This window comes from Hemiscyllium ocellatum, chromosome 32 (assembly GCF_020745735.1).
Source record: "Hemiscyllium ocellatum isolate sHemOce1 chromosome 32, sHemOce1.pat.X.cur, whole genome shotgun sequence".
Taxonomy (NCBI): Eukaryota; Metazoa; Chordata; class Chondrichthyes; order Orectolobiformes; family Hemiscylliidae; genus Hemiscyllium; species Hemiscyllium ocellatum.
Window position 1 is genome coordinate 32160975 of NC_083432.1, and position 288358 is coordinate 32449332.

Consider the following 288358-nt stretch of genomic DNA (forward strand, 5'->3'; position numbering starts at 1 on the left):
GTCCCCTCCCTACCCTCCCTTTGCCTGAAACCACAAAAAAAATGCTTCTGAGCCCCTCATGCATCTGAAAGAATTTTGTGGGAGGGCATAAAATGGCAACACAAGGCTGAATTGCCCTGTTATTATCAGCACCTATGTCCACTATTATGCAAACAGAAATTGAAGTTTTGTGGTTGGTCCATTATGTACCATGAATACATTACTTTTGAGTTTCTATGATATTTTTGGGCAGCTTTTGCTGACTGATCTGCTTAAGGCTCAAGGGAATGGTATGGTTAAGAATACTATTCACCAGATGGTACTGTGGGCAGGAGTTTCCTATTGGTCCTTAAAGATAGAGACATAGAAAATGTGTTCAGCTGCTCCGTCATTGACTCAAACCGAAATATAGAGTTTGAGAACTTTGAACAATCCCCAAACATTCTTTGCTGATTTTTTTGGGCGGCACGGTGGCACAGTGGTTAGCATGGGTGGCACGGTGGCACAGTGGTTAGCACTGCTGCCTCACAGCGCCTGAGACCCGGGTTCAATTCCCGACTCAGGCAACTGACTGTGTGGAGTTTGCACGTTCTCCCCGTGTCTGCGTGGGTTTCCTCCGGGTGCTCCGGTTTCCTCCCACAGTCCAAAGATGTGCGGATCAGGTGAATTGGCCATGCTAAATTGCCCGTAGTGTTAGGTAAGGGGTAAATGTAGGGGTATGGGTGGGTTGCGCTTCGGCGGGTCAGTGTGGATTTGTTGAGCCGAAGGGCCTGTTTCCACACTGTAAGTAATCTAATTTCTGGTCAACTAATTATTTTCACTGAAATCTCACAAGTGGCTGACTGATCATATTCAATCTTTTGCACTAGTATCGGAAACTATCCTCGATTTACTGTGTTGGGACCCCCTTGAACAAAGACTTGGCTTGGCTGATGACTGCTGATGGCCAGGACAAGATTCCTGTCTTCATGCCTGCACCGAATGGCAAGGTAAGACAGCAGTACTGTGAGGCTGGTGTCTCTAGCTGAGGGCCAAGGTACAAAAAAATCAAGGCAAGGCGAGGCAGGGATACTGAAATTATTCAGACAAGTTCAAAGTGAGCAAGCACTAAGACAGCAAGCGAGCAGCCTGAAGACACAGTCTGGACCATGAGCTGAGTGCATGTCCTAGAAAGTAAAGTGTCCTTGTCGCAGTATTACAATGTTGCGGTTCTGTTCGCTGAGCTGAGAATTTGTGTTGCAGACGTTTCGTCCCCTGTCTAGGTGACATCCTCAGTGCTTGGGAGCCTCCTGTGAAGCACTTCTGTGATGTTTCCTCCGGCATTTATAGTGATTTGTATCTGCTTCCTGTTGTCAGTTCCAGCTGTCCGCTGCAGTGGCTGGTATATTGGATCCTGATCGATGTGCTGGACCCAATATGCCGGCCACTACAGCGGACAGCTGGAACTGACAACCGGAAGCAGCAGGTACAAATCACTATAAATGCTGGAGGAAACATCACAGAAGCGCTTCACAGGAGGCTCCCAAGCACTGAGGATGTCACCTAGACAGTGGACGAAACATCTGCAACACAAATTTCCAACTCAGCGAGCAAAACCACAACAATGAGCACCTGAGCTACAACTCTTCTCCCAAACTTTGAGTAGTATTACAATGATATCTGCTTTGTGCCCTGAAGTACATAAGCTTACTGCAAACTGATCGGAGATGTGCTATGGGAGTTCTTAGTTGGATGTCAATGCCCATGAACGTAGCCGCTGCTCATGGAGTGTGCCTGAGATGTTTGGGTCTGGTGCCCAACATGAAGCTGAAGTAGCCAGGTCCCTGCTCTGATTTCCATGTTAAGAATTTTCAGCATCTAATGTACTCACTCCAAGTGGTGGTATAAGAAGTTGCATATCAATGAGATGAGATGTGCAGTTAATAGGGTCATTAACAAATAATAAGCCCACCTAATAGGCAACTCGCCACTGCCAAATGATGATCTCACTTTGACACCCAGAACTTTGTTTTAAGATGCAGTGCCACCCCTCCCCTGCCCGCGTTGATATTGGCTTTACTGGAATTCTCACACAATTCTGACACGTTTCTCACCAAAGCCCAATTCATTCAGATCCCTGTAAGATTCTATCTTTTTGAGTCTTACCTTTTTCTAATATCTGTCTTTAATTCCATGATCATGAACTGATTTGAGAATATCAAAACCAAGCAAGTTGTGCATTTTGGAAAATGTGAATGGAATCAATTGGGCGAGGTCAGCACTTTCAATAATTCTTCATTTAGAACTGTGCCATGGTGTTGATGAGGAGCATTCTGAATGTGAAAGTTCAATGTTTCACTTTCTTTAGTTGCTCTGAATTCCAATCATCTAATTGCAGACTCTAACTGAATAGGAGCAGCTTTGTGATGACCTATCACAAATCACACCATGATTAGCCAACCTCAGAGAGAATTCAAAAAGGTCATATTGCAAAAATTGAGGAAACTAAAAAATAGAGACTACACATTCTAAAAGGGAACTTAGATCTTGAGATCAAAATTCAACCATTGAGTGATGGCTCATTTCCTGTGCAATATAGGTTTTCTGTCTCATGGTTATCAACTCTGTGTTTAATCCCACCTTATGTGGCTCAGGAGTCCCGATCTTGCATGGCTGTCTCAGTTCCATCTGCTGCTCAAGACAGTGGCCCATGGAGTGTGCCTGAGGTGTTTAGGCCTGGTGTCCAACATGAAGCTGAAGTAGCCAGGAGAGGAAACTCTCTGGGACTTCCTTTGGGCCTGCTGAGCCTTGCATATTCTGCTCATCTCTTCCATTATCTCTCCAACAGTTCATCCCTCAATACTGTCTTCCAGACGTCAGCTTCAATGTCCACCATCTTCAGATCTTGCATGCAGCTGTCCTTGTCGTGGCACTATGAGCATCAAGCAGATTGCAATCTGGTGGCTATCTCACAATACAGAAAGTCTTTGGGTTTATGGCTATCAGAATCCCATGAGTATGGCCATGCCGGTGCAGACATCATTGAGTGTAGAATGGTAGGAGTTTGGAATTAAGGAGTTTGCCCTACCAATAGATGCTGAGGATATAAAAACAGAAATTGCTGGAAAAGCTCAGTGGGTCTGGCAGCATCTGTGGAGAGAAATCAGACTTAACGTTTTGGATCCAGTGATCTTTCCTCAGAACTTATGGTAGCTAGGAAAATGTTGCTCTTTATGCAGAAGAGGGGGTAAGAAGTAAATGATAGGTACAGTTAGAGCCCAAAGAGAGAGATGATAACAGTTGGACAGACACAGGAGTGGATAATAATCTGGCTAGGAGCATGAATAGTTATTAATGAGGACTGTCAGTGGCTAACAATGGATTGTGTATAATAGCAGACCACATGATAACAAAGCCTGGTGTGTGGAGGGTGGGTGAGGACATGGGAGAACTCAAGCCCTAAAGCTGTTGAATTTAATATTGAGTCCAGAAGGCCATAGAGTTCCCTAGTGGAAAATGAGGTGCTGTTCTTCCAGCTTTGCTGGAGCACTGCAGTAAGCCTGAGATAGAGACATTGGCCAGGGACCAAGGCGATGTGTTGAAGTCAAGAGCATTGTGCTGGAAAAGCACTGCAGGTTAGGCAGCATCCGAGGAGCAGGAAATCGACATTTTGGGCAGTGTGTTGAAGTGACAGATAACTGGAAGCTCAGGGATGGTTTTGTGGGCAGAATGTAGGTGTTCGGTGAAGCAGTCACTCAGTCAATGCTTTGTTTCCCCAGTGTAGAGGAGGCTAATGTAAAGGATGCCCCTGAAGATATGCCAGTGACAGTTAAGGTAGAAATTCATCAGCTTTCTCTCATTACTATACAAGTGTTATATCTCCACCTGAACCAACTTTGTTACAAGCTGAGAGGAATAAGTGTTCATCTGGTTAAGAAGTGTTGACAAGATTCTGGAAATAATGATAGAGAGTGATAATGCTGTTGTTATGTAGAATTTTATATATATTGCACCTGGGGTCATCTGAGCTTTATAAACTTTTATTTCAGTCATTAAAAATGTATCTCAAGATCATATTTGTGTTACTAGAGTCATAGAGATGTACAGCATGGAAACAGACCCTTTGGTCCAACTCGCCCATGCCGACCAATTACCCCAATCCAATCTAGTCCCATTTGCCAGCACATGGCCTATATCCCTGTAAACCCTTCCTATTCATATACCCATCCAGCTGCCTTTTAAAAGTTGTAATTGTATCAGCCTTCAACACTTCCTCTGGCAGCTCATTCCACACATGCACCACCCTCTGTGTGAAGAAGTTGCCTCTCAGGCTCCTTTATTTCAACACCAGTGTCTTTTACTTCAGCTGATGAAGCAGCTGCATTTCGATACCTTATTTATTTATTTCAAATATATACTTTGTTCATAGAAATCTTTTGATATCAGTACAATTAGTGATGCCATTCATATATACATTACATGTCTTTACATACAGAGGACAGACTTAGTCATTTGTATATACAATGTTGATCATCCAGATGTTTAGCTGAGACATCAGCGGAGCCCGATTACTGAGTGGACCCCCGGTTGTTCTTCGGCAGGCGGACCTTATATGGTGGTCTTTCCCCACCGTGCCTTGGCGGCAGCTGCCCCAAGCTTCACCGCGTCCCTCAGCAGGTAGTCCTGGAACTTGGAACGTGCCAGTCTGCAATACTCAGTCAGGGTCAACTCCTTCAGCTGGAAGACCAACAGGTTTCAGACACACCAAAGAGCATCTTTCACTGAGTTGATGATCCTCCAGGCACAGTTGATGTTCATCTCAGTGTGCGTCCCAAGGAACAGACCGTAGAGCACGGAGTCTGACATTACGGAGCTGCTCAGGACGAACCTCGACAAACCCCACTGCATTCCTCTCCAGACTTCCTTTGCATAAGTACATTCCAGAAGGGATGTGTGACAGTCTCGTCCCCTCCACAGCCGCTTCGAGGGCAGAGAGTCCGGGCGTGCATGAAGGATCTCACTGGCAGAGCCCTTCTCACAACCAGCCAAGCCATGTCCAGGTGCTTGTCGGAAAGTTCGATACCTTATTATTTCAAATAAACCTATTGGACTATAACCTGGTGTAATGTGATTTCTGACTTTGTCCACCCCAGTACAACACCAGCAACTCCACTCTCCAATCTGAGTGGTTATTCTTGCATTCACCTTCGACTGCAAATGCACCAACTACTTTGCTAGATCTTTTGCACTGAACCACGACAGTGGCAGGACTTATTCATGGGGAGGTGATTGTTTTTCTAACCTTGCTAATTTCTGACAGCTCTTGCAATTTCTAACTGCTGGACAGACAGTATTTCCTGTTGCATATACTTCTAACCTATTTTGATTACCCTGAGCGAGCATCCAATACTCTCATGTCAAGCGTGAATTAATTAGATACAAAGTAGCTTCTGCCTTGCCACAATAATAAGCTCTGTCCCAGCATCAGAATTACGTACCTCACACCCTCAATGCATTATCTGGGCCGACATGCCACCAATTGTTAAAGTTCACTTGAGAATGTAACTGTAAAAAAAAGGCCTGCGATTTACACATGAAAGAACTGAAACCAACATGTTCATTCTAAAACTTGAGAGACTTAACAAACAATCTAGGTCTTTTTCAATGTATGATTTCAGCTACATCACACTGTAACCTTTTGCTATAAATTCTGTGTTTTATGATCTTATACTCCACAATCACCTGATGATGGAGCAGAAAGCTAGTACTTCCAAATAAACCTGTAATAAACTATAACCTAATGTGTGATTTTTAACTTTGCTCCAGCAATCTGACCGTACCTCAGGGGAACTATCATCTCGTGCTAAATTAGGGGTAGGTCAGAGCTCGGATTTATGAGAAGGGAAGGGTGCGGATATGTTCCATGCTTCAGAAATAGCTACACTTTGCTTCACGTAACATCATTTCAGCAACAGACATTGGGGACTTTAACTCTACAGCAGATATTTATAAAAATGTGGACCAAAATTAAACTAATATCCTCCAAATATTGCAAAAGCAGTGTAAATTTGCTTAAATCTCGATCAGGCTACGGTGCTTATACTAGTGGGACTGAGCTGACTGTATGATCTGACTGAACACCAAGGCTGCTGTGCATTCTCTGAGACAATTTCCCTTTAAAAAGTGACTGGAGTGAACTGTAACTCCACCTCCTTGATTTTACTTCCTGTATATTCATTTCACTGAGGCTGGTGAAGGTGCTGTGCAGGCCTTTTCCTCTGAGCTGTTTATACTTTTAGGGTATTTGTCTACATTATGATTATTATTACAAATTCTGGTTAAGTTGAAATGTCCAGGACGTTTTTTTTGGTGGAGCTTTTGCTGTTGCTTAATTGTCTAGGTTATATTCCTTTCGCTGCGTTAGAAGGCCAGTATTATCTTGGTTTTCAGTTCAGACCTATTGCTGAATGTAGCAATGTCGAGCCTATTATCCACTGAACAGAAGGGCACGGATACCACGTTACTCACCGCACTGAAGGTGTAACTGTTAGGGGAATGTGAGAAACGAGCCCGATAGCATACATGGAACATGTGCTATTTTCTATCAGGGCTGTGCATTGGAATAGCTTTCGTTTTTAAGCCTAACAGGATGATTCCTGGTAGCTGTGTTTGATTTGCAAAATTCAAAAGATTTTTTTTCTCATGTTCTGAGGGCTTTTTATTTAAAAAGGGATAGTGTCCTTTCACATTGCTGGTGTATACCATGTTTTGTAGGTGGTTGTGAAACTAACCAGTAACTAGAGACTGTGTGGTCTTACTGAGGTGTCAATGGGAAAACAGCATCACCTTCACTGCACCCAACTGGTATAATCTCTTTGAATTTAATGTGAGGCTGGTGTACCTTTTGATATAATTATCTGTAGCAACTCCTTCTCTTCCCTCCCTTTTCTCCTCCCCACTCCAACCTGCTTCACTCCTTCAGTGAGGTTGGAATGAGAAACAGTGTGGAATCTTGTTGGAGTGTTGGGGGTCTTGAGAACTGGCAGGAGACCCTCTCTATCCTTTATCCAGGGAAGGCACAGCACAGCTGATGGCATTGGAGAGGGCTCTAATGGGCCTGGTTTTAAAAAAAACGAGTGAAAGTACCTCCCATTTGGAATCTGGTAGCTCCCACGTAAACAGTGCGATGGGATAAAGTACAATGAGTGACTTATGGGTTGGGATGGAGGGTGGGAGTCAGAAGTTGAAGGATTTGGACAGGTTGGGAGATTGTACTCCACCTGCCACTTCTTTGCGCAATGTGGGAAACTGTGAGGTCATGCACTTTGGTAGAGGCATGGACTATATTCTAAATGGGGAGAAAACGCACAAATCTGAAGTGCAAAAGGGCTTGGGAGTTCTAGTCCAGGATTCTCTCAAGGCAAAATTACAGTTGAATCAGTAGTTGGAAAAGTAAATGCAATGATTGCATTTACTTTGAGAGGACTTGAAAATAAAAGCAGAGATGTACTTCTGAGGCTCTGGTCAGACCACATTTGGAATATTGTGTGCATTTTTGAGGTGGCTTAGTGGTTAGCACTGCTGCCTCACAGCACCAGGGACCCAGGTTCGATTCCAGCCTCGGGTGACTGTGTGGAGTTTGCACATTCTCCCTGTGTCTGCGTGGGTTTCCTCCGGGTGCTCTGGTTTCCTCCCACACTCCAAAGATGTACAGGGTAGGTGAATTGGCCAAGCTAAATTGTCCATAATGTTAGGTGCATTAGTCAGAGGGGAAAGGGGTCTGGGTGGGTTAATCTTCGGAAGGTCGGGGCGAATGGTTGGGCCAAAGGGCCTGTTTCCACACTAGGGAATCTAATCTAATATCTCAGACAGGATATACTGGCCCTGGAGCATGTTCAGAGGAGGTTCCCAAGACTGGTCCCAGGAAAAGCTTAACATATGAGCAACGTTTGAGGACTCTGGGACTATATGGAGTTTTGAAGAATGAGAGGAGATCTAATTGAAACTGATAGAATACCGACTGGCCTGGACAGTGTGGATGTTGTGAAGATGTTTCTGTTGGTAGGAGAGACTAGGACCCAAAGACACAGCCTTAGAGTAAAGGGGAGACCTTTTAGGACGGAGATAAGGGGACACTTCTTCAGTCAGAGAGTGATATTCACTGCCACAGAAAGCTGTGGAGACTAGGTCATTCAGTATATTTAAGACTGAGATAGATTGTCAGGGTGATCAAGGGTTACAGGGGGAAAGCAGGAGAATGGAGTTGAGAAGTGTATAATCCATGATTGAGTCTGCTTTGCCATTTTTTTATGTCTTGTGGTTTAAGGAAGAGAAAGAGGTTGAACACAGTCATCCTTAATTGGCCATTCAATAGCCTCAAATGCCAATTATTGTCAGTCCTTCTGCCCAGAACCTCGTTCCAGTTGAGGTTGGAAGGAGATGGAATATCAACCCCTGTATAATTAAATCCCACCTTCAAGCTCACATCCCAAGGGTTCTTTTTACTTCAGTGATAGTGTCTGTCCTTCCTGAGACAAGGGGAGTGGACTCGAGTCCCACCAGAGGTGTATAATAACATGCCAGATGGTTGATTAGTAATTTTTTTTTAAAAAGCTTCACCTGTGGAGTTGTAAAGTGAGTCGGCAATAAGGTGATAGGTACTGGGTATCAAGGGATGTTTGAGGTTATTCTTTTTGGCTTAAAAAGAATTTTATTTTCAAAGACCTGAAATTTAAAAATAAAAGTTAGAGAAATTTGGGTATACTCTTACAAGGAACTAAAGTGAGCATTCATGTACAGCAAGGAATTCAGACGTTAAATGGTGTGTTGGCCTTTATAGAAAGGTAATTGAAGTACAAGTGAGTTGCTTCAAGGGTTTTGGTGAGACCACACCTAGATTATTCTGAGCATTTGAGCAAAGATGTATTTATTAAACTTTTACTAGTTTGGTTCCTGGAAAGAGACAATTTTGTTGTGAGAGGCTGAGTTAGTAGGCCCTAACCTTTCAGTCTGGAGTTTAGATGAATGAAGGTGGTAATGGTAAAGATTCCGAATGGGCTTCACAGGGCAGATATTGAGAAGATATTTGTTATGGCTGGGGTATTGTGAGGAGATGTGCCTTTTAAGAGGGAATTGATCTGTCCTGTTTCTCTTGAAGTGTGTTGTAAACCTGGTACCAAAGTGCTTGCACTATGGAAAACAGAGTAAATAGCTTTAGATTTTTTTAACTTAGGCAAAAGAAGCATGAATGGATGGAATTAAGCTCACAGACCTAGGGTTTTCATTTTGCTTTCACTTATAGAATCATAGAGTCGTACAACACAGAAGCAGATCTTTCAGTTCAATGTGTCCTCACCAACCAGAAATCCCAATCTGACTGAGTCACATTTGCCAGTATTTGGCTGATATCCCTCTAAACCATTCCTATTCATATACCCATCCAAATGCCTTTTAAATGTTGTAATTGTACTTGCCTTCACCACTTTATCTGGCCACTCCTTCTGTACATGCACCACCTTCTCCGTGAAAAGCTGTTGAAGTTAGGATTTTGGAGTTGAAGCTGTTAGATGCAGCTCTCTCTCTGCTGCTGTTGCAAAAGCTCTCGCTCTCAGTTTTTCCTTGTCCTAGACTAGAGAGGATCACAAGTGAGGAAGATCTGTTTTGCTCAATTTGCCTTTGCTAACATTGTGTTTGTAGAATGCTGCTATATTGGAACAGTTGATGAGTAGTAGTTAAAATATATATTATTTTAAGTATTTTGATCCGTTAAAGTTATGACTATCTTTTTTGATTTATATTATAACTGTGGTGTAAGAATAAAGTGTTTTGCTTAAAACCTAGTAGTTTGATCAATCAAATTGTAGCTGGAATGCAACGCCTTACACTTGCATTTAAATAAGATAAAATTGATCTCCTTGATATGTTTTAAAGGTGTTTTGTTTTGGTCCATTACAATATTGAAACATAGAGGCACCAATCACAGGTTAAGAGGCTTACCATTTTGGATTAAGCGATAAAGAGAACTTTCTTTGCTTCACCATATGTAAATCTTTAGAATTCCAGACTTATTGATGCTCCACTGTTGAAATATTTAAAGCTGGGTTGGCCAGGTTTTTGGTGCCTCAGGAAATCAAGTGATAAAGTGGGTGGGGTGGAGGGGGAGTGGGTAGTTGGAGGTGGGAGCAAGTGAGAAAGTACTTTTTGAGGCAGAACATAACATTATTTGGTGGAACAGGCTCCAAGGCCACAATGATCTATTTCTGCTCTTATTTCTTACATTCACCCTTTTACATCTACATGTGGCAGGAGAGAGGAGAGTGGGATTGCGGATTATTGCATTATGATTTATTTTTCTCATTCCCATTTTAGGCATCTCCCAGTAGGGAACTTGAGGGCCTGGAACTCAACCTATGAGCAATTCCAGCACTAATCAAGCAACTGTCAGTGTGCAAAATGCGCCTCTAAGTTTGGTGCCAATAGTCCTCTGGATCTTTGACACTAGTCAGGACCAGGTTAGTTTAAGTCTTTAGGAATTGTTTGCTGTGCTGAGTGCCTTGTTTGACATTGTGCTGATTGTGTAATTTGTTGTGCAACTCAAGGGACTGCTGGCACAGCCTCCAATATTGGTCAATATTTGTAGAGAGTGTTGGTGATAGTGAAGGGCGAGAGATACATGGCACCAGTTTCCATTCTGTTCTTTATATTTAGATTACTTACAGTGTGGAAACAGACCCTTCAGCCCAACAAGTCCACACCGACCCTTCAAAGAACAACCCACCCAGACCCAGTCCCCTACATTTTCCCCTATATTTACCCCTTCACCTAACACTATGGGCAATTTAGCATGGTCAATTCACCTAACCTGCACATTATTGGCGTGTGGGAGGAAACCTGCACAAACATGGGGAGAATGTACAAACGCCACACAGACAGTTGCTTGAGGTGAGAATTGAACCCAGGTCTCTGGCACTGTGAGGCAGCAGTGCCAACCACTATGCCACCGTGCCACCACTGTATACTCATTAGGCCAGGCAGTGCTGGGGTAAGGATGAAGTATGTTTAAGTTCTGGAATCTAACCACACATTGTAAATCACAGTAAATTGTTATATGCATTGCATATTGAGGTTGAGGTTTTCAAAGCAACCTGATCAGTAGTTATTATATGCCTCTTGCACGGATGGGGCTTGAATTTGGGTCTTCTGGCCTCGAGGTTAGGAGACAATCTCTGCTTTCAAGAGCTCCCAACCAACATGATTTTTGCAAAACAGCAGTTGAGTACAAATTATGTGGGTAGGTTAGACATTTGTTATTAAGACTATTGGGAGTCCCGTCTTGCCCCCATCAAGATTTGAAGATATTCTGCCTTTTTCTAATTCTATTCCATCATTGGATTGGGTGAAGCCGGATGCATTCTGCAACATTGACCCTGTCTGAACCACTATCACCATATGAAATAAGAGATTTGCCTTAATGTTAACCTCAGCAAGTCTTGTATTCTCTACTTTATTGGTTAAAGTTATTTATGATTTGTCACAATTGATAGATCTGAATGTGTTGGTGACTGACTGACTGTTGTGGACATGTCTGTTGAGAACTGACTGAGATTGTCCAAACTCATTTAAAACTCAGGCCTTGAAGCTTGGTGGAAAGTTATGGAATTGTAGAGAGTAATCCCATGGTCCAGCTGTTAGTCCTTCACCTTGTATGAACTTTGGGTGAATATCCAGGTACATTTTGAATATTGAGGATTTCAACCAAACAAAAGATGAACCTAAAACTGTTATGAACAAATACTTCACATACTTCACTTCAGTGCTGTGAGGAAGGCATATGGTGTACTGGGCTTTATTGGCAGAGGAATTGAGTTCCGGAGTCCTGAGGTCATGTTGCAGTTGTATAAGACTCTGGTGAGGCCTCATCTGGAGTATTGTGTGCAGTTTTGGTCGCCATACTATAGGAAGGATGTGGAAGCTTTAGAACGAGTGCAGAGGAGGTTTACCAGGATGTTGCCTGGAATGGTAGGAAAATCTTATGAGGAAAGGCTGAGGCACTTGGGGCTGTTCTCATTGGAGAAGAGAAGGTTTAGGGGAGATCTGATAGAAGTGTATAAGATGATTAGGGGTTTAGATAGCGTAGATACTAAGAACCTTTTACCGCTAATGGAGTCAGGTGTTACTAGGGGACATAGCTTTAAATTAAGGGGTGGTAGGTATAGGACAGATGTTAGGGGTAGATTCTTCACACAGCGGGTTGTGAGTTCATGGAATGCCCTGCCCGTATCAGTGGTGAACTCTCCTTCTTTATGTTCATTTAAGCGGGCATTGGATAGGCATTTGGAAGTTATTGGGCTAGTATAGGTTAGGTAGGACTCGGTCGGTGCAACATCGAGGGCCGAAGGGCCTGTACTGCGCTGTATCCTTCTATGTTCTATGTTCTATAATGTATTGGTGGATTTCCAGATAAAATCTTGGAGATGTGAAAAGCTAAAATTAATTGTGAATCAAAGACAGCAAAAGGAGAGATTTATGGATGGAAAAGTTGTGATGAATTGTTTGGCATTTGCCATTGAAAAGTATCTTGTAAAACGGAATAGTCATCTATGCTTTTGTCGTATGATTCCCAGATGGGTTTGGATCCTCATCCTGAGTTTAGCAGGCAATTTGCTTAGCTCACTAAACCACCCAGATCTTTGCACGAATCATCACCTAGGAAATTCCATGTCACTGGTTACTCCCAGGAATACTTTATCATGGTTTAATATATTGTGCCCTGGGATGTATTCTTGGGAATAGAAACCCACCACCTAAACTCTCCTGTATAATGACAGTCACTTATAGCGACTAAAGTGTTGAACAGGTATTTTGTGTTCATCTTCACAGGGTCTGGCAGATAGTGCACTGTTGGTAAGTGTGAAGTCATCCATTTTGGTAGGAATAACAACAAAATGGACTGTTATTTAAATGGTGAAAAACTGCAGCATGTTGCTATGCAGAGGGACCTGAATGTTCTTGCGCATGATTCACAAAAATTTGGTTTGCAGGTGCAGAAGGTAATGAAGAAGTCAAATGGAGTATTGTCCTTCATTGCTAGGAGTTTAAAAATAGAGAGGTTATGTTGCAGCTGTATGGGGTGCTGGTGAGGCCACATCTGGAGTTCTGTGTAGAGTGTGGTCACCTTACATGAGTAGGGATGTACTGATACTGTAGGAGGAGCAGAGGAGGTTCTCTCAGATAATTCCAGAGATTAGAAGGTTGGCTTATGAGGAGAGAGAGTCGACTGGGCCTAGGCTTATTGGAATTTAGAAGAATGAGGGGGATGTTTTAGAAACATATAAAACTATGAAGGGAATAGACAAGATAGAATCAGGAAGTTTGTTTCCGCTGGCAGGTGAAACTAGAACTAAGGGACATAGCCTCAAAATAATGGGGAGCAGATTTAGGCCTGAGTTGAGGTTGAGCTTCTTCACCCAAAGGGTTGTGAATCTATGGGAATTTCCTGCCCAGTGAAGCAGTTGAGGTTATCTCATTGAATGTTTTTAAGGTAAAGACAGAGATTTTTAAACAGTAAAGAAATTAAGGGTTACGATGAGCTGACAGGTATGTGGAGCTGAGTTCATGAAATGAATTCAGGTCAGGGAGCTGATAGCAGGGCTGAGGGGTCTGAGCAGGGGAGATGAGACCGAAAGGGACATGGGAAAATAGTAATGAACTTCAGATCACGGTCTTTAAAAGACAGATTGTGTTTGCACAAGCACACTTGGTATAAGCAATGGGAGTTGTCAGCAATGGTCCAACGGGTTTATTTGAAATCACAAGTGTCAGACACTTTTTATCACTTGCAGAGACTTATTCCACACTCCACTCACACCATTTGTGTGATCTTTTGGTCTCTCTGCCTATAAATTCTGTGCCTGTTTGCTTCTCTTTACTTCACCTGATGAAGGGGCAGCACTCTGAAAGCTTGTGATTTCCCAAAAAAAACCTGTTGGACTATAACCTGGTGTCATGTAACTTCTGACCTGGCACCTCCACATCATGAAAGGATCAGCCATGATCTTATTGAATGGCAGAGCAGGCTCAATGTGCCAGATGACCTACTCCTGCTCCTTATACATTTGCATTAGTGTGAAGTTCAGAGTTGTCAGTTATAATACCTTAAGCTCCATTTATTTTGGGCAGAAATACCTTTATTGAAGTTTATTTTTCATAGAATCCCTACAACGTGGAAACAGACCCTTTGGTCCGACAAGTCCACGCCAACCCTACAAAGAGTATTTCATCCAAACCCGTTCCACATTAACCCCTAACCTGAACACTTTGGGCAATTTAGCATGGCCAATTCACCTAACCTGCACATCTTTGCATTGTGGGAGGGAAACCCACAGACACAAGGAGAATGTGCAAACTCCACACAGACAGTTGCCTGAGGCTGGAATTGAACCTGGTCCCTGGCACTGCGAGCTACAGTGCTAACCACTGAGCCACCGTGCCATTGTGCAGTCAACACCTAGATCGAATTGTTAGTTTTAGTTTGACCTACTTTGCTGCATTGCACTCTGTCCCTGTAGCTCTCATCACATTCCTCTTAGTTTTAGACTGGAAGTTCACACAGAACAGGGTCTTTCTCAGTTGGTTCTTTCCAATTTCTGTTTTAACAGCCTTCGTTGACTATCTCCGGATTTAACAAAAAGTGGAAATATCAACCGTTACAGATGGAGAAAGATCAACTGAAGTGAGGCTCACATCTGTTACCATTTGTTGTTCTTGAACTGTTGGCATTTCCACAGTTTTTAATATTGGCATAACCAGTCACGATCACAATCAGTGAAATCTTTTGCAGTTTCTTTAAAGAGACTGCAAGGTCAGGGAGCTGATAGCAGGTCTGAGGGGTCTGAGCAGGGGAGATGAGACAGAAAGGGACATGGGGAAAATAGTAATGAACTTCAGATCACGGTCTATAAAAGACAGATTGTGTTTGCACAAGCCCACTTGGTATAAGCAGTGGGAGTTGTCAGCAATGAATGCTTCACTTGGCATTCTGCTACTAATGTGGAGGTGTTAACCTGTTTCAAAAAAGGTGTTAAAACCTGCATTAAAGAACTTGTACCATTCATTTGTTGTATCACCAACAGGAAGTTTGAACATTATACATTATTCTCAATTAGGCATTTGTGAATGGAAAAAAATCTGAATTCCTTAAGAGACATTGAAACTGCAATACAGGGCGATTCATCCAGAAAACTAAACCTGTGATTTAGTGATGCAGTGTATTAAGCTGTGTGGTCAAAAGTTTAGTAAAGATTCTTAAAAAGTCTGTTCAGGATCGAGGACAAAGAATCAATTCACGCACCTAATTCCAAGCCTTCTGCTTGCAAAATGTAATTGGGCAATAAACAGATTGCCACAATCTCTTGTCGCACATTTGTGTAAACACCGTGGCTGCAGCTCCAAGCCTTGCCACCTCTATTGGGTACACTTGCTTGATTGCTGTTATACTGCCTGTAACACCTGGCCCTGTTTTAAAAACTTCCTCTTCCCCCCCATCCTGCCTTCACTCCTAAATGTCATTTGAAACTGTCGTTCTTTTACCAGTTTAGCACAAGGTGCACATTGCCTTGGCCTGCTGCACAGTTTTTGGATGAAAGGTGAGGTAAGGTTTATGTAATCTGTAAAATCACTTGTGCAGTGGCTCACTGTGTCCAACCTGCCCAAGACCAAACTCATTCATTTCCTGCGTATCTTGGCCTCGTTCATGTTCTTGGTTTCTCACTCGCCATACTAACTTTCCTCAGTGATCCTATTAGATACAGGCTCTTTTCATTTTCTTCAAAAAATGGAAAAGCCTCAAGAGTTCTATTAGGAAGAGGAGTTGTCTCACCTCCCATTCAGTCAGTAAAAGGGCCCTGTTAAAAGAGCACTATTCTTTAAATGTTCTGCTTTCATAGTTTTGGCTGTCTGTTGATGGTGACTTCCTAGTCTTGGTAACTCCCCACAATCGAAATAGGGAACTCATTGTGTTGGAAATGTTGCATATCATGCTGCAACCCATCTCTGATTGGTGCAGGGTTGCGACAGTAGCTATGACTTTTCATTGTTCAGACTGTTGGTATGTGACACTGTTGAAAGATCCTTGTTATTAGTAACCTGTATCCTTTGACTGAAGGAGAAAGCATCAAAAGACGTGCAGCCATGCCCTCCTTGGCTCAAAACGCATCAGTCTGCAGTACTGTAGAAAAGCCATATGTAAAATAGCTCTGAATGATACAATCCAGGGATATCCAACAACTCCTCACAGTACTTGATGATCTTATAACTTGACGACTGTTTTGCCTTAGCTTCCTGAGTTAGATCATTTATTTTGTGATATAATGCTATCTCCTTTTCTTATTTTTATTTTGGCTCGTCCAAAAGCATTGCCAAAAAAAATCAGTTGTATTATCACTCTGTGCTGTGGCCTGTTGTAACTGATATGATTATGAAATTAGATCAAAGTGATAACGAAGCTTGTTGCTTCAGAAGTATGTGGCTGTATATCTCGCTGGCCATTTGTTTTGTTGTCAGACTTGTCAATTTTTCAATAATTCTCCATTTCCATATAATTAGATTTTTTTCAAAGATGACCTTTGATGCTCATCTGCTTATTGGCTCAATGCCCACTTGTGTGGATCCTGGTGTATACCTGATACAAGCAGCAGCAGCAGCAGGAGAGAGAGAGGAAAAAAATGTGGGGAGAACATAAAGTGGAAGAACAGGAAATGAACAATAGCTGTTTTTAAAATTCTCACTTTCATAATTGCAGCTCTTACCCTGATTACCCAGATCCTATTCTTGCAAACCACAGACGTTCATATCAGTTTTTTTTATGAGCTGAATGTATGGGGGCTGTGCAGAGTGTGGTATCTGCAATTTACCATCAGAATAATAGGTATAGTTTTGAAGGAAGTTGTGGTAATGTGAAACTATTTTAATGATCAGAACCCAGACTAGTTTTATGTTCAACATAACTGCCTGTATTAGCAAGAATTATCTCCAAATTTCAGCTTTGAACTTCCCTCTGAACAAGTCAAATGTTGGGAATTGTGTGCTCCGAGACTCCCCTCCTGACTCCACAAGACCTGCCGACCATCTACAAGGCACAAATCCAGAGTATGATGGAATGTTCCCCATTTTCTGAATGGGTGCATCTCCAACAACACTCAAAAGTTGACACGATTGGGACAAAGCAGATTGGCACAACTTACACCGCAGTCATCAAGCCTCCTTCAACAGCACTTCCAAACTTGTGACCTCCAGCACCTAAAATGACAAGGTCAGGATATGAATGGGAACGCCACCACCCTGCAAGTTCCCCTTCAAGTCACATCCCAGCCTAGCCTAGAATTACAACGCCTTTCCTTCACTGCCGCTGAGTTGGACTCCCTAAAGGCACTCTAGCCAGAAATACACTTATAGCTCATGGACTGCATAACGTCAAGAATACAGCTCGCCAACTTGGGTAATTAGACATGGAACATATATGGCTTTTTTACCAATGACATTTGGATCCCATGGCAGAGATAAAAACTGGCCCGTTTGTGTTTTTTTATATCTTTCAATGACAGTTGGAGGAATTTAACTGCAATTAGGTTGGAATTATAAAGATAGTTTCAGGAATGGTGACCATCAATTGTTGTGAAGCCCCTTCTGGTTCATTTAATGTCCTTTAGGGAAGGAAATCTGCCATCCTTAGCTGGTCTAACCTAAATGTGGCAATCCAGACACACAGCCATGCCGTGGACTTGTAATTGCCCATTGAAATGGCCTAATGTGCCATGCAGTTCAGGGACAAATAGGGAGGAGCAGAAAAGGTTGGTTTTTGCAGTATCATCCACATCCCAAAGAAGATATTTTAAAATTGAGATAATTTATTTGTTCACAGGTTGTGAGCACGGCTGGTTCTGGAACACAAGTCTTCACTACTATTGCTGTTGATTGCAAATTAAATATTTGGCATCAGTACCTCTCTGCAATTAGTCAACACTATCCACCAATTGTGAACATGACGATAGATGATATTTGTGAGGTGCCACACAATCATTCTTTGGTATCACCAAAGCAATGAGAGTTACATTAGTCACTCACTGTCTATTGTGTTTGTACCAACAGCTTTGTAAGGCTCCAAAACTGGATTGCCCAATTAAGTTTCCACTGACGCCTGCAAATACAGCATGGCAGAGGTTCATTCTGATTGCCAGAGACAGTTTCAGGCAGCTGTCTCCGTCATCCAGGCCTTGCCAAAAAATGGTAAGTGTCTTTTGTTTTTTCCCAAAAATGTTCTGACCTTAGTGTTTTTACAGGAACGGTGTAAGATGAAAGCTATATCACAATTTTTTTTCTCTCTCATTTATCTTCTACTTCCCTACTTTGCCTCTGAAGCCATTCTTCCTCTGAGAGGTCTACCAGGCTATCTACTCTCAAGTGTCTGCCAGGGCTGAATACACTAGTTCTACATCTATTTTCAGGGGCAGCTACTCGTAACATTTTTTGAAGAATGAGGATTGGACAACCATCTGTTGATCACTTGCCATGTTTTTAAAAGTGGCATTCTTATGAGCATATTCTAACATAATCGAAGCTGGAATAAAAACAGAAATTGCTGGAGAAACTCAGCAGGTCTGACAGAAAGGAGAGTTAACATTTTAGGTCCAGTGACCCTTCTTCAGGACTGATTGTAGCTAGGAACAGGTTGGTTTATGTGTTGAAGGCGGGGGGTGATGGAGGAAGTGTAAATGATTGGTGGAGATGGAGCCCAGAGAGAGAGAGAGAGAGAGAGAGAGAGAGAACAGCAGTTAGACAGATAAAGAAGTGAGTGAAGGTCAGCCTGGGAGAATGAGTAGCTGAAAATGGGGAACATTAGAAGCTGACAATGGAATGGTTACAATAGTGGTCCATGTCCTGACAAGGCCTGATGTATTGGGGCTGGACTTGGATGAAGGTGGTCAAGCCCAAAAATTATTGAACTCTAAGGCTGCAGGGACCTCACAGGATTATCAAAGCTGCTTTGCACAGTCTCCTATAGAATGATCCTATCCCTGTCCTGTTTTGGGCACATTATGGCAGTCATATGTGAAAGACTGAGGGATGAATCACAAGTTTTTCCTTTTGTTCTTTCATCAAATATGGGTATTACGAGCAAGATGCATCCTTAATTGGGCAATTGTCTGTGTGGAGTTTGTACATTCTCCTCATGTCTGTGTGGGTTTCCTCCAGGTACTCTAGTTTCCTCCACAATCCAAAGGTGTGTAGGTTAGGTGAACTGGCCATGTTAAATTGCCCATAGTGTTCAGGATGTGTAGGTCAGAGTAAATGTACAGTAATAGAGTAAGTAATGGGTCGGGTGGCTTCCTCTTCAGAGGCTCACTATGGACTTGTTAGGCTAAATGATCTGTTTCCACACTGTAGGGATTCCATGATTCTATAATTTCCCTTGAACTGAGTGGCCTGCTAGGTTACCGCTAGTTAAGAGTTAGTGAGTTTTGAGAAGACTTGTAGCTCAGGTTGAGGTTCTGGACGTAAGTTTGCTCGCTGAGCTGGAAGGTTAATTTTCAGACATTTCATCACCATACAAGGTAACATCATCAGTGAGACCTGCAGGAAAAAAAACTAGACAGACTTAGACAAAATTACAACACAGAAGCATGAATTAAAAAAAGCTTATCTGACCGACCCTTAACAGACACTGAAAAAGCCATCTTAAGTAAGAGAATTAAATTACAACTTTCAGGATGCGGACAAGAAAGATTTCTTCGCAGCATTAGAAACAACATTGAAAGACAACCAACTCAGGAAACTCAGCAAACCATCAGATAGGCAGTTGCACCAACATTAAGCAGGAAAAAGAAAGGAAACACACTCAATACACAAGAAAGGAAAGTGCTAGAAAGACTAAACAAAGATAAAAACATTGTTATCCTACCTGCAGACAAAGGACAATTGACGGTCATTTTAAATCAAAGAGACTACATTGAAAAAGCGAACGCACTACTTGCAGATGCCAACAAGTGGCAATTGGCCCAACCCCACAACTAGAGAACCGAATTACAGCCCTACTCCAAAAACTTCAGAAATTTAGAGAAATAAATATGACCCACTTCCAAAAAATGAAACCAGATAGATCCAACGTCCCACACTTCTACAGATTACCCCAAATTCGCAAACGAGGACCCATAGTTTCACTCCCTGGAGCACCTACTTACAGAATGGCCAGGGAGCTACACCAAAAACTATAACATTTAGTAGAAGACTCGCGCCACTCCATCCACTCCACCAAAGAATTCCTGAAGACCATCAAAGACCCCAAGATAGAAGAGGATGAAATACTGGTCTCCTTTGACGTAACAACACTGTTACATCCATCAACACCAACCTGGCCAAGGAAACACTGACTGCACTATTAGAAGAACCAAAGACACATACATCAAACACCACCAACTTCATCAGCAAGGACTGTACCATCAAGCTAGTGGACCTATACTTTGCCACCCACTTCATGTTCAACAACAAAACTTACAGACAAACCAATAGAACACCCATGGGATCTCTGATATCAGGGTTCTTAGCAGACGAAGTAATGCAGAGACTCGAACAAGCAGCTCTGCCAATCATCCAACCTAAACTTTGGGTCCATTACATTGATGACGCATTTGTCATCGCTAAACGAAACATTTAGAGGAAACCTTCATGACCATCAATAAAAGAGGATGAAAACAACTACAAACTGCCATTCCTAAATGTCACAGGAGAGCAAACAGCCAATGGGGAACTTCAAACCAGCGTCAACAGAAAAACAACACATGTAGACCAAATATTGAACTACAGAAGCAATCATCCCAACACCCCACAAACGATGCTGCATTAGAACGTTATTTCAATGAACCATCACACACTGCAGCACAGAGGAACTCTGCAGAGCAGAGGAAAATCACCTATACAGTGTATTTAAACAATGGGTACCCAATGAATACAGTCTGCCAATTTCTCAGCAACAAACCCCAACATGCAGACAAAACAAGTCCAGAAACTTTAGCCACTCTCCCCTACATCAAAGACATCTCAGAATTGACTGCCAGACTACTCAGACCTCTTGGCGTCATGGTAGCCCACAAACCAACAAACACACTAAAACAGCAGCTAATGAGCTTGAAAGACCCATACAAACAACAAGCAAAACTAATGTCATTTACAAAATATCTTGCAAGAACTGTAACACAAACTACATTGGACAAACAGGCAGAAAACTAGCCACCAGGATACACGAACATCAATTAGCCACAAAAGAACATGACCCACTCTCACTAGTATCCTTACATACAGATGAAGAAGGACACCACTTCGACTGGGACAACACATCCATCCTAGGACAAGCCAAACAGAGACGCGCACGAGAATTCCTAGAAGCATGGCATTCCAGCTGGAATGCCAATCAACAAACACGTTAACTTAGATCCCATTTACCACCCCCAAGAAAAATAACAGGAAATGACATCACCAACTCAAGGAAACCTAAACACACACACACGCTTCATCCAGAAGCTCACTGATGATGTTACTTAGTATGGTGATGAAACATCTGAAAATGAACCTTCTAGCTCAGCGAGTTAAACCTACATCTAGAAATTAAGAGTCAACCATGTTACTCTGTGTCTGCACTCTCACAGACCAGGTCAAGACAGCAGACTTTGCCAGAAAGTTAAGTTGGTTTTTACAATAATTAATCATGGTTGACATAGTCACCATTACAGAAACTAGCTTTATATTCCATGTTTCTTGATTGCATTTGGATTTTAACAAGGAGCAATTTGAACTCATGCTCCTTGAGCATTAACGTAGGCCTCTGGATTACTGTCCAGTAGTGTTACCACTATAACATTGTCTCCTCAACCTTTCATGTCTGAAAACATTAGGTTTTATCCGTTGTATCCCTCTGGCGATTTGGCTAAGATTTCTCGATGTGAGAAATTTAGACATCAATGATGGTCCTTTTTGGTCTACAAAACAAACTGTCAATTGGTAATTTTCTTGTGCTGTTAGAAATGGGAGCGAAATGGTTATTTTCACTGGCATCGGTGATGAGTGTTATAGCTCTCTCTTCTGTTATAATTGTTTTCATTGTCAACTGAAAGAAAAGCTCACTTTTACCATTTCCTGCTCTATGTGCACAGCTTATATGACCCCTATCTTTATTTAGTAACTTTTTAAGTTTAATAAAATGCCCCAAGACAAAACAAGAGAGACTGTTGTACAATTAAGTATGACACTGTGCCATATGAGACAATTGGGAAAATGACCTAAAGCTAGGCCAAAAAGGTTTTGGGGAGCACCTCAAAGGTGGAGAGTGAGTTAGAAAAATGTCAGGGATAAATTCAAGAGTTTTCTATCTAAGCAGCTGACATGATGTCCACCAATGGCAACAGACTGTGTGGAGTTTGCACATTCTCCCCGCATCTGCGTGGGTTTCCTCCGGGTGCTCCGGTTTCCTCCCACAGTCCAAAGATGTGCAGGTCAGGGGAACTGGTCATGCTAAATTGCCCGTAGTGTTAGGTAAAGGGGTAATGTAGGGGAATGGGTGGGTTGTGCTTCAGCGGATTGGTGTGGACTTGTTGGGCCAAAGGGCCTGTTTCCACAGTGTAAGTAATCTAATCTAATCTAATTGTGCAGCAATTAAAATCAGAGATACACGAGAGTGAAATTGGAAAGGCGCAGCCAACTTAAAGGCCTGGGAGCTGGAGAAGATTTGAAGGGTCATGCCATAGAGCAGTTTAAAAACAAAGATGTAAATTTTAAATTCATGGTCACCTGGGAACCAGCCTAGGTCAGTGAGTATTGTGATGGTGAGTGAGCAACACAGGAGGCAGAAGTTTAGAGGATTTTTAGTTTATGGAGGGTTATATGTGGGAGGCCAGCCAGGACAATGTTTAAAAAGTTAATTCTTCCTTCCTTCCTTGCTAGTCGCCAATGGGTGTTGAATGTTTTTGTTTGCTCTTGGCTGCCTATCTTTCCTCTCTCAATGCCCTTTTGAAAAACTGCTCTTTGGTGCCACCTCTGGGCTTCATGTGCAAGTATGCTTATACCTGGCATTTCCACTCACTCTCATCAAAAAAAAATTAATACCTGGGCAAAGTCAGATGAACTAATGGAAAATTTTGGTGACTTTTAAACAAAATGAGTTACACTCAAAATCAATGCACATGTGTTTTACACCATCTTTTAGATATCGTTAATCAGCCTGTTCAGGGATGCTCCAGAGCAGCTGGAGTTTGAACGCAAAGCTACTCCGTTTACTGGGTCAATTTTCATATACACATCTGGACCTGCCACTCTCCTGGATGACATGAAGGCTTTTCAACTTCATTCACACTCTCTTTCTCTCACACACAGAGAGAATCAGTTTCAAAGCTTTCTTACAATCCCAATTTCATTAGTGTACACTTAACAGTTTCTTAATAAATAATGAAAGTTGTAACTGGGTCAACTGCCCAAGTTACTGCTCTAAAATAGATCAAATTTTAAAAAATAAATAATTGTAGCATGATTTGCTTGATTAATTTTACCTTCGTAATTGGCCAAATTATTTCTATTTGAATCTTGAACTGCAACCCAACTTGCACAATTTTGAGTAAATTATTGGTGTATTTTCCTGATTCCATCTGTGGTGTACAGGTTCTGAATTTCTCACCTGAAGGGCATTTTGGGTCAACACTGTTTCAAGAAGGCACCTTCTCAAGGGCAACTAGGGATTGGCAATGCAGAGGAACCTCTGTTATCCAGCATTCGATTATCCGAATATGGGAGTATCCGATAAGAGCACAAGGTCCCTATGCTTGGTTAAATTGTTATCCGGCATTCGCTTATCTGGAATTTGATTAACCGAATGGAATATTCCCCACCTGTGTCCTTTGGATAATCGAGGTTCCTCTGTAAATGCTGGCCCAGCCATCAATGTCTATATCCCACAGCTGAGTAAGAGATGGTCTGTATTTGATTATGAGAGACTGATAGCTGGTGGTGTTGAAGAGAATTCACAGCTTCCCTAGTGCAGGTTCGTAGCTCCTTGAAAGTGGAGTCACAGGTAAATAGGATAGTGAAGAAGGCGTTTGTTATGGTTTCCTTTAGTGATCAGAGTATTGAGTAGAGGGGTTGGGAGGTCACGTTGCGACTAATCAGAGCATTGGTTAGGCCACTGTTGGAGTATTGTGTGCAATTCTGGTCTCCTTCCTATCGGAAAGATGTGAAACTTGAAAGAGTTCAGAAAAGATTTACAAGGATGTTGCCAGGGTTGGAGGATTTGAGCTATAGGGAGAGGCTGGACAGGCTGGGGCTGTTTTCCCTGGAGCATCGGAGGATGAGGGGTGACATTATAGAGGCTTATAAAATCATGAGGGGCATGGATAGGATAAATGGACAGTTTTTTTTTCCCTGGAGTGGGGGAGTCCAGAATTAGAGGGCATAGGTTTAGGGTGAGAGGGGAAAGATATAAAAGAGGCCTAAGGGGCAACTTTGTTACAGAGGGTGGTATGTATATGGAATGAGCTGCCAGAGGAAGTGGTGGAGGCTAGTACAATTGCAACATTTAAAAAACTCCTGGATGGGTATATGAATAGGAAGGGTTTGGAGGGATATGGGCCAGGTGCTGGCACATTGGGACTAGATTGAGTTGGGATATCTGGTCAACGTGGACGAGTTGGACTGAATGGTCTGTTTCTGTGCTGTAAATCTCTATGACTTTGGTACACTAGCAGGTCTCAAGTCTTCCACTGCATTATTTTTTTATGTCAATGAGACAGTTAGCGTATGCAGTAGTACTGGTAGTAAGTGGCGAAAACCCACTGGAGTTGGTTTTCTTTAGAGTACAGAAGGCTGAGAGGAGATCTGGTTGAGGTGGACAAGTGTAAAGATAGGGAGAACCTTTCTACTTAATAGAAGAGACAGTAACCGGGGCCGCAGTTTTAAGGTAAGGAGCAGGAAGCTTTGAGGGGAAAGTGTTTTTCATCCAGAGGATGGTGGGTATCTGGAATTCACTGCCTAAGCGGGTGGTAGAGGTGGAAACCATAAAAATATTTAAAACGTATTTAAATGAACATTTCAAGTGCCATAGCACGCACGGCTAAGAGCTAATGGAATTAGACTGGATGGATTCTTGATGACCAGCACAAACCCGATGGGCTGAAGGGCCTTTTACCCCCCTGTTAAAAACTGTGTCTGATTCAAATGACAGTTCTTCCTCTGTTTCTGATGTTGGGGGTTGAAGCCTCACTTCAGGACCTGTGCAGAAAAGTCAAAGCTGCCACCTCCAGTGCAGTGCAAAGGAACACTGCACTAAGCGGAGGTGTTGTCCCTTCTGTGGGATAAACAACATCAACGATTTATGTTTATACAGCATCTTTAACATCACAAAATGTCCTGACATGCTTCGTAATGAGCATCACAAAGCAAGATTTAACATCTGTCCCCTCTCTCGTAACTATTTCAAAGAAGGGTGCATGGGTTCTCCCCAGAGTCCTGGTTAATATTCATTCCTTAATCAAAATGACAAGAAAGCAGTTATCTGATCACGGTCACATTGTGTTTAGGAGCTTGCTATGTGCCCATTAGCTGTGTGCACGTTAGCTATGTGCCCATTAGCTGCAGCATATCTTCATGACAATATTTGCATCTTACAATGCTCTTCACAGTCAGCAAAGTAATTCTGAAGCTTGGAGACACTGTGCAGATATGAAGAGTGTAAAGTAAAGGGCAGAGTTTCTTTTCTTTGGCCAGTCACCTATTAAGAGTGAAGGTGAAACAAAGTACAGGAGTGTTCATTCTATAAAGACAAAGGATAGATTCATCTTTCAGAACTGAATGAAAACAATCATGAAATGGAAGCAGTCAAGTTGAATGCAACAGAGGAAAATCACATACATTTTTGTTTGTTTTCCATTAAACCTTCCTAGTCTGTCAGCCATGAAAATTGGAACAACTAGAATTTACGACGTTCTCTGCTGAATGGAAGGCGTTAGAGACGATGTTGAAAAAATATTCTGTGGATGCCTCAAAGTTTGTGAATATGTTAGAGAAGCTGCAGCTGATATCTTTCCAGATGGAAAGGCTGAGAGGATGTTTGATGAAAATATTCAACATCAAGATGGGACCTTGAATGGCGCCCTATCCACCACTTTGAACATTCGCTCCCTTTGTCACTGACTCTCTGTAGCAACAGTGTGTACCACCTAAAGGAAAGCTGTATGAATTCATCAATGCTCCTGAGACAGCACCTTCCAAATCCACGATCCCCATCTCAAAAGACTAGGTCAGCAGGCATATAGAAACGCCACCATTTGCAAATCCCCCTCCAAAGCCCCACACCATCCTGACTTGGAACCGTATAGCTGTTCCTATAGTGTCACTGAAAATCCTGCAACTCTGTCCTCAACATCGTTGTGGGTTTACCTCCATCAATGGACTGCAGTATTTCAAACACACAACTCTCCACCTCCTCAAAGGTGACTGGCCTTTGGTAATAAATGCCAGCCCAGCTAGCAATGTCCGCATCTCATGAATGAATAAAAAAGGGAGAAATAGTTCTCATTTTTGAAAAAGTCCAGAGGGCCAGTGTGTATATAACCAGCTGAATGGCTTCTTCTTGTGTTGGAGCTATTATCTGATTCCTAACAGTAACAAATGAAAATGCCTACATCACAGGGGAGCTTTACATGAAAGCTAAAGGAAAGGAAAAACCAGTGACTGTATCTTTCATAAACCATTCCGTAACTCTGCAGTGCTGTGGAGAGTGGACAGGCAGTTTCCATTTTAAACTGATAAGTAGACACCAAATAACAATATCCACATCCAGTGCGCATACATTATCATCCTTATCAGTTTCACCATTCTAAAACTGGAAATGGAGAGATTGCAAGTCTGAGTTTGACCACATGATGTCACCAGATTATGTTTTATTTAGAGTAGAAACACCAGGTTGAATTCTGCACATCCAGCTGCTATTGCTATAAATGGGAAAAAAAGCATTGAGCGATGTGACCCGAGTGGGTTAGACTAGATTAGACTTACAGAGTGGAAACAGGCCCTTCGGCCCAACAAGTCCACACCAACCCACCGAAGCGCAACCCACCCATACATTTACCCCTTACCTAACACTAGGAGCAATTTAGCATGGCCAATTCACCTGACCCGCACATTTTTGGACTGTGGGAGGAAACCCACGCAGACACAGGGAGAACGTGCAAACTCCACACAGTCAGTCGCCTGAGTCGGGAATTGAACCCAGGTCTCTGGCGCTGTGAGGCAGCAGTGCTAACCACTGTACCACCGTGCCGCCTAGGTTCTTCACACAAGCTCTTGGTGTTTAGTGTGTTCCACATCAAGTTAATTTAAAGTGTTCACTCAGAGAGCACTGAAAGTGACAATTTGCCTCAATTTCCCCCACGTGCTAGACTACAGAACAAAGGCCTAACTCCTGAGTGGGTACGTTGTGTTAAATAAAGCAGTAGAGACTGGAAAGGTTGATTGGCATTACAAAGTAAGCTCCACCCACTCAGAAAGTGAAGGACAGCTCCTGGAAGGATATAACTGGTTCTCCATGTGTTCAGCAGAAGTTCAGTGGTTATTCGTCATGTTAACAGCACATTACTAAAGTAATAATGTCTACTTACTCTTAGGTGAAGCCTGATGATGTCTACCTATTTGTTTAAAATGGAAACTGCCTGCCCACTCTACAGAGCATTGCAGAATTACACAATGGTTTTATGAAAGACACAGTCACCATTTTTTCCTTTCCTTCGGCTTCATATCAAAAGAGGTCATACATTTCTGACATAATTTAACCAGCTATTATTAATATGTAATAAACCTACTTACTGCTCAACAAGACCAAGATTACTTTCTGCTAAGATCTTGCAGAGGTAATTATCTCCACATGGTATCAGTAACTTCGACTAATAAGGTTTTGAGGCAGTAAATCTAACCAAGACATCTGGGATTGTATCTGGCATCGTAAGACATAAGCACTTCCATCAGTGATTGCTTCACAATCTTGATAAAACCGAGGAAGGAACATCAGCTTAATCCTCTTGCTGAATAAGAATGTATATAATTAGCATGGTGAAAATAAACGCTTAGTTTGAAAGAGTCTCAACACATTAACTACCTCTGTATCTCATCATTGTTCACCCCGTCATCAACGCCATCTAAAACTCCACGTGATAACAATGATGACTGGGCTAGAGTTTCTTCTGGGAGAAAACTTGTGTGGCTCAGAGACCAAAGTACCACAAGCATTCATCAGTTTAAAAAAATTTGTTGCATTGTAGCATCTTCCTTTCTCTCCCCCTTCACATTCTTGGCTTTCCTGCTGGTCTAGTCAGCCAGTAACTTGGAACTGTTTGACAATAGTCACAGGTGAGGTGCCCGAAGACTGGAGGTTGGCAAACGTGGTGCCAACTGTTTAAGAAGGGCGGTAAAGACAAGCCAGGGAACTATACACCAGTGAGCCTGACCTCGGTTGAGGGCAAGTTGTTGGAGGGAAGCCTGAGGAACAGCATGTATATGTATTTGGAAAGACAAGGACTGATTAGGGATAGTCAACATGGCTTTTGTGCGTGGGAAATCATGTCTCTCAAACTTGAATGAGTTTTTTGAAGAAGTAACACAGAGGATTGATGAGGGTAGAGCAGTAGATGTGATCTATTTGGACTTCAGTAAGGCATTAGACAAGGTTCCCCATGGGAGACTGATTAGCAAAGTTAGATCTCATGGAATACAGGGGGAACTAGCCATTTGGATACAGAACTGGCTCAAAGGTAGAAGACAGAGGGTGGTGGTGGAGGGTTGTTTTTCAGACTGGAGGCCTGTGATCAGTGGAGTGGCACAAGGATCGGTGCTGGGTCCTCTAATTTTTTTCATTTACATAAATGATTTGGATGCGAGTATAAGTGGTACAGTTAGTATGTTTGCAGGTGACACCAAAATTGGAGGTGTAGTGGACAGCGAAGCGGGTTACCTCCGATTACAACAGGATTTTGACCAGATGGGCCAATGGGCTAAGAAGTGGCAGATGTAGTTTAATTCAGATAAATGCGAGGTGCTGCATTTTGGAAAAGCAAATTTAAGCAGGACTTATACACTTAATGGTAAGGTGCTAGGGAGTGTTGCTGAACAAAGATACCTTGGAATGCAGGTGCACCTGGAGTCACAGGTAGATAGGATAGTGAAGAAGGTGTTTGGTATGCTTTCCTTTTTTGGTCAGAGCATTGAGTACAGGAGTTCGGAGGTCATGTTGCGCCTGTACAGGACATTGATTAGGCCACTGTTGAAATATTGCATGCAATTCTGGTCTCCTTCCTATTGGAAAAATGTCGTGAAACTTGTAAATCTTTCCTGAACCCTTTCAAGAATGTTGACAGGGTTGGAGGATTTGAGCTATAGGGAGAGGCTGAACAGGCTGGGGCTGTTTTCCCAGGAGCATCGGAGGCTGAGGGGAGACCTTATAGAGGTTTACAAAATTATGAGGAGCATGGATAGGATAAATAGGCAAAGTCTTTTCCCTGGGGTTGGGGAATCCAGAGCTAGAGGGCATAGGTTTAGGGTGAGAGGGGAATGATATAAAAGAGACCTAAGGGTCAATTTTTTCGCGCAGATGGTGGTACAAGTATGGAATGAACTACCAGAGGAAGTGGTAGATGCTGGTACAATTGCAACATTTAAGAGGCATTTGGTTGGGTTTATGAATAGGAAGGATTTGGAGGGATATGGGCCGGGTGCTGGCAGGTGGGACTAGATTGGGTTGGGATATCTGATCGGCATGGACGGGTTGGATCGAAGGGTCTGTTTCCATGTTGTACATCTCTATGACTCTAATCCAGAGCATGTACGTCATGATCGAATGGTGAAGCAGACTCAGTAGGCTGAATGGCCTAATTCTGCTGTTATATCTTAAGATTTTAATTGTACTGAGGTTAATACTACTACAGTGAAATGTGAGTGGATGTAAATATTCCAACTTCCAGTAGGAATTTCTGGGAAACAAGGAAACATGGGATGGGGGTTGGGTAGAAAGGAAAGTGCTCTTTAGCACATTGAAATGTCTCTAAGTGTTTGATAAACTTAATTACTTCCATGTACGATTTTTAATGTTCTGTACAGGGTAGAGTAATTGTTGTTATCAGAACAGTTTTTCACCAAATGTGACCGATTTTAAGTGACAGTGAGTGATACTAAATTAGTGAGGATACAAACTATTAGTGCCATTAAAGTTAAATCTGATTTTTAAACTAATTTACAACAGGTAGCACTTTAAAAAATATTGTAATGTCCTTCATGAAGTCAGTTTGGAAATTTTAAATAGGCAAATAATTAAGATATTTTAACAACAGCTAAGTTATACAGGTGTATATGTATTTTCTTAAAATATCTGAGTTGTGTGAGTCAAAGAGGATGGCAACTTCCAATTCTCTGTCTCTCTCTGTGGGAGGAAGAGGGGATCTGCACTCTTTACAAAGGCCATTCAGTCTGCCTAACACTACTTTTTGCTGATGGTGAAAGTTGTATATTTATATCGCTCAGCCAACCATTGAATGTCTCAGGACAGGGTGAATTGACAGGAGTCTCAGCTAATTTCTTTGTTCATTCTACTCCTTATGACATCTCTTACTGGTGCCCAGAGTGTGGAAAACAGAAGGAAAAAGCAAAACTTAGGCAAGACCTAGTCAAATCAGTTACTCAACAGTGAATTGTGTTGTGTACAGTGCGATTGGTGTATGGCTTTGACTTGGCTGTCTTGCATTCTTTTTGCAATAATTTCCAATGGTGTTTGTTCTCTGAAGTTTTCCTCCATTTTGCTACTTTTTCAGAGCCTTTGGTAGATTTGAAAGGTCCTCTGAAATCTGGTGATATGGAGATGAATGCAGTGAACTGAGATAAAGCTTTTGTTTTCATTCACTCGGACATGGGCATCACTAGCTGGCCAGCATTTATTGTCCGTCCCTTGTGGCCTTCGAACTGAGTGCCTTGCTAGGCCATTTCAGAGGGATATTGAGAGTCAACCATATTGCTGAGAGTCTGGAGTTACATGTAGGCCTGACCAGGTGAGGATGGCAGATTTCTTTTCCTTAAGGACATTAGTGAAGCAGATGGGTTTTTCCGACAATTGATAGTGGTTTTGCGGTCATCAGTAGATTCTTAAATCCAGATTATTATTGAATTAAAATTTCACCATCTGCCATGGTGGTATTTGAACCTGGATCTCCAGTACATTAGCTGAGTTTCTGGATTAATGGTCTAACGATAATAACACTAGGCCACCCCCTCCAAGCTTTGAGCTTGGGGGGTGGGGGGGGCGTGGGGAAGAGGGGTGTAGCTGCAAGTGGTCAGTTGTTGCTGGGGTTTCCAGAGTGTTGTTGGCTGTAAGAGTAATCAAGAGGTACCTTGATAAAGAAAACCTTTGTATTAATTTAACTCCTTATCACATCTCAAACATCATACAGATTCAGATATACTGTATATCATTGAGTGAGTAAACACAACATCCACTTCACTTGCAGTAGAGCCACATAAATAACAACCAACTTCAATGAAGCTTTTGTCTTGGTGGATGAAGAATGTATAAAATTGAGGGGGCAGGATAGATAGGGTAGGTAGGAAGGAACTTGTTGCCTTGGTGGAGAGATCATTGACCAGAGGAACACTGACTTAAGCTAAGGAATGGAAGGTTCAGAGAAGATGTGAGAGAAATGTTTTCACATAGAAGGTGGTGGGAATCTAGAACTCAGTGCTTGTAAGGATTCGTAGAGACAGAAACACTCAATATTTAAGAAGTATTTAGAGTGCAGTCGTGATGCCAAGGCTGTGGGTCAAGTGCTGGAAAATGGGATTAGAATAGTTAGGTGGCTCCTTTTGACCAGTGTGGATGTGAAGGACCTCTTTCTGTGCTGTAGGTCTCTATGGAGAAGTGTTGCTCATGACTCAGGAAGAACTCTCTGTTCAACTGCAACCTGTGTCATGAGATCCTTGTGCTAATTTGGAACATTCTGCAGCGCCTTAGCTTGATCTTTGGTCCGAAGGATGACTTCTCTCCCAATATAACGTGGCCTTAGTGCGACATGGAAACACGAGTCTGGATTGTGTACCGAAACAGTTTAACCCCGTGACCTTTCTCAGTGAGGGTGCGAGTGCTGTGATCATCTGAGCCTGAAGTGAAGCTTGCCATTTGTATGGAGAGTCTGAGGTTGATGAGCACAAAACAGTTCTTGGAACTTCGGGCAAGGATCAACATCTTCTGCTGCCAAATCTATCCTGCACTGCACAGACGATGCACACACATCCAGCCTTTGAAGATGAAGTCCCATGTTATAAGTAGGAAGGTGACAAAGAGTCACATAGTGGGAGGCAGGTGGAGAGCAAAATAGGAGTGTAAAGACTTTTTTCAAAGTTAAATACCTTGATAACAAAAGGAAATAAAAATGACAGTTCTTTTCTTTCAGCTGTTGAAAGCTGTGCGATGAGAGAGAGTTACATATGCATTCTCAATTGGAACCGGACATTTAAAAGTCCAATAATCACAAATAAACCTTAAAGGAATGTCACCAGGAACTGGAGTGTAGAGTGGGTTGTAAGGGTGTTTTACACTGTCTTGAGTCCCCATGTCTCCAATTCCCCAGACATTTAAGTTCCCATTTTTTCTGATAAACCTTTTTTTTTATTGCTTTGTGTAACTGATTCTCATACTTGCAGAACTGTGTGATCAAGCATCCCAGCTATTCACTCGTTGATTGCCATGGCAACAGAAAATGAAAGTGTGCAGATTGCTATGCTACTCACTTGGCCGTGTGCCACATTCTCTCCCCTGCCCTGGTTCTGTAATGTCTTTCCCAGTATATATGCCTAAAATTTTCATCTCCATGGCTACAAAGCTGGCTCATTTTCACCCCCATTGTCAAGTATTATGAATTGAGAGGTTTGGGAAGTTTAAATGGCTGGGTTTGATTACCGGCTGGAAGGTATTCAGCGCCAGCCCTTCAACAGTAATTCTTTTGCCTTGTTGACTGAACTGGTGAATCGAGTACTTCGTAACATTAAAGAGCGGGTATGTCTGAATCCAACTGAATCTATATGTAGGAAAGAGATGGTAGCATGGTTCTCCTTTTTACCAACCTCTCAACTAATTTAAATGGGTTATAATGACCACAGTTAAACTTAAGAGTTCATAGAGTCATAGAGATGTACAGCATGGAAGCAGACCCCTCGGTCCAACCCGTCCATGCCGACCAGATATCCCAACCCAATCTAGTCCCACCTGCCAGCACCTGGCCCATATCCCTCCAAACCCTTCCTATTCATATACCCATTCAAGTGGCTCTTAAGTGTTGCAATTATACCAGCCTCCACCACTTCCTCTGGCAGCTCATTCCATACATGTACCACCCTCTGTGTGAAAAAGTTACCCCGTAGGTCTCTTTTATATCTTTCCCCTTCGCCCTAAACCTACGCCCTCTAGATCTGGACTCCTCAACCCCAGGGAAAAGACTCAGCCTATTAGCATGGGTAGACGATTGGCTAACTAATAATAGGAGACAGAGATGGGCTAAGGGAGGCATTTTTATAGGATGACAACCTGTGTTTAGTGGAGTACCACAGGGATCAGTGCAAGGGGCAGAGAAATGTGCAATATATAAGAATGACTTGAATGATAGAAGTGAATGTACTGTCACCAAATCTTTGGATGACACAAAACTAGGAAGCCAGGTGATGAGTTTGACACAAAAAGTGTGTAGCGGGATATAGACAGTTTAAGTGATTAGGCAAAAACTTAGCAGATGGAATATAATATAGCAAAATGTGAGATTATGTATGTTAGCAGGAAGAATAGGGGAACTGAATATTATTTCAAAGGATAAATACTGCACATAGCAACAACACAAAGATCTGGGGGCTCCATCTTCATGAATCGGAAAAAGCTAGCATACAGGTTCACTGGTTAATAGAGAAGACAAACAGACTGGCCTTTAATTCACAGGGAATGAAGTATAAAAACAAGGAGGTCTTGCTTAAACTACACAAGGCCCACTGGTCAGAGCAGAGCTTTGTGACCCTTCTCTAAGGAAAAATATGCTGGCATTGAAGGAAGCCTGGACAAGATTATTTTAGGTTGATTTCCGGTATGGGGGATTTTCCTGTGGGGAGTGGTCAAGTAGGTTGAGCTTGTACTCCTTTTGAGTTTAGAATGAGAGATGACTTTATTGAAACATTCTATATTTTAGAGGGTTTGACAGGGTAGATGTTATGGAATTGTTTCCCCTTGTGGGAGAGTCTAGGACCAGAGGGCATAACTTAAGAGTAAAGGGTCATCCGTTTAAAACAGATGAAGTAGAATTTCTTCTCTGGGGGGTAGTGAACCTGTAGAATTCTTTACCACAGAAAGCTGTGGAGGCTGGGTCATTAGATATTTTCAAGGTTGAATAAGCAGATTTTTAATCAGTAAAGGAATCGGAGTTAATGGGAATAAGGCAGGGAAATAGAATTGAGAGTTTTCAGATCAGCCATGATCTCATTGGCAGAACCAACCTGTTGGTTGAAAAGACCGAGTTCTCATACACCTTATGGTCTAAAGAGTAAGGGTCTAGCCTCTTTAGTGCAGTGAGTCTCAAGAGCAGAACCAAAAGTTTTGTTTGTAAGTTTCAAAAAAAAGAACAAATGTTTGTTTTCTCATCGCCCAAATGTAAATGCAACAACACTCTCCTATGCACACAAAAGAGAAGTTGATTACAGAAGGGGTAACATGCACTTAAATTGCTAAAGAGTTCACAAAGTCACCAATACTCCTGTTTATTTGAGATAGAAGCTGGAAATATTGCAGAGCTGATCATTTTCTTCAGGGCACCATGAAGAAATAAAGGTTGGAAGTTTTTGGGTTTGAATTCACAGTGGCTTACATGTTGCAAGTGCAGAGTCCTGCCTTTGCTGCAATTAAAAGAGTAGTTGAGCCCTTGTAGCAAAGATCTGACTTGGATCTGCAAATAACTCAATGAAAGTTTCGCTCCACTTCTTAACTTTATGGATTCTCAGAATGGTTCTTCCTTTGTTGTGCAGGATTTCTTTCCCCTGGTCTGTTTGTCTCCAAGACTGACCCTGTGAAGCTGCTCTCAAATGTGTGTAAATAAGTGTTCCTAGTTGCAAACTGGTTTCTGTTAGGTGACTGGAGTATCAGCGCTCCTATTGTCTGTAAGAATGGTTCCAGCATGTTTAGTATTGAGACACAGTGGGTTTACATCTGTCCATTTGGATCTCCTTGTGATAGAATAATTTCTCTTCATACCCATTCCATGAAGTTTCATTCCATAGGCACTATGTCTGTTTGGTCTTTGTGTATCTAAGCATTCAGACAGTAGAAACTGTCACATCTGAAAGGGAGACCTGTTACAATTTTGACTGAAAGCAAAGAAATGCTGGAAATCATAGCGAGTCAGGCAGAATCCATGGAGAGAGAGCAAGCTAATGTTTTGTGTCTAGATGACTCTTCACAGTGGGTCAGGCAGAATCTGTGGAAAGAGAAACTGAGTTAACTTTAACTAGAGTTAAATAAGGTCCTTCTTCAGGACAGTATTTAATATTGTCTTTATTTCTGATCTCATCTGCAATATTTTGTTTTTTTTCTTTCAGTAAACATTAACAAAGTTCAAAACTGCTGTTTATTTACATGTTTAATGTTGAACAGAAAGGCAAGTTTCTCCCAGCTTTGGGCAGGCCTTTGTATATTGGCTAACAAGGAGGAAGGTTAGCCAACAATGTTGACTGCATCTTATTAGTATGCAGATTGCCCATTTTCCATAGTTTTTTTCCCCTTTTAAAACAATGTTGTCATGCATTTACAGTACAACACTTTTATTAAGGAGACATGGATCGAGGGTGTTGGCAACCATGGAAGCCTTGGGTGAATTGTTTATCCTCCTGTATGCCTTACAAAGGCCCAGTCAGTGGGGGCATAAAGAAGGATTAAAAATGTTCCAAAGGCAGTGTTTTAATATTAGGCTTTCTGTCACCAGGTGCTTACCGTCCGTCCCATGAGAAGATGTTGAAGTTTTACAGTTACTACAAGCAGGCAACTGTAGGCCCTTGTAGTATTAGCAGGCCTGGCTTCTGGGATCCTATTGGACGTGTAAAATGGTAACCTTTAAATTCTATTATATGCTTAAAGTGGGCGTGAAGTTAGTAAAATATTTGTTGCTGGAGACATTAACTTACTCTATTTAATATGGAGACTCTGTCAGTAATCCCAGCCATTAACATTTTATTGTACTTTTTGTAAGCTATGGAAAATCACAGAAGGTACAAACATTTAAACAGATGGGTTTTACTGAACAATCATGAGCCTTCCCATTATAAATTCGCATATACCTGTTATTAAAAGTGCCTCTCTTTAAATTCATGACTGTTTTTGTAATTTACTAATGTCCTCCAATCAGTGTTATTTTTAATGTTGCAAAATAATATTCACTGATGACACAGTTAAGAACACTAAGTTGGAGGCTATCCTTAATCTGTTATGGGTAAATATGCTTTGGAATTGGCCGGATGTCTGATGTGCATGGGAACCAGTCAACTGCCTGAAGCAAGCCACTGAGAAATCGCCACAGTTCGTATTTGCTAATACAAATTATACACTGTCTCTCCACAGGGCACATCCCATTTAACCAAATCAAGACACTTTAAGTGCTGGCTGGCAAACTCGAGGCCTGGTTAATTGCTTACATTTCATTACATGGGATATTTCAACCCTTCAGATCTGTTTCAGGACAATGTGTAAACTTGTAAGTTGTAAGAGAGTGACCTAATCCGTTTAATCTCTTAAAGAAAAGGCCTACACTGTTTCTCCAGATCCAGGCCCAAAATCAAGTCAAGGGGATTCTTGTTCTGAAGAATATTTGTCTAACCTGGCATTCTTCGTTATTCATCCTTAACTTGGCTCCATTCCTTCGAGAAAGTGAGGACTACAGATGCTGGAGAGCAGAGTCGAGAGTATCATTTGGGGAGTACATTTGACTCCATGCCTTAACATGACAACCTAATTTCTTTGCCATCTGAAGTAAAACTGGTCATGTTTGTTTTGAACTCAATGAAGATTCACATGTAATCTTTGAATTGACTTCCAACTTGAAAGAGTAAATCATGAAAGTTTAGTTCTCACCTACCAGCTGCAGAAAAACTATCAATCCCTAATAGCTGATAAAGGGCTCCTGGCAGAAACATCGATTTTCCTGCTTGTTGGATGCTCCCTGATCTGCTGTGCTTTTCCAGCACCACTCTAATCTTGACTCTAATCAGCAGTTCTCACTTTCGTCTATGTATTAAGAGCTGTGGATCCTCCTTAGCTGAAACCACATGCCTGCACTGAGATGGTTAGACCACAGCATCAGCACATTTCACTCATCTGATTAGATTAGACTTACAGTGTGGAAACAGGCCCTTTGGCCCAACAAGCCCACACCGACCCGCCGAAGCGCAACCCACCCATACCCCTACATTTACCCCTTACCTAACACTACGGGCAATTTAGCTTGACCAATTCACCTGACCCGCACATCTTTGTGACTGTGGGAGGAAACCGGAGCACCCGGAGGAAACCCACACAGACACGGGGAGAACGTGCAAACTCCACACAGTCAGTCGCCTGAGTCGGGAATTGAACCCGGGTCTACAGGCGCTGTGAGGCAGCAGTGCTAACCACTGTGCCACCGTGTCGCCCATGAAAAGGGAGAGCTGAGAACTGAATTCTTCTCTTCCACAACTTAGGAAACATAACAGAACCACAGCTTTAAATTTTTTTTTTTGAGTCATGAAGTTTTGTATTCCAACTTGTTTCCAGAAACTTGCAAGCCAAAAACACTTTGAGCAGAAAGTTAAGGGAAAATGCCCAACTGAAGGGGTGTGTCAAGAGAAAGCTGCACTTGTATCCCTCCAGCACCTGTACCCTATTCTGAGTTGGTCCAGGAGGTAGGTTTTTTCACTAGACATCATCAGTAAACTGTGCCTCCTGCCAATTTCCCTTGTGCTTCAGGGGTCCTGACTCATGTTTACTGATAAATGCTCACAAGAATGGACTGAAACATCCTTCTGCAAATAATCCATCCTCTACACCCATTCTTTGTTTCCTGGTTCATTTCAAAAACCATGTTCTTTCCCAACTTGTAAGCTTTAGGAAACTGACACTAATTGCACACTCTATATTACAGTGACTGTATTTATAATCAGCCATCCAAATTCACATAGTCATTACAGCACAGCTAGAGACCCTTCGGTCCAACCAATCCATGCCGAACATAATCCCAAACTAAACACGTCCCACCTGCCCATTCCTGGCTCATATCTCATCAACATCTTACCTATTCATGTATCCATCCAAATGTCTTTTAAATATTGTAATTGTAGCCACATCCATCACTTCCTCAGGAAGTTCATTCCACACGCAAACCACCCTCCATGTGTTTAAAAAAAAAAGCCTCTCATGTCTTTTTTTTAAATCTCTCTCTTCTCACCTTAAAAAATATGCCCCTGAGTCTTGAAAATGCCGATCCTAGGGCAATGACACTTATCATTAACTCTATCTTTACCCTTCATGATTTTATAAACTCCTATAAGGTCACCCCTTAACTTCCTATACTCCAGTGAAAACTATCCCAGCTTATCCAGCCTTTCTTTATAACTCAGCTCAACACTGAAAATGCATGTTCCCTCAATTATATTGTCCATAAATGTCATACGAACTGGGTTTTCACAACAAGGTCTAAAACTGTGTATATCCTGTTAACCTCTATGCTGTGATTGGGTTGAAAAATATTATAGGAGAAAGTGAGGACTGCAGACGCTGGCAATCAGAGTTGAAACGTGTGGTGCTGGAAAAACACAGCAGGTCGGGCAACATCCGAGAAGCAGGAGAGTCGCCGTTTTGAGCCTGAGGGCTTCATCAGCAACGTTGGTGGGTGCCCAAGGGGGCTGAGAGATAAATGAGAGAGGTGTGGGGCTGAGGGGAAGGTAGCTGGGAATGCAATAGATACACGAAGGTGGGGGATGATGGTGATGGGTCGGAAAGGAGGGTGGAGCGGATAGGTGGGAAGGGCGATGGACAGGTAGGACAGTTCAAGAGGGCAGTGCTGAGTTGGAAGGATGGATCTAGGATAAGGTGGGCAGGGGAAATGAGGAAACTGGTGAAACCAACATTGATCCGATGTGGTTGGAGGGTCCCAAGGGGGAAGATGAGGCGTTCCTGCTCCAGGCATCAGGTGGCTTGAGTTTCGCAGTAGAGGAGGCCAAGGACTTGCATGTACTTGGCGGAGTGGGAGGGGCCGCAGGAAGGTGGGGTTGATTGGTGTGAGTGTCCAAGATATGTTCTCCCCAATATACAGGAGACCACATTGAGAGCAACGGACACAGTAGATGATGTGTGTGGAAGTACAAGTAAATCTCTATCAGATGTAGAAGGATCCTTTGAGGCCTTGGACAGAGGTGAGGGGGGAGGTGAGAGCAAAGATTTTGCACTTCTTGCGTGGCAAGGGAAGGTGCTGTGAGTGGAGGGTGGGTTTATGGGGGCGGGGCTGGGTGGACCTAACAAGGGAGTTACGGAGGGAATGGTCTCTGCAGAACAAAGATAGGAATGGGGAGGAAAATATATCTTTGGTGGTGGGGTCTGTTTATAGGTGGCGGAAATGGTGGAGGATGGTGCTTTGTATCTGGAAGTTGGTGGGGTTGAAGATGAGAACCAGGGGAGTTCAATCCTTGTTGTAATTAGAGGAGTGGGGTTCAAGTGTGGAGGTGCAGCAAGTGGCGGAGATGTGAGGGAGGGCATCGTCGACCACATGGGAGGGGAAAATGTGGTCCTGGAAGAAGGAGGCCATCTGGGATATTCTATGGTGAAATTGGTCCTCCTGGGAGCAGGTGCAGTGGAGGCGGAGGAATTTGGAACAAGGGATAAAATTTTTATAGGAGGCAGGGTAGAGGAGTTGTAGTCCAGGTGACTCTGGGAGTCAGCGTATTTGAAGTGTATGTTCGTGTTGAGTCGGTCACCGGAAATGGAAATGGAGATGGAGATGGCGAGGTCCAGGAAGGGGAGGGAGGTGTCCGGAATGGTCTAAGTCAACTTGAGGTCAGGGTGGAACATGCTCGTGAAGTTGATAAACTGTTCAACCTCCTCATGGGAGCATGAGGTGGCGCCAATGCAGTCATAGAGATGAACATCACAGAAACAGACCCTTTGGTCCAACCCTCCCATGCTGACCAGATATTGTATCCTAATCAATCCTATTTGCCAGCACTTGGCCCCTATCCCTCTAAACAATTCCTGTTCATATACCCATCCAAATGCCTCTTAAATGTTTCAATTGTACCAGCCTCCACACTTCCTCTGGCAGCTCATTCCATACACACGTCACCCTTTGTGTGAAAAAGTTTCCCCATAGGTCCTTTTTATATGGTTAGCACTGCTGTCTCACAGCGCCAGAGACCTGGGTTCAATTCCCGCCTCAGGCACGTTCTCCCCGTGTCTGCGTGGGTTTCCTCCGGGTGCTCCGGTTTCTCCCACAGTCCAAAGATTTGCGGGTCAGGTGAATTGGCCATGCTAAATTGCCCGTAGTGTTAGGTAAGGGGTAAATGTATGGGTGGGTTGCGTTTCGGCGGGTCAGTGTAGACTTGTTGGGCCGAAGGGCCTGTTTCCACACTGTAAGTAATCTAATCTAATCTATATCTTTCCCCTCTCATGCTAAACCTATGCCCTCTAGTTCTGGACTCCCACACCCCAGGGAAAAGGCTTTGTCCATTTACCCTATCCATACCCCTCTTGATTTTATAAACCTCTATCAGGTCACCTCTCAACCTCCAAAGCTCGAGGGGAAACAACCCCAGTCTATTCAGCCTCACTCTGTAGCTCAAATCCTCCAACCCTGGCAACATGCTTGTAAATCTTTTCTGAACCCTTTCAAGTTTCACAAAATCCTTCTGATAGGAAGGAGACTGGAATTGCACGCAATATTCCAAAAGTGGCCTAACCAATATCTTGTACAACTGCAACATGTCTCCTAAATCTGATACTCAGTGTTGTGACCGATAAAGGAAAGCATACCAAACACCGGCTTCACTATCCTATCTACCTGCGACAGTACGTTCAAGGAGCTATGAACCTGCATTCTAAGATCTCTGTTCAGCAACACTTCCTCGGACCTTTATCACTAAGTGCGTACATGCTGCTCTAATTTGCTTTTCCAAAATGCAGGACCTCAAATTTATCTAAATTAAACTCCGTCTGCCATTCCTCAGCTCAGTGGCCTATCTGATCAAGATCATCAATGTAGCGGAGGAAAGGGTGGGGAGTAGCACCAGTGTAGCTGTGGAAAAAGAACTGTTCCAAAAACTCAATGAAGAGACAGCATAATTGGCACCCATGAGTGCCCATGGCTACCCCTTTGATCTGTAGCAAGTGGGAAAACTCAAAGGAGAAACTCTTGAGGAGGAAGACCAGTTCAGCCAATGGAATGAGTGTGTCAGTGGAAGGGTACTGGCTGGGTCCGCGGGAGAATAAGAAACAGGGGCATTGGAAGCCTTCATCATGGCGGATGAATGTCCATGATGTAGCATTGAGGGCGTAGGAAATGAAAGTCATGGAGGAGGTGGAGGGCAAGAGTGGGGTCTCAAACATATGTGGGGAGATCCTGGACCAAGGGACAGAGGATGGTATCAAGGTATGAGGGGACATGTTCGATGAGGCACGAGCAGGCTGAAACAATGGGTTTCAGTTTTGTGGATTTTAGGTAGAAGGTAGATTTGGGTGCTGTGGGGTTCCCAGATTGTGAGGTCGGAGACTGTGGATGGGAGATTTCCTGAGGTGATGAGGTTGTGGATGGTCTAGGAGATGATGGTTTGCTGATGAGCGGTGAGGTAGTGGTTGAGGGGGCAGTACAGGGAGATGTCCAAGAGTTAGTGTCTGCCTTCAGTGATGTAGAGGTCAGCGTGCCAAACTACCACAGTGCCCTCACCTGTCTGCTGGTTTGATGGTGAAGTTGGAGTTGGAGCGGAGGGAGTAGAGGGCTGCGCTTTGTGAGGGTGAGGGGGTAGACAGGTTGAGGTGGTCAATGTAGTGCCAATGAAGAGAGCGAGGGTGGGTAACAAATGGCACAGGATGTCTAACACACTACATCCATTTGGACACCCCATGCCACTCTGTTACCACCCTCGATCGCTTCATCACCAACTGCCGCTGTTACATTGACTGCCTCAACCTGTCTATCCCTGTCGCTCACTCCAACCTCTCATCCTTGCAATGTGCAGTTCTCCACTTGCTCCTTTCCAACCTCAACCTCGCCATTAAACTAGAAGACATCCCTAAACCTATGCCCTCTAGTTCTGGACTCCCCCACCCCAGGGAAAAGACTTTGTCTATTTACCCTATCCATGCCCGTCATAATTTTGTAAACTCCTATTAGGTCACCCCTCAGCCTCCGACGCTCCAGGGAAAACAGCCTCAGCCTGTCCAGCCTCTCCCTACAGCTCAAATCCTCCAGCCCTGGCAACATCCTTGTAAATCTTTTCTGAACCCTTTCAAGTTTCACAACACCATTCCAATAGGAATGAGACCGGAATTGCATGCAATATTCCAAGGCCCCAAAGGATCCTTCCACATCCGACAGATTTACCGTACTTCCATATACCTCATCTACTGTTTCCGTTGCTCTCGATGTGGTCTCCTATACATTACGGAGACAGAACGCCAACTTGCAGAATGTTACAGAACATCTCTGTGAGACTCACACCAATCAATCCCACCGCCCTGTGGCCGAACACTTTAACTCCTCTCCCCACTTCACCAAGAACATGCAAGTCCTTGGCCGCCTCCACCACCAGACGTTAACCTCCCGATGCCTGGAGGAAGCGCGCCTCATTTTCCGCCTTGAACCCTCCAACCATACTTAATTTCACCAGTTTCCTCATTTTCCCATGTCCTCACCTTATCGCAGATCCAACCCTCTAACTCGGCACTGCCCTCTTGAACTGTTCTACCTGCCCATCTCCCTTCCCACTATCTGCTCCACCCTCATCTCCTACCTATCATCATCACTCCCACACCCACCTTCATCTACCTATCTCATTCCCAGCTACCTTCCCCCCCAACTCCCCCCCTCCATTTACCTCTCAGCCCCCTTGGGCCATCCCCGCCCCCCGCCCCCCACATTCCTGATGAAGAGGTTATGCTCGAAACATCAACTCTTCTGCTCCTGTGATGCTGCCTGACCAGTGTGCTTTTTCAACACCACACTTTTCAACTTTGAAAAATATTATAAGAACTTTAGAGCAGGAATTCTGCAAAGAAGTGCAAGGTTATGTAAAAGGAAACACTTGAGCCACAGTGAACTAATCCTATCTAGAATACATTGCAGAATGAAGCGTTTAAGCAGTAATTCATTATGTCACGTTTTTGATTTTCTTTTAACAAAACAAACCAGTCTCCTAATTGAATTAAGTATTATTTTTATAGCATATGAAATACTGTGATCCACAACACTTTAGAAAGAGGATGGAAAAAACTGTTGAAGTGGTTTATACAAAGTACAGTTGGGTTGCTTTGGAATGAGCGTGGTGATTTTACAGTGAGCTGCTTGAGTTATATGTGTTTGGAATGGATGATATTGTTGCAACTATTTTCACTCCACGAGTTGGGGATCACTTAATGTGATTGGATGAGCATGGCATAGAATAAGCTCTCATTAGCATGGAATAAACTCAGATTTGTTGCCACCTATAGGGACGCATGGAAAGCTCTGGGGAACTTGTCGAAAGAAGAAGCCATGATGACTTATGTCGAAGAGATAAAGAAAACAGCACAGGAGGTAGTTTTTGTGTTCTTTATCGGCAATGCCAGAGTGCGTGAAAACACGATTGTTTATTAACAGACCCCAAACATGTTCTATTTCTTAGAAAAATTCATTCATTCACTTTTTTTTAAATTTTAATTTTGGTTAATGCTTGGCTTACTCTTGCACCTTCTGATGCAGGAATGTAAATACTGCACAGTGTGAGAACCCCTCGAGAGGTAATGTGGGTTGATGCCTTGAGGTAGAATATGAGGTTAACTCACTGCTTGGCCACTCGGTTGTAGCTGTGTCTGTGGGGAGTTGACCAAAATCCTCAGTGAGAAGGAGCATTGCAGTAAACTGCCCAGAGTGCTTTCACACCCTCTGGTGGTCTGATGACGATTAATTATATATGTTGTGTCAACTGAGAATTACAGAGATTGAGCAGCAGAGAAAACTACAAGAATCTAAAAGCAACATTGATTTTAGTTCATGAGAAATAAAATTGAGGTCCAACCGTATCATTATGACCCAAGTGCTTTACACTCTCACTTTTTGTTTTAGCTGGAGTCACTAAATGTCTTTGGAGGTAAAGATGACCAAAATTAGATAAGAGGGAACAGTTTTAACATGATCAAACTGTAATATGAAGTTGATTAACAAATGGATGAGTTAATGTGAGAAAATGTTTTATTTGTTTCAGTGTTCCACATTGTGGAAGATCAGGGTCTGGATTGGCTACTTTTATTCATTGCAAAAATATACTTTATTCATAAAAAAATCTTTCTGTACATATGCAGGTACTAAAGCAGTTTTGCACAATCTTTGCATATAAAGATAAAACAGACATGGGAATTTACATTCCCTGCAGTTGCATAAAACTGTAGGCATTTCCTACTCGTGCAGGACACTATTTACATACATTTGAAACAAAGAGAGGGTCTGAAGCTTGAACAGACCCTGTTAAACTTAGGCAGAAAGACCATAGACGGTGCCCTCTCCCCACTGCCTCTTAATAGGTCCATCAGCACATAGCCCTGTACCTTGAAATGTGCCAGTCTACAACCCTCTGTCAAAGTCAGCTGTCTGCACTTGAAGACCGACAAGGGAGACCAAAGAGCGCCTTTCACTGAGTTGATGGTCCCCCCAGCACAATCGATGTTTGTCTCGGTTTCTCTCCAAGGGAATTGACTGTAGAGGGCAGAGTCCCGCAGCACAGAGCTGCTCAGGACAAGCCTCAACAAAAACCACTGCATCTCTCTCCAGACCTTCTTTGCAAAGGCACATTCCAGAAGGATGTTATGAACCAGACCAGACCCCTCAAAATATATCCGGAAGATAGCTTAGACTCTGACTTATTCTTCTTTTAAAGGCAAGTGTCAGGTGTTTGGTTCTGGATACAAAACCACCAGATCTGAAGCAAAATACTTTATTCATACGCTGTAGTTAAAAATACAAAAAAAAATTGGTTTAGTTGTAAATCTATTTGGCAACCTTACAGAATAACAGATTTTTTTTTACTAAATGGTAACTTCCAATATTGTAACATCCTATAAACACCCACTTTAGGAGGCCCTTAAGACCCTCAGTCAGCAGGAGCAGATGACTCTCTGGAGGTCATTGCCTAGGGTCGTCGTCATACATCAAGCTACAAGGATCTGCATGCTGTGTTATGAGAGGTCTGAGCTCACACTACTTTTTAAGCCCATTGAATCTCTTCAGTTTATGAACGTGACAAGCATTCAAGAGTCTCTGTAGTATTTTGAAGTGAAATGTTTTCTCTTATCCTAAAAGCCCATTCCTACTGGCAATTTAAATGTTCTTTTCTCATTTTTGAGTCACATGAAACAGTTTAAAAACAGGTACAAAGCAGCAGAGAAACAGTCGCTGAAGTGACAAAGTGGATGACATTCTGCTAGCTTCTAAAAGCTCTCCTCTGAAATGTGTTCTCGCAGGTTATTGATACGATGTCAGGGACAGAGAATGAGGAGCAGCACTTCCACCTGTTTCATCCACTATATGAAGTTGTTGAAGATATGCCCAGACCTCCATCTTTTTTCCATAAGAAGGTGTCAGGTATGAGCAATGTTAAGGGATGGAAGATATTTCTTTGTTATTGGTTAAATGAGTTGAGATGAAAGAAATCAGTTTGAGTTCAGTTTGTTTGGTCAATTTTATTGCAAGAAGGCAATTCCAACACAATTCACTTTCAGCAAAAGCATAAGATCGATCACTAACCTCTGTTTTCTGGTTTTCATAATCAAGCTATTAGCCATTTACAGGACGTGTCTGCTCAATGATGTGTTTACATGGGAGGCATTGCATAAATCCCCTATCGCTGTTGTAGCTGTCATGTTAAATGGAACCTGACCTTCCCACAGGTTCTTGTGAATGCAGAATAACTAATTAATATGTCCATTCATCTCCCTCCCATCCTCATCAACCCTCAATCAACAGGTGATGGTTCCCTAAATTGGAAGTCAGTGCAGGGTATATGGTAAGAAAGATTGCACCTTTATCATGTCAACTAATTACAAGCCTACACAGCAGGAACAGGTCAATCAGTTCAACTGGTCTGAACTGGGGAGTAAAATCAAGTAGCTCTTTCCCCACTTTTAAAAAAAAATGTAAACCCATCAGCATATTCATCTATTCTTTCCTCACTTGATTGTTTATGTAGCTTCCCAAATAGTGTATTTATGCCCAATGCGAATTTCCCATTTTATCCATTCCCTAATGAAGAGGTTTTTCCTGAATTCCCTGCTGGATTTATTGGCAATTATATTTTTTCTGCTGGTCCCTGGTTTTGTTCTTCACCACGTGAAAACATCTTTTGTTCATCAAACGCATCAAATGCTTTGATGATCTTGAAGACTTCATTGTTTTGGAAAAATACCCAGCTTCTTCACCATTTCCCAATGAGGCTACCCATTTAGATCTGAAATAGTCATCCTTCATCTTTTTTTGCACTTATTCCGATGTCTGTGTATCTTCTTTTATAGATGTTAGACAGAACATTGATTGGATAGTACTTGGGAGTACAAAGGTCAATTGAACTTCAACATAACTTCTGCTTTTATGTTCTATAATCGAGAACTGAATCACAATTCTTGCTTTGCTGTCAGCCTGTCTTGAGCTCTGTGATTTCGTACATCACTATGGTGCAGAAGGGGGATATTCAGCCCATCTCTGTGCAGCAGTTCTTTGTAAAAGATGTCCACTTTATTTCACAGCCCAGTTTTTGCTCAACCCTGAAAATTCATAATTTTTAAGTACGTGCCTAATTGCCATTTCAAATTTCTTATTGTATTCCCCACCCCGGGCCATCTTTCAGGTGGTATGTTCCATTTATGAAGAGTGTTGTTCCATTGCTCCTTTAGTTTTTTTTTTACCAATTATGTTAATTTTGTGAATTCTGGTCAACAACTCCATTTATTGTAGGTAACAGTCTGATTCCATTTATTCTATCTGAACTCCTCATCATTTTGAATGCAGCCCTTAAATTTCTGGGCTCCTGAGAGAACAATCACAAACTTAACTTTCTCCCCATCTTTGGTAAATGTGCTGCATGGTGGAGCTGGTTAGTGCAGTTGGCTAGACCTCTAGCATTTGAACCATATAGTGCTTGGTTATGGCCAACTCCAAGACTCTCCGTTTCCCGTATCTGCACAGATCTGTATCTCCAGATCACTTTTGCTCCTCTCTAACACAGTTAAACACTTACTTTCCAAGCAGTACATGACCTCGTTATTCTTTGTGAATTGTCTCCCACCATGGAATAAGTTTGAAGCATTGTGCTTTTTAAAAATTATATTTAGTTTCTTTTTGTCACAGCCAGGATAAGTACACAGGAAGCTGCATAAAGCAACAAAAACAGCCCATCAATCTGTAGATGGAAATCTTGAATGCGAAATGAAAGTATGATTTAAAAGCTTCCTTCTGTTTAGATTTGGAACATAATTGCATGAGGAGTGTCAACAATTGGGAAACAAATGTTAAACGCCACATAGCTACTCATTGTCCGCATCTAAAACACGTCCCCAGTACACAATGGAGGCTGGAGTTCCAGTTTCCATGTGTTTTGCTAAGTACACTGCTCTCCATACTGTCCATTTGGTGTTTAATAGCTCTGTTATGCTTAGGCTAGCCAGCAAATGAGAGGCACAGACTCTCACTCTTTTGAATGTGGGTTGGCGTTATCAGCACCAAGTCCCACTCGGAGTCAATACTTATGCACTCCATCATGCATAGATCAATGAGCAATTCCACAAAGGACCCACTGCTAATGGTTTATCAGTTTATCTGGTTGCATTGGATGTCTTTCAGTCCTGATTTTTTTAAAAAAATGTATCAATGTTCATGGGATGTGGTCTTCACTTCCATCCCAAATTGTCCTTTAGAAGGCAGTGGTGAGCCACGTGCAATTCTGGGTGTCGGGACACCAACAATGCTGTTAAGAAGGGAGTTGTAGGTTTTGACAGGTTAACAATGAAGGAACGTTGACATAATTCCAAGTCTGGCTAGTGTGTGGCTTGAAATTGGTGGTGCTTCTATGCATCTGCTGACCTTGTCCTTCATTCATGTAGATGAATGTAGAGGTCACTGGTTTGAAATATGCTGTTGGAGATCCCTTGGTGAGTTCTAGCAGTGCATCACATGGATGGTATACGATTCTGTCACTGTGTGTCACTGATCAAGAGTGTATGTTGAAGTTGTTAAATATGGTGGCAATCAAGCGGGCTGATTTCTCCTTGATGGTGTCGAGCTTCTTGAGAGTTGTTGGAACTGAACCCATCCGGGCAAATGGCGCATATTCCATCACACTCCTGATTTGTGCATTGTAGATGGTGGACAGGGTTTGGAGAGTCAGAGCTAAATGATTCTGCAATTAATGGATCCAATCTAAATTCTACAGTGCTGCCACATCCAGTCATAAATGGTGGTAGGCAATTAAATTTCTAACAGCAAAGGAGGCACCAAAAGTTATCCCATTCTCAAAGATGGGGCAGAGCAGCACATCAGTACAAAAGACAAGGCTAAAGCATTCATCACCATCTTCAGCCATGAATGCTGTGTAGATGATCCATCTTGACCTCTGCCCAAGGTCCCCAGCACCACAGCTGCTAGCCTTTAGCCAAATCAATTCACTCCTTGTAATATCAAGAAACGACTGAAGGCAATGGATGCTGCCATGACTGTAGGGTTTGAAAACATTCTGGCAACAGTATTGAAGACTTATGTTCCAGTCCTAGCAAGACTATTCCAGTACAGCTACAATGCTGACGCATACCTAGCAATGCAGAAGATTGCCCACGTATCTCCCATTCACTGATAGCAGGACAAATTCATGTACCTCCTGTCCACCAAAAGTGGTGCTGGGATTTGTACCCGTGTCCCCACAACTTTTGTCTGGGCCTCTGGGTTACTAATGCTGTGACATAATCACAACATCAACCTCATGTTGGTTTACGTTGTTCAATTAGGTGTTTTTGTTTTCTTGTAGTATATTAGCAAAAGGATGTGACATTCTGATTATTCACTGATAATGAAATCCTTCAGGGTAGCAGACTCTACATAATCACAAGCTCTCACTTCCAGTAAATCCAGCAGATTAATAATGTAATTAAATGGAGCAAAATGTTTGAGTTTTTTCCATTGCATGTACTTTTCATTCAACTTCTGAGTTGGTGAGCCTACATTATAGTAGATTTTTGCATATTAAATAATAATCTGTACACTTTTCAATTCCATTGACTGTATTTTGTGATGAAATGTTGCCTTTGATCTGTAGGTGAAGATACTGAAACTCCCCTGACGTCGACACCATGTGTTGTGATGAATGGTGTGCTGAGCAACCATGATAGCAACTTGGTATCGGAGGATTTGAATGATGAGGACAAAGGCCTTGTAACAAACAGTAAGAAAATCTTACCTTGTCTGCTGCCAGGAACTAGACAACTGTACATAATCCACGTGGGACCAAAGCTACTGGGGAAAGGCTGAACAAGTATTAGGACGGACTAAATTGTGCACACAACTATACCAGCCAGATCCCTCTATTTTTCCACTACTTTACTTGCTTTCCAGGGTTTCTCCAAAAGAAATCTCTTTGATTATGCCTACAGACTACTCTCAAATTGCTTTTCAGTGCTCTTATAATTTGCCCTTTGCTCCTGATCATGAATAATTCTGCAATGTCTTTCTATGCAAGAGATTACTTGAACAATGAAATATTTTCCTCCCTACTTCTCTTTTCTTCTTTTTATTCCTTATCTCTTCATCAATGGAGCTAACAATTAATATTCAGATAACATTTCCAAAAAAAATCTGTTGTCATTCCCTTTACATAATGTCTCAGATTTAGTAGCTACTTAGTTGGTTCATATGTTGCTTTTGTTGGGATGTCAGGTGCTAAAATACTGCAATTTAAATATCTTGGGTCATGTTTCTCCCTCTTTGCCCATCCTAACTAAAACTTAATCAATGGCTTAATGTTGGTAGAGAGTGTGAAATAATAATTATCCTAGATTCCAGTTTCAATGAAGATTGATATGACACTATGATTCATGAACCCTGGCTTAAAGAAAGGCCTGCTCGTTTTGCTGTTATTATATTCAAGACCCTTTATGCTGACATTGACACTTGCATCTTATGGCTCTGAGCATCCTTTCTAAACGCTCACTCACTTCAGTGTCGTCTTGGAGGCTGCCAGCCTCTGTCTGCTTCATGTTGTTTTCTTAGAGCACACAGAGTTTCACACTGAGTTACAGTCTGTTGCCTCATGGTTTGGATTGCTTTTTAATGTGAAGGGAGAGGTACACAATTTATGGCAGTGGGAACATTGAGCAGACAGTCAGTCAGTCAGACAGTAGGTAGACATATCACTATGCAGCACAGTGCTACATCAGTGTCAGACCTCTCACGTGCCAGCAGTTTATGCAGCAAACACTGTGTATGTGATTTGAGCAAATGGCGATGCGCGGAAGATAAAGTGGAACTGTCTTGAATGGGGTGAACAGGGACTAAAGTCACCCAGTGACGACACCACAATCAGTCAAAGGGCACGGTCTGATTACACTGCAGACAGCTAGCCACAGTCACTCCTTGGGCGAACTGTATTCAGCCCAGGGACTATGTGTTGATCATTTAGGACACAATTGAAACACCAGTCCAGGGGGTGGACAAGTTTTTCCTGCAATGAAACCAAGAGAGGGATTGAGTATAACAAAAGTGGATGCAAAAGCAGTTAGTGGTGATGCTTGAGCAGGAGATGTGTCCTGATTGAATAAGTAGGAAGTGCAGAGGGTATGAAGAGTTGATGTGTGCAGTCCCTTGAAAGGACATGTTGCATGCAATACTGAAAAGTGGAGCCTTAGTGTGATAAGTTGTGCAGTGGCAGAGTTGGAGTGAGCACTAACTGTGAATGTGAGATTGCAAAGAGAAGATGTCGACATTTAGTCTTATGGAGGGCAGAAGATAGGGTCATAGGGATGTACAGCATGGAAACAGACCCCTCGGTCCAACCCGTCCATGCCGATCAGATATCCCAACCCAATTTAGTCCCACCTGCCAGCGCCTGGCCCATATCCCTCCAAACCCTTCTTATTCATATACCCATCCAAATGCCTCTTAAATGTTGCAATTGTACCAGCCTCCACCACTTCCTCTGGCAGCTAATTCCATACACGTCCCACCGTCTGCATGAAAAAGTTGCCCCTTAGGTCTCTTTTATATCTTTCCCCTCTCACCCTAAACCTATGCCCTGTAGTTCTGGACTCCCCGACCCCAGGGAAAAGACTTTGTCTATTTATCCTATTCATGCCCCTCATAATTTTATAAAACTCTTTAAGGTCGCCCCTCAGCCTCTGACGCTCCAGGAATCATTGACTTTATGACACTGTTAGGTGTTCATCTGGAATTTGGACATGGTACTGACACAGACTGCACTTTCTGATGGGGGTTGGCTGGGTCTGTTGATGGGGCCTCCTGCTGTTATCAGCAGGAAAAGGGGCCTCTTCATTCCATCCACCAGGATCTCCAGATCGCTATCCTAGAAACACAGAGCTGCCTTGCCTTTCCTCTGAAATGTTTTTATGATCAACAGCCACATTTTGAGAGGTAGATCCTGGTTTGGTGTGCAGCTGAGCTTTTAATAAGGAACCGGAAGAGCGTAAGCCAGAAAGTCGCTCCAGTGGTGAGCCCTTCTGTCTCACTCTGTACAAGATTCCACAAGAAATGCGCCCAGTACTTCAGTTGCTTAATTATTCAGGTGAAAAAGCAGTGGATCATGGGAAAATTTCCTGCGAGCCACCACAGGCTGAACACCAGGAAACTCCCTCGCCACCACATGTTAACCGCAAACAGGAAAATTCAACCCAATAGAAAATGTGGATTTGTTTCCCTTTGCAAATGAATGTGTATAAATATGCAGATTGATGCATTCAACTATAAAATCGTGTTGAAAACAAAATGTTGGCAATCACACTGGGTCAGGCAGCATCCATGATGAAAGGGCAAGTTAATATTTCAAGTCTAGATGACTCTTCACAGCTCTGATGAAGTAATAATTTGCTCCTATATGCCACTAGGTGAAATACACTCATATAGCCATTTGTTTTTTGTTTAATTTACATACCTGATTTTAATACTGACTTTAATAGTTTTATGAATAGATTTTGGGTATGAATTTAAACCTGAAGTGAAGTGGAGAAGAAAATCTTTGAATGAAATTGAGGCGGTGGGCAGAAATAATGATAACTAGTGAAGCAGTAAAGCAGTCTCGTATAGTTGAAAGAGGTACCTAGGATTTATAGCGTGGTGCTTTTCTGATGGACTCGTAATCACAGTACATCACATACAATATAATACCCATATCATCAAAGTGCTGCATATAAATTATAATGCTTTTAAGAAAATCAGCAATTCCTTGAGTGGCAATTTTTGGATTTTTTTACTGATGTAAACAGTGATGAGAGAGACCAGACAAACCAGAACTAATAGGGAAGGACAGAGGTATGGGGCAGCGCAGTGGCTCAGTGGTTAGAACTGCTGCCTCCCAGCACTGGTTTGATTCCAGCCTTGGGCAACTGTCTGTGTGGAGTTTGCACATTCTCCCCGTGTCTGCGTGGGTTTCCTCTGGGTGCTCAGGTTTCTTCCCACAGTTCAAAGCCCTGCAGGTTCCGTGGATTGGCCATGCTAAATTGCCCCTAGTGTCCAGGAATGTGCAGGCTAAGTGGGTTAGTCATGGAAACTGTAGGGTTATGAGGATTGGATGGGGTCAGGGTCTGGGTGGGATGCTTTGGCCATTTTGCATATGCTTTTTAAATAATGGTTGAACTTTCATAGACCTTCAATCCTCTGGTAGCTTGTCTGTGTCAGTGAGCATTGGAAAATGATTCTCAGAGCATGCACTAATTGTTCCCTTGATCCTCTAAATAGCTTAGGATACAATTCATCTGACCCTGGTGATTTATCTACCTTCAAGAAGTTCAGTTCCTTCAGTACTTTCCTTATACTGATTATTTTATCTCCTATTTCACACACTTCCTCTTTAACTAGAACATCTGCCTCATCTCTTTTCTTTGTGAATAGAGACAAAATATTCATTTCGATCCCTGCCGACTTTATCTTCATTGATGCATAAGTTACGTGTCTAATGGACCCTTCCCTTTCCTTAGTTAACCTCCTACTCTTCATATACAAATCTTTGGTCGACTCTTTGTTTTTATCACCAATATTTTCTCATATCCTTTCTTTGTTTTTCTGACTTCCTGTTTATTTTACTTCATCCCTATAATTTCAACACAACTTTAGGTTCTCTTCAGTAATAGTTTTTTGTGACCTTCATAAACTTTCATTTTCTGTTTTGTCTCACCCTATATGCTCTGGATAACCAGTATCACTTTTTGACTTTGTATATGTATCCACTGTCCCTGCATTTCACTGAATTCTCACCAATTTTCCTTCCATACCTGTACCCAGTCTACTTTCAGCATATCATTGCTCGACTTTATAAAATCTGTCTTCCCCAGTTTCAAACTTTTTTTCCTATTCTATCTTTGTCCTTCTCAATTTGGGCAGCACGGTGGCACAGTGGTTAGCACTGCTGCCTCGCAGCGCCAGAGACCCTGGTTCAATTCCTGACTCAGGCGACTGACTGTGTGGAGTTTGCACGTTCTCCCCGTGTCTGCGTGGGTTTCCTCCGGGTGCTCCGGTTTCCTCCCACAGTCCAAAGATGTGCAGGTCAGGTGAATTGGCCATGTTAAATTGCCCGTAGTGTTAGGTGAAGGGGTATGGGTGGGTTGCGCTTCGGCGTGTCGTTGTGGACTTGTTGGGCCGAAGGGCCTGTTTCCACACTGTAGGTAATCTAATCTAATAAATCTAACTGTATTCTGGTCCTGTATCTCCAAAATAGTCACCAACTGCTACATCATTCACTGGCCTCATTTCCTCCGACTAAATCGAGAATTGCATCCCTTCCTTCTCGAGCTAGCTAAGAAAGTTCTCTTTAATGCAGTTCAAGAATTTTGTGCCTTTTATATCCCAGTTGATATTTGGATTGTTGAAGTCCCCAACCGTTATTGCTTTATTGAATTTGCATTCAGAAATTTGCCTACATATTTATCCTTCTCTCTCCCTTCCAATGTTCAGGCATCTAGTATTACATTCCTATAGGCCTTCTAACTTTTATGGCTGCTCCCTTTTCAATTTCTGAGCTCAACCAATATGACCTCATTTGGTGATTAATTTAATATTTCTTCCCTCTTCACAACTATAATACATTCCTTATGCAATAATGCTGCAGCTCTACCTTTTTTAATCTTTCTCTCTATCCTGCCTGAAACTCTATATCCAGGGCTATTGAACTGTCATTTATTTACCCCTGTTTAGAATGTGTTTCTGTCATAGCAGTTGCATCCTGCTACCAAGTGTCACTGCGTTTTCTATTCATCGGCTACATTTACTGTTCTTGCACTTACAGATATGCATTTTTAATTCTGCAGATTCATGTGCTGTACACCTTTTGAGCTTTGCTTCATCTGTTCAGAGTCACAAGCTCAAAGTTGGAGCTTTCTGACTCTGCCCTCCAGTTCCAATCCCTCTGTCAATCTAATTTAATCCTCACTAGTAAATCACCCTCTGAGGATATTCATGCTGGTATTGTGCAAGTATGGGCCATGCAGATCGAGCAAGTCCCATCTTCCCCAGAACAAGGTATAATGCCTCAGAAATCTGATGCCCCCCTCCTTCATCAACTTTCAGTGTCCGCTCAATTAGCAGAACATTTTGGAAATACATAGAGGAACAGGGAGCATTATAATGATAGCTGCTCATTCCACATATCCAATTAAATATATTCTAACCCCAGCAGCAGCTGGTTCTTCTTCTCTGACTAATTTGTACAAAGTGATTGATTATATCTCAGATCCTCAGGGAAGTCTTCACTAACCCCCAGGGATCTGTGGATCTAGGTTTAAGAACAATTGATAAAGGAGTCTAGTTCAGACAGACCTGAAAGTAAGTAAAGCAATATTAGAAAGAGAAATGGTTGTATGATTACTGAATATTAACAGAGAAGAGTATTTAGTATTAAAATTAGATGGAGTAATTACAACAGAGGGATGTGATGTTCTGTCTTTAACAGGAGGGTGAATTTGCCCAAGACCGGTCTGCAAATTGCTGGACCTGATGGTCTCAATGGCCTCCTTACGTGCCATAACTGAGTCTCTGATTCCAAATCATACAGTCTGTGGCATAGCAGTAACGTCACTGGACTACTAATCCCGAGCTCTCGGCTAATGCTGTGGAGGACATGAGTTCAGTTCTCACCACATCAACTGTTTTCTGTAACAGTGACCATAAAACTATTGTCGATTGTTGTTAAAACCTGTCTGATTCATTCGGGAATTTAGGGAAGGAAATCTGCCTTCCTAATCCAGTCTGGCCCACACATGACTCTGGATCCATAGTTGACATCACGTCCCTCTGATGTAATTGCTGCCTCTACCTCTAATATTTGATACTTTTATAGGTTAAAGGCAGCATTCATAAAAAAATCTGGGAAGGGAAATGATTTTATAATTATTTTGAGGTCTGTCTGAACTAGGCTGCCAGATCAGTGAACGGCAATAGCAAGCCAATCACTTCAAGGGCAGTTAGTGATGGCATTGCCAAAGGCAACCACAGCCCAGCAAAGAATAAAGAAAAAAAAGTTTGGAAAAGCAATGTGTGATTTAACTGGCAGTGAATGTCAAACAGCTTTAATATAACTAACTAAGTATGGATTTATCTTTTCTTAGAAAAAATAGTTCGATTTCAGGAGAATGAGGTCAGCCAAAATGGTGACAATAACAGTGAGGCACATCAGGCCCTTGGCATTTGTTCAGAAAATGGTGATCCTCATCCAGAGCTAGGGATCTCTCAATTGGACACAGTAGAGGAAACCATGGGGAGACTGCGAGTTCAGGAACATCCCCTGAAGCTTCATGACATTACAGGTATGTGAAATAAGATTGTTTTCATAGCGAAGTGTTTGGACCTGGTATGGACTGAAAGAGCAATGAAAGCAAAATCAACAAAAACGTTCAAAAAGGACTTGGATAAGTTCCTGGGGATAAAATAGCTGGGCCATGTGGAAAGAGCCTTAACTGGAAAGCTCTTCACTTGGAGTGGGAGCAGGCATGAAGCCAAATGGCTTCCTGTTCTGCATAACTTTGGGCTGATCTTGATCTTCCAAAAGAGGTGGATTTGGCTCGGGTGAGCAGTTATAAAATTAAGATCACTGAAACTGAATCTTGGCACTCTGTAAACCTGCTACGTGTGATTTCAGTGAAGGAAAGACAAAGGGCAGTGCTTATTAAAACATTTTCAGGAGGCCATGTGCTATCTTTGTAGCAGCAGTTATATCTTTAACCACTGTTATTCTGCACTAGGCAGTTACTAGGCTCTAGTCAGAACTAAAGAACACACAAATTTGGCTGTCTGCAGCCCAGCAGGGAGATTTTATTGCATAATGTTACACTCTAAGGAAGTTCAAAACTAGTCTAAACAGGGTGATGACTTATCAGTGTCATGTGATTCACCTCTTAAATGGACACTATCCCAATATAACATAGACCAACTATAATACATAGCAACAGTTAGCTGGATTTCCATTGGCTTGAGAAACCCATCAGGTGGGTTCTCCTTTGAAAGGAGGTGACAAGGGGTGAGTCTAAGAGGTGTAAGTGCTTTTGGAGAAATGCTAGTGTACCAGGTGGAGCATTAGTGTTTCTTGTAGGCCCAGCATGCTTGCTAGTAAAATTCACATCCCCCTACCTACTCTCATCCATGATTCCCAAGGCTATAATTGTGGCCTCGGTCTCAATTACAAAAAGAGTCCTAAACATTTTGGTGTTGTTTCATTATTGATGCATTGTAAGCATCCAGCCTGAAATGTTTAGGGCCACAGCTGAGAGGTGGAAGACATCATAGATCTGAATATTTATCTGAAGTTTAAAACAATGATAACAATATTGGAAAGTAATCATATAATAATGTTTTACATGAGTAAATGCTGTATTTTCTTAATTTCGAAACAAGTTGCTTGAGTCACAGTTACTGTGCAAAACACCTTTTAGACAACAGAATGTTATAATCAGTAATACTCTGTACTTATGACACTGTAAAGAAACAAAGTCTATTATTTACATCCACCCCCACTCTTGCTGCAAGCGAACGTCACTCTCCCAGGACCAGTTTTTAATGTGCACTCGATGATCATTAATTCAAACTTAACTGCAAAAGACTAAAAATTGTTCCCCTGCTACTGTCTTGATTAAATTGTGTTTTTACGCTAACTGTATTTCCTGCAATCCTCATGGTATCAGTAAATCATGAAATATTTGCAGGAGGTTTTTTGGCGTTTAAAGCAGTTCACCATTCTGCAAGGAAACTATTCTAACTAAGGCCCCTATTGTTTTCACGACAAATTCTCTGAAAGTCCGTAGAGTCAGAATATCAAAGGTTCTCTGTGTGAAGATTACATTCAGTTCTTTAGCTGCCCTCCCGTTTTCCTTTACAAATGCCTGTTAAGTTATTAGTGCCTTATGTCCTGAACACTTGAGAGGCTTGGGAAATTATTTGCAGATGTTTGGAGTTTTATTTTGACATCTAAAACTGCGTAGCCCAAGAATTCTTGTGGTCCGGTGGCAGTGTCTTTGAACTGGGATGCCTGGGTTCAAGTCCCACCTGCTCCAGAGGTGAGGAATTACATCTCTGAACAGATTCGCATAGAAAATATAAAATAAGGCTAAAACCACAGCTTGTCATTTTGAAGCCAGTTTTCATGATTTGATTGGAATGGAAATCAATATGGTCCTGACTGGTGTCTTAATCTTTGAGGAGTTTGACATTCAGAAGCCCTGGTGAAGGACCACAATGTAGATGGTTAACTGAAATCTAATACATATTATGGGGCATGAAAACTCAAACTTCACACTGTAGATATTTGGGCATTTGTTGCTTAATGCCAATTTTAATTTTTGGCACATTTCAACTTCTGACTTTCAGACAATGCTGGCAACAATTACACAGGGGAAATAGCTGATCCGAATCATTTTACAAGCGATTCAGAAAGTGAAGTGTTCTGTGATTCTGTTGAAGAACTGGACCATGAGAGGGTAAGTTTTAAGTGTGCATTTTCATCTTTTGTAAGAGCTTAAAATTGAAAATTATTTTGAGACTAATTGATGGTTCAGTAATACCACTCATTGAATGCCAACTTACTGAACCAGGAATTGGCCTCTTACCTGTATGTGCTGTTGTGCCCTTAAAATGGAACTGATGTTCTTCGTGAGCTCTGTGTTGCAGTATCAGGAATTTGTATATAAAGGTTTATTTTTGTTTTGGGGTATGGTTGTGGATATTGCATATCTTGGATGTGAATTTTGCATATACTCCAGTAAACAAAAAGAATTCCATGTTTTTTTTAAAAAACTGCAAGAATGGAAATCAGAAACAAAAACAGAAATTATTGGAAAAACTCAATTGGTCTGACAGCATCGTGGAGAGAAAGCCCGAAGTCAGTGTTTCGGGTCCGATCACCCTTCTGCTATGTTTCCAGGTTTGCTGCTTTGAACAAAGAGGACATTGGAGAGTGTGCCGAGCATGTGCTGGTCATGCATGTTACCAAGTGGTTTACAGCAGTGTCGTACAGGGATACGAAAGAACTTTCTCTCATTAGTTCATAGAATATGGAAGCTGTTGGCAAGGGCAGCATTTCTCGCTCCTTCTTTAATTGTCTTTTGAGAAGGTAGTGATGAGCTGAGCTGACAACAGAATGTCTTGCAGCACCATTTCAGAGAGCAGTTAAAAGTCAACGCTTTTGTTGTGGTTTTGGAGTTACATCCAGATCAGATCAGGTAGAATGGTAGATAATCTTCCCACAAGGACATTACTGAAATAGCATTACAATAAACTACTAGTTACACAGGCTCCATTGACACTTTTCTTACAAGAAAACTGACTTTAAATTCTCCAGCTGCTTTGGTGGGATTTGAATTCATGAATCAATTATATGCCAGTCCTGCAATAAACCATTATGCCATTCTCTCTAAATTACACGAATTTCCTATATAATCATCAAGGTGCAATTTTAATTAGCTAATGAATTCTAATCTTGATAAGGTTATGGCCCTCAGCATTTAAATGTTGTCTAGGAAATGTTAGCAATAGCTGCTCTGAGGAGCTGTTTGCTAACTGCTGAAGCAGAAGAGTTGGTGTTTGTTCAGAGACCTGGGTGTAATTACTGTCCCATGTTGTCATTTTTTACTGTAGCTCCATTTACCCCCTTCTGTGTATCTTCATAGTGGTCACTAGAGGGAGCAACTTGCTGTGGCTGAGTACAACCTTCAATGAATAAACACACAAAGCCCATTCTTTCTGTATATGCTGCAGATGATACCCTATCACGAGTGCTGTCCATCCAACAAATGTCCTGGAGGAAGCAACAGACGGCCATTAAATCTCCCCAATAATACTCTGGAATTCTTCACTCGCCCCTCCAAAATCCTCTTGAATGTTAAAACTTCCATTTAAACCGAAAGGATATTAAGAGTAACACCTCTGGTTGGTGAAGCTGCTGGTGAAATTTTCACCTGTGTCTTTGTTATCTTTAGACTTGCCCATTCCAACACACAGCTGCCTCCCCCCCCAACCATTTTCCATGACAGACTTCAGCTGGTTAACCATTCTGACTTCATTTTGGCGGACTCTCCCTCTTTATGGGCATTTAAACGGGCATTGGATAGGCATATGGAGGACAGTGGACTAGTGTAGGTTAGGTGGGCTTGGATCGGCGCAACATCGAGGGCCAAAGGGCCTGTACTGCGCTGTATTTTTCAATGTTCTATGTTAACATCCTTCTCCCGCACCAAGTTCAGTTCACCCATCGTTGCTGTGCTTGCTGACCGATATGTAACCCCTAATCCAACAACACCTTAATTTTAAATCATCAATTCTTTGTTACAAATTGCTCTGCAACCACAACCTCCTATTGTACAATTGTCTATTGTAACGATACTACGGCTTTAAGAGGTGTACTTTATACTGGTTTTGTTTTTGTGAAGAAGATTTGAGACAGAAATGATGAACTGTTTGCTCAATGCCAGTAGATTAAACAGCTTGTGAGGCCTTGGGCCCTTTTTTTTAAAAGTCAGAATAAGAGAAGCAGCCTGACCGAGCTCCCATTGAACCAGTTTTTTGAGGTTTAGCTTTCTGCAGTTGCTGGTGTTTTGAAGATGGATGTGGAAGCTCTTATTCCTCACTCTGTTAAAGCTAAAAGCAAGTTCTTGATTGCGGTTATTAACCTGGGCCAGTCGGGAGGCACTAGCTGACCAATATTAATAGGGGATTAAATTTTTTTTAATTTAACAGGGGATTTAGAATCTCCTCAGTTCAGGGACTGACTCTGAGCTGACTGGCCACAGCTAGCATGTGCACAAGTTAATAAAGGGTGACTTGGTGATGGGATATTGGCCTCTGTGCAGGGAGGTGGGGGGGGGGAGGGGGAGCGTGGTTACTGACAAATGTTGGACTTGCCAGCAATGCCTGGATCCCAGAGAGGCTGTGGAATCCACTTCTGAGGTTAGTGGTCGGACAGAAATGGTGTAGATTAGATTGGCTAGTTAGCTGAAGAAAAGAAGGGTTAGGGATCAGGGTTGGTAGGTATGATAATCACTGACTTGAGATGTTATTGCTTAATGCAATATTCAAAAGGTAAGTAGTCCCAAACCATTCTAATCCGAACACAGCCACTTACCATCCTAGTCACAGGTAGAGCATTGTGTAGACCAACCCTTTCAAGTGCTGATAAACATGAAAGGAAAGGGAGCTTTAAAAAGGCCCTTCAGACTGTCAACAGTCTCCATCCAAAAGGCCAAGAATTTGTCCAGTCAAGGCATCTCTCCAGTTCATTTAATTCTCTGACAAAGCTAAATAAACAGAACTAAAACATCAAAGACAAGAGATTGCTGTGAATTCCTTCCCTGATCCCTGAAGTTAATCACAGAAGGCTGGTCTAGCAATAATCTTTGTGTCTTCCAGATTTCGGCAATTGAGAGCAGCGTGGCTGTTGCAGAGCATTCCCGAGATCTGCAGAATTTACAGGATGTCGGGTCCACGGTATTGCTGTGCAGTGCTAATGTTTCCACTTGTACACCAGATGCTTACCAAAACACATCTGACAATTTCCCTCCAAACCAAGAAACACATGAATGGGCAACTAATGGTGGTGGAGGGATTGCACTGGTCGGAGGGAACAATAAGAAGAAAAAGATAACAACATTTACAAGTCCCTTGTCTGAATGGCTGCCTGAGGGGAAAGGTATGTACACATAAAGGGCTGTCCAATTAGCATTCGTGTATAGATTAGTGTGGTGCTGGAAAAGCACAACAGGTCAGGCAGTATCCAAGGAGCAGGAAAATCGATGTTTCAGGCAAAAGCCCTTCATCAGGAATGAGGCAGGGAGCATCCAGGGTGGAGAGATAAACGGGAGGGGGGTTGGGGCTGGGGAGAAGGTGGCTAAGAGTACAATAGGTGGATGGAGGTGGGGATGAAGGTGATAGGTCGGAGAGGAGGGTGGAGCGGATAGTTGGGAAGGAAGATTGGCAGGTAGGACAAGTCATGAGGATGGTGCTGAGCTGGCAGGTGGAACTGGGGTAAGGTGGAGGAGGGGAAATAAGGAAACTGGTGACAGGTCACCATCCTCATGACTTGTCCTACCTGCCAATCTTCCTTCCCAACTATCTGCTCCACCCTCCTCTCTGACCTATCACCTTCACCCCCACCTCCATCCACCTATTGTACTCTGAGCTACCTTCTCCCCCAACCCCAACCCCCTCCCCCTCCTATTTATCTCTCCACCCCAGAGGCTCCCTGCCTCATTCCTGATGAAGGGCTTTTGCCCGAAACCTCGATTTTCCTGCTGTTCGGATGCTGCCTGACCTGCTGTACTTTTCCAGCACCACTCTAATCTAGACTCTGATCTCCAGCATCTGCAGTTTTCACTTTCGCCCAATGAGCATTTGTGTTGGACGCAATGAACTGGGGCTTGTTAACAATGTGCATTAAAGTGATTTGTAATGATAATTGATGGGATTGATATGAATTTGTTGCCGGTACCTGCTCCGTTCACTGGGATCTTTCTCTTTTCAATAGTCTGGTTACCTTTTCCTACACCTGAACTTGACTCCCACCTGCTGGCTTGGAAACATGATTGAACTGGATCAGAAGTTGTCAACAACTTGCATTTATGAGTCAAAAAGCGTGGTGCTAGAAAAGCACAGCTGGTCAGGCAACATCTGAGGAGCAGGAGAGTTGACGTTTTGAGCTTGAGCTCTTCATCAGGAATGAAGGGGCTGAGAGATAAATGGGAGATGGGGGGAGTGGAGAGGAGCTGGGGGGAGGGAAGAGTGAGGAGCTGGGGGTAGGGGTAAGCTGGGGATGTGGGAAAAGTAGCTGGGAATGTGATATGTAGATGAAGGTGGGGGAGGTGATGGTGATAGGTCGGAGTAGAGGGCGGAGCAGATAGATGGAGAGGTAGAACAGTTCAAAATGGCAGAGCTGAGTTTGAAGGTTGGATCTGGAATAAAGTGGGGAAGGGGAAATGAGGAAACTGGTGAAATTGACATTGATCCCAAGTGGTTGGAGGGTACGAAGGGGGAAGATGAGGTATTCTTCCTCCAGGTGTCAGGTGGCTAGAGTTTGGCAGTGAAGGAGGCCCAGGACTTGCATGTCCTTGGTGGACTGGGAGGGGGAGTTGAAGTAGTCAGCCACAGGGCGATGGGGTTGATTGGTGCTTGTGTCCCAGAGATGTTGTCTGAAATGTTCCATAAGTTAGCGTCTTGCCTCCCCCGTGCAGAGGAAACCACGTCGAGAGCAATGGATACAGTAGATGACATTTGTAGAGGTACAGGTAAATCTCCGTCAGACATGGAAGGATCCTTTGGGGCCTTGGATGGAGGTAAGGGGGGGGAGGTGTGGGTGCAGGTTTTGCATTTGCTGCGGTGGCAGGGGAGGGTGGGTTGGTAGGTTGGATCTGGGATAAGGTGGGGGGAGGGGAAATGATCAAACTGGTGAAATCGACTGATTCCAGATCGAACCAGACCCTCCAACCATATGGGATCAATGTAAATTTCACCAGTTTCCTCATTTCCCCTCCCCCACCTTATCCCAGATCCAACCGCACTAAACAACCCCACTGCCCTGTGGCCAAACATTTTAACTCCCCTTCTCACTCTGCCAAGGACATGCAAATTCTTGGCCTCCTCCACCACCAAACTCTAGCCACCTGACGCCTGGAGGAAGAACGCCTTACCTTCCACCTTGGGACCCTCCAACTACAGGGCATGTAGGTTTCACCAGTTTCCTAATTTTCCCCTCCCTCCACCTTGTCACAGATCCAACCTTCCAACTCGGCATCACCCTCTTGAACTGCCCTACCTGTTCATCTTCCTTCCCACCTATCCACTCCACCCTCTTCTCTGACCTATCACCATCACCCCCACCCCCCACACCTTCATCTACCTGTTGCATTCCAAGTTACCTTGCCCCCAAGCTCCCCACCCCATCCCATTTATCTCTCAGACTCTTGGACCACCCCCTCATTCCTGATGAAGGGCTGATGCTCTAAACATCGACTCTCCTGCTCCCGGATGCTGCCTGACCTGCTGTGCTTTTCCAGCAACACACTCTCTCGACTCTGATCTCCAGCATCTGCAGTCCTCACTTTCTCCTTGCATTTATATGTCACTGTTAATGTAGTAAAATGTCCCAAGGTGCTTTACAGGAGTTTTATCAAATAGAACTCCACACATAAGGAGATATTAGAACAGAAGATTTGTTAAAATGGTTGATTTTATGGATGATCTTAGAGGAGGAAAGAGAAGCAGAAAAGTTTAAGGAATGAATTCTAGAGCTCGGATTTTGGAAGCTGAAGGTATGGCCTTCACATTGTCCACTGTTGACACCACTTTAATTTTCCACAAGTTGTATTTTTGAGGATAGACTATTGACCAATATTTACTTTAAGCACAGTGAGTCACACAGCTAGCTTCAATATAATCCCACTTCCTGCAATGTGTCTGTTCTACTCTCTCAGACTCGCCTTCCACAATGCATTTGTGCTGATGACATGTTTTCGTACATCTTCCACTGCAGCAAGTTTGTTAGGGATGTTGACCACATCCATCCAGTTTCCTGCATGTGCGCTCTCACCTCTTGTTTAACCACCCAAAACCACCAGAGGGCTCCAATCCTCTTTCTTCGAATTGTCGTAGCTCCCCCACCACCACCGCCACATATTAAATAGAGAATGGCCTTAGTCCCACAGATTCTTTCATCCTCTCTCGATATTCTGAAAGAACTGTTCCCTCCATGACACCCTGATTCACTCTTCAGTCACCTCTAACTACTGCTTCCCTTTGCACAACACCTCTCCAGGCAAGTGTAGGGAGGTGCAAAACTTTCCCTTTTACTATTGCTATCTCATCCTCCCGAGGAATAGGCAGATAATTAGTACTCAATACGTGAACTGGCGCAGGCCAAATGCCTCTTTCTGCACTATAAGGCACAGATGAGATAGATAGATAGCCAACTATGCTCTCCACCTCTTTTATCTGTAGCTCCCCCTAGCCCCACATCTAGTCCTAAAGAAGGATTATTCCTGAAACATTGACACCGCCACCTCCTGGTGCTGTCGCGCTTACTGTGCACTTCCAACCTCCTGCCTGTCTACTTCAGCTTTTCCCCTTGGTAGGGGAGTCTAACAACTAGAGCCCAAAGGTTTAGAGTCAGAGGGGAGAGATTCAAAGGGTCCAGAGGGGCAATTCTTTCATATGGAGGGTAGTGAGTATCTGGAACAGGCTGCCAGAGATAGTGGTGGAAGTGAGTAGAGTTTCTTCATTTAAGAAATGTTTAGACGGATACAAGAAAAGGATAGGTATGGAGGGATATGGATCTAATGCAGGCTAATGGGACTAGATTAATTGTGAAAACTGGGCAGCGTGAGCAAGTTGGGACCAAGGGCCTGTTTCCATGCTGTAGACCTCTGACTCTGTATCAAGTATATGAGTTAAGGATGTTAAATGAAGGGGGGGGGGAGCATTGACATCCCTGACCAGGACTGCATACTGTAGGATGAGGAACAGCATCTGGTACCCATCCTGGCACCAACCCACTGTATTTTCAAACCACTGATTACTATCAGCAAAATACTTTTGTGCCTTTCTATGGAATACTCTAAGTATGTAAGCGAGCTCGCTGAGCTGGAGGATTTGTTTTCGGACGTTTCGTCACCACACTAGGTATCATCATTGGTGAGAGTCTCGGCGAAGCCCTGGTGGTATTTTTGTTGTTAAGCATTTGGTCTGTGTTTGTTGTTTTTCTATAGACACTGGTTTGAAGCTCTCCATTAACTGTACATTCAGGAATAGGAGTCTGTTGTCATTCTCTTCCACTTTTGTGAATTTTATGCCTTTCAGGATATTGTTGATGGTGTTGCATGTTTCCTCTAATTTGTTCCATTCTGTGATGACAAAGATGTCATCCACATGGCGGACCCAAAGTTTGGGTTGGATGGATGGGAAGGCAACTTATTCAAGTCTCTGCATTACACTTTCCACTATAAGCCCTGATATTGGTGATCCTGTGGGTGTTCCATTGACTTGTTTGTAGGTTTTATTAGCTTGAAGATGTTATCTTTGCTGATGAAGTTGGTGCTATATGGTGTTTGGTCCTAGTTTTCCTAGCAGTGATGCCAGTGTTTCTTTGGCCAGGTCGGTGTTAATTGATGTGAAAAGGGCTGCAACATCAAAGAATACGTATTTGCTGCTTGCTGTGTGCTCTTCTCAACAATGGGGTTGCCAAACTCAGATTCTATTCTTTGACGGATGCTCTGACTGACTGTGAATTGACCAAGTGTCAGAGCTCACCCTGCAAACACCCAACACCAAGGTTTGGAGCTAAATTAGGGCCATTCCACACTGGTGGCTGAAAGTTCAATTCTGTGAGGTGTCATGTTGAGTGTATCTTTGCAGGACTGTATTGCATCTGCTTCTCATCCCTTCTCTCATTCAGGTACCAGAGGGCACCTGGGATTCTAAGAACTATTTCCTGTCAGAAGTATGTTTTACAAAGAGAAGGGGAAAGAAATGGTAGTGAGTGTGAACATCCCAGTTGTTAGGTTTGCAGATAACAGAGAGCTACTGGCTGCTGTGTATCAGGATCCAGTACAACTAGCCAGGCCAATGCATAATGTAACACCAGCTCCAACCACACCTTTTGAGCATTTGGAAGGAATGTAATGTAAGATTATAAGGAGGTTTCATATAATTGCTTCAATCTTCAGTGACACTCTTTGCAGTTTGGTGAAACCTGACCTGCTTGTTTTTAATCTGTATTTGATCTATGAACCTGTTCTCTGAGGAGAACGATCCATTGAATACAATTACTTGAGTGTTCAGTGACATGTGGCCTCCAAGTATCAGATGGGACACTAGTGTACTGTCCCCCATTAGAGAGGCAGACCTTGTACCTTCTGCATCCATTTTATTGTTCTGTTTCCTGCTTTATTCTGGTAGCAAAGGTCACAGAATGAGGAGGTAATTGTGAAATGGTTCATTAAACAAGGCTTGGCCTATTTGTATTTGAACCTCCATTATGACAACAGAGAATTGCTGGATGAAGGGATTATTCTCCTGCGTTAAATCATCCTAGGAGAAGAACAAAACAATGTGACTAGCAACACAATTTTTTTAAATGACATCAATTGCCCAGCGACTACAATATTATGGTTGCTCTATGGAACATTACAGTTTAGAATGAAAAATAAATTGAAAAGCCACAGTATCACCAGTAGCTGCAGCAGCTTGGTTTTGCCATTAGGATTAGAAAGGTTCATTTTTGCAGCAGTTTATAAAGTGGTCTGAACCTGGAACAAAACACACAGGCAATAACGGTCACTTTCAATTGCATTTCAAACAAGAACACTTGAGATTTTTATGTTTCACTATGTTACACTGCATCAAATTTAAAGATATAATGTTTACTGATCTGCTAGGCCAATAGCCTCAGAGTTGCTCTCTTTGCTCAGTCGCAGTTGGGTGGCACGGTGGCACAGTGGTTAGCACTGCTGCCTCACAGCGCCAGAGACCTGGGTTCAATTCCCGCCTCAGGCGACTGACTGTGGAGTTTGCACATTCTCTCCGTGTCTGCGTGGGTTTCCTCCGGACTGTTCCGGCTTCCTCCCACAGTCCAAAAAAATGTGCAGGTTAGGTGAATTGGCCATGCTAAATTGCCTGTAGTGTTAGGGGAAGGGATAAATGTAGGGGAATGGGTCTGGGTGGATTGCGCTTCGGCGGGTCAGTGTGGACTTGTTGGGCCGAAGGGCCTGTTTCCACACTGTAAGTTATCTGATCTAAAAAAAATTGTTTCCCTTGCTTGGATCGGCTAACTGGCAGAAATCTGACTAAAGGCTATGTGTGTACAACCTTACTTCAGACAAAACTGGTAGAGTTGTTTGCCATAATGATGGGCAAAAGTTGTGGAGGGGGATGTGGTGTTATTGCTCATAAATACTGGTACATAACAGAAAGTAGAAGCCCTATACAATGTGGCCACCATTAATTGGGAAGGAGATTTTTATTTAATTCATTTCATTGTATGTGGGCATTTCTGACAAGGTCATAATTTATTGTCTATCTCTAATTGCCCTTGAGAGTGCGCTGCTTTTATAAGCCAGTCTACTGAGAGTAAGTACATGTGCAGTGATGCTAGGAAAGGGGCTCCAAGACTGTGATATGTTTCAAGTCAGGCTGCTGAGTGAATTGTTGGGGACCTTGCAAGTGGCCATGTTGCCATGCACCCACTGCCCTTGTGGGTGGTTGGAATAACAAGTTTGGAAGATGCTGTTGAAATAGATGAGTTGTTGCAGTGGATACACAGTGCTGCCACCAGTAGAGGTGGTGGATGTGGTGCCAATCAAATACTGCTTTGTCTTCAACCTTCTTGAGTGTTGGAGCTGAACCCATCCAGGTAAGTGGGAAGTGTAGAATCACACTCCTCAGTTGTTCCGTGTTGATGGTGTTCAGGCTTTGGAGAGTCAGCAAATGAATTATGCATCAAAAATTTCCCAACCTTTGACATGTTCCTGTAGGCACTGGAGAGGCAGTGGTATAGTGGTAATGCCACTGATCTAGTAACAAGTGCTGGTTGATGACACTGTCAACTACACCATTCATCACCTTACTCAATATCAAAAGTCAAATATTAGTAGCAATTGGTCAGGTTGAATTTGTCTTGTTTTTTGTGGGCAGGACATACCTGGGCAAATTTGCTAGATGTCAGTTGTAAGTGTACTGAATAACGTGGCTAGAGGCACAGCTAGTTTTGGAACACAAGCCTTAAGTACTATTTTTGTAATGTTGTCAAGGCCCATAGCTTTTGCTGTATCCAATGTATTTTTTATGCCATCTGGAATGAATTGAACTGAATATATCTGTGATGCTGGGAACCTCCAGTAGAGCCCAGGATGGATCGCGAACTTAACAGTAGGCCGAAACTTATTGCAAATGCTTCATCTTGTCTTTGCGCTGAGGTGCTGGGCATGCCCATCATTAAGGATGATGGCATTTGGGGAGACTGCCCCACTAGTTGCTGGTTGATGGCAATGTCAATTACAATGGCAATTCGTCACTTCACTGATCATCAAAAATTATATGTTAAGCTGGTAATTGGTCAGGTTGAGTTTGTTCTGAAGAAGGGACACTGGACCCAAAATGTTAACTCTGCTTTCTGTCCACACATGCTGCCAGGTCTGTTCCAGCAATTTCTGATTTTGTTTCTGATTTCCAGCATCTGTAGTTCATTTGTTTTTTTTCCTCACCCTCTGCTCATTAATTGTTGAGTTGCTCAGACTTATTTGTGACTGGATGTGGCAAGATTGCAGAGTTTAGATCTGATCCATCAGTTATGAGATCACTTAGCACCATCTCTTGCATGCTGCTTGTATTGATTGGCGTGCAAGGCATCCTCTGTTGGAGCTCCTTCAGATCAATACTTCATTTTTAAGTCTGCCTTTTCTTGCTCCTGGTATGCCCCCTGCCCTCTTCATTGAACCAGGGTTGAGCTCCTGACTTGGTGATTGCTGGTTGATGGGGCGCGGTGTTGTTGGTGTTGTGGGACGGAGAGTTATGCTGAGCTATAAAGTTACAGATTGTGGTTGAATACAATTCTGCTGCTGTTGATAGCCCTCAGCACATCACGTCTACCCAATTTTGAGTTGCTCAATCTATTTGCTTCCCGTTCTATTTAGCCTGGGGACGGTGCTACTAGCTAATTTGGGTGTAATTCAGTGGATAATGCTTCACTCTCGGTTTTACCAGTGAATATGAATATAAGCACCATGACTGAATTGACTGAGCTTTGTCCCTGAACTCTGTGTTGACAGGTTTAACAGTTCAGGAGCTGTTACTCAGTCGAACAGGTCCATGCTGATCTTAATGCTGCAGATGAGTCTATTCCCATCAATAAATTGTTATGTACTTATCTAGCTTCCCCTTAAATATACTTGTGTATTCATTTCATTTATACCTTATATTAGCAAGTTTCACACTTGACTCTGAATGAGAGTCATGCCAGGTTCAAAATTTTAGCCCTGTCTCTCTCTCTCTCTCTACAGGTACTACCAGACTCACTCTTTTTCTCCAGTATTCTGTATTTGTTTCGGATTTCCAACACCTGCAGTATTTTGCCTTTTTTTTTCCACATTTCATTGCCCAGTTAGTTTCTGCTGAATTCCCAACTGGACATGTTAGTGAATATGATATATTTATGGTTTCTGGTCACTGTCTCACCTGCAAATGGAAACATCATCTCCACATCTAACTTATCCAATCTTTTCATAATTCCATTCAGACACCCTTGGGGCTTACAAGAGGAAACAGACCCTGCCTGTATCCATATTGCCTAATATATATAAAATTTCTCAATGCTCAGTATTCACAAAGGAGAAAGACATTATAGCCAGGGATTTCAGTTGGTGTGGTGAGGTTCTAGAACATGCTAAGATAATTGAGGAGCTAATCTGTGTTTTAGCAGGTATAAAGGTGTGTAAGTCCCCAAGGCCTGATGAGATCTCTCCTAGGCTGCTAGGGGAGGAGATTGCTGGGTCCCTAGCAGAGATATTTAAAATTTTGTTGGACACGGGTGAAGTGCCAAATGACTGGAGGCTGTGGTTCCTTTGTTCAAGAAGGTCAGTAGGGATAGACCATCTTCAACCTCTGCCTCCTACAAGCCAAACTCCCTACCTGCTTCAAGAAGACCACCATCATCCCATTACCAAAGAAAGCACATGCAAAACATCTTAATGACTACAACCCAGTGGTTCTGACCTCCATAATTGTGAAGTGCTTCGAGAAATTAGTCATGGCCCACATCAACTCCAGCCTCCCAGCATGTCTCGATCCCCTGCAATTTGCCTATGGACGTAAAAGGTTCACAGTGGATGCCATTTCCTTAGCTCTGCACTCATCGCTGGGACATCTGGACAACAAGGACACCTGCATCAGGCTTCTACTCATCGACTAAAGTTCCACCTTCAGCATAATCCTCTCCAGACTGATCTCAAAACTCTGGGACCTGGGTCTCATCTCCACCCTTTGCAACTGGATCCTCAGCTTCCTTACCGACAGACTGCAATGAATGAAGATAGACAACTGCATCTCCTCCCAGGATAATCTTCAACACTGCAACACGGCGGCTCAGTGGTTAGCACTGCTACCTCATACTGTCAGGGACCCAGGTACAATTCCAGCCTTGGGCGACTGTCTGTGTGGAGTTTGCACATTCTCCCCATGTCTGCATGGGTTTCCTCCGGGTGCTCCAGTTTCCTCCCACAGTCCAAAGATGTGCAGGTCAGGCGAATTGGCCATGCTATATTGTTTATAGTGTTCAGGGATGTGTAGATTAGGTGCATTAGTTGAGATAAATGTAGAGTAGTTGGGTGGGGGAATAGGTTTGGGTGGGATACTCTTTGAGGGTCAGTGTGGACCTGTTGGGCCGAAGGGCCTTTTTCCATGCTGTAAAGATTCCAAGAAAACTTCTAGGAAAACTGGAGCCCTCTAAGGATGCATTCTCAGCTCCCTACAGTACTGTGTCGCTAAATTCCAAATGAATACCATCTACAATTTTGTTGATGACACCACTGTGGTAGGACGGATATCAAACAATAGCAGGTCAGAATACAGAAAAGAGATAGAGGGCTTGGTGTCATGGTGAAATAATAACAACCTCTCTCTCAATGTCAGCAAAACATTGACTTCAGAAAGAAAGGAGGAGACCGCTCCCCCATCTACATCAGAGCGGGGGTTGAAAGCATCAAGTTCCTCGGAGTAACAATAACCTATAACCTGTCTTCGACCTCCCAAGTAAATGCGACGGTGAGGAAGGCAGAACAACGCTTTTCCTTCCTCAGGTGACTTATGAAATTCGGCATGTCCATAAAGACCCTCACCAATGTAGATGCACAATAGAAAGCATACTGTCCAGGTGCATAATAGTGTGGTCCGGCAACTGCTATGCCTAGGACTGTACAAAATTATAGAAGGCGGTGTGCATAGCCCAGACTATCACCGAAGCCAACTTTTCATCCATGGACTCCATTTACAGTTCTCTCTACCATGGAAAGGCTGCCAACATCAAAGACCCCTCCCATCCGGTAATGCTCTCCTACTGTCAGGCAGAAAATACAGAAGATGGAACATGTGCACAAACAGATTTGAGAACACCTTCTTCCTTGCTGTTATTAGACTGACAAATGGTCACTCTGACTTCAAGCAAAGTTGATCTTGCATCGTACCCCTCCTGTACAATGTAACCTGTATTGCTCACTCTGTCTAAGCACTCTACGATCTCTGTGTCCTTGCTTACTGTGATTTGCCTCTACTGCTGGTAAACAAAGCTTTTTACTGTATAGTACTACTATGACTACAATGAATCAAATCAAATCACAGACTAGTTATACTGACACCAGTACAGGTAGTAGGGAGATTTATGGGGGAAAAAATTCTGAGGGATAGGATTAATCAATATTTGGAAAGTCAGTGATTGGTCAGCGATAGTCAGCACAGATTTGTTCAAGGGAGGTTCTCACAGAATGTCTGCACTGTGGAAAGAGGTCACTTAGCACCAACCCTCCGAGCAGCATCCCACACAGACCCAGCCCCACACCCTGTCCCCGTAACCCCTCATTTACTATGGTGAATCCACCTAGCTTGCGCATCCATGGACACCATGGAGCAATTTAGCATGGTCAATCCACCCTAATCTGTGGGCAGAAACCGTAACACCTGGTGGAAACCCACGCAGACACAAGGTGAATGCGCAAACTTCATACAGACAGTCACCTAAGACCGGAACCAAACCCAGGTCTCTGAAGCTATGAGGCAGTAGTACTAACCACTGAGCCACTACGCCACCCATTCTACAAGGCTAATTTAATTGAGTTTTTTGACAAGGTGACTACATGAATTGATGCGGGTGATGCAGTTAATGTGGTTTCCATGAACCTCTGTAAGGCCTTTGACAAGGTCCCACTGGAAGGCTGGTCCAAAAGATAAGAGTCCATGGGATCCAAAGTGAGTTGGCGAACTGGGTCATAAAGTGGCTCACAAATAGGAGGCAAAGGATGATGGTGGAGGTTGTTTCTGTAACTGTCACCTTCTGACCAGTGGTGTACCACAGGAATTAGTGCTAGGAATCTTGTTATATACATTAACAACTTGGATGATTAGTAAATTTCTAGATAACATGAAAATTAGTGGTGTTGTTGATTTGAGGAGCATGATCTCATGCTACAGTCTAATATTGATCAGCTGGTAAATTGGGTAGAGCAATTGAACACACGAAATTTAATCCTGAAAAGTGCAAGGTAATGCATTTTGGGAGGTCTAATAAGGGAAGGTTATACAGAATGAATGGTAAGTCCTGAGGGAGTACTGAGGAACAAAGGAATCTTGGTGCACGAGTCCATAGATACCTGAAGGTGTCAGCACAGGTAGACAAGGTGGTGAAGAAGGCATAAGGATGTTTCCTTTCGTTGGCTCTGGTGTAGAATATCAGAGCAGGAAGGTCTTGTCACAACTTTGCAAGACGTTGATTAGGCCACAGATGGAACACCATGCATTTCTAGTTGCCACACCGTCGGAAGGACTCGATTGAACTGGAGACAGTGCCGAGATTTACTGAGACATTGCTGAGGATAAGAACAAAGTAAATTTACAGCCCAGAAACATGTCCTTTGGCCCTCCAAGTCTGAGCCGATCCAAATCCAACCTATCGCCCAATTCCTAAGCATCTGTATCCCTCTGCTCCCCACTTACTCATCCTTCTGTCCAGACTCACCTTAAATTAAACTACCGTGCCTGCCTCTACCACCTCTGCTGGCAACACGTTCCAGGTATCTACCACCCTCTGTCTAAAGTACTTGCCACATATATCTCCCTTAAACTTTTCACCTCACATCTTGAATGCATGACCTCTCATTATTGAATCCTTCACCCTGGAAAAAAAGCTTATCTCTACCTACCCTGTCTATACCCTTCATGATTTTATAGACCTGAATCAGGTCCCCCCTCAATCTCCTTTTTCTTTATAAATGAACATACGGACGGGAAATCTCCGTTATGAGGAGAGACTGGATAGGCTGGGTTTGTTTTCCTTGCAGCAGAGGAGGCTGACAGGTCAATCTGAGTTAGCAATTTGAGAGGCATGGACCATGAGAATCTTTTCCCATGGCAATCATGTATAAAACCGGAGGGTGTAAGTTTTCACTCATAAGGTGATAGAAATATGGAATGTCCTGTCTGAGATGATGGTAACATTTAAGAAGCATCTTGATGAGTATTTAAAAGACCAGACATAGTAGGCTATGAACCAAATGCTAGTAAATGTGATTAGTAAAGTTTGGTGTTTGTTGGTTGGTAAAGGCTTGAGGGCCTGTTGCCATGCTGTATGACTCTCTGAGCTCTCGTAGCTTCCTGGTAAATCTCATTTTTTATGATTTTGAGGCCAGCATTGTGCACAATGCACTCAAGTGTGCACTAACTTTGTTGTTTTCAACTTGAGAAACAAGACTTGGATTAGATGAACTCTCTATCCAAAGTTTGTCTTTGGATATGTAATTATTCTGATCAGGAAAGACAGCTTCTTTTTTAACCACAGCTATTTCCAAGCATTGTCTGTTAAAATACAGAAAATTCCCCAACTTGAACAAAGCAGGTGTAAATTGCAAACAGCTGAAATTAACTTTGGATTTGAGAGTCCATGAGACAGTGCAGTGGAGAATTACCAGAATTTTTCAGGCCTTGAGGCTTGTAGCCCCAAGGTTATGTTTGTGGAACTAAGGTTGTTTTCCTCTGAGTGAAGAAAAATGTGTTGCTGGAAAAGCGCAGCAGGTCAGGCAGCGTCCAAGGAGCAGGGGAATCAACGTTTCAGGCATCAGCCCTTGTTCAGGAAACTCTTTCCTCTGAGTGAAAGCAAATAAGGGGCAATTTGACAGAAGTACGGTCAGTTTCTCTATAACGAGATGATTGCATTCCTGTGCAACCCCACATTCTAGAAAAATTGAACTTTAGAAACAGCGCATAAAGTGTTGGCATTGCAGCCAACACACGTTTTAAACGTTTGTGCTTTAAAAACTGTCCCCAATTCCTTAATCACATTTCAGCGAATTCACTTAATGAAACGCACATTATAGCAGAACAACCTGTATCCAAGATATACATCAGTTTGACTAAGGTAGACAAAGACAAATTGCTTGATTTAGCTGTTAGCATAAAGACTAAGGGACACGGATTCAAGATTTGAGCCAGAGATGAAGGGGAGACGTCTATAAGAGCATTTTTTACATAATGAGTGACCATACCTTGAGCTCAATGCCAACAAGGCTGGTGGAAATAGTGATTAATGCTTCTGAAAGGAAATTATATGGATGCCTGAAGGAAATAAACTTAACAAGGGTAGAGCCAGCAGGTTGGAAATGACCATATTCTTCAGCGGAGATCCAGCCTGGACTGTGTAGACCAAATGCCTTCCTCCTCTGTTATAGAAGATCCCTTGATTGTCTATCATGTGATTTGCTTCCATGAACTGCCACTACTACAACTTCCCCGTATGAAATTGTGATATAATATTGCAGCAGTTACATTTGGCTGTCATTGAAATCAGAAGTTTTGGGAATTGTTTCAGCCTTGTTGCTATTCATCTAACACTTGACTGAGTTTCAATAAGGTAGGAGAGATTGCAGCTGCTTCTGATTACTGGTACTGAACAACTGTTACAAATTGGCTCAACGGTTTAGCAACGAGTTATTGCTTTTAAAAAAAGCAAACTACTGCATTTGTTAACCAACTCAGCAAAAAAATATTTTTGGGAATACAGCATTTTAGTTTTGGTTAACATTGTTGTGAATGAAGACTTGCTTAAGATCTAAATTTTCTGTTGAAAGGCCTGGGTGAAGGCCAAAGTTGCGATTCCTTTCAGGAATTTCCACTGAAAAGAAGCAGTCATGCACTAAAGAAAGGACTTGGGTTAAACATGCTACACAGTACACTAAGAACGCACATCTAACCTCCAAGAAAAAGCAGCCAGTTTCACCCAGGGAATAGCTGATCCTAGAGGCCAGCAAAATCCCTGGTTCACTCCTCCATTTATGACGAGTCCACGGATGCCATTGAGTGCACTGCTTCCCAGACTTTGTCCTGTCCCTTCAAAATGGATGTGACTTCAGAGTGAGAGGGATGAGTGGTGGGAAGGAGAAAAGACTTGAGATTTAAAAAAAACGGGTTGGAATGATTTCAAGATTAGTTCTGTTTTGAGCCACCATTTTTTCCATGCTCTGATTCGGGCCCTGCAATGCCTTTGGAGTTTGTTGGGTGTTAGGCCATACTCGCTGAGCAACTGGAAAAAATAAGATTTGTGTTATGCCTCGGGCCTTGGCTCAGGATCCAGAACTGTCAAGACAAAGAGTTCATTCCACAGACTTACACCATTGCTATCACCAGGGAGTGGGAAGGCACAGGAAGCTGTGACCCCAGTTACACATCTTGTATTCACGTTGGGGAGTCATGACCTACAGGTCGGCAACCAGAGTGTTCCAGATTCTACAGTTAGTCTAACCTGGAGGGAAAATCAACCAAAGTATGTGTTACTGATGCCTATCTAATGGCTTCTCACAGAAAGTGTTTGCCAATGATGCTTGGCATCAAGACGATCAACTATTTTTTTGTAGTGCTCCCCCAATCCAATAGCCTTCAGATGCACAAGTCCCCCAAACTTCGAGGTCTTTGGGGTGAAGGAGGTGCAATTGTGGAGTAGTGATAATGTATCGGATGGAAATGTGGAGCGGGCGTTTTTGGTGACAGTGTATCTGCAAATTCAGTGAATCTGTAACTTGAACCCCATCTGCTGCACAGTACACCAAAACCCAGCTGTGAAGGAAATAGCAGCCACAAATATTTAGAATGTCATTTAAAGTCATGCAAAAAAAAAGATGGAAACAGACCCTTCAGTCCAACCCGTCCATGCTGACCAGATATCCTAATCTAATCCCATTTGCCAGCATTTGACCTATTTCCCTCTAAACCCTTCCTATTCATTTACCCATCCAGGTGCCTTTTAAATGCTGTAATTGTACCAGCCTGCACCACTTCCTGTGGCAGCTCATTCCATACACGCACCACCCTCTACGTGAAAAAATTCCCCCTTTGGTTCCTTTTAAATCTTTCCCTTCTCACCTTAAAACTATGCCCTCCAGTTCTGGACTCTCCCACCCCGTGGAATTTTTGAATTTCCTGAAACAGTGTGTTTTTCAAGTTGGCTTTGGCTGATCTAAGAGACCAAGTTAAGGTTGTGGGAATATGTTCTTGCACCTGTCTACCCTGCCCCCAATGCAAACCCTTACCATCACAAAATTCCTGCCCTGTGGCCAGGGTCCCAGTTGGCAGCAGTATGGTTTTGATTGGACTTGGAGCAGTTTTATTCTTGCCCAAAAGTTGCACTGTGCCTGCACCTAGTACCATCGTGGTTTGGCAAGAACCTCAAGGTTCTGATAAATTAGATTAGATTTGATTAGATTACTTACAGTAATGAAAACAGGCCCTTCAGCCGAACAATGATCCTCCGAAGAGCAACCCACCCAGACCCATTCCCCTACATTTAACCCTGACTAATCCACCTAACACTATGGGCAATTTAGCATGATCAATTCACCTAACCTGCACATCTTTGGACTGTGGAAGGAAACCAGAGCATCCGGAGACACGGGGAGAATGTGCAAGCTCCACACAGACAGTTGACAGTTGCATGAGGTGGGAATTGAACCTGTGTCTCTGGCGCTGTGAGGCAGCAGTGCTAACTGCTGTGCCACCATGCCGCCCAACGCTCTACCATTACGAATAATGATTAGGCATTTGGACAAAGCACAGAGGGCATCTGGTAGCTGAGGAACTTGTGTAAACAAAAAGAAAAATTATGTTTAAGATGCACATTTGTTAAAAGCCAAAACTTAAAGCTTTATTCATGAAGCTGTGATTCTGTAAAGGTGGGAAATAAAGCACCTTCGTGCACAGTGTTGGTCATTCTCCTCGGTGTAGCAGGAGTGAACTGTGAGAGGGTTCTCCTGGTGTTAATTCGGGAGCTGAGAAGAAGCGAAAGGATTGAATGTTCCTGTACATGTAAATCGCTAAAACCTAGTGCACAACTACAGAAAGTAATTAAAATGGTTTCTGAAATTTTTGGCTTTTTCTTCAAGGGATTGGAAGGCAAACATGAGAATGTGATTTTCGAGAGTGTTGGTCAGACCACCATTTGAAGTATAGTGCCATTTTTTGTGGACTTTCCCCAGAAAGGATACATTATACTTGGAGAGTATGCACTGTACCAAAATGAACTGAAAGATAAATTGGGATATTTCCCAGAAGTTGAGAAATTGGATGCCGTAGAGAAGCAAGCTATGCTGAGTCCAAGTGGACAGATATAAAAAGCAATCTAATAGATTAAGAAGATTTGGTGTTTATCTCAAGGACCTTCGTATCAAAAGGGAAGGAAGTTTTGCTGCGGTTTTCTTAAGCTATGGTTACATCTGAACTGGTGCGGAGTGTTCATATTTGCGTACTGCACCTTAGGAAGACCAAATTGACCTTGCCACAGATACAGTCACGTTTCATCTGAGTGATGGCAAGCCTTAATGGATTAAATGATGAAGATGGGTTGCATTAGCTTGACTTCTATTCCTTTGGATTTAGACAGTAGAGGGGTGATCGACTTGGGGGGCAGTATTTAAAGTAACTAAATAATTCCTAAGAGAAGATAAATTATTTGAAATCCACAGCAATGGCACACAATCTTAAAATTAGAGCATGATCTTTAGGGAGAGAAATTAGGAAGCATTTTCACCAAAAAAAAATGGAGAATCGAAACTTGCTTTCTATATCCCACACTAGCCATAAGCCTTCTTCAAGTTAGGATACTCTGTTAGTGTATCCTGTTAATCCTGATGAAGGGCTTATGCCCGAAACGTTGAATTTCCTGTTCCTTGGATGCTGCCTGACCTGCTGCACTTTTCCAGCAACACATTTTCAGCTCTGATACTCCAGCATCTGCAGACCTCACTTTCTCCTACTCTGTTAGTGTTGTCTTGGTAGTTTTGATCAGTTTCTTAAACAAATCGGGTTGGCAGGAGATTCTGTGATTCTCCACACCCGGCCCCTGTCACCTTCTGTTTTATTTTTAAAATCAAACTGTTTCAATATGTAATGACATTCCTGCAGTGCAAGTCGGACTTGAGCCCAGACGTTCTATCCCAGACTATTGTTTCTAAGCTATCAGTGGATTGGCTGACAATGATGACAGAATAAACGTTTTGCTGTGCAGTGGTGGTGTCCTTTTCCCTGACCAAAAAGTCCAAGTTCAGCACTTACCTCAGCATGCGACTGCCCTGGTGATGTGTCCTAACACATCCATACAGGTTCAGTCAGACCAAAAGACATAGGAGCAGGAGTAGTACATTGTTTCCCTTTGAGACCTATTCACTAAATGAGAGCCAGTCTGGGATTTTGATTCGTAATCTCTAACATATTTCACCAAGCAACCTGCAAGTGAGAATTGTACACTCGCCAACTGATGGCCAACTTGGAGACCTGATTCAAATCAAGTAATGGTAGAATACTAAACAGGATTTTGTGGCTGAGACCACTGTCCATGTACAGCAGTGAAGAGTTCACCTTCAGGAGCTTAGAATGTACAATTGCAATGGAATAGAATTACGTAAGGAGTTATGAGAGACAGATTGAAGTAAGGTCAACTTAGCAAACCCAGAGCTCACTGTGGAGGTGTTTTTATTTTCTAACTTTGTTAACCAATGCTGTGCAAATTAATCATTTGGCTACTTCAGAGTGCATTAACAATCAAGAGCACAGTATGGAACTAGAGCCATACATAATGGGTGGCATGGTGGCTCAGTGATTAGCACTGCTGCCTCACAGTGCCAGGGACTAGAGTTTGAGTCTACCCTTGTGTGACTGTCTGTGTGGAGTTTGCACATTCTCCCTGTGTTTGTCTGGGTTTCCTCCGGGTGCTCTGATTTCATCCCACAGTCCAACGATGTGCATGTTAGGTGAATTGCCCATGCTAAATTGCCATAATGTATGTAGGCTAGTGGAATAGCCAGGGGATATGCAGGATTACTGGGATAAGGTAGGGGAATGTTCTTTTGAGGGTCTGTGTAGACTCAATGGGCCAAATGGCCTGCTTCCACACTAGGGATGCTCTGATAAACCAGCTGAAGCAAAAGTGGCAAGATTCCTCCCTTAAAGGCTACCAGTGAACCTGTTGGTTTTTAAAAGCATTCATGGTATCAGACTGCAAACCTGCTCCATTCATTTTCATAGTTGGCCATGGTAGAATTTGAACTCTACCACTGGATATTTAGTTCAATACCAGAACCTGTACGCTCCCATAGAACACCAGAATGTAATTTTTCATTGACTCTACTTGTTCTTTCTGTAAATCATTTGCAATCAGTTCTAAGGGTCTAGTTGTGCTTAGTTTACCCTTAGAAAATCTGCAGTGTTGGCCTTGGACTGCCACAGATATTGGAAGAGAGCATTGTTTGATATACGTTTACATTTAACCCAGGTGCCTACTTTCCATGAATGATTTTTCCATGATGGCAGCAACAACATGGACTGTTTACAGGGCCAACCACTACTGTACGAGAGAGCAGGGGGTTTCAAACCTAGGCGCCTGGCTCAGGGTTAAGGACACCACCACTGTGCCATAGAAGCCCTCATGATGATTAAGTACTATGTGAGATTTTGTATGTAGGACATACTCAGGTACTTGTATGGTTACTGTTTTGACAGAGTTCAGCTTGTTGGACCTTGATCTGCCAGTGCTTGGCAGGGAAGGAGAATGGCCATTCACTAACCCAGTTTGAGGCTTATTTGCTTTGTATTTGCATCGTCTAGTTCTGTGACTTATTAACACTTTTGTTTTTGATGGTTGCAGCACAACCTATGTTCAAATGTGTTTCTTTACCACAACAGGGCTGCAGCAGGTTCAAACTGGAAGCTCATGGAGACTAAGAAGCAGCCCTGGCAGCAACAAAGAGGACAACGAAAGAAGGGGGCACAGAGAAAAAAATGTGATCACTGTCAATGATAATAGTGTGAGAATTCTTCATCATCTAGAAGAGGACATTCAGTCTGCATTACAGAGACTCAATAGGCTGGAAGACCTGACAATGTCGCAGGTATTGAAATTATTTTAATGTAGCCTCATATACTCTGTTTTTATTGTCAGTTTAACAACCCAGTTTCTGAAGAGAATTTTTAAGGTTTTATTTTGATGCAAAAACAAAACCAAAAAAGGGCCGATCAATCCAGAGAAGTTAAGAGCATATCATTATTTTTTCTTTGAAATAAAAATGTAAGTAAAGAAACGAAAAGATTTTTTGAAAGGTGGTCAAACTAAATAACAGTTAACGTACAAGACATTGCAGAGGCGACTTTTAGAATACTTCGTACAATTCTGATTGTGTGTTGAGAGGAAAGATTTTGTTAAACTTGAGAGGGTGAAGAAAAGGTTTGCAAGGATGTTGGGGGACTGAAAGGTTTGAGCTGTAGGGACAGCGTGAACAGGCTGAGGTTTTATTACCTGGAGTGTCGGAGGCTGAGGGGTGACCTTGGAGGGATTTATAAAATCATGAGGAGCATGGATGGGGTGAATAGCAAAGGTCTTTATCCTGAGGTGGAAAGAGTCCAAAACTAGACGGCATGGGTTTAAGGTGAGAGGGGAAATATTTAAAAAGGACCTGTGAGGGGGAACTTTTTCATGCAGAGGGTGGTGCATGTATGGAATGAGCTGCCAGAGGAAGTGGTGGAGGCTGGTACAATTACAACATTTAAAAGGTACCCGGATGGGTACATGAATAGGAAGGGTTTAGAGGGGTCTGGGCCAAAGGCTGGGCCAAAGGGCGGCACGGTGGCACAGTGGTTAGCACTGCTGCCTCACAGCGCCAGGGACCTGGGTTCAATTCCCGCCTCAGGCGACTGACTGTGTGGAGTTTGCACGTTCTCCCCGTGTCTGCGTGGGTTTCCTCCGGGTGCTCCGGTTTCCTCCCACAGTCCAAAGATGTGCAGGTCAGGTGAATTGGCCAAGCTAAATTGCCCGTAGTGTTAGGTAAGGAGTATATGTAGGGGTATGGGTGGGGTTCGCTTCGGCGGGTCGGTGTGGACTTGTTGGGCCGAAGGGCCTGTTTCCACACTGTAAGTAATCTAATCTAAATGGGACGAGGTATGTTTAGGATACCTGGTCAGCATGGACAAGTTGAACCAAAGGGTCTGTTTCTGTGCTGTATTCTGTGCGACACAGTTGTTAATAAAGGGACTTCACGTGAAATCCTGCTAGCTCCTTGCTTTTTATCAAATGTGGTATCAACTTTTAAAGAAAATTCATGTGAGATATAGGCATCGGTAGGTGTGCCCATTTATTGCCCAACCCTAAAGCAGAATCTGTGTTTGCTTACTGTCACTTGCCTCCCAGTATGATAGGGGGAGAAGAGTTGTTAGAGATAACAGTGGGCAGCTTGCCTTTGGTTAGTCAAGTGGGGTTGAGTGACTCACCATCACCAGATGGTTTCAGGAAATTAACTGCTGGTTGTATGGGGAGCAGGATCATTGATGGGAAAAATGTTATCATGTTCTTGTCTAGTCGAATCTGGCAGGGATACCTGAGATCCATTGGAACTAGGGAACATGTGATGCTGAAATGTTTTAAAAGGATCATTCGGATGAGCATTGAAGATGTAAGTGGCATGGGGGCCTTTGTGGTAGTGTCCCTACCTCTGGACCAGAATGCCTGGTTTCAAGTCTTCCCCTGTCTCAGAAGTTATTAAGAAAGTGGCACAAGGGTCTCTTGTGTAGACGTGGAAGGCCTGAGTTCAAGTCCCAGCAGGACAGTTCTGAATAGATTGATTTTAAAAGATATAACTGGCACAGCAGAAGCGTCCCCACCTCTGGGCCAAAAGGCCTGGGTTCAAGCCCCCATGCCCTGCCTTCGAGGTGTCCCACAACATGCAAGTTGATGAAAATAATTATAAATACAGACAGCAAATATGCATTGTTGTTGAGTTTGTGGTATTTAATTCTAAATAAAACTCAAAGTAGAAAGCATACTCATCTCCTCTGTCTCACCAACCTTTTAACCCCTGGTGTTTTAACAATCATGTGGAAGATGGGCTAATCCTTGAATAAGTAACCAAGCCCATAACCTTCAAAAGTAGAAGTCAATAAAGAAGCAACTGTGGACAATCCAAATCACAATAGCAAAGTTCAGAGCATTGATTGACGAAATATCATCTACCATGATGAATGAAAGAATATGGAGGACAATAGGAGCTTCAATGATTGTTGACTGATGATAATACACAGGGGAATGGTTGCAATTTTGCAGTTAGTAAACAATCATTAAGTGTTTGACCTGAGTCAACCTTTTGATTGATTGTCTCAGTCTTCAAGGCACTAATAGTACAATAATGGTGTCGCTGTGCTTGCAGCCCTTGCTAGCAAACTAAGTATGAAAGGCTGACATTTCCTAGTGTATAAATAATGTGCTCGCAGCATTTTCTAAAGATCATTCCTTTCCAGTTAAAAAACACTTCAGAATTTCACTGGCTGTGACCCTGTTCCCGCTGAAAGGCGATTCTGGAGATGCCAATGATGCCATTCTGTAAGCAATATGCAAATCTCCGGATCACTTTTTGATCGAAATAATGATGTTGTCTTCTCAAATTCAGGAGAAAATAAGATTTTACTGACTGACTGACCCAAAATATTGAATGTTTGGCAGTGGAATATGCTTAAAATGAACTAAATGGAGTAAAATGTCTCTATGTAAAAGTGTTTTTATCAGTAAGGTATTAAATCAGGTTTTTCTTGTTTGCAAATCTATTATTGTCAGTTTAGCCTATTATCGAGATGTGAGGTTTTTTAGTGAAACTAGTTTTAACCCCTTTGCTTAGGTTTTTTTTTCCGAATATATAATGTGTAAAATCCACAGCCTGAGCTCCATTTATATTGGCACTTCTTGGGACTGGAGTCGGGAATCCAGGTGTCAGTGAGCAATCTCCTGAGGCAGAATTACCTGAAGGCGTAACTTTGCAGGTCAGCTGTGTAACCAGCGGTAGACCGACATCTCCTACGTCTTCCAGTGAAGGTCCACTGAGCCACAGGTCTAGTTTTTAGCATATTTTCACCTGGAATTAAGGCCCTATGGATGAAAATCCTACTGTGCAAGAGTCTGAGGCGGACAGCCTTTGTGCTCAGTGGTGCATGCAGGAGTCAAAAAGTATGGCGCTGGAAAAGCACAGCGGGTCAGGCAGCATCCGAGGAGCACGAGAGTCGACAGTTCAGGCATAAGTCCATTCCTGGTGAAGCACTTATGCCCGAAACATTAACTCTGCTGCTCCTCAGATGCTGCCTGACCTGCTGTGCTTTTTCAGCGCCACATTTTTTTGACCCTGATCTCCAACGTCTGTAGTTCTCACTTTCTTTTAGGACCATGGAGAAGGCCGAGACTGCTGCCAGAAGAGCACCATCCAGGTCAAGGGAACATGGAGGACCAGGGACGTGTGGACTGGATAATTTCTTGGGTTTGAAGTTGAGGTAGAGTAGGGGAGGGAATGGAATCATCGTAGGTAACGAAAGGGCACTGGATTCCCCGTCAGCTGATGTTCAGCCCCTTTTACTCAGACGCTCGATTGACAGACCCCTCTATACCTCCTCCTCCCCCTGTCCCACTCCAAAGTGACAAGCTGCTCAGAGGGTAGCAGCTGGCATACAGGCTATAGTGGCAGGCCTGGATGAATCCCAGTGGCAGAATGATGAGGTGCTTAAGTGGCCATTACTCAGCAGAACGTCAAACGTGGGCTTTCCCAGAGCCTAAGTCTGAGAGAAGTGAGAAGGTGAAGGTGCAGGTTTCTCCAGTATTCCAACTTAATCAAGTGCCCTTCCCTCTCCAGGCTGACTCTCAGGCCAATGAAGCCCGATTCATTTGTGTAAACACTGGGGGCTGGCTCACTGACAACGTGAACCCAGAATCCAGTCTACCAAAGGATTGCAGTAAAGTCATCAATAATTAAAGCCCAACTAATTCACCAATGTCCTTCAGGGAAGGAAACTGCCATCCTGACCCTGATGTGGCCTATATGTGACTCCAGACCTAAATCAAAGTGGTTGACTCTTAACTGCCCTCTGGGCAATTAGGAATAGGCAATAAATGCCGGCCTAGCCAGTGATCTCCTCATCCTAGCAATGAATTTTAAAAAAGACTTCAGCCTCTATTTGGGAAATTTTTTGCTCAAGGCCACAATGTTCTCAGGAAGCCTGCTGATGCTTGAGCAAGTTACGTTATAATCATGTGGCTGAATAGTCAAGACATTTTAAGTTTTAGGTTTAAACCCTTTTATTTGATATTGATAAAAAGTAATGTCTTGATGTTTGGTTATTATGTCCTAAATGACTTAGTTACTATATCTCCGATGCTTCACCCACCCAGCGTTGTCCCAGCATTTAATTCCTATTTCTCCATAGTTGGATTGCCTGCAGCAATCCCTCCTGTTACCTTTCCAACCCATTCACCAGTGGAATTTCCCAAAGATCTGTATTCAGTGTGTCTTCTTGTCCTCCACATGCATGTCCCTTAATTAAACACTCCCCAGCCCCAATCCAATTACAAATTCCTGCTTCTGCACCACTCTCTCGATCTCTTGGCTGTGTATTTACTGTTTGACTGCTTGTCTGACTTATTTGGATAAGTCAAAATTCCCTGCAAAAATGCTGCTCCTGTGCGACTGAGGGTGCCTATCTTGGTACTGAGAATACATACTTTCATCTCCATAATAAAAGTCTCAGCACCATTGAAAACACTTTTCTATATATCTTCATGGTACAACAGTGTTCTCCTTACTGGCCTTGCCTCTTCCCCTCTCTCATTCACTTGCCCAAAGCCCTGCCACCTGAATCCTATTCCTGGTGAGCCCATTGATGGAACCCACAGGCCTCCATTGGACCCACACCCCCCCGACACCCCCCCCCCCCCCCCCCCCCCCCCATGGATATCCTCATGGTGATCGTGACCCAGAAGCAGCTCCTCAATCTCTCTTTCATGCTCTGATAGGAAACTCCTGCCATGAAGCCCAAAGTTAGCAGGAAAATAAGAACAAAGAACAAAACAGCACAGGAACAGACCCTTCAGCCTTCCAAGCTTGCACCACCACATTTTGCCTTCTCTGCTAAAATGGTCTTCACTTACAGGATCAGTATCCTCCTGTTTCATTCCTACTTGTGTATTTTCCCAGGTATTTCTGGAATGCTGCTATTGTGTCTGCTTCCACCAACACCTCTGGCAATGCATTCCAGGCACTGGCCACCCTTTGTGTGAAAATCTTGCCTCACACATCTCTTTTAAACATCCGCCCTCCCCCCACCTCGCACCTTGAGCCTGTGTCCCTGGAAACTGAACCCTCCACCCTGGGAAAAAGCCTCCTACTTTCCACTTTATCCATGACATTTGCAATCTTGTAACCTTTTATCAGGTTACTCCTTAACTTCATTCATTTCAGAGCTAACATCCCCCATACTAGGCAACATCCTGGTAAACCTTTTCTGTACCCTCTCCAAAGCAATCTTCTGGTAGTATGGTGACCAGAACTACACGCAGTACTCTGTGTGACCTAACTAAAGTTCCATAAAGCTGCAGCATAACTTCTGATGAAGACAAGCATGGTATAGGCCTTTTTACTACCTTATCTATCTGTGCTGCCACCTTCAGTGATCCATGGACCTGCACACCCAGTTCCTGTGTATACCGATACTCCTAAGGGTTCTGCTGTTCACTGTATAATTTCCTGTACTTGACCTTCCAAAATGCAACACCTCATATTTGACCGGATTAAACCCCATCTGCCATTTTTCTGTCATATCCTGCTGTATCCTCTAACAATCTTCCTCACTATCTGCAACTCCACCAATCTTTGTATCGTCTGTAAACTTACTAATTAGACCAGCTACGTTTTCCTCTAAATCATGTGGCACAGTGGTTAGTGCTGCTGCCTCACAGGGCAACTGTCTGTGTGGAGTTTGCACATTTTCCCCATGCCTGCATGGGTTTCCTCTGGTTTCCTCCCACAATCCAAAAATGAGCAGGTTATGGGGGATTGGCCATACTAAATTGCCCATATTGTTCAGGGAAGTGTAGGTTAGGTGCATTAGTCAGGGGAGAGCGGGATCGGTCTGTGTGGATTTGAAGGGCCTGTTTCCACACTGTAGGGATTCTATGATGATTTATATAGATCACAAATAGCAGAGATCTGATCCCTGTGGAATACCACTAGTCACAACCCTCCATTCTGAAAAGCATCCTTCCACCACTCCCCTCTGTCTTCTCTGTCTAAGCCAGTTCTGGATCCATCTTACCAGCTCACCCCTGATACCATGTGACTTCACCTAGTAGCTTCCCTGAGAAGGGAATAAGTCAGGACCTTGCAGAGGCAGGAATACATTTGAAGAGATCCAGAGTATCAGTTTTGATGCAATGAAAATCATTTCCTTTGTTCCCTGTTTCTACTAACATTATAAAGCTGCCTTAAAATAAATATGTTGAATGATTCCAGTAGACAATGATTAAGATTAGGTTTCCAGTGCCTTGCAGCTAGCACCTTGTGTTTAGAGGAAATATGTCCTACCCTCTCCCTGTAATGAACACGCCCCCCAACCACTACCAAGGGAGAAAGATTGCATTGTAAAATTCACTTGTGTTACATGACAAATGATAGTAGCCATATTTACTGCCTGCTTTCAACCCTTAAATCCATTGGATTCTATTCCTATGTTTTCCATTTATTTAGCTATCGATTATGTGTGTAAAATATAAATGGGTTCTGGAAGAAAGCTCTGCTTTTAAATGAATCCTGCAAAGCCAGATTCCAGTGGTTCAGTTTATACTGTGTGTAGCTATTGCAGTGAGGGAGAGTACACAGTGACTCTTTCCAAGTTATGTTTGTACATTTGAAGATTAGGTGTGTCTTAGTGGAAGCAATTTGTGTCTCGACACTCTGGCCCCTCCTGAACTTCAGAGGAAAGGAATTGTTATTACAGCAAGAACTGTTGCTAGGAGCCGAGAACTTTAATGCCTAGTTTAGTAAGTATCGCAGGCAGTAAGCAGCAAGGAGCTGACAACTTTTATAGCCTTCCACATTCAGTGAGGAAAATCCGGAGGGAGAACCCAAACTGAGCTTTACTTGTGCACTTGCTGATGTCTGATACATTAGCAGGTGCTTGGGAAAAATTATCAAGTGGCTTACAAGACCTGGGAGAAAAAGGGAAACTATTTAAAGTTTACTCTTTTTTTTAAAGAATTAGGTTCCTGAATTTTGACAAAAACATGGTAAAATAAACATTTGAAATGTACATTTGTAAGGAAAGATGAATACTTGAAGCAGGCTTGAAAATTTACAAAGAACTCATGAGCCAAAATGTGAACTTATCCTGCACTTGTAAAATATTTTGCTTGTAATCAATCTGTTGTCTTAATAGATCTGTTATTAATCCATACAGGCCAATTGTGCAGTGGGGCTTTGCATGCTCTTTGTATATGTTCATTTTGGGGTTCATGATCACAGTTGTCTCATAATAGTCAGTTAATAATGTGTTGCAATTAGTTTATAGAGTTGGTAAGAAACTGCCATTGGGATATACCTTAGTTAATTAGACAAAGAGAATATACACTGACAATTGAAGATGATTCACTGATACTAGAGGAGAAATAAGCTATTGACGTGGAATGTGTTGGCCTCGTTGAAGTTGTTCTCTAACTGAAGTGTTAGGCAGCTCTTCCTGGGTCGCTGCCTCATCTTCTTGTCTATTTTGCATCTGGAGAAGACAGTTCCCTGACAAGGACTGCTGCCTACAAGAGCCACTCTCTGCTCTTAAGCACTCTCTGGTATCCCTTTATTTCTAGGGTCAGGTAGCTCGCGCTGCACCAATCAATTGTCAGAATCCTTTTAGCCAATACTTGTGGGGCAGCTACTCATGCTGCCACAATGACACTGGTCCCCTTGCTCCATTTTCATTTGAATGTTAGTATTAATTCCATCTAAGAACAAACACCATATTTTACAAAACACTCTACTCATAATATGGCTGTGTGGTGTCCAATTAATCTTTTTGTTTACACTTACACTTAGAAGCAACTAACACAGTAAAATGAGGTCTCATGTGACACAGGTAAAAAACACGGTTTTAAAAAGGGAATCCTAATTTCCAAGGTGTATGTGACATTTATGAAACATGCATTAATATAATTTCAAAAGCATCTTGAAAAACTTTATGCTTTTTTCTTTAGTCCAGCTGATAGCTGGGATCAGCCAGGGCAACTTCCCAAAGCCCTTCCCCATCTACTAGGTGTGATTTAATACCAGCTGCTTTCTGGGATGAGTGTAGCTCCCACTACACTCACGAGGCTAGATACCAAAGCATCCTGCTTAATTGGCTCCCCGTCCATTAAACATTCATTCCCTCCACCTCCAACAGAGTGGTAGCAATGTGTATCATGTACAGTATTCACAGCAGCAACTCACCAAGGATTCTTCAACATTTTCCAACCCCTGATCTTGACCACTTCAAAGGGCAACAGATACATGGGAACACCACCACCTGCAAATTTGTCTCCAAGACCCACATAAACCTAACGTGGAACTACATTACCGTTCCTTCACTAACGCTGGGTCAAACCTCCTGGGACTCTCTCACAGCCCTGTACCTACAGCACACGGACAACAGTAATTCACAAAGGTGGCCTTGCCTAGCCAGCAATGATCAGTTCCCATGAAAGACATAAAAAGAAAACTGATCTCACCTTCAGCAGAAACCTGAGTATTCATTCTGACACGTTTACTAGAGAAGAATATTGTTTATTTTCTGAAAATGTGAATTCTCGTTTTCTGCTTCTATCCCCTTGATATTTTGCTATCTCTCAGTTTGCTGCATCCAGTGGATGCTTTGCTACACATTCTCATGCATTGCCTAAGCTACCAGTTAAAAAGTAAATGAGGAACACTATCAAGCACTGTGGTATCATATATTAAATGCTTTCTTTGAGTAGCACAACTATGATCAGGATCTCTATAACATTGGAAACATATTGGCATAGCTACAGTGAGATGGTAAACTGATCCATCCTCCTTTTAAGATGTTGTAATTTTCCCGACATGTTGATAATTTTGATTGACATATAAGGTGCCCTTATTGAAGAATTCAACTCTTTTCCAGTACCTAGCCTATATTTGTTAACTAGAGTATCATGAAATTACAGATGTCACTGTATAGATTCAGATCGGTGGAAGTTGTGTGGGTCTACAGCAGCAGTGCCCTCTCAGAAACATCAATATTTTTACTCTGTTAAAACACCTTTCTGGTGTCTTTGGCTTGCACTCTAGCATAATTAATCTCATTGCCTAAATGCCAGTCTTTCTAAACTATTATTGCTTTTGTGATTTTAGTATCTGAAATGGCAAGTGATTCTTTCAATTCGGAATTTAATTTGTGTTAACAGTGGAAGGGGGCTTGGTTTTTTTTATCCTCGATCCTTTGATTGTATGTTCTTTTCGTCAAGTGATTTGATTTCACTATTTAGTGACAACCGTGTATAAATGGGGAGATTTAATAAATTGCGTATTTGTGAAATATTGGCATGTATATATTACTTTTTAATTTAGATCAAATTCAGCAAGACCCCAAGGAATCAGATTGGGGGAGTGGGGGGGTAAAAAAAATACAGCATGGTTAATTTATGAAAGTAGTACTGAAGACTTCACCCACGTTTATCTGGAATTATTAATAATTATAGGTATTTCACTTAGATTAAATTATCTCTTGAATTATTCACCAAGTGGTATTCTCTGTATAGCAAAAAAAAGCTTTTTCCGTTTCAGCACTTTTCCCTTTATGTTCTGAAGGCAACAAATTATGTTAGACTATAGTTAGACAGTCTCTCACTCTAGTGGTTAACAAGTCAATGGAAGTCGGAGGCCACTAAGTCTGAGTTAGATCATTCCTTCACCTAACGGTCACATGTCACTGATCTTCTGGCAGTGGGGATCTGGAGCAGCAAACATAAGCTAAAACTAAGACCGTTTAAAATCATTCTTTAACTGATGAGCAAAATGTTAGTTTTGCCAGATTTTTACCTTGTAAAGGCATGAAATCCTGAGAACCCTTGAATCCTTACAATGTGGAAGCAGGCCATCAGCCCCTTGATTCCACACTGACCCTCAGAAAAACATTCCACTCAGACCTACCTCCCTACCGTCTAACCCTGCATTTCCCATGGCCAACCCGCCTAGCCTGCAAATCCTCGCACATCATGGGGTAATTTAGCGTGGCCAATTCACCTCACCTGCACATATTTGAACCACTGGAAGAAACCAGAGCACCCAGAGGGCAGACACAGGGAGAATGTGCAAACTCCACAGTCGCACTCCACAGACAGTCACCTGAGGTTGGGCTTAAACCTGGGTCATTGGTGCTGTGAGGCAGCAATGCCAGCCACTGAGCCAACGTGCTGCTTGGGATTTGCATTCTTCAGTTGATGAAGTCATGATATGTGTTGCTTGATGAGGTGTGTGAGAGCAGCATTTGCAGTGAGGTCAGTAAGCATCGTGGGTGCATGCCAGGGCTGGCTGTCAGCCTGAAATTTTGCAGGTAGAACAAGCTTGGATAATTCTGTATTGTATTTTGTGTAGATCACATTGCTTACTGTGTATAAGTTTCTGTCGTCTTGCTTATGATTGGTAGTGCAACTAAGAACTGATATAACAGAGTCTCTCAATGTCACTATCACTGGAAATGTACAGACAAAAAGATTGATTTCATGAGGTGATTTCAATTCATAATTAGTGTGAAATAATATGGGTTTTACAGAAGAAACTTATAAGAAGCAGACATCTGGAGCTACTGTCGAAGATGTAGTAGTGGTTCTGTTCGCCGAGCTGGAAGTTTTAGTTGCAAACGTTTCGTCCCCTAGCTAGGAGACATCATCAGTGCTGTGGAGCCTCCTGCGAAGCGCTTCTTTGATGTTTCTTCCGGTATTTATAGTGGTCTGTCCTTGCCGCTTCCGGGTGTCAGTTTCAGCTGTCTGCTGTAGTGGTTGGTATATTGGGTCCAGGTCGATGTGTTTGTTGATGGAGTTTGTGGATGAATGCCATGCCTCTAGGAATTCCCTGGCTGTTCTCTGTCTGGCTTGCCCTATGATAGTAGTGTTTTCCCAGTCGAATTCATGTTGCTTGTTGTCTGAGTGTGTGGCTACTAGGGATAGCTGGTCGTGTCGTTTCGTGGCTAGTTGGTGTTCATGTATGCGGATTGTTAGCTGTCTTACTGTTTGTCCTATATAGTGTTTTGTGCAGTCCTTGCATGGTATTTTATAAACTACATTAGTTTTGCTCATGTTGGGTATTGGCTCCTTTGTTCTAGTAAGTTGTTGTCTGAGCGTGGCTGTTGGTTTGTGTGCCGTTATGAGTCCTAAGGGTCGCAGTAGTCTGGCTGTCAGTTCTGAAACGCTCCTGATGTATGGTAGTGTGGCTAGTCCTTTTGGTTGTGGCATGTTCTCGTTCCGTGGTCCATCTCTTAGGCATCTGTTGATAAAGTTGCGCGGGTATCCGTTTTTGGCGAATACCTTGTATAGGTGTTCCTCTTCCTCTTTTCGCAGTTCTGGTGTACTGCAGTGTGTTGTAGCTCTTTTGAATAGTGTCCTGATGCAGCTTCGTTTGTGTGTGTTGGGGTGGTTACTTTCGTAGTTTAGGACTTGGTCTGTGTGTGTTGTTTTCCTGTGTACCCTTGTGGTGAATTCTCCGTTCGGTGTTCTCTGTACTATCACGTCTAGGAATGGGAGTTGGCTATCCTTTTCTACTTCTCTCGTGAATCGGATGCCTGTGAGTGTGGCGTTGATGATCCGGTGTGTTTTTTCTATTTCCGTGTTTTTGATGATAACGAACGTGTCATCGACATATCTGACCCAGAGTTTGGGTTGAATTTGTGGTAGGGCTGTTTGTTCTAACCTTTGCATAACTGCCTCCGCTATGAGTCCCGAGATTGGTGATCCCATGGGTGTTCCGTTAATTTGTTGAGCAAAACTAATGTAGTTTATAAAATACCATGCAAGGACTGCACAAAACACTATATAGGACAAACAGGAAGACAGCTAACAATCCGCATACATGAACACCAACTAGCCACGAAACGACACGACCAGCTATCCCTAGTAGCCACACACTCAGACAACAAGCAACATGAATTCGACTGGGAAAACACTACTATCATAGGGCAAGCCAGACAGAGAACAGCCAGGGAATTCCTAGAGGCATGGCATTCATCCACAAACTCCATCAACAAACACATCGACCTGGACCCAATATACCAACCACTACAGCGGACAGCTGAAACTGACACCCGGAAGCGGCAAGGACAGACCACTATAAATACCGGAAGAAACATCAAAGAAGCACTTCGCAGGAGGCTCCACAGCACTGATGATGTCTCCTAGCCAGGGGACGAAACGTTTGCAACTAAAACTTCCAGCTCGGTGAACAGAACCACTACAACAAACACCCGAGCTACAAATCTTCGCACAAACTTTGAACTACTGTCGAAGACATTGAAAATGGCTTATTTTTCATCTTAACCATGACATTTATTTTCCACTAAAGGTTTAATAATATTGAAATTAAAAAATTAACTTCCCCAGAATTTAATGTTGTTTTTATATTTCGCTCCTTCCACTGATTGCATATCATGCCTGTCCGGTATCCCAAACAAGAAAACAACCTTTCCTGGTGAAGGCCTTAAGCCCGAAAAGTCGATTCTCCTGCTGATTTGGATGTTGCCTGACCTGCTGAGCTTTTCCAGCGCCACTCTCTTGGCTGTGAGCTCCAGCACCTGCAGTCCTCACTTTCTCCAAGAAAACAACCTGTCAACTGAACAGATCCGATCCAGTTCTTAAGTTTAAATTTATACAACTGAAAGACGGGCCACAATGACTGGGTAACAGATGAAAGAAAGCTTAACGTTTGCTTGTTTTTCAGAGAGATTTTAACAATGCACAGCAAACTCTCAAAATAGCAAATGGGAAAGGGCAAGAAATGAAATAATGAGCGAGTTGTGCAGTTTCTCATTCATCATCTGATACCTGAAAATATGCTCTATTTCAGCCTAACCTTCTTGCAGATAATTTATTGAGTTTTCTATTGTCCCCAGAAATACAAATCTTATATAGGTTCATTACATTCTGTTCAATGCTCTCCACTGGCTTAGGCAGTAATAGGAATTCACTGAGGTATGAGATTAACATGTATGGTTAATAGATATTTTTATTGTCTTACTACAGGTGCAAACAGCTGGCCTGCAACTTCCTCAGTTGAAAATATCCAGGCATAAGGTGAAAGATCTTTAGTGTTTTATTTAATAATCTCTTACCACATTGCATATCTTTTTATCCTCTTAGGTTATTTGGCATCATGGTTATTATGAGAGAACAGTACAGTAGTAAACGCTTTTCAAATGTTTTCTTCCTCATTAAATGCTCTCCCCATATAGCAGTAACAAGAAAACGTTGCAGATTGTAGTGGATGCAGAGCCATTGCCAATTGTGGAAGCTTTTCCCTAACGTTATTAACTGTGTTTGTAACAGTCTAAATCACCTTTAAACTGAAATTGGTGTCATTGGGCATCTTCTCCAACCAGTAAGTGATTCCTTGGCTATGGTATGGTGCAGTGGAGATCCCAGGGGATTTTCAGCATGCCTTCACCAAAGATGAAGCAAATGCCACACAGAGTTATGCTTTCAGGATAAGCTGCACAGCTGATTTATTGACAGATAAGATCAAAGGAAGACACAATAAGTAATGGTAGGTAAATAATTAAGATACTAAAAACTAGTTCACAAGTAACTAACTATATATTCTTCTTTTTCATACGTTGTGAAGTATAACTTTGAGTGAACCTGAAATCTTTCATAGCTTTGAAGGATGTGATGTATAAGCAGTGAGGCAATACTCATGAGTCCAGTAACTAATACTGAGGCTGCTTTTTCACACTTAGGATCCATGGGCACAAAGTCAGCACAGGATGCCTTGGGCTCATTGGATCTGAGCTGGCTGTTTTCTAAAACAATCCAAAAATAATGTAATTGATACTTACCTGCTGTAAATGTTCATGCTGTTTTATTTAGAAGAAGTGCAATAGTCTGTTTCAACTATTCCTTGTAGTTATATATTCTATGACCTTAATCCCGAGTAAAGTTATTTTCCAACTTTTCCCCAGACTCTTACTGATTGTTTAAAATTTTCACTAACTCCACTGCCAGCTGACAAAAACTTTACCAACTTTCCAAGCCACAATCACATCCCTTAGTTTTCTGCTATTGTGAAAATAGTGCCAATCTTATAAGTTATCCTCATAACTATAGACCTCATCCTTGACATTGTGTGGCAAATAGATGCTACATACTTAATACGTCTTTAACCTCCTTTCTTATTGTGGTGGATCCAAATCCACACGGTGTACATAATATACAATATGCTTGTGACTTTAAAATTACTTTATCTAGCTGAACTTTTATTTTCAAAAAAAACTTCTTTTATGAATCCTCAACATGTCTTTGTTCCTGTATAGAATTCAGCATTTATTAATTGCATATAGTTTCCACTCCTTTTTCCTTCCCAAAGTGTATTACTTCAGACTTAGCACATTGGATTGGATCAGCCCCTGTGCCATCCTAAAGTACATATAAAAGTCATCTTATGCTGTTTGCTTAGTGCCCCATTTTTGTGTCACCCATACATGTTCGCAACATAGACCTTATTCTGACACTGATCATCTCTATATACTAAAGGATAGACTGAATTCCGCACTGAAAGCTGGGAAACACCACTTGGGTTCATATGCATCCATCTACACACATTGAATATACAGATAAAAATAATCACAAATGATTGAACTTGTCAGATATAACTAACTTGTACATATTTGTGTTCCTTAGCCATGATTAATTTGTGCATTTCTAAATTTTCACAAAATGTATGCAGTACTTAATAGTGGGTTTGAAGTGTTTGTCTATCACAGATGTTATTGTAGCAGGTGTATAATTAGTTGGCTTATCCTTCTCCCCTTGAAGAGAAGGTCAAGAGTTGAAAAGTGAAAACACTTTTGAAGACATTATACTTGTAATGGTCAGAAGTAAACCTATTGCCAACCTTCTCACCTGAGAAATTTTTAAGCATGCATTAGTTAGTTATTGCTGAGCCTGAGAGAGGTGAGTATTTGTTACTGCATACAAATCAGGATTTTGTGTTATTGGTTGTTATTGCAAAGGTACAAGTTAAGGCACAACTACCATATCTGGGCTGTACAGGGAAGGAAACAGTTAGATCAAATCACAGATAAGTAATTTATTTTCCTTTTTTACACTTTCCCTTCTCCTCGAGAAGATAATGGAAGTACCTTTTGTTTGCACTGGAATAAGCAACACATTGGTTCCCAGAAGGCTGCAAGTATGTGCTGGAAGAATGATGGTGGATTGATTTTCCTGTCATGGAGATGCATCACCACCCAGTTCTGATGCTGAAACACATGGGGTAGAATATTCAAATCATTGAATGATGTGGACTGCAGCAAAAAAGTTGGAAAAATAGGGTGAAGTCAGCAATAGGGATCAGAAGTATGGAGATTCCTGATGTTAAGAGCAGGAAATTCTATTTTCCGAGCAGGTGTTGAATGACGAGATAAGAATGTTGCTGGTGAGAGGTGTATTTGCATGCATTTAAATGTTATTACTAACTAATCTCACCTCATTATCAATTTCCCATGCCATCACCAGCTGAATTTAAACTAGACGCTAAGAGTTTCCAACGTGAAAGTCAGCAGTTACTTGGCAATGCACCTCCATCTTGGACACCAGTCACCAAATCAGGGCATGATCTATGGGCAGTGACTGCACACACACGCCATCCATTGACATGAGACATACCAGTCTTAATGCACCCTCGTGGTACATCTCTGACCCACCTACAACATGGTTCTGCACTTCAACGCTGCACTCTAGAACAGATTAGCACCTCTCACTGGAATGCTGCTGCCACAACATGATTCAGCACCCAGTACTTTGAACAAATGAGAGTGCATGTTACTTGTAAATGCAAATGGAAATGGCTGCAACCACACCTGGACTGGGCAGAATAAGCGATTGCATTAATCAGACCCTTTCACAGTACAGGTTAAAGTCATCTATAATCATAGCATCATGAAATTCATGCAGTGTTGAGAACCATGGGGAGTGCAAATCCTGATCACAAACAAGCCTGACCATGTCATTAATCATTACACGTTGGTCATGGTCATCTCTTTGAAGCAGCAGTAATTAAAGGCAGCATTATCAGGACATCTGTGATCCACAATTCACAAAGACAATCCAAGATCTCTCAGGCTACTCAAGCAGAGAGCTGATTTTCCGTCACCTTGAAATGCAAGAATTGGTCGCGTGCTCCTACATACAATGCTGCCTGCCTTGTGTTTTGGGGGAGGAGGTGTGAGGATATGTTATAAGTACTCTAAGACAATATTTACAATCTGCCACTCTCATCACATGACGGAGTTTCTGCTGCATTAATCAGAATAAGGTCCCATGTCTCATGTCCATGTCCTACTATATGGAGGACTGGGCTAAATGGTCATTAGTGAGCAATGTGAATATTGACTGACTGTTCACATGACTGTGGATCTGATCTGTTTCTCACCCACAGTCATTGCAAGTGTGACTGGTGGATCCAGCCACAGAAACAAAGGCTATTATTACTGTAGCAGTGATACAACAAAGACACAGGAAAATTGAGGAAGGTCAGATGTAGCGCCGGCAAGCCCAGGAGCAGCAGCTGCTGAGCAGCCTCCACTGAAGGGGTTACAGCTGCATGTCCCCTCAGTGTGTGCCAAAATAAAGGAGGCCCAGACTCTCATTCTCAGTGACACTTTCCTCTGGGTAAGCATGGTGCAGTATTGCCGCAGATTGAGAATATCCCAGGACACGGTCACAAACTTGCAAAATGAAGGAGTGAGCGACCATCCTGTCCTGGTGATCATCAAAGTGACAACTGCATTAAACCTTGAGACAACTGGCAGCTTCCGAGGATCCACTGACGACCTATGTGGGGTTTCTCAGTCCTCGACGTACAAACGCTTTGGTATAATTGATGCCAGATCACTTTACTGCTTGTCCTTTCTGTGTGATGAAGTCAGTGCAGTAGCCTGGGATTGGTGGGGGATGGGGGAGTGTAGCTTTGGTAACATTGCTGGCCTCCCCCAGGTGCAGGGCGATCTAGGCTGTGTGCACTGAGACAAATTGTGAGGGCCATATCCTAATGCAACTGACTTCATCAATTCTGGTCTCCCTGCTGTAGGAATGATGTTGTGAAACTTGAAACGGTTTAGAAAAAATTTACAAGGATGTTGCCAGGGTTGGATAGCTGGTGAGCATGGATGAGTTGGACCAAAGGGTCTGTTTCCATGCTGTACAGGTCTACGACTATATCTGTAATAGAAAAATGTTGCATTCCATCAAATTGTAAGACATCTGCGATCATTCGTGCCACGTCTTCAAAGTCTGTGCCTTGTACACTGGGAGCTGCCTCAATACCTTCATCCTTGAGCATTCCAGGGTCCTGCTTCATTTCAAGGGCTTGATGTCTTTCTACCCTGTGACCATGGCTGATGACTCTGTTAAACAACTCCCTGGCAGAGTCTGAGTGTAAATACAAAGTGGCTGATTCTTCAACCGGGGTCATCCTGGAGCAGCCAGTAGGCTTTGTACAGATGATCTAACATTCGGATCAGTCTGGGGAAGGGGCCTTATAATACATTTCAGTCAGAATATACCCCATGATGCTTGCATGCTTTGCTGTACACAATGGAGCAGGCAGAGAGGATGGAATGGATTCTGAAGACCTGGAAGAGCAGCAGTGGTCTTCCAAGGATGAAGATAATATTGAATAGGAGGAGCATCATCTTCTCTTGCAGTGTCTGGAGAAACAAGCAGGACTTAATTGACAACCTTACCAAGTATCTGTGAGTTGGGTGCAGTGATCACACATTGACTAATACTGTGTTGCTGTTCAAGAAGCAGACAATCCATGTCTATTCCCAGAGGCAACTGCAGCTTCTGTTTGTTTGTTTGTTTGCTTTTGCTGTTGCTGGGATGAGTCTAAGGTTCCTTGGTTCTTAAGTGCAACTAGATGTATAAATATACTCTTATTGTTGCAATAAAGTAAAATGAAGCACCTGAGATGCTTTTATTTTGGTTGCTTTCCGGTACATGGCAGCTCCAGACTGCCACACTGGACCTGGTACACAGCTGAGCTTTAAAGGTATGCCAGTGCTGGGAATCCAGGAAATCCTACCAGTGGCAAGTGTTCACCTGTGACAAGAGAGAGGATATGATGAGTGGACGTCAGAGGAGTGCAGTGCGTGGGTGATGAGGTGATCTTTGAAGGATAGCAAGAGAAATCTCTCAAACTTTTACAAAGAGAAAACCCTCTGATACAGTTGGGACATTTAAGCAACTCTTGGATAGGCACAAGGAAGATAGTACAATTAAGGGTGTGTAGGTTAGTCTGATCTTAGAGTCGGATAAAAAGCCGGTCCAACATCGAGGGCCAAAGGGCCTGTACTGTTCTATGAAGCTTGACAAAATTAATGCTGCGTCAATTTCTAATGAAATTCAATTCATGGTCATTCCGTCACCGGATAATGGTCAGCAGCAAGATCTCTGATTATGTCTAAAGGCCAGTAGTTTCTCACCACTTTGGTTGAGATGATCTAACTTGGCATTTACCTAGGTTAAATCCTGAGACATTGCTGGTCACTACAGCACATTGCCATGGGACTTGGTACAGATACCCACTGAAATATCAAGAAACCCATTAAAATTGTCTTTACACCTGTCTGACTGTTGAAACTGAAGTTGGCACAGAAGTTGTTTTCCCTCTGGCGGTGTACTCTAACATAGAGGACCATAACCTCAGAATTAGAAACCCAACATTTAAGACTCTGTTGAAGATAAATTTCTTCATTCAGAGGGGTATGAATCTTTGGAATTCTTATCCCAGATGTTTATGGACTTTTCATCATTGACTTGAATAGATTTTTGATCTGTCAGAAATTTAGGAATGTGGGAGCGGACAGGAAATTGAAGACATAAGATGAAGCATAAATGTAATGAATAGTGGAGTTATCTTGACAAGCCAGATGATCTACCCTTGCTCTGAATTGTTGTGCTCTAATGTATCACATAAAGCACAACAGACTAATGCAGAATATTAGTACATCAGAAAGTACAAAAGAGCAAAAAAAAATTATTTCTGCTTTTTTGTGCTGTTATTGACAGCAGCAGTATATCTAGTGCTCTGTCTGAGCACACTTGGTTGTCGTGAATGAAAAGCTTTGCTGATTTGTAACATATCCATGTTTCCTTGCTTCATACAGCTTTGATGTATTGAATCTAGATTAGAGTAGTGCTGGAAAAGTACAGCAGGTCAGGCAGCATCTGAGGAGCAGGAAAATCGACGTTTCGGGCAAAAGCCCAATGTATTGATCTTCAATGTGAAATAGTATGATTATCTAATTCAAAAGCAAACAAAATTTGCTCATAAATTGCAGATGATGAGGGTGGGAAATGCTTTGCAAGGATACATTCAAGTTAGGACATTCAGATGATGCTCAATGACAGCTTGAGCTTTGGCGACCTTGACTCGTGGCAATGATTAGATTCTAACTTTATAATTGGAGTCGAAGATTGTGGTGCTGGAAAAGCACAGCGGTCAGGCAGCATCCGAGAAGCAGGAAAATCGACGTTTTGAGCATAAGCTCTTCATCATCAATGAGGGGGTGGCCCAAGGGGGCTGAGACGTAAATGGGAAAGGGGTGGGGTTGGGGGGGGGGGGGGGGGGGGGGGGGGGGGGGAGAAGGTAGCTGGGAATGCGATAAGTCAATGAAGTTGGCATTCTTGATGAAGGGCTTTTTCCTGAAACGTCAATTTTCCTGCTCCTCTGATGCTGCCTGACATGCTGTGCTTTTCCAGCACCACTCTAATCTACGCAATGAAATTGGCAGTGAAGGTGGTAGGTCAGAGAGGAAGTCTATTGTTCAGTTCTCAAAATTTAAACCTGCACTGCAAACTCTATTTAATTTGAATACTATATTTCCATGAGTTAATCCCAACGAAGCTATTGTGGCAATATAAACGTCACTATCGGCTTAGTGAGTGGCACCTGAACTTCATTTACAATGGCAAGTGAGTTTAATGTTGGTTACCTTCAATGACTGAGAAAGCAGTGGCTGAAAAGCTCTACTTCAGAAGCTTGATTCTCTCTTTTGTTCCTCAGCATAGGAACAGGAGGAGGCCATTCAGCCCCTTAAACCTGTTCCACCATTGAGTGAGATTGTGGTTGACCTGTGGCCTGACACAATATACTTGCCTTTGGCAGATATCCTTTAATACCTTTGCTTAACAAATAAATTATCTGCCTCAGATTTAAAACTACCAAGGGATCCTGCATCCACTGCCATTTGTGGAAGAGAGTTCTAAATATCTCCCACTCTGTGTGTAGAAGGGCTTGGTATCATCTCTCCTAAACGGTCTGGTTCCAGTTCTCCATCTATTCCTCCTAGTTCTAGAATCCCCAAACAATGGAAATAGTTTATCATCCCTGCTTTTTCCTGTTAATATCTTGAAAAGTTCGATCAGATCACTCATTAACCATCTGAATTCTAGAGAAAATAGGCCTGATTTGTACAATCTGTCCTTTCGAACCCTGAAGTTCAGACATCAATTATAGCTTTTCTCTTATCCTTCTGCTTATATTTTATGCAAAGTTATCACAGTAAAATAGTACTGTGATCTGTTCCTATTAACAACAACGCATCCAATCTGTGTGCCTAGTCTCATTGGTGTATGTTTGGGACTGTTCTCTTTTCCACTATCAGTTTGTTCTGTTTACTTACAAATTCATTTGATTGCAATTTAATGAACATTGCAACTATTTAAAAAAGAATCATTTGTCAGAGCTGACCTATTGCGTGAATAAGAATGACTCTGTTATGTCTCTCAGAGAGTTTCCAGGTGGCTGGTTGGTCCATCCGGACGTACATGGCTGTTTCTAATTGTGTGGCCTTTCATTGCTCAGTGGATAGTGCATGTTTTTCTTCGCAAAAGAAGGAGTTGAACATCTGTGGTGAGTGTTCATTCCCTTTGGGAATCAGCTTCTTTAACGTAATTTGATCCGTGTGTATTTATTGTATTGTCCTATAATGTCATGTTTTTAGGAAGTGGCAGTTCATACAACACATTAGATGTACCCTAAAATGCCTGAAATCACTGTTACTTGTTCTGGAAATTTGCAGCTACAGAAGAGAAAGCAAGCGGAAATATTATTGCTGCACACTTGTTTTATTTTCATCAAAAGATCTTTCCCAAAATAACTCAATAAAACTTGGGCATCAATCCTTTTTAATAGCTGAGAGACTGTTTGTTTATAGCCGTCAGTCTGCCTCAGCCACGTTATAACACTTCAGGCTGTTTTTGCCAGATTCTAGCCACGGTCTTAGTCACACCCATGTGGCTCTGACAGCTCCAAATGGAAATAAACACAACAAAGCTCAAATTACTCAGCAGTTAAAGGGATTTAGAGATTTTGTGAAGCAATATATTTCTTTGCAGTAGGGCAGTGAATTTGCTGCTTTTTTTTGGTGGGGAGGGGAACGGGGAGAACTTCAGTTAGTTTTTGCACTATCGAATTAAACATTAAAGATAAGCAACTCCTAAAGCTTCCCCACGCAATCCCCATTCCATCATGTGTTTTGGATAGCTCTTATTACATGTACAAAGACAAACTGGCTCCGATAAAGTTACAAACTAAGATTGTGTTGTCACTTTTTGGAACCTTTTTACACTTATTTCTGGCAGTAGTTTACTTTGGAGCCAGCTGTGAATGTCGTAGTTTCCTTTCAGTGTTTAACAGTTGTGAACAGAGATGGAGCGTGAGAAATATGATGAAATACGGATGGCATTGTGGAATTTGTAAGCATTTTGATGCCTTACTCAGACCTAGGTTGGAATGGCAGTGAAATGAGGAGCTTCTTGGTTTAACTGTGGTCACAGCTTTTTAATAAAGTGTTATATTTTTCGAAAAGCACATTGAAGCAAACGTCTTTGCTTCAGGGTGAGGTGGGGAATGTGTATATTGTCATTCACACCATATTTCAGTGGATTGGAGAATCTTTTAAATATTTGTCATTATTTATATGTTTGGAAATTTGATCCAATTTATAGCAAAATTGTCCTGATCATGCCAAAGAAACGTAACATGGCGAATTCCTTTTAGTGAAGATGTCTCATGTCCGTTTGTGCGTCCATGCTGTACATCTCTATGACACTAAGGGATTGTGCTAAGGACCCAGTCGTTGAAATTGGCTGCATCGCACATTGACTTGTTTAGCAAGAGCCCCTCTCGCCATAATGGAGTCATACAGCAGTGAAACAGACCTCCCAGTTCAACTCATCCACGCTAACCAAACGTCCCAATCTGACCTCGTCCCATTTGCCAGCATGTGTAAAGGTTATAATTGGACCAGCCCCCAAAAGTTCCTCTGGCAGTTGATTCCATACATGCACCACCCTCCCTGAAAAAACGTTACTCTCAGATCCTTACTAAATCTTGCTTCTCCACCATAAACCGATGCCGTCTGGTTTTGACTCCTCCCCCCTGGAGGTGGGGGAGAAAGATCTTGACTATTCACCCTATCCATGCCCCTCATGCTTTTGTAAACCTCTGTAAGGTCACCTCTCAGCCTCCGCTCCTAGGGAGAAAAACTCCAGCATATACAGCCTCTCCCTGTAATACAAAACTTCTAGAGCCAGTAACATCCTTGTAAATCTTTCCTGCACCCTCTCAAGTATAATAACATCATTCCTATAGAAGTCGAAAAGTGTGGATCTGGAAAAGCACAACATCAGGCAGCATCTGAAGAGCAGGAGAATTGACGTTTCTGGCATAAGCCCTTCATCCTGAATTCTCCTCAACCACTGCTTTTCCAGTGCCACACTTTTTGACTCAGATATCCAGCAGCTACAGTCCTTGCTTTCTCCTTCATAAGGAAGGGTGACCAGAATTGAATACAGTAATCTAAAAGTGGTCTCAACAGTGATCCAGATCAAATCTTGCCATTCAATAGAAGAGAGATTCTCATAAGGAACTCCAGAAGATCCTCCTCACATAAACCACCTTCTGCGCACACAGGCATGCACGCACACACAGCTCCAAATAAAACCTGCAGTTTGAAATGAACAGCCTCCTGGCTTCGTGATCATTGGACAAGCTCTCAAAATCCTAGCAGTTATTGTTAAGCGCCTGGCAGCTGCCAAGCTCATTGGATGCATTGACCCCTTTCCCAACTCGGGCTGTCACAATAAACCTAACTTAAATCAGCAAACACTGGTTCTGAGAGATTTGCACTTCACAGGAAACATTATTAAGCTCACTAGAGCACTCGCATTTGAAATTAAGGCAAAATTCTAGAATTCTAATTCAATTAATAGAACTTTGGTTTCTGAGTGAAACGACTGTGGATTTAATTGATGCTACTGGATTTGAGCTCTTACTTTCCAGTGACACTTTACTGCAATGTTGCATGAGTGCCATATTGTCATGGTGTCATCATTTGGATGAGGTATTTAAAAAGAAAATGTTTCATTTTGTGTAGCATTTTCATGACCATAGAAAATCTAAAACACTACACAGCCAATAAAGTAAATTTGAAATGTAGTCACTATTGTAATGTAGGAGATATAACAAACAATATGTGCATAGCAAGCAACACGGGCAGCAGTGTGCTATGGCCACATTTATTTTCTGACTTAAACTTTGGCTAAGACACCAGATAGAACTCCCCTGCTTTGAGAGCCAAGAGATCTTTTATGGTCTCACAATTAAGCAGATAAGACCTTTATTTAAAGACTCATCCAAAAGGAGTACTTTTTTCAACACTCCCTCAGTTCTGCAATGGAGTGTCAATCTGCATTAAGTGCTTGATCCTCTGGAGTGTTATATTAAGATCCCGATGTAACAGTGATTGTACTTCAGACTGCTTTGTTGGTATCGAGTCATACAGGACAGAAGCAGACCCTTTGGCCCAACTCATTCATGCTGACCCAATTTTTTAAAATTGTATTAGTCCCATTTGCCTGCATTTGCCCATAGACCTCGATACTTTTTCAATCCAAATGTCATCTCCAGATGTCTTTTGAATGTTGCAATTGTACATGCCTCGCTACGTGATCATTTTTTTTAGATCACTTCTGCAGGAAATGAGAGGAACTTTGTAAATTCTAGTTTGAATTTCTTTCTTACTGCTACATAACATGTTCACCAATTCTGTGGTTTTTGTTTTGTAATTTTCCTATTGTATTCGTCAAGTACCTTTAAACTGCTAAATGATCAACTAATAAATAAAACTGCATGGTTAATGATTAATAATTCAGCACAAACAACAGAGCTACTGGAGAGGTCACTTGCCAGCCTCTGCTGCCTCCCTGATCATAAAGTGAGAATTCTCCTGAAGTGATTTATATTTGTTGTACATGCGTCCTTGAACTCAATGCTGTGTTCAATGTAAGCTATCAACGATTTGTGCAGTTTTACCCTGTTGGATAAGGGGATTGGCACACTATATATTTTTAATATTTTTACATGCATCTTCAACTCTGCTGTACGAGATTTTGATAGGCAGAAATTACTATTGTCTCCCTCCAGACTGATACACACACAAACGCTTAATAAATTTGACATTATCGGCAGTATTGTTTGCCACTAATAAACTCAAGTGAGATCACTTGACTTTTTTCTAGAACAGGCTATAAAGATAAATATGGCAATGTTGTTGTCTTGAGATCATTCATTCATATTTGTTTTACATTAAATCATTACATTCACAGTAAATCCATCAAAAAGCATTAATCCTGTAATGATAACCAGAAGGTTTTTGTGAACAGACAAAGTGAAAGGGCAAAGACTTTTCTTTCTTCAAACTTTGGATAATTTTAGCAAGTACTTAAAGGGCAGGAGTTTTAAATCCTTGAAAATTGACTTTAATGGCTCTGTTGACAGTTTGTTTCAACAGCTGCTGTTTACAGTTCTAGTGAGCTTGATAATTAATGGGGTTATGCACTTCTTCCTCACATTCACATCTACCTTTAACAAGGGTATCTGACCCTGCCCTAAGTGGACCCAGGAATAAATTCAAAAAGGTACCTTACCAACGAAGAAACTTCACAAAGTTTAGACCTGTCCCTGCCAGGTCTAATTGGCACACAACATGTTCCCTGCACTTAGCTAGTGAAACGTGAACATGACCTTGGAGCGAAGGGCTGTTTTATATAGGCAGGTGCCATCATGAGTGACATCTCTCCAGTCTGGAGACTGCTGCAATTCACACGACAATGTTGGTGGTGTGTAATGTTTGGGTCTCTCGAGCCACTTTCACAATGGCAGAGAGGCTCTGCGTCATTTGCAGAAATTCAGGCCGGTAAGTTATGTATTGCCCTTGTATGGTAGAGAGATTTGATGGACAAGAAATGCACACTAGAATTACCTCTGCTGCATTTTAGTTAGTTAAAGATTTCCTCTGCCGTCACTACTTTAGATCTCTATTTGCTGTCTTTTCGTATTTAGTACACTCATCTCTGCTGCCTTTCTGTTCACTTTCTACCATATGCAATGTTCTGCCTTGTTCTTTCTGTTTGGAGTGGGCACTGGGATATAGCCAACGTCAACTATATGTCATGTTTTTCTGGTGGCAGTATGTGGGAAATGCACCAAGCAACCCTCGCTACTTCTTTTCCCATTGCTGCTCACAGCGCCAGAGACCCGGGTTCAATTCCCGACTCAGGCGACAGACTGTGTGGAGTTTGCACATTCTCCCCATGTCTGTGTGAGTTTCCTCCGGGTGCTCCGGTTTCCTCCCACGGTCCAAAGATGTGCAGGTCAGGTGAATTGGCCATGCTAAATTGCCCGTAGTGTTAGATAAGGGGTAAATGTAGGGGTATGGGTGGGTTGTGCTTCGGCGGGTCAGTGTGGATTTGTTGGTCCGAAGGGCCTGTTTCCACACTGTAAGTAATCTAAAAAAACTCCAATCTCCCTACACTTGATTCTGCCTATAATCTTCCTCCTGTTCTGTCTCTCCATCCTTCCCATTATTTTGTCCCTTCTCCTTTTCCAACCCTTTCACAAATCCCTCACTCACATCATCCATGCATTCTAAAATTTCCTTTGTTTCATTTATTCCCTCAGATTTCAAATTAAGTGTCATATTAAACAATGGAAGGAATGTATCACATTCGATTTTGGAGGAAGATTCTGAATAAGGGTCTGGTTGCAAAAGTATGCATTCAAGACTTTTGGGCAGACGCTAAATAGTGTTGCAAAGATAAAGATATAAATTATTTGCATATATTAATTTGTCTAATGTACATAAGTTAAATAGCTTCTTCCCCACATTTTGCATGCAGAACTTTATTTGACTAAACGTTAGTCGCAATGGTGTGAAAAATACAATGTACAGTGTTTTTTATGAAACATTCAAGAATCATACACTTTACTATCTCATTGTAAAAGCACTCTCACATTTTTCCCATTTCTTTTGAAGAGATGACAGCACATGTACCTGTAACGGTATTATGTATTTTCCATTACCACCAGTGATCTGTGCATACATAGAATTATTTTGAATTGTATCACTATATATCACATTTTAAATTTCTGTGACACATTTTCAAATAGATTTTGCTTTTAAAAATAAATCCAGCTGTTTCCAATCTACCATAAAACATCTCTAGCAACAGAACATCACTTCTAATGGACTACAGGACTCAGGATGCTGTAATTAACTTACAGATGTTTTTGCAGTGTAAGTTTTATCCTTCAAGACAATGCAAGATTATGTACAGTTGTTCCTAACCAGACAAGAACTGCATTGTGCTGTAAGGTATTGTGCTTCAAACTGTAAAACAGCTTTTCATTCAACTTACTGTGAACAAAGTTACAGATGATCTGTTAATTCACATTTAAAACACATCTCAAGACGAATCCATTTCTCAGAGAAAACTACCTCTGTTTTAGGATAACACAAGTGTGTTAAGAGAAAAAGATTAGAAAAGGCACACCTGAGCCCATTCCAATAGAAACCGGGAATAAGGAACTAACATTGCAACTAAACAAATAGGATGAATAAAGTTGAGAGGAAGGGGCAAAATTTCTACCAGAAATTCTAGCGAATCAGGAGACTAACAAGAATGAAGAACTGATAGAAATGAGACTTAATAAAGTAGTAGTCGTGGGGAAATTAATAGGATTGAAAGTTAGTCAATCTCATGGATCTGATGATTCACATTTTAGAATTTTGAATAAGGCAGTTGTAAAAAGAGAAAAAAAATACATTGATGGTCATCTTCCAAAATTGGACAGACTCTGGGAATAGTTCCTGCAGATTGAAATGCAGCAACTGTAACCCTGTTATTTCAGAAAGGAAAGAGGGAGAAAAGAAGGAACTACAGACCTGTTAATCGTATTGGAATATTGCGTACAATTCTGGTCTCCTTCCTATCGGAAAGATGTTGTGAAACTTAAAAGGGTTCAGAAAGGATTTACAAGGATGTTGCCAGGTTTAGGGGATTTGAGCTACAGGGAGAGGCTGAACAGGCTGGGGCTGTTTTCCCTGGGACGTCAGAAGCTGAGGGGTGACCTTATAAAGGTTTACAAAATTATGAGGGACATGGATAGGGTAAATAGGCAAAGTCTTTTTCCTGGGGTCGGGAAGTCCAGAACTAGAGAGTATAGATTTAGGGTGAGAGGGAAAGATATAAAAGAGACCTAAGGAACAACTTTTTCACACAGAGGGTGGTACGTGCATGGAATGAGCTGCCAGAGGAAGTGGAGGAGCTTGCTACAATTGCAACATTTAAGAGGCATTTGGATGGGTATATGAATAGGAAAGGCTTGGAGGGATATGGGCCAGATGCTGGCAGGTGGGTCTAGATTGGGTTGGGATATCTGGTCGGCATGGACGGGTTGGACCGAAGGGTCTGTTTCCGTGCTGTACATCTCTATGACTCTATGACTTTGCTGGGAGGGAAATTGTTGAAATCTACTTCAAAGGATGTGAAATCTGGATACTTAGAAAATTATGTGAAGATTAGACAGTGTAAATATTGATGAAAGAAAAATCTTATTTGGCAATCCTTTGAGTTTTTTGAGGTTATAGCAAGCAAATTAGTTAAGGAAAACCAGTCCATGTGGTGTATTTATGTTTTCAGAAGACTTTCAGTAAGGTTCAAAACCAGGAGATTTGGAAGCAAAAGTAGATTACATGGCATTGGGGTGATACACTGACATTGTTCCCACTTTGGTTTCAGTCTGTTAACCAATGAGGCCATTCTCAGGATAGTGTGTGATGAGTCCGAGCTGTTGCAAGAATCAGTGTTTGGGTGCAATTTGTTCATTGACTATTTGGATGTGGGGACCAGATGTAACATTGCCTACTTTGCTTATGACATAAAATGAGGTGGGAATAGGAGTTGTGAGACAAAAGCAAAGAAACTTCAAGGGGATTTAGACAGCTAAATGAGTGACCAAGAACACTTAAGACAGAATATAATGTGTGAACTTTGCCACTTTGGCAGGGAAAATAGGGAGTGAAAATAGAAATTGCTGGAAATGCTCAGCAGGTCTGACAGCATTTGTGGAGAGAAATCAGAGTTGACATTTCGGGTCAAGTGACCCTTCCTCATCTTTTCCAGCAATTTCTATTTTTGGTTCTGATCTACAACATCCGCAGTTCTTTCAGTTTATAGAAAACTAGAGTGCATCTGTAGTGGTGAGAAACGAGGGGGGTGCAAGTGCCCAAAAATATCTGGCTAATCTCGGTCACTGAACGTTGGTCTGCAGATAATGCCGTCAATTAGGAAAGCAAATAATATGGTTTTATTGCTAAACAATCTGAATATGAGTGAAGTTGTCCTGCTCCAATTGCATAAAGACAGTGATATGCATTTAGAGCATTTTATACAGTTTTGGTCATTTTGTTAGATTCCCTACAGTATGGAAACAGGCTGCTTGGCCCAACAAAGTCCACACCGACCCTCTGACGAGTAACCCACCCAGACCCATTCCCCTACCCTCTATTTACCCCTTATTAATGCACCTAACACTATGGACAATTAAGTGTGACCACTTCACCTGACCTGCACATCTTTGGATTGTGGTAGGAAACTGGAGCACCCAGAGTAAACCCACACAGACAGTCACAGGAGGCAGGAATTGAACCCGGATCCCTGGCGCTGTGAGGCAGCAGTACTAACCACTGAGCCACCATGCCACCCCAAGGAAGGATATACTTGCTACAAGAAAATGTAGTTGAAGTTCACCAGACAGATACCTGGGATGGCAAGATTGTCAGGAGAGTTTGTGAAGACTGGGCCCTGTAGTGTATAGAATTTAGAAGAATAAGTGATAAGCTAATTGAGATATGCACAATTCTTACAGGGATTGACAGGGTCGATGTAGGAAGGACCGCTCCCCTGGCTGGAGAGCCTAGAACCAGGGAAGACAGTTTCGGAATAAGGAGTACACCATTTAGGACTGAGAAGAGAAGGAATTTCTTCACTGAGTGTGTTGAATGTTTGGAATCAGCCACACCAGAGGACCCTGGAGATTCAGTTGTTAACTATGTTCAAGACAGAGATCAATTGATCTCTAGGTATTAATTATAACAAGGAAGATGGGGAAAGTGCCATTGAAGTAGATGATCGACCTTGATCTGGTTGAATAGTGGAGCAAGCTCAAAAGGCTGAATGCTCCAACCCTGCTCTTTGGTTCTATTGTCCCTGTTTGCAAGTGTGAATGTTTTCAAAAGGTCTCTGAAAAGTCTAATTTGAAATCAGGTGCCTGTCTCTTTCGTTATTGTGAAGATTGTTTGTTTTTTTTTCAAAAATGATTTCCGTTAGAATCTTTCGACATGGCCTCTGTGTCCTGAATGATTTTCCCTGAGATGACATTTTACCTATGTGTCTTTTGATTCTCTTTAAAAAAAAATAGTGAAACTCTAAATATAATAAATATAGCAACATGTCAGTTCAGGCCTTACTGATTTCAGTTATCCAGTTCTTTTAAGCCCATTTTATGACCTTGGTGTGTATTGCCTGCGTGAGGCAACTTTGCTGTTTTAAGAGCATCCTGACCTATCTTTTAAAAGAACAGTATCATGTGCAAGCAATTATCAATTGATTGTCACTAATTAAAATATATTAGTAAGTTGTCTAATAGTCCTGTACTTAAAAGCAATATCCAGTTAGAATTAGGCCAGGTTTGGAAAAGGAAACTATATATTGGCAAAGAGCCAAAAGCTTTAAATTTGATAATCAACTGTTATTGTATACTCATTCATTTTGCAGTACAGTTTATTCTTCAATTCAAAATAGTTTACTTCATATGTATCTAATAATTCAATTTTAGTACAGTCTTGCCACATTGCTTGACTCAAATGATTAGGTACTTTAGCAATTTTAGAACAAGAATGACTGAATTATTGGTGGTTTCTTTTATTTTACAAGATCTGTAAAATCTTACAATATTAATTTCTTAGTGTTTTTAATTATATTTTGTAGTTTATAAAATCATAAAGAACTGTTTTTCCTGTCATAATAATGTGTTTCATCTACGTGTCTGAAAATCCAAAACAGTGTATTACTGACCTATTGTTTTATCCGATTAATATGTGGAGTGCAACTTTGAATACACGAGTAATATGAGCATATCAAACCAGACCCTGACCCATTTTGATATGATAAATCATTGATTAATTGCAAGTGCTAATTATATATGTTCATTTAACATGGAAAGTCAGTTAACTCTTACATATCTCAACAGGCTGATTTGATTGCAGAAGCATTTTAAATGAAGGTCTATTGTAAAAGTATGAAAACTAAATTAATACTAATTTTAATAGTAAGTAAAATGTTAGGGCATGAGCAATGCTTCCTCTAATTTCCTATCATTGTGCATGGTCCATTTGTTACACTGCATGGTCCATTTAAGATTGCAGCATGCCTGCACGTGTCCACAACTTAAAGGGGCAGCTTCATGTGTGCAATACTGTTAAACATTGACGTAGCTTAGAGGGAAGATTGGATTTATAGTATGTACAAATGTATGTAGATGCCATTTTAACTTGTAAAGGTAAAGAGTTGTGGGTATGTTGAAGTGGGTGTCAGTTGCAAGCAGATGTTAAACATCAGAAAATGTTAATGGTGTTCAGAGCTGAGACAGTCCTGCCAATTCCATGCTTAACTAGGATATAGGAAAGCCCTATGGGATAGGCAAGCCAGCAGTTTAAATGTCAAAAAAGACTATTTCGATCAAGAACTTAAGCATGGTTTCCGACTTGAACTGCAAACACACGGGTCTTTCTCTTTGCCAGTGTCCTTGTGTATATTAAAGGCTGACGACAGAATGTGTTCCAAGTCACTACTATGCTGATGACTATATTTTAATTACTGGTAACATCAAGTAAATCTGAGTGCTTATTATATCTAATTCTGTCACTTGATTTCTCGTTGGTGCTCATTTCTTCACCTCCACTGACTGTACACTCCTCTATGGACCTCCGTCGATGCCACATTTACAGCAGTCAGGGTGGCTGTGACTGGAGGGCCACATTCTGTGTCTGCCAGTGGTGGCCTGTGCTTCCTTCTCTATAATGGGGAGGTACCAGTGTTGGACAGGGACAGATAAAGTTAAAAATGTTTTACTTCCTTCTCTTGGAAGAGAGTTATACATGTGAATAATAGAATATTTTGAAAGGATGGAGTCATAATGTTGAAGAGGGTGACTGTGAGGAATGGGTGTAAATGGCAGTAAGATGAGGGTGAATGAAATGATGTGTAATAACATTGTGATATGAGGGAGCAGCTTGAAAGAGAGGAATTTAGGCAAAAGAACAATTAATCTAAGGAGGGCTGTGCAGGACAAGGATGGGGATGTCAGAGTAAACAGGTTGTCATGTGATAGTGGCATGTCAGCCACCTTCCCTGGACTGATGAGGTCATTTGGTGCTGTGTTCCAGGAGGGAGGGAACGCACTCCCATCACCACCTCAGACAATTCCAGCGAGGCCTGCTTAGTCTCTGAGGCAGACATGGTCTTCTGATCCACTGGGAAGAGTTCTTCCAGCTTCCGGGGATGTCATGAGATCTGAAAGGGAGCATGCCCCCGTTGAGACTCCATCTGTCCATGTGCTGCAGCAGACCTGACCATTGCAGAACAACCAATCTGACCCTTTAAGCAGTGATGTTTGCTCAGCTGAGTGAGAGTTGTGGTCACACCCACCTTCTCGGATTCATTGAAAAATTCTGAACCGGGATCCTGACATCATAGCTAAGGTGTGAACTTACTACAAAACCAATTCAGCTTCTCAATCCACTGCTGAACTCCTTTACCCACTGACTGCCCAAAAAAACACTCCACCCCATTCCAGTGCAAGCAGGTTGTTTAGTTAAATGCTGTCTTATGTTTTTCATTTTTACCCTTTAAACAGTCTGAGGCCTGAACTATTTACAATCTATATCAGTGAAGGGACTAACTGAATGGTTGTTAAATCTGCGATTGGCTCAAGAATAATTAATTTATAAAGAGGAATAAGGACTGTGCCAAGGGATATAGCTAGGTTAATGTGTGGGAAAACATTTGACAGTTAGACAATAAAGTGGAAGAATGTGAATTGTCCATTTTAGCTGGAAGAGTAGAAAAGCAGCATAATATTTAAATACACATTTCAGAGATTTTTGCAGCCTCCGTTTGAAACACTACTACAATCACACCTCCAATTATTGCTGCAGTAGCAAGTCAGGCCTCTGTCCTTAACAAATCCAACCAGGGCAAAACCCTAACACCTAACAGCTATCCAACTGCACTTGTTCATGGATCCACCCAGTGCAGACCACTCGAACACACTGTATAACGCATTGGGTTCTGACGTCTGAGCTCATGTTTTGAAGGGTGAGAGCCTGTGATTGTGTTCCACTTCATTATGTTCTGCAGCAAGGACAAAGTTTACTGGTGGGGAAATTAAGGAGAGTGTGCTGGCTTCTGTAGGCTACTGCCACACTCTAGTCAACAGCTTTATATGACATTTGTACTTTAGAAAAATGTTATAATTTAAACACAATACAAACTACATAAAGATAAAAAAAAACAATCAGTAAATCAACAGTCTTATAAATTATGTGGCTAAGGAATTAATAATGTAAAATAATGAAATGGTGTGGAAGTCGAGCAGATATTTTGTATCTTCCTTCACACTAAGCGACATCAAACTATCCCATTTACAATTTTGTAAGTCAAGAGGCGAAAGAACCAGGAGAAGCCTAAAATCAGGGAGAGGATGCTGACAAATCTATTTAAAGTAAAGGCTGACAAGTCTTTCAGACAGATGGACTTCATCCTAGAGTCTTAAACGGAGTGAGTGGCTGAGGCCACCGTTGTCGCAATGGTTGTACTTTGTCAAAAATTCCCTAAACTTGGAAAGGATCCATTGGATTGGAAAGTGGCCAGTGCAAATCATCTACTCAAAAAAAAAAGGAGGGAGGCAGGAAACAGGATGCCTAATAATTATCATCGGGAAAACATTGCAATATATTGCTAAGGATTTTATCACAAGGCACTTAGAAAGTCTTGATGTTAACAGAGTCAAAATGATTTTGTGAAAAACTTCATTGAAGATGTGACATGCAATATGGTCACGTCGATTTCCAAAAGGCATTTGATAAAATACAACAAACTAAGAGATCGTGATGTCGAGGTTATTATGTTAGCATGGAGAGCAGAGTGGTTAGCTGACAGGAAACAGACTTGGGATAAATGGGTAATTTTCAAGCTGACAAGCTGGAGCTTGTGAAGTAACTTACCTACTGATTCCCCAAAGCCTGACCACCATCAACAAGGCCCAAATTTAAAGTTTGACGAAATACTGTTCGTTTGCCTGAATGCGTGCAAGCACCAATAATATTAAAGAAACTCATTAGCACCCAGGACAAAGTACGCGACTTGATCAGCGCCCATCCATTTTCAACATTCACTCACTTCATCACTGGCCCACAGTGGCAGCAGTGTTTACCATCTGCAAGGTGTACTGCAGCAACTCATCAAGTCTCCTTCAATAGCAAAACTTTATAAAACTGCAACGTCTACTTAGAAGGATAAGTGCTGCAGATGCATGGGAACACCACCAACTGCAAGTTTCCCTCCATGACACTCACCATCATGACTTAATGACTTCACAGTAGCTGGGTCAAATACCTGACGCTGACATCCATCAGTTGGTGATGGAAGGTATATCTACATTAGTTTAAGAGGGTTTCTTATCAGCACCTTCTCTCGAACAAATGGATATAAGCAGCAAATGCTGGCCTTGCCAGTAATGCTGACACACCATGAAAGAATATTTTAAAAATCTCAGTCCTTGGCCTCTTGTATTTTTGATTTCTCCCTTTTGTTTAGCAACCTTATAAATTAAGTGCTGGAAGGGCACAGCAAAGCTCCTGAAATAATGATTGTACATCTCTGCTGAAGGGATATAATGTATTACCAGTGCAGCCATGGTTGGAGTATTTTTTTGTGTGGTTGTCAAGAAGGGATTGAGTGTGACGAACGACGCAGTCGAATAGCCTGATGAAAGTAGGTTTCCAAATTGAAGCATGAAGAATGGCGACTTGGTAGCAAACGGTTATTGACACCAGTTGAACCGAATGCCAGCAAATGTTGATATCTTGGTCTGGACAGAGAGAGACAGCGAGGGTGAAAATTGAGAGAAAATATGTTGTTAGATTGATATTTTAAGCTAAATTCAGGAGTCCAAAAAAATTACTAAGAGTACGTAAACATTTATAGCTGGAAAGTTTAATGGATAAACCTGCAAGCACTGGAACAGTAACTAACCTTTTAAGGAAGTAAGGTCACAAATCTTCCAGATTTTCAATGTAGACACTTGATTTAGCAACAAAGGGATCAGACTACAAATGTTTGTCTACCTTACTGTTTGTGACCATTGTGTTCCATAAATCAAAATTAAATTGATAATTGGCTAATCTTTGGAGGCCTAGGATTCAGTTTCATGTATGGATTTGTTGGTGTAAAATGTCAATATAATTTAATGTGAATAAATATATGTTTTGTTTGATAAGTGTTTACTTGAATCAGCAAAATAGTAAGATCCAGGTTTCTAGAATTATGTTGGATCACAATGTAAAATGATTAACTATAGTGCAAACATTCTAAATGTTTTTTGAACTTTAGAATTTTATTAAAACTATGATTTAAAAATTCTCATTCCAGACACTGAATAGGATGATAGCACCATTACGTCATTGTCTACTTCAGTGTGTAATCATGACAAACATGGTATTTTACCATAGCAACAAAACATTTTGAACCAAATGTATTATCGGTAGATATGATTAAACTTCAGCAATGGGCTGCAGTCTTCAGGTGAAATTTGCCAGCCGTTATTGTGCTAAACACACAAGTAAAATTGCATGAAATTTTATCTTTGTAGCTTAATGACAGGTTTGCATCAAGAATTTTGCCTTATAATAAATGGGAGGAGATTCAAAATGCTGAGATGCTATATATCTAAAATAGTTTCCCATTTAGGTATCCTTTTCTGTCAAGCTGACTGCTATAGAAAGAATTCTCCCAAGTTAATAAAAAAAAGTATTGGGCCTGCCTCTAACATGGAAATGTTGACTTCATTCTCGCAACCATTTCATTGCAACAGCTCTGCAGCTGGAAGAAAATATTGAATTTTTCAGAAATTGGAATTTCATGCATTTAGTTATTGAGAACGGAAGGGAATGCTTCCCTTTAAAGTGTCTTGCACCAGCAGCTGAAGGCATTTGGATCTAATGATCCAGCATTAAAGTTGATTGCATTTGTGGAGTTTTTAAAACATCATTGTTCGCCAGTGAAGGAATGTAGCACAGAATATGGAATGATATTCTGTAGTTGTGCATGTAGAAGAGAGGTAAGAAATTGGTGCTGTGCTGAAAATATGGCAGGATTATGCTCTCTGTCCTTGTGGTACCATTTTTCTCCGTTCCTTGAGGTGACTGGATTGAAAAGTGTGAGAACATATTGGTGTAGAGATGTACATAAGTGAAAATGTAAAATGACCCAGCCCTGTGAATTCTTGCCCAGTGGTGGAAAATGGCACCTCAAAAAAAAATCTGCAGTTTCCAACTATTCAAATGATTATTTACACCAGTGAATTCAAGAAAATGATTTGGGACTTGGGTGTAACCCAGTTTGTCTCCACTTCTAATAAAATGGTTTTACTTGTAACATTTGGCGGGGGGGAGGGGATAAGGGGCAAGGAGGAAGTTCTTGAAAAATGTCTAACTCAAGAAGTATTTCATAGCCTAGTGATCTGCCTGTAGAATACTTAAGTAAGTTAGTTGAAGTGATTTTGAAATATTGTGTATGATAACATTAGTTCCTAGTGACAAAATATGTTTTCTGCTTTCAGATATTGTTTAGTTGCAAAAAATAAACTGTGCTCATGGAATATTGTACTTTGTGACATGGTGAATGTGCATCTCAACAACAGCTATTTCAATTCAGTTTTAAAAATTACTAACCAGTATCATCTTCACAAAGTTATCAAGTGTAAGAAATCAAGGAGATTCACTCCAAAAAATGCAAGAATGTGGTATGAAGTTTACACAATCACTTCACCAAACTGAAGGGTATTAGGGTGTCACATTTAATAGTGACAAAACTAGGCCTTTCAGCCCACTAAAGCTGCCTTAGCCAAAGCCATCCAAACTTTCCAATCCCAGTTTTCCTCACATAGCTAAAGGTTTGTAATATCTATTGATTCGGTCACTGTCAGTATGTCTATATGTCAGTTTTCTTTTCTCGAATTGATTATGTGTATTTTCATGCTTTTTTCTTGTTTTCCAGCCTTGTTGCCAGAAAACTTAGACCAATTTCATTTATTCCCCCCCGCAAACCTATTCTTCCAAAAGGATAGGTTCCACCCAACATATTGCAGCAAAAATATTTATGAGCAATATCTGGGTGTGATATGACCCACTAGTTAAATTCTGCTAACCATTAAATACATTGCATGAACAGATAAAGTATCAAAAATAGATTTCAGAACTTGTTCTTCAACAAATGTTCTCATGCTTCTGACAATCTTTGAACATCCAGGACTCTAACTACATTGAATCTGGTACGTTTGAACATCTTGTTTTTACTTCAGGGAAAGAACAGCTATTTCCTTTCCCCTCAAAGGTCCAATGGCTTCTTGCCCAAACATTCACATCCACTAGTTGTTCAGTCACCTGGGGACCAATCACATTGTTGTGGCAGACAAAACATCTTTGTCATTGACATTAGGACACCATTTCCCAGACCACTCAGCCAATTGTTGCAGCCGAATGTCTGTACACACCCCTTGGTTCCAGCTCATGTATAACCAGACACTTTTTAATTGTTTAAACAAGTGCCATGTAAACTTTCTATAGATTGTGGCAAATCTTTCAACAATCTTTGATTTTTTTGTTGAAAAACTATATTTTCCCTATTTAAGTCCACAATCAAAAATATAGAAAAGTAAAACGATATGGTCCTTACATGCTGTTACTCCCCAAATTAATAGGGCTAAGATTGTTAATAACTTAGTGATAAATATTCTTAATAATAAGTATCCATTTAGAGTAAATTACCTTCTCACCTCTACTTATCTCCCCAAACTTCATGACCCCACCCCCCCCGCCAAATCCCACCAGCTGGTTCCCCACTTTGGATTTCCATTGTAATAGCTTCAATGACAATAGCAATGGTGGCCATAACATATACATGTATTATCACTAAAGGTGACATAATTACTAAACGTCATTAAAAAAGATGAGGGATTTCTCAGAATTCAGTGAGGTTTAGTCAGCCATGAATTGCTCAAACTTAAAACAGTTATGTGCAAAGTTTCCAGTGAATTTCTAAATTATTGTAGAATGTTTATATGCTTATTGTGTAACAATGATCAAGAATAGTTATTGTCGTATTCTTAAGGCCTTCTGAACATCAATAATCATTGTTTTTGAGCATCATTTGAGAAGTAGCATAACTTCTAAACAATACCAGTCACTTTGCAATTAGACAAAGTGAGTTAGAGAGCGAGACGGCAAGCAGCAATGAAATATAACTAGTTTAAATATGATAAATGACTTAATTGTCTTTTTAAAAAATATTTTCATGAAGAAAACAAGATTCAGATCTAAGAATAAGGAGGTTTGTCTAGGGAGAGTGACATTTCTGATTGGGCCAGGGCAAAGAGAGAGATTTATTGAATGGAGAGGAACATGGACTAGACCACGGATGGGTCCATTGTTGAAGGTGTTGCAACCCTGGTGGGAGAACATGGGAAAGAGAGATTTGGATTGCATAGAGGCATTTCATGATCACAGGATTTCGGAGCACTCCGGTATCAATAAAATACTTGAATTGAATTGAATTTATTGTGATGTGTACTGAGGAACAGTGAACAGCTTTGTCTTGTGAGCAATTCAGGCAGACCACAGAGTTAGGTAGCATAAATAAGTAAATAATAGATAAACAGCAGCAAAAGCAAAAACACAGGTACAGGCAAATGTTAAGACTTTGTGAGTCCATTCAGTATTCTAACAACAGTAGGGTAGAAACTGTTTCGAAACCAGCTGGTGCATGTGTTCAGACTTTTGTACCTTTTCCCGATGGTAGAGGTTGTAGAAAAAGATTGCCAGGGTGGGATGGATCTTTGAGAATGCTGGCAGCCTTTCCTTGACAGCGGGCCTGGTAGATGGATTCTATAGATGGGAGGTTAGTCTTTGTGATTATCTGAGCCAAGTTCATCACTCTCTGTAACTGTCTCCGATCTTAAATGGTACAGTTGCCGTACCAGGTATTGATACATCCAGACAGAATACTCTCGATGGCACACCTATAAAAATTGGCAAGGGTATTCGCCATCATGCTAAATTTCCTCAGCTACCTGAAGAAGAAGAGACGTTGTTGGGCATTTGTAACCAGTGAGCCCACCTGAAGAGTCCAAGAAAGCTTGTTGTGGATGACCACTCCTAGGAGCTTGACACTCTCCACTCATTCCACCTCTGCTGTTAATGTCTAGTGGGGCATGAGTGACAGTCCGTCAGAAGTCAATAATGAGTTCCCTGGTTTTGTTGGCATTGAGAGCTAGGTTGTTCTCAGTGCACCATTTTTCCAGGTCTTCCACCTCCCATCGTCACCATCTGAGACTTGACCAACTATGGTGGTGTCATCACCGAATTTGTAAATGGCATTAGTCTGGTATTTGGTGACACAGTCATGGGTATACACTGAGTACAGTAGGGGGCTGAGTACGCACCCCTAGGGGGCTCCAGTGTTGAGTGTTAGTGAGGATGAAATATTGTCCCCAATCTTCATTGATTGTGGCCTGTGGGTCAGGAAACAGGATCCAGTTGCAGAGAGTGGGGCTTGGTCTGAGATCACTAAGTTTAGTAATCAGTCTTGAGGGGTTCATAGTGTTGAAGGGCTAAACTGTAGTCAATGAGTAGGATTCTTAACGAAGCTCTTCTTGGTGTAAAGATGTTCTAGGGAGGAGTGACGGGCAAGTGATATGGCATCTGACATGGATCTGTTGGTCCGATAGGCAAATTGGAATGGGTCAAGAATAGTGGGGGAGACTGGAGTTGATTAATGCCATGACCAGCCTTTCAAATCACTTCATGACCACCAATATTCGGCCCACTGGGCAGTAGTCATTGAGACATGCTGCATGAGCCTCCTTAGGCACAGGGATGATGTTGGCCCTTTTGAAACAGGCAGGGACAGTGGCCTGCTGCAGGGAGAGATTGAAGATGTCCGAGAAAACCTCTGCCAGTTGATCTGCACATGCCCTGAGTGCATAGCCTGGTACTCCGTCTGGTCCCGTCGCTCTCCTTGCCTGGTTTTTAGCAGGTTCTGTATGTCCTGATTCATCTAGGGTTTCCTGTTGAGGAACACCCGGATTGACTTCCTTGGTATGCAGTCAATCCACACACTTGCTGATAAGTCTGTGACAGTGGTGACGTACTCATCCAAGGTACCTGCAGACTGTTTGATCATGGCCCGATCAGCCGATTCCAGATAGCACCAGAGTTGATCCTCTGCCTCCTCCGACCAGCACTAGACCTGTATCCGCGAGGGGGTCTCCTGCTTGAGCTTTTGCCTGTAAGCCGGGAGAAGAAACACAGAATTATGGTCGGAGATCCTAACCAATATAAACACCAACATATGAGTTTAGGACCAGGTGTTGGACACTAGCGCTTTGCCCCTAATCATGGCAGATCTGATTGTGATATCTAAACCATATCCCGTTCCCATCCTGATCACACTTACTCAGCAATATTCTAATCATCTCTCCCTCAAAAATATTCAAAGATTCAACTTCTACTGTCTTTTGAGAAAGGGCATTCCAAAGATTTTGAAGCCTCCGAGAGAAAAAGGTTAGCTTCATTTTTTGTCTTAATTGAAAACTTCTTATTTTTAAACAGTGACCCATATGTGACTGAACACTTACACAGAAACTGGAATATCATTTTCTTCATATTTCTCTGGAAAGTAGTAAACTTAAAAGCAGATAACTTGGAAAGTATGCGTGCCACTCTTAATTTCATGATCCTCCCACTTCTGATGTTTACATCCAAGAAATGCCTTTAAGTGGTGCATACTTTTTTTAATGATAAATGATGCTGCCTGAGGAAACAGCAATTCTGGTAACTGGATATTCCACCCAAGTTTAGGTTCAAAACTGGACACAAGCTCTGGAAATGTCATCTTCCTAAATGTTCCGTCAACTAAAACACTTGGTATTAGTACAGCAATGCAGAAATGCCAGCTTTCAGATGCGCTGTTGAACCAAGGCCTATCTGTCCCTTCAGGTCGATATAAAACAACCCATGGCAATATTTTCAAGAGTAGCAAAGAAGTGATCCCAAGTGCATTGACCTATATTTTTACCCCTCCAAAAAGATAGGTTGTCAGATCATTGCTACACTGCCATTACTAGGAGTTTGCTGTGTGCAGTTAGTTACTGTCTCTCCTACATTTCTGCAATGCTGACACTTCAACAAAATGCGTAATTTGGCATTAAGGCACTTTGGGATGTCTGGTGTTAAAAGGCACTATATAAATGCAGGTCGGTCTTTCTTTAAGTATTACACTGCTAAGGATTAATCTTTCTGGGATTTTTTTTTCAGAATGTAATTGGTATGTTTCTGCCATGGAATGACATCACTGCACAATTAAAGACTGCCACAATTTGTATGTATTATTATCCCAGAGTAAACACAATCAACAGACATTGCTCAAATAGCTCTTGTGTTACAGAAGGACAATAATGAAGAGATCCAAATTGATCAAGATCAACTCAAAAATTAGGGCTCAAGTTAATGCTTTTTATGACAATTAATCCAAATATATTAGGAAGCAAATCTGTGCAAACATAAAACAATTGAAATTCCATGCCTGTTTCAGTTGCATTAACACAGATACTAAACTGGGTAATGGCAGTTTTATAAATTATTTTGTAAATGCTAATATAAAAATTACATTTTAAGTACTATGAGTTGTTAAATGAATGAAAAATGTTGTTTCAAATAAATTATAGCACTTTCAAAATAAGTTGTTTTTAAAAATTATTTATTTCAATGTGTAAATAACAAAATAGAATTTTAAAGTACAGTACAAATAAAGATGTAATTGCTCATATTTTTATTAAGTGCCCGATTACTCTGTTCTTATTTGGAGAGACAGAACTATGTTTAACGCATGTTAAGAAAATCTAGCTCTCCTTATTGAATGGAATACTGAGTTATCACTGACAATTTCCACTTATCACAAGTTTGAATTCAGTCCACTTGATGGGATAAAACTAGTTTTAATCTGCTAACTGCAAAGGTTACTACATGAAATTAGTTTGGGAAGTCTTAGTGAAAGAAATGAAGCCATAAGACATATGATGCTAAATTGACAATCTAACAGAACCAGAACATTCACTTCTTTATGCGTTAGGGCCTTTTTGTACTTTGCATCCAGCCATATTCAGGAATGACCAATGCTACTACAGGGAGACTTTTCTTTTTGAAAGTCTGGTAAGAATTGGTTCTGACTTTGTTTGATGCCAATGAATCTATTCTTATACAGTCATACAGCTCTGCAACAGACTCTTTGGTCCACCTCACCCACGTCAACCAAAATCTAAATCTGATCTAGTCCCTTTTGCCAACATTTGGCCCCATATCCGTCTAATCCTTTCCTATCTATATACCCATCCATACCTATCTCCACCACTTCCTCTGGCAGCTCATTCCGTACAGATGCTACCTGCTGCGTGAAAAAGTTACCCCTCCGGTCCTTTTTAAATCTTTCCCCTCATATCTTAAAGCTATGCCCTCTAGTTTTGAACTCCCACACACTAAGCAAAAGACCTTGGCTCTTCACCCACGACCATCATTATTCTGTATATTAAGAATTAATTACTACAGAGTTAATTTAATATATTTAAAGTGTGGGGAATCAAATTACAACTGAGTTAAACTCAAAGAAAATTTTTAACTTGTCCTTTTCAGCTACTTTAAAAAGGAACAGCAACTCAAAACAAATTGTAACCAGCTTGTAACCTCTTGATTTTAAGGAATGGTCCTGATTTGAACAGAACACATGTTTCTAGTGTTTCAAAGACTGAAAAAAAGCGTTACTCGAAAAGTTATTCTAAAATGGTGGCAGGGTATGTGATTTGGAAGTTAAAATGGTAAATGTCTCCTGCAAGTGTAACGGGGGAGTGGGTCATGCAGGCTATCTCCACAGCATGCCCCCCTCCATTCCAACCACCTCCCTTCCCATCTGTTCCCCTTCCTCCCCAACCCTCCTCCACCCCTTCCCTCATTCTGCCCCTGCCTTCTCCCTTCTACACCTCTCCCCTCACTCTCCCACTTCTCTTCCACCAGCCCCCCTTCATTCCCACCCTCCCTCACCTCCCTTCCACCCCCACCCCCTCCCCCTCCCTTCCCTTCCACTCTACTCTCCTCTCCCATTCTTTTTCACTCCCTTCCCTCTTCCCTTCCCCCAATCCCTCTTCCCCTCACCAACTTCTCCCTTTCCCACCTCCTCTCTCCCTCTTCCTCTCACCCCCTTCCTCCCTTTTCCCACATCCCCTCCTCCTCCCTTTCCCCCTCTCTTCCCGTAACCCCTCCCTCTACCCTTCATCCCCACCCACCCGCCACTTCTCTTCCCACCTCCCACCCTTTGTGCCCTTCCCTTCTCAATTCCCCTTGTCTTCCATCCTTTCCACCCCTTTCTTTCCCTCCTACACCCCTTCTCCAACTTCCCACCCTGTCTCGCTTCTCCCTTCCCCCTCCTCCCTGCTTACCTCTTTCCGTTCCTCCTTCCCCTACTGTCCCTTCCTTTCCCCAATCCTACCTTTTTCTCCCTCCCCCCATATCCCCTCCACCTCCTCATTCCCTCCTTCTCACCCCTCCCCTCCTCCCTCCCCTCCTCCCTCCCCCATTGTCCCTCCCCTCCCCCCCTCGTCCCTCCCCTCCCCCCCTCGTCCCCTCCCCTCCCCCCCCTCGTCCCCTCCCCTCCCCCCCTCGTCCCCGTCCCCTACCCCCACTCCCCCACCCCCACCCCACCTCTCCCCCTCCCCTCCTCTCCCCCTCCCCCACCCCAACTCCCCCCCCCCCACCCGCTTCACACCTCGTTGCCCCTTTCCTCTTCCTCCCCATTCCCACCACCACCCCATCCCTGAGCTGCTGACAATTTCAAATCGACATTAATTGAACAGGATGGCAGATGACGCCAGAGTTAGCCCTTGGTCACAGGATTGAGGGGGTCAAACGCTTGCGGGATTGAAAATCATGGACTACATTCTTCCATTTCGGCCCTGATCTTTTTTGTTGGTGGGTGATTTTTCTTTATTACGTTTCGACGAATTGTGGTATATCTTTCCACATCTGACTCACGAGAAAAAAAAAAGCTGAGAATATAAATCTCAAAACGCTACAGCCTTTTACAGTGATCAATGACCTAACATGTCTTTACACTCCCCCCTCACCTCCCCCACCCCCCCGGCAAACACACAATGGCACAGTCAGCAAAACATTCTGTGGGTACCCGCCCACAAAGAGTGCATGTCTCTCGCCTGATTGGGCGGGAGCGTGTTTGATTGGCAGCATATCGCACCAGTCGTCGAAGCAGAGCTTCGCTTAGCAACAGCGGAGGGAAGAATCTGAATAAAGGGGCGACCACCAATCGGCGGGTTTGGGGGTGGTGAGGCTGCGCGCGGAGACTAGGTGAAAAAAAACTGCGCGCGCGGCGAAATTTTATGGCAAGTTCTGATCGCCAGGCGAGGTCGCGAGGTTTGTAAAGACTACAACCCCCAGAGGGCCGTGCACGGGAGGCGCATGCGTCTTGACGAGGACATCACCTCCCGCGACCGCCCCAGCGTCTATATAAAGACGCGTCGAGCTGGTCAGAGCAGCAGTTGGAGGTCGGTGTGTGGAGTTAGTTGTGTGTTTGTTGGGGAGCGGGAATAAGAAGTGGGTAGGAAAGCCAAGCCAAGCCAAGCCAAGCAAAACAAAACAAAAATAAAGCGGTATTTGAAACATGAAGGGAAACTTCTGAAGCGGATGGGCGTCTGTCTGAGGGGTGGGTCTCCGATGGTTTGAACGCGATGGGGGAGCAGTTGGTGCTGCAGTCCGCGGGCTGTCCGGGTGGCAGCTCCCCGATCACGGAGCATCCCTCAGCCGCCGTCCAGCCCGATGATCCGGAGGCCGGCCCGAGAGAGCCCGGGGCGCCCCCGGTGCCGGCCCGGGGCTTCTCCCTGCTGCCCAAGAAGCGGCACCGGCGCCGGCCGTCCAAGAAGAAGCGGCGCTGGAAGCCCTACTTCAAGCTGTCGTGGGAGGAGAAGAAGAAGCTGGACGAGAGGGAGAGCGTGCGGGCGGCCAAGACCCGCGCCGAGATGTTCGCCAAGGGCTTCACGGTGGCCCCTTACAACACCACCCAGTTCCTGATGGAGGAGCACAACCAGGAGGAGCCCGACCTGAACCCGGGGGGAGGAGGGGGTGCTGGTGCTGGAGGCCCCCCCCGGCGGGCCGTCAAGTCTGACGAGACCAGCGAGGAGGACGAGCTGCTGCTGCTGGACGAGGAGGAGCAGCAGGACAGCGGCAGCGACGGCATGGGGGGCGACGGCGGCGGCGAGTTCCTGCAGAGGGACTTCTCCGAGACCTACGAGAAGTACCACGCCGAGAGCCTGCAGAACATGACCAAGCAGGAGCTGATCCGCGAGTACCTGGAGCTGGAGAAGTGCCTGTCCCGCCTGGAGGACGAGAACAACCGGCTGAGGGGCCGCCTGGACGGCGGCAAGGCGGCGGTGAGGGCAAGCGGCCGGGCGGCGCAGGAGGAGGAGAGGCAGATGCGGGAGATGGAGCACGAAGTGGAGGAGCTAAAGGCTGAAAATCAGAGACTGGAGAGAGAGAACGAACTGTACAAGAAAGGAAGGTGTTTAGAGAACGGAAAATAAGAATCTGGACATTAATTCCCACAAAATGTATATATTTTAATTGTAAGCGTTTTATAAAAATGCATTGGAAGAACGTCTTTTTTCCCCTCCCTACTGTCCTCCTATTTGTGTGTACATTTTCTGTTGAACTTTTTATGATGTGCAACTTCTCCCCTGAGGTCAAGGTTAATACAATACTGACCAACTTTTCCATGCGTTGTGACGAGTATATCTTCAAAAATGACATCTAAAAAAGTAATAGTCTGAGAATAAATATAAACTTAGTGAAGTTATAACGATATAGGTGTGATATTTGTGTTCAAAGCTTAGCTGCCTTTTTAGTAACTAAAGGAATCTTTCACAAACGTCCATTGCCCAGTGTTGGGTCAATCTGTGGGAATTTGGTTTTCTACAGGGATATTTATTTCCATTATCATGATCTCTGTGTGCTCAGAGGCTGCCCTAGTCGTGAATGTTGCCGATATGGTATTTTTGGTCTGAAAGTATTTGAAGTACAGGGCTTCAGTTTATTTGAAAGTCCAAGGATTACTCGAAAAATGATCAGACTTGTGCAATTTGCAGCGTTACACAATTCTTAATGTGCACGGTGAGTTATGTGCCATTATAAAAATTGCATCCCTTGGGTGCTAGAATTACAGCATATCAACCGGGAGCAAACATATGTCGGAGTTGGTTAGAGTTGACACCAACGTCTTTAATTTTTGTAACAACCTGTTAGCAATGGACAGGTCACTGCAACTCACGGAAAGTGCCTTTTACAGATAAGTGTGAAAACCGACACGTTTGGCCTGATCGAAGCATAAATAAGTTTCTCCACCTAACCTGGAGAAAGAAAGCCGTGAATGAAAGGAAAAGGGGAGTTGGGGCGATGTTCTTTAACTCAGTGGTTTCAGATCAACACATCCAAACTGATGTGGCGCTGGCTGGGTAATCTTACTGGGACTAAAGGGTGAAACGACCCCTTGCGATGCCTGTTTAATAAACCGCGCCATTTATTGCAGCCTGCATCCAATTGCAATTTTACAGCGAAAAGCAGTTTGTTGAAGATCGACAATTGTGGTTTGAGAAAAGAATAAGGTTTCTAAATTCCATTACTCTGACAGTGGAAGTATTTGAATGTTCTGCATAAATTGTTGATTTCCAAGATAGATTTACATCTTTGACAATACGCAAGAGAAAGGTTGCAATAACTCATTTTAAGCTCTTTCGATGTAACGCCATAGGAAAGATTTGATTTTCATATTGATTTAGTCTTTAAACGATTGAAGATGATGTGATTCTATGTTCATTTAGCATTTTGATCAATTTTAAATCTTGCTAGGTGATATTCCGCATAGTAATCGTAAGAGGGCGCATTTCTCTTAGAATCGATAACGACACGAAGTCTTTCACATGCAGCATAAATATTAAGAAAATTGTACTGGTATTATTCTGGAAGGTGTATCTTGTTGAATATTTGAAAACTGGGCAGATGACTTTATTTAAAGCTGGAAAAGAAAGTTTCGACGTTGGTTCAGTAGTAAACAAAGAATTGATACTGAGCCATTCAAAAAGATGTTCATGGATCTGATTCTCATCTCCAGAGAACAATGCAGAATAACAGGATGCCATTCAGCCATCAGGTTTGTGCCGGCTTTTTCAGCATAATTCAGTTAGGCCCATACACTATTCTTGATATCCTGCCAGTTCCAAGTACTCCAATTTTCCTACGAAGGTCACAATTTAATCTATATTCACTACCCCATCATCAGTGTATTCTAAATCTTAACCATTTGTTGCATTGAAAAGTTTTTCTTTCCCTCATTTGGCATGTAGTTTCTTTGCTAATGGTCCTTAAATCGACATCTTCAGTCTTATCTTTCTCATTTACTCTATCAAAACATTTCATGATTGTACATACACAACCTTCTCAGTTCAAAACCAAAGGAATTGAAGCAGGAGTAAACCAGATGGTACATTGAGTCTGTTTTGTCATTCAGTACTGTAGTATCTAATCTTGGGCTACAGCTCTATTTTCCTCTTGTTCGCCATAATAACCACAGTGCAGGAATTAAAAATAGCTGATAACGCAATGATATAAATGGACATAGGAAGCTACAAAGGGATATAGGTTAAGCGAGTACGCAAATTGACATAATGTGGAAAAATGTAAAATAGTCCATTTGGCAGGAAGGATAAACATCTTGTTATCTAAAAGGTAAGATATTGGAGAACTTTGAGGTGTATAAGGATCTTAGTGTCTTGGTGTTAGTATACAAGTACCGTGAGTAATTGGGAAAGTTTACAACCTATTAATTGTGAGGGAATTGAATACAAAAATAATGAAGTTGTGATTTAGCTATTCAGTACAGAGCATTGGTGAAACCACACATGAAGTACCATGTACTATATTAGTCATCGCACTTAAAAGTCTGTTGTAAATGCTTTAGAAGCATACAGACATACAACATAGAAATAGACCCTTCAATCCAAACAGTCCATGTCAGCCATATTCCCAAACTAAACTAGTCCTGCCTGCACTTGGCTCATATTTCTCCAAACATTTCCTATTCATGAACTTACCAAATGTCTTTCAAATGTTGTAACTGTACATGCTTGCACCACCCTCTCTGGCAGTTCACTCCACACACGACTGTAAAAATGTTGCTACTCATGTCCTTTTTAAATTTTTCTCTTAAAAATATGCCCCCTAGTTTTGAACTCCCCCACCCTAGGGAAAAGACCTTTGTCATTCACATTATCTATGCCCCTCATTGAGTCATACAGCACAGAAACAGACCTTCGGTCCAACTAGTCCATGTTGACCATAAACCCAAAATAAAGTCGTTCCATCTACCTGCACTTGGCCCATATCCTTCCAAACATTTCTTAGTTGTGTACTTATCCAAAAGCCTTTTAAGTGTTGTAACTGTACTTGCATCCATAACTTCCTCTGAAAGTTTGTTCCATACACTAACCACTCTTTTCAAAAAATACCCCTCATGTCTGTTATGAACCTGTCTCCTCTCACCTTAAAAATATATCCCCTAGTTTTGAACTGCCCACTACAGGGGAAAAAAAACCTTCTATTCACCTTAACTATACCCCTCATGATTTTAAAAATCTCTATAAGGTCACCCCTTACCTCTTATGCTCTAGTGAAAAACGTTCCAGTCTGCAAAATGTCCAGATTACAGAGGACGAAGTGCTGGATGTCTTGAAACGGGTAAATGTGGATAAATCCCCAGGACCTGATCAGGTGTACCCGAGTACTCTGTGAGAAGCGAGAGAAGTGATTGCTGGGCCTCTTGCTGAGATATTTGTATCCTTGATAGTCATAGGTGAAGTGCTGGAAGACTGGAGGTTGGCAAATGTGCCACTGTTTAAGAAGAGCAGTAAAGACAAATTAGGGAACTATAGACCGGTGAGCCTGACTTTGGTGGTGGGCAAGTTGTTGGAGGGAATTCTGAGGGACAGGAGGTACATGTATTTGGAAAGGAGAAAGTGAGGACTGCAGATGCTGGAGATCAGAGCTGAAAATGTGTTGCTGGAAAAGCGCAGCAGGTCAGGCAGCATCCAAGGAGCAGGAGAATCGACGTTTTGGGCATGAGCCCTTCTTCAGGAATGAGGAGAGTGTGCCAAGCAGGCTAAGATAAAAGGTAGGGTGGAGGGACATGGGGGAGGGGCGTTGGAAATGCGATAGGTGGAAGGAGGTTATGATGAGAGTGATAGGCCGGAGTGATGAACTCAGATTTCTCCAGTTTCCTCATTTTCCTTTCCCCCACCTTGTCTCAGTCCCAACCCTCAAACTCAGCACACCTTCCTAACCTGCAATCTTCTTCCTGACCTCACCGCAAAGACCACTCCCTTCGTGACTCCCTCGTCAGGTCTACACCCCCCCACCAACCCAAACTCCACTCCTGGCACCTTCCCCTGCAACAGCAGGAAATGTAAAACTTGCGCTCACACCTCCTCCCTTACTTCTCTCCAAGGCCCCAAGGGATCCTTCCATATCCGCCACAAATTCACCTGCACCTCCACACACATCATCTATTGCATCCGCTGCACCTGATGTGGACTCCTCTATAGTGGGGAGACGGGCCGCCTACTTGCAGAACGCTTCAGGGAACACCTCTGGGACGCCCGGACCAACCAACCCAACCCACCCCGTGGCTCAACACTTTAACTCTCCCTCCCACTCCACCGAGGACATGCAGGTCCTTGGACTCCTCTATCAGTAGAACATAACAACACGACGGTTGGAGGAAGAGCACCTCATCTTCCGCCTGGGAACCCTCCAACCACAAGGGATGAACTCAGATTTCTCCAGTTTCCTCATTTCCCCTCCCCCCACCTTGTCTCAGTCGGTTCCCTCGATCTCAGCACCGCCCTCCTAACCTGCAATCTTCTTCCTGACCTCTCCGCCCCCACCCCACTCCAGCCTATCACCCTTACCTTGACCTCCTTCCACCTATCACATCTCCATCGCCCCTCCTCAAGTCCCTCCTCCCTACCTTTTATCTTAGCCTGCCTGGCACACTCTCCTCATTCCTGATGAAGGGCTCTGGCCCGAAACGTCGAATTTCCTGTTCCTTGGATGCTGCCTGACCTGCTGTGCTTTGACCAGCAACACATTTTCAGCTCTCCGCCCCCACCTCCACTCCAACCTATTACCTTTACCTTAACCTCCTTCCACCTATTGCATTTCCAACACCCTCCCCCAAGGCTCTCCTCCCTACCTTTTATCTTAGCCTGCCTGGCACACTTTCCTCATTCCTGAAGAAGGGCTCATGCCTGAAACGTCGATTCTCCTGCTCCTTGGATGCTGCCTGACCTGCTGCGCAACACATTTTCAGCATGTATTTGGAAAGGCAGGGACTGATTAGGGATAGTCAACATGGCTTTGTGTGTGGGAAATCATGTCTCACAATTTTGATTAAGTCTTTTGAGGAAGTAACAAAGAGGAGTGATGAGGGCAGAGCAGTAGATGTGATCTATATGGACTTCATTAAGGCGTTCGACAAGGTTCCCCATGGGAGACAGATTAGCAAGGTTAGATCTCATGGAATATAGGGAGAACTAGCCATTTGGATACAGAACTGGCTCAAAGGTAGAAGACCAGAGGGTGGTGGTGAAGGGATGTTTTTCAGTCTGGTGGCCTGTGACCAGTGGAGTGCCACAAGGATCGGTGCTGGGTCCTCTACTTTTTGTCATTTATGTAAATGGTTTGGATGTGAGCATAAAACTTACAATTAGTAAGTTTGCAGATGACACCAAAATTGGAGGTGTACTGGACAGCGCAGAGGCATACCTCAGATTACAATAGGATCGGGACCAGATGGGCCAATGGGCTGAGACGTGGCAGATGGAATTTAATTCAGATAAATGCGAAGTGCTGCATTTTGGGAAAGCAAATCCTAGCAGGACTGATAAACGTAATGGTAGGGTGCTCGGGCGTGTTGCTGAGCAAAGAGACCCTGGAGTGCAGGATCATAGCTCCTTGAAAGTGGAGTCGCAGGTAGATAGGAGAGTGAAGGTGGTGTTTGGTATGCTTTCCTTTATTGGTCAGAGTATTGAGTACATGAGTTGAGAGGTCATGTTACAGCTGTACAGGACATTGGTTAGGCCATTGGTTGGAATATTGCATGCAATTCTGGTCTCCTTCCTATTGGAAAGATGTTGTGAAAGTTGAAAGGGTTCAGAAAAGATTGACAAGGATGTTGCCAGGGTTGGATGATTTGAGCTATAGGGAGAGGCTGAACAGGTTGGGGCTGTTTTCACTTAAGCGTCAAAGGCTGAGGGGTGACCTTATAGAGGTTTACAAAATAATGAGGTGCATGGATAGGGTAAATAGATAAAGTCTTTTCCCTGGGGTCGGGGAGTCCAGAACTAGAGAGCATATGTTTAGGGTGAGAGGGGAAAGATATAAAAGAGACCTAAGAGGCAACGTTTTCACGCAGAGGGTGGTACGTGTATGGAATGAGCTGCCAGAGGAAGTGGTGGAGGCTGATACAATTGCAACATTTTGGAGGCATTTGGATGGGTATATGAATAGGAAGGGTTTGGAGGGATATGGGCCAAGTGCTGGCAGGTGGGAATAGATTGGGTTGGGCCGAAGGGTCTGTTTCCATGCTGTACATCTCTATGACTCTATGACTCTATCTCGGCTTTCCTTGTAACCAAACCCTCCATTCCTGGCAACATGCTTGTTAAATCTCTTCTAAACCTTCTCCAGCTTAATAATATAACCGGGGTGATCAGAACTCAACACCATACTTATGAATAGGCCTCACCAAAGTCCTGTACACTCCAACATGATGTCCCAACTCCTATAAACAAAATGTCCATAAAGGAAAGCATGCTAAAGGTGAGCAGTCTTGAATAGTTTCATACTGAGTTACTTAACTTGGCCATTCAGAAAGGAGTTAAGAGTCAGTCATAATGGTGCAGAATGAGTTATTTAAAAAGTATTACACAATGATTACTTTGTAAAGTTTCTAGTGAGCTCATATCAGCAATGGGGAATCAGGTAGTTTTTTGTTCTCTGTAGCCTGCCCTACAAACTTACTGTTGGTGTAAATCAAATCCTCATAATACAAGGGAAAAGTACTTCATAGTAGTTGTGGAATGGACAAGGGTCACATGTAAAGACAACTACTCACAGGCAGGAAGCTCCCCTCCTGAGACTTGGGATTGTACTTCTCCACAATATCAACTGGAGACTATTGACTTCCGAACCATCCAAACATAAACAATACGTCATTGGCTCCCAATCTTGGTCTAGTTCCCCATGATTTTATAAATCTCAATAAAGTCACTCCTCAATCTCCTACACTCTATTGAAAGAAAGTTCCAGCCTTTCCAGATCATAGAATCCCTACAGTGTGGAAACAGGCCACACCAACCCTCCGAAGAGTAACCCTCTCAGACCCATTCCCCTACATTTACCCCTGACTAATGCACCTAACCTAGGCATCACTAAACACACTATGGGCAATTTAGTATTTGGATTACGGGAGGAAACCCACACAGTCACGGGGAGAATGCAAACTCCACACAGACAGTTGCCCGAGGCTGGAATCAAACCCAGATCCCTGGTGTTGTGAGGTAGCAGTGCTAACCACTGAGCCAGATCTCAAACCTTCCAATCCCAGCAACCTCCTGAAGAATCGTTTTCTGAACTCTCTCCAGTTAAGCAGTACAAAGAAGGTTTACTCAACCAATACCTAGAATGGGTGAGTTGTCAAATGAGGCAAGATTTGAAAGGCAAGGCTTGGACCAACTAAACTTTAGAAGAACAAGAGGTGACTTTATTGAAATATGTAAGATCCTGAAAGATTTTGACTGTGCACATTGAAAGGATGTTTTCTCTTTTGAAGAATCTAGAACCAAGTGGCAATGTTTAAAATTAAAGGATCACCTGCTTAAGATGACAATGAGAATTTTTTATACCCGTAGAGGGTTGTGCATATTTGAAACTATCTTTCTCAAAATGCAGTAGGAGCAGAGTATTCAAATATTTTTAAGCTATAAATAGATTCTTGATAAGCAAGAGGGTGAAAGGATGTTGGGAGTGGATGGGAATACTGACTAATCAGATCAGCCATAATGTTACTGAATAGTCCAAAGATATGCAGATTGGGTGGATTAGCCATGCTAAATTGCACATAATTTCCAGGGACGTGCAGTCTAGGTGGATTAGCCATGGGATATTCAGTGTTCTGGGAATAAGGTAGAGTTTTGAGTGGAATGCTCTTCGGAAGATTGGTGTGGACTCAATGGCCTGCTTCCAAACTCTAGGGATTTTGTGATTAGTGACAGTGTTCAAGGACCTGACTGACCTTTGCTCCTAATTTGTATGTTTGTATCTGGGGTTTATCATTCTAAAACTTACAATCCTTTGAAGTAGTATTTCTTCAAGGTAGTCCTAAATGATCAGCCCATTTCTCTGAGACTGTGTCACTTTTAAATTCCCTGATCTAGAAACAATCTTTCACTGTACCCTATCTATCCCTTTCAGAATCTTGTATGTTTTAATGAGATAATCTCTCATTCCTCTAAATTCCAGAGAATGAAGGCACAATTAACTCAGCCTCTTATCGTAGGAGAATCCCTTCCTCCCAGAGAGCACATTTTAATGAACTTTGACTGTATTGCCTTCTCTGTAAGTATATTCTTCCTTAAATATGAAAACCAAAATTGTAAACAGTGTTCCAGATGTAGTCAAACCAAAGCCAAATGACTCCAGCTTGTCCCATCTCTCCACTGAACCGAAATCACTCCACCCTGGAATCATCTGTTATAATAATACTTGCTTCCTTTTGGAATGTGTTGATTGTTCAGTTTAAGGACACATCTGTTGTCTTTATTTAGTGGGGGTGCCTGTTGCAGGCAGAGGCATGATGGGTATGCAGAGACATGGAATGTGTGTGGGTACCTTTGGTGGCAGCAGTAAGTCAGGCATGTTGGTGATGAAGGCAAACAGTAGAAGGTAAGAGAGTTGTAACAATGAAGTTACCTTAGCTGGAGAGGTTGAGATATGGGATCGGGTTGATGGAAAGATAGGAGCTGGCAAGGATGACTTTAGAATGGCATTGGAGCAAGGGGATGGCCTGGAAGGGATGGCATAGGAGTGATGGAGGAGTCAATGGAATTGGTTAAATGTGGCAAAAGTATTTTGACAAAACTTACCATTCAAAAGCTATCTTATTAAAAATGAAGATTCACCAAGATATTAAAGAATTATTTTTAGAAGGGTTGGCAGGAGAACTAAAAAAATACATCAATGTTGATTCTATAGATCACTCTGTGCCTTCCAAGCTTTCTACACACACTAACACTGATGGATATGTCACTACACAAAATTAGACTCAAGGAAATAGCAACAAAATAATGTTGCAACAAAATCTGAATCCGAAGCAGGCATTTTATCATGGAACAAGACTGGAAGTTGCTTTCTTTGATGATAGATGCTGAAATTATAACAGGCAGATTTCAAAGAAATAGTTAATACCTCAAATCATATTGAGCTCATCAGATGCAAACCTGTCCTTTCAACTCTGAAGAAACAGTTTCCAATTAGACTTTCATATTGTATGACTATAAACAAGTAGCAAGGCCAGATTCTTAACAAAATTTGTATTTATACTTTTAGGTTTGTTTTTATACATGGACAGCTTTGTGTGACCTTTTTGTTCTTAAATGAGGTGTTTCAATTATTTTTAAGTCTGTTGAAAGAATAATCCTGCATTTAACAAAGTATATCATAGTCAAGACATGACTGAGATACAGACCTGACTGGAAATATTTTGGGTCTGGTAGATCATTTTGTACCCTCTTCAAAGTCTTCTCAGCCTTTGAAAAGTGTGGTGCCTGGAATTAGACACAGCATTCCAGCTGAGATACAATATTACAGCTAAAACTTATGTTTTATTTATGTTTAATACAATTTCCGGGCTTTTGTGCTCTGTTTTCAAACCCCAGAATCTCATATTCTTTCAGATTGTTTTCTCCGAGGCACAGGATTGCTAAGGAGAACTGTAGACCTCCAACTGAGAGCTATGGGGTATTTGTCCATGATTTTCTGAAAGTGGCAGGACAGTTTAACAAAACAATCATGAGTTCATCCTCATGAGCCCTCTCCAGTACCGCTGAGATGAAATATAGATGTGTTAATGTTAGATGAGAGGGGATAAAGCCCTACTGTGATGCCATTGCTAAAGAAATATTAAGACATTAGCTTGGCATGAAGATGATCAGTTGGGTGAGGTATTGGGTGAGGTGAGGGCCACTTAGATGCCTACACTTGATAAGTAAGCAATTTCAACTGGTTGAAACAAAATAAAATTGCCTCAATTAGTTGTTAAAGTATAAAATTATAATTGTGTTCTACCAACCCATCCAGAACTCTCTTGTTTTTATTTACAAGGACAAAATTACTACTGTTAGGTGCTAACTAGTGAATATCCAAGGCAGGGATTTTTTGAGTACTTAGTGAGAGTTTTTCCATCATTCATTAAAGGAGAAACCTTTTACATTTACAAATGATCATATTGAAATAGTTGAGAAAACACAAGTTGGTTCTCAAAATGAGCACACAATAGATGCTAATTAAAAAGATTTTTGCTACAATTTGAAATTTCAGACATGCTGAACATAAAGTATGTTGCTGCATGAGGAAGTTTAAATTTTCCATTATTGATGTTGAGGGATAGTTCATGCATTAACCTGTACCATTATCCTCCAGATTTAAGAGTCAATTTAGTCCAGCCAAAGAAAATTAAATATTTGCTTTTCCAGTTATTGAATATCACAAAGTGTACTATACAAATTTATACAAGACCTGCCGTGGGCCAGAAGATATTGGCTCCATCTCCATCAATGCCTCAACTTTAAAATTCCCATGATTTTGTTCAAAACCTTTCTCCAACCCTCAAAGATCTGGAATTCCCACTTTACCTCTCTTACAATATCTTCTTTTAAATTGCTCATTTGATCACTTCTAGTAGAAACAGAAATAGAAGTTACCCAATTATTCCTTTGGGTCTGCTCCACTATCCCTTGAGACCAAGGTTGGTCTTTGATCTAAATCCATATGCCTTTTATTCCATATTACTAAATATAGATTAGATTAGATTACTTACAGTGTGGAAACAGGCCCTTCGGCCCAACAAGTCCACACCGACCCGCCGAAGCGCAACCCACCCATACCCCTACATTTACACCTTACCTAACACTATGGGCAATTTAGAATAGCCAATTCATCTGACCCGCACATCTTTGGACTGTGGGAGGAAACCGGAGCACCCGGAGGAAACCCACGCAGACACGGGGAGAACGTGCAAACTCCACACAGTCAGTCGCCTGAGTCGGGAATTGAACCCGGGTCTCCAGGCGCTGTGAGGCAGCAGTGCTAACCACTGTGCCACCGTGCCGCCGCCCAGGTTCTGAGTCAAATATCTTTGACTCAGAAAAATATCGATCTTGATTTTAGAGTTAATAGTTGTTCCCAACTTCCACCACTCTTTCTGTGTATAATTAGTCTTGAAACTTCATAGATTTCTCATCCTAGATTTTCCAGCCAGCCAGAAATGTTTCTCTCTGTCTATCCTATCTGTTCCACTTAATATCTTGAAAACTTCATTGTAATCACCCCTCAACTTCAGAAATTCCAGGAAATATGACCCTAGTTCATTTATTCTTGCTAAACATCTTAAGATTTGGAGTTCAGGTTTTGATCTGATAAACATTATACTCCATCTAACATCTCCTTAGGTGATATTAATTCAAACTTTGTTTGAAAACATTCCTGTCAAAGTACTACAGGGTATCTTACTGCGTTAAATGTACTATATTAACTTGTTGCTTTGAAAACTGTTTCTTGAACCCTAAACTCTTGTTTGTCCCTACCTTTGCCTTGTCTTCAAACATTAAGATGCTACGCCCAGAGATTTCCTCTCTAATTGACACCAACTCAGCACTTCATTTCTTTTTAAGCTGCTCCTTAAAACTTACATCTTTGATTTTTAAAAGGTAGTACGGAAAAGCCAAGGAACTATAGTCCAGTGAGCCTCACATCGGTGATGGGCAAGTTGTTGGAAGGAATCCTGGGGTACAGGATTTGGAAAAGCAAGGACTGATTAGAGATAGTCAATACGGCTTTGTGCATGGGTAATTGTGTGTCACTAACATGACTGAGTCTTTGAAGAAGTAACAAAGAGGATTGACAAGGGCAGAGTGGTGAACATGATCAATATGGACTTCAGTATGCCGTTTGACAAGGTTCCTCATGGTAGACTGGTTAGCAAGGTTAGATCACATAGAATATAGGGAGAACTAGCCATTTGGATACAGATCTGGCTCAAAGGTAGAAAACACAGAGTGGTGATTGTGGAGGGTTGCTTTTCAGACTGGAGGCCTGTGACCAGTGGTGCGCCACAAAGATCAATGCTGGGTCCACTGCTTTTCATCATTTATATAAACAATTTGGACGTGAGCACAGGAGGTATAGTTAGTAAATTTGCAGGTGACATCAAAATTGGAGGTGTAGTGGACAGTAAAGAAGATTACAGATTACAACAGGATCTTGATCAGACAGGCCAATGGGCTGAAGACTGGTAGATGGACTTTAATTTTGATAAATGTGAGGTGCTGCATTTTGGAAACGCAAATCAGAACAGGACTAATACACTTAATGGTAAGGTCCTGGGGAGTGTGCTGAACAAAGAGACCCATGGAGTGCAGTTTCATAGTTCGTTGAAAGTGGAGTCACAGGTAGATAGGATAGTGAAGAGGGTGTTTGATATGTTTGTTTTTATTGGTCAGAGCATTGAGTGTACAGATTGGGAGGTCAGGTTGCAGCTGTACAGGACATTGGCTAGGTCATTAGGAATACTAGGCAAAAGTGAGGACTGCAGATGCTGGAGATTAGAATTGAGGGTGTGGTGCTGGAAAAGCACAACAGGTCAGGCAGTATCCGAGGACCAGGAAAATTGGTGTTTTGGACAAAAGCCCTTCATTGGGAATGGCTTCCTGGTGAAGGGCTTTTGCCCGAAATGTCAATTTTCCTGCTCCTCCAATACTGCCTGACCTGTTGTGCTTTTCCAGCACCACATCCCCGACACTTTTGGAATACTGCATGCAATTCTGGTCTCCCTGTTATAGCAAGGATATTATGAAACTTGAAAGGGTTCAGAGCTACATGGAGAGGCTGAATAGGCTGCGGCTATTTTCTTTAGAGTTTTGGAGGCTGAGGGGTAACCTTATAGAAGTTTATAAAATCATGAGGGGCATGGATAGGGTAAATAGACAAGGTCTTTTCTCCAGGTTGGGGGAGTCAAAAACTAGAGAGCATAGATTTAAGGTGAGAGGGGAAAGATTTTAAAGGGACCTGAATGGGTAAATGAATAGAAAGGGTTTAGATGGATATGGGCCAAATGCTGGCAAATGAGACTAGTCATTTCGGATTTTAATCTACATGTTGATTGATCAAACAGGTCAGTCAGGGTGGCTTTGAGGAGGAGTTTGTTCAGTGTATACACAATAGTGTTCCTCAATATTATGTAATGGAACCGATGAGTGAGCAAACTATCCTAGATCTGGTCCTGTGTAATGAAACAGGAATAATTAATGACTTCATAGTTAGGGATCCTCTTGGAAGGAGTGATCACAGTATGGTTGAATTTAGTGTGAAGATAAAATCCAATACGAGGGTCCTGTGCTTAAACAAGGGAGACTAAAATAGGATGAGCGAGGACTTGGCTAAAGTAGATTGGAAACAAAGATTTTATGGTGGGACAGTTGATGGGCAGTAGAGGACTTTCAAAGCAGATTTTTAGAGTGCTCAACAAAAGTGTATTTCAGTGAAAAGGAAGGACTGTAAGAAAAGGGGTAATTTGCCATGGGTGTCTAACGAAATAAGGGAGGCTATCAATTAAAAGAGGAGGCATCCAAAGTGGCCAAGACCAGTGGGAAACTAGAAGATTTAGAATGCTTTAAAAGTCAACAGAAAGCCACAAAAAGAGCCATAAAGAAAAGTAAGATAGAACATGAGAAAAAACTAGCACAGAATATAAAGTCAGATAGCAAAAATTTCAATAAATATATAAAATGGAAAAGAGTGGCTAAAATAAATATTGGTCCTTTAGAGGATGAGAAGGGGCAGTTAGTCATGGGATATGATGAAATGGCCGAGGCATTGAACAGGCATTTTGTGTCGAGTTCACAGTGGAGGACACGGATAATATGCCAGTAATTGACAAAGAGGTGAAGGTAGGTGAGGACCTGGAAACAATCATTAACATGGAACAGGAAGTGTTTGGCAAACTAATGGAGCTAAGGATAGACAAGTCTCCTGGCCCTGATGGACTGCATCCCAGGGTACCAAAAGAGATGGCAGGAGAAATAGCAAGAGTACTTGTGGTAATTTTCCAGAATTCGCTGGACTCTGGGGCAGTTCCAACAGATTGGAAAACAGTAAATGTGATGCCAAGATGGGGAATTATAGACCCCCAGTAGATGTGGTGTACCTAGATTTCCAAAAGGCGTTTGACAAGGTGCCACACAAGAGGCTGTTGCATAAGATAAAGATGATGGCGTTAGGGGTAAAATATTAGCAAGGATAGAGGATTTCTTGACTAACAAGTAGCAATGAGTGGGGATAAACGAGTGCTATTATGGTTTGTAATCAGTAACTGGGATCAGTTTTGGGTCTGCAATTATTCACAGTTTATATAGATGACTTGGAGTTGAGGACCATGTGTAGGGTGTCAATGTTTGCAAATCTCATGAAGAGTAAAGTGTGAAGAGGACTGTGAAACTTTGCAAAGGAATATAGATATTTTAAATGAGTGGGCAAAGGTCTGGCAGATGGAATACAATGTGAATAAATGTGAAGTCATCCATTTGGTAGGAGTAACAGTATAAAGGATTATTGTGTTGCAACTGTATAGGGTACTGGTGAGGTCACACCTGGAATACCATGTACAGATTTGATCTCCTTAATTGAGAAAGGATGTACTGGCACTAGAGAGGGTGCAGAGGATGTTCACTAGGTTGATTCTGGAGTTGAGGGATTTGGCTTATGAGGAGATTATATTCATTGGAATTTAGAAGAATGAAAAGGGATCTTATAGAAACATAAAATTATGAAGGGAATTGATAAGGTAGACGTAGGGAGGATGTTTCCACTGGCAAATGAAACTAGAATAAGAGGGCATAGCCTCAAAATTAGGGGGAGCAGATTTACGACTGAAATGAGAAGGAACTTCTTCACCCAGAGCATTGTAAATCTATGGAATTCTCTGCCCAGTGAAGTAGTTGATGCTACTTCAGTAAATATTTTTATAGCTAAGATATATCTTTTGTAACAAAGAAGGAATTAAGGGTTACAGTGAGAGGACGGGAAATGGAGCTGAGGCATTAAAAAGATCAGCCATGATCTTATTGACTGGCGGAGAAGGCGCGAAAGGCCAGATGGCCTACTCCTGCTCCTGGTTCTTATGTTCTTATGGTCAGCATGGACAAGTTGGACCGAAAGGTCTGTTTCCGTGCTTTACATCTCTATGACTCTATGACCAAACTATCTATCACCAATCCTGATACATTTTTACTCTCTCTGCCAATTGTCTGATTTCACTCCTATGAGGAGCCTTGAAGTTTTTAAAAATATTTTGAATGCCCTATCCATATCTGGTGTAGCTGGATAAGCAGCTCCTGGAAAGATACCTAAACTGGACTGCTAGCAGAAGAAGCTTTCTTCTTTCTTCCAATCTTACATGCTACACACACCAACAAAGAAAATCTTTTCACATATGTACTGTTACAGAAGTCTATGCTTAACAGCACTGCCTTATTTCATTCAAGTCAATACCTCTTGGTTTGTCTCCTTTTCCATTGGTAATTTTTCATTTTCATGTCATTGATCAAATTGTTGGCCAGAGTTTCTGGCAGATGGCACTGTGATGATGGGAGCATTAATAGGCAGTGTTTACATTGACCTTTGAAAGATAGCTAGGAACCTAAGTTGTGAAGAGGAAAGCAACAAGTCAGCCGAGGAATAAAGATAGGTTAAGTGAATGGGCCAAAAATGGGGTGGATGGAGTAAAATGTGGGAAAATTTGAACATGCATTATTTTAAATAGAGACTATTTGCAGAATTCTGAAGTATGGAGAGATCTGAATATCCTGATAAATGAATTACAAAATATTAGTATGCAGTCACACCAAATAAAAGGAAGATGGAATGTTGTAATTTATTGCAAGAGAAATGGAACATAAAAGTAGGGATGTTTAGCCACAATTGTACAAAGTTTTGTTGAGACCACATCTGGAGTACTGTGCACAGCTTTGGTCTCCTTATTTAAGAACGGATATGACTGTGGTTGGTTCAGAGAAGGTTCACTGGACTGTTTCTTGGAATGAAGTTGGGTAATGATCAAATGAGGAAAGATTGGACAAGTTGGGTTCATATCTATCGGAGTTTAGTAAAATGCAAGGCAATAGATACATATAAGATTCTGAGGGGACTTGACAGGATGGATGATGAAAGAATGTTTCTCATTGTAGAGGAACTAGAACTAGGGGACACAATTTAGAAGGAAGGGGCTATCCATTTAAGGTGGAGATAAGAAATTTTCCTTTCAGAGATTTGTGACTGTGTGGAACTCTCTTCCACAGAAAGTGATAGAAACAGCGTCGTTGAATAAGGCAGAGGTAGATAAATTCTTGGTCAACAGGAAAATCGAAGGATACTGGGGGTAGGTCAGAATGTGGAGTTGTGGTCACCATCAGATAAGCCATGATCTTATTGAATAATAAAACAGGCTTCAGGGACCAAATGGTCTCTTCCTGTTTCTGATTCACATGTTCTTGTCATCATTCAGCATCTCACATGCAACCCTCAGTTCTTTACTTCGATTTCTTATTTACAAAAATATAATAAAGAGTTTTTGGTCCTCTCATCTTGATTAGTTAGTTTTTCACCACTGACTGCAACATTTGCCCCACTCAAATTTATAATCTTAGTTTTTGGATTCTTTTCTATATCTCTCAAACCTGACATGAAGTTTGGTAATATAATAGATTGTCTTCGGAAACTGTTTCCTTGATCATCAAGATATCAATTAATCCTGATTTGTTACACATCACTAAAACTGCAGAGGCCTGTTCCTTTGCCTAGAAAAATGTCCAGTACATGTCTTAGATATTTGGTGCCTTTATTACATGAACTGTTATGTTTCTCCTAGTCTATTTGAAAATGAATTGATGATTAAGAGCATACTACTTATCAATACTACTTTATTTTTAATCGCTATTTTATTACTGTCTCCTTTAATCTTTTAGGCTTCTTTTTGTACACTGACCATTGCTCCGAACCCTTCCTTTTCTTATTTTAAGTTAACTATTATTTTACAAACAACTTCTGACAACCCCTCCCACAATTGCTTCCTGCTCCCCCACCCTCCAAAGTCCTGTTGGAATGTGGAACTCATCCTTCCCCCAAGACCTTAATCTCACTCCAGTACAGGTGCAGCCAAATTTAGTGGTTGGACTTTCCCATTGCAGGTGCTGGTGCACTATGGAGTGGAAACCCTTTTTCTACACCACAGTCTTAGTCATATGTTTGCCAATGTGCACATCATGTAGCTAGTAATCCAAATAAAAGGCTTTTTGTTCTGCTTTGTAAGTTAGATCCTAGTCTGATTTATTCCTTCAAAAGGACCTCCTCCCTCTTCATTTGTACGGCTACTGTTCTAGGTTTGATCACAACAATGAGTTTCGCCTCCAAACAGTTGAAGCTTTTTTCCAACTGTTTCAAACCCTTCAACAAAGGCTTGTTCCTTACATTCGTAATGCTTAGAGTACTCTTCCTCTTAGACTCTGAAATTGAAGCTACTCAAGATATCCTTTATCTTCCTAAATATCAATTTGCTACACTAAAGCTATTCTATTCAGCTCCATTCCTCCTTCCCTTAAAATACCTTGATTTCCACGGTGTCTTGGTTAGCATTGTAACCATCCTCCTCATTGTATTTAGCTCCAAAGTTAGCAAGAACATTGCACCTGTCAAACAGGATCACTTTCTATAGTTTCTCCTTTTCTATCTCCATGAATTCTGTTGACTGCCAGTGACCACGTCCTCTTCCTTTCTGTTTGGAGTGACTGTGTTTGCAAGTAAACCATCCAAATTTTCCTTTCTCCCCTTTTATGATCGAGCTCCTTAACTTACGCTCCAGCCCAGCAGCTCTGAACTGAACTGACTTGGAATACAAACACATCCCACAGATTCTGTCACTCACAACAATCACATGGTCCACAAATTCCCATATTCTACAATACATCGTACTGCCTGTCATGCTATTATCTGTATTTACTTATCAGACAATAATTATCTATTTTTTCATTTCCAACACTAACAATTCATTGTCAATACTAAATTATTAATGGATTTAATATGGCTTCTTCTCATCAACTTTTCTTCTTCAATTTTCACTGGCAGTTTGTCAATTAGCTACTGTTATTGGGTACGGACTACTGAGGCTGAAACACATCGCTACGACCTCCATAGCAGGTAGGAGCCAGGTTCCAAATTGACCTCAGCCAAAGTAGGGATCAATTCCCCTGTAGTTGGTATCAGTCTGATTTGCACTGACTTTCCAGCCAACTGAGTCAACCAGCCCCTGCCAAGTGGCAACATACACTCTTGTATGAATATTGTAGTCGGGAGCTATGAGGGTAGAGGCTCCAACTTCTTTCCATCACATGGCTAACCAGGAATCTCTCTCCTCTTAGTGCCTGCCATTGGTATACATAGGAAGTATTTATCAGCTGATATTCAACCTAAATGACCATGACATGAAAGCGCCTTCCTTTCAAGTTCTGGAGTGGGACTTGAGTTCGTATTATTATTGTTAATTTAAACTACTTTTCTACTACAGAATAGCAATTTATTGTCACGTGTATTTTACAAAAACAAGTGATAAGTTTTATAAGTTGCCATACCAAGGTGCCTAAATTAATGACATAATCTTAATGTATTTCATTTTTGTTCACTTGAAGACACTACTTAGGTATTTATCTCTTACATAATTTAACACTTTTATAATTTACTCCTTAGTTTAATCAAATTTCCACTTTTAATAAATTCCCATTTCAGAAGCCCTCACATTGGCTTCAGTTCATATTAAGCCTACTCATTCCATTAGCTCGCTCTGCTGGACCCTTGCCATAGCCACCCTTTCTATAGCTTTCAGGCACAACCAAGCTTCAGTAGTTAGTCCCCAATAACAGTAGCTAATTGACAAACTGCCAGTGACCTACTTACAGTTGACTGACAGTTAATTGTCAATTTGCAATTATTCAAAATAAAAACCAAGCTTAAATTTTAGTTCACAATAAAAACCAAGATCTGTATTAGTTTATCTCCTACTCACTCTGAAATCCCATGCTCATCAAGTTCCCATTTTAGAAGTCGTCACTCTGTTCCCATTCTACATTAATATCAGTTCACTCAGCTGTACTTTTAGTTAATTACTGGTTGGTTTCTTTCAGGTTAGATCTTGTGATTAAAGCAACTGAGAGTTTATAGTGTTATCCTTCCCCTCTCTCTCTCTCTTTTTCTCCTCTCTGTGTCCTTGTTCTTTTGTATTCAGAAGATATACCAGCAAAGGCTCATAATGTATAAGCTGAACAACTCGTTCCCTGGAGGTTCACCAATTGTGCAGTGTGGACATCATAATCCCAAACCATGTAACAATTTTCTGACACTCCTTAGGAGTCACACATTACTGTTGGTGTCTTACGTTCCTGCTCAAAAGCCAAACTCAGTTCATCTGAAACTGCTTCTAGAAAAAAACCATTAATGTTAGTTCATAGAGTTCCTCATCATTTACATTTCCCTGAGCTGTATCATAATATCTACATAACTTTCAGCTCTACTATAAAGGATCAGAGTGCTACAGAGTTTCCTTAAATTTTTACCAGTGTTCTTTAGGCATGAACTCGCAAGTAAGAGTAACATATTTTACAATGTTATAGTTCATAGGGTCCATTTATTTAAGACTAAACATAAAATAAACAGTTTTCATTTTAAAAAGGAGGGTTTCCTAACTCAGTACGTTGACAAGCCGACAAGGGAAGAGGCCATTTTGGATTTGGTGCTCGGCAATGAGCCGGGCATGTGTCAGATCTTGCGGTGGGAGAGCATTTTGGCGATAGTGACCACAATTGCCTCACATTCTACATAGCTATGGAGAAGGAGAGAAGCAGGCACAATGGGAGGATATTTAATTGGGGAAAAGGAAACTATGATGCTTTCAGATGTGAGTTGGGAAGCATGGACTGGGAACAATTTCTCCATGGAAAGGGCACTATAGACATGTGGAGACTGTTTAAGGAACAGTTGTTGCGAGTGGTGCATAAATGTGTTCCTCTGAGACAGGCAAGAAGGGGTAAGATAAAGGAACCTTGAATGATGAGAGTGGAGGAGCTTCTCATCAAAAAAAAGGAGGCAGCTTACGTAAGGTGGAGGAAGCAAGGGTCTTGCTCAGCTCTAGAGGATTACAGGCAGGCGAGGAAGGAGCTCAAAAATGGTCTGAGGGGGCACAAAAAAGACTTGCAGGAAGAATTAGGGAGAATCCAAAGGCATTTTACACGTATGTGAGGAAAAAGAGAATGATCAAAGAAAGAGTAGGGCCGATCAGGGATAGCATAGGTAACGTGTGTATAGAGTCTGAAGAGGTAGGGGAAATCCTAAATGAGTTTTTTGCTTCAGTCTTTAATAAAGAAAAGGACCTTGTAGTGAATGAAACCATTGAGGAGCAGGTAAGCATGCTGGAACGGATAGAGATTGAGGAAGCTGATGTGCAGAAAGTTTTGACAAACATTAAGATTGACAAGTTGCCAGGGCCAGACCAGATTTGTCCTCGGCTGCTTTGGGAAGTGAGAAATGTGATTGCTGGGCCGTTTGCGATGATCTTTGCATCCTCGCTCTCCACTGAAATTGTACCTGAGGACTGGAGGGAGGCAAATGTAAGTCCTCTCTTCAAGAAAGGAAATAGGGAAATCCCCGGCAATTACAGACCAGTCAGTCTCACGTCAGTCGTCCGCAAGGTATTAGTAAGGATTCTGAAGGATAGGATTTATGACCATATAGAAGAGCATGACTTGATTAAATGCAGTCAACACGGCTTTGTGAGGGGCAGGTCATTCCTCACAAATCTTATTGAGTTCTTTGGGGATGTTACTAGACAAGTTGATGATGGTCGAGCGGTGGATGTGGTGTATATGGACTCCAGCAAGGCATTTGATAAGGTTCCCCATGGTAGGCTCGTTCAGAAGGTCAGGAGGAATGGGATACATGGAAATTTAGCTGTCTGGATACAGAAATGGCTGGTGGACAGAAGACAGCGAGTGGTAGTGGAAGGAAAGTATTCTGCCTGGAAGTCAGTGGTGAGTGGTGTCCCACAGGGCCACTTTTTGTAATTTTTATTAATGACTTAAAATGAGGAGATTGAAGGATGGGTTAGCAAGTTTGCAGATGACACAAAGGTTGGAGGTGTCATTGACAGTATAGAGGACTGTTGTAGGCTGCAGCGTGACATTGACCGGATGCAGAGATGGGCTGAGAGGTGGCAGATAGAGTTCAACCTGGATAAATGCGAAGTGATGCATTTTGGAAGGTCGAACTTGAAAGTTGAATACAGGATTAAAGACAGGATTCTTGGCAGTGTGGATGAACAGCGGGATCTTGGTGTGCAGGTACACAGATTCCTTAAAATTGCCACCAAAGTGGACAGGGTTGTTAAGAAAGCATATGGTGTTTTGGCTTTCATTAACAGGGGGATTGAGTTTAAGAGCTGTGAGATCTTGTTGCAGCTCTATAAAACTTTGGTTAGACCGCACTTGGAATACTGTGCCCGTTCTGGTCGCCCTATTATAGGAAAGATGTGGATGCTTTGGAGAGGATTCAGAGGAGGTTTACCAGGATGCTGCCTAGAATGGAGGGTTTACCTTACGAAGAGAGGTTGACTGAGCTCGGACATTTTTCATTGGAAAAAAGAAGGAAGAGAGGTGACCTAATTGAGGTGTACAAGACAATGAGAGGCATAGATAGACTTTTTCCCAGAGCATAAATTGTTAACACGAGGGGTCATAATTTTAAGCTATTTAGCGGAAAGTATAGAGGGGATGTCAGAGGTGGGTTCTTTATGCAGAGAGTTGAGAGAGCATGGAATGCGTTGCCAGCAGTAGTTATGGAAGCGAGGTCATTGGGAATATTTAAGAGACTGCTGGACATGCATATGGTCACAGAAATTTGAGGGTTCGTACATGAGGTTTACCTTACATGAGGGTCAATGGTCGGTACAACATTGTGGGCTGAAGGGCCTGTTCTGTGCTGTACTGTTCTTTGTTCGAAAAAAGGTATTTACAAGAATTACTAACCTTTCCAAAATGTTATCCACAAAGGCATTTCTCCTGCATTATCTCTAGGTAAAAAAATTGATCTTTGAATGACAGTCACTTGCTTTTTATATGGTTCCGTAATGCTGTATTAGCTTCACATTGACTGCTTGGCTGAGAGCAAACAGTTAATTACAACCCAATCGTTAGAAATTCCTAGAACAGAGATACCTGTCAAAAAGGAATACAACTAACTTTGTTTGCCCACCTCACAGACCTAGCCCATCCTCCCACCTTTGATCCATCTGTCAATCAAAATTACTAACCCCAACATTGAAACTGAAAGGCACGTTACAGAGTCATAAAGGTGTGCAGTACAGAAAGAGACCCTACAGTCTAACTCATCCATACCATCCAGATAATCTAAATTAATCTAGTCCCATTTGCCAGCATTTGGCCCATCTCCCTCTAAACCCCTCCTATTCATGTACCCGTCCTAATGCCTTTTAAATGTCATAGTTGTATCAATTCTTACCATTTGCAGAAGTAGCTAGACATAATTATTCATGACCATGAGATTTTGTGTGTATGTACACACTGTATCAACAGGACTCTTGTGGAATGGGGTAGTGTCCCTCGCTGGAAGGCCTGGGTTTGAGTCCCACCAACTGCAGAGGTGTGTCATAACACATAGAGTCATAGAGATATACAGCATGGAAATAGACCCTTCGATCCAACCCGTCCATGCCGACCAGATATCCCAACCCAATCTAGTCCCACCTGCCAGCACCCAGCCCATATCCCTCCAAACCCTTCTATTTATATACCAATCCAAATGCCTCTTAAATGTTGCAATTGTACCAGCATCCACCACTTCCTCTGGCAGCTTATTCCATACACGTACCACCTTCTGTGTGAAAATGTTGCCCCTTAGATCTCTTTTATATCTTTCCCCTCTCACCCTAAACCTATGCCCTCTAGTTCTGGACTCCCATGCCCCAGGGAAATGACTTTGCCTATTTACCATATCCATGCCCCTCATTATTTTGCAAACCTCTATAAGGTCACCCCTCAGCCTCCGACGCTCCAGGGAAAACAGCCCCAGCCTGTTCAGCCTGTCCCTATAACTCAAATCCTCCAACCCTGGCAACATCCTTGTCAATCTTTTCTGAACCCTTTCAAGTTTCACAACATCTTTCCAATAGGAAGGAGACCAGAATTGCATGCAATATTCCAACAGTGGCCTAACCAGTGTCCTGATCAGCCACAACATGACCTCCCAACTCCTGTACTCAATACTCTGACCAATAAAGGAAAGCATACCAAACTATCCTAGCTATCTGCGACTCCACTTTCATGGAACTATGTACCTGCACTCCAGGGTCTCTTTGTTCAGCAACACTCCCTAGGACCTTACCATTAAGTGTATAAGTCCTGCTAAGATTTGCTTTCCCAAAAAGCAGCACCTCGCATTTATCTGAATTAAACTCCATCTGCCACTTCTCAGCCCATTGGTCCATCTGGTCCAGATCCTGTTGTAATCTAAGGTAATCCTCTTCGCTGTCCACTACACCTCCAATTTTGGTGTCATCTGCAAACTTACTAACTGTCCCTCTTATGCTGGCATCCAAATCATTTATGTAAATGACAAAAAGTAGAGGACCCAGCACCGATCCTTGTGGCACTCAAGTGGTCACAGGCCTTCAGTCTGAAAAACGACCCTCTACCACCACCCTCTGTCCTCTACCTTTGAGTAAAAAATGAGGTCTGCAGATGCTGGAGATCACAGCTGCAAATGTGTTGCTGGTCAAAGCACAGCAGGTTAGGCAGCATCTCAGGAATAGAGAATTCGACGTTTCGAGCATAAGCCCTTCATCAGGAATAAGAGAGAGAGAGCCAAGCAGGCTGAGATAAAAGGTAGGGAGGAGGGACTAGGGGGAGGGGCGATGGAGGTGGGATAGGTGGAAGGAGGTCAAGGTGAGGGTGATAGGCCGGAGTGGGGTGGGGGCGGAGAGGTCAGGAAGAGGATTGCAGGTTAGGAGGGCGGTGCTGAGTTGAGGGAACCGACTGAGACAAGGTGGGGGGAGGGGAAATGAGGAAGCTGGAGAAATCTGAATTCATACCTTGTGGTTGGAGGGTTCCCAGGCGGAAGATGAGGCGCTCCTCCTCCAGCCGTCGTGTAGTTGTGTTCTGCCGGTCCGCTGCACCCGATGTGGCCTCCTCTATATTGGTGAGACAGGCCGCTTACTTGCGGAACGCTTCAGAGAACACCTCTGGGCCGCCCGAACCAACCAACCCAATCACCCCGTGGCTCAACACTTTAACTCCCCCTCCCACTCCACCGAGGACATGCAGGTCCTTGGACTCCTCCACCGGCAGAACACAACTACACGACGGCTGGAGGAGGAGCGCCTCATCTTCCGCCTGGGAACCCTCCAACCACAAGGTATGAATTCAGATTTCTCCAGCTTCCTCATTTCCCCTCCCCCCACCTTGTCTCAGTCGGTTCCCTCAACTCAGCACCGCCCTCCTAACCTGCAATCCTCTTCCTGACCTCTCCGCCCCCACCCCACTCCGGCCTATCACCCTCACCTTGACCTCCTTCCACCTATCCCACCTCCATCGCCCCTCCCCCTAGTCCCTCCTCCCTACCTTTTATCTCAGCCTGCTTGGCTCTCTCTCTCTTATTCCTGATGAAGGGCTTATGCTCGAAACGTCGAATTCTCTATTCCTGAGATGCTGCCTAACCTGCTGTGCTTTGACCAGCAACACATTTGCACCTCTACCTTTGAGCCAGTTCTGTATCCAAGTGGCTATTTCTCCCTGTATTCCGTGAGATCTAACCTTGCTAATCAGTCTCCCATGGGGAACCTTGTCGAACACCTTACTGAAGTCCATATAGATCACATCTGATCAAGATCACTGGAAATACCTATACTGTGTTCAACTAAGGCTAAAATGCTTTATTTTTGTCACATCCTCTACAACTTGTTTGATGGAAAATAATCACTATATTTGCTCGTTTCTTCAGATTGGATTCTTGGAAAAAAGAAGGCAGCAGGAAGTTAACAAAACTGAGGCAACTTGCAGCCTGACCTAGCATACAGATTGAAAGATGGAATGCTTTGAGTTTCTGTCTGACTCCTAAGTGTAATTCATAACAACCCGATACTGCACGCATTCATATATTCATTCTGTATGGAATCAGACCTTGTGGTCCAACCTGACCATGCTGAATATAATCCTAAACTCAGCAAGTACCACCTGCTTACATCTGACACATGTCTCTCCAAAACTTTCCAATTCATCTATTTAACTAAGTGTCTTTTAAACATTGTAACTGTGCCAACATCCACCAATCCCTAAAGAATTTGCCCCTCGTGTCTTTTTAAATCCCTCCCCTCTCAACTTGAAAATTTTGCTCCCCAGTTTTGAAATTCCCCCATCCTTCAAGATGTGACTGCATATAATATCTATATTTAAATTACTTACCAACACAGAACATTGAAAAGTACAGCACAGCAATGTGCCCTTCAGCCCACAATGTTGTGCCAGACATAATATTCAAAGTTAAACTAATCCCTTCTGCCTGCCCTGGGTCCGTGTCCCTTCATTCCTTGCATACTCATGTGCTTATCTAAAAGTCCCTGAAACACCCTATCATATCTGCCTCCACCATTAAACCTGGCAGCACGTTCTAGGGCGTAAAAAACTTGCCCACAAATTTCCTTTGAACTTTCCCTCTCTCACCTTAAATGCATGCCTCCTAGTATTAGACATTTCAACTCTGGGAAAAAGATCAATCCTAACCAGAAACTATTCTAAAAACTGAGGGCTTTTTCCTTAATATCACAACGTTAGCAGTCATGCATCTCTATTGCATGCATATCAAAACACAACAAGCTGTTTAATCTAATCTAACCCTGTGAAATATTAGCAGAACTCTACAGCATGCATAGGTACATTTTCCATAAGTACAACTCTGCCTTTGAGTCTGACGCTGATGTACAATTTCCTGTACATCACCTGAACTTCCAATCTTATCACTTAAATAGCAATATCAACAATGCAATTCCTTGGCAACATGGTGTTGACAGACTTGGAGTTACACGGCTATACAAATGATATTTAATTCCAGAACTAGAATGACACTTAGCTTTCTTCACTGCTGATAGTGTTATTTATTCTGGTATTCATTGGATGAGGACTAGAAACTAACACATTCAGCGACTCATCTCACTGTGGGTGCTGGCATATCTTATGCAGCCCCAAGGTGATTTCTTCTGTTTACATTGACAGAGAAATACGATTCATTGAGCTGATTGCTGTATTATAATAGATGTTGCTCTATTTTGTATACACTTTCAATCAATTATTAAATTAGAAATGTAATGATTATACCAAAATATGAACAAAAATTTGGTTAGATTGCAGTATTCAAACACATGCTTTTTTTCCATGTGAATTTCATGCTCTTCTGGAACAACTGAACAGAATACTTTCCTACTTCTCATCACTCAGTACCTTGATCAGTCTACTAAACCTCAACAACCTGCACATGATTTGGAGAAGCCGGTGTTGGACTGGGGTGTACGAGGTTAAAAATCACACAACACCAGGTTATAGTCCAACAGGTTTATTTGGAAGCACTAGCTTTCGGAACGCTGCTTCTTCATCAAGTGGTTGTCCAGATGAAGGTGGACAACCCTCCGAAAGCTTGTGCTTCCAAATAAACCTGTTGGACTATAACCTGGTGTTGTGTGATTTTTAACAATCTGCACAGTGGAAGTCCCTTTGCCCTACTCCAACAGCATGGTACTACTTTGCCTTTACCAATGGGTGGAAGCATTAAAGGAGTGGAGAAGGGAAAGCCAGTAGAAATTATCTACCTGAACTTCCAGAAAGACCTTTTTAACTCATCACACGTGAGATTACATATAGATTGCTGTTATATCAGCAGAGATTTGAAACACTTGATTAGGAATAAGATTCAATCCTGCAGTACAAAACCTTGTAGTTAATGGATGTGTTTCAACCTGGAGGCATTTTACAGTTTTTTTTTAAAAAATTCACTCATATGCTGTGGGTGTTGCTGACTGACCAGCATTTATTGTCCATCTCTAATTTCACTTGAGAAGGTGGTGGTGAACTGCCTTCTTGAACTGGTGCCATCCATGTGTTTTGGATATACCCACAATGCATTTAGGAAGGGAATTCCAGGATTTTGACCGAGCAACAGTGAAGGGACTGTGACATATTTTGAAGTCAGGATGGTGAGTGACTTGAAAGGGAATTTAAAAGTGGTGGTGTTCCAATATATCTGCTGCCCTTGTCCTTCTAGATGGAAGTGGTCATGGATTTGGAAGATGCTGTCTAAGGATTAGATTACTTACAGTGTGGAAACAGGCCCAACAAGTCCACACCAACCCGCCAAAGCGCAACCCTACATATACCCCTTCACCTAACACTACGGGCAATTTAGCATGGCCAATTCACCTAACCTACACATTTTTGGACTGTGGGAGGAAACCAGAGCACCCGGAGGAAACCCATGTGGACACATGGAGAATGTGCAAACTCCAGTCAGTCGTCTGAGGCGGGAATTGAACCTGGGTCTCTGGCGCTGTGAGACAGCAGTGCTAACCACTGTGCCACCATGCTGCCCACGGTGAATTTCTGCAGTGCACCTTGTAGATAATATACATTGCTGCTATTGACCGTCAGTGATGGGGGGAATTTCTCTGGTGCCAATCAAGCAAGCTGCTTTGACCTGGATGGTGTCAAGCTTCTTGAGTGTTATTGGTGCTGCACTCATCCAGACAAGTGAGGAGTATTCCAGTATGCTCCTGACTTGTGTCTTGTAGCTGATGAACAGGTTTGAGGATTCAGGAAGAATTACTCGCCACAGTGCTCCTAGCCTCTTGTACTGCTTGTATTTAAATAGCAAGTACACTTGCTCAATGGTAACCCTCAGGATGTTAACAGTGTACAATTCATGCTCTTCTGGAACAACTGACAGAAAGTTTTCCTACTTCTCATCACCCAGTACCTTGATCAGTCTACTAAACCACAATGACCTGCACATGATTTGGAGATGCCGGTGTTGGACTGGGGTGTACAAGGTTAAAAATCACACAACACCAGGTTATAGTCCAACAGGTTTATTTGGAAGCACTAGCTTTCGGAACGCTGCTTCTTCATCAGGTGGTTGTCCAGATGAAGGTGGACAACCCTCCGAAAGCTAGTGCTTCCAAATAAACCTGTTGAACATCAAGGGTAGCGGATCTCTTAATGGAGATAATCTTAATTTGGCATTGTGTGGTGTGCATGTTACTTACCACTTATTAGTCCATGCCTGGCTAATGTCCAGATCTTTTAAACATGGACTGCTTTAGTATCTAAGGAGTCATGAATGGTGCTGAACATTGAGCAATTGTCCCCACATCTGATTTTATGATGGAGAAAAGGTTATTGATGAAGGTTGGGCCTATGATACTACTATGAGGGAACTCCTGCAGAGATGTCCTGGAATGAAATGACTGACTGCCAACAACCATAACCATCTTCTAATATGCCAGTTATGACTCCAAACAGCAGAGTTTGCCTCCTGAATCTCACTGGTTCTAGTTTTGCTAGTGTTCCGTGATAACACAATTGATCAAATGTGGCCCACCTCACCTCTGTAATTCAGTACTTTTGTCCATGTTTTAATAAAGCTTGTAATGAGGTCAGGAACTGGGTAGCTCTGGCGGAACCAAACTGGGCGTCAGTAAGCAGGTTATTGGTGAGCAGGTACTGTTAATGATACCTTCCATCAGTCAATTAAAGCAAGCATGCAGGTGCAGCAGGCAGTGAAGAAAGCTAATGGTATGCTGTCCTTCATAACAAGAGGAATTGAGTATAGGAGCAAAGAGGTCCTTTTGCAGCTGTACATGGCTCTGGTGACACTGCATCTGGAGTATTGTGTGCAGTTTTGGTCTCCAAATTTGTGGAAGGACATTCTGGCTATTGAGGGAGTGCTGTGTACGTTCACAAGGTCAATTCCTGGAATGGCGCGGCTATCATATGTTGAAAGATTGGAGCAGCTGGGCTTGTATACCATTGAGTTTAGAAGGATGAGAGGGGATCTGTTTGAGACGTATAAAATTATTAAAGAATTGGACACTCTGGAGGCAGGAAGCATGTTTCCGCTGATGGGTGAGTCCAGAATCAGAGGACACAGTTTAAAAATAAGGGGCAAACCATTTAGAACAGAGTTGACGAGAAACTTCTTCACTGAGAGAGTAGTGGATATATGGAATGCTCTGCCCCAGAAGGCAGTGGAGGCCAAGTCTCTGGATACTTTCAAGAAAGAGATGGATAGAGCTCTTAAAGATAGTGGAACCGAGGGTTATGAGGATACGGCAGGAACAGGATACAGATTGTGGATGATCAGCCATGATCATAATGAATGGTGGTGCTGGCTTGAAGAGCTGATGGCCTACTCCTGCACCTATTGTCTATTGTCTATTCACTCATGACCAAGAATAGACTGATCGTGTGGAAATTGGCCAATTTGGATTTGTTCTGCTTTTTGTGTATAGGAAATCCCCCTGTGCAATTTTCCACATTGTCAGGTAGGTGCCAGTGTTGTAACTGTAGTAGAATAGTTACAGCTGAGATCCCATTACCTTAATCAAGCTACTATTCACTGCCTTGTCTAATACTTAGTTCCATCCTCAAGAAAAATCAATTTGATTTGTTAGACATAACCTTCCCATTGGCTCTCTCTAATCAGCCCTAATTTGCCTTAAGTGCATGGTTACTTTGTTTTTAATTATATACTCCAATAACTTACCCATATGGGTAATGTTTGTTATTTGATAATTGGATGACTTTTTTCATTGGTGGTTGGGTTTATTTATATATAATTAAAAACTTGCTTACAACAGATGTTAAAATAGCAAGTCTATAATTTCTTAATTTTTCTCACTTAAATAATAGAGTTGTATGAGCTGTTTTCTAATAAAAAGGGACCAATTCTGGAATTGAGAGAACTTTGGGATATTATGAGTAAAGTAATTGTAATTTCCTAACTTTAAAAGCTTGGGTTGGGAATCATTAGACCCTGGGTTTTTGTTAGTCATTAGTGCTCTAAATTTAATCCAGTAATGTTTTTCCATGCAAATTTCTTTCCCTGTTTCCTTTTTGCAGCACATGCCTTTTTCTTCCCCCTTCCTTTCATTATATCTCTCTCCCTTCACTGGATCTACACTACTGTTTACATTGGATGCCACAAGAGGTAAAAGATTACAATGTAAAACCAAAATACAATAATATGCAAGACTACAAAGAGGCTAAAGTGAATAGGATATTAGGATGTCTTAATTCAACTATTCAATATAAACCATATTTATACTCATTTGTCTTTATAGATTTGCTAGTCAGATTGCATTTAGAATACTAAGCTCAATTTAGGTTTCTCAAGCTAAGTTACCTTTAGGAAAGGGTGGACGCTAGGAAATTGTTTCCGTTAGGCGAGGAGACTAGGACCCGTGGACACAGCCTTAGAATTAGAGGGGGTCAATTCAGAACAGAAATGCGGAGACATTTCTTCAGCCAGAGAGTGGTGGGCCTGTGGAATTCATTGCCACGGAGTGCAGTGGAGGCCGGGACGCTAAATGTCTTCAAGGCAGAGATTGATAGATTCTTGTTGTCTTGAGGAATTAAGGGCTACGGGGAGAACGCTGGTAAGTGGAGTTGAAATGCCCATCAGCCATGATTGAATGGCAGAGTGGACTCGATGGGCCGAATGGCCTTACTTCCACTCCTATGTCTTATAGTCTTATGGTCTTATAGGTCTGCAGCGTAATAATAGCAATGATTCCTATCTTCAAGAACACCATCTATTTTGGCTCAAAGACTTGATCTACACACCGCACAGATTTGGAGGTGCTGTCCTAGAAATCTATAATATAATCAATGGACTAGATAGTCTCCTGATTTATAGATTACTCCAGTTTTATAGATTGGGGAGAATGAGAGGCTGAGAGTTTGAATATTATAGAAACAGGCATAGACTGAATACTAGTTGGTTAATTATCTGAGTATTGTGACTCTCCGCAATGTGATAGCAGCCTAGAGTGATGCGCAATTATCTGCATACCTTCAAGAGGGAGATGAATCAGTTCTTGATATGACAGAAGTGTATCATGTAGAAGGTAAGTGTTTTGATACAGATAATACTAGGGTTGCGTGATTTCATGGATGACTTTTCACTACCCAGGGAATCAGGGAGGGATTTTCCAAAGTACTTTTGCCTTTATTGGCTTTTTTTTCCTTTGCTTTTGGTCACCCACTGAAGATTACATGACTCAGGTGAGGTTTGTGAGCTCTGTGGATAGGAGAGGAAAGGAAGAAGCTATAATACTCTGTATTGTCTTCCAATGTGAAGCAGACTAATGAACAAATTGGCCTCTTGGCAACTTTGAAGGTTCCTCATTTCATTTCTGCTCATTATGATCTGCTGATCTTAGATTTTTACCTGGCTTATCCCAAGCAGATTTAAGTTCATATGCGTCAGTCAACAGACACTTTACTATGTTGATGCAAAAGGGAGAAGGTGCTGTAGGTTTGCAATCTTGTTTTCATATCCAGAATGACTTACCAGATGCTTCTCCCAGTATTAGTGGGTGGTATTCTAAGTTTAATATTTTAGGGTAGTTCAAGTTCACTAGAAGGGAAATAAACAAATTCAGGAATTGTATCTGATTTTATGCTTTGAAATGGAGTCAGTGTTTGGGAAAAATAAGCTAACTTACCAGTGTTTACGCCTCCATTGGATGAAAGAGGAAATGGCTGCATGGCTACATAATTGGCTGAGGAACAGAAAAGCATTCTGTAGTGTTAAGCCGTTATTGTCCAAATTGGAAGTGTTCCATACTGTCCCTTAGGGATTACTACTTGCACCATTGTTATACCAGATTATAAATGATCTGGATTTGGATATATCAGATATAATTATTAAAAGCACAGATAACAAAAATCTCAATGTAGAAAACATTAACAAGATTAATAACAGACTCCAGAAAATATTGAGACACTGGTGAAGGACCAGACACAACAGAAACTTAGCACAGGAAATTAAGATGAGTAAATTTGGGAAGAATTCAGAAAGGCAATGGATATCTGTTCATTAATCTGAAAGTGGTAGGATAAGTTCAGGAGACTGTTCAAATGATGTGGATCCTTTTTAAATATTTCTTTAAAAAAGCAAAAAGTACCAAAGCAAATAAGGACATTATATTGAATCCTTCTAAAACATGGATCTTCAGGAAGAATGTCAAGGTGACAGTAGACCTACTAGCTCAGTTAGCTGAGCTGGAAGGCTTGTTTTCAGATATTTCCTCACCATTACTAGGTAACATCAGTGAGAGTCTCTGAAGCGCTGGTGGTATGTCCTGCCTCTCTATTTATAAGCCTTGGTTTCATAAAGTGAGTGATTGTGATTTCTGATTTTTTTTCCCCCCAAGGGAAGGTAGTTGAGTTATAAATCAATGTATTTCTCGCTGGAATTCTGGTTAGAATGCTATGCCTATAGGAATTCTTATGCGTGTCTTTGTTTCGCTTGTCCCGGGATGTGTGGTGTTGTCCCAAAGTGGTGTCCTCCTTTTGTATGTATGGAAACTGGTGATAGTGGGTAGTGTCTTTTGCTGGCTAGTTGGTGTTCATGTATCCTGTGACCAGCTTCTTGAAATTACAGAGCTTTTCACATCAATTAACATTGACCTGGCCAAAGAAATATTGGCATCACTACTAGGAAAACCAGGACCACTAACACCAGACAACACCAACCTCCTCAGCAAAGACAACATCCTCAAGCTAGTGTACCTGTGCCTTGCCGCCCACTTCACATTCAATAACGAGTCTACAAACAAATCAATGAAGCACCTATGGGATCACCAAAATCAGGGCTCATAGCGGAAACAGTAATGCAGAGACTTGAACAAGCTGCCCTCCCATCCATCCAACCCAAACTTTGCGTCTGCAAAACAAATTAGACAGAAGATACAACACCATCAACAATAACCTGACAGGCACAAAATTCACAAAAGGCGGAGAATGACAACAGACTCTCATTCCTAGATGTGACGGTTGAACGTACAGTTAGGGAGAGCTTCAAACCAGCGCCTACAGAAAAACAACTTGCCCGGACCAAATACTTAACTTCAGAAGCAATCATCCCAACACAAACTGAGCTGCATCAAGACATTATTTCAATTAGCTACATCTCACTGCAGCATCCAGAACCACAAACAGCAGAAGAAAAATACCTATACAACGTTTTCAAGAAAAACAGGTACCCAATAAACAGTTCCCTGATTTCCTCAGAAATAAACCCAAACAAGCAGATACAACACAACTAAAAAGTACAGCCACATTACCTTACATCAAAGACATATCAGAAGTGAATTCCAGACTACCCAGACCCCTTGGCATCATGGTAGCCCACAAAGCCACCAATACACTTAAACAGCAACTAATGAACCTAAAGGATCCATTAGATACTACCAGCAAGGCTAACATCAGTTACAAAATAGCATGCACGAATAGTTTTAAACAAAACGCTACAAGTGGCCAAACAAGCAGTAAACTACCACCAGGATACATGAACACCAACTGGCCACCAAAGGACATTACCCACTATCACTACTTTCTATACATACAAAGAAAGACACCACTTTGACTGGATAACACATCCATCCTAGGACAAACGAAACAAAGACACTCTCGAATTCCTAGAGGCATTGCATTCTAACCAGAACTCCGTCAGTGAACACACTGATTTAGATTCCATCTATCTTCCCTTGAAAAAAAACTGGAAATTACATCACCCACTTAAGAAACCAAGACCTGTAAACAGAGGTGGGACATACCACCAGTGCTTCACCAAAGATTCTTGCTCTGATGTAACCGAGTCACGATGATGAAATGTCTGAAGACAAACCTTCCGGCTCAGCAAGCTACCTTACTTAAATATCATCAACTTGAGCTGCAAATTTTCTCAAATTGCTACTAGAACAGTTCCAAGGAGATGTGAAGTATTTTAATTGTGTGAATTTAGAGAACTTAGTGGCAAAAGGGGCATAACTAAAAAGTAGATTTAAAACATTTGGCAAAAGCAATGTCAACTATTATACAGCAAGTTAGTATGATCAGGAATGCACTAACTGAGAGATTAGTAGCGGATTCAAACATTTTCTACAAAGCATTGGGGAAAAATTGAAGGGCTTTGTAGAAGGACATTGAAGAGACCATTGGCTTCACATGTTGTACTACTCCAATTTTTAAAACTATCCTTCATTTCAAACAATAACTTTCCTTCAAGTAGCATCCTTCTGATGAAGGAAAAAAAGGCAAATCATTGAGGCACAATCATATGGAAGTGGTTATCAAACCAATGGAGGTATTATTAGGTGTGACCAAATACTTCATGAAGCATGGGGTTAAATGATAAAAAATTTAAGGGTGGAATCCAGATCGTGGGGCCAAATGTGTTATGCCATCTGTCAATGGTCAAGAGAATGCAGCTTGAGATGAGAATCAAAAGAATAAGGAGTTGAGGGAAGTTGGAAATAGACAGAATCAAGAACACATAATAATACTTTAAACAGGAGGATGGGAATTTTTAAACTGCATCTCTTTATGGTGCTGGATTAGTAACAGCAAGACTGATCAATGAAAGGATATGTCTAGCAGAGTATGTTGAAAGTGATAAGAGGTACAGCATCTGCTGGACAGAGGCAGTTTGAGGCCTAAAATAGTTTCACATGTGGAAGGAAGGAGTGATTGTTTTGCATAGGCTGGCAGTTTGGGGTTCAGTTTGAGAGAGTGATTAGGGAGGGGAATGGAATCAATAAAAAAGTAAAGTTTGTGGCAGGAACTGAAGTCCATTAGACCCCAGGAACTAATTTTTAACTGTTTAAATGAATACATTTAAACAGAGTTAAAAAGCCCTCTGGCTTTAGTCCACCTCGTGTTTAGTGGAGTTCATTCTTTTCTTGATTTTGGAGAATACTTACAGTACAAAGGCCGTTCGGCCTATTGTATCTGCACCTGATCTCCAAATGAGCTGAAATTACTGCTATTCCCTCACCTATTCCTTACAACTATGCTCATTCATTCATTCATTCATTCAACTCACCTTCACTAAACTCTATGGACCTTGGCCACTTACTGCATGAAAAAGCTTTTTTGTTGCTTTGACAATTGCCTGTAAATTTGTGCTCTCTCATTTTCATCCTTTCACCAAGCGGGAAGTTTCCTTCTGTCTGTTCAGATCAACGTTTTTGAAATCTGGTACAAAACTTCCCTCATGTCTTCTCTTTTCCAAATATTTTGCCAGTTTATCTTTATACCTAAAGTTCGTGATCTCTGGAGATGTTTTCTTTCTTCCTTTCTTTTGAAATTCCAAGTTAGTTAAACATGAATTTTCCTAAACAACACTGCATTGGTATTCATTTGTCCATGTGACTACTGCATTATTTTTGAGCTATTTGTCTTTGTTTTTACTGAGAGATAAAATGGTGGGGGAGGGGAGCAGTAGGCTGGGGGAAGGTAGCTGGGAAGGCGCTAGGTAGATACAGGTGGAGGGTGATATGACAGGTCAGTGGGGAGGGTAGAGCAGTTAGGTGAGAAGGAAGATGGACAGGTCAAAAAGTTGGTGCTGAGTTGGAGGGTTGGATCTGAGATGAAGTGTGAAGGTCAAACCACTGAATATATTTAAGAACATGGCTGATTCATTTCACAATCCCATTCTCCTGACTTATCTTCAACTTCTGATCCCCATAAAAGGTGAGAACCTATTTATCTTGGTTATAAATTTTATTCAATGTCTTCACCTTCATGGCCTACTTCAGCAATGAGTTCTACAGATTCACAACGTTCTGAAGAAATTCCTCTTTCTCAGTGCTAAAGGCTGTGCCTTGAGGTTCTAGTCTCTCCAATTAATGGAAACATCTCCATGTCCACTCCATCCAAGTATCTCAGTATTCTAAGTTGCAATCAGATCATCTCTCATCCCTCATCCTTCTAAACTGAGTACTGACCCAGAGTCCTCAACTGCTCTTGATATGACAAGCTCTTCATTCCTGGGATCTTTCTTATAAACCTCCTCTGGCCCCCTTCAAGGCCAGCACATGCTTCCTTGGAGGGTCCAAAACTGCTTACAAGTTCCTCTGTCCAGATCATGAATATGACATGCATAGTTGCAGTCTTAACATGGACCCCTGTGGATCTCCTCCAGTCACTGGCCCTTTTATCACTCTCTGCCTTCTGCCAGTCAGATAATCATCTATTCATGTCAGTACCTTGCCACTTACACCCATGGTGCTTATCTTATTTAGCAGCAAAAAAAAGTGGACACTTAGCATAATTCTTAAAGTACTACAGAAATAATGATTCAAGAATAATAAAAGATGACAGTACTTGAAATGCTGTGGCCACATTTGCACAGATAATAGGCCCAATTGAAGGTGGTACTACTGATCCAAATCATTGAGCAGAGGCATTGGAGGAGGATGCTATAGTTAAGTGTAGGTATGGGAGATATCATGGAAAGGTTGACAAAAGGGTGTCGTCAAAGGTTGGAGAGGGATCAAGGAATACGAGGAAGGGAATAACATTGTAAATTAGTGACTGAAGATGTCAATTGTAACTATGATAAGGACTGTTTCAGTGCCATAGCAAGGATAGAAAGCTGACATGGAGGACTCTGGTCAACTCAGTAGTCATAACCTACTAATTAGAAATTGAAGTATGGTTAGTATATGCAAATTGGGTCTTTCAACCCACAGTCTGGGCTGAATTTGAGTCCTGCTTCCAGAAGTGAGAATCTAATTTACTACATCATTCAATACCATCATATATTTCTTCAATCTAACTTCTTGATTACATTACATGTTTACTAGCACCTTCCTCTTTCTATTAAGTACGTTTGCAAAACTTTTGAGTTGCTTCTGTGTTTTTCGTGGAAAGCCTACTTGATAGTGTATTCCCATACATTCAGAAATAAGTCCATCTGGTTAATGAACTGCATCATTTAATTAGATTAGACTTACAGTGTGGAAACAGGCCCTTCGGCCCAACAAGTCCACACCGACCCGCCGAAGCGCAACCCACCCATACTCCTACATTTACCCCTTACCTAACACTACGGGCAATTTAGCTTGGCCAATTCACCTGACCCGCACATCTTTGTGACTGTGGGAGGAAACCGGAGCACCCGGAGGAAACCCACGCAGACACGGGGAGAACATGCAAACTCCACACAGTCAGTCGCCTGAGTCGGGAATTGAACCCGGGTCTACAGGCGCTGTGAGGCAGAAGTGCTAACCACTGTGCCACCGTGCCGCCCACAATGTGGTTTTTCTTTACATGTGGTGTGTGTGTGTGTGTGTGTGTGTGTGTGTGTGTGTGTGTGTATTTCCTCTTAACAGAATCATGAAATATGCAGCACAAAAATAATTCCCATGGTGCTTGAACTTGCTCTCTGAAAATTAATGAGACAGTTATGTTGGTTGGCTGAGATTAATGTTTGGGCCTAGAATTGAACACGTGGGTTAAATCATCACTTGGATATAGTAATGTTAGTACTTTGCATAAGTACTGCATAAAGAAGCTGTATCATCCTTTTGAATTTGTTTTTCTTTCAATAACCATGTTTTATTTTCCACTAAAATTTGAAAATTGAAGTGTTTTTCAAGGACCTATAAGATTTCAAAATTATGCTTTATTTACTAATCAGTTAATCTTGTCCTTTCCAAATTAGTATAAATTAACCAAATTTTAGACACTTGTGAACCCAATATTGACTGAGGAGACACAAATACGCACTCCTTTGATGCTTAAACAATGTTCTCCTCCATCAGCTGATTTCAAATAAAATATTACGATATTCTGATATTGCTCATCAATACATTTGATGCAGACTAATCCATAATGATTTTATAAGCCAGCAATTGTCTCCAAGGGACTTATATTCTATCCGTGTTCTTTCAGCTTGCATTTATACAGAACATTTAACAAAGTAAAATATCCCAGGCACTTCAGCCACAGTCAGACCTAGTAAAAAAAGTAGTCAAAGATTCTGCTGAAGATATGGATTCCTCAAGCTTTCTTTAAAGTGACTGAAATATAGAGAATTGCAAAGACATAAGAATGGCTTTTTCTAGAATGTGAAGAAAGATAGCTAAGGGTTTTCCCATTAATCGTGGGAATGCATTGAAACCAAGATTAGAAGAAGACAGTTTACAGTCAGGAACAAGAAGTGTTGGAGGAAGATGGCATAGTTGTGTATGATGAAAGCTGCAGAGATATCATAGCAACAGGTGAATTGAAAGTATATGACCCTGACCTGGGCTGTTTTGTGACAAGACAAAAATGGACTGAAGAAATTTGCAAAAGGAATGGTTAAAAGTGAACATTGATTTGAGTGGCAACAACAATTCCGAACACTTCATTGTAAGTTGGGGAAATCTGGTAGTCTGAGATGCCAAGGGATGGTCTAGATACAGAAACAAACTTAGCTAGAGACAAAAAAAACCTGCAGATTCTGGAATCCAAAGTAGACAGGCAGGAGGCTGGAAGAGCACAGCAAGCCAGGCAGCATCAGGAGGTGCAGAAGTTGATGTTTCTGGTGTAGCCCTTCTGCACCTCCTGATGCTGCCTGGCTTGCTGTGCTCTTCCAGCCTCCTGCCTGTGGAGTAGTTAGAGAAACAAGCACATTGCTCCATTTAAGTGTGGAATGAAAAATGCCTGTGGATGAAGAGAAGAAATATGTTAGACTATCAAATCCTCCTTCACAAAAAGAGTAGTCAGAAACTATGAGAGGAGAGGCCAAGAAACCAAGATGTGAACTTCAGGGAGAGATGAATATCTCAAAGATATTATAGTTGAAGGCATAGCTGCCGGCAGAAGCTGAAGGTTTTAGCTTCAGCTTGAATCTTTTATATCTCAGCACTCAGAATTTAAGGTTCTTTCAGACTTATGAAAGGACACTAGGAGGAAGTGAGGACTGTAGATACTGGAGATCAGAGCTGAAAATGTGTTGCTGGAAAAGTGCAGCAGGTCAGGCAGCATCCAAGAAGCAGGAGAATCGACGTTTCGGGCATGAGCCCTTCTTCAGGAATGAGGCAAGTGTGCCAAGCACGCTAAGATACAAGGTAGGGAGGAGGGACTGGGGGGCGTTGGAAAGGACACTGCCACACACAGTATTTCCAAGACACAATGCTGTTGCTTGTCACCTAACCATGAGAGGAACGGTAAAGTAGTTTAGAAATTCATTTTCTCAGGACTGAACATTATGCTGGATTTCTAAAAGGCATCACATGAATTCTTTTTTTTGGCTAATACCTAATATGCACGTTTTAATCTAGTAAATCTATGATGAATGTTACAAAGAAAAATGTTCTTTACATTTCTTCATGAAAATGCATTTCTAAAATCATAAACTCTGATACATTGGCTGTCTCTCTAGGTTTGGTTTAATTGAAACCAACCAAATATGTTACAAATATGCCATACTCTGACAATTATTATTGCTATCTGTTAATTTGATTAACTTTCTTTAGCATCTCTTATGCTCCCTGATGACCCAAGACCATTTGACCTGTTCTAGCAAAACAGGTATCCAGGCCAATGAACTTAACTGTGTTCTGCCCTGTAATAATAAAATATTGAGCAGTTATACCTTTTTAATTTCAGTAGTGCACTTTTCAATCTGATAGATGAAAATAATGTATCCAACTTTGTTTCAGCAATCCAAACTTTAATTTTAAAATTGCCTCCAATGTTCCCTCTAAGACATGTGCGGAGCTGCCCCAATGTTCCGCATGTGGCGATTAGCATTGGTTAGTCAACTGCGGCATTGACAGCTTCCAGAAGCTGCTGCTGTGCACTGATCACAGAAGCCTGTATCGCCAGTCTCTATAAAAACAAATTAGAGGGAATGCTGGTTGTTTACACATTTGAAAATCAACTTTGGGAGTTGACAGGAAGAAGGTGGAGGTTGCGTTTCTCCCATGCATCCACCACCTTTGACTTCCAAGGTTGTAAAGGTGATATTGTCACAACTCATTGGAATAGTGCACTGGAAATCAAGTTCCATTATTGCCAAAGTTAATCACCAATTTTGCCTAGCTGATAAACTCAAATTAAAAGAAAACACTCTCAACAGGTTTCTATACTTAACAAGAAAATAACTTTTATGAACAAATTTGTCTTTGGCAATTAAGAAACAAAAATTGCTAACTTTGACTTTCTAACTGAAACTCCATTCTTTTAATTCCTCCTCTCAAACAAACAGATAAGACATGGATATTAAGTGTGAAACAAACAAGTCAGCAACACCAGTTTGATAGCACCCAATTTCAAACATGAGTTGTCTTTCAGTTTATTCCAATTCATTCTTGTTCTTTGCTGTTGACACTATTCAATGATTGAGAATCTGTCCTTACATTGTCTTACTCTTATTCCAACAGAAACAGGAGATTTGCAGAGAAAGGTGAGTGAAGACAGCTCATTGTTACTAAAGACTTTCTCATGCTTCCAAACAGGACAGATTTTCTTTAATGCTTTTTCTTTGATGCACTGTCCCCACACCAACCTTGGGCACCTAGTCAGGAGCAAATTAAAATGTTGCTAAGCAATTGTTCCTCCATTTGGAACCCATCAGATTAGTGCTGTCTGCTTTTTGCTATCCTTGTTCCAGGAAAATGCAATATTGAATACAACTCAGTGTGCATCAGTAAAAAAAAGTATTTTTCAAAACTGCAGCTGTCTCTTTGGGTGAGAGCAGTTTTTTGATCACAATCCAAAAACAGGAAATAAAGTATGGTATTAACACTGTTTAGAAATATCATTAATTACAGGAAACAATTAAGCCCCATTGAGATTGAATACCTTACTCTCGTCAAGGTTTGGGCCTTCAAAACATAGTAAATGCTTCATACAAAACTCAATTAGTATGAGGTTAATCTAAGTCTTTCAAGGGCATAGGTGTACTTGGAAATTCTTTGAACTGCCTTCCCATTCATCTGTTGATGTAGCAGGGAACAGACAGTAACTGTAAGAAAATGGGGTGAAGGATATCCCCTGATTGCAACCTGAAATCAAAATTTAAAGGTCTAATCTAAATTAAACTTTCTTTTGATTTCTGGTCAGAAATTAAAATTATACACTTGCAGGAATGTTGCAGCCAAAATATTTTTGAAATCATGAGCTAAGATTTTGAATGTCTTTTTACTTAGTGCAGTAAACATAAATAAAGGGTGACTTAGTAACGAGATACTGGCCTCTGTGTAGTTATTTCCAGGAGTATGGGATTAATATTATGGGGACTCGGATACGAAAGCAAGTTTTATTACGTGATATTTGTTTACTTCAGGATCACTGAAGGTGAGCTGAAAACTTGTAACATCATCCACTCAGGGAGACAACCATTTCATTGCATCTACAGGGAGTGTACATGCTGTTATCAAGTTCTCTTATACTCATGTTTGTAGATTTTAATTTTGAAACAATATGTTGGAAGTCTCTACTTCAATTCAATTTTCCTTGTCAAATCTACATTTCCACCAGGGTCAGATAAGATTCATGCTCTAACAAATTTGATCAGTCTCTAGATTATCTCCAAGCCTTGACAAAATTTCAAAGTCCTGATGCTGTTCATGGTCACTTGACACAATATTGAATGTCTTTAGCTGATAAAAATAATATCATCCATCATTAGCACAGACAACAGATGTTTTCCATTCTTACAATGAAACATGACTTTACGTCCACAGAAGACAAAGTTATCATCCTAGTTAAAAGTTGAAAGTATTTTTCATGCCAGTCTTAAAAGTAAACTGCCTGCACTTTTGTTTTAAAAGCCACAGGATGTTTTTGTTGGAACCCAGTGTTGTATTGTTAAGGATTCTAAATTTATGCCATTCATATAAGTGTAAGGTGCTATTTGCTGTCAATAAAGTATTCCATTGGATGATAGTTGAATCAACAATTTCAATGAGTTTGAGGTAGGTAATTTTTCGCCAATTAGACAGCATGTACAAGGGACCATAGTTAGAAGGAGACATTACTCCACATCAAGCATGGGGCATTCAGAGAGTTAGGCCTGTCTGCCAGCCAGCCAGCCAACCAAGAGCTGTAATTATTTTAATGGCTCCCAAGATATCACTTTGGTAGCAAAACAGATTGCTTTTATGTGCTGCTAGTGAGTTAAGTTACTAACAACCAGAAAGTCAAAGAATATATTCAGCTAGATGGACAAAGCTTTAGTTTTTTTGGCTTCAGTGACATACTTGGGAGTTTGGACTGTTTTGAAAAGCTTGGACCTGGTACCATCATATTTAAGTAAAAGTATGTTCTGTTCAGTAACACCATTGCAAATCATAGTTGAAAGTACAACTGCGTGGATGTGTCAATTAGTTTTTGAATCAGAGTTTCTAGTAGCCTAGTAATCATTCCAGTTTTGTTCTATGGCCTGAGATCAGGAAATATGTCCTCACCTTGGCATGAGAAATGGAACTAGATTAGGATGAGACTAGATTAGGACGTATATCCACCTGGTACTGACTCATTTTTAAATAAAGATATGGAAAAAAAACAGAACTGAAAACCAAGGAGACAAAAAATGTACAGCAATACCACAGATCAAACCAAGAAAAATAATAGCTCAGACAAGAACCAGAATGAAAATAAACTGATTATTGACAAGATGACACAATCAGAAAATAAATGAAGGAAAACATAAGAATGCATATCAACTATGCAACATCTTTTTTAAACATAATACATTCCTTTTCAGGAAAGGCATATAAAGAGTGATCAATAGGTAAAATTATTGTCTACTCACAAGACTGTCTTCAAATAACTCCATAATAAAATGAGTCACTACCACAGGTAAAGCTAACTTCTGAATATTGTTCTGAAGTTTCTAGTGATTAGAACAAGGAGAAAGTGAGGATTGCAGAACCAGATGGATCTCATAGAATGAGTTCCCTGACTGGATCAAGTTAACAGCCCCAATCAATCAGGGAGCCCTGGCTGACTGACATAAACAGGAGTGTCAGGGGTCCTCCGTTTCGGAGCCAACTTTGAACTAGACGGGTCAGTGTCACTTACTATGCACCTGTAAATAAAGGGTGACTTGGTGATTCAATATGGCCTTTGAAGTTATTTCAAAGTTGTTTATTATTACTGGGAAAAGCAAAGGAAAATATCAGGAACAGTTGGAGTGACATCACAGAGACATAGAGATGTACAGCTTGGAAACAGAACCTTCGGTCCAAACCGTCCATGCCGACCAGATATCCCAACCCAATCTAGTGCTATCTGCCAGCACCCAGCCCCTATCTCTCCAAACCCTTCCTATTCATATACCCATCCAGATGCCTCTTAAATGTTGCAGTTGTACCAGCCTCCATTATTTCCTCTGGCAGCTCATTCCATACCCATACCACCTTCTGTGTGAAAAAGTTGCCCCGGAGGTCTCTTTTATATCTTTCCCCTTTCACCCTAAACCTATGCCCTCTAGTTCTGGATTCCCCAACCCCAGGGAAAAGACTTTTCCTATTTACCCTATCCATGCCCCTCATAATTTTGTAAACCTCTAAGGTCACCCCTTAGAGCCTCTGACGCTCCAGGGAAAACAGTCCCAGCCTGTTCAGCCTCTCCCTATAGCTCAAATCCTCCAACCCTGGCCACATCCTTGTAAATATTTTCTGAACCCTTTCAAGTTTCACAACATTTTTCCGATAGGAAGGAGACCAGAATTGCATACAATATTCCAACAGTGGCCTAATCAATGTCCTGTACCGCCACAGCATGACCTCCCAACTCCTGTACGCAATACCAAATGCCGCCTTCACTATCCTGTTTACCTGCGACTCCACTTTCAAGGAGCTATGAACCTGTACTCCTCGGTATCTTTATTCAGCAACACTCCCTAGGACCTTACCAGTAAGTGTATCAGTCCTGCTAAGATTTGCTTTCCCAAAATGCAGCAACTCTAATTTAACTGAATTAAACTCTATTTGCCACTTCTCAGTCCATTGGCCCATCTGGTTCAGATCCTGTTGTAATCAGAGGTAACCCTCTTCGCTGTCCACTACACCTCCAATTTTGGTGTCATCTGCAAACTTACTAACTGTACCTCTTATGCTTGCATCCAAATCATTTATGTAAATGACAAAAAGTAGAGGACCCAGCACTGATCCTTGTGGCACTCCACTGGTCACAGGCCTCCAGTCTGAAAAAAACCCACCACCCTCTGTCTTCTACCTTTGAGCCAGTTCTGTGTCCAAATGGCTAGTTTTCCATGTATTCCCTAAGATCTAACCTTGCTAATCAGTCTCCCATGGGGAACCTTGTCTAACGCCTTACTGAAGTCCATATAGATCACATCTACCGCTCTGTCCTCATCAATCCTCTTTGTTACTTCCTCAAAAAACTCAATCAAGTTTGTGAGACATGATTTCTCATGTAGAAAGCCATGCTGACTATCCCTAATCAGTCCTTGCCTTTCCAAATACATGTACATCCTGTCACTCAGGATTCCCTCCAACAACCTGACCACCACCAACGTCAGGCTCACTGGTCTATAGTTCCCTGGCTTATCCTTACCACCCTTCTTAAACAGTGACACCACATTAGCCAACCTCCAGTCTTCTGGCATCTCACCTATGACTATCGATGTTACAAATATCTCAGTGAGAGACCCAGCAATCACTTCTCTAGCTTCCCACAGAGTTCTGGGGTACACCTGATCAAGTCCTGGGGATTTATCCACCTTTACCAAGACATCCAGCACTTCCTCCTCTGTAGTATGGACATTTTGCAAGATGTCACCACAGTCTACATCTTCCATATCCTTTTCCACAGTAAATACTGATGCAAAATACTCATTTAGTATCTCCCCCATTTTCTGCAGCTCCACACAAAGACCACCTTGCTGATCTTTGAGAGGCCCTATTCTCTCCCTCGTTAGCCTTTTGTCCTTAATGTATTTGTAAAATCTCTTTGGATTCTTCTTAATTCTATTTGAAAAAGGTCTCTCATGTCCCCATTTTGCCCTCCTGATTTCCCTCTAATTATACTCCTACTTCCTTTATACTCTAAGGATTCACTCAATCTATCCTGTCTAAATGCTTCCTTCTTTTTCTTAACCAAACCCTCAATTTCTTTACCCATCCAGCATTCCCTATACCTACCAGCCTTTCCTTTCACGCTAACAGGAATACACTTTCTCTGGATTCTCATTATCTCATTGTCTCATTGTCTCATTTCCAGCCATCCCTTCACCTGCGAACATCTGCCCCCAATCAGCTTTCGAAAGTTCTTGCCTAATACTGTCAAAACTGACCTTTCTCCAATTTAGAACTTCAACTTTTAGATCTGGTCTATCCTTTTCCATCATTATTTTAAATCTAATAGAATTATGATTGCTGGTTCCAAAGTTCTCCCCCACTGACACCTTAGTCACCTGTGCTGCCTTATTTCCCAAGAGTAGTTCATGTTTTGCACCTTCTCTAGTAGGTACATCCACATACTGAATCAGAAAATTGTCTTGTACACACTTAATAAATTCCTCTCCACCTTAAACCCTTAACACTATGGCAGTCCCAGTCTATGTTTGGAGAGTTAAAATCCCCTACGATAACCACCCTATTATTCTAACAGATAGCGGAGATCTCCTTACAAGTTTATTTCTCAATTTCCCTCCGACTATTAGGGGGTCTATAATACAATCCCAGTGAGGTTATCATCCCTTTCTTATTTCTCATTCCACCCAAATAACTTCCCTGGATGTATTTCCGAGAACATCTTCCCTCAACACAGCTGTAATGTGATCCCTTATCAAAAATGCCACCCCACTCCTCTCTTGCCTCTCTTTCTATCCTTCCTGTAGCATTTTGTCATTGATGCAGACAGCCCACATAACTACAGCAATTAACATTATCCAATACTCGAAACTGTATTTTGCAAATTAGTTTTGTTAGTTCATATCAAGCCCATTAGAAAAGCTAAATCTGTACTAAATTCTTTATGCCAGTTTAAAGGTGCGTTCTTAGAGTCATAGAGATGTAAAGCACAGAAACAGATCCTTCGGTCCAATTCGTCCATGCCAACCGGATATCCCAACCCAATCTAGTTCTACCTACCAGGACCTGGCCCATATCCCTCCAAACCCTTCCTATTCATATACTTATCCAGATGCCTTTTAAATGTTGCAATTATACTAGCCTCCACGACTTTATTTGGCAGCTCATTCCATACATGTATCACCCTCTGTGAAAAAGTTACCTCTTGGATCTCTTTTGTATCTTTCCCCTCTCACCCTAAACCTATGCCCTCTAGTTCTGAACTTCCCCATACCCAGGGAAAATACTTTGTCTACTTATCCTTTCCATGCCCCTCTTGTTTTTATAAACCTCTAAGGTCATCCCTCAGCCTCCGACACTCCAGGGAAAACAGCCCGAGCCTATTCAACCTCTCCCTATAGCTCAAATCCTCCAACCCTGGCAACATCCTTGTAAATCTTTTCTGAACCCATCCAAGTTTCACAACATCTTTCCGATAGGAAGGAGACCAGAATTGCATACAGTATTCCAAAATTCTTCTGCAGTTTGAAACTATAACATCTTCTGTGAGATGCAGAGGTACTAGAAGCTATAGCAAGATGTTCAAACTTCCCAATTATTTTGCTACAAGTTACCATTGAGTATAATTTGAAGTGTTTTGATTATATTAAATACACAATGAAATTAAGGATTCTAAAAATTAATAACTTGAGCGTATCATTTTTTCTAAATTTCTATTTGACTCCTCCCTCAGCTTAAGCACACTTCCTCCATGTTAAGACAGCAAAAATTAATTCTCAATATTTGACTACCATCACCTGATTTTTAATACCAAATTTAACAAATTTAAATGGTTTAAAAAAGGGGGAGAAATGACTTAAAATGGCTACAGTGCTTACTTGACCAGATTGAACAAATTTCTTGAAACCATCAATAAACACCCAGTATGAATACATCAAAATGTCATCAAAATGACAGATTTGTGTTTGACTTTTCTTTCATCTTGCTGGAAGATAAAAGATCCAACTGCAGATTATCTAGCTTTTTTGTTGCAGGAGAAATATCAATGAAGATGAACATAGGAATATACAAGTGAACTCGATTTCAAGTAACAGCTTTTCAGTAGAGAGAACAATAAATCAATTTGTAACAGGAGAACTGGAATGTCTGCTCTTTCCTCCCCACAGCCTTTCAAAGTTAACATCAATGAAAAGAAAATCAAAGAAACACCCATTCACCAAAAACTCTTGTATCCACAAATTTTGCTGCTGCTGAGGTTTTAAGTCATCAATTAAATAACCATCTCAGGTTAAACTTGACATTTCAAAGATTCCAAGGACTTTTCAAATTACATCCTGATCTTTCTCTTTGTACTGGACCGTCTCCTATTTTTAAACTTGATTTTAAACATGTGTCCGTTTGAGATCATATTTGATTATTTCTCTCTGGGTTTAGATCAATACATTTCCTCTTTCACTCAATCTTAATTCACTCCTTCATTCTTGAATTAATAAACTGCATTTTTAAGTGTTGTAAAGCTGTAAGCTAAAAAGAATTTTAAAAATCTGTGGCCAACCAAGGGCATTAATGGGAGGGGAGCCAATTCAAAAGAAAAATAACATCTTGTCACACTGTCAGTATTATTCTTGAACAGTACTGGCTGCAATCTTCTAAATAGCAATTACTTAGGTTATATAGATTGTTTTAGCTGACAAGTTAGGTAAATGCAACCACTACTGCGATAATAAATCTCTACTGAGTTCACTTCCTAACTTAATTTGGATTTTCACCTTTCGTCCACTATCATATCTTGATAGTAATTGACTCATGGAATCTCTTCATTGTGGGAGCAGGCCATTTGGCCCATCAAGTCCACACTGACCTTCTGAAGAGCATTCCATCCACGTATACCATCCCTGCTTTTCCCATGGCTGGTCTACCTAGCCTGTACATCCTGGACACTACAGGCAATTCAGCTTGGCAAATCCACCCAACCCACACATATTTGAACTGTGGGAGAAAGCTGGAGCACCCGGAGCAAACCTGCGCAGACAGGGGGAGAATGAGTAAACTTCACACAGACAGTTGCCGAAGGGTAGAATTGAACTCCGGTCCCTGGTGCTGCCAGCGCTAACCACTCAGCCACCCTATTTTACTTGTTGAATTTCTTTGATTTTGATCCAATGAATTATGAAGTGGAAACTTTTAGGGACTTGAGTCAAATGTGCTCTGGTGATCTTTGTGGCAAAGAGCAATCCAGTGAGGCCTGTCTTAGTATTGGATGCATCTTTTAAGCATTTGTTAAGTTGTCATGGACCAGGCCAGACCTCCTTAAAACATTTAAAGAAAGTAGCCTGGACCCTAACTTTTCTATTTGTTTTAAGCAGGTGTACAGTGGATATTCTAGGAGTGATGCAGCTGGCCCAGCCACTTAGTTTTAGACAAAACAGAATTTATTTGCAAGATTACCAAATGATACAGAAACAAAAGAGAATCGATTACAGAATAACTTAATTTGTCAAGAAACCCAACGGACTATCCCAGCTTAATGATGCTGTCTCAAATACTTGCAACAATCCCCATAAACACCCTTTGGCAAAAAAGGTAAAATTAAATATGAGTCTTACAGGAGAGAGCAAGAGATGGCAGAGATATTCCGCATCGAACATCACCTTCCCTGCAGCTATTTCTTGGAGTAGCAACCTCAGAACTGACTGACCAGCAGCTCTACACCCAAATCAAACCAAACCCTTGTGATCGATTCAGGGCAGATGTGTCAGAGGTAGTCTCTTTACTCAGAGTAGTAGGGGGTGTGGAACGCACTGCCTGCAACAGTAGTAGACTCCCTAACTTTTTAAGGGCATTTAAATGGTCATTGGATAGGCATATGGGAGAGAATGAAATAGTGTAGGTTAGATAGGCTTCAGATTGGTTCCACAAGTCGGTGAACGTCGAAGGGCCTGTACTGCGCTGTAATAGTGTGTGTATGTGTGTGTGTGTGTGTGTGTGTGTGTTCGTTCAAAGCTGAGCTGGGAGAACTGGCCACTCCCCTTTCATTGTACATGTGTGTTTTTAAAGTTCAAAGCTTTTTGCCTAAGGCAGTGTCTGTTAGCTATAATCAAATAGGCCCTAAAACCCTTCAAAACTAGACTTTACAGAATAAAAGTCAAGGACAGCATAACCTTGTTAAATGAGCGGCATCGTCACACAGTGAGGTGAGTTTCTCCGTGATTTGCCAATTAAGAGGGATTTGTTCTTGTTAAGTGCCCTTATTAACACCACAACTCACATCATAATGTTCGGATTCCTATCTTTCCAACATAGCGAACAAGCTAGGTGTTAGAAATTCTTGACATGGAAGTCAGAGCAGGTACCTGGTGACTTCAGCTTGCCACTTGCTTCAAAGGACCTCCATTTTGGACACTATGAACCAACATCTCACCATGTAACAGCAACTATCACTGTGATGCTGCAGCAAGGGCACTTTGCTCTCAAGGACACACTCACCCAATTCATGCTCTGGACCAGGCTGCAACTCCAGGATCTTTGTTTGCTCTCATAGCACTCACTCACTCTGAGCCTACCATGATGCTCATGGAATTCCTGCTTTGTATTATCTTTTTGCATTTTCCCCTCTGAGATGCCCAGCTCATATTACTTCTGTCGTGCCTTGCCATTTAGCACAGACACAATGAAGAAGCTTGTCATGGTTGTCAACACGCCTTAGCAGTCCCAGTCAATGCCGGGGAGATACACTAATCAAAGGCTATCCTGACACAGCAGGTTAAGGGCTGCCTCCAATACCAGTCGAGGAGCATGGACATAGTCAGTCAGTCAGCATCTCTGAGTGGCCAGAGCCAGGATGCACCCAACATAAGGGGTGAAGAGCCTACCACCTCTCTTGTGTGTGTTTTTTTCCCAATTGTGAGCTGTTTTCTTCCTGGAGTGAAGCAGATATTATGAGAGATAGAAATGGTGGCACAGCCATTAGTTTTGGTGCAGGTGGGGAGGTGTCCCATGCAAGTGAATAGAAAATGTTGATGGAAAGCAGAGTTAGAGCTGGGAGGGGCGGCCAGGGGCGCGGTGGGGGGGGGGGGGGTCGGAAGAAGCTCAATTACATTCCAGCTGTAAGTGCCACCACTTTCTCTCCAAGACCTCACAATATTTTTGCTACTTACCCATCTCCTACCAAGGCTCATGCTATACTACTCCCTCTCTATGTTGCCTGTGACAGTTGCCGAGTGGTATTATTGCAAGATTATTAATCCAGAGACCCAGGTAATGTTCCGGAGGCCCAGGTTTGAATCCTTCAAGGAGATGGTGGAATTTGAATTTTAAAAAAAACTTAATCAGGACTTAAGAATCTATTGTCCATGAAATCATTACCGATTGTTGGAAAAACCTATCTGGTTCACAAACGTCCTTCAGGGAAGGAAATCACTGCAACCTCACCTGCTCTGGCCCACATATGACTCCAGACCCACAGCAATATGGTTGGCTCTCAATTGCCCTCTGAAATAGCCTAGCAAGCCATTAAGTCATACCAATTGGTACAAAATCTCAAAGAGATGAAACCAGATGGATCACCTGGCATCGAGCAATGCACTGGAAAAGACAATTATAGAAACAGCCCTGCCGACCCTGCAAGGTCCTTCGCAATAACATCTGAGGGCTAGTGCCAAACTTGGGAGAGCAAATTCGCAGACCAGTCAAGCGATAGCCTGACATTGTCATATATTGTCGTACCTCACAGGTAATATCCCAGACACCACCATCACCATCCCTGAATATGTCCTGTCTCACTGGCCGGACAGAACCAGCAGAGGTGGTGGCACAGTGGTATAGAGCAGGATAGAATAGTTCTGGGAGTCTTCAACATTGACTCTGGATCCCATGAAGTCTCATGACTTCAGGTTAAACAAGGGCAAGGAAACCTCCTGCTGATTACCACGTACTATCCCCCTCAGCTGATGAATCAGTTCTCCTCCATGTTGAATAACACTTAGAGGAAGCACTGAAGCTGGCAAGGGCACAAACGTATTGTAGGTGGGGGATTTCTATGTCCCCCACCAAGATTGGCTCAGCAACAGTATTACCATTTGAGCAGGTCAGGTCCTAAAGGACAAAGCTGTTAGACTTAATCTGCATCAGGTTGTGAGTGAACCAATAGAACACAGAACTTGACAGCGCAGTACAAGCCATTTGGCCCTCAATATTGTGCCGCCCTGTGAAACCAATCTGAAGCCCATCTAACCTACACTATTCCATTCTCGTCCATATGCCTATCCAATGACCATTTAAATGCCTGTAAAGTTGCCGTGTCTACAACTATTGCAGGCAGTGCGTTCCACGCCCTAATACCGAGAAAAAAAAAACTACCTCTGACATCTGTCCTATATCTAACACCCCTCAATTTGAAGCTATGCCTCCTTGTGCCAGCCATCATTATCCTAGGAAAATGGCTCTCACTATCCATCCGATCCAATCGTCTAATTATCTTATATGTTTCAATTAAGTCATCTCTCAACCTTCTTCTCTCTAACGAAAGCAGCCTCAAGTCCCTCAACCTTTCCTTGTAAGACCTTCCCTCCAAGCCAGGCAACATCCTAGTGAATCTTTTCTGAACCCTTTCCAAAGCTTCCACACCCTTCCTATCATGCCGTGACCAGAACTGCATGCAACACTCCAAGTGCAGCCATACCAGGGTTTTGTACAGCTGCACCATGACCTCATGGTTCTGAAAGCCGTTCCCTCTACTAATAAAAGCTAATATACCGTATGCCTTCTTAACAGCCATATCAACCTAGATGGCAACTTTGAGGGATCTATGTACGTGGACACAGAGATCTCTCTGTTTATCTACACTACCGTGAATCTTACTATCTGCCCAGTACTCTGCATTCCTGTTACTTCTTCCAAAGTGAATCACCTCACACTTTTCTGCATTAAACTCCATTTGCCACTTCTCAACCCACTTTCTATGTCCCTCTGTGACCTACAACATACTTCGGCACTATCCACAACTGTACCAATTTTAGTGTTGTCCGCAAATTTACTAACCCATCCTTCTTCGCTCTCATCCAGGTCGTTTATAAAGGCGACAAACAGCAGTGGACCCAAAACAGATCCTTGTGGTACACCACTACTAACTGAACTCCAAGATGAACATTTCCCACTCTGTGTCTTCTTTCAGCTAGCCAAATTCTGATCCAAACCGCTAAATTGCCCTCAATCCCATGCCTCCGTATTTTGTGCAGTAACCACCGTGGGGAACCTTATCAAATGCCTTACCGAAACAAGAGGGAAAAACATACTTGACTTCAACCTTACCGATCTGCCAGCTGCAGCATCTGTTCATGACAGCATCAAAGAGGGACCACCACACAGACAATGTGTAGACAAAGTCCCACCTTCACATTGAAAATAACCTCCATCTTGTTGTGTGATATTATCACCGTGCTAAATGGACCAGACGTCAAACAGATCTAGCAACTCAAGACTGGGCATCCATGATGCTGTGGGCCATTAACTGCAGCAGAATTGTAATCGAGCACAATCTGTAACCTCATTGCCTGGCAGTTCCCCCACTCAACCATTACTATCACAGCAGGGGATCAACCCTAGTTCAATGAAAATTGAAGGAGGGCATGCCAAGAGCAGAACCAGGCACACCTGAAGATGAGTTGTCAACTTGATGAGACCACCAAACAGAACTACTTACATGCCAAACAACTTAAGCAGCAAATGACAGATAGAGCTAAGCGATCCCACAACCAACTGCAGTCCTGCCGCATCCAATCGTGAATGATGTTGGATGATTAAAAAACTTACTGGAGGAGGCGGCTCCACAAATACCCCTATCCTCAACAAAGGAAGGGCCCAGCACATCAGTGCAAAAGACAAGACTAAAGTTCTTGTACATAAGAAGAACATATCCAACCTGGCCAATTACCACCTTATCAATCATCAGTAAATTGATGGAAGGTGTCAACAACAGTGCTACCAAGCAGCACCTAGTCAGCAATAACATGCTCTGTGTTGGCCAGAGCCATTCAGCTCCTGATCTCATTACAGTCTTGGTTCAAACCTGGACAAAAGATGTGAAGTTCAGAGGTGTAGTGAGAGTGGCAACCCTTGACATCAAGGCTGCATTTGGTCAAGTGTAGCAAAACTGGAATCAATGGGTACTGCGGGCAAACTCTCCGGTGGTTAGAGACATACCTGACACAGGAAGGTGGTTGTGATTGTTGCAGGTCAGTCATCTCAGCTCCAGGACATCTCTGTAGGAGTTCCTCAGAGTAGTGTCCTAGGCCCAACCATCTTCAGCTGCTTCATCAGTGACCTTCCCACCATTATAAGGTCAAAAGTAGGGATGTTCACCGATGACTGGACAATGTTCAGCACCATTCGCAACTCTTCAGACACTGAAGCAGTCCGTGTCCAAATACCACAAGATCTGGACAATATCCAGGATGACAAGTGGCAAGTCACTTTGCGTCACACAAATGCCAAGCTATGATCAATCTAATAGACAATCTAACCACCGTCCCTTGACATTCAGTGATATTATTATCGCAGAATATTCCACTGTCAACATGCTGGGAGTTATCATTGATCAAAAACTCAACTGGACTCACCACATAAAGGCAGTGGCTACAAGAGCAGATCAGATGCTATGAATAGTGCGGCAAGTAACTCAGCTCCTTACTCCTCAAATCCTGTCCATTGTCTACAAGGCTCAAGTCAGGAGTGTGATAGAATATTCATTTGCCTGGATGAGTGCTGTCCCAACAATACTCAAGAAGCTTGATACCATCCAGGGACAAAACAGCTGGCTTGATTGGTACCTCATCCACAAACATTCATTCCTTCCATCATTGATGCTCAGTAGCAGCAGTGTGTGCTATCTACAAGATGCACTGCAGAAATTTAGCAAAGATCCTCAGACAGTACCTTCCAAACCAATGACCATCTTCATCTAGAAAGATGAATATAGCAGATATATGGGATTACCACCACCTTCAAGTACCATCTCCCCCCACCCCAAAATCACTCACCATCCTGTCTTGGAAATATCACCGTTCCTTCACTGTTGCTTGGTCAAAATCCTGGAATTTCCTCTCTAATGGTAGTGTGGGTCAAACTTCAGCAGGTGGACTGCAGCAGTTCAAGAAGACAGCTCACTACCACCTTCGCAAGGGCAACTATGGACAGGCAATAAATGTTGGCCAGCCAGTGACACCCACATTCCACAAAATGAATAAATTTTAAAAAAACATAAAGCATGAAATGTGGCTATCATGTTTTTCTCAGTGGGTAAAAGCAGATGACCAGCCACAATGCAACTGGCACAGAAGCAAGAACTGATTTTTATTTAAATCCTTCAAGGTATTTATACTGTAATTGCTGACACACAATGAGCAATTTGCAATATAAATGCTGTAAATATTTTAAACTACTGAAATAGCTTCCAAACCTCATGGAAAAAGCATTTTTAGAAAGTTCTGGGAAGGGGAATAATGAAGGTTGATGGTTCTTATCCCGTACACCTCACCCCACCCTCCTCCAAAATTGTACCAGGCCATAGTCACTACTAAATAGATTTACACCTGGAACGCAAAATTCCCTCCCCAGACATCTCACACTATCACACCATTCTGTCCAGCATTTGAGAAAAACCACTAACTGTTCCAGACTGTACTATTTATTTTTCTGTCATCTAACAACTAAGCTGCTCTTCTTGAAATGCCCAACCTCCACCATGAGCTTCTAATAGCTTTCAAACTTTCAATACACTATTATTATGCTCCCAAGATTCCACAGCATTCACCTTTTCTATCTTTGTTCTTTGAGCTCTCTCCCAGTATTAATACCACTCATCTACCCCCATTATGGTAGTAATACTTTCACTATCCATGTAACACCTGATATCTTGCAACCATGCTCACAAACCCCTGATTATCCCACCAGCAGTTCCATGTTCCTAACAAACCATTCCCAATATTCCCATAGCCAGAACCCCACACTCAGATCTAACACCCCTTCCAATACCCATAGACCCAACCATTTTTCTATGTACCTTTTGCCGATTCAAGCCACCACGCTCCACATCACCCCAGTGTTTACACATACAGGGACTATTCTCCAACTATGACCAATCATATCATCTCTCCTACTCTCCATCTTGTCACACACCTCCAACAAACATCTTTCTCTCGTCCTTTCTATTAATATTACACTTGTGGGAGAAAAAAGATAGAACATAAAATTGAATCTGACATACAGATAAATAACCATTACAATCAATGCCACTAATTTACAATTTCCATGATATTGAGGGCATAATCACAAAACAAATATAAAAATTGCAATAAACACCCTCACATTTATACTTCACAAAACCTCAGCTTTATTTATTCATTCAACCAATAATCAATTACCCTGATATTATCCATTATAGTACATAAAAACATTCCTTCCAATTGACTTTGCATAACATCCAAAGTAATATTTTATTTTAAAACAATACAGTTTATAGCATAAACTTGCAAGGTAGGTATATTGTCACCATAAGAACTGTGAGACGTAAGAGGTATAGTTAGTAAGCTTGCAGATGACACCAAAATTGGAGATGAAGTGGACAGTGAAGAAGGTTATCTCAGATTACAACAGGATCTTGTTCAGATGGGCTAATGGGCTGAGAATTGGCTGATGGAGTTTAATTCAGATAAGTGCGAGGTGCTGCATTTTGGGAAAGCAAATCTTAGGACTTGCACACTTAATGGTAAAGTCCTAGGGAGTGTTGCTGAACAAAGAGAGTGCAGGTCCATAGCACCTTGAAAGTAGAGTTGCCCGTAGAAAGGATAGTGAAGAAGGTGTTTGGTACGCTTTCCTTTATTGGTCAGAGTATTGAAAACAGGAGTTGGAAGGTCATGTTGCGGCTGACCAGGACATTGGTTAGGCCACTGTTGGAATATTGCATGCAATTCTGGTCTCTTTTCTATTGGAAAGATGCTGTGAAACCTGAAAGGGTTCAGAAAAGATTTACAAGGATGTTGCCAGGGTTGGAGAATTTGAGTTATAGGGAGAGGCTGAATAGACTGGGGCTGTTTTCCCTGGAGCATCGGAGGCTGAGGGGTGACCTTATAGAGGTTTACAAAATTATGAGGGGAATAGATGGGGTGAGGGAGTCCAGAACTAGAGGGCATAGATTTAGGGTGAGAGGGGAAAGATATGAAAGAGATCTGAGAGACAACTTTTCACGCAGAGGGTGGTACGTGTATGGAATGCACTTCCAGAGGAAGTGGTGGAGGCTGGTACAATTGCAACATTTAAAAGGCATTTGGATGGGTATTTGAATAGGAAGGGTTTGGAGGGATATGGGTCGGGTGCTGGCAGGTGGGACTAATTTGGGTTGGGATATCTGGTCGGATGGACAGTTTGGACCGAAGGGTCTGTTTCCGTGTTGTACATCTCTATGACTTTATGACTTGAAATAGATAAAAAGCAGCAATGTGTAAGGATGGCATGGTGGCTCAGTGGTTAGCACTGCTGCCTCACAGCACCAAGGATCTAGGATTGAATCCAATCTTGGACGACTGTCCGTGTGAAGTTTGCACATTCTCCCTGTGTCAGCATGGGTTTCCTATGAGTGCTTCGGTTTCCTCCCACAGTCCAAAGATGTGCAGGTTAGGTGAATTGGCTCTTCTAAATTGCCCATGGTGTTCAGGGATGTGTAGTGTCGGTGCTTTAGTCAGAGATAAAATGTAGGGTAGTAGGGTAGGGAAATGGGTCTGTGTGAGTTATTCTTCGGAGGGTCGGTGTGGACTTGTTGGGTCAAATGGCCTGTTTCCACACTGTAAGGATTCAATGTAAGCTGTTCAGGGCCAAATAAAGAAATTCCTACATCGCTGTTTGAATAATAAAACAACTTAAGAATTCCTTATCATGTAATTTCACTAATTGTGTTTAATAGTATCAAAATCCTAATCATTTGTATTTTTTTTGCTATGATTCAATCATTATGAATACCCACAAAAGATTATTGGATGTATAACATCTTAATTCCTGGGTGTTATTGAGAAACTCCAGCTATGGTGATTTTTCTCAGTCTGTTCCTTTCATAGAAGATATTTTAGGCCTTCAGGTGACCAGGTTTGCAAATGTTTCCTGTAAATACTCTAAAAGATTCAATAACTGCTGTATCCAACAACTGAAGATATGTGATTAAGCTTCTGGGTATCACAGGTACTGTTTGTTCACTGGATGACAGTTTTCATACTCCAGGATGTGGGCTTACACTGGGTTTTTGCATGTAGGAAATTTTGGGATTTTTTTTATATAACCATCAGATCTTCCATTATCGTGTTTTACACTGTCAGTCCTAGACATCTGAATGCTGGAAAAATAATGTTTCAACTTACCACTAACCATACCTGCTATTTCCTGATTAAATTGTTTGTTTCCAGTATTATTGCAGCATGGATTGGTTCCACTTGCTTGTGCCCAAAGTTAACTGGACTTCAAATATTCTAAACACATTCTACATTCCTTTCCATAAGCATCCAAAAGCTGGCCATCTCTTACTGATGCTCTTTTTACAAGTCTGTCACTCATGACATTCCTCTTCATGAATTTAAACACATAAGGTAGGGTGTATATGCCTTTGTGATACTCTTCATTGGCAACTGTCAAAATTCCATAACACCAATTATGCTTTCCTATTCATCTCATTAGTGCATCGTCCTGTATTTTTTTCTTTTACAGACTATTTTCCACTTGGATTGCATATGGCCTTAGTTGCAGGACATGTGGTGATTTAGTAAATCGGGATCTGTTCATCTTAAAAGTTTTTGCTTCTTCTCAGCATCTTTTTTTTAAAGCAGGTGCTGCAGAAACTGGATGGTAGGGTGAGTTACACATGGTCATTCATCTGTGATCTCTGCAAATCCAGCATAATCTAATAAAGTCTTCTCCACCCACAAATGTTAAGGTTGTCTGCAACACAAAATTGCGTCTAATTTGGATGTGAGTTAGTACTCGTACTGTGAGTCATCGCATAAGATACCAAGGGAACAAATGCATATTGTGGGCCAAACATTAAACTCCACTTCTATAAAATGTTTCATGGCCTAGGATAGGCAATGAACTGAACATTTTTTTAAAATATTACTATATGAATGCAATAATTTAGTTTGCTATGTGAAGTTGTATTTGTGGATGTCAATTTTTAGATTATTGGATGTAGGCTTGCTTGCTGAGCTGGAAGGTTCATTCCCAGCTCAGCGAGCAAACCTACATCCAGAACCTCAACTTGAGCTACAAATCTTCTCAAAACCCACTTGTAGATTATTATTTACATGAACCAAAAATATTTTGGCATGGCATAAACCATAGGCAAACCTGTGTTCAGTTTGCTGTATATATTATTAGCCATAATAGACAAGATAATACATTGTAATGCCTCACAATCACAAAAAAAGTTTATACTAAAAGTATAGCATTCCTTAGACTGTTTGTGGGTTTATATTATGCATTCCTGGGATTTAATCATGTTAGGGATTTAACATTAGGATTTGGGCATTTTCACATTAAGAGCAATGTCAACTGACTCCTTACTCTCCTAAGCCCCAAAAACATTAGTCCTGAAAAACATTTTCAACTGCTTGGCAGTCTACAGAAAGTATATGGTTATATTCATGGTATTGTATCATCCTGTCAGATACTCATTGCTAACTTATTCACTTACCAACATATTGTAGTCAATCTTATAACACCTAATTAATTGCTTTTTGACGTATGTGGGAGAATTATCCATTTTCCTACATAGTTACACTGCTTCTGACAGAAGACATCTCCAGTGTGCAACACTTGAGTACAGGAAATATCATTAAAGGTCAACTTCTTAAAAGACGTAAAAATAATTGTGATTAACGAACGTTGGCACTAGTTTCGACTGAGACCTCTCAATTTAATAATCCTTCCTATTCCAAGTACTTGACCATCGTAATAGTGTATTCAACAAGGTGTAAACTATGTCATTTGAACTGCATAGCAGCGACCCAAAAATGGCAGGAAACACTGAGGCTTCGCCGATGATGAAAGCGAACTTGAAATACTTGAACAAAATTATAGGGAGAGCTGACAATGAACCTGCTTTCCTTGGTCAACTTATGCAGAGGACGCAAACTTGTTTCTGAACTGAATACATTATCTGGATCTCTAGATTAAATTATCCCAGTAACTCCCTCTCGTTTGCCAAGTACTGGAACATTGCCAAAGAAAGTGCAAGGGAAAGCGAATGCAGTTCTACTTTGGAATACAATTGTGTTTAAACAGTCATTTGGAAAGAGTTCTACAGTTGACTGTTTTTTTATGGATGCATAGTTTGTACAGTACTCCGTGACCGAGCTGTCACTAGGCCTGCGAAGCCCGCCGCTCTCTTCATCCAGTCGCCCGTCAAAGGCGCTCCGACACCGGTAACCCACACTAAGCAGAATAAAACATGTTTTGAACAGAGCTTTTGGGTTCAAGTGAGGCTTGTTTCAGGACTTCAGCTCCACCATTTTGTTTTGCGGCCCATCTCTGTGCAGTATTTTTGTTTTAATTCAGACACTAGGACCAACTGATCGCTTCGCCCCTCAACAACAACTCCTCCCACACAACCCCAAAGTGATCAGTGTCCACCAAACGACGTGACAGAAACGCTAGGCTAATGCAGCGACCGGTTATGTAACAAATTTCGTTTTTTAGCTTTGTTTTTGGGGAAAGGGAGAATAATCAAACTAATCTTTCGTTCGGTGGGTAACCCTCCAAAACATGGAGCCCCCAAACAAACACATCACCCTATTCACAGCTGGTACGTGACAGTTTGGATCAATTTATTCTTCAGTGGGGGAGACTTTAATAGTAAGTTTAAAATAAAATTAATAATAGAAAAGAAATGAACTGTTAAAATTCGCAAAACTTAGTAATATATTAGAATATGGTCATTTATACAAATACAATATATCATTAACACATGAAATTACATTTTCACTTCTAATCCTTATTTCATGCACCCTCTGGGTCAAAACTGGTACAGTCGCCTCAGTACCCAGCGCAGGGATATTTCCCTCCTGTTCAAACACAGAAGCGTTGGAGAAGCAGTCCCGGGCATCGGCTGATGATTGACGGCAGAAATAAACCAATAGAACGTCGGCGATGCCCAAGCGATATGCCCGCCCCGCGCGAAGTAGCCAATAAACATGGAGTGAAGGCGGGCCTTAGGCTGTCGGAAGCAACGGGTCCATCGGGCGGTTTTTCTCCCCGTCCAACCGCCGTCAGTGGTTTGTGGGTGTTGTAGTTCATGGTTGGGCGGTCGGCGTTGCGGCTGCGGAGTCTCTGGACTACAAATCCCGTGAGCAGCGGCGCGGAGGGGACATGCGCAGTGAGACGCCCAGATGGTTATATAAAGGCCGCCTCGGGGGGCGAGCAGTAGCAGTTAAGCTGAGAGTAGTCAGTGTTGTTTGGGTGTTGGGTCTGAGTCCTCTCCACAGAAGCGGAGTCTCGGAGCAGAGACTCCATTTTGGGGAAGGAGGCAACAAAAAGAGAAAAATAAATCCCACGCTTGACCCGGTGGGTCAGGAGGGGCTCATGATGTCGGAGGGGTCGGGAGACTTGCTGGGGGAGCGCAGTCAGGCGGAGGGCGGGCGGGCGCCTCCGTCTCCGAGCGTCGCCCGGGCGGGTCGGGACGGCAGAGGGCGAGCGCCGCCGAAGCCGAGCGACGCCGCCGCGGCTAAAGAGCCCGCAGCTCCGGGAGGCGGGGTCGGAGGCGGAACGGGAGGAGGCGCTCTCGCCGGAGGCAAGAAGCGGCACCGGCGTCGGCCGTCCAAGAAGAAGCGGCGCTGGAAGCCCTACTTCAAGCTGTCGTGGGAGGAGAAGAAGAAGCTGGACGAGAGGGAGAGCGTGCGGGCGGCCAAGACCCGCGCCGAGATGTTCGCCAAGGGCTTCACGGTGGCCCCTTACAACACCACCCAGTTCCTGATGGAGGAGCACAACCAGGAGGAGCCCGACCTGAACCCGGGGGGAGGAGGGGGTGCTGGTGCTGGAGGCCCCCCCCGGCGGGCCGTCAAGTCTGACGAGACCAGCGAGGAGGACGAGCTGCTGCTGCTGGACGAGGAGGAGCAGCAGGACAGCGGCAGCGACGGCATGGGGGGCGACGGCGGCGGCGAGTTCCTGCAGAGGGACTTCTCCGAGACCTACGAGAAGTACCACGCCGAGAGCCTGCAGAACATGACCAAGCAGGAGCTGATCCGCGAGTACCTGGAGCTGGAGAAGTGCCTGTCCCGCCTGGAGGACGAGAACAACCGGCTGAGGGGCCGCCTAGACGGCGGCAAGGCGGCGGTGATCGCCCGGGCAGGGGAGCTGGAGAACAGCAACAAACTAAAGGAACTGGAGCGGGAGATGGAGAGGCTGAGGGCAGAAAACCTCCAGCTCCTGAAAGAGAACGAACTGTACAAACAGGAGCAGAAACTGTCTGAAAGTGTTGATTGAACTATGAGCTCTGCTTGTATGTATATCTGTGTATAAATCTAAATATTTTTAGTCTGTACAGAGTCTAGGTTTTTTTTCCTCGGCATTGTTTTTCCTTTTGAACTTGCGTTGTAAATTTGAAACAATCTTAATTATTTTGGATTGGGATGCACTTTGTTTTTCTCTACATTTTTAAACCTCTGCCTTCGCAGAGATGTTAAAGTTGACTTGTGTTTTATACAAGTGATTCCCCAACCATTTTATCTCTTCTGCAACACTTATTGATAAACGTGAAGCAACCAAAACTATCAGAAGTACAGTATTCAGTGCAATGTTTTTAACATTGTGTTTATCTGTTTTAATGGGGGTGCTCTTGCCTTATTTTAGCTTCATATTGAGTTAGCTATCAGCTAACTAAAACTTTGCCAAATGATTGCCTATGGCACAAAATCCATCACTGCCGCCACTCTGGAGAAAACTTTTTTTTCTGAGCCCTCTAACAATGGGGCTGTTTGTGGTTGTTCTGCAGTTTGCTGCATTGTAGGCTGTTGATCCTCTTGCCAGTCATGTAAAATTGTGCCCTCATTCTTGTTTTAAAGCGTTAATCTAGTTCATGGTTTGGAATAGTTTTGGATTGTTCCACCATGCCATTGGTTTGTCAACCCAACTAGTTAGGCAAAACAAATAGTTGTGTGCATTTCCCACCAGATTAGTTTGAAACCGACCTTTGCTTTTAATGGGATTTTCTGTACAGTTGCTTCCTGTGTTTCCATTATCCCATATTCTGCATCTCGTTCATTATACTAAAATGGTTTGAGAGAAACTGACCAGTAAATTACAGTATGTAGTTTTAGTTTAAAATTCTGTTAATTAAAAATGATGGTAACACTTTTTAAAAGAAACCTGAAAAGTTCCCCAAGAGTATACTTGGAAGCCAGAATCAAGATTGTTGGGGTTAAATTTGTAAAATATACCTTTTCAATGGATATATATATATATATACAATTTAAAGAATAAAAATGAATGTCTTTAAAGAGAAGAGTATCTTGTACCTTGACTGCTAAAGTCGCAAATAAACTTCATATTCCTGGCAAAGTGGTGCTTACATCATGGTTTATAATTTCGGATAACCTGAGACTTTCCAACTGTATTTAATCATAAAGAGTTAAGTTCTTAGAATCCTGAAGACAAATGGCCCAGCTTCACAACTGATCTTGGTCTAGAATGGATGTAAGTGTTCATAATAGAACAAGTTTGCTTAAAAACTGGGTGGGAAAACTTCATTGGTCCAACATCAAAGGATGCAGCAATGGTTAAGAGTTTAGAAATGTCCCTGTGTTGCATGTTTAAAATCTTATTTTTTTTTCAATTCTGAATGGAATTGGGAACAGATTTTTAGTTTTGTTTTTCCTCCTCGCCAACAAGTGAGTTGCTCAAAATTGGACTGCCGTAATCTATGGTTGCCCTGCTTCACTCGCCAGGATTGAACCAGACAATCATGAAATCAAATTCTTCACACTATACTCAGATTTTATTTCAGTATGTTGTACAGAAGATAACTTGTCTGAAATGGTATAGATTTGGAATTGAGTTTACATCATGATAAGGGATGTATGCAATGGTAATGGGGTGAGAAAGACTCATGATCTGGGAGGCTTTCTCAAATGGTAAATTTTCCTTTTAGTAATGGAATGAAATCATGTTACGGTTTTGCAAAGTTAAAAATCACACAACATCAGGTTGTCAACCAATAGGTTTAATTGGAGGCGCTAACTTTCAGAGTGCTGCTCCTTCATCAGGTGGGTGTTTTTTTTTAAAAAGTCCCATAATTTGCTATTCATGTTTACCTCGCAAACTATAACTGACACAAGACGCAGCATTTCAAAACCATGGTTGCCAATCAATTTTGTGTTCAACATGAGCAATCTAAGAATTGGCATCCATTTCATGTAGTGTTGAATAGATTGTTCCTGCTATGTATTTGAATGTAAAGACATACTGGTACCCTGTCATTTCCTTGATGTTAAAAGCAGAACTTCCTTAAGAAACTATCTTAACTGGATTACGGGTAAGGTGCTATGCCTGAAATGTTAGTATTAAAACTATTAGTATTTTCATACTAAGAAACTATTGCAACAATAGGGAGGCTTCAGTCAGATAGGGCACTGATGAGAACGCCTTGAGTAATTCATAAAGTATTGCTCCCTTTTAGGAAGAATGCAAATGCAGTGAAAGAAATTTGAGAGATTTACTAGACCTAATAGCTGGGACGCATGGATTGTCTAAGGAAGAAATGTTGGACAGGCTAAGCTAGTGTCTGCTGGAGTTCAGAGACCAAGGTGAAGGTTGAAATAGATAAGATCTGAGAGTCTTAACAGGATAGATGTGGAAAAGAATTTACTGTTGCATGGGAGAATGTGGAACCAAGCATTTTCAAACATAAGAGGTCACCCCATTTAAGAGACAAGTTTTTTTTCACCTTCAAAGTCTCCAAATCTTTAATTCCCTCCTTCAAGAGGTGATGAACACGGAATATTTGAATACTTTGAAGACAGAGCTTAGATTTTTGATGAGCCAGGTTGTGAAAGGGTGTTTGGGTTGTCAGGAATATGGAGTAATTGATCAGCAATGATCAAATGGAATGGTAGAGTAGACTGCAGGGGACTAAGTGAACTGCTATTAAGTCACATGTATGTTGGGCTTGCTGTGTCCTGAGTCTGATCGCACCTAGCTGTCTAATGTTGGTGACCTATTCAATTTAGTAATTGAGCCATGTCTCCACTTATCCCTAATATGAATAAACATAAAGTTTTGAGAAGATTTGTAGCTCAGGTTGAGATTTTGGATGTAGGTTTGCTCGCTGAGCTTGAAGGTTCATTTCCAGACATTTTGTCACCCTACTAGGTAACATCTTCAGTGGGCCTCAGGTGAAGCACTGCTGAAAATTCCTGCTTTCTATTCATATGTTTGGGTTTCTTTGGGCTGGTGATGTCATTTCCTATGGTGATGCTATTTCCTGTGGTGGTCACTTCCTGTTCCTTTTCTCGGGGGGGGGGGTAGATGGCATCTAACTCGATGTGTTTGTTGATAGAGTTCCGGTTGGAATGCCTTGCTTCTACAAATTCTCATGCGTGTCTTTGTTTGGCTTGTCCTAGGATGGATGTGTTGTCCCAGTCGAAGTAGTGTCCTTCCTCATTCGTATGTAAGGATACTAGTGGGAGAGGGTTGTTTCTTTTTGTGGCTAATTGGTGTTCATGTATCCTAGTGGCTAGTTTTCTGCCTGATTGTCTAATGTAGTGTTTGTTACAGTCCTCGCATGGTATTTTGTAAATGACGTTAGTTGCTTGTCTGTATAAGGTCTTTCAAGTTAATCAGCTGTTGTTTTAGTGTGTTGGTGGGTTTGTGGGCTACCATGATGCCAAGGGGTCTGAGTAGTCTAGCAATCATTTCTGAGATGTCTTTGATGTGGGGGAGAGTGGCTAGCGTTTATTGATGTGTTTTTTTTTAAGCTCGTTTAGGTTTGTTCCTGAGAAATTGGCAGACTGTGTGCATTGTGGACCCATGTTTTTAAATACACGGTATAGATGACTTTCCTCTGCTCTGCATAGTTTCTCTGTGTTAGTGTATGTTGGCTTGTTGAAATGTTCTGATGCAGCTTTGTTTGTGGATGTTGGGGTGATTGCTTCTGTAGTTCAATATTTAGTCCTTGTGTTGTTTTCCTGAAGACTTTGGTTTGAAGTTCTCCATTGGCTGTTCGTTCTACTGTGACATCTAGGAATGGCAGTTTGTTGTTGTTTTCCTCCTCTTTTAGTGAATTTTATGCCAGTAAGGGTATTATTGATGGTATTGAAAGTTTTCTGTAATTTGTTTCATTTAGTGATGACAAAAGTGTCATCCACGTAGCAGACCCAAAGTTTGGGTTGGATGGTTGGCAGAGCTGTTTGTTCAAGTCTCTGCATTACTGCCTCTGCTAAGAACCCTGATATTGGAGATCCCATGGGTTTTCCATTGGATTGTCTATAGGTTTTGTTGTTTAAGGGGAAGTGTGTGGTAAGGCATAGGTCCACTAGCTTGATACTATCCTTGTTGATGAAGTTAGTGGTGTTTGGTGTATTGTCTTTGGGTCTTCTAATAATGTAGTCAGTGTTTCCTTGGCCAGGTTAATGTTGATTGATGTAAACAGGGCTGTTACATCAAAGGAAACCACTATTTCATCCTCTTCTATCTTAGTAGAAGACTCACACCACTCCACCCAAGAATTCCTGAAGACCAAAGACACTAAGTGTTTAGTCTATGGTGTAGCTCCTTGGCTGATCTGTTGGTGTTCCAGATAGTGAGATTGAGTCTGAAGGGGGGGGGGGCCTCCAGGTTTGTGAATTTTGGGTGATCTGTAGAAGTGTGGTGTGTTGGATTAGTCTGGTTTCATTTTTTTGGAAGTTGGCCTTATTTATTTCTCCAGATTTCTGAAGTTTTTTGAGTAGAGCTGTGATTCTGTTCTCTAGTTGTGGGGTCTGGTCCATCGCCACTTGTTGGTAAGTGTTGGTATCTGTAAGTAGTGTGTTCGCATTTTCAATGTAGTCTCTTCGATTTAGAATGACTGTCAAGCACCCTAATGAACTTGAAATACCTTTTACAGACAACAAGCAAAACTAATGTCATTTACCAAATACCTTGAAAGGACCGTAACAAACACTACATTAGGACAAACAGGCAGAAAACTAGCCACCAGGATTCATGAACACCAACTAGCACAAAGACATGACCCTCTCTAGTATCCTTACATACTGATGAGGAAGGACACCACTTCAATTGGGACAACACAACACATCCATCCTAGGACAAGCCAAACAAGGACACTGGCGAGAATTTCTAGAAGTATGGCATTCCAACCAGAACACTCCATAAACACATAGAGTTAGACCCCATTTACCACCCCCTGAGAAAAGGAACAGGAAGTGACTTCACCACAGGAAATAGCATCACCATAGGAAATGACATCACCAGCCCAAAGAAATCCAAACATATAAATTGAAAGCTGGAATTTTCAGCAATGTTTCACCTGAGGCCCACTGAAGATGTTACCTAATAGGATGACGAAATGTCTGGAAATGAACCTTCAAGCTCAGGGAGCAAACCTACATCCATGAATAATTATGCTGAGATTACATGCATTGATTGCTCTTCTCTCAAAACCGTAGAATGAAATGTTTACAATGGGACAAGAGACTTAAATATTTGGTTGCAAATGGCTTTTATTTGGTAAATTGCTAATTCTAAGGAATCCAGTGAAGAGCTACACAGAACAAAATGGCTGGGATTATGATAAAATGGAAATATCAAGTGTTCAGTGTGTTTCAAAGCTGGCTATGCAAAAAGGTGAAAGGCACCAATTTACATCTTTTCCCTTACCCTCTCCCTGTCACTCTAACTGTTCCTATTCTCACGGCAAAACTTTAGGTAATGCAAGAGAACAGAATTCCTGTTCAATTCTATCAAATATATGATCTTATTACAGGTGAAATATTGTAGATGCTGGAAATCTGAAACACTATGCTGGAGAATCTCAGGCGGTCTGGTAGCATCTATGGAGTTAGAAATCATTTTAATGTCTCAAGTCTGGTCTGAATCATCTTCAAAACTGTTCTGAAGCAATGTGATGCCAATCTCAAAACATTAACTCTTTCTGTGTATTTATGGCCTATAAAAGGCCAGTTTATGATTTCATTGTTAAATGTGAGCGGTAAAAATCTTCCTTCAAGATTGTATTGCTGGCACATCAGGTTTTGTAAGGTTCATGCATATATATTAGGGAATCTGAACAAACATTCAGTGGAATGTGAAGTCTTCTTGGGGGATCCTTTTCTTTTGGTATATTAACAAATGATTAGCACAGAGCTGCTTGGAGATTTGATAGAATAAGTTGCACAATTGTCAGAAGACTTCATTTTAAAAGAAAGGGTCATTTGAATGGTCCCTGATTTCCCACTTGTAAGATGAATGAATTCAGAGATTAGAAACTCAGTACTGGCTGTGAAAAGTGTTGGTAATTGACAACATGGTTCTTCCCTCTTTTACAGATACTTCCAATATGTCAGACCTACCTAACTTAAGGTAGGGAATGTTTTGTTTTTATAAGTTGTAGGTTTAAATGCTAAGTGACAAACCAAAATGTGGGACTTTTTTTTCCCAAGAGAGGAAAATGCAAATATTCACTTTTGCTTCCACTTTTAAATGCTTTTGAAAACCTGCAAAGCCATACTCCAAACCGAGGTTGTTGTCGAGATTGGGCCTGAGAAGTAGAAGACTCTGTTCCAGTTTGAGGAGCTACACCTGAGAAGCACCTGATGCTAATTGATCCAAATTGCACCAGCAAGAATGCAGAGCTGGAGAGAATGGGATGACAGCAAGGACGGGGCTAGCAAGCAAGAACTTGCACGAGAATTTTTAACTTAATGGTGGAAGAGTGAAAGAAGAAAACTTTGGCACGTGTGAATGTGCTAACGAGCAATTGCTGGGCGAGTGGTAACCTTTGGAAACAAGATATCTTCATGAAGGGCTTTTAATTACTGTTCCATTGAAAAACATATCTTAATAGACTTGTTTACTGTGTTGCCAAGGAACATGGATACTGGACGCCGGAAAGTAATTGGAGAGAGGACTGTAACAGAGGTGGGATTTTCCAGAGGAGGAGTTTTCTTGTGGGCATGAGTATTGAGAGGTTTCAATGGGGAGCGGTAAGGTTGAAATTGTAAATCCTCGGATTAGAGATTGGAAGAATGCAGTGGAGGTGCCTGACCCACCTGTGCAGACTGTGCTTAATCGAGGTGCCATGGGGTGGGGACATATATACCAGAGGTATGACAAAGGCAGTGATAAATTTGCATTTTAAATGAAATATTAACTGTATAATTAATTTGTATATCTCTTGTTTAATAACATACAGTGTTAGCAATTGCCAGTTGTTAGAGGTTCCATTGTTTTTTAAAGACACACAGTAATCTCCATATTTTGCTAGGCTGTTTGCAATATGGCCCGTCCCTTTAAAATGACGAGGCCTAATTCTTCTGACTTCCTGAAGTCAGAGGCTAATTTCCTTGCAGGCAACTTAGTTACTGAGGAAGTTGCTCTCGGTTAGAAATGATTGGCTTGCTTTTTCTATTTTTAACATGCTACTTCATGATACAATTTTTCTCCCTGTGAGTGCACACTGGCTGAAAGCTCATTGCTACTGGTTTAGAAGTCAATCTATAAAAACTGTTTAGAACTGGGGAACAAGTAACTTTTCTTTGTAGGAAAGTAAATTTGCAGCTGAGAACATAGTGATGGACTGCTTGTCACAGGAAGAAAAAATAATGAGTGTTTTTGGGGACTACAAAACCAGCAGTTGGATGTAAAGGAATTTGGATATCTCTGTGAACCTGAAGGAATATTATTTCACAGGCTGGAGTTTTATGTGTGGGTGAAACTCATCAGGGTGGTTTATTTCAGAACAAAAGTGCATGGATTCTGTGTTATTACTGATATGTTTGTTAGGACACAGGAAATATCTCTTTGCAGTAAGAGTGCTAAACCACTAGATACAATAATGGGGAACTCTGGAAGGTGAGATTGGAATGATTTGAACAATATTCTAATGCATATCTAAACCAAATGAACTTTTCTCTAAGTTCTTTTTCGCTCTCCCTTTTCACAGCCTAGTCAATTATTCATACCATTTTTAAACGTTGTCTTTTTATCCGTAGTCACACTGGTGCTTGAGGAAAAACCAATCAGAATGTGTATTTGTACATTGTACTTTTCATGCAGATCTACGTGCAGCCTCATGTATCTCCCAGAATACAAACCTCAATGAAACAACTGGATACAGTCTAATCAGTGTTTGATGCATGTCAACATGTGAATCAGAAACCAGACAGAGTAGCATACCAAGAAGATGGGAACAATTATCCCAACCTGCTTTCTAAATCTTGATCTATTGCTACCTCTTTAATATATTACTCGCACTCCCATTTTGTTCTGTTATTTTATGTTTTACACCTCCCATCTTACATGCTGCCCTTCCAACGGCCAAATGCAATATAAAGACTCAAATGATTCCTCCTAACAGACAAGAACATGATTGGAAATCCTTGACTGTTAACATTTGTCATTTTTATAGTGGTTTAATGGTTGCAGTGCAACGTGGAATGTTAAACACATGCTGGCATCTTTCAGAATGCACATAAGTTTAACATTTGTAATTTCTGGCCGTGAAATTTTGGCACACTTCATTTAATCCATAATGTATCCCTAGGTTACAGTAAATGGCTCCTTAGGAATTTACTTCAGTTGATGGAAATCCAGTATTTGGCTTTCCATTAAAACAATCATGAGAAAAATGAGTTATTGTACTTAATCCATTTCCAATTTCACAAGAAATCAAATCTGACTTGACAACCCCAATCCCATTGGTGCATTGAAGATGCTTCCTCATACAGTCTTGTTGGGTGAAGTTTGACTGATCGAGAAGACTTAGATCTTTTGTATTGTGAAACTGCAAGGATTCAAATTTAAACTAATCCACTTTAATCATTTTTGGTGCTGTTCACTTTCACCATATTGATTTCACTACATTCTTGATCAGTGCTCCTGCTTAGAACTCGCATAAATATAATGGATTTCCACTGTTCACAAGCTGTTAATGTTTAAGTCATTATCCACATAGCTTTCAAAATTAACAATACTTTCTACGAACTCTGGGAGCAGTATTCATCTTTAGAAATATAATATTCTTAACGATGGAAATGTATTCAAAGGCTTGCAAACAAAACTGATCTCAGTTCCTATTTTTGTTAGACTAGGATCTGCGTCCAACCCGAATGGAATGACTGATGAGTGAGTTACCTTTCTGGGGATGTCCACTCAACACTGTATTGCTTTTTGAGTCTTCAAAATATTTAACCACTAATGACCAGATTAATTATTTCAAAATAAGATGCCGGTCAGAAGGTGGAATATTAGCTGAGATTTTGTCAATGTCCCTGATATTGAAACTGGAATGGTGGCACTTTGACTTTCTTTTTGCTTTTTCTTATGTGATCAGAATTAAAACTTGAAGTGTCAGCAATATGAATAAAAATCATAATTGTTTATCAGCCGAGAAGCTTTTTAATGTGAAAGGTAACGTCAACTGACAATGCTACATCTACAAGAAACCGCATCTGGGCTTTAATGTAAGATTTGAGAGCGCAACGGTGCCAGTAGTGTTTTCCAAACTTAAATTTAACTTTTACATAATTCATTTTAGATTGGTTTAGCTTTATTCATGTGTATATCATCATTATTTCTCAAATAGAAAGCTAAAAGCACTGGCAAGCATCATAGTTACCATGAAATGTCACATGGCATTCCCTTTACTGTGCAGGAAATAGTATTGTGTGTTTGTGTTCACTCTTCATTGAATATGTATATTATTTTTCAGTATTAAACTTACCACTACAGGACATTGCTGAACTTGATCAACAGGCTTTCCCTTCAATGCATTTTAAAAGGCATTGTCTGAAATCACACTGTGGTGTAACTGAAATGTTACAGATTATCTCAAAACCCTGTAAGGATTCTGCCAGTGAACACAATTGGACAGGTACTGACAATGCGTTTTAGGCCCCTTATTTTCTTGCCTTGACTGACTGTTTTCCCCCCATCACACCAGGACACTAGGTTCTTCTTACTTCACTCCTCTGCACGTGCAAACCCCTCATCATTGAAATACCCTAACCAGTCCTGAGTGTATTGTCCTGACACCTTTCTTGTGTCGTAGAGTTAGAGAAGAAAAAACACTAAAGAAAGAAATGCGCAGACACAATAACTACCTGTCTGATGAGTTCCATCCATTGCAGAGATCACAGTTATGTCGCCCAGTCACTCAATATGAATTTCAGAAGGTTATGCCTCCATTGTCCTTAATTTTTTGTTACAAGTTTCCTAGTGAACTGCAAAATTGAAGTGTGAGGAAGCCTTGCAATTAATTTATGGAAAATTGCAGCACAATATTTAATGGCATTTTCTTCCCCTAGAATGAAACCTGCAGTGATCACTTTATAACATTCAAGATTGCTAAATCAGCCTTAACAATTGGTGTAAACTGGATTTCGGTGTAAACTGGATTCCAGTGCCTACTGTACAGTTCCAGAGGTAGAATAGAAATGGTTGGAGCTACCTGAGCTTTTCAATTCCTGACTGATGAAATTTGTGCATTTTTCCTATGAAAATTGTTGTACAGTATAAAAGATTACCCTCCTTGAGCAACGTGCCTATGTCTCAACTTAACAGTTTAATGCTTATCTTATAATCCATTTTGTCCCTCAGCCATGACAAGTTCATAACTATCTGAGATTCAGAGGAAGAGAGAAATAAATAACATGAGTGGATGTATGTGCCCCTTACCACAATGGCCTTGATCAGGGAATAACAGTCCATTCTCATTTAAAAGTTGTTATCAAAATCCTGATAATGATCAATACAGAAGAACGTTTGCATGCTAGCCAGAGTAACATCAAGACCCAACCCTCCTTATGTGATTAGGCAACAATTGATTTATAGAAGATAAAGCTTTTTTTTGTTATTGTCTTTAAATGTGTGTGTGTAGAGTACTGGGCAGATATTCACTCCTGTCATAGACGGAGATGTGTATATTTGTTCCACACCATTTATTGGTGTTTCTATATGAAACTTAATAAAATACTGACATCTGAACTTGTGTGGCCACTAAGGTCTGGAGAATAACTTCTATCTAATTGATAAAAGTAACAGTGTGCTCTGATATTTTCAGTCTAAGAATGGTAAGACGGTAATTTATTGAAACGCTCCACTTTGCACTTATAAGTAGGAGACAGATTACTGATTGCACTGAATGTCCTGTTTCTGTCCTTTGTATGCTGTGCTTTTCCTTTTGAAACATGTTTTACTATACCTAACCTAGCTATAACTTTTCATTATTCTAAGTCATCTTCTTTTTATTGCGTTATCTGAAATCTTGGAATGTTGTTGCTAGCCCCATTCAGTTAAAAGCCTCAAATCATTTTCTCTTTCCTCCCCCTGCCCACCTTCCCGTAGATTACAGATATTTCTTCAACTGTCTGCTGAGCAGAGATTTTGATTCGTTCCATAGACATGCAGATTATCAGGCTGTAGGAGAGCCCCTCTCTATTCAATGGAATTTCAAGTTGTCCTTGATGCTGAATATTAGCCAGGCAATTCTTGGTGAAAGGGAAGGGGAAACCCATCTGATGGGTTACATGTGTTACGACCAGATGAGAAGGGGTCCACCACCTGTTTTCAACCTCGCTGGTTGCCCACAACAAAGATTTAATTATCCTTTTAACATATGGCTATACCTCTGTTAACTACATTTTTGTAAACTAAACTACCAAAAAATGATGAAGGATCCAATTAAAAGGTTTCCTTGAGTGAAAGGAAAAGGACGTTTATTGATTAATAATCCCAAGTAGAAAAATAAAGACTTTAACCCCCTTCCTAATTGGGTACTTCTTTTTAGAACAAGTTGATATTAATGTCAAATACAAACGGGAAGATCAAAGAATATGCAGTGTTAAAGATGCCCCTGGAGTACCATCCAACAACCTGCTCTTCATGAGACCATGGTTGGTTTTTTTTAGATTAGATTACTTACAGGGTGGAAGCAAGCCCTTCGGCCCAACAAGTCCACACCGACCCGCCGAAGCGCAACTCACCCATACCCCTACATTTACGCCTTGCCTAACACTACGGGCAATTTAGCATAGCCAATTCACCTGACCCGCACATCTTTATGACGGTGGGAGGAAACTGGAGCACCCGGAGGAAACCCACACAGACACGGGGAGAACGTGCTAACTCCACACAGTCAGTCGCCTGAGTCGGGAATTGAACCCGGGTCTCAGGCGCTGTGAGGCAGCAGTGCTAACCACTGTGCCACCTGTGGTGTCCAGGATCAGCAGCAGCTGTGAATATTGCAGATACCTTTTAAATTCATGGTGTTGGAACTTTCTTGAAATTAGTGTTGTCCTTTCTGAGCAAGAGCAGAGTGAGCACCACCACCCCTCCCCCCACCCCCAACCCCCCCTTACCCTGCTGCATTCAATTCCAGGTATAAGTCATCTTGTCTGCTCTGCCAAAATGGTTGAAATGTAGCTCGTTTCTGGGATTTGTTTGTAGGCAAGTCTTTTATCTTAAATTTGTAAAACTTATCATGCAGAAATAAATTAAAAATAGAAGTCGCCAGTTTGCTGATAATTGTTAACCAGTTCAACTGGTTTTATTTTACATTGATTCCCTGAGTTTTTGGTCAGATGACCACTGTGGGCATTCTTAAGTTGGCTTCTTTACTTTTTCTAAAACAAACACCACCATTCATCAAAAGAACAAGTATTAAAATTTGGTAATTGAAGCCAAAACTTAATGGTTCATATTTCATCAGTATCATGTCACTAGATGATTCTGCCACATTTTGGTACAGGTGACAGTGAGGTCTCCAGATGCTGGAGATCAGAGTTGAGAGAATGTTTCTGGAAAAGCACAGTAGGTCAGGCAGCACCAGAGAAGCAGGAAAATTGGTGTTTCGGGCCAGAGCCTTTCATCAGCTTGGCTTCCAGCCAGGGATTGGGATGCAAGAGGAAAAGACTAAATTTGCCACCAGATATGATGTTGCGCTTCTACCCACCTGACTAATTGGTTTTATTATGCTGAACAGGATACAGAATTAGCAAATTAAGAAAACATTAATTGCTTACCTCTGTGAATTATTACAGGTATGTAGCTCTTCCTTTAGCCTTTTCCCTGTCTGGTTGATACTAAAAAGCTGCAAAAAGGATCTTTCAGAGTTTCTGTCTTACTGAAGCTTTAGACCAATCTACATCCAACAACCTGCTCTGAAAACTTTGTTCACATCATAAAACAACCTACAATAGTCTTTAAGAAATAGTCAGTTCACCCCATCTCCCTATTTTAAAGAATCTCTTAAAAGAAGTCTTTGATCCAATCCACAGCTTCAGCAAAAATTATATTAGTCCTTCTTTGGGCTGTACCTTTTTTAACCACGTTTTACTGAAATCCATCCTTTTGTTTGAGTGATATTGCTTGAAGATAACAGTGTTGAAAAGATTGCTGTGAATGTGGGGAGATGCTAAGGTAATAATTAATGGAGGGTGCAAGAAATCTTTTTGTATCTCAAGAATGAATTTAATTTCTATAAAGCACCTTTCATGACCTCAGGGCCTCTCTAAGCACTTTTTGGTCAATTAAATACTTAAGTGTAGTCATTCAAGTTTCTATTATTAGAGCATTAGTTTTGCTTCTTTGCCTCTATCAGTTTGTGAAATATGCAGTTTAAAAATGCAAATAAAGCAAGAACTTGTATGGTGGTATAGAAAGTAGGTAAACAAATATGTATCTGACAGATTGGGAAATAGGTCGCCAGTGAAATCCTCCAAGTAGTGATTTCTCCAACTTGGCTGCACAATAATGCCACAATAAAGAGGAAAGATAAGGACTTTTCTTCATAGAAGGAAAATTAGTTTGGAAGGTGAATTAACAGCAGTGTGTTCTTCTGAGCCTTATTTGGAGTGTTTCAACAGCTACAGGGGAAAGACTGCCAGTTTAGACATGCTTAAATCATACGTCTTGAGTATCTACCAAAGATGTAAGATTTTTAAACATGGGTCTCTGAAAGGAGGCACATAAAACAAATAGGTGTCTAAAATCAAAAGGGTAAGTGTATGTCATGTTATTTATTGGCACCTCTGGTTATCGATAGCTTTTTTTGCTTCCTGATTGCTGTAAGGTACTTGCCCATGCCCCATGAATTCTAATTCAATGTTTATTGTATGTAATTCATTGTCTGCCTGTGGGTCAATTTTGCTGATTCTCAGTTGGTTTAATAAACGGCACGTTGAGCTCTGCAACACAATAGATAAGTGGGAATGAGAGAAAACTCAAGGATACACAAGATTATAGCTTGTTACATGCTCCTATTTTCAAATTAACGGTTTTGTAGATTTTCGATATGGTACATTATTTCATTGTCCCATGCTGTGTGCTGTAATTGAAGGCATTTAACAGCACTTGTCACTGTAATGCGGATGCACAGCTTCTTATGGCAATACACCTTGCAAACATGGTTCAGTCAGGAATAATCTCCACGGACGTTAAGATTGAGTTCCTGATCCCAATAATGACTCTTTTTGGAAAGTAGTCTGGATATCTGCTGTGGATCGGATCACACAGTGCTGTGAACACTTCGAACATAAATAGCAATGCTTACGTTCAGGAGTGCAGTTGAATTGTCACTTGAAAAGCTGTTTGAATATATGGGTCTTATGTGAAGAAGTACCATCAGGAATTAAATGAGATTTTCAACGAATAAAATGCACTAAATTATATAATGAGCCTCATTCTAAATTTTGTGATTGAAGATTTCAGTAGTTCACTCTCATCTGAATGAGCATGTTCTCTCTGAATGAATATTCTCTTTCCTCAAACTAAAAGGTTTATAACTGTGGTGTCACTGTAATTCATCTTTTCATCAACTGAAAGCATACCAATAGGTCCATGACATCAATGCGTTTTTCTATGAACCAGAAAAAAATTGGAATGGTTGGAAATCAAAATTCATTTTCAGTTGAAATTTATTTTCCTGCCATTTAAAGTGACCTGTTGACCAAGGTCTGTCAGAGAGAATTGTCTAAATCCTAATCATTTTAGTGCCTGTGTCTGGTGAGAAAAGCACAGTTTTCAGTTGGTATACAGCGTGAGGTGAACAAAATGCATTTTTCAAAAATATACAATTTAATAAATTGACAAACTGTTGAATTGCCAAAAATAAAAATCATTTTTTTTCTTCCATACTGTTCCTTTTTTCCAATGGAAGGTTTAATTTTTTTTATATGTTTACTTCCTACTCCCATAGCAATAAGCAGCTTCTCCACAGGACTTTGATGGTGTAATTTTTATAGTCAATCAAAGGAGAGTACAAACATACTTCAAATTGAAGCATCTTCTGTCTTTCATGTGTTCAATTCCTCGCCTTTGAAATTTTGAGTTGAGAACTCACTGGTAGTTCACCAACACCACCATCACACATGTTTTTCCCCTCACCCACCACCACCTGCCGTATAGCTGCTGATGATATACAGAGAACGGAATTACTGTTTTCCTCACCTGCACTGTAATTATATTTAGTTATTTGAAATCACTTTTCCTATATTTGATCATCGTAAATGAAAGACATTTACATGAATGTATGACACGAGACCAATCTTGACAGAATTGTTAATGTTAGAATGACATTAATACTTCGGGCGATCATGATAATAGAGGGAACTGGGTTTTGACGTTGCCGCTATAATGCTGCAAGGAGCAGATGGAAAGTCAGATGTGTTAGCAAAACTCTGGGAAATATTTCATAAAAAAGGAAATGTCCTTGTCACTGTTAACTTGCACCATTATTGTGGATTATTGCTACATTGCTATTTCACTTAAGTGAAGTTTTGATCTTTGAAGGAAACTGAAAGCACTTCCGTGCATTCACTTCCTACCTTCTAATTTGTCACTGCAAGCAGCTACCCCATATATTTTATGTTTTTCAATTTTGGTTGGACGTCTTTCTTTAGCTCCCACCTCCAAAAGCTCTTACAACGAATAAACAAGTGTTCACAGAAAATGGAAGTAATAACACCTCTTTTAATATAACTGTGACCTTTCTCATTGGGAATTAACCTTTAACTGTAGCCTCAAGGGCAATGCTGGAATATTGTCAACTCTAATTCAGCATCCAAAGAACATATGCCTTCTTTATATAAAAGATGGTGAGGGAAAAACTCAAAGCACTTTATGACAAATATAATCATTTGTCATGTTTCCCAGCAAATTAGAACAGCATAATGACTTCTGCGAAGAATTAGTTAAACCTTTATGGTCATAGTGGACAAGATAACTTTTAGCTCTTGTGGAGATAACATTTTTATTAATGGATTCTATGCAAATAAATCATTGACTGTGACTCCTTCAGCTACTGGTGTGGGATGTCATGGATACCAGTTATTGCTACTTTTCTGAATGGCTGGAAAGATTGTATTGGCCCTACAATATAGTCTCAAAATAAAAGTTTAAACTGGAAGAAAATGAAGTGCTGATTATGCAGCATTTGATAAAGCAAATGCACAATAGACTGCTGGAAGAGGCATATCGAATATTGGAGATGAGAACAGGATTGCTTAATGGATGTTGAAGATTCAGTGCCTGAATGCCATAATTTTCCAAATACATGATTCGCACAAATATAATACAAATTCTTATTTTCATAACGTCAAATGTGACTTGAATGTTTATAATATGTATTTAGACTTTTCACAACACTGCAATTAAATTGACTCTTTATCAACAAAAGTAGAAAGCGAACCTGACCAATGACCTGTTTCCACCGAATTTTGTTGTGCAGCTGACTTCCACCCTGGTAAAATGTACAAAGCTCAAGTAGTCTGCCAATGGTGTTTACTACTTTGCACATGACATGCTATACTTGATAATCAGATTTCTCAATACAGCATTGAATCATCTGAAAGTTTATTGTGTTTCATTCACAGACGGTATTTACAGTGGCTGGCTTGGGGCAGTAAGGTATGTGTACAAGGATTTTAGAACATAGAACTGTACAGTACAAGAATGGGCCCTTCGGCCCACGATGTTGTGCCCAGCATGATGCCAAATTTAATTAAACCCCTTCTGCCTATCCATGGTCTATATCCCTTCATTCCATGTATATTCATGTGCTTATTTAAAAATCTCTTAAAGGCTTGTATCATATCTACCTCCACTATCACCCATAACAGTGTGTTCGACACCCCACTATTGCCAGTGTAAAAAAAAACTTGCCCCTTATATCTCCTTTGAATTTTCTCCTATCACTTTAAATGCATGTCTCCTAATATTAGACGTATCAACTCTGGGAAAAAGATTCTGACTATCAACCCTATCTATGCATTTCATAAATTTATAGACTTCAACCAAATCTCCCCTCAGCCTCCGCTGCTCCAGATAAAACAGTTTTCCTAGCCTCTCTTTATAGCTTATTCCCTCTATTGTCAACATCCTGATAAACCTCCGCTGCACCCTCTCCAAAGCCTTCACATCCTTCCTGTAATGTGGCAACCAGAACTGAGTGCGGCCCAACTAAAGTCTTATAAAGCTGCAACATGACATCCTGTCTCTTGTACTCAGTTCCCCGGCCAATAAAATCAAGCATGCAATATGTCTTCTTCACCACCCTATCTACTATGTGATCCATTTCAGGGAGGTATAGACATGAATCCCAAGATCCCTTTGTACATCAATGCTGTTCAGTGTCCTGCCATTAACTATATTTTTCCTTAACATTTGATCTCCCAAAGTGTAGCACCTCACACTGGCATGGATTAAACTCCATCTGCCATTTCTGCAACTGATCTTTATCCCGCTGTATCCTTTGACAATCTTCTACACTATCCACAACCTCACCGACCTTTGTATTGTCTGCAAGCACCCATCTACATTTTCATCCATATCACAAACCACAGAGGCCTCAGTATGGACCCCTGCAGGACACAACTAGTTACAGACCTCCAGCCCAAAAGACAACCTTCCACCATTACCCTCTGCCATCTATGAGCAAGCCAAATCTGAGTCCATGCAGCCAAGTCACCCTGGATCCCATGCATCTTAATCTTCTGGATGAGCCTACCATGAGTGACCTTGTCAAAAGCCTTACGAGAATCCACTGTTCGACCCTCATCAATCACCTTTGTCATCTCCTCAAAATTCAATCAAGTTAGTAAGATATAACCTGCCCTGCACAAAGCCATGCTGACTGTCCCTAATTAGGCTATGCTTTTCCAAATATGCATAAATTCTATCCCTATGAATTCTCTCCAATAACTTCCCAACCACCAATGTGAGACTCACCGGTGTATAGTTTCCTGGATTATCCCTATTTCCCTGCTTGACCAGAGGAACAACATAAGCTACTCGCCAGTCCTCTGGCACCACTCCAGTGGCTAATGAGGACACAAAGGTCTTGGTCAAGGCTCCAGCAATCTCCTCTCTTGAATCTCTCAATAACTTGGGGTAGATACCATCAGGCTGTAAAGATTCATCCATGTAAATGCTCTTCAAGACACCCAATACCACTTCTTTCTTGATCTCAAATTGCCGTAGCATATTCGAACGCTCCACACAAATCCCACTAACCTCTATATCTTTCTGGGTGAATACAAATACAGTGGTTAGCACTGCTGCCTCACAGCGCCTGAGACCCGGGTTCAATTCCCGACTCAGGCGACTGACTGTGTGGAGTTTGCACGTTCTCCCCGTGTCTGCGTGGGTTTCCTCCTGGTGCTCCGGTTTCCTCCCACAGTCCAAAGATGTGCGGGTCAGGTGAATTGGCTACGCTAAATTGCCCGTAGTGTTAGGTAAGGTGTAAATGTAGGGGTATGGGTGGGTTGCGCTTCGGCGGGTCGGTGTGGACTTGTTGGGCCGAAGGGCCTGTTTCCACACAGTAAATCTAATCTAATCTAATCTAAAAAAAAATGCAAAGTACTTATTTAGGAACCCAGCCACATTCTCTGTCTCCAAGCATGAATTCCCTCCTTTATCCTTGAGTGATCCTACCTTCTCCCTAGTTATCCTCTTGTTTTTAATGTACGTATACAATGCCTTGCGAGTCTCTTTAAGCCTATTTGCTCTCCTAATTCCCCGCTTGAGTTCTTTCCTGAGTTTTTTATATTCTTCACAGTTTCTGTACAATTTTAGCTTCCTAAACCTTACATATGCTTTTTTTTTCCCTTTTGACTAAATTCATAACCTCTCTCATTGTCCAAAGGTCCCTTACCTTGCCATACTTGGTCTCCCTCCTCACTGGAATATTTCCTATCCAAGTACAGCAGGAATTGAAACTGATCAGTTACTTTTCAGCAGCAGTCTAATCAATAAACATTAATCTTTGAAATAAATAATCAGAAATTTAAGTTCAAGGAAATTAATGAAAACAAGAGGTGGTTCTTATTTACCCGCAAAAGGTCATTTTGGAATTTATGGCGAGTATACATCCCAACTTCTAAGTAAAGCTTTCGAGAATATGTTTTCTATTCATAAAATTATGGTAGTAAAATTGTAAAAAGGCAGAATAACAGTGAGAGAGATAGTTGCTACTAAAATGATAGTGACACAGAATCAAGACAGATCTGGTCTATGAAAGTGACTGTGCCAAACCAATAATGAAAATTGTAAAGAGGAAGTTGGTGACAAGCAGAATTCAAATTGGCAGTCGTTTTTCACTTTTTAGTCAAGGGCATGTTCACCTTTTCTTTTTATTCACCTTTATTGACATCCACTTTTTCTGAACTTTATTAACTTGACCGTTTGGCAATGCAGGATGTCATGGCGAATAAAGTGGTTTGCTATGTAATACTGCAGATGTTGGAAATAAGAACAAAGTGTGAAATATAATCCATGTCTGGCAGCATCTGGGAAGAGAGAAATAGTTAACTTTGAGTTAAATGTAACTTCAGAACACTATGAAGAAGAATCACATTTGACCTTAAATGTTAACACTGTCACATACAGCATATGAGTATTTCCAGTCCTTTGTTTTTTAATTGATTTCTTGATAGGTATTGTAAAAGGTGAACTATGGTCTGGTGATTTTAGATATATATCAGGAAAAGACCAGACAGAAAAAGAAAATGCCAAAACTCAGGACTAAGTCAGCATCCTCACTTGACATAATTTTCTATTTTTGACAATTATTTTATCTCTTCCTGTTTCTAAATCACTGTTCCGAGATTTGTCAACTTCATTTCTTCGAGCAAATGACTTTTTTACAACAACTAGCTGACACCATTTCAGTTAAGATTAGAGGGTGGCTGGGAAAGTACAGCAGGTCAGGCAGCATCTGAGGAGCAGGAAAATCGACATTTCGGGCAGGAGCCCTTCATCAAGAATTACCAAACCATCATTACCCAAATATATTGCAAATCTGGTTCCTTCTCTCATGATTTTTAGTGCTAATCTAGGTACATATAACTCCAGATCCACAGTCTTAACCACCCTCTGAAGTGCCCTAGCAAGTTACTAACTTATATCTAACTGCTATGAAGCATAAACAAAGGAATGAAACGGACAAACCGCTCAGCATCAACTGGTCAAGTATCAGCCTGACCTTTTTTGCAAGGTATAATTCCATGACTGACACAAGTACTACAAACTGCTGTCCCATCAGCAGGATGGTCCAATCAGATGTGGTAGCACATTCAATACAATCAGGAAGGAGTTATCCGGGAGTTGTCAACATTGACCATATGAAGTCACATGCCATATCAAGCGTGGACAAAGAATTCTGCTGATTAGCACCTCCCTCAGCTAAGGATGCAGTACATACTGAACATCACTTTGAGGAAGTACTGAGTTGAAAGGACACAGAATGTATTCAGCCTTGGGGATTTCAATGTCCACAACCAAGAGTGGCTTTGTAGCACCATTCCTGACATGTCCAATGAGGTCAGTAAGCTTCATGCATTCAGGAGGAGAGATCACATACAGTGTGCAGAGTACATAGTTTGGGCAATTTGGAGGTGAGTGGGAATTCAGTGCAGAGGAGAGGAGGTGCTCCTTGTTTCTGTTTCTTTTAGCTCAATTGTTTTAGACAGAATAAATTGAAGCCTGGAAACAAAGGCCCAGGGCAAAAGAATGACATCACACGTATACCATCAGTTCATTGGTTAGTGATACCCACTAATTTGACTATTATACATTACTTTCAGGTTGAAGGTAAATAGGGGAAATATTTACAGGCTATGAATTTAAAAACTCATAGGATTTTTTTAAAAATCCAAAAATTTAAAAATTAGGAACTAAATAAATAAAATAGAGATGCTGGGTCATGCGATGCATTGTACCTGCATTATGTGGGAACTGGTGGACCCCATTGAGGTTCATTGCAACCACGTCTGTTATAAATGTTGGTTGCTTGAGGAAATCTGGCTCAGACTTGATGAGTTGGAGTCTGAGCTTTGAACACTAAGACACATCAGGGAGGAGGAGAGGTACCTGGGCACTGTTTTCAGGAGGCAGTCACACGCATTAGATTGACTACCTTGAATTTGGTCAGTAGTCAGGGACAGAAAGAGGTGAACACCAGCGAGGAAGGCAGAAGGATCCAGGAGGTAGCGCTGAAGGAGCCTCTGCTCTTGAGCTTGACTAATAAGTTTGAGATTCTTCCTCCCTGTGTGATGAGATTGGGACTGTTAGGAGGATGAGCAAACTGACCGTAGCATCATGGTACAGGAGATTGTTCAAGAGGCGGGGGGGGGGGGGGGGGGGGGGAAGAAAAGGGAAATGTAGTTGTAATTGGAGATAGTATAATCTGGAAAATAGACATTGTTCTCTGTGGTCCAGATCAAGAGTCCTGAAGGTTGTGTTGCCTGCCTAGTGCACGGCTTAGGATATTTCACCTGGCCTGCCGAGGAACTAAGAGTGGGAGGAGCAAGTTCCAATTGTTATGGTCCACATAGGTATCACTGATATAGATACAAAGAAGAACAGGGTTATGCTGAGGAATATGAGTAGCTAGGGGCTAAATTAAAATGCAAAACCAAAAAATAATAATCTTTGCATTGCTACTGGAGTCAAGAGAAAATTGGTGCACAGTAAGCAAGATTAATGCATGGCTCAAAGAATGGTGTGGGAGAAACAGGTTTGAATTCATGAAACATTGGGGAAGGAGGGAGCTGTTCCGATGAGATGGCCTCCACCTGAATCATGCTGGGACCAGAGTCCTGACAAATCCACAACTAGGATTGGGGAAAAGACTTCAGACTAAATTGTAAGGAAAGGGATTTAGATTGCCTGGAAAATTATGGAAAGAGTTAAAAGGGGGTTAGGGCTTAGCAAACGTTATTAAAGTTTCCAGAACAAGGAATAGGACAGAGAATATGGAAAGGGTCAGGAATCTAACATCATGCACAGCAGAGAAGGGGATAACTGTAAGAAGGGGACAGTCAACAGAGGATTTGAGTGTTGTACTTAAATACACGCAGAATATGAAAGAAGATGAATGAGCTTGTAGTGCAGATTGAAATTGACAGGTATTATGGCTGCCAGGTAATCAGGGCTGGGAAATAAGTATCCAAACATACCTATCCTATCAAAGGGACAGGCAGATGGGGCAAGATTGCCTTATTAGTGAGAAATTAAATTGATAGCAAGAAGTAATATAGAGTGAGAAGGCATAGATTCTGTGTGGGTAGAGTTGAGGAACGGGCAAAGGGAAAAAAAAGTACTGATGGGAGTTGTGCACAGGCCTCCTAACAGTTGTTAGAATGTGGGGAAGAAAATAAATCAGGAGATAGAAAAGACATGTAAGAAATGCACAATTACAATAATCATAGAGCACTTCAATGTGCAGATGGGAAATCACACTGGTAGTGGGTGTCAGGGAAAGGAATTTGTGGCATGTCTACAAGATGATTATTTGGAGCAGCTTGTGGTAGACCCTACTAGGGAACAGGCAACTCTGGATTTGGTGATGTGTAATGAGGCAGACTTGATTAAGGAGCTTAAGATGAAGGGACCAGGCAATAACCAGAATCTGTTAGAATTCACCCTGCAGTTTGAGGCAGAGAAGCTGGAGTCACATGTAACAGCAGTATAATTGAGTAAAGATAACTATAAAGACATGAGGGAGGAGCTAGCCAGAGTTGATTGAAAGGGGAGCTTAACAGGGAAGATGGTGGGGCAACAATGGCAGGAGTTTCTGGGTATAATTCAGGAGAAGCAGCAAAAATTCATCCCGATGAAGGAGAAGCATACTCAAGGGAGGATGAGGCAACTGTGGCTAACAAGGGAAGTCAGGGACAGCATAAAACAAAAAGCATACAATGTGATGAAGATTATTGAGAAATCTTATAAAACCAGTAAAATATCTATTTGGGGAGAAGGTAAAATATGAGGGTAAGCTAGCTAGTAATAGAAAATAAAAAAGTGATGACACGTGAAAGGTAAAAAAGAGATAAGGGTGGACATTGGACCATGGAAAATGAGGCTGAAGAAGTAATAATGGGGAAAAAGGAAATGTGGAGGAACTGAATAGGTGCTTTGCATTCAAAGTGGAAGACACCAGCAGCATACCAGAACTTCAAGAGTGTCAGGAGGGACAGGTGAGTGTAATGGTCATCACTGAGGAGATGATATTGGGGAAACTGAAAGGTTTTTTTAGATTACTTACAGTGTGGAAACAGGCCCTTTGGCCCAACAAGTCCACACCGACCCGCCGAAGCGCAACCCACCCATACCCCTACATTTACCCCTTACCTAACACTACGGGCAATTTAGCATGGCCAATTCACCTGACCCACACATCTTTGGACTGTGGGAGGAAACCGGAGCACCCGGAGGAAACCCACGCAGACACGGGGAGAACGTGCAAACTCCACACAGTCAGTCGCCTGAGGTGGGAATTGAACCCAGGTCCCTGGCGCTGTGAGGCAGCAGTGCTAACCACTGTACCACCGTGCACCAGACTAGATGGACTATCTCCCAGAGTTCTGAGGAGATTGTAGAGGTTTTGGTGATCTTTCAGGAATCACTGGAGTCAGGGACAGTCCCAGAGGACTGGAAATGGCTATAGTAAACCCCCTGTTTGAGAAGAGAGGGAGGTAGAAGATCAGACACTGTAGGTCAGTTAGCCTGACCTCAGTCATTGGTAAGATTTTAGAGTCGATTATTAAGGATGAGATCTGAGAGTACTTGGATGTCCATGGTAAAAACAGGGCTGAGTCAGCATGGCTTCATCAAGAGGTATTCATTCCTGACAAATCTGTTAGAATTCTTGGAAGAGGTAATAATCAAGTTAGGCAAAGGAGAGCTAGTGGACGTGATCTTTTTGGATTTCCAGACGGTATTTGATGACATGCCACACGGAGGCTGCTAAATAAGATAAGAGCCCATGGTGTTAGGAGAAAGCAACTGACTTAGGTAGAGGATTGGCTGACTGGTAGAAGGGACTATCTGGATGAAGGATCTGGATAACATTCTGAACGAAGGAACTAACGGCATTGTTGCTAAGTTGTAGTTGACACAGATATGTGGAGGGACAGGTAATGTTGAGGAAGCAGGGAGGGTGCAGAACAACTTGGACAAACTAGGAGAGTGGGAAAAGAAATGGCAGATAATACAATGTTGGAAAACGTGAGGTTATGCACTTAGGTACAAGAATAGAGGCATAAACTATTTTCTAAATGGGGAAAGGCTTCAGAAATCACAAAGGGATTTTGAAGTCCTAATTCAGGATTTCCTTAAGGTTCAGTTGGCAGTTGGGAAAGCCAATACAATGTTAGCATTCATTTCAAGAGGACTAGAAAACAAGAGAAGGGATGTACTGCTGAGGCTGTATAAGCCTATGGTCAGCCTGCATTTTGAATATTGTGAGCTATTTTGGGCCCTGTATCTGAGGAGGATGCACTGGTGTTGGAGCCAGTCCAGAGGACGTTTACAAGAATGATCCTGGAGATGAAGGGCTTGTCATATGAGGAGCGGTTGAGTTTGTACTCAATGGAGTTTAGAAGGATGAAAGGAGATCTGCTTGAAACTTACAGAATACTAAGAAGCCTGGAGAGAATGGACATGGTGAAGGTGTTACCATTAGTAGGAGAGACAAGGACCTGACGGCACAGCCTCTGAATGAAGGGATGATCCTTTAGAATGAGATGAGAGGGTTTCTTCCACCAGAGCCTTTGAGATATACAGCATGGAAACAGGCCCTGTGGCCCAACTTGCCATGCTGGCTAGATTTCTTCATTTGCCTGCATTTGACCCATATCTTTCTAAACCTTTCCTGTCTATGTCCAAATGTCTTATAAATATTGCAATTGTACCCACCTCCACCACATCCTCTGGTAGCTTGTTCCATATGTGTACCACCCTCTGTTGAAAAAGTTGATCTTCAGGTGCCTTTTAAATCTTTCCCCTCTCACCTCAAACCTATGTCCACTAGTTTTAGACTCCCTAGCCTGGGGAAAAGACCTTGGCTAGTTACCTTATCTCTACCCTGTGTGATTTTAAAAATCTCTATTAGTCAACCCTTGGCTTCCTAGGCTCCCATGGAGAAAAGTCCCAGATTATCCTGCCTTTCCTCAAACCTTCCAGTCTCAGTAACATCCTCGTGAATCATTTTTCCACTCTTTCCAGTTTAATACATCCTTCCTATCACTGGGTGACCAGAATTATACTCAGTACTCCAAATGTGGCCTTACTAATGTCTTGGACAGCCATACCATTACGTCCTGTACTCAGTGTTCTGACTGATGAAGGCAAGTGCACCAAACGCCGCCTTGACCACCTATCTACCTTTCAATGAACTGTGTTCCTGCACCTCAAGGTGCTCTACCATTAACTGTGTAAGTCCTGCCCTGATTTGCCTTACCAAAATGCAACACCTCATGTTTATTTGAACTAAATTGCACCTGCCATTCCTTGGCCTACTGCCCCAGTTGATTAAAATCCCATTGTAATCTTAGATAAGCTTCTTCACTGTCCAATATTCCATCAATTTTGGTGTCATCTGCAAACTTACTATTCATGTTACTAGCTAGCTAGATCCTCATCCAAATCACTTAGAAGTGACGAGCAACAGTAGACCCATAACCGCACCTTGCAGCATACCATTGGTCACAGGATGGTGAATCTGTAGAACCATTGCCACAGAGTGTAGTTGAGTATATTTGAGTCATTGAGTATATTTAAGGCAGAGATAGATAGGTCCCTCAACCCCATTCTTCTGCCTTCTCCAAATAAGCCTTGATCCCCTTACTAATCATAAACCTATCAGCTATGATTGAATTGTGAAGCAGACTCAATTGGCTAATTTTGCTGCTATGTCTTCTGGTCTTACAGAGCAAAATGACCGGCAAGTGGTGTGGGAATCAAAAAAAAGTGATGTCTTGTCTTCACTAATCTACCTGCCAGAGATCCGCCCATCCACGACAGTATTGTAGGAGCCACCATTGAATAGTCTTTGTGGAGACAAAAGTCCCATCTTCACATTGTGGATACTCTCTATGTTGTGGGGCATCACCAATGTACAATGTGAGATAGACCTCCAACAATTTAGCAACTCAAAACATGGCATCTGTAAAATATCAGCAGCTGCAGAATTGTATTAAAGTATGATCTGTAATCTAATTGTCCCTCCCCACACACCTCACTCTACCAATACCATCAAGCCAGGAGATCAAGCCTGGTCCAATGAGGAGTGACATGCTAGAAGTATCACCAGGCATACCTAAAAATAATATGTCACCCTGGTGAAGCTATAACACACGACCACTTGCTTGTCACACAGCGGAAGCAACATGCAATATACTGAGCTAACTGATCAAACAACCAATGGGTCAGATTTCAGCTCTGAATCAGTCATGAATTTTGGTGGAGAAAGTGAGGTCTGCAGATGCTGGAGATCAGAGCTGAAAATGTGTTGCTGGAAAAGCAAAGCAGGTCAGGCAGCATCCAAGGAACAGGAAATTCGACGTTTATAAGCCCTTCATCAGGAATGTTGTTGGCCCAAGTAAGCAATCGGTGGAGGTGGTGGATCCACAAATATTCCCATCCTCAATGATGGACGAGTCCAGCATATCCACGTAAAAGACAAAGCTGAAACATTTGTGTTTTGCAGAATTTGCAGTACAGCACAAACACTGGCACATAGCTGATGATTTACACTAGATTAGGTTCCTCTACAGTGTGGAAACAGGCCCTTCGGCCCAACAGGTCCACACCGACCTTCCGAGGAGTAACCCACCCACACCCATTTCCCTCTGACTCATGCACCTAATACTATGAGCAATTTAGCATGGCCAATTCACCTGACCTGCACATCTTTGGACTGTGGGAGGAAACCGAAGCACCCGGAGTAAAACCACGAAGACACAGGGAGAATGTGCAAACTCCACACAGACAGCCGCCTGAGGCTGGAATTGAACCCACGTCCCTGACCCTGTGACGCAGCAGTGCTGTGCAAAATTGCCCAGTTATGTCATGTGCACCAAACCTGACCAGCCTTCTCGCCACAAGTCTACTCTTGTTCATCAGTAAAGTGATGAAATGGATTATTGACAATGCCATCAATCAGTACTTGCAGTGAAGTAACTTGTTCACTAGCTTTCAGTTCTTTTACTTGGCTCCTGACCTAATTACAGTCTTTATCCATACATGAATAAAAAAAGTTGAATTGCGGGGTAAGATAAAAGTGACTTCCCTTGGCATCAAGGCAGCAGTCAACTGATTATGGTATTAGTGAGCCCCAGAAAAAGTGGCATCAATGCACATCAAGGGGAAAAACAAAGATTGTTGTTGAAGATCAGTCAGGTCAATCCCTGGGAATCCATCGCTGTGGGAATTTGTCAAGGCAGTTTTCTTGGACCAACCATCTCCAGCTGCTTTATCAGTGACCGTTCCTCCATCATGTGGTTCGAAGTGTGGCTGTGTAAGCATCAATAGGGAATGTTTGATGCCATCCTAACTGTTTAGATCCCAAAACAGTCCATGCCCAAACGTAACAAGGTGCAGACAATATTCATGCTGCGGTTTACCATGGACCAGAAATGTGCCCAACACCTCAAAGATTGCAGTAGTTCAGGAATGATGTAGAGATGCCGGATTTGGACTGGGGTGGACAAACTCAGAACTCACATGACACCAGGTTATAGTCCAAGAGGTTTGTTTGAAGTCACAAGCTTTGGGGCATTACTCCTCCATCAGGAGGAGTTCAGGAAGACAGCATACCATTGCTGCCTCCAGGGCAATTAGGGATTGGAAATAAATGTTGGTGCCCACATCTCATAATTGAATTATGGAAATCTGCTCTTTACATTTCTAACTAATGCAGCTGTGGCAGTAAAGAAAAGTGTGGAAAGGAATAATTGTGGAAGTTACGATAAGCAAAAGCATATTGTATAGTCAAGCCCATTTGCACTAAACCACCTCTTGTCTTGTATTAGCATTTATGGAGCTTTATTGTTCCTTTTTGTTGTCAACATTTTCTTACCTATTCATTCCAGTATACCTCCCATTTAATGTACCTGTTCATGATTTCCACCCTTGTTCATCTGCAATTATCAGCCTTTAGTGCCAGACTTTATGTCTAGATTTTCCTTTGCTATCACAAGTCTATTTGCCCTGTTCTCAATGACGTTCCATGAGTATCTTGTTTCTCTCCCTTTTAAGGAATAAATTTCAAGCTTGTGTCTCTGAGACATTTAATGGCATCCCTGAGATCAGTTTCATAGCCTTTTTATTTATGCATTTTTAACATATTTTGTCGGCTTGCTTGCCATTATTTCTTTTAAACGGAATGATAGTCATCTTCACAGGATGAATACATGTGGCTGAGACCACTGACCATCCAAGAATAAAACCACAGTAGCACCCACACCTCCACTTTATCCGACAGATTACTGAATAATTCTAGTGATTTTTTTTCTTTCACCTCTCTCCCTGTAAGTCATCCCAACCCTGTACAAACATCACAGACCAAGTTTCATGCTTTGCTATAAAAATAGAATAAGGTTAAAATGTTGAGTTCTGAGCTATGTTCCTAGGCCAAATAACAGTTAGGTTAACTGATCAGTTTCTGCTTTAACTTGTACTATAACTAAAGCTGAAGGAGTGCACTTTCTCCCTACCCCCATTACTCCATGGATCACGTTATAAAGTAAAACAAATTTCCGAGTTATTTAAAATAGTCAGTTAAATACATTGTCTATTATCATGATTAAACAAAGAGTTATTAACCAGGTTTCTTTAATAAAATACTTACTGAGTTACTATCTGCAGAGGTTTGGGTTATAAATTAAACATATTTTGGACAACGGGTTAATAACTGTAGGATATAGGATCATGCACAGTTTTCTCTGGGATCACAGCTAGCAGAGTTCTCAGGAAATGCGTACTGAGAAGCTCCTCTGGAAAATAAAAGCAAATAAATTCCAACTGAAACTCAACAAGAGAGGTTTTCTTTTCAGAAATGGGAGTGATCAGCTGGGCAGCACATGCACAATTAGGTACAGAGAGACTCCAAGCGAGTCATCACTCAAAACCATCCCAACAGGGACCTGTAATATACCAAACACTTAATCACCAGTCAAGTGATTTTGATGGAAACCTGTTCTTAAAAAAGTCTGTAGTGTGTAGAGTGATATTTTAACCATGTTAAAGATGCCACCCAAAAACTGGATATAAAACCATTTTTCCACAATCCTTCAAAAGTCAATTCCTCCAAGAAATATGAAATATTGAGTGTTTTACAAAACGTGACAGTAAAGTTTTATGGCCATCAATAGATGGAGTCTGTTTATCGCCAAATAATGAATAGTGCATTATAAGGTATCTTCTGTAAAACATGACATTATCTGACTAACCAAAAACTATATTGTTTGTGATGCACTGTGAGACAATAAAACTTTTGCATACAGCACTTAATATTTTACAACACTGAAAGTACCCACATTTGCTACCATGTAGTTCATGAAATATTTTATTGATTGGCTCAAAGCAAAACAGAACAAGTCATAACTTGACTCATTAAAGAATACTAATATCATGGAGAAAAATGGGAAAAGGTTTGCTTTAAATCAAGGACTATAGAAGGAGATGCTGAAGTTTTAAAATTAATTACTAAAACTCATTTTGAATTTCTTGATAATGCCACTTTGCATGTTTATAGCAGGTAGATGTAGGAGACTTATTGGCATGTGTTCACAGGGACAGATTGGTCTTTCAATCAACAGTCAGGTCAGGAAATATCAGCATGAAACAATTCTCTGGCTCTTATGCAGGTGAACAACGGAGCAGCAGAAAGCCTGTAAACTCTAAAAACATCTCTCGCTCCGTTTCTCTCTAGCACCACGCTCCCCCCCCAACCCACCCCCCACCGACTCCCCTTCCCCTTGAAGATAAGTACAAATTGGAAGTTGGCTGATTATTCTAACTCACCATTTGCCTGTAATTGTCTACCTTTGGTCAGTGGCTGAATGACTGAATAATCAGCGTGCCAACTCTCCTTTTCAGTAAAGAACTGAAAAGACTGGAAACAAAGATGATTGGGGATCAAAAAGGCTTAGAGAAAGCAAAAGTATACCTCACCGAATCTTGTGGGCTGGTGCTATTGAACTGTGTTCCCCTAATTTTTTTCTTCATCCATGATATGTGTTTCTTTGTTTGTCTGTCAGCATATGTATACAGGAGTTTAAGATGGATAGAGTTTAATTAAAGTTACAAGTTGATAATTCATATTTTGTTTGCCTATTGTTAGACTTGATTTACTTGTAATAATTAGCAATTCCTTGTTAAATATAGAAACCTAGTCATTGTTTTTGATTAGCCTGAGTTTATCTGACAGGAAAATTGGGGTCTTTGAGTAATTTGATTAAATCTTTAATTCTGTGATGGTCCCAGGAGTAAGTGGGGTATATGTATCAGCAAACTTTCCGAAGGATCGTGACCCTATTCCCTGCTGCTCTAGACTGCATTGAGGAACAAAATGTTCCCTAAGCTGTAGGCGAAAGCTTTAATGCTTAAAGCATACATATTGCATTTAATGCATTGATTAATTTTCTGAAGTCATAATTAATGCCCTAGAAATGTTTAGTGGGGGCTAGGGGGCAATTAAGTCTTCATATCATAGATTAACAAGTCTGGATGAAAATTCAAACCCGTGCTACTCTGACATTTCTATTTAAAGCAGAATTTACTTAAGTAAGTCAAAAAACTAAAACCTTTGCCAGAATCTTACTGTTGAATATCCTATTCTCTAGTTCGAACTGATGTGAATGAAGACTTGAAAACTGCAGTTTAGAATGAGAACCTTAGGCATTGAGTTCAAAGCCAACAATCAGTCATTGCTGGCTCTCAGAGTCCTGAATGATGTGGACTTGTCAATCCTTCCCAATGTAAAGCTATCTATACTTCAGTACAATATAGTAGTTGGATTTGTAGTGACATGTGACTATTAATGAAATTATACTCTTTCATAACTAGCTGAGAATAATGAGATTCAGAGAGTTCCAGAGATAAGAGGGATAACAGAAATAAAGCACTTAAGCCACAGCTATTTATTTTGTTGATAACTGGACTTGTTTTCCTTGTTGTGAAGGGATCATATTACATGTGAATGCTGTAAAGATAATGCATATTCTGAACTTGCATTTTTTTTTGTGACTAAGATGCTGTGCATAGATTGGAATTTTGTTCCCATTGATTTGAACTAAACTAAATACTGACTTGCTTTGCTTTAGATTTGTCCACTCTAAGCACTTGAAGTCTATCTAACAGCGACACTGAAAGCATAGTGAGATATTTCAAGTCAGGATGATCAAAGACTTGGAGGGGAATTTGGGAATTTGAGAGCAAACTTAGGAAGTACTGTACATTTTCATGCAAAGGGTAGTAGAAACCGATAATTCAGTGCCCTAAAAACTGGCTGTTGGGACAGTTGGAGGTTTTTGACATAAATTGATTGTTTTGTTGGGTCAGAGATCAAAGCAGGTAAATGGAGTTGAGATACATATCAGCTCTGAACTAATTGATTTGTGAGCTGGTTTGAGGGACATGAAAGTTGATACTTTTTTTTGTTTTGTTAACCGAGTAGAGTACAGAGTGTTATTCAAAGCCAAGCACACTGTTAGGAGTTGGTGCCAAGTTAGATCATTATTAAATTACCAAACAGTCCCATATGTTCCAGTCCCTTTTTTTAGATTAACTTGGTACATGACACTAGGGAAACTCCTGATTATATGTAAATGTAATGGAATGACTGGTAGCTAACAACTTCTGCTTTTAAAATGTTTTGATATCATTCCAGGCATCCAGTATGATCATATGATGGCAGTATTTGCAAACAAATTCCAATGCTTTGTTCACAATGCATGATTGAACAAAATGGGCTGTTTTGACAGTTGGCTTCAGATGTAGTGGGTGAAACTGGCAACCTACCAAGATATTAGATAGGCATTTTTTTTAAAAAATCATTAACATCTTCCAAATTAAGCCTCATTAAAGTATAACTTGCAAAATTTTGTGTAGATTATCTTATTGAATTGTAACAAAACTGATCAATCTCTTTGGTGTGTGAGACAAGTGGAGACCTTTGTTTCAAGGAAGTGTGTTGTTGGTAGGCATTGTCCTCCACTTTAACCAAAAGGCTGAGGCAGTAGTTCACTAAAACAAGTGGAACAAGGCAATGAGCCAATTTGATTGAAACAGTAAGCTATGTGCTAGGACAGTTTAGTACAGCGCCTGCAGCTCTGGTTTCCACTCACCTGTATCCTGACAACTAGTTCCAAAGCTGAGCTGTGAGGCATCAGAGAGATGAAGGATGTAGCTCAGCGGACTTCCCCTTGGAAGGGGCAGGCAAGAAGGAAGGGGCTGTGAGCTTGCTCACCTTCAAGCATGTTATAGGGATAAGGTTCCTCACAAGCTGAAAAAGTAGTGCCGAATAGGAAGGCAAGAATATCTCTTGCCTAATACTCTGACAAACTAACATCAAGCTGTACTTTAACGCCTCATCATCACCATCACATGACAATGATTCAGTCAGCAGCAGCATTATACCGTTAGATCTAGAATTCCACAAACAAGGAAAGACAGCTGATCAGATTTGTTTAGAGGACCACAACAGTAATGTTGCCCATGGCTTGATAAATGCCAGCTCCACCATCTGGATATTTCAATTAACATTTGAGGCATTTGTTGCATGATCAAAATGGGCAGTGTTAAATTGGAATAAGGTAATTCCAAGCAGCTTGAACCACAAGTAGTATAAACATCTATACTTGTTAGTAACTTGCAAAGTAGTATTATGTTTTACTGGACAAATAGATTTGTTTTAATTCCTGATGAAGGGCTTTTGCCCGAAACGTCGATTTTCCTGCTCCTTGGATGCTGCCTGACCTGCTGTGCTTTTCCAGCACCACTCTAATCTAGACTCCAGTTTCCAGCATCTGCAGCCCTTGTTTTTACCTACTAGATTTGTTTTAGTGGTGAGTATAGGGTTTTCACAAAAATGATAAACTCTTACAGAAATGGGATCTTTATCAAACATTTAATTCTGACCACTGAAATGTGGTATTGTATGGAACATTACACAGAGAAATAGCACCTTCATAGAAATTCCCTGTTATGTGTTTTATCCAGTTGTGCCTTTACTAAGTAATGTCAGAATTGTGATTGTTGCAGAGGAACCCCTACATTAATGGTATTGGCACTGAACCAACAAAACCTTTAACAAAATCAACACAACAATTTTTTTTAGGAATTGCAAGTTAGGAAACGACGCAATTGCTAACTGAAATTTATGAAGTGATTTACCTTTTCTTTTTAGTCAATCTTATCAGCTTTTCTGTAACTCAACGGTGCTTAGGACTTGGCCCCTTTACCTTGATATGTTAGTTATGTAAATATAGCAGGAGAAAATTATCATTTAACTTTCATTTTCACACACACAATGTTTGTAATCCGCACTTCTCTTACAGCTGAAGGGGCCCTTTCTGCTTGCAGTGTCACTAGTAATGTCCAAAATCAGGTAATTAAATTTGAATATTAATAAGGGAATAAAGTACTCAACTTAAAGATTCCAGAAGGTTATGACATTTGAGGGTTATCTAGATTCGGATTACAGGCGCGAGAATTTCCTATGGTGTCCAATTTGCACTCACTTTGGTATAAAAATGGTACCAGTGCTGCTGCCTCTTATCTTGGAAAAGAAAACTCCATAAACTTATGTGGGTTAGCAATCAATCCCACTTATTGAACATAGAGTTCTCTGATCTTGACAATACTGTTGTGATGTGCTGCTATGTACCACAGTGAGGTGCTGCAGCCAGCCTGAAGAGTGAGCTTCTAGTTTTGAATATTTCTCAACACTTTGGCAAAAGTGGGGTTAAATACTCAGTTTAGACTGTGTTGTGACTGTGCTGCCTTCTGATTGGGGCTTGCAACACCTCCATATATTATAGGTTATGATTGGCTACTTATATTGTGGCAAACCAATAGTAAAGTTGTATATATGACTTCCTCTTTTTCTTTGAGTCACCCGTTACACAATCATATTTTTAACACATATTTTGTTGAATGCTTCCCCTCCCCCATCCATGCAGCCCATCCCCCCCACAACAATACCATTTTCATATTAACAGCGATATAAAATACATAACTTAGTGAAAACGACAGCTGAAGTCACAACAAATAGGTAAGTAGCATACAAGAGAGTCAGTGAAAAGTGGAATACACAATAGAAAGAAGCAAGAATTCTTGCAAAGAAAGAGAAAGCAATAATCAATATATATCAAGCAAACATTTCAAGCTTTAAGTAATCAGAACCCATTGAAAAGCTGTCTGCTTTGAGCTTAAAACCTAAATAACTTAATTCCCCAGCCTTGACCAAAATCTCCGATGGTTCAGTATAATTTCTTGACCCCAATATTAACTCATTACCTTAGAGGAAAGGTTACTCCCCAAGCTTTAGATTTGATGGAATAGCCTGAATGTAACCAGTATGACTGCTATTTCATATAATTGAGAAAAATTAACAACTTCGGTCTTTGCTCAGACTTATTTTTGTTTCATATGGTTCTTAACCAATCAATGAAAGGTCATTCACATCATATTGTTAGATATTTTGTGACATAGCCAGTGAGTCCAAGACATGAGTTTGATAGTCAGTTGATAGTGACAGTTCGTTGAAATATTGACTTATCCTCTTTAAAACAAACAAACAACCTGGATGCTAAAGTGGAGCAGAACCAGCAGGTAAAATTGCACCTTGAATTCTGACATTTTGCAATCAAAAGTTCAACAACCAAAAATATTCATATCTTATTAAAAGAAAACACGAATAAGCAACAAAAATTGATTTCTAATTTGAAAGAAAGGCTTTTACTATATCATACACACTGATTTTCTTTTTTAGCAGCCTCACCAATAAATGGAGTGTCTGCTGTAAGAGCCTATTTCACTTGCTTTTGTTCAGAGTTTCCAAACTTCTCTCTATTATAGAAGAAAACACAAAATTAATACTGCAATAAAAGCTGGATTGTATGGGACCTTCATGCAAACTCGGAATGTCATGGAGCAGGAGTTGGAAACAGGGCAAGTTGTTATACTTTGCATGATGGATCATTTGTGTTCATGTTTTCTGAATCCTTAGTGCTGTTACAAGACATGATTCACCCTCGTGAGGCTCTGCTCATAAGCTTGCCCATTGGCCCTCCTTTGGGTCAAAATTGAGATATTTCTAAGCAGTTGCCTTGGGAAAGACCTTTAACTGCACTAATTTTGCGATGAGCAAACTGTGGGGCCAGGTTTTGTTAGGCAAAGAGTGCTTGAAGAGGAGGAGCGCAGTTAAATCTGCTTCCAGGGATTACATGACAGCCCCATGATGTGACATGGATATCCTTAGACCATTAGAAGAGAGGGTCTAAAATGGCCTTTAATTAGCTGCTTCAAGGTGTCAAAATGGCAAAACTCATGTGGAGGTAGGTAGGCAATAAGCCAATCACCTGTCTCCCCTTCCCCTCCCTCCCCCACCCCATTACCGAAATGCCACCTGATTTAAAAACCCTACCTCCTACCCCATTCTGAAGGGGTGAAAATTGGGTCTAGGTATACCATCAGGTTTGCATTTTTATGGAAAAGGGATCAAAATGAAACACTTTCAAGGAATAGTTTGTTCGTGAATAATTAGGTTAATTGGAGTTGAAATTTGAAGCTCAATCAAGCCAGTACAATTTGGCCAGATTTTGGTGTGCATGGGTAAAACATTATTTAGGTTCAAATGTGCCATCAGCCAGGGCATCATTCAAATTCTTAAACAGCATTCTGCATTCCAGCAACTTGGTAACATGTGTTAGTTTGCTGGTATGTTAACCAGCGAGGAACAACATCCGTAGTTAATTTGTTCAGGGACTCCTCTCAGTTCCATAGTTATATCCCCCATTTTTCGGGAGGGTCACTTAGAGATTGGTAGATGGCCATGTTTTAGTTTATTGCCACTTGATGCAGGGAGTCCTCAATCTGAGAAAAAGTGAATGACTGCCTGTTGAGTGCAGACTCACCGACTGAGGTAATAGTATAGCACATTTCTGTACAAAGGTGCTGAACCATCAGCCCTTCATAACAGTATCACAAGTGTAATGTTGCCATAGTCTTACTGGACGTAGGGCTGCTCTCTCATTAGGGAGAAACTGGTGGTGGTTTCACCTGATGGTCATCTCTATTCCAGCAAGGGGAGAGATTGAGAAGAAAACTCCTTCATAGTAAGCTTAGCTAATGATGGGAATTGAACCCACATTGTTGGCATCACTCAGAATCACAGACCAACTAACTGAGCTAAATAAGTCTATCTACACTCAGGACTGTAGCAATTGAAGAAGGTACTCACCACCACCTTTCTTGAGGGGAAATTCAGGTTGGGGCAGTCAATGCTGACCTAGCCAGCAATTCCCACATTTTTTTATTTAAACCCAACAGTGCTGAAAATAAGCATTATCAAACCAAATCAGACATAACATTTATTTTATTCTAGAAAAATCCCTCTGCTGCTGAATTAAGTAATCCATTCTCTTTGCATATCAAATTTTACTTCTGCCTGTCTATTATGGAGTCTTTAATGAATGCTTTTTACACCTCCATCTGTAAATGTTACAACATTGACCTGTGGGAGAACTAGCCATCACTAATGAAAAAAGGTAATGATTATTAATTTCCCAGCAGCAAAATATCTGCATGTTTAAAATGGTGTCTTTGAAATGTCTCTCATGTTCTTTATCCTTCCCACTGCCTTCAATGTAGCTTCTTTCTTTACTGCTCAAATTCAGTCTCGAGATCTTATTGCTGCTTCCTCCCAGTTTCTGCTAGCAACAGTGCTAAGCCAATCACTGCAATCTGAATGCTGAATTCAGTTTGAGCTGAGCTGATTGTGCACCTGGGAATTGTAGTTCCCTGTTCAATTTTTGAAAATAATGTGAAAAAAAACACTACAACTCCCATAATTCAATTTCAGTGTGACAACTGATGCACCAACATGCACTGCTGGGCTATGGCACACTGAGAAATTGTACAAGATGGAGAACTAAGTGGATTGATGAAAGGTTCATCTGGAGAGATTTGGAAAGGAAGAGTATTTAGTTTTAAAAGTTAACAGTATTTCAATTGAGAGGTTCTGAGGACATCTTAAACAATAGAGCTGCATAAATATTAAATCCTGCATTAGATTAAATATTTTGATTTAACATTGCTGCTAGCCATTTGTTATTTTCTATTATCGTTTTAAAAATTGTCAGAAGTCACATGTCAGATGAAGTCAGCAGTACTCCAGAAGCTTGTGGTTTCAAATAAACCTGTTGGACTATAACCTGGTGTCACGTCCACCCTAATCGAACACTGGCACCTCCACATCATTTAAAAAATACGTTTCGGTCTTGTTCCTCAGTGACTTTGCACAGCAAAAAATCACATACTATAGCAGAACTGGCACTGCAGGTGTTAGGCATTCTGTGTCGCTCTGTTAATTGAAATCTTATAGACCATTGTCATTACTAGATAGATTGAATATCAAATGTCTTTTCCCTCGGGTGGGGGAATTCAGACCTAGAAGGCATAATTTTAAGATGAGAGGAGAAAGATTTAGAAGGGATCCAAGGAGCAAGTTTTTACACAGAGGATAGTTTGCGTGTGGAATGAACTACCAGAGGAAGTGATAGATGTAAGTATAGTTACAACATTTCCAAGACATTGGAATAAACAGGATGAATAGGTAAGGTTTAGAGGGATAAGGGCCCATGACTCTATAACTATACTGCTGCCCAATGTTAAAGTCACCACTCAAACAAAGGGCTGAGACTTAGAATATCCTGCCAGTGTCGACTAGTATGCACCTACACCTTTATTGGAGATCCAAGGAACTGAAAGGGCAAGAAAAGATTAACCTTGTTGCACAATAAGGTTTAAGATGGAAGTTTTTTCTGTCAACTTTTGTGCCCCTTGCACACTGGAAAATTGCTTGTTTATTTTTTAAAAAACAGGGTGTGGTTTTATTTATTAGGACATTTGTTGTTTGTGATGTACAATATATATGTTTGGATTTGTTAGAGGGTGAAGGGTTGGGAAAAGAAAGTACGCTCAAGATCACTGCATATGATTGTGGTGTTGCCAGTGCAAAATATAACATCAAACAAATTAGAGCTGGTACAGTCCTCCAAAGAATACAGCAAAGGTGGTTCTGTAATAATAAAGGGTGTGCTCGGTCAAAATGCATGATATAGTGGTTATGTCAGTGCCAGCATATTGGATGAAATTCACAAGGCTTCACAGTTTGGAAAGTTTGTTATGGTCTGCAACATACAACGATAGGCCATGTGGCCTGTAAAGATTCTGTGGTATAATATAAGTCAGGATCAGCTTTATAACGCGAGGCATATGTATATGATTGTTGAAACTGAGATGATATAAAATGACAAAAATCTAAGTACCATATCAGCCCAATGTGCCTGCACTGTAGATAGCTTCACAGTGAAGCTGTTACAGTTGTCTCAATCTCCTGCTCTTTAATCAGGAGAATCAATAGCTTCCTTACATGTGGTTCAGCTTATAATTTCACAAACTTCTCTTCTCATTTGAGTTGGTCTCTGTAGTTACTTACGGTATTGGATTTTATCATTCAATTATACTTTTAAGTTTAAAAATCTTTTAATATCACCTTTTATGCTTCAGAAGTTAACCTGGGCTGTGTGTATATGTGGGATTTTCCTTTTATAATCATTCTGGGGATGTGTGTGTCCCTGATTGGGCCGATCTTTATTGCCCGTCCATAACGGCCTTTGAGAAGGTGATGGTGAGCTGAGGATGTACAAGTCTTAGTGATTTTTGAGAGGAAAGCCTAGCTGCTAACCTTAAAAACAATTATAAACATTGACCAACTATTTCAACAAAGTGATACTCTAAAACAGCCAACAACAATGTATATTTATATAGTGCTTTTAATACCAGATAACTAGAAAGTAGTCTACCTCTGCAGAGCTGCATTTAATGGCTAAAGACCTAGCTGTTATGACCAGCTGCTGGGTAAGATTCCCCAAATTTTTGTGGTTTCGGATGGATACCCCAAATTATTAATCTCCTCGTAAGAAAGGATGCATATGGTCACAGCAAGGTTACTTTAAAAAGAATGTCTCCTTTATGGATGCCTTTCTCCCAACCAAATGAATTTGTTTAACCAAATTAACCAGGTTTTCCTGCATTTCTTTTTTAAAAAATGTGTTAATTAGAAACTAAACATGAACAGACGTAACAACACATACACAGATTAGAAATAAGTTAAAATTTATAATGGCTAGTGTCTCTAGGTTGTTCAAGAAGAGTAGATAGTGGAAAGTTGATCATTGAACAGTTGTTTCTGTGATTTAATGGCTTTTAAAATGAGTTGAAATGGTTTTGTTGACAGTGCTTAGCTAGCAGCACTCCAAGCAAGAGTATCCTTCCGTTGTACTGGCTTGTTAGCTGGCCAACTTCCAGCACTCTGGATAAGAAACCCATTTTACCTGCAATGCAGGGATGACGAGTAGGTGGTTCTTAAACCTTAAGCTTCAGCAAATACTAGCACTTGAACCCAGTATAGTACAGGCAATTCACATATAAGACGTGTTTCGGCAGCATAATTTGGCTATAATGTCGTTGAAGAATTAGAAAACGGTATTTTCAAGAATGGTTCCCTCTGTTCAAAATAGCACACTTCCAGCAGCGATCATTTCACACGCTTCATTCTGTACCAATGTCAGCTGCCGTAAGAGCATGCGAGAGGTATAGTACTATACATTGAACAGCTTCATCTCAAAAATTAAACTAATTAATATTCATTGCTCTCCGCCTGAGACAAGAATATTCTTGTATAATTCCTGTACAAGCCCTGAATAATTCCTGCAGGACTGCATTACTCTTATACATACCATTTGCCTTTCTAATTTGTTCTTCTACCTGCATATCACACAATCTAAATCAACTCCCCAGAGACAATCAGCTACAGCCATCCATTACTGCAACCACAACTGCACCTGATGATGACCCTCTGTCCTTGCGTTAGCAATATTTTTTCAGTGTAGTGTGTTAAATTCACTTTTGTTTCATTAATAAATACAATTTAAACCTTCATTCAGGATGTGCTATACTTTGTGTTAGGCTTTTGGGAGATTTTTGAGTGATTGTGAGTGATATTTTTTGCTGGTCTGCCCATAGCCCACTTTCCCCTAGGCCCCATTATTTCTATTAAGTGAGGTTTTGCTGGAATGCAATACAGCATTATAGGAGAACTACCTGTACACACTAATATCTGTTAACTGACACAATTTTCTCCCACTGGCACATACAGACAATAGTTGCAGTCAGTATTTAACACATTTTTGTCCATACCTAAATGGGCAAAAATGAAAACTATCTGCAAGCAGTAGCTTTCTCTGAAGGAGGAGGACATGGTCAGTGTTGTCATTATATCTTCCTGTTAAGTCTTTTTCTCTATTTGAAATTACCCTGATATTACACAGGTGCAACATTCCATGGGTCCCATACTTGGCACTGCCAGAGAGAACTCTGTTTACATCAGCAGTCATTTATTTTTGGTCTGTAGCAGCCCTTTCTTAAAAAAAAACATCTTGGTATTCAAAATATTCTGGGCTTCTGATGTGACATCATGATGTCATTAATAAGGCATTGTGAGGGCTGAATGTTGGGGGTGGCCTTGGGAGCAAGATACCAAATTCAGAGGAACAGGTAATTGTGGGAGGTTTGTACCCCTAAGGTAGAGGAAATTACAAAAATATGGAAGGGTGTGGAAATGAAGGAATTTAAACCCAAGCTTGCAACAATGAGAAAGTGGGAGTGGAGTGTGGAAGGGAACAGCCTGTGTTCTTTTAATGTGGGATCAGAATAAATAATAAATTGATCTAAATTTTAGAGTTTATTATAATCAATTATGTTTCGTGAACAAGGGCCAGAATTGTATATATTGTGCGTTATAAGTATTTTACAAGTTACATCAGGGCCACTTTTGTGACACAGAAGGAATACTGGGGCCAATAATATGACAGAGAGTGCATTCAGCTTTGTTATATGATGTAAAAGGTATAATGTGACTGTATGAATAAATGGTCAGGCACAGCAATTTAATTCAAACGATACCTTGGGCCAATGTGTGTTTAGATTCAAATGTAGATAGCATGTTGAAACTAACAGATTAATGAGAGTACATCATAGACAACACTGTGATAGAGTCTCCAGAGAGTCCTGGATCTGTAACTTAACCATTGTGTCCATCCAGTTGGATTATGCCAGAGTCATAATAGTGACAAACAGGATATCTATTACTGAAGGTATGATGTAAAGAAAGTCTCAAACACATAAGTGTTTTGTAAACATATTACTAAGGTAAGTTGTGTCATACACAGCCAGTATGTCACAGAGGCCAACTGTGGTGCAGAAGGGCATTTTGGAGATTGTAATGTAAAATATCTGGTAATATGACAAATTTAAATGTCAGAGCTGGATCTCTGATGGCCCGGGTGCATCTGATTCACCAAACACAATATAATTCATCACGGATATCTATGTGATTATTGAGGGTTGGTCGGGGTATCATTGTGACAGGGTGGTTTTTCCAGAGTGTGGTGTACACAGTAGGCTAAGACCTCAAATGTGTTGCAGGAACTACTGAGTCCAGCAATGTGATGTGGCTAGTCGTTAGTGTGTAATGTGAAATTTGGATTGTGTTAGTAATGCCTAATGCTGGATAGGATATATTAGAATTGGCAGTGTGACTGTAAACTGTGATATAAAATCTGTCTGACTAAGCAGTTTGATGTGTCAGAGCCAGTAAAATGACCTAAAGCATTTCAGAACGGCAAGCTGTGACAGTGCTAACTGAGACGTAGAATGTGTGTTCATCGTTGATGGTATGAAGTCTACATGGCTTAGTTCAGGGGGCACAGGTTGAATTCTGATTGGGAGTGGAACTCTGACAAATACTTTCCTCCTCCATAACTCCGGGGAACTGAAACCAATTGTAGCCTCTTACTGTATCCTGGCAATGAGCCTGAGATCTTTTTAGCATGCATATCTCCATTCCACAAAATCCAGTATATTATCAGAATCATCAGGGAAGCTCTCGGTGCCTTTAGGAAACCTTGATGTTATCAAGTTATTGTAACATAACATCCACTGTTGTACAACACATTCCCAAATAGATTCAAGAAATCCCAGTGGCTTGCTAGCAACTTAACACATGCAACATTGTATGCTTAGACTTAGCCAGACTGACATCAGTTTAATTTATTGATCCAGTTCTGGAAATATGTCAGAAGCAATGCAATCAAAATCATTCTAACACTGTCACTCATGAACGTTTAAATTCATCAAAAATAGAATGAAGGATATCTGCAGCATTAGTGATCTTGCCCCATTTATGATTTTTAGACCTTTATGGATAACAACATAGACATAAAATAACCAGGGCACTGCTCACAGTAAATCTTAAGGTTTATCAGAAGAGGACATTATATTACTAGCAGCAAGACTGTTCAATTAGCTTTGGATGAATGTAAGAGTTTTGCATAGGGAGAGGTGTCAGGGCCCGCAGTATTTTGAGGGGGCCTGTGATTCTGGAGTCCACCTGCGCTAAGGAGGTTTTATTTGTTCATGGGATGTGGGTGGCGTTTGCTAGGCATTTATTGCCCATCCCAGCTCACTGCCACCTTGACCCACTGCAGTCCCTGATATTACAAAGGGAGCTCCAGGATTCTAACTCGTTGACAGTGAAGGAATGGTGAAAATAGTTCCAATCCAGATGCTGTGACTTGTAGGTGGAATCTTGCAAGTGGTTATATTCCCATGCATCTGCTGTCCTTATACTTCCGGGTAGTAGAGGTCATGGGTTTGAAAAGTACAATCCAAAGGACCTCAGTGAGTTTCTGCAGAGCGTATTGCAGATGGTACATGCTGCTGCTACTGTGCATCACTGATGAAAGGGGAACATTTTGAAGCATTATGAATGCAGTGCCAATCCAGTGGTAGTTATGTCCTGGATGGTGTCAAGCTTTTGAGTGTTGTTGAAATGGTACTAGTCTAGAACAGTGGACAGTATTCCACCACATTCCTGTTTTGTGCATTGTAGATGATGGATAGGCACTGAGGAGATAAGAAGTGAATTACATGCAGCAGAACTCGTAGACTCTGATCTGCTCTTGCAGCAATAATATTTGTATAGCTGGTCCCAATTGGTTGCTGGTCTATGCTAATCCCCGTCAGGTGTTGGAAGTGGCAGAACAGTGATGGTAATGCCATTGAGTGTCAAAGAGCAATGTTTGGATTCTCTCTTGTTAGAGATAGTGTTTTCTGGCATTTGTGTGGCATGACTGTTAGTTGCCACTTATCAGTTGAAGAGTGGATCGTTACCAGATAGATATATGCGTGTATTCACCATATCTGAGACGTATTGAACACTGCTGGAGATTGTGTAATCAGAGTGAACTGTACCACATCTGATAACATGATGGAGGGAGGTCACTGATGAAGCAAGTCTGACCTGCTCCTGCCTTTCAGCCTGAGTCATAACATGAATCATGAACATCATGAGCAGGATCAGAATTCATCGCCCATCCCCAATTACTCTTGTAAATATGGTGGTGAGCTGCTTACTTGAACTACTGCGGGCTTTGTCAATGGAGGTGCCGTTCTGAAGTGAGTTCTAGGATTTTGACCAAGTGACAGTTGAGGGATGCTGGAAAGTTTCCAAGTCAGATAGTGTGTGACTAGAGGAACTTACTTGTGATGATGTTTTTATGCGTTTGGTGCCCTTGCTCATTTATTTTACTTCAGTGGAGCTTATATATGGTACACAGCTTCTCCGGTTCATCAGCAATAGAGGGACTGAATGCTTAAGATGTGGATTGAGTATTGATCTAGTGATTTGCCAGTCATCAACTGAATTCTGTGTTCAGGTCTCTACCTGAATATATTCAAGTATAAATTTTCTGCATCTAAAAATTAATGGATAAAAGATCACATGCTGAGTGCACAGTTTTCTGATACATACTTTCAATAGAAAGACAGAAATGGCATATTGAGTTGTGAAATGTTCATTCAGTGTTGTAAAAAATAAGTTCTATGTTTTAATTGACAATTCCATTTGTTAGATACAGTGGCTGGAGTGGATATATTTGGGAATATGTGTTAAATTCCATTGTATTCAACTTTGATCATTATGTTTAGTATTGGTGAATAATATAAGTGGACCACTTTCCTTTATTTCTGGGTTGGAGGGATGTTGGGTGTGGAAGCAAAGCAGCAGTGAGAAAAGGCTGAGGCTAGTACAGTAGATAAGGGACCCAAGTCAAACAGTCATGGCAGATAAGAGCTTGGCAGCGAATGAGATAAGACTAATAAACTGTATTTACTTTAATGCACAAGGCCTGACAGGTAAGGCAGGTGAACTTAGGGCATGATTGGGAAAATGGGATTGGGATATCACTGCTGTTATAGAAACATGCCTCAGGGATTGACAGGTCTGGCAGATTCATGTCCTGGGATGTAGATGCTTTTGAAAGGATGGAAAGAGAAGCAAGAGAGGATGGAGAGTGGCGTTTTTGATTAGGGATAACATGATGGCTGTACTTAGGGAGAATATTCCTGGGAGATCATCCAGTGAAGTTATATATGGACAAAACTGAGAAATAAAAAAGGGATGATCACTTTGTTGGGATTGTATTATAGGTCCTCAATAGTCAGTGGGGAATTGAGAAGCAAAGACGTAGGAGATCTCAGGTGTCTGTAAGAAAAATAGGGTTGTAATGGTAGGCAATTTTAACATTCCAAATGTAGACTGGGACTGTCAAACTCCTCAGGGCCCTACCATTAACTGTGAGTCCTGCCCTGTTTTGCCTAACCAAACTGCAACACCTCGCATTTATCTAAATTAAACTCCATCTGCCACTTCTCAGCCCATTAGCCCGTCTGATCAAGATCTATTTGTAATCTTAGGTAACTTTCTTCACTGTCCACTATATCACCAATTTTGGTTTCATTCGCAATCTTATTAACTGTGCCTCCTATGTTCTCATCCAAATTGTTGATATAAATGACAAACAACAGTGGACCCAGAACTGACACTTCTGGAATATCATTGGTGACAGGTCTCCAGTCCGAATAAGAAGCTTCTTCTTCTATCTTCTGCCATCAAGTCAATTTTGTATCCAATTGGCTATCTATCACTTGATCCCATGTAATCTAACCTTACTAACTGTCCACCATGTGAGATCTTGATGAAGACCTTGCTAAAGTCCATGCAGATTATGTCTACTACTTTACCTTCATCTATCTTCTTGGTAACCTTTTCAAATTACTCAACCAATTTTGTGAGACACTACCTCCTTTGCACAAAGCCATGCTGACTATTCCTAATCAGCCCTTGCCTTTCCAAATGCGTGTAAGCCCTATTTCTCAGATTTTCCTACAACAATTTACTCACCACTGAAGCAAGGCTCATTGTCTTTAGTTCCCTGGCTTTTCCTTATTGCCTTTCTTAAACTATTAGCCACCCTCCAGTTTTCAGGCACCTCACTTATGGCTGTAGATGATACAAATATCTTAACAAGGGGCCTTGCAATCTCTTCCAAAGCTTCTGACAGTGTTCTGGATTACCCTTGATCAGGTCCTGGGGATTTATCTACCTCCAATACTTAAAAGAATCAATGCAGCATGGAAGCAGGCCTTTCAGTCCATCAAGTCCAGACTGACCCTCGACAGCATTCCACCCAGACCGATCTCACTAACCTATCCCTGAATGTCCCATGGCCAATCCACCTAATCTGCACATCTTTGGACTGTGGGAGGGAACTGGAGCACCCAGAGGAAGCCTGCGCGGACATGAAAAGAATGTGCAGACTCCACACAGACAGTCGCCCGAGGGTGGAATCAAACCCAGGCCCCTGGTGCTATGGGGCAGAACTGCTAATCATTGAGCTTCTGAGCCACCCCACTGAGGTGACATATTCATTTAGTATCTCTCACACCTCCTGTGGTTTCACACATACACAACATTGTTGATCTTTAAGGGGTCCTCTTCTCACCCTGGTAACTCTTTTGCCTTTAATGTTTTTTGTGGAATCTCTCAACCTTATTTACCAAGGCTATCTTATATCCCCTTTTTCCCCTCCTGATTTGCCTCTGAAGCCTAATCCACCTGTACTCCTCCAGGGGTTCACTTCATCCCAGCTTTTTATATCTGACATATTTTGGTCCTTTTTCTTAACCAGCGTTTTTATTTCTTAATTTCTCTGCTACATTTTAGCCTCTATACACTTATGCTTTCTTTTATCAGCCTTTGGTTTACCTTGTTCTTTCTCTATAGTTCATTTTCCAATTTTCTTTGTCACGTTCTTTCTGTTGCTGCTTCTCCCACACAAGAGTCCAATAATCATTATAATTGTTAGACTCTTTAATGTGCACATCCCTCATAAATGCAAATGGTCAAACAAATATTGACGAAGTATTGTCTTTTCAGACCAGTGTTTAACCTTCTGATGAAGAAGTGGGAATGTTTCAGCCCTTTTAATTGTGCCCAGTAACTGAACAAGAACAGTACTCAAATCTCTCAGTGAATTAAAGCTTATACTACGATAATGGCAGGTGTTCGCAGTGGCAACGTGATAAGGCTTGTGCCAAATTTTGCAGACAAATAACTGTGTTTGAATGATATATGTCGTTATTATTGGCAAGTGACATTTGGAGAGGGAATGATATCGCTTGAATTGTAAGTACACAGACGTTACTGACAGACTTTACCTGCTTTAACATTGTAAAAATGACATCTCTCAAATAACCTTCACATGACTTTCATGAAGTTACTTTGTTGGCGCATAATTAACTGCTGATTTTGCCACAGTATTTTTTTAAAGAGGCAAGAGTCAATACTGCAGATCCACTGAAGGTTTAGACTAGTAATTGCCAGTAGAAGTACTCTTAACAATGAGATCATTATTGATAACTACTAATCAACCTCTCTTCTTGAGAAAGTAACCACTTAAATATCTGAAGTTTCAGTTCTTCAGCACATTAGTCTTTTCATAAAATTAAATTTTACAAGAATTATTTCTGAAATTTCCTTTGTCCCTCATTTTCCCACTCTTAATTCAGTCTGTCCCTTTTTATCTTTCTATACTTAACTTCAGTAACAACTTAAATTCAGCTTTTATCCCTGGCCTTGTTTATGTATTTCTTCATTGTGAAATCCCATGGATTTAAGGAGATGCTGCCCTCTGTGATCCCAGATAGAAATATCCTGTTTGTCACTGCGTTGTTATCAGCCTGTACCTCAAACAGTGTTGTTTGCAAACATTTTTGAAACCCAGGCATTCAGGAACAAACCAAGCAACAGGGCATTCAGCATATTCTCTGTGGTGTGGGTCACGTTCCCTCACTATGGTCTAAACCAGTAAAGGATAGGTCAGCTTTATCCAAAAGAGGAGAAAAAAACCTGACCCTCTAACAATGCAATATTCGTAAAGTCATAGGGGTTTACAGTAGGGAAACAGGCCATTTGGCCCAATTTTCCCATGCTATCCAGTTTTCACAATTAAAGTATTCCCATTTGCCTGTGTCTGGTCCTTATCCCTCCATGCCAATCCTACCTATGTACCTGTCCAATACCTCGCCTGAAATCTATGCCCTCTAGTTTTAGACTCCTGTACCATGGGGAAAAGATGTTGGTTACCTTATCTATGCCTCTCATGGTTTTATAGATTTTATAAGGTCACCCCTCAGTCTCCTACACTCGAGAGAAAAATGTCCCAGCTTATCCAGCCTCTCCTTATAACACAAACCTTCCAGTCCAGGTAGCGGCCTAATAAATCTTTTCTGCACTCTTTCTAGTGTAATAAAATCCTTTCAATAGTAGGGAAACCAGAATTGCATGTGGCACTCCAAATGTGACCTTACCAACGTCTTGTACAGCAGCAAGAAGACATCCCAACTCTCTACTCAGTACTGTGACTAATGAAAGCAAGCATGCTGAAAGTTGTCTTCACTGTGCTGTCTACCTGTGACTCCACTTTCAAGGAGTTATGAACCTGTACCCTTAGTCTCTTTATTCAATAACACTCCTCAGGGCCCTACCATTGACTGTGCATGTCCTGCCCCGGTTTGATCTACCAAAATGCAACACCTTGCATTTACCTAACTTAAACTCCATCTGCCATTTTTCAGCCCAGTGGCCCAGTTGTTTTAAAATATCGCTGTATTCCCAAATAACCTTCTTCACTGTCCAATATATCACCAATCTCATCTGCAAACTTATTGACCATGCCCCCTATGTACTTTCATCCAAATCATTTTCTAAATAACAGTGTACCCAGCACCAATCCCTGTGACACACCACTGGTCACAGGCCTCCCAACCTTTAGCACCACCCTGTGTCTTCTACCTTTAAGCCAATTTTATATCCAATTGGTCAGCTCTCCCTGGATCCCATGAGATTTCACCTTACTCAACAACCCACCATGCGGTAACTTGTCAAAGGGCTTACTAAAGTCCATGTAGATAACATCTACTGAACTGCCTTCATCTACTTTCTGTGTCACCCTTTCTTCAAAAAAACTCAATAAATTCATAAGGCACCATTTCCCACACACAAAGCCAACTGTCCCAAAGGAGATATCTCTCCTAGTGCCTGTAGATCCTATCTCTCAGAATCCCCCCCAACAACTTACCCCACACAGATGTTAAGCTCACTATCTGTAACTCCCAGGCATTTCCCTGCAGCCTTTCTTAAATAATGGCACAACATTAGGTATCCTCCAGTCTTCGGGCATTTCACTCAATGTCTCCACTAGGGGACCCGCAATATCATCACTAGCCTCCCACAAAACCTGGGATACACTTCATCTGGTCCCGGGAATTTATCCACCTTAATGCGTTTAAGACTTCCAGCACCACCTTTTCTATAAGATGGACTCTCTTCAAGACATCACTATTTATTTCCTCAAGTTCCCTGGCATCTTTGCCTTTCACGACAGTAAATAATGACGAGAAATATTAATTTAGAATGCAACATAGAACATTACAGCACAGTACAGGTCTTTTGGCCCTTGATGTTGCGCCTACCTGTGGAACCTATCTGGAGCCCATCTATCCTACACTATTCCATTTTCATCCATATGTCTATCCAATGACCATTTAAATGTCCTTAAAGTTAACAAGTCTACTACTGTTGCAGGCAGTGCATTCCACGCCCGTACTACTCTCTGACTGAAGAAACTACCTCTAACATCTGTCTAATATCTATCACCCCTCAATTTAAACCTATGGCCTCTAATGCTAGCCATCGCCATCTGAGGAAAAAGGCTCTCATTGTACAGTCTATCTAACCGTCTGATTATCTTGTATGTCTCAATTAAGTCACCTCTTAATCTTCTCTCTAATGAAAACAGCCTCAAGTCCCTCAGTCTTTCCTCATAAAACCTTCCTTCCATACCAAACAACACCTTCTCCAAAGCTTCCAAATCCTTCCTATAATGTGGTGACCAGAACTGTATGCAATACTCCAAATGCGGCCAAACTAGAGTTTTGTACAGCTGTAGCATGACTTTGTGGACTCAACCCAATCCCTCTACCAAAAAAAGCTGATACACTGTATGCCTTCTTAACAACCCTATCAACCTGGGTGGCAATTTTCAGGGATCTATGTACATGGACACTGAGATCTCTCTGCTCATCTACACTACCAAGAATCTTACCATTTGTTTCTTCCAGAGTGAATCACCTCACACTTTTCAGCATTAAACTCCATTTGCCACCTCTCAGCCCAGCTCTGCAGCTTATCTATGTCCCTCTGTGACCTGCAACATCCTTCAGCACTATCCACAACTCCACCAACCTTAGTGTTATCCGTACATTTGCTTACCCATCTTCTATGGCCTCATCCAGGTCATTTATAAAAATGACAAACAGCAGTGAACCCAAAGCAGATCCTTGCAGTACACCACTAGTAAATGAATTCCAGGATGAACATTTTCCATCAACCACCCTCTGTCTTCTTTCAGCTAGCCAATTTCTGATCCAAACCATTAAATCACCCTTAATCCCATGCCATTGTAGTTTGTGCAATAACCTACCATGGGGAACCTAATCAAACATCTTACTGAAATCCGTATGTGCCATATCAACCACTTACCCTCATCCATCTGTTTGAACACCATCTCAAAGAACTCAGTAAGGTTTGTGAGGCATGACCTACCCTTCACAAACCCCTGTTGACTATCCCTAATCAACTTATTTCTCTCAAGATGATCATAAATCCTATCTCCTATAACCTTTTCCAACACTTTACCCACAACTGAAGTAAGGCTCATTGGTCTATAATTACCAGGGTTGTCTCTACTCCTCTTCTTGAGCAAGGGGACAACATTTGCTATCCTCCAGTCTTCTGGCACTATACCAGTCGACAATGATGACATAAAGGTCAAAGTCAAATGCTCTGCAATGTCCTCCCTCGCTTCCCAGAGAATCCTAGGATAAATCACATCTGGCCCAGAGGACTTATCTATTTCACACTTTACAGAATTGCTAACACCTCCTCCTTGCGAACGTCAATCCTATTTACTTCTGAAGCCTGTATCTCAGTATTGTCCTCGACACCATTGTCTTTTTCCACCTATCTCCTGTGGCTCCACGCATGGATGCCCTTGTTGATCGTTAAGAGGCCCTTTTCTCTCCCTAGTAACTCTTTTGCTCTTCATGTACTTATAGAATCTCTTTGGATTCTTCTTTACCTTATCTGCCAAAGCTATCTTGTGTTTCCTTTTAGCCCTCTTGATTTCCCTCTTAAGTGTAGTCCAACACCCTCTATACTCCTCAAGCAAGGTTTGTGAAGGTTTGTAGCTCAGGTTGAGGTTTAGGTTGTAGGTTTGCTCGCTGAGCTGTAGGTTTGATATCCAGACGTTTCATTACCTTGCTAGGTAACATCATCAGTGATGACCTCCAAGTGAAGTAAAGCTGTTGTCTCCTGCTTTCTATTTATACATTTGCCCTGGATGGGGTTCCTGGGGTTTGTGGTGATGTCATTTCCTGTTCGTTTTCTGAGGGGTTGATAGATGGCATCTAAATCTATGTGTTTGCTTATGGCGTTGTGGTTGGAGTGCCAGGCCTCTACGAATTCTCTGGTATGTCTTTGCTTAGCCTGTCCCAGGATAGATGTGTTGTCCCAGTCGAAATGGTAGTTCTTTTCATCTGTGTGCAGGGCTACGAGGGAGAGAGGGTTGTGGCTAGCGGGTGTTAGATTAGATTAGATTACTTACAGTGTGGAAACAGGCCCTTTGACCCAACAAGTCCACACCGACCCGCCGAAGCGCAACCCACCCATACCCCTACATTTACCCCTTACCTAACACTATGGGCAATTTAGCATGGCCAATTCACCTGACCCACACATCTTTGGACTGTGGGAGGAAACCGGAGCACCCGGAGGAAACCCACGCAGACATGGGGAGAACGTGCAAACTCCACACAGTCAGTCACCTGAGTCGGGAATTGAACCTGGGTCTCCGGCGCTGTGAGGCAGCAGTGCTAACCACTGTGCCACCGCGCCTATCCTGGTGGCTAACTTTCTTCCTGTTTGTCCTACGTAGCCAGAAACCCTAACCACCTTACCATACATCAAAGAAGTCTCAGAAGTGACAGCCAGACTACTGAGACACCTCAGAATCCTAGTAGTGCACAAACCCACCAACACTCTCAAACAAAAACCTAACAAACTTAAAAGACCCAGTACAATCCATGGACAAAACCAACGTCATCCACAAAATCCCATGCAAGGACTGCCAGAAACACTACGTAGGACAAACAGGAAGAAAGTTAGCTTCCAGGATGCAAGAACACCCGCTAGCCTCAAAAAGACATGACCCTCTCTCCCTTGTAGCCCTACACACACATGAAAAAAAAACACCATTTCGACTGGGACAACACATCTATCCTGGGACAGGCTAAGCAAAGGCATGCCAGAGAATTCCTAAAGGCCTGGCAATCCAACCACAATGCTATAAACAAACACAGAGATGGGTCGGTGTGGACTTGTTGGGCCGAAGGGCCTGTTTCTACACTGTAAGTAATCTAATCTAGATACCATCTATCAACCCCTCAGAAAACAAACAGGAAATGACATCACCACAAACCCCAGGAACCCCATCCAGGACAAACATATAAATAGAAAGCAGGAGGCAACAGCTTCGCTTCACTTGGATGTCGCCACTGATGACGTTACCTAGCCAGGTAATGAAACGTCTGGATATCAAACCTACAGCTCAGCAAGCAAACCTACACCCCATACTTCCCAAGGAATTCACTTGATCCCAGCTGACTATACTTGTCATGTTTTTCCTCCTTTTTCTTGATCAGGGCCTCAATAACTCTAGTCATCCAGGGTTCCGACCTCCTGCCAGCCTTACAACTTCACTCTAACAGGAACATGCTGGCCTTGAATCCTCATTAACTCCTCCCACAGTCCAAACGTGCAGATCAAGTGAATTGGACATGCTAAATTGCCCATAGTCAGAGGGAAGTAGGTCTGCGTGGGTTACTCTTCGGAGGGTCGATGTGGACTAATTGGGCCAAAATGCCTCTTTCCACACTGTAGAGAATCTAATCCAAAAACACTCACTTTTGAAAGGCTCTCACTCAGCAGATGTCCCTTTGCCTGCAAACAGCCTCTTCCAATCAACTTTTGAAAGTTTCTGTCTAAGATCATGGCCTTGCCCCAATTTAGAACTTTAACTTGTGGACCAAACCTATCTTTTCCACAGCTATTTTAAAACCTTGAAAATTATGGTTACTGGTCCCAAAGTGCTCCCCCACTAACACTTCCATCATTTGCCCTGCCTTATTTCCCAAGAGGAGGTCAAATTTTTGCCCTTCTCTCTTAGGGCTATCTACATAATGCATGAGAAATTCTTCCTGAACATACCTGACAAATTTCCCTCCATCCAAGCTCTGAATACTGTGGCAGTTCCAGTCAATGTCAGGAAAGTTAAAATTCCCTACTACAATCCTATTACTTTTGCATCTATTTGAGATCTCCTTACATATTTGCTCCTCAATTTCCTGCTGACTATTGGGGGGGGGCCTATGCTATCAAAGTGATCTCCCCCTTTTTTATTTCTCAGTTCTACCCATATAGACCCAGTGGTCAAAACCTAAGAATGACCTCTCTCACTGCTGGCATCATGTTCTCTCTAATCAGAAACACAACTGTCCCTCCTCTTGTCTCCCCTTCTATCCTTCATGTAGCATCTGTATCCCAGATCATTGAGCTGCCAGTGCTGTCCCTCCCTCAACCATGTTTCTGTAATAGCTTTAATTTCCCAGTCCCATGTACCCATCCATCCCCCGAGTTCATTTGCCTTATCTGTCAGGCCTCTTACATCGAAATAAATGCAGTTTAACCTAGACATCCCTTGCTTTTTGCTGTGCTCTTGCCTGCCCTGTCTGGTACTAGGATTACTAACACTGCTTTCACTATTTAACTTGCTTCAAATTCACACAGAAATAGCAGCTGCAATTATGATATGTTCATCTACTGGAAGCTGAACCGACAGTCTGAGCCAGTCAAGGATGTTTGCTCCTGAGCCAAGTCCTGGAATGGATAGATATAGTTCCATGTTTGTGGAAACTACAGAGATGATTTTTTGATGTCAGATACATGGAGCAAACAGTTAATGAAGACAAGGGATGGTATTTAACAGAGGTGACAAGGTTTTCACCTGGTGGCTGGAGAGCTGGTGAAATCCCTGCTTAACCTCTTTTTGGGCAGGGTCACCAAATTAAGAGCCAATTGGGCATTTAACTGGGCACCAATAGGCCTCCCCTAGTCTCACTTGCTTGGTTGTACAATCAGGGCGAATTTGAAATTTGGCCTCTTGGGAAATCAGGTAATGCAGCAAATTGTTTGTGTTGTCATGAAACTTAGGGGTTCTACTTTGTACATTAAAGAGATGGCTAACATTGTGTGTTTTGGTAGTTTCTGTAATCATTTCTAAGAATGCCTGCTGTCCGACTCTAGTAAATTTCTGCAAACTGTTACAGAGAACAGTACTACAATGAACAGATAATAAAGTGGATTCTGGATTAGTGGTGCTGGAAGAGCACAGCAGTTCAGGCAGCATCCAAAGTACTCTATGCTACTTTCTCCCCACCCCCCACCCTCCTCTAGCTTATCTCTCCACGCTTCAGGCTCACTGCCTTTATTCCTGATGAAGGGCTTTTGCCTTGTCGATTTCACTAGCACCTTGGATGCTGCCTGAACTGCTGTGCTCTTCCAGCACCACTAATCCAGAATCTGGTTTCCAGCATCTGCAGTCATTGTTTTTACCTAGATAACAAAGTGGAGTTGAGGCCTATGATCAATCATATTTCTGTTAATGGCCGGGTATGCCCATATTGTAGTCATGTTCATACATTTGCCTCCAGTATGTTCCTATAAAAGATTTAACCATTATTCATTTATGCAAATTACATCCACTCATGTATAGAAGAATTTATTATGATAACAATAGGACTTCAATTCAGAATAATTAGGTGTGCTTGGAGATTGCCTATAATATGTCCAACAAAACAACGTCATTCCAGATAACCTATATGATTTCTAAACAAAGTGTCATGGGCAAGATGTACAGGAATATAGAATCTTATTAAATTCAATGGACACTGCAATAAGATGATTTTCATTTTATGTACTGCCAAAGTTCATAGTAACTTGTAGTCCATGCTTCCGCTTTCAATGCTACCAATCAGGTTTCTTGTGAAGTAGCTAAGGATACTGAGTACATTGGCATTGATTGCATAGTAACGAATCTTCAGTTTTTCACGCATGGAATTGTTCAACTAAAGCTTAATTTACTTCAGGCAAGTAATCTTTTATGATGATTAGAATCTAAATAGATCTACAATAGACCATTAACTTAGCACAGTCTCTTTAGTCAAGCCCCCATTACTGATAATTCAATCCTGGAAGCCGAAGTACTCATACTGGAAAAAGTACCATCCCTCTTTAATTTTGGCACTGAGATTTTTCTGCAGACAATTATACTTCATCCTGTGAATTATAGCTCACTGCTTTGACTGACATCAAGGGAACTGTATTAATTCCATAATTTATTGACTTGCCAGTAGTGTTTAAAAGCTGTGGGGTCAGTAAAGGTCCTGTGGAAATTTTGTGCTGTACTTTGCAATTAATCTCTCCACTGACTTGACAAAGCAATTGGACATAATTTACAATGGTTGATGAGTAATTTTACCACTTGGTTGCAATTAAGTAATTTGGTGGATTTAACTTCAGTGTAAAAGCTCAAGGTAGCTTGAGTGAATTCTCTGAGAACGATATTTATTGAGGGAACAGTGCATTGTATAAAACAGCAGTTTGTTTATAATATGTTCTTTAAATGGTGTTAGTACTGAAGCCGGAGGCTGTATACTAATCACTCTCATCCCTTTATTCCATGAGTTGTAATGCGATATAAAAATATATTTCCTCGATCCCTCTGCATCTTGGAGCTCTGCAGTCTGTCAGCATTTAGGTAATGTATTCCTTTGTTATTATCCCTGTCAAAATTGATGCATAGATTTTCCCACATTGCACACCATTAGCCAGATCCTTGCCCACTTACTTAACACGTTTACATCCCTTTGCAGTTTCCTTACTTCCTTACCTACCATCCATCAGCAAATGTACAAACTATATCTTGGTCCTTCACTTGTTCTGTCATTCTACATGTCTGAATTAACTATGTAATTATTTTATTCAATTATTTGTTTTCCTTTCTTATGTATTTTATTAACCTTCTCACCAGTTCTGATAATAGGAATTCGTGTATGTGTATAAATTTGTAAAACTATTAATATATTCAGTCTGAGGAATGTAGCAGGAACTTTGGGAACGGCTACAATGTAAGTACATGGAAATCTAAATATACATTAAAATATTTAGAAGTATATCTGTCGAATTAGACCTTTTCATTCCTACTGCCAAAGGCTGTTTGTTTATTTATGCAATTTTGTTAGTTGTCCACTTATCCTTTTGCTGCTCTCGGCAAGAGCCTCGGGCGAACACTGGTCCTGATAACAGAGGGAAGCACTGACCTTATGTAATATCATAGCTTTACAGCCAAAATAAGATTCAACTTTAAATAGTAACTTAGAGGCGGTATGGCTTGAAGAAATCTTTGATCTTAAATGCCTTTCATCAGGAGGATTTGCCCTGTTGAACCAAAGAAAAGTCAAGGAGATGGTTCAGTTTTAGATAGGCAGTACCTGAAATGTAAGCTGGACAGGAATGCTTATCGCTGACTTTTTTATAGCTGCAAGTTTTTATCCGCGAATGATTAACTAGAGTAGTGAAAATCTAAATGAACTATTCATGGAACAGCGTAAGTAAACAAGTGACCTTAAGCCCTGGGAATTAAGGGTACTACTTGGTATACATCCGTATATCTGCATATATTTTCTTTCTATTGTTATTATTTCCCAAGTATCGTATTATACAATGAAGGAATCTCATTTGTTTTCAGCTCGAGCCTGCTTGTTGAAATGACCATTATGTAGTAGGTCTACATTAGCTCAGTACTGTGGGCTCTTTGCTTCTCCCGAAAACGTCCAGGCTTTGGAGTCACGAACCTGATTTAAACTTATTTCAATTTTGGACGTTTTGTACTCTGTGGACCTCGAACCTTCACCTTTAGTCTCACATTATCTAAGTGGTGGGTTTTATTTTCAAAGTTTAGACTTAATCAGCCTCAGCAGTTGTAATATCCTCCCATCTGTTACAGCTATATTTGGAACTCCTGTGACATTTGCTGTAAGATGTTTGAGCATTTTGCAAAAGAGCAGTTTTGAACACCACTGCGTCATCAGAACAGAGAGCAAACATGAGTTAAAATGTAGTCTGGTGCAGAAGGAAAGCCTGCAGCTAAAATAAAATTGTAACTAAACCAACAGCAATGTTGTAGCCAGTTGTTCATCTCAGCTAAAAATTGGAATGTGTTTTTTATATTGCTCTATGGCCTGGCACCTTTCAATTTGTGATGTTGTTACCAGAATTCTTACTTTCCTCTGAGGGAAAATAACCTCAAATTCATGTATCATGTCCTCAGCATCTACATTTACTTTTCATAAAGATAACCCTGTATTGAAGTAAGCAAACTTGAGCACAGAAAGATTCCAAAAGCCAAAAGAAACCAGTGATCAATTACTGTTGTCATGGTGGTGTTTGAGGACAAAATACTGAGATATTACTGTGCTGTCTCTTAAACATTTCACAGGATCTTATGCAGAAGTGGGAGGTGATGGTCTAGTGCTATTATCGCTAGACTATTAATCCAGAAACTCAGATAAGATTCTGGACCACAGAAAATGGTGGAATTTCAATTTAATTTTTTAAAAATCTGGAATTAAGAATCTACTGATGACTATGAAACCATTGCCGATTGTCAGAAAAACCTATGTGGTTCACTAATGCCCTTCAGGAAAGGAAATCTGTCATCCTCACCTACATGTGACTCCAGGCCCACAACAATGCAGTTGACTCTCAGTTGCCCTCTGAAATGGCCATTTAGTTATATTGATTACTATAAAGTCTCAAAGAAATGGAACCAGACAAATCACCTGGCATTGACAAAGGCACAAGAAAAGACAACAGCCAAAACAGTTCTGTTGACCTGCAAAGTCCTCTTTCCTAACATCTAGCTGTCTCACCAACTAGTCAAGCATTAGCCTGAAATAATCATATTCATGGAATCATACCTGACAATAGCCCAGAGATTACCACCATAATCCCTGGAGAAGTCCTGTCCCACTGACAGGACAGATCCAGCAGGGGTGGCATGCAGTCAGGAAGGTGTTACTCTGGAGTCCTCAACATTAACTCCAGAACCCATGAAGTCTTGTGGCTTCAGGTTAAAATTAGGCAAGGAAACCCCCTGCTGATTCCTGCATATCATCCTTTCTCAGCTGATGAATTGCTACTCCTCTACATTGAACAACACTTGGAGTCATACAGCACAGAAACAGACCAACTAATCCATACTGATCAAATTTCCCAAACTAAACTAGTTCCATTGCCTGTGTTTGGCCCATATCCATCTACATCTTTCCTATTTGTATGCCTGTGCAAATGTTTTTTAAATGTTATAACTGTACCTGCATCTACCACTTCCTCTGGCAGTTCATTCCACATATGAACCACCCTTTCATGATAAAGTTGCTCCCATGTCTCTTTTAAATCTCTCCTCTCACCTTAAAAATATGCCCTCTAGTTTTGAACTCCCCTACCCTAGAGAAAAGACCTATGCTATTCACTTTGCCTATGCCCCTCATTATTTTATTTTTCTATTTGTCAGGTATGCTTTTGACCACCAGAGAGTTTTCCCCCAATATATAATTGATGGTAAATTTAGATTCCAAATTTATTAATTGAATTTCAATTCTACCAGCTGCCCTGGTGGGACATTAACCCATAGTCTCAGGGCATTAGCCAGTGATTCTGGATTAGTTATCCAGTGACATTACCATGAAGGCACAGTCTCCTCCATTTATTTCAGTAGAGAGATAGGTATCTAAATTTTAACTTCCTCATAACCTATTCACTGATATAAAGTTAAAATCGAGTCCATATTATATTCAATACTTTGGTTTGATAGAGACAGTATATCTAACAGTGCAGGACTCTGTTAATCCTGCATTGAAAATGAATAAGATAATTATAGATGACAAATCCAGTTTCAACCAGGAATGAACCTGAAGTCCTCTGACTGCTGGAAACAGTAGAAAGTGAGAACTGCAGATGCTGGTGATCACATTCAAAGAGTATGGTGCTGAAAAAGCACAGCCGGTCAGGCAGCATCTGAGGCACAGGAGAATCCTGATGAAGTTCTTATGCCAGAAATGTTGATTCTCTTACTCCTCGGATGCTGCCTGACCAGCTTTGCTTTTCCAGCACCACACTCTTTGATTGTAAGAACCAACTGGTTCTTAAATTGTTCCAGGATTATGTCTGCAGTCCTCTCTCTGGGAATTCAGTTCATGTACTATCACTTTTTGGAAGTAGTGAAAGGCTGGCCTAATGGACACATAGTTTCTCATTTGCTCACCTGCTGGATTTCCAAATGACTTGGTGACTCCAGCTTGCCACTTTGTCCCCATTTCCGTTCATCTTAGACACCAGTCCTCAATGTCTCAGGCAGCCTCCATGGGTAGGAAGTGATCAACCCAACTTCCTGCCCTCCCACTCTTCCCAAAAAATAAACCCGTCAGGACGTTTGGACCTCAAAACAAATCAATCCAACATCTCTGTGGCCTGACCAGTGCAGGTCCTGGTGCATGGCTGGGCTTTTCAAGATGGTGCTGATGCCAGAAGCCCTGGGATGTTCCGGCATTGGCCAGTACGTTTGCCCATGGCAACTTGGGGATAATGTCTTCGAGTAAAAAATGAGGTCTGCAGATGCTGGAGATCACAGCTGCAAATGTGTTGCTGGTCAAAGCACAGCAGGTTAGGCAGCATCTCAGGAATAGAGAATTCGACGTTCCTGATGAAGGGCTTATGCTCGAAACGTCGAATTCTCTATTCCTGAGATGCTGCCTAACCTGCTGTGCTTTGACCAGCAACACATTTGCAACTTGGGGATAATGACATGTAGGGCACAATAGGGTCATTAATGGAGTGATTTTGGGAAGATAGCATGAAAAAACACTTGCTGGAGCTCACAGAGAAATCCTCCCATGGAACTCACCAAAATGACACAACCAATTTTTGTTAAGATTCAACCCAGTATTGTAAACCAAGATTTAAACTTGTGGAATTAATAACAATAGCAACATGGATGCAAAATTAGCTAAGTGACGGAAAACAAACTGTAATTGTGAAGTTTCTCGGATTGGAGAGGGGGTTATTGAGGAGTTTCCCCTTGATCAGTGTTAGGCTCCTTGCAGATATTAATGCACTGGGCCTTGATGCACATAGCAGAATTTCAAAGTTTGCAGCTGATACAAAACTTGGAAATGCTGTGAACCATGTAAGTAATAGCATAGAACATTAAAATGACTTCAACGGGTGGATGGAAGGGCTGAAGATGCTTCAATGGACCTAAAATGGTAGCTCTGCTTTCTCTCCACAGATGCTGCCAGATCTGCTGAGCTTTTCCAGCAATTTTTGCTCTTGTACAAAACAAAATATGTTCGATTAAAGTTTTATGAAACATGCGTTTGGCCTAAGCTAGAATTTTGCATCCAGTTCTGGGCTCCACACTGCAGAAGAAATGTAAAGACAATGAAAAGGGTGCAGAAAGATTCATAAGATTGATTAATCATACATTACTTAGAGAGATTGGAGAAATTGGGGCTGCTCTTCTTGGAGAATTGAAGGTTGAGAGGAGATTAAATCTGGGTGTTCAAAACCATCAGGGGCTAGTCAGAACGAATAGAGATAAAATTATCTGTTGTTCAAAGGGCTGAAAGGCAGAAGGCACAAGTTTAACGTTTATGTCAAAAGAAACAATGGTGATATTAGTAATATATTTTTCATGCAGGAAGTGGCTAACACCTGGAATGCACAGTCTGAGAATATGTTGAAGGCAGGATCCATTGAAACTTTCAAAAGGGAATTGGAACACTGTCTGAAAAGAAAAACTGTGGAAGGAAATGGGGAAAAGATGTATAAATGGCAGGCAATTCATCGGTCCTTTAGAGGATCAGCACAGGCGCTAGAGGTTGTATGGCCTCATTTTATGATTCAATTACAGTATTCTGATCTGTCATAACCACAGTTAGCTTTAGAATTCAAAGTTATTCACAAAAATAAAATAATAACAAAGGCACACTAAGGAATTTAACATTGTTCACTCCAAAACAAAGCACGTTAACTCTGGGCATGTTAGAAAGAAAATGCTGGAACTTTGTCTAAAGTTGTTATTTTGGAGTTCAGGTGGCATTTGAAAACTACTTCAATGTCATTTCTATGGTTCTGACATTGCTTGAACTCTGTGAATATGTTACAGTCTTGCTTTCACAGAGAGCTGTTATTCAGTAACATTCTTAAAATTCCCCATTTTTAAGTTGAAAAAGTGTCCTCATGTATCCCTCTACAATTCTCCAGCAATTCTAGCCTTTTGTGCACACCTAATTTTCATTGGTCCACTGCTGATGACTCCAAGCTCTGGAATTCCTTTCTTAAACATTTCTGTCTGTCTATCTTTTATCCTTCCTTTGAGATTTCCCCTTATAACCTACTTCTTTGACCAAGTTATGGTCATCTGTCCCAATATGTGACTTGTTGTCATATTTTGTTTGATAATGGCACTGTACAGCATCTTGGGATGTTTCACATGTTAAAAGTTTGATTAGATTAGATTAGCTCTTTAGAAATGCCAGCATTGCTATTTGGTAGTGATATAAAAGCTTTACACAGCCTCTGGATACTCATTTTTCACTGGGATCTCAATATTGTGCAGCTACTTACCACTTTAAGTGAGTCCTCTCCTCCATAAGCCTCTAGCTGTCAAAAGCCAACTTGAGTATTGCCTAATAACTATTCTCTAACTTTTCTCACCTTATTCTGTTCAATTAAGTGGACAGCAAAGAAGGTTACCTCAGAATACAACAGGATATTGATCAGATGGGCCAGTGGACCAAGAAGTGGCAGATAGAGATTAATTTAGATAAATGTGACATGCTGCATTTTGGAAAGGCAAATCAGGGCAGGACTTAACATTTAATGGTAAAGTCCTAGGGAATGTTGCTGAACAAAGAGACCTTGGAGTGCAGGTTCATAGTTCCTTGAAAGTGGAGTTGCAAATTAGATAGGACAGTGAAGAACGTGTTTGGTATGCTTTCTGTTATTGGTCAGAGCATTGAGAATAGGAGTTGGAATGTTATGTTGTGGCTGTACAGGATATTGGTTAGGCCACTTTTGAAATATTGTGTACAATTCTCATCTCCCTTCCATTGGAAGAATGCTGTGAAACTTGAAAGGGTTCAGAAAAGATTTACAAGAATATTGCCAGGGTTGAAAGGTTTGAGCTATAGGAAGAGGCCGAATAGGCTGGGCTTGTTTTCCCTGGAGCGTCAGAGGCTGAGGAATGACGTTATAGAGGTTTATAAAATCATGAGAATTATGGATAGGGTAAATAGACAAGGTCGTTTCCCTGGGTTGGGGGAGTCCAGAACCAGAGGGCAAAGGTTTAGGGTGAGAGCAGAAAAATTTAAAAGGGACCTAAGGGGCAACTTTTTCACGCAGAGGTTTGTGCATGTATGGAATGAGCTGCCAGAGGAACTGGTGGAGGCTGGTACAATTACAACATTTAGATGAAATAGGAAGGGTTTAGAGGGATATGGGCCAAGTGCTAGCAAATGGGACTAGATTAATTTAGGATACCTGGTCGGCATGAACGAGTTAGACCAAAGGGTCTGTTTCCGTGCTGTACATCACTATGTCTCTATGCGATAGATTGGACCTAAGCCCTTTTCCTTTAGGTTGATGTCTCAATATAGATATTGTGCCGCTAGAAACTATCTCATACAAAAAATGGTGTTGTCATGTTTTTCACTTTATTTGGTTTAAAAAATGTATATTTCAGTGAGTGCAGGAGATATTATATATTAGTTGAATGAGCCAGCGAGGATATTGTAATCCTTCAAAATGAATATGACCTAAATGACATATTCTCCCAAGTCAAAATTTGTTTTAATCTCACATTTCAGACTGTAATTTAAACCTAGTATTTATTAAGTTAATGATTGTTTAGTCTCTGTCACTTGAAATCATTGATTATTATGTCAATAGGATTAGTTAAACTTGAAGGCATGTCTTTTTTCTCCAGTGTTCTGGAGATTTTATTGCTGGTTCTCAAAGTGAATTAGAATATTAAGTGAGAAGCTTTCTGACAGATGACATGAAACCTTGAATTTGACTCAGGATTGTCAGGTTATCAATGGCAAACACTGGTGTCATGCTGAATTGCTTACAAATACTCAGTGATACTCTTAATGGACTTTCTTTTATCACAGTCATGCCTTGATTGATCTCTTACTGCTTTTTATAATTGCATCACTTAAAGTAGAGATTTTGACTTCTGATGAGCTCATTTTGCTGACAATGCATGGATTGATATGCTGTTGCTGAAGGGATATTTTGGATTGGTGAAAGTGTACTGTTATTTCATATTTGGGCATTAATTACTAATTTGTTTTACTGCTGTTTTGTGACTAGAAATCTTAAATAAGAGAATTCCATTCAGCTTGATGAAGCTCATTACTAACTCTTTCAATCTAGAATCTGATTGCACTGTGAATGTCTATCGTATAAGGAGAAGGAAAAATGAGCTACAGGGAGTTTAATCTGGGCTTATCTCCTGGAAGTGAGGCCAAGAGGAACACGGGACTGAGAACAGATTTCCTGTTCGTTTCTAATATTTGAGAATGTGAGGTGATGTTATTTAAAATGATAATGAAAAACATTAGGTAAATTTACCTTAAAAACAATTTGATCATATAAGTAGTAATGTCTAAAATTGTTGTGCTGATTTATTTTCCATGATTTCAATCTCCACCTCAGATTCTTTTGACCTCTTACCTCTAAATTCATTACCCTTTATTCTCCATGAACCTATTTCCCATATATATATGTCCACCATTAATCATGGCTGCCCCCATAACTGCCATTTCTTATGCATGGTCTCCATTCCTGATATAATTCAATTACCTAATCAATTATATTCCCCCACATTTTCTTTATCTGCATCCATTTCATTTACCATTGCACATTTGTAATTTGATTAGATTACTTACAGTGTGGAAACAGGCCTTTTGGCCTAACAAGTCCACACCGACCCTCCAAAGAGCAACCCACCCAGACCCATTCCCCTACATTTACCTCCTTCACCTAATACAATGGGCAATTTAACATGGCCAGTTCACCTAACCTGCACATTTTTGGACTGTGGGAGGAAACCGAAGCACCCGGAGGAAACCCATGCAGACACGGGGAGAATGTGCAAACTCCGCACAGACAGTTGCCTGAAGTGAGAATTGAACTTGGGTCTCTGGCGCTGTGAGGCAGCAGTGCTAACCACTGTGCCACTGTGCTGCCCCAAATTTAGATTAGATTCCCTATAGTGTGGAAACAGGCACTTCGGCCCAACCAGTCCACACCGACCCTCCGAAGAGTAACCCACCCAGACCCATTCCCCCTGACTGATGCACCTAACTATGGACAATTTAGCACAACCAAATCACCTGACCTGCACATCTTTGGACTGTGAGAGGAAGCCAGAGCACCCGGAGGAAACCCACGCAGACACTGGGAGAATGTGCAAACTCCACACAGTCGCCCAAGGCTGGAATCGAAGCTGGGTTCCTGGCGCTGTGAGGCAACAGTGCTAACCACTGAGCCATCATGGTTATTGAACTGTGTTACATTTGACCATCTTATTGCTGCAATGCTTTTGGAACTATTAATTTGTTTAACCATTCTTTCACCTCCACTTTAAATGACCGTGACCTCGGCAAATGGTCACAACTGCAATATCAGTTTCAGCCTGGCAGTGAATTGAGCCACAGAATTGTCTTAGTTATCACAGCCAGATCTGGTTGGCAAACGTCAAAGCCTTAATGCTCTCTGGAATAAGAACTCCCATTATCTTTTCTTGAATACTAAAGGTTTCCTGGAGTCCTTCTTCATTGCCCATTTGATCTTCATTCTATTCATTCATTCTAGAAGACCATGGGTTATTGTTTTGTCACTTTCCATTCTATTTCTTTCCGCCTCACCTACCCACCAAACCTAACCACCTACTTCCTCTATCCTGCAATCTCTGTCCCACATGGTCTTCCAGTTTTTTCTCCTATTTTGATCTATACAACTCTCAATCTCATCTCCTGTTGCTTGAAGCTCCAGTTTCACTAAATTGAAAATGGAACTTTTCTCATCCTGACTCACCTCCCCCCTCCAACGCAATGCTAGCTAACATTGCTAATAGTTTAATTCTGAGGTAGTCTTTCAAAACTGCTGTCATAACCCTGTCATCAAAATGCTCTCTCCCTCAAGCCATATATCATTGAAAAATGTTTCCTATCTCATTTTTCGCTGCAAACTCCTTGTAATGTCATGTCCCAGATCATTGCACCTTTCCTGCCACCACATTTGAATCCTGTAACTATGATGATAGTGCATTACCTCTGCCCGTCCTTTTTCATTCTCTGTTTTCACTTTAGGCTGGGTTGGCCAAGTCAACCACTTCTAATACCTTGCCTCTTGTCTAATTGTAGCCACCCTTGCTTGTTTACACTAATTGGCAATACCCAGAGATCTATACTCACTTCTGCTTCCTCTGCACATGTCACCACAGAACGCTAAATGCATATGTTCCATCATACCCTACAGGTATGAGATCAGCTCCGCCATGTAGACGAATAACACCCATTACTACTGGACCATTTAAACTCCTGTCACTCTTACTGTGGTGGGAGACTGCATATTCAATATCTTGTCTTCAGGGAGGTGCAATTTCCTCTCATTGAGCACTGGGAAGACCAAGGCCATAATCTTTGATCCCTGTCCATGCCCCTTCCAGCCACTGCCACAGTCTGATGCAGACATTGTAGAACCTTGGTATTAAAACTTGCTAAGATACAATGGCTGGATAATCATGGCTGAGGGAGAACCATTGGCCAATTATGATTTCACCTGAAGGGAATTTGCAATTGATAGAAATGTATCATTATGGAATCAGGATGCACAGAATATGTGACCTGCAATCAGTTGGTATTGTGGGAGTTGAATTGTAGCAGTTACTGTCAGTAATGTACTCTGGCTGAACCCTAGAGTACTCCACACAGCCGAGCTGTCTTGTAATGTGTATATTCTTCAGCTGGAGTCTTCAATTATACAAAATCTGCTTTGGTTTACCAATGTTGTGTGGGTAATTGGTGAGTTTACATAAAGGAACCCAAGAAAAGTACCATGACGCGTCTTAATTTGTCTAACAATGGTGATCACCAATTCCTCCTGCTGCAGGATACTACTGATTCTTTAATGACGTCAGGGTTTTCATCTCAAATGGCCTGTCTGGGAGACCATTCCATTTGTTAATCACCATTTGCAGTTCCATAAGCAGTCATTCACTACTATATAAAATGTAGATTGGGCATAGCTAGAGCAATGTGTCCAGTTCTACAATCCACATTGTAGGAGGGATGTGATAATACTGGAGAGGGTGCAGAGGAGATTTACCAGGGTGTTGCCTAGGCTGGACAGTTTCAGGTATGATGAGAGATTGGACAGACTGGCGTTGCTTTCCTTAAAGCGGCGGTGATTGAGAGGAGACATCATTGGGATACATAAAATTCTGAGGGGTATAGATAAAGTACACAGGAAGGAACATTTTCCCTTGATGGGGAAGGGGAGCATAGATTTAGGAGAAGGTGCAGAAAGTTTAGAAGAGATGCAAGGTAAAACCTTTTCACCCGGGGGTGGTGGGAGTCTGCAACTGTATGTGTGGTAGAAGCAGAAGTCCTGATAACATTTAAGAAGTATTCGATGTTTATTGCAATGCCAAGGCACAAAGTTATGGGCCCAGGTGTTGGAAAATGGGATTAGAATAGTTAGGTGTTGTTTTTGTTCCTGATGAAGGGCTTTTGCCCGAAACGTCGATTTCGCTGCTCATCGGATGCTGCCTGAACTGCTGTGCTTTTCCAGCACCACTGATCCAGAAGGTGGTTGTTTTTGACAGGCAAGAATGTATTGGGCTAAAGAGCCTTTTTATGTGCGGTACATTTCCATAACTATATCAGATATATGACCAATCATTGATAGTCAGAAGTCACACGACACCAGGTTATAGTCCGATAGGTTTATTTGAAATCACAAGATTTTGGAGCTTTGCCCCTTTGTCAGGGGCTTGTGATTTCAAATAAACCTGTTGCACTATAACCTGGTGCTGTGTGACTTCGGACTTTGTCCATCTCCAGTCCAACACCAGCATCTCCACATCATGGCAATCAGTGAAAGTTAGCAGGTTACATACTGCAATTAAATATTGTGCTATTTAAATATCCTTGATGAAAATTAAATCATACCACATTCTAACAAATGTTCATTCTGGAATCTGAGTCCTTCTAGTCAGATTAATTGAATATGTCTGCTGTTATTGTGGTATCCCACAGCATCTGAGTTCAGTATGAGTTCACCTGGTGGCATAGTTCCACCACCCTCTGGGTGAAAAGGTTTTATCTTACAACTCCTCTAAACTTTCTGCACCTTCCCCGAAATCTATGCTCCCCATTACTGATTCCTCCATCAAGGGAAAATGTTCCTTCCTGTCGACCTTGTCTACACCTCTCAGAATTTTATTCATCTCAGTCATGTCTCCTCTCAATCTCCTCTGCTTTAAGGAAAACAACCCCAGTCTGTCCAATCCCTCATCATACCTGAAACTATCCAGTTCTAACTCTTTCTCTTTAATATTGCGAGTAACCGAAAGATGTAGTTGAACTTTACACAAACTCCCATCAGTTCTGTAACTTTAATTATTTCCACCTCAACTGAGATGCAAGCTGTGTACATTATGAGGATGTGTAAAACAATAATATCCATAACGCCCATTTCCTCTGGTTAATATCTCTCTTGGAGTCTAGCTTCCCAACTAACTCTGATCCATCTCCTGGAATGTGTCACTGAGAGGTGTTAGTTTTGGCTCAGTGCTAACACTTGCAGCTCTAACTCAGAACATTGTATGTTGAAGCTCCACTCTGGAGACTTGAGCACATAATAGGCTTGTAGACACTTGCAACAAAGAATGAGGCTATTTGGCCAAGATCTGACGGCCCAAATACCATTTTCCATTAATCCCATCTCCGCAGGCAATGGCAACACAAATAAATGTCTAAATACTGCTTAAATATTATGTGAGGTTTCCAACTCAACTAGTGAGTCCCAAACTCCCACCACACTCTAAAAGAAAAAGTTCTCAATTCTCTTCTTAGCTTTCTATTACCTTAACTCCATGCCCACTGGTTATTGACCCCTCCACAAATGGAGAAAGCAACATCCTATCTGTGCCCCTCCTAACCTTATACACATCTATCAGGAATCCTCTCAACCATCTCTGCTACAGGAAAATGACTTCAGTCTATCAAATCTTTCCTCATAGCTAAGGATCCTTCAGCTCAGACAACATTGCAGAAAAGCTCCTCTACAACCTTTCTAATCCAATCATATCCTTCCTATAACTTGTGACCAGAACTTCATGTGGTCTATAGTTTGGCCTAACCAGGTTTTTATATATTTCCAGCATAGCCTCCTTTTCCTCATTTCCCCTCCCCCCCACCTTGTCTCAGTCGATTCCCTCTAACTCAGCACCGCCCTCCTAACCTGCGATTTTCTTCCTGACCTCTCCACCCCCACCCCACTCTGGCCTATCACCCTCACCTTGACCTCCTTCCACCTATCATATCTCCATCGCCCCTCCCCCAAGTCCCTCCTCCCTACCTTTTACCTTACCCTGCTGGACACACTTTCCTCATTCCTGATGAAGGGCTTATGCCCGAAACGTTGAATTTCCTGTTCCTTGGATGCTGCCTGACCTGCTGCGCTTTTCCAGGAACACATTTTCAGCTTGGCTAATCAAGGCAAGTATCCCCTTGGCCTTCTTTTTTTTTAAAGATATTTTTATTAGAAATTTAATATTTTGACAGATTTACAAAAATAAACAACTTTCAAGCACAAACATTAATATAAAAATAGATCTTAAATATATAATCATCAAAATTCAAAGGAATGATACTAAAGAAGAAAGAAAAACAATGAAACTCAGTTAACTACTAATCTAATCCACAATTATCCAGAGTGTATAGTTGAGTCACTTACATCCTTCAAACAAGAGAAAATGTTCTCCAATACACTCATAACAGTATAATAAAAAGGAAACTATTTCCAAACAATAAGAACAAAAAAAAAACATGTTTGAATGGAGATCCTCCCCCTTGTTCTCAGGGGGCCTTACTTCCTTTCTAAAGGTCCACCATATCCTCTCCCAAACAGTGTCCCACCCTTGACCCGGGCGCTCCTTAATAGGATTTAGATATAATACCGAGCTAGAGTTAACAGTGAGCGCCCCACCCCCACCCCTCCCCACCCATACCTGAGTATATCTGATAGCATCAATGCCACGTACAAACACACATAACTATAAAATTACAACTCCAACAAATTACAGTTAAGTATAATAACATAAAATAGCAAGGGAAGACAACCCTGCTCCCAGAAGCAAAAGTAGAGTAAAGTATCCATTTCTCCCCACGGAGTGTGGAAGAGGCAAGCCAACATAAATTGTCTCTTACGATTTATTTAAACGAGTCTAAAAGTTCCTTAGCCTCTTCTGGTGATCTAAAATTATACTCAGATCCTTCGTGGTTAAAGCATAACGTCGCTGGGTAGCGTAAGGTGTATTGAATATTTAAGTTCCTTAGACATTTTTTCACCTCATCAAACGCCTTCCTCCTTCGTGCCAAAGCCGGGGAGAAGTCCTGAAATAACATAATCTTGGATCCTTCATGAATCATAGCTTTAGGATCCTTTCCAAGCTTTCTGGAGGCGTCCAGGAGTATCTGCCTCTCCCTATAACTCTGCAGCCGGAACAGGACCGGGCGTGGGCGCTGGTTTGGGCCAGATCCGCGTGCTGCGACCCGGTAGGCCCACTCCACCCTTACCCGGTCAGTTTCAGCCCCCAGGTTTAAAAGCTGGGGCAGCCATCGCTCCAGAAATACTGCTAACTGTCCCTTCTCTTCTTGTTCAGGGAGGCCCAGAAGACGGATATTCTTTCTCCGATTTCTATTGTCCAGGTCATCCATGTAGATTTCGAAGGCCCGGACTCTCTGCTCCAGAGCTCGCACCTGTTCTGCAGCTGTTTGTGCTGCAGCCTCGGAGGTCGTGGCCTTTAGCTCCGCCCCCTCCACTCGGCCCTGTAATTCCTCTAGAGCCTGGCTGTGTTTCTGCAGCTTTTCTTCAAATGCATTCCATCTCTGTCTGGATTCTGCAATGAAATTGACGAGTGTCGTTTCCAGCCTGGCAATCATCTCTTCAAGGCCTGTTTTTACATCAGCTGCAGCCGGAGGAGGAGAGGAGGGTGGGGGAGGGGTCTTTGTTTTCTGAGAGCTGCGGGATCCCTTTGGTTTACTCATTATCCACTTAATATTAAACTGCTTAAATATAATAGTAAGCAGCTAATTAAGGTTAGAAAATTTTTTTGGGTGGTTTGGTAAGTGTGGTGGGGGTGAGTAACTCACTTTACCCAGGTTTTGGGAAGAGCACTGTAAACTCAGACTTGCTGAGTCACCGCCATCTTGGATCTCCCCCCTTGGCCTTCTTAACCATGTTATCTACCTGCCCTGCGACTTTCAGTGATCTGTGGAAACACACACCAAGATCTTTCTGTTCTTCAGTACTTTCCAAAGACTTGCCATTCATCGTGTAATACCTTGGTTTATGAGCCCTCTGCAGTGAATTACTTCACAGTTTCCCGGGTTGAATTCCATTTCCCGTTGCTATGCCTAGGTGACAAGTCCATTGGTATCCTCCTGCATTTTATTAGCTATCCTCCACTATTTACTAACTTGCCAATTTGTGTCATCCATTAACTTCTTGATTGTACTCTTAACGTTTCAGTCCAAATCATTAAATATACACCACAAACAGTAAGGGCCCCAGCACTGAGCTCTGCAGAACCCCACTGTGAGCAGATTTCTAGATGGAGTTGTTGGTTGGTTTTCTAAGCTGGTTGATTTTTTTTTTTGCAAATGTTTAATCCCCTGGGTGACATCTTCAGCGCTGGGTAGCCTCCAGATGAAGTGCTGTTGTTGTGATCTGCTCAGAATTTATACGGTTCTGTTTGTCATGGCGAGTGGTTCTATTTCTGGTTTTGTACTGTAGTGGTCTGTAGATGGGGTCTATTTCAACATGTTTGTTTATACTATTGATTCTTTAATGATGTCACAGTTTTCATCTCAGTTGGTCTGTCTGGGAAACCATTCCATTTGTTAATCACCCTTTGTAGTTCCATAAGCATTTACTACTGGATAAAATGTAAATTGGGCCATAGCTAGAGCAGTTCTACAATCCACATTCCAGGAGGGATGTGATAATACTGGAGAGGGTGCAGAGGAGATTTACCAGGGTGTTGCCTGGGCTGGACAGTTTCAGGTATGATGAGGGATTGGACAGACTGTGGATGTATATCAGGCCTCCAAGAATTCCCGAGTTTGTCTTTGTTTTGCCTTTCCCAGTATCGTAACATTGTCCCAGTTGAATTGGTGTCCTTCATTGCCAGTGTGTATTGATTTCTAGTTACAGAAAATCCACCTACCATCATCACCATCCATCTACCTTCTTGACTAGTCCGAGATGAGGGACCATATCAACAGCTTTGCTAAATTTGATGTAGACTATATCAACTGCATAGCCATTTTCAATGTTCCTGGTTACCACCTCAAAAAATTTGATCAAATTTGTCAAACACTACCTTCCCTGAACAAATTCACCCTGACCACCCCTTAATCCATGTCTCTTCAAGTGCAGTTGTATTTTGCCCTTCTGAATTCTTTCTGATAGTTTTGCCACCACTGAGGTTAGACTGACTGGCCTGTCATTTCCTGGTCTATTGTTTCCTTCCCTTTTTAAATAATGGTCATGTTAGCAGTCTCCCAGTCTTCTGGCAGCTTGCCTGTGGACTGAGAGGATTTGAAAATTAATGCCAGGATCCCTAATATCTCCTCATTTGCTTCCCTTAAATGCCTGGGATAGATTTCCTTCAATCTAATGATTTATTCCTTTTAATGATTGGTAAGATTGTTACAATCTCCTCTCCCACTTTGTTAATTTCTTTTAATATTTCACAGTCCTCCAGGTCTACACACACATTGCCTCTCTTGACCCTAATTAATCCTAATGTTTCCCTAGCTATTTCTTGATCTTTATATATTTGAATATTTCCTTTGGATTCTTGTTTTACTCTACCACCGTTTTCTCATACACACTTTTTGCCTTTCGAGCTATCTTAGAGTCATAGAGATGTACAACATGAAAACAGACCCTTCAGTCCAACCTGTCAATGCCAACCAGATATCCCAACACAATCTAGTCCCACCTGCCAGCACCTGGTCCATGTCCCTTCAAACCCTTCCTATTCATATACCCATCCAGATGCCTTTTAAATGTTGCAATTGTACTAACCTCCACCACTTCCTCTGGCAGCTCATTCCAAACACATACCACCCTCTCCGTGAAAACGTTGCCCCGTAGGTCAAAGATTCCACAGCACTTTTTATACTCCTCTAGGAACTCTATCATATTTAAGCCCTCAGTATCTGCTCTAAGCTTCTCTTTTATTACTTAATCTTAACCTGTATTTCCCTTAATATCCAGTGTTATCCCTTCCCGATCACCCCTTTGTCATTATTTTTTCTGTACTTTTGCTATTACATCCCTGAATGCCTCCCATTACCTGACACTATTTTACCTGCTAGTAGCTGCTTCCATCCACTTGGCTCAAACTGTATCTTCCATTAGTAAAAGTATTATTTCCCCATTTAGACCTTTTACTCCCAGGCCATCCTTATCCTTTTCAAAATCTAAATGAGGAAGGGTCACTGGACCCAAAACATTAACTCTGATTTCTCTTCACAGATGTAGCCAGACCTGCTGAGCTTTTCCAGAAACTTCTGTCTTTGTTTCAAAATCTGACTGATTGTGGTCATGATCTCTGAAATGCTCCAACTGCTGCTGGGACATTAACCGCCTCGGAATGTCTATCCCCCTCCCCCACTCCAACCTCTCACCCTCACAACATGCAGCCCTCCACTCCCTCTGCTCCAATCCGAACCTCACCATCAAGCCAGCGGATAAAGGAGGTGCAGTGGTAGTCTGGCGCACTGACCTCTACACCGCTGAAGCCAGATGCCAACTCAAAGACACCTCATCCTACTGCCCCCTTGACCATGACCCCACCCCTCATCACCAAACCATCATCTTCCAGACCATCCAGAACCTCATCACCTCAGGAGATCTCCCACCCACAGCTTCCAACCTCATAGTCCAGGAACCCCACACCACCCGATTCTACCTCCTTCCCAAAATCCACAAGCCTAACCACCCTGGCCGACCCATTGTCTCAGCATGCTCCTGCCCCACTGAACTCATCTCTACCTACCTTGACACTGTCCTATCCCCCCTAGTCCAGGAACTCCCCACATACATTCGAGACACCACCCATGCCCTCCACCCCCTCCAAGACTTCCGTTTCCCCAGCCCCCAACGCCTCATCTTCACCATGGATATCCAATCCCTCTATACCTCGATCTGCCATGACCAGGGCCTCCAAGCCCTCCATTTCTTTCTCTCCCGATGTCCCCAACAGTACCCTTCCACCGGCACTCTCATTCGTTTGGCTGAACTGGTCCTTATCCTTAACAATTTCTCCTTTGAATCCTCCCACTTCCTCCAGACCAAAGGGGTAGCCATGGGCACCGGTATGGACCCCAGCTATGCTTGTCTCTTAGTTGACTATGTAGAACAGTCCATCTTCCATAATTACACCGGCACCACTCCCCACCTCTTGCTCCGCTACATCGATGACTGCATTTGCACCACCTTGTGCTCCCGCAAGGAGGTTGAGCAATTCATCAACTTCACCAGCACATTCCACCCTGACCTTAAATTTACCTGGACCATCTCTGACACCTCCCTCCCCTTCCTGGACCTCTTCATCTCCATTAATGACGACCGACTTGACACCGATGTTTTTTACAAACCCACCAACTCCCACAGCTACCTGGATTACACCTCTTCCCACCCTACCTCCTGAAAAAATTCCATCCCGTATTCCAAATTCCTCCTCCTCTGCCATATCTGCTCCCAGGAGGAGTTCCACCACAGAACACACCAGATGGCCTCCTTCTTTAGAGACCGCAATTTCCCTTCCCACGTGGTCAAAGATGCCCTCCAATGCATCTCGTTCACATCCTGCACCTCCACCCTTAGACCCCACCCCTTTAACCGTAACAAGGACAGAACCCCCCCCCACCCACCCCCCCTCCCCCCGTGCTCACCTTCCACCCTACCAACCTTCGCATAAACCAAATCATCCGACAACATTTCCGCCATCTCCAAACGGACCCCACCACCAGGGATATATATTTCCCTCCCCACCCCTTTCCGCCTTCCGCAAAGACTGTTCCCTCTGTGACTATCTGGTCAAGTCCACGCCCACCCTCCCCCCCCCCCAACAACCCACCCTCCGTCCTGGCACCTTCCCCTGCCACCGCAGGAATTGCAAAACCTGCGCCCACACCTCCCCCTCACCTCCATCCAAGGCCCTAAAGGAGCCTTCCACATCCATCAAAGTTTCACCTGCACATCCATCAATGTCATTTATTGTATCCGTTGCTCCCGATGCGGTCTCCTCTACATTGGGGAGACTGGACGCCACCTAGCAGAGCGCTTTAGGGAACATTTCTGGGACACCTGCACCAATCAACCACACCGCCCTGTGGCCCAACATTTCAACTCCCCTCCTACTCAGCCAAGGACATGGAGGTCCTGGGCCTCCTTCACCGCCGCTCTCTCACCACCAGACGCCTGGAGGAAGAACGCCTCATCTTCCACCTCGGAACACTTCAACCCCAGGGCATCAATGTGGACTTCACCAGTTTCCTCATTTCCCCTTCCCCCACCTCACCCCAGTTCCAAACTTCTAGCTCAGCACTGTCCCCATGACTTGTTCCTACCTGCCTATCTTCCTTTCCACCTATTCACTCCACCCCCCTCTCTGACCTATCACCTCCATCCCCTTCCCCACTCACCTATTGTACTCTATGCTACTTTCTCCCCACCCCCACCCTCCTCTCATTTATCTCTCCACCCTGCAGGTACTCTGCCTCTATTCCTGATGAAGGGCTTTTGCCCGAAACGTCAATTTTCCTGCTCCTCGGATGCTGCCTGAACTGCTGTGCTTTTCTGGCACCACTCTAATCTAGAATCTGATTCCCAGCATCTGCAGTCCTTGTTTTTACCTACTCTCTGAAATGTTACCCCACTGATTTGCCTTCAATGTGTCCAGGCTTATTTCTGAACATTTACTTCAGAACTGCCTTCTCCTTTGTTGAGCTGTCTATTTTCTGGCCAAAAACGTTTTCCTGGATTTAATTTAAGAATTTTGTTCCTTCCCTTCCATGTCCATTAGAAGTATTCCAATTAATATCTGGGCAGTTAAAATTCCATACAATTGTTACCTTATTATTCTTACACTTCTCTGAAATTTGATTACACATTTGATCCTTTATCTCTTCCTACTGTTTGGAGGCCTACAGTACACATCCACCTACGGGTTTGCTGCTTTGGTAATTTGTTAACTTCTACCCATATGGTTTTATTTGATGATCCTTCCAAGATATTATCCCTTCTCACTGCTTTATTTGATTCCTTTTCAATATTGTGACACTCCTTTATTTCCCCTTTCTGTCTTGTCAGAATACCCTATAATCAGGAATTTGGAGCTGCCTTCACCATCTATTTTTCAGCCAAGTCTTGCTCATAACTATGTTAGCATATTTCCAGCTGTGCTTATGAAGCTAATCAATTGTATCGCATATTGTCGCTTTGAATGAGATTAGGCTGAGGAAAATGGTCATTGTGAAGTAAAGGGTTAATTGAACAATGAACACAGGAAACTGGGTCATTGATGATATGATCACGTGATGATTGACTTGATGATGAGAGGACTAATCTTAGGAGCTTAGATCTCCTGTAGTGTGCAATGTAGCTAGTTACCTGGATGCTAATAGATTATTACTTTAAAAAAGACCTAAGAGTCTAGATATATCCTTACGGCAGTGTATGACCCCACAAACGTAATCTAGAACTCAACCTGACATAACAGCATCAGCGATACCAATTAGTGAGGAAACTGCAGACTAGTGCCTTTTGCAAAACACACGAGATCAAATAGACAGTATTCTTGCAGTCTTGATATAATGATCTTAATCTTTTTCTTCCTCAATACAAGTCATGCCCCTGTGTTTCTGCACAATGTGACCATTGTAACAATCAAGAAATTGGTCAGTATAAATTGGCAATGCAATTCCTGGCATATGACTGACTTGCCTCCCACCTGTCTTTTCATTTTAGTTGGTTCTGCATTGCCCTCAAAGCACACACCATTTATGGAAATGTTAGCAACTTCCTCAGATACTCAAAAACCACCCGATGTGTCCAGAACGCCTCCCATCACACGAGAACACTGAAAATTAGCCTCTTAGCATTTATCTTGACCATGTATATCTTGACCATGTTTAAACTGCTACATGGTTGATTATTGGTGTGCTTCATTAGAGATATGTCCTGCAACTTTCGTGAATGAAGGAATGTTGAAGAAGGGTGGTGGTTACTCCATGTTTTCATTGCTGTCTCTCTATGATTTCAGCAGCTCAACATTGACATTTATTCTTCCCCTTTTGTAGCCAAAGAAATGCATGGACAAGACGGTATATACAATGACTGATTTGGAGATGCCAGTGTTGGACTGGCGTGTACAAAGTTAAAAATCACACAACACCAGGTTATAGTCCAACAGGTTTAATCTGAAAGCTAGTGTGCTTCCAATTAAACCTGTTGGACTTTAACCTGGTGTTGTGTGATTTTTAACTTAATGCAATGACTGTGTGACTTCCAGTGCCAATGAATGTCTATTGGCTCCCACATTTTGCCATTTGTCATACAACAGCCTGGTTGCTCAGTGGTTTGCACTGCTGCCTCACAGTTCCAGGCACCCGGGTTTGATTCTATCTTTGGGTGACTGTGTGGAATTTGCATTTTTTCTCCCCGTGCCTGTGTAGGATTCTTCCCACTGTCCAAAACTGTGCAGGTCAGGTGTATTGGCCATGCTAAATTGCTCACAGTGTCCAGAGATGTGCAGGTTAGGTGGATTGGCCATGGTAAATGCGGGATTACAGGGATAGGGTAGAGGGTTGGGGTTTGGGTTTGCATGAAATGTTATTCGAAGGATCGGTGCAGACTCAATGGGCTGAATGGCCTCTTTCTACACTATAGGAATTCTTTGATAACACAGATTCCTCCCACTACAAGCACCCTCAGCCACATTTGCTGTATTTCCTGCAGCAGGACCAGCACACCAGCTTATCTGAAAAATGGCTGCTACTTGACCTCATTCAGCACTGTGCTACAGGTCTTCCTGCTTGCATCCTATTTGCACATTCAGAAAGCATATGGGGATGAACTGGGGAGAGGAGAGGTAGTGTGGTGGCATTGCCTAATGAAATTGTAAAGAGAAGCCTTCCCATTGCTGATAAAATTGAAGTTCTCCTGTAATCATTCATATCTGCACAGGATGTGGGCAGTTACCTCGGGATTGATATACAGCTCCAGCATACTGTATATATGTCAGTTCAATCCTTTCTTCATAACCAGCTTGTTTCCTCTAATTGCACCTTCTCCCAATCATATTTCTAATGATCACACATGAAGTGACCTTTGTGTTCAACACTTCCATGGAAGAAAATCTTAAAAGACCTAGATGTGGCTGAACCAAATTTTTTATCAGAAGTAACAGAGATTCTACTTTCTGATAACCTTTTCAATCTACTTGCAGCTTCATCATTTTATTCTGGATGACTTTTTGAATGAACTGCCTATTCTGTTACTTTCGATAAGATGTTTTCGCAAAGGAGCAGTGCAGAAATCAAAAAGAGCATTTCTTTCAATTAAATAAATGAATGTATTTGTGGTGACTTTTACTGCAATACAAACACATGTAGTGGTAATCTAATGTTTGCACTAAATATTGCAGTACTAAAATTTATGCATGTTTCTTTTTTATCTAATTATTTCATTGCTTTGCTGAGAAATGTTTCCACAATGTGCTCATGTTTAATCAATTATGGAATGTGGAAATTATACAATCCAAAATGTCTTGCCACTGAAATAATTGAAAGCAGGTCTGATAATGAAGAGCGGCCAGAGGTAGTTAGTGTCTGAGGAATTGCCAAGCAGTGGTCTGATCCATTAGAGATGCATTCATAAGCTAATGTTAAACTTACCACAGTCAGTGGAAGCGATGAGTAATGCACTTGGTCCACTAGCTGGTAGATTTGAGTCACCCACATTTTTGTCATCAGTTTTTTTTCCCCTGTTCTATACCTATATTTCACTCAGTGATTTAGAGAAGCTGGTGTTGGACTGGGGTGTACAAAGTTAAAAATCACACAACACCAGGTTATAGTCCAACAGGTTTATTTGGAAGCACTAGCTTTCGGAGCGCTGCTCCTTCATCAGGTGGTTATGGAGTATAAGATCGTAAGACACAGAATCTTATGATCTTATACTCCAGAACCACCTGATGAAGGAGCAGCGCTCCGAAAGCTAGGGCTTCTAAGTCAACCTGTTGGACTATAACCTGGTGTTGTGTGATTTTTAACTTTGTTCACTCAGTGAGATTGAGTTTTAGCTGAAAATGTGTTGCTGGAAAAGCACAGCAGGTCAGGCAGCATCCAAGGAGCAGGAGAATCAACGTTTCGGGCATGAGCCCTTCTTCAGGAGAGATTGAGTTTTAACCAACCATGCCTGGAGTTTAAAGATGATGGGACCTTTTATGATGATGCTTTCTGCAGTACCACTGTTCAACTCTTTGGTCACCATTTTACTGCTCGGGTGTGAGAGCTGCCAGGGGAAGAAGGCAAGAGGTTTATGAAGGAAGGTGCTATTTATATCAAAATGGTTGCCATATATACTCGAGTAACAGTCAATTTTTTCTGACTATTTTTAAAGGTTAAATTTATGGGGTCAACTATTACATGGATACTACTTTTGAAGGGCTGAAATTCACGTCTGATAAAATTCATACTATATCATTAACAGAAGTCAATTGAACTCTAAACAAATAAAGAAAAATAAACAATGAATTATGGTAATTTTGAAAACCTGGAGTGGAACACAATGGCCAGCAGACTGGAAGATCGGGAGCGAGTGGAACAACCGGCAGACTGGAAATCTGGAGCAGGACGTGACGGCTGGTACACTGACTCATAAATGTTGATCTGTCATTTGTGAAGAACTAGAAAGATATGTGGAAAATTCCAGATTATTTGGGGTAGGGGGTCGACTTTTACATGAGATCGACTATGACTTGAATATATATGGTATTTTTCTTGCTGGCCCAAGTGGCAATGCTTTTTTACGGGCTAATGGCAATGATGGAAAAAAAATGGATTCCTATTGAGCTGGAGTGATTAATTGTCCTTAGTGAGTGCCAGAAGAATAAGAGTCTTTCTGTAGGCGCAAGTGAAGTCAGAAACTTTCCTGCATTGAATCTCTCCCAAGCCATCCCAATGAGAGACATGCCCTTCCATTAACCTCCTCACTTCTAGTGAACTTTCCAACACTGCCAACCAGCACCTGTAACCTCTTGATATTTGGTTATCACCAACCATCCTACTGCTGCTTTTTATCCGTTTCAAGTCATGGAGTCATAAAGATGTACAGCGCGGAAACGGATCCCTTGGTCCAAGTCATTCATGCAGACCAGGTATCCCAAACTAATCTCGTTTCACTTGCCAGCAGCTGCCCCATATCCCTCCAAACCCTTCCTATTCACATACAAATCCAAATGCCTTTCAAATGTTGCAATTGTACTAGCGTCCACCACTTGCTCTGGTAGCTCATTCCCTACACATACCATCCTTTGTATGAAAAAGTTGCCCCTTAGATCACTTCTTTATCTTTCCCCTCTCACCCTAAACCTCTGCCCTTTTCTTCTGGACTCCCCCAACCTAGGGAAAAGACTTTGTCTATTTATCCTATCCATGCCCTTCATGATTTTATAAACCTCTATAAGTCACCCGTCAGCCTCCAACGCTCCAGGGAAAACAGCCCCAGCCTATTCAACGTCTCCTTATAGCTCAAATCCTCCAACCCTGGCAATGTTCTTGTAAATCTTTTCTGATCCCTTTCAAGTTCCACAACATCCTTCCAATAGGATGGAGACCAGAATTGCATGCAATATTCCAAAAGTGGCCTAACCAATGCCCTGTACAGCTGCAACATGTACTTAATACTCTTGACCAACAAAGGAAAGCTTACCAAACACCAATCTACCTGCAACTCCACTTTCAAGGAGCTTTGAACATACATTCCAAGGTCTCTGAATCAGCTCATTGCGAGAATTAAGATACCTCAGCTCTAAATCTTAGATCAGCAATTCAGTTTGCACTTGTCCTGCGGTGGGGTTAAAATTAAGTCTTTCTTTGGTTGGAGCTCAATTTCTTTACCTGGCTATAACAAAATAAAGAACTGCAGATACTGGAGATCTGAAATAGAAATTGCTGGCAAAACTCAGCACATATGGCAGCATCTGTAGAGAGAAAGCGGAATTAACATTTCAAGAGTGGTGGATCTTCATCATAACTGATACCAGCTAGGACAAGGTTGGGGAGGGGAGGGGGTGGTGCGGGTGCGGAGGGAGAGGAGAGTGGATAGAGCCCTGAGAGAGATATGAAAGGGGTAGATAGGCATGGTGTACATTGATTGTAGGCCTGACAGAAGAGAAGCTGAATAAATGATAATAAGAGCTGACAGTAGTAAAGAATGGGTAGTCTGTGCTAAAAGCAACTCTTGTAATGTGGTAACAGACTCAAGCGTAGGGTGAAAGTGAGGACTGCAGATGCTGGAAATCAGAGCTGAAGATGTGTCGCTGGAAAAGCGCAGCAGGTCAGGCAGCATCCAAGGAACAGGAGATTCGACGTTTCGGGCATAAGCCCTTCTTCAAGAGTAGGGTGGCTATGCTCAAAACAACCCATGTTATGACAGGACTGGGTAAAAACATAGAAGGATGGAATCAAGCTTTGAAGTATTGAACTCGATGTTGAGTCCCAAGGATTGCAGGGTCAGAGAGTCATAGAGTCAAAGAGATGTACAACATAGAAACAGACCCTGCAGTCCAACCCGTCCATGCCGACCAGTTAGCCCAACCCAATCTAGTCCCACCTGCCAGCGCCCAACCCATATCCCTCCAAATCCTTCCTATTCATATGTCCATCCAAATGCCTTTTAAATGTTGCAATTGTACCAGCCTCCACCACCTCCTCTGGCAGCTTGTTCCATATACGTCTTCAAGTGAAAAATGAAACGCTGCTCTTCAAGCTAGAGCTGAGGCTTGTTGGAACACCCCAGCAGGTCCAAGGCAGAAATGTTGTTTCAGCAGGCAACTGGAAGCTCGGGGTCACTTTTGTGAACAGAGTGTAGGTGTTCTACAAAGCTGTCACCCAGTCTGCCTTTCATCTCCCTAGTATAGAGAAGACCACATTGTGAGCAGTGAATGCGGGAAACTAGATTGAGTGAATTGCAGGTAAATCACTCTTTCACCTGGAAAGTGTGCTGGTGCCTTGATAGTGAAGAGGGAGGAAGTAAACTGGCAGCTGTTACAGTTTCTGTGGTTGCATGGGAAGGTGCCATGGGGATTGGGCGAGGTGTTGGGAATGGAAGAGGAGTGGACTCGGGTGTCCAGGAAGGAATGATACCTGTGGAGCACTGACAGGAGAGGGGGTGGGAATTTGTGTCTGGTGGTGGCATCCCGCCAGAGGAAATAGAAGCTTTCAGACCAGTCATAGCATTCGAAATGTTAACTCTGATTCCATAGAATCTGTACAGTATGGAAGCAGGCCATTCAGCCCATCGAGTTCACACCAACCCTCTGAAAAGCATCCCAACCTATCCTACCCTTGTAACCCCAGAGTTACCATGGCTAATCCACCTTGTTGACACATCTTTGGATTGTGGGAGGAAACTGGAGCACCCGGAGGAAACCCACGCAGACACAGGGAGAATGTGCAAACTCCACACAGTCAGTCGCTCGAGGGTAAAATCAAACCAAAGTCCCTGGCGCTGTGAGGCAGCAGTGCTAATCACTGTGCCACCATGCCAACTTCTCCCCACAGATGCTGCCAGACCTGCTGAATTTTGCCAGCAATTTCTGCTTTTTGTTTCTTTACCTGGCTGTTGCTTTCCTGCCATCTTCCTTTGTTATTGCCATCTGTGGTTTTAAACGTGTGTTCCATTTCAGACCAATAAATAAATATTTTGACTTTGTAAACATCTGAACAAATTCTTCAAAATAAAAATCAGTGTTTCCCACTGCTATCAGAATTCTGTGCTACTTTCTGCCTTTTGCCCCTGCAAAGAAGTAATCAACTTGTGCAGTTGGCTCCAGGAGCTGTGAGCAAAAAAAAAATCAATCTATCAGCAAGTCGTTTCAAAGACAAGAGACAAGTTTCTTCACTGAGAAGCTGCTGCAAATCCGCTTTTTATCAGCTAGACAAAGAAATACAGGGTAAGAAATTTTGTATGCAAGGGGTAAAATTTCACTGCTGACTATTCACAGTCAGAATTTAATATTGGGTTTCTGTTAAATTTTGTTTGTCTTTATAGAGCTAGGAATTAATTAGCCAGGAAACAATTGTAAGTGTGAATGTTCTGGGGACCCAAATGCAGGGATGCACTCACCAGTCAGCTTTTGTCACACGGCCTCAGACAGCACCTTCCAAACCCATGACCACATCCATCTAGAAGGATAAGGGCAGCGGAATTATGGAAACGAAAGCAAATTACTGCAGATGCTGGAATCGGAAACCAAAAGAGAAACTGCTGGAAAATCTCAGCAGGTCTGGCAGCATCTGTAAGGAGAGAAAAGAGCTGATGTTTCGAGTCTAACTGACCCTTTGTCAAAGTTGAGATTTTCCAGCATTTTCTCTTTTGGTTTCAGAATTATGGAAACATTCAAGTTCCCCCCGAAGTGACTCACTATCCTGTCTTGGAAACATATCACCATACTTTCACTGTTCAAATCCTGGAATTCCCTCCCCAGTGGCATTGTGGGTCAACTCACAGCGTGTGGACTGCAGTGGTTCAAGAAGGCAGCTCACCACCACCTTCTCAAGTGCAACTAGGGACGGGCAATAAATGGTAGCGAGCCCAAATCCCACAAACAAATAAAAAAAGACCATCAGCCAACAGCCTTCAACAGTCTGTTTTACTGGATAAGGTGGTTGGATTGATGTCAGAAGGTCACACAAAGAGTATTCAAATGTGGCAATCATTTACTTAAATATGGTCCTCCACTTCAAAGACTCCTTCTTGATTTATTAACAATGTGGTGGTAATTGGCATGATGGCCATACCTACCTGATGCGGAGACAGAAGGAGTAGGGATACTGTACCTGATCTCAATAATATTAGCTGCCTTGCTAATTATCCTCATTCTCCCACCCACACTCCTTACTAGTTAATCATCTCAAAATGCATTGATTCCCCTGCAGCCATCCATCACAGGCCCTCCAGGCCTTCAGTCCTTCCATCCCAACTATGGAATGATCTTTCCGACCCCACTTCCCCCACCCTGGCCTGAGATTATACCCTTGGGATAGTGAACTTGAACCTTCCATTGCATATCCCTCCATTAGTCCCTTCCTCCTTCACTTATCGTGAGGGTTGTTGGTAACATTTCAGCTCTTGCTGTTGTCAGCTTGCTGTCTTTATGGAAAGGCACATCATCCCGTACTGGGTATGCCCATGCTTCCACATTCAGTTGAAGTGATCCTACTCTGCATATCCTGTGTTGCTAAAAAAATGGAAATACTTGTACATTTAGCCATTATAATTGTTCAGGATTTTATTGTATAGCTAGGTCAGATTGAAGCCTTGGATTGTGCAGGATATACGTAGTGCTGTAACTTATTTTGCATTGACCCTAAGTCATGAATGAAATGTCGTGTTTGTGTTTTTGATATTTCTCAACTTGTGACTATCTGCTGGTGATTCACAGATTGTATGTGAGATGCTATGGACTACTAACAGGTTCAATTATCAGGGTTTCTCTTTTTACACACTAAAAAAGCACAGCCAAAACTGTTGAAGTATAAGTTTGTCACATAATCATTGAAGCAAAATATAAATAGATTTTTGTCCTTTGAAAATTGGTTGTGCTTGCATTGTACATTAAACATCCTGATGAGCGTGTTGTAGAGCAGGCAAGTTAACTCGATAACTGATTCAGTCTCTTGAAAGTAAATATTGTGAAGTTATGATGAAGGCTTAGGTTGGAGCTTTCAAATTAATTCTGTTTATAATTTACCATTTGCCAACATGAGCCCAACATTGGTTCATTTGCTGGAGTAGATCCGACTGGGGTTTCTCCTGAGAGTTGTGAAAACTGCATAATATTTACCAAATGTTCCCGGAGACTGCTCATTTCAGAAACATTCAACCGCATACTGAAGTTTGGCTTTCTGTTCGCTGGGATTCTTTCGTTGGTAATTTAGTTAGCCATCGCTTCACCCCCATCTTAGATACTTTGGTTCCAGTAAAACCTTTGCTTGGTCTTCCACACATTTCAGAGGTTCCCACTTATATGGTTCTCATCTTTGCTTCCATGAGTGAGAAAGGTACAGTTTTAAGTTTATTCAACTCACATGTTGCTTTAACAATCCATCATTACTTATAGTTGGACCATTTGATGCGCTTAACAATTTCTGCTTTCATCTGCTAAACCACACGCTAGTCCAGGATTATCGTAGAGAACAAGGCCTTCCTTTGCCCCTTTGCTTTCCCTCCACCTCCATCAACAAGTGCAAGATGCTGATAAAATTTGTTGCCAAGATTGAGACCTCACTTGCTTCTGCTATTCCCAGTGCTTTCTTCCCACCAACACAAGGCTTTCCCTACATTCCTCACCTGAGCACTTAATTAATTTGTCTCCCTCGTTTTTCCACCATGAACCCTGATATCCTCTCCCATCGACTTCTTCTCTGTGTCCTCTGGCCATCCATTATTCTTTCTGAACCCATATTAGCTGACAATGTAAATGGATCCCTTTCCTTAGGTACTGCCCCTCTCCCTTTCAGTCCCTCCTCAAAGAAAAACATACTTCTGGCTTGAGCAAGCAACTGTTTTATCCTGTTATTCCTCCCCAAAACTCTTGACTGTTCAGAAGAAATTTACAAGGATGTTGTCAGGGTTGGAGGGTTTGAGCCAAAGGGAGAGGCTGAATAGACTAGGATTATTTTCCTGGAGCATCAGAGGCTGAAGGGTGGCCTTTCTTTTAGATTAGGTTAGATTCCCTATAGTATGGAAACAGGCCCTTCAGCCCAACAAGTCATAAAGTGAGAGGGGAAAGATTTAAAATGGACGTAAGGGGCAACTTTTTCACGCAGAGGGTGGAGCATGTGTGGAATGAGTTGCTAGAAGAGGTGGTGGAGGCTGGTACAATTATAACATTTAAAAGGCTTCTGGATGAGTATATGAATAGGAAGGGTTTAGAGGGATATAGTTTAAATGCTGGCAAATGGGACTAGATTATTTTAGAGTATATGTTCAGCTTCTGTTCCATGTTGTACATCTCCATGACTTTATACTGTCATCTTCCAAATTCTGTGAAGACTCTATCACACGTTGGCTATGGTACTATTTTTTAAATTTTTAGTAGTCACTGATGAAATGCAGGAAACACAGCAGGCAATTTTGTGCACAGAAATGCTCACAAGCAGCTATTTGATAATGATCAGATAATTTGTTTTTGTGCGGTTGATAGAGCAAAATTAGCCAGGATGTCAGGGATAACTCCTCTGCTATTCTTTGTAATAGTCCTTCAGAGTAGGTCAATGGAACCTTGGTTTAACATCTTCTCTGAAAGATAGCATCTCTGCTGGTGCAGCACACCCTTGCTAGTGCATTGCAGTTTCAGCCTCGAGTTTTGTGTTGATGTTTAAGGATTAATCTTGCAGACCTGCTCCTGAGATCTGATGTAGAGAGGGATGGGAGGCAAAGGGGAGGCATGGATGCATTTCCTCCTCCTGTTTTAGTGATTAGTATCAATCTGTTCAGTTAGGTTATTAGACACTGAAGTAGGTGGGACTTAAACTCAGGTCTCCTGGCTCAGAGGTAGGCACACTATGACACTATCACGAGCCTCCTCCTCCTCCTGTTTTTCCTACTGCTGAACTCATCATAGTGACAACATTAGGCGGCACGGTGGCACAGTGGTTAGCACTGCTGTCTCACAGCGCCAGAGACCTGGGTTCAATTCCCGCCTCAGTCTGTGTGGAGTTTGCACGTTCTCCCCGTGTCTGGGTGGGTTTCCTCCGGTTTCCTCCCACAGTCCAAAGATGTGCGGGTCAGGTGAATTGGCCATGCTAAATTGCCCGTAGTGTTAGGTAAGGGGTAAACGTAGGGGTATGAGTGGGTTGCGCTTCGGCGGGTCGGTGTGGACTTGTTGGGCCGAAGGGCCTGTTTCCACACTGTAAGTGATCTAATCTAATGTGCAACATACCACATTGGAGCTGTACCTGTCATGATTGAATGGCATCTGGAGTGCAGAGGTTTGTGGAAATTGTATCTGCCATTATTAATTGACCTCTATCACGATTGATCTTGGGAATATGGGGATGTAGCAACTGGATACACTTGGCCATATGCTGGGACCTCCGAGGGTACAATCCAAGCAAAGTTGTTGATGTGTGTCAAGGGTATTTACATCATCCACAGCATATTTTGAAAAGTTTCACCTTCTGTTTCCAAATGTTTTCGTGAAAAATACTTCCCTAATACACAAGGGGAAGATTATCCCAGTTGAACCTCTCACAGTGAAATTGTCAATGAGTGCAACTTAAACTTTCAGGCTCTATGTGTTAATAAGATAGTAGCTCTGGATAAGGAACTTCTGAAAGGATTTGATCATTTCATAGTCAGTGAGGACTGGGGGAATTGAGTGGAGAAATTATTAAAAATTAATTCTTAGTTTCCGCAACCTCTTGCCAGAAACATTCAAGTAATTATTTTGTTTTATGGACCCATGTGATTCTATTATGTTATGGAGCTATTCCTCAATTATTATTTACAGATACCCACTGGTATAGTTTGAGCCAATTTTCCACAGAACTAGCAGATGCCCCATTCTCTCTTTACCCTGACTCATAATCAACAACAGACCGAATAGAATGAAAATACATTTCCATTTAAAAGCCACAAAGTTGTAAGATTTCCTTGGAACCCACTGGGGCCAATGTTTCTTCCTCAGTGGTGCAATCTCCTGTGTCTGGGATGGAAGTGTTTCTCAGAGGTTCCCTCTGGAGGTATGCAGATCCTCCTCTCCATTCAAGCCACACTCCCGGATTTCTTGGCTGTTCGTGACAAAGTTTCCCAGGTTAATATCAGCCTGCGAAACTTTCCAACATTTTTCCATTGTTGCCCAAAGGCAAAAAGTGTCTGTGAAGACCAACAAATTGCCAATCTCAATCTACCACAGGGAATGAACAGAGAACCCTCCTTCAGTTCAGCGATTTGTTTAATCATGTGATCACAGGTAACCTCATCTTTAGAAGGCAGCAGAGCAACTCTGCAACTTTTGGTGTAATCTAAATTAACATGGCAGTGGCAACTGCTCTCAAGACAACAGGAATATCATGTCTAAACAAAAAGTAACAAAGAACTTTGTGGATGCCGGAAATCAGAACCAAAAAATAGAAATTGTTGGAAAACTCATCAGATCTGGTAGCATCTGTAGAGAGAGAAAGCAGAGTTAATGTTTTGGGTCTACTGACCCTTCTTCAGGAATATAAACCCACCTGCGGTGGAGTGTTTAGGGAACCCACAGCAGCATGAGCAGAAAATTAAAGCTACATTGTCCAAGGCTAATGTCAGAAGAGAATCAGAAGCTTTTTCAAAATGTGGAATTCTCTTCTTCTTCCTTCCCCACCACCCCACACAAATAAAAATCAAGGTTAAGGATTGATTGAATATCCAAATTAGGATTGGGCCATTTGGCTCTACAAGCCTGCTGTGCCGTTTAATCAATGCATGGCTGATCTGATTACTCCATATTCCTAACTACCTCCAACAGTTTTCATCCCCTTGCTTACCCAGAATCTATCTGTATTTTCCTTACAATTCAAAGGGCAGAGTCCTATAGGGGGTCTGAGCAACATGAGCTATGTTATGATGGGTGGCAGAATTGAAGGAGAAGTGCAGTGAGGCTGATCGAACTTTGAAACATCTCGCTGCCTCTTTTATACTTTTCACAAGTAGTGGGGTGGATTTCTTGTCTGGCACTGGTGAGTTGCCAAGTAAGGGGGAATTATTGCTTATTAAATACCTTATTGATGTCCTGACTCACCTCAATCTTTTGCTTTCCATTTTACCAAACATGCCAAACAAGCAAGGTGTCAAGAAAACCCCAATATGGCAACTGGTACAGGTGCCTGAGAGATTCAACTCACCTCTTGCTTCATAGGATCTTCATGTTGGACAATGGGCCCCAACATCTCAGGGTATGCACAGTGGGCATCAGCCATGAATCCCCATTTCCACGGGCACCCAATATGTGCCAGCCTCTAAGAATCCTCATGGCTCATCTCCGACCCTTCTGCACTTCAATGCTGCAAAATTGGACAATCACCAGCAATTATCATATTAATACTGAAGCAAGGACATGACATTTTGAGACATGGAGTGGACTAGGTTCCATCTCCAGTCGCTTCACTCACTGATTTTTACAAAGAGATTAAGACTCCTTTACTCATCAACTGCCAGCATCCAGTAAATGTTTAAAATGTAAAATTGATCTTTGTTTTTGTTAGGAAAGGGTATCAAATGTTACTCAGCTGAGGCAAATTGCTAGCTTTAGGATACTGACCAGCTTTACCTAATAGTCTGAAGATCTGGTTTCTGAGGCTAATGGCTGCCTCTGGCATATGGATAGAAACCCAATTTGCCTCAGCTATCACACTCCTTGTGGATAATAAAGGCCATTTCACCCAGATGGTATCCTTTACAACTTGAGTCACTGTCTTCAGCACTGGAAGCTCTACATTGAAACAATTATTTATATAACACTTTCATGAGTACTACAGCACCTTACAGCAAATGAAATACTTTTGCAATATAGTCATAGATACTTGTCGTATCAGAGGATGAGAGAGAAACCATCACTGGTGGTGGTTTGACCTGAGGGTGACAATGTCACTGATGAGGGGAGAGGATGTGATGGAGAATGCTTCATGGTAGCCTTCACTGGTGAGCAATAATTGAAACCACGCTGTTGGCATCACAATGCATCACAATGCATTGCAAATCAGCCATTCAGCCAATTGAGCTAACCAACTCCCCAGTGGTAATACAGAATAACATGCAGGAGTGCTGTGTTACTGGAAACACAGCAGTCAATTTGTACACAGCAAACTCCCATAAACAATACCATTATCAGATGATGATGATTAAGGGGTAAGCACTAGCCAGAAAACACAGGATAAGCCCCTGCTCCAGATGCATGCATTCTCACTTTAATACCTCATCTAAAAGGTTGAAAAATAGAAACAGGCATTTGACCTGGCAAGATTCTCGATCAGTGGTGCTGGAAGAGCACAGCAGTTCAGGCAGCATCCAACGAGCAGCGACTTCGACATTTCGGGCAAAAGCCCTTCATCAGGAATAAAGGCAGTGAGCTGGAAGCACGAAGAGATAAGCTAGAGGGAGGTGGGGGTGGGGAGAGAGTAGCATAGAGTACAATGGGTGAGTGGGGGAGGAGATGAAGGTGATAGGTCAGCAAGTCTGCACTGATCCTCCATTGAGCATCCCACCCTGACCCTTCCCATCCCTTTAACCCTTCATTTACCATGACTAACCCACCTAGAAATTTAGATTAGATTAGATTAGATTAGCATGGCCAATCCACCTAAACTGCAAATCTTTGGACTGTGGGAGGAAACCCACACAGTTACTGGGGACAACATGCAAATTCCACACAGTCACCCCAGGATGGAATCAAACCAGGGTCCCTGGCACTGTAAGGCAGCAGTGCTAACCACTGAGCCATCATATCGCATCACTGTGCGACTTGGATCAAGAATCTTGCAAATCAGTGGCAAGTGAGCCACAACTAACACACAAAATTTGAGTAACTTGAGGAAGAATTCTTTGACAGCTTCCAAGCTGGCAACTTTGTTCCAGAGATACATCAACTTGCAATCAAGTGCGGTGCCCTCCACAGTAAAAATTCCAGCTCATCTGATCTTTAATTAAATTCCAAATTTACATGGTCTTCATCTTTTCAAGGCATTGTCTGTACAATAAAGCAACGTGGTCAGCCTGATGAGGCAGCTGGAATGAGACAGGCTCCATAGATCCACACAATTGTTGTCACACCCAAGTATATGATCCAGTTTCACTTTGTTTAATATATTCTAATACACCGAGCACCCAGTGTACTATATGCTGCACAAAGACAACATGGTTTCCAATTATATTTTATTCCTGCAGGTTGCTTGCCACCTGTCTTGAATTTGACTCTACCAAAGCTGTTCTGACTGCAGCTTAGGATTCTTGGTGGTGATCTGACTCAACCTGTTTTACTCTTGACTGAGGATAGATGGGACCCAGTGCTCTTGGGGAGGGGGTCAATGTTTTCAATTCAAGGGCATTAACCCGGAGCAGCACTGGGGTCTGTAAACTCCCTATCCTAGCTGCAGTAGCATGGTGGCTCAGTGGTTAGCACTGTTGCCTCACAGCACCAGGGTCCCAGGTTTGATTCTAGCCTTGGGGAACTGTCTGTGTGGAATTTGCACATTTCCCCTGTGTCTGTGTGGGTTTCCTCCCACAATCCAAAGATGTGCAGATCAGGTGAATTGGCCATGCTAAGTTGCCTGTTGTGTTAGTCAGAGGGGAGTGGGTTATTCTTTGGAGGGTCAGTGTGGATGTTTTGGGCCAAAGGGCCTGTTTCTTCACTGTAGGAAATCTAATCTTAAATCTACTATTTGACATCACTTCCTTGCCCTTCAAGCTGAGAGGGTAGTTTTTTTTTGTTGGAGGTTCAGGTAGAATTCAGTCCAAAATAATTCAATGAATTCAATAATTCATGAATCTAGGAATGCAAGTAATCAACTAATGATATGCAAATTTCTATGTTTGGTTCATTTGCATAATTATTCAGTGCAATTTTGGCCAAGCTAACCTAATGGGAGAAACCAAACTCTTAATGTTAGGTGAAAATATAAACAGATGTGACAGCAATAGGATAAAAAGAAATTGCAGCAATTTTGAAAAAGGTTCCAAAGAGCATTTCAACCCCACTAGTACTGTTTCTCAGAGGCTGAAGGCAGAATGGAAAGAGGTTGCAGGCAAAATTAGGCCTTTGCACCCAGCACCTGATTCCACATTTCACAAAGTAGTTGTGATGATGCCTGATTGCTTTGTGCTGCACTGCATTGACTGCAGCAGTGCACCTGAAATGTGCAAGGGGTACAAAAGGGCTTGGGGAGAGTTGACCTCATGATGACTCACCATGCTGTGCTGCTAGATTTTGATTGCTGGGCAGATTACAGCATGAGTCCACTAATGTCTTCCTGCTGAATTTGACCAAATTCAGGCACAAAATTCCAATGGTGCAATCTTATCTCTCAACATTCTGATGCCCCTCTGTTTTTAAATGTTCATATATTTATTCTTAGAAACAAGACTAGCATTTATTGTCAATTTTTATTTGCTCTTCAAGTTGGTGGTGGTTCACCTTCTTGAACATTGCAGTCCTCTGGCTGTTTGATACACAGTGCTGCGTATTGCACAGTCTCAGAATGAAGTCAAGAATCAACTAGATGCAGTCATCAGTAGACCAGGCTTGATAAGAATGGCAGATTTCCTCCCCTGAAGAAAGTTAGTGAACCAGATGGATTTTTATTTACTGACCATTGGTCATTCGATCACTATTATTAATAAAATTGACATTTTATCTTGGATTTGTTAATTAATTGAATTTAAATTTCCTCAGCTGCTATTGTGAGGTTTTAACTCCAGAACGTTTGTCTGGGCCTCAGGATTTTGAGTCCAACAACATTGCTGTTATGTCATTATTCACTCTTATTCTTTCAGTCTCACCCCAAATCAGAAATACTCACGTTTTTGCAAAACAAGGGCTGTATTTTGGGCTTTTTGTAAGAAGAGCAATGGTGGGGGTCCTCAATGATGATGATACCCTCACCCCCACCAAAGGGAAACCATCCGCCCATCACAGATGAGCAGCGACTGGGAGCCAGAGAGTGTCAATTGAACGCCAAACTGTGCAGCCATGAAGATCTGTGTTAGTGAGGAGGTATGTTTTCAGGGGCAACACTGTGAGTTGGAGGCAATGGGGAGAGGGGTGTCAGCAGGATCAGTTGTAACAGCAGGTTGATGGCTATCAGTGACCACCCCACTGCCCCTACTGAGGATCCTTATTGTTCCCATATTCATGAAGCACATTAAGGACAAACCCCCTTAGGAATCTGGCAGTCTGACAGTGCTGGTTTCCTTGTCAGGAAGGCAGTTATTTTTCCTGCCTGCCCAGGTGATACATAGAAGAACATAGAACATAGAAGGATACAGCGCAGTACAGGCCCTTCGGCCCTCGATGTTGCGCCGACCGAATCCTACCTAACCTATACTAGCCCAATAACTTCCAAATGCCTATCCAATGCCCGCTTAAATGACCATAAAGAAGGAGAGTTCACCACTGATACGGGCAGGGCATTCCATGAACTCTCAACCCGCTGTGTGAAGAATCTACCCCTAACATCTGTCCTATACCTACCACCCCTTAATTTAAAGCTATGTCCCCTAGTAACACCTGACTCCATTAGCGGTAAAAGGTTCTTAGTATCTACCCTATCTAAACCCCTAATCATCTTATACACTTCTATCAGATCTCCCCTAAACCTTCTCTTCTCCAATGAGAACAGCCCCAAGTGCCTCAGCCTTTCCTCATAAGATTTTCCTACCATTCCAGGCAACATCCTGGTAAACCTCCTCTGCACTCGTTCTAAAGCTTCCACATCCTTCCTATAGTATGGCGACCAAAACTGCACACAATACTCCAGATGAGGCCTCACCAGAGTCTTATACAACTGCAACATGACCTCAGGACTCCGGAACTCAATTCCTCTGCCAATAAAGCCCAGTACACCATATGCCTTCCTCACAGCACTATTTACCTGGGTGGCAACTTTCAGAGATCTGTGTACATGGACACCAAGATCCCTCTGCTCATCCACACTACCAAGTAGCCTACCATTAGCCCAGTAATCCATCATCTTGTTATTCCTACCAAAGTGAACGACTTCGCACTTAGCTACATTGAATTCCATTTGCCACATTTCCGCCCAGCTCTGCAACTTATCTATATCCCGCTGTAACCTACCACTTCCTTCCTCACTATCCACAACTCCACCGACTTTTGTGTCATCCGCAAACTTGCTTACCCAGCTTTCAAGTCCTTCCTCTAGATCATTTATAAAGATAACAAAAAGCAATGGTCCCAAAACAGATCCTTGTGGTACACCGCTAGTAACTGCGCTCCAAGATGAACATAATCCATCAACTACTACCCTCTGTCTCCTTCCAGCCAGCCAATTCCTAATCCAAACCTCTAATGTATCCTCAATGCCATACCTCCGAAGTTTTAGCATTAGCCTACCATGGGGAACCTTATCGAACGCCTTACTAAAATCCATATACACAACATCTACTGCTTTACCCTCGTCCACTTCCTTAGTCACCTTCTCAAAGAACTCAATAAGGTTTGTGAGGCACGACCTGCCCTTCACAAAACCATGCTGGCTATCCCTGATCACGTTATTCCTACCCAGATGTTCATAAATCTTATCCCTTACCATTCTCTCTAAGACTTTGCCCACCACTGAAGTCAGACTCACTGGCCTATAGTTACTAGGGCTATCCCTACTCCCTTTCTTGAACAATGGGACCACATTCGCTATCCTCCAGTCCTCTGGTACTATTCCCGTTGACAATGGCGACATAAAAATCCAGGCCAATGGCTCTGCTATCTCCTCCCTAGCTTCCCATAGGATCCTGGGGTAAATGCCATCAGGCCCAGGAGACTTATCTATATTCATCCTTTCCAATATTCCCAAAACCTCTTCCCTGCATATTTCCAGGGCATCCATTCTAATTATTTGTGATTCCATATTCACATCAGCAACAGTGTCCTGTTCCTGAGTGAATACTGATGAAAAGTACTGATTTAATGTCTCTCCAATCTCCTCCGCCTCCACACACAACTTCCCACTACTATCCTTGACTGGACCGATACCTACCCTAGTCATCCTTTTATTCTTGACATACCTATAGAAAGCCTTTGGGTTTTCCCTAATCCTACCAGCTAAAGACTTTTCATGTCCCCTTCTCGCTTCTCTTAGCTCCCTCTTTAGCTCCTTCCTGGCTACCTTATAACTCTCAATCACCCCTACTGAACCTTCACGCCTCATCTTTACATATGCCGCCTTCTTCCCTTTCACAAGGGACTCCAATTCCTTACTAAACCACGGCTGCCCTTTACACCATGCCTGACTGGTACATACCTATCGAGGACACGCAGTAGCTGCTCCTTGAACAATCCCCACATCTCATTAGTGTTCTTCTCTTGAAGCCTGTTTTTCCAATCCACACATCCTAAGTCATGCCTCACTGCATCCTAATTTCCCTGCCCCCAGCTATAGCTCTTGCCCTGCGGCGCACGATTATCCCTCTCCATCACTAAAGTAAAAGTCACCGAGTTGTGGTCACTGTCCCCGAAGTGCTCACCTACCTCCAAGTCTAACACCTGGCCTGGTTCATTACCTAGAACCAAATCCAATATAGCCTCCCCTCTTGTTGGCCTGTCGACATATTGTGTCAGGAAACCCTCCTGCACACATTGTACAAACACCGACCCATCTAATGAACTCGAGCTATAGCTCTCCCAGTCAATATCTGGGAAGTTAAAGTCCCCCATAACAACCACCCTGCTACCTTCACTCTTTTCCTGAATCATCCTCGCAATATTATCCTCTACTTCTCTAGGACTATTAGGAGGCCTGTAGAAAACACCTAACAGGGTGACCTCACCTTTCCTATTTCTAACCTCAGCCCAAACTACCTCAGATGGCAAGTCCTCTTCCATCGTCCATTCCACTGCTGTGATACTATCTTTGACAAGTAATGCCACGCCTCCCCCTTTTTTACCCTCATGTCTGATCCTACTAAAACATTTGAACCCTGGAACGTGCAACAGCCATTCTTGTCCCTGTTCTACCCACGTCTCTGTAATGGCCACAACATCGAAGTCCCAGGTACCAACCCACGCTGCAAGTTCACCTACCTTATTCCTTATACTTCTGGCATTGAAGTATACACACTTCAAGCCACCCTTCTGGTTACAGGCACCCTCCTTAGAGATCGCTGCATTATTCCTAACCTCCCTACACTCAAGGTCCTGTACCCTAAAGCTACAGTCCTGGTTCCCATGCCCCCGCGGAGTTAGTTTAAACCCTCCCAAAGAGCACTAGCAAACCTCCCCCCAAGGATACTGGTGCCCCTCAGGTTCAGGTGTAGCCCATCCTTTTTATAGAGGTCCCACCTTCCCCAGAAAGGACCCCAGTTGTCCAGAAACCGGAATCCCTCCCTCCTGCACCATGCCTGTAGCCATGCATTTAACTGCTCTCTCTCCCTATTCCTCGACTCTCTATCACGTGGCACGGGTAACAAACCAGAGACTACAACTCTGTTTGTTCTAACTCTGAGCTTCCAACCTAGCTCCCTGAAAGCCTGTCTGACATCCTCACCTTTCTTCCTACCTATATCGTTGGTGCCAACGTGGACCACGATCTGGGGCTGCTCCCCCTCCCCCTTAAGGACCCGGAAAACACGATCAGCGACATCACATACCCTTGCACCTGGGAGGCAACATACCAAATGTGAGTCCCTGTCGCCCCCACAAAACCATCTGTCTGTACCCCTCACTATCGAGTCCCCAAGAACTATTGCTCTACCTTTCTCCACCCTACCCTTCTGAGCAACGGGGCCAGGCTCCGTGCCAGAGGCCTGAACCTCGTTGCTTGCCCCTGGTAAGTCATTCCCCCCACAAGTATCCAAAACGGTATACTTGTTCTTGAGGGGAATGACCGCAGGGGGCCCCTGCACTGGCTGCTTCCTCCCACTCCCCCTCACTGTCACCCATCTATCTTGAACTTTCGGAGTAACTACTTGCCTAAAGCTCCGATCTATGACCTCCTCTGCCTCCCGAATGATCCGCAGTTCATCCAATAACTGATATTGAGACTAAGCTAGCAATTTTGAAACTCAGGCCAATATGGGGGTATGGGTTCAAATCCTACCATGGCACATGGTAAAATTTAAGCTTAATACAAATCAAAGTTAAAAAGTCATCTAAGGATGACCATGTAACTGCTGTCACTTGTTATAAAAACCCAAACAGATTCACTTAATATCCTTTAAGGAAGGAAATCCGTCATCTTTACCTAGCCTGGCCGACATGCAACTCCAGATGTACAGCAATGTGATTGACTCTTAACTGCCCCCTGGGCAATTAGAGATGGACAATAAATGTTGGCCCAGCCAGTGACACCCAAATCCCATGGACAAATATTTAATAAGTCTAGCTGGTGGAGTGGCCGTGCGGAGTGGTGGTGGTGTTGATGCTGTAAATTGACCATTTAGAATGGCCAACATAGACATTGTTGATTTACCACTTATAGATCTTAATTGGTGTTGAGTTGAAAACGTAGCCCACATACCTTTCAGGCCCAGAACAGATTGCTGATGGCGGGAAGGCGCAGAAATCTCCAGTGCCATCAAGTCCTTACGGTGGTCTTTGCACCTGGATCTTCTGGTTTTGAGGTGGGTATGCCCCAGGATCTCCTGAATAAAGCCAGAATGTGGGTGCATATACAAGTTCTTTTCTTTCTTTCCTCAAGTTAAACCCTCTTCCAAATTTTTAGAAGACAATTAAAGAATGACAAAGCTAGACCTCTTGGTACAAGTGACGTGCACATTACATCTAATTTTAGGCATGATTGTTGTTTTTATATAGTGCGAATTAGCAGCAGTTTAAATATAGTGTACTGTCTCTCTATTAGAAAACACCATTAAAATTCCATTCATTGTGTATTACATGCACATCTCGCTGCTATGTCTGAGTACACCTGTTTATGCTGCATTGAGGATCTGAAAATCCCAGTTAGAATGTCTTATTTCAGCCATGTGTTCCATCTAGTGGGCTAATTGAGAACTGTCGAACTGTCAAGTCAACAACAACAACTTGCATTTATGTAGTACTTGCAACATCAAGTACTACATGCGAAAGTGACTTAGGGCCCAGTACAGATAGTAGAGAATGCCACTGATCTTTTGAAGAAGGGTCACTCGACTGGAAATGTTAACCCTGATTTCTGACTGACTTTGAGATGCTGCCAAACCTGCTGAGCTTTTCCAGCATATCTTTGTTTTCGTTACTGATTTACAGCATCAGCAGTTCTTTCTGTTTTTCTGCCACTGACCTTGTTGGAATTGCTTCAGCAGCTTGCAATGATCTGTCAGTCTGAAAATATTCCCTCAAGTAACTTCTGGCCAGCACGCAGGCATAGTTTGGATTTTTCTATCACCTGGTAACTGAATAGTGCTGTAAATTATTTTGCAACTCATTTAATCCATGCAAGTGTCTCTGACCTTGGACCATTGTTAGGACTGCAAGTCAAGGAAAGGCAGGAAATTTGGTCCCACCAAATCACTTCCATTGGCAATTCTTTCCTTCTGTTTCTGATTGGTTGTGTCAGCTTCACGGACTAACATGGCAGCCCATTAATATAAATATGATTAATAATATAATGATGATCAGATAAGCTTATTTTTATAATATTAATTGAAGAACAGATTTTGATGAGGAAATTGGGAAGAACTCCTCTGCTTGTCTTTTCAGCAGTGCCATGGAATTGTTCATAACCACCTGAACAGTCAATGGGACACATTTAATATCACACCCCCTTGAGATAATGGCTCATGCTGGGTGCAGATTCACGGATGCTAATAGTCTTTAAGTACTTTAGCAAATTAGCAATTGCTTATAATGAGGTCAACATTGAGTGTCTGTGAACTATTTTCAAAACATCTACATGATTTTATTTAATCAAAAGCAAGTGATCAAGAGCAGCAACTCTAGGCTGATTTAGATCCTCCAGAGCCAAGGGAGGTTTCTTTCTCAAGACATTTAACACCAGCCAAACTAAGTTTGTCACAAACCAGTGATTGAAACTGAGATCTTCCTGGTCTGGCTGGTTTAGTACCACATTACACAGTACATTTACTCACTGTATTTCTGTGAAGTTCCCAATGGCTTACTATTTCTAGAGGCTACTTTCCCCATTATTATCTGCTCTGTGGTTGCCGTTCTAATCTGAAGACCTTTTATTGCTTGGTAAGATGGCATATGCCTTTAAAGTTGTTCCCAAACTGTACAACAAAGGGGCCTTTTGATTCTGTACAATTAATTACAGATATTTAAGATGGTGCCTTTTTTTAAAAATGCACAAAGCAGCAAGCTGTCCTCTAAAAGGGATTCATGCACTCTGGATATGAGTACAATGACGGTTACTTTCATTGGTTTATTCTGTTTGGGATACATTTTCTGCTTAATAACCTACCTCCTCCTGAAATGTGCCTTAGCAAAGCAGGTCTGGAAAGGGATACAGCATCTTTTGTCAAGAGCAGCTCTCTAATGCAGGACTTTGAGCTCTATCAGCTGTTCCAGGGATGTACATGGAGACAAACGTCAACTGCGGCTGAAGCTCCACAAACTGTACTGAATGATGACCCTGGTCTGCCTGAAATTTGCTCATCTGCCAGTGTGGAGAGCTCTAATTGACCAAACCTGGCGGACTGGCACATTTCGAGTTTCAGTATTACATGCTGAGGACTGCACTAACACTTTGTGTCTTTGTAGTAGCAGCCCCATGAGGAAGGGACAGTTCATGCCCTCCTACCGTGGTATACTGAGGGGCGGAAAATCATGCAAAACCCTATGGACTTTATGAATCAGGAAATGATTGATAATGAAATATAAAAGGAAGTGTAAGCATTGTAATTATAATAATGGAAGGTACAATAAAGCATCTCAGCATTTTGAAAAAGAATAATTGCATTGCACTTTGCATAACTGCTTAAATTTGGCATTGCTATTTTAGAAATTTTATGAATAAAGTATAATTTAAAGAAAGCAATATGCAGCCTAATGCTGTACGTAAGGTTTTAAGTGTACACTTTCTCCCAAAAATTGTAGCCTCATGTCTCAAGCCGTTAAAAAGAATAACAAATGAATAAGTTAATGACTCAATTGCTTTAGGTAAACAAAACTGCGGGAGCAAGTTCAATACAGCTGTCAAACATTGCTTTATTAACTCTACAGAGTCTATGTCACTCCTGCTATCCAGCCAAGTGCCTGCTCCCTAACAACTGCCATAGTAACCTGTCACAACCCAACAAAAACACTGTATTAAAACAGCAGTTCAGAAACTTTTACCTCAAGATCATTTTTAGGCCATTTGGATAAGTCTTTACAAGCCAACACCAAAACTGTAGCTTTCATTTCCATCTAGGAATACCTATCACTGAAAACTTGAATAAATTAATATCTGCCAGCTTTCCTCCAAAAAATTACTTTTGTTAACTAGTTCCAACACACAACATAGAATTCAACACAACACCAGTGACCTTTTAACTTTACTGAATCCACAGAGACCTGACAAGCATAAACACACAGTCCACCATCTGAATTTTTGGTTTAACCCTAACCACACTAAACAATTTCTAAACTCATTCAAGATATCCTAAAAAGATTTTCTTCCTCTAGTGAGTGACCTCCTTTCTCCTCCAGTAGGTAAAAGAGTCAGCTGGAATGCAGCTCCACTGGGGATGGCAATCTTCTCTGTTTTGCTAAGCCCATATTGTATGTGGTCAGAAATTGGCAGCTTTATAACTGGTTTAACACTGGACAGGGGGCAAGTCATTGAAAAAAAATTGAATACAACCTAGTTCCAGTTA

The 288358-nt window shown here is 41.8% G+C and overlaps 3 protein-coding genes across 8 annotated transcripts; all 3 read left to right on the forward strand.

Moving 5' to 3' along the window:
• The first annotated feature begins 6198 nt into the window (after positions 1-6198).
• On the forward strand, positions 6199-179279 carry LOC132830927 (acyl-CoA-binding domain-containing protein 5-like). Of its 6 annotated transcripts, none has more exons than XR_009646449.1 (15): positions 6234-6258; positions 14616-14689; positions 18103-18240; positions 36027-36147; positions 43766-43850; positions 45770-45890; positions 49606-49731; positions 56114-56311; positions 58365-58474; positions 61398-61677; positions 80955-81160; positions 94345-94395; positions 102113-102235; positions 107348-107437; positions 122382-122740. XR_009646449.1 is itself a non-coding variant. In XM_060848880.1 (15 exons), the coding sequence occupies exons 3-13, from the start codon at positions 18165-18167 to the stop codon at positions 102224-102226; spliced, it is 1488 nt and encodes a 495-aa protein (XP_060704863.1). In that variant the 5' UTR covers positions 6234-6258; positions 14616-14689; positions 18103-18164; the 3' UTR covers positions 102227-102235; positions 167101-167123; positions 178786-179279. The 6 variants fall into 6 exon arrangements, 5 of the variants coding, with proteins under 5 accessions (XP_060704861.1, XP_060704865.1, XP_060704863.1 ...); XM_060848880.1 differs by lacking the exons at positions 107348-107437; positions 122382-122740 and adding exons at positions 167101-167123; positions 178786-179279; XM_060848877.1 differs by lacking the exon at positions 107348-107437.
• LOC132830806 (protein HEXIM1-like) lies at positions 125650-126978 on the forward strand. Its single transcript, XM_060848667.1, has one exon. It carries the CDS (start codon positions 125855-125857, stop codon positions 126701-126703), a length of 849 nt encoding a protein of 282 aa, XP_060704650.1. The 5' UTR covers positions 125650-125854; the 3' UTR covers positions 126704-126978.
• A 7828-nt stretch (positions 179280-187107) lies between the features above and the next one.
• Positions 187108-189253, forward strand: LOC132830795 (protein HEXIM1-like). Its single transcript, XM_060848647.1, has one exon. It carries the CDS (start codon positions 187123-187125, stop codon positions 188233-188235), a length of 1113 nt encoding a protein of 370 aa, XP_060704630.1. The 5' UTR covers positions 187108-187122; the 3' UTR covers positions 188236-189253.
• Positions 189254-288358: the final 99105 nt, after the last annotated feature.

Excerpts from the sequence above, each read along its gene's own strand:
- LOC132830806 (XM_060848667.1), top strand. The coding sequence starts at position 125,855 with ATGGGGGAGCAGTTGGTGCTGCAGTCCGCGGGCTGTCCGGGTGGCAGC.
- LOC132830927 (XM_060848878.1), top strand. The coding sequence starts at position 18,165 with ATGGCAGAGGTTCATTCTGATTGCCAGAGACAGTTTCAGGCAGCTGTC. Across the intron at positions 36,148-43,765 it reads CCTATTGGACGTGTAAAATG|GGACGCATGGAAAGCTCTGG; the intron begins GTAACCTTTAAA and ends TGCCACCTATAG. Across the intron at positions 43,851-45,769 it reads TAAAGAAAACAGCACAGGAG|GTTATTGATACGATGTCAGG; the intron begins GTAGTTTTTGTG and ends GTGTTCTCGCAG.
- LOC132830795 (XM_060848647.1), top strand. The coding sequence starts at position 187,123 with ATGCGCAGTGAGACGCCCAGATGGTTATATAAAGGCCGCCTCGGGGGG.